Source organism: Spermophilus citellus (assembly GCF_964194105.1).
Source record: "Spermophilus citellus genome assembly, chromosome: 3".
NCBI lineage: Eukaryota > Metazoa > Chordata > Mammalia > Rodentia > Sciuridae > Spermophilus > Spermophilus citellus.
The window spans coordinates 75,302,127-75,590,484 of NC_138184.1; the positions used below are offsets into that span (position 1 = coordinate 75,302,127).

Below are 288,358 nucleotides of genomic sequence, written 5' to 3' on the forward strand. Positions count from 1 at the left end.
TTTCTTTTTTTTTTTTTTTTTTAAAGAGAGAGTGAGAGAGGAGAGAGAGAGAATTTTTAATATTTATTTTTAGTTCTCGGCGGACACAACATCTTTGTTGGTATGTGGTGCTGAGGATCGAACCCAGGCCGCACGCATGCGAGGCGAGCGCGCTACCGCTTGAGCCACATCCCCAGCCCTAGGTTTTTCCTTTATCTACGTTATCAAGTTCCTAGGAAGAACACAACTTGGTCAGATATATTTTTACTACATTGCTGGACTATTTGCTATTTTATTTAGTGTTCTTTGCCTGTATATACATAAAAGATTGACCTATCGTTTGCTTTCTTGAACTGGGTGTGTTTTGATATTAAGCTTATAGAAATTCTCAGTGAGTTCGTTTGAGTCCTTTTTCTGCTTCATTTGGAAGATTATGAATAAGAGCAGGAGAGTTTTGTTTGTTTTTTATGGAGCTATGGATCAAACCCAGAGCCTATTCGTGCTAGGCAAGTCTACCATTGAGCTACATACCTAATCCAAAAGCAGGGTTTTATGTTTTTCCTAATGTTTCCTAATGTTTGCTAATTGTCCAGGCATGGTATTCTTCTTTGGCTTTGCATTTTGTGAGATTTTTGAGGGAATGAAATTCAGTTTCTAATCTAAACATTCAATTTCTTTAACAGCTCTACTCTCTAGACAGACTATTTCTTCCTGTGTCTTCTTTTGCTGTTTGTTTGTTTGTTTGTTTGTTTGTTTTCAGGAATGTATCTGCTTTCTTGTTTTAAAAATCATTGGCATAGGGGCTGGGGTTGTGGTTCAGCGGTAGAGCGCTCACCTCGCACGTGCAAGGCCCTGGGTTTGATCCTCAGCACCACATACAATAATAAATAAATAATAAAGTTAAAAAAATTTTTTTAAAAATTATTGGCATAAATTATTTAAAAATCTAGTGGTTTTTGTTTTGATTTTTTTAAATGTATCTGAAGATACTTGAAATACATTTACATATTTCAAGTTCAGAAAGCACATCTCAACCCTATCATTCTTGTAGTTCCCCAGATGCAGCTAACTATAGTGTCTTAGTATCTTTCTAGTAATGCTTTATGAGTATAAACATATCCAAATAAACGGATATGTTTTTTTGCTTTTTTTAACAGAAATGGTACTATACTCTATTTACTGAATTGTAATTTGTGTGTGTGTGGGGGGGTATTTGGGATTAAACTCAGGGGTGGTCTACCACTGAGCTACATTACAAACCTCTTTTAAATGATTTTTATTTTGAGACAGAGTCTCACTAAGTTGCTGAGGCTGGCCTCAAACTTGCAACCTTCCTGCCTCAACTTCCTGAGTCACTCTGCACCCACCTGTACCTTTTCTTTCTTTCTTTCTTTCTTTTTATTTATAGATGGACACAATACTTTTATTTTATTTATTTATTTTTATGTGATGCTGAGGACTGAACTCAGTGCCTCATGCGTGCAAGGCAAGCACTCCCCCACTGAGCTACAACCCAAACCCTGTACCTTTCTTTTAAAGACAAATATCTGATATTTCTTGTGAGATTTTTCAGGGTACAGAATTCAGATTTTAATCTAAGCATTCAATTCTTTAATAGTTGTAAGTCTAGACAGACTATTTCTGTGTTCACATTAGCAAAGGGCTAAGGTTGTGGTCTGGAGAGACAGCCAGCAGCAGGTTAGATATCAGTTCTGGCCCCATTATTTACTAGGTGTCTGTCTTTGCATCCCAGTTTTCTCATCTACAAAATGGGTGTTTTTATGAGTTGGTGTGAGGATTCAGTAGAATAATACATGGAGAGGTCTTGGCCACCACACTGAAGATGCTGATAAGTATAATCGGTCATTGATGCTGCACCTGTTTAGGCATGTATAGCTCAAAAACCATTCAACATATGTTGCATCATTTTGTTCTTATATCAGCCCTGTAAGAATTTTGCATGAGAGCAGAATTGAGATTTAAAGAGGTTATTTCACTTGTTCAAGACTACTCAGCTAGAAATAAAATATGACTGTCTGGTCCTAAAACTGCAGTGATTGATGCTCACCATACTATAGAATTCAAGTTCCCAGCCTGGTGGGGGAGGCTCTGGTCCCCACACCCACCTCTGCATGTGTAGCTGTTTCTTGCTCTTCTAGAACCTCACCTTCCCTTTATTCTGTAAGGATGCATTTGCCTTCGCTTCCTTGCTCTTTCTCATGGTATCCAATGTCCCTGATTTGCCTTCTCCTCATGGAAACAAACCTTCCTCACATGCCTTCTCCTCCTCCAAGAATCCCACTGACTCCTCCAGGACATGTTAGTAGCAGTTTCACCCAGCATAATACCAAGATATTCTGCTACCACAGCCAAAGAATGCACTAAGAGTCTGGGAACTTGGTTGAAGCCATCTCTGCACCCTCTCAGCCTTAACTACAAAGTCTGGTCACCGAATTCCAGCATGAGATTTCTGCTCACAAATGTCTGCTCAGCAACCTTCCCCCACCCCTCCATTCTAGTAGAAAATCTATTAGAGTGGGTTTTGCTCATTAAAAGCAATATACAAGAATGTTCATAGAATTTTTTTTCCTTACGACAAGATCTCACAATGTTGCCCAGGCTGGTCTTGAAATCCTGGACTCAAGTGAGCCTCCTGCCTCAGCACCCCAAGTGCTAGGTAGGACTACAGAGACTGCTGCTCCTGCCCTGTAAACTACATCCAGATAGATGCTTAATTTTAATGCTAGATGGTAGTTTTTCTTTCTTTTTCTTTGGAATATGCTATGAGATCTTTTCTAGGAAGACTGACCTCATGGCATACACCAGATAGGGAAGGTAACCCTAGCAGTTAGGAACCTGCTCATGATCTGGGTATCAGAGAGTCTGAGAAGCTGAGATGGTGATGGGGTCAGAGGTGAATGATCTGAGGGTGAGGTATATAATCATCCAAACTCCATGCCACTCTGTGATGGGGCCTCAGTACTGGCATCTGGGTTGTCCCATTGTTCTCACTTAAACCTTGTCCCCCTTCTTTGATCATCCTCCTGAGCTTGCTAGGACTAGAGGAACAAAAAGATCAGACATTTGAGGCAGATGCTTGGCAAGAGCCATGAGAGAACCTGATGATGGGCCTGGTCCTAGGGAAGCAAGTGGCCAACTCCATGAGCAAAGGACCATCTATCTATTCATGTGTGAGCCTTTCATAGGGCCTAGCCTCCAAATTTCATGTCACGGATGCTGCCATGACCTTTATTTATGGATTAAGATTGCCCAGCATGGTGCACGCCTGTAATTCCACAGGCTCAGGAGTCTGAGGCAGGAGGATCATGAGTTAAAAGCCAGCCTCAGAAATTTAACAAGGCCCTAAGCAACTCAGTGAGTTCCTGTCTCTAAATAAAATACAAAAAATAAAGGGCTGGAAATGTGGATAAGTGGCTAAACACCCCTGAGTTCGATCCCCAGTATCCCCCCCAAAAAATTTTTTTCCCAGAACTTCTCTCCTATTTGGCCCTGCCACTCCTGCCCTGCCATCTCATCCCTGAGATGGGCCAAGCTTTGCAACCTGGGGCCCCCATGAGCTCAGTGCCTCTGGTTTCTCAACGACCTGTTAAACTGATTCTGAGCACCACAGCCTGAAGTCCATCCTGATCACTGACTGCCCTTCTTGGGCCCAGCTGCCTCCATCTGTATCACAGCTAAAGGAGCCAGAACCAGCGGGGCTGCAGGCCAAGTTTTAATCTGAAAACAACTGCTCTCAACTATTAGAAAGTGATCAGCTCTGACTGCCAGGACATGGGGCTTGGTATTCTTGACTCACTTCTCTTAGAGCCAGATTAGCTCTAAGTCTTAGGAAATGTGCATCTGTCAGCCAAGAGAGGATGTTTCTGCAAACATAGACAAGCTGTTTACCTTCTACAGCGATACCTGGATACCCCACACACCTGATAATTGTGACTTGAAACGTGGGAGGCTCCTTGAGATGTCCAGCAGGCTGCAAACCTACACAGAGGAAGAACAGAAAAGAAAATCAAACTGTGCCTGGTGGCACATGCCTGAATCCTAGAAGCTCAGAAGGCTGAGGCAGGAGGATCTCCAGTTCAAAGCCAGCCTCAGCAAAAGTGAGCCACTAGCAACTCAGTGAGACCCTGTCTCTAAATAAAATACAAAATAGGGTGGGGATGTGGCTCAGTGCCCCTGAGTTCAATCCCTGGTTTTCACCCTGACCCTCCCGCCCCCCCCCCAAAAAAAAAAAAAGAAGAAAAGAAAATTATTCAGGTTAGCGCATCTATCCACCTCATGGCCAAAAGAGATCAGAGATCTTCAGACTCTATCATTTCACAGTTAAGCAAACGAAAGCCAGAGATAAGGAAATAGCCAGTGCTTCCCATGTGCCAGTTTCATGATTCCCCAAAACTTAATTCAAATTCCCACTGGGACAGTGAGTATGTTCCTTGACTTATCTGTGCCTCCAGTTCTTCCTATGAACAATGGTTATGATCCTAGACCTGTCAGGAATGTTGGGGGACTAACTAATAGGTCCTCACTCTATTGATGTGTCCCCTGCACACCATGCTTCTCTTTGTTTAAATATTTTTTTGATGTTTGATGTACCTTTATTTTATTCATTTATTTTATGTGGTGCTGAGAATCAAACTGATGCTTAGCAAGTACTCTACCACTGAGCCACAAACCCAGCCATCCGTGCTTCTCTTTAAAACACTTTGCACACAGCAAATACACAGCTAATGTCCTGTAATGATGGATTTACTGTCTGTCTACCTGAAGACTGGACCAGGCATGAGGTTAGGAAATTCCTTTTCTCCTTTCTTAAGGTTCAGACCCTCATCTATAGAAAGGAATAAACTTTTTCCAGCCTTCTAATTCTATTCCACCCAGTACTAGTATGATTTTATGACATATAATAAGAATTTCATATTTTGGTCTTCATCCCTATTCCTGGTCCACAGTTCTGAATTTACCCTTTAAATCTTCAAAAGTGATATCCTTCAAAAGTGATACCATTATGCTAATGAGATGACCAGGAACTCCTTGATAGCTCAAGATGGGCTGGATGCCACAGGACTCAACTATGCTTAGAGTGTTGGAACTTCCAGCACCACTCTTAGACCTCCAGGAAGAGCAGAGGGCTAAAGGTTGAACTGATTATCAGAGGCTAATAACTAAACCAATCATGCTTCAGAATAAAGCCTCCATAAAAATTCCGAAAAGGTGGGTTGTGAGATGCTCTGGCTTGCTAAATACTTGTGAGTTAGCTCACCCCAAGAGAGCATGGAAGCTCTGAACTACCCTCTGAGGCCCTACCCTGTGTATCTCTTCCATCTGTCTGTTCCTGAGTTCCTTTATAATAAAGGATTCTTCATCATCATCATCATCATCCATGGCAAGTGTTTTCATGAATTCTATGATACAATCTAGCCAGTTACCCAATCTAAGAAGGGGTTGTGGAACCTCAATTTGTAGCTAAGTGTTAAAGAGTTTGAATCTTGAATGTCCCCCAAAGGCCAGTGTTTAAAGGATTGGTTCCCAGGTTGGTACTATTTGACGGAGGCAGAATCTATATTAGGTGGACCTAGCAGGAGGTCAGCAGGTCATTTTGGGTGTGCCCTCCAAGGAGATGGTGGATGTTTATTCTTTCCTCTTCCTTTCTCTTTGCTCCCAGCCTCAGCAAAGGCGAGGTGCTAAACAAATTAGTGAGACCCTGTCTCTAAATAAAATACAAAATAGGGCAGGGGATGTGGCTCAGTGGTTGAGTGTCTCAGAGTTCAATCCTGGTACCAAAAAAAAAAAAAAAAAAAAGAAAAGAAAAGAAAAAGAAAGAAAGCAGAAACAAAGAACAAAAAGATTGGAGGGGCTGGGGATCTAGCTTAGTGATAGAGCATATAATAGTTGGCATGAGCAATGCAGTCTGTCCCCAGCACCACCCACCAAAAGTGGATGGATTCTTTCAAAAATATTTTCTTTGTAAGGAATAAAGTAAAAGGGACTCGCCCCCACTTTTATCAGTGCTTGGGATTAAATCCAGGGCCTTGCACATGCAAAGCACACATTCTACCTACCACTGAACTACATCTCCAGCCTGACTTTTTTTCTTTTTTTAAATACTAGCAAAACTGGCTTGCTTGGAGGTTTACATATAATCTCTCATTCTCAGGACTTATCAGAAGATCACATAAACAACTTAGTTTTGACTGGGTGACATGGAACCTTAGCATGGGTGACTCCATTTTGGTTTGATCTATTGGGCTTAGTGTAGGAACTCAGTCCAAATGCATGCATGGCCTCTTATAATTTTATTTAACATGGGGATAGAGTTCCAGTTTCACAAGGTGAAAGAGTTCCAGGGATGTATGGTGGTAATGGTTGTATAGCATAATGATTATATTTAATACCACTGAACTATGTATTTAGAAATGGTTAAGATAGAGCTGAGGCTGCCAATTGGTGGTAGAACACTTGTCTAGTATGTGCAAAGCCCAGGGTTCAATCCACAGCTCCCTTCTCCCTGCAAAAAGGTTAAAGTGGTAAGTTTTATGTGTATTTTATTACAATAAAAAACATCAGGGGCTGGGGATGTGGCTCAAGCGGTAGCGCGCTCGCCTGGCATGCGTGCGGCCCGGGTTCGATCCTCAGCACCACATACAAACAAAGATGTTGCGTCCGATGAAAACTAAAATAAATAAATAAATAAATATTTTTAAAAATTCTCTCTCTCTCTCTCTTTCTCTCTCTAAAAAAAAAAAAGAAAGAAAGAAATAGTTCTTTTCTGATTTGGATGACTTTATTTATATATTTATTTTATTTTTTGACATAATTGTTTAGGCTAGAATGATCAGTACCATGTTGAATAGAAGTGGCAAAAGAGGGCATGCTCGGGCTGGGGATGTGGCTCAAGCGGTAGCGTGCTCGCCTGGCACGCTTGCGGCCCGGGTTCGATCCTCAGCACCACATACAAACAAAGATGTTGTGTCCGCCGAGAACTAAAAAATAAATATTAAAAATTCTCTCTCTCTCTCTCTCTCTCTCTCTCTCCTCTCTCGCTCTCTCTTTAAAAAATAAATAAATAAATATAAATAAAAATGACTAAGGATGTGGCTTATTAGTGTCAGAGCACCCCTGGATTTAATCCCTGGTACCAAAACAAACAACAAACAACAACAATAAATGTATTGGGGGGAAAAAGAAATCTACATTGTCCCATGAATCCCCTTCTACTTGGGGGGTCAGCTCGGTCAAGCCTTTCAGGCACCGCTGCTTCTCAACTACTTTGCCTGGGAAGTACAGGGCATCCACTGAGGTAAAAACCTCAGAACTCTGAGGGGAGAGTGTCTCCAGATGGAGTAGTGGAGGAGGTTGGGGAAAAGACTGCTCTAGGCCTGTGGGCATCCTAAGAGCATCCTAAGGTAAACTTCCACAGTGAAACAAGCAAATTTGTGGGTCACAGCATGAATGTTCCTTCCTATTTCATGGCTGCACAGTGACTGCAGTTAGGAGCTTCAAGGTGACCTTGAATTGGAAGTGATTTGTGCTGACCTTAGGAGGAGGAGGTCATATGGGATGTATTCCCAGAGTCTTGGCTGATGTAGCTCTGGCTGAGGGAGGTGACAGCCCCTGCCCTCTAAGAGTGTCATGAACATGGAACAGTAGGGAAAGGGAGGGGGAAGGACTCAGGGTCCAGAGCTGCTTGTGTGTGTTGGGTTAAGAACAATGGCAGAGGCTGAGCCTGGTGGCACACATCTGTAATCCCAGCTACTCAGGGGGCTGAAGCAGGAGGATCATAAATTTAAAGCCAGTCTGGGCAATTTAGGGAGGCCTTTGTCTGAAAGAAAAAATAGGGCTGGGGACATAGCTCAGTGGTAGAGCACCTTGGTTTCAATCCCCAGTGCACCTCCCACTCCATACAACCGAAAGCCATTTTATTAGCTTTGGAAGTCATAACAAATACCATATTCTAGCTTACAATGCAGATATTTATTTCCTTTCCGGTTAAGAGACCAGAAGCCCAAGATCTTATAGATGTCTTCTTGCTGTGTCCTCACATGGTTATTTCTCTGTTCACCTGCAGAGAGAGTGAGATCTTGGGGTGTCTACTCCGCTATCTATAGGAACATTAATCCTATTGGATCAGGGCTCCACCTTTATGACCTCACTTAACCTAAATTAACTTCTTAGAGACCTGTCTCCAAATATAGTTAATTTGAGGGTGAGGGCTTTAACATATTAATTGGGGAAGGGAAGGATACACAGTTCAGTCTCCAACAGCTTTGGAGAGATGGAGCCTAAAAACACCAGTGGGCAGGAAGGAGCCTGGGGAGGGTATGAGCAATGCCAGCCAGACCTAAAGGGAACTGGTGTAATCCCATAACTGAGGTGACCCTGCTAGGAGGTGGGTTTTGAGGAGTTGACCTGGGAGAGTGTAAGCTCAAACAGGTCAGCCTCCCCAGGGTGGACGGGGCTCCTGCAGTGTTCACCCATAGCTGGGAGTTTCAGCAGCCTTTCCTTAGCCCTCAGCAGCTGAAAGAGTCTGGTGTGAGAAACCCAGCTCCGGAATGTTTATCTAACAGAACACAAAGATCTTAGATTCTTTAGCTTGTTCCAAATAACCTCTGTTATTCCCCCTTTAACATTTAAAATTTTGTTTTCAAAAAGTAGAGCAGGCAGTAATTCCCCCTCTCCACATTGTTTTCTCCTTCAGTTAGCCCCCTTTTGTTCTGGAGCCCAGAAGCAGCAGTGAGAGGTTAGGCTCAGTGGGGTGCTGGGTGGCCATGGATGGGAGTCAGGAGAGTGAAACCTGGGGAGGGGGCTAGTCGACCCCAGTAAGGCAGCACGGTGTCATCTAATTTTAATTGCAGCTCTTTCAAAATGAGCAGTTGTAGCACATGCCCTCCCCTCCCCCCAATGACTTTGGATCTCTCATGTCTGCCCCCTGGAGCTGTGCTGTGGGGTTTGGAGGTCTACCTGTCCATGGTAATTTGAGCCTCTAGGGGAGCAATGCATCTGGGTGGCTCAGGCTCTCTTGTATCCATCATCCTGGAACCTCTTCTGGTGGCTGCTGAACCAACCAACAGCTACTTGGGGACCTGAACTTGTTTTGGCTCCATTCCCAGGTCCCTTCTTTCGATGAGAATCACACTTGAATACACACGACCTTATTGTGGGACTCCTGTTTTGACAGTGACTGAAAGCTCTGGGAATGTTTCTGGTCAGGCCCTACCCAGTTCCTGCCCACTTCTGTCCATGGGAGAGGAATGGGAAAATTGTTGGTATGTGGACTGTGTCCTCAGGAGAACTGAAGGCCCCTCTGCTGTAGTTGCAGAAGTGGCCAGAGAAAGCCTTTGTTGGAATTCATTGCCATGTGACACTGATCCAGCTGCAGGGTCTAGGGATCTTGGCACCATTTTAACCTCAAACAGCTGGTCCCCTTTTTAATCTGGTCATATTTGAGAGATTGAATAAGGACCTGTCTTCCAGGAATCCGTTTAAGTGCATGCTTATCTCTGTCATATCACTGGCTGGTCTTTTAGTAAGAACTGGGGTGATGCAGGGTTCTGCCTGGTAGCTGACCCATCTCTTGGCAGCTCTCTCATTCCAGTTAGGACAACTGGGCTCCAATACCCTCGATCCCGGATCTGACAGTTCTCCCTCTTCTGGGAGTGAACCTTTTCCAGTCCCAGTTCTGCCCACTGACCTGTGGCCACTGCTCCAGAGAAAGCTATTTGGGCCTCTTCAAGGGCTGTCACCCCCCTCCCATTTCTCAAATGTTTATCTTTCCAGAAGTATTTGGGACTTCCCATTATTAGACTATAAATGCTTCCTTTAAAAGCAAGCAAAGCTTTCTTTTATGGGTGGGTATAAAAATCCTAAGATTTCTATATGAAATCCTGCCTTCCCTTTATTCAGATAGGGCACGCTGCCAGGATTCTTAGCCCATTGGCCTGGGCCCACCCACATCAGCATAGTCACATCCAGGCCAGGGCTGGTGATCGAAGTCTGACCCCATATGATCTGCTCAAGCAGAAAGGTGGCAAGCTTGAGGTCAAGGAGTGTGAAGACAGAGATCCCAGTCTCTTCATGGACTAACTCTGGGATGCCGAATAGGGTTGGGTTCTTTGAGGGCCATGGTTTCCCCATCTATCAAGTAAACAGACTGGATTATGAGGACTTGAGAGCTCTTCGAGGTGTTCATGACCTCAGAGTTGAGGAAGCAGTGAATGGTCCTACTTCCTAGGCCATGCCACTGGCCTGTGCTTGGCTAGACCTGGCTCCCACTCTCAGCTTCTGGTGAGAGGCACAGAAAGGTTTTGTGCATGTGTGTGTTTTCTGAGGAGATAGGGCACATTTAGGGTGTTATAGCCATAGACTGTGTTTTCAAACAGGACCAGGCAGGTAGGGAAGAGGTATGAACTGTAACCCTTTAGGGGCTAGGTACTCAGTGAGGTGCTCAGTGGCAGCCCTTTCTGGTGAACAGACATCAGGTTGGGCAGAACGGCCTAATGTATATGCAGCTTTATCAGTGAGTGTTGGCCCAATATCAACCCTTATGCTTGTGGGGTGGGGACAGCATTGCTGAAATTTTGGAGCACCCAAGTGTGGAGGTACAGCTTTGTCCAGCCTTCAGTATGACCTCTGCCAGATCACCAGTGGGCCAGTGAAGGGTGACCAGTCTCTCCCCAGGACACTTCTACAACCTTCCATCGTCAGTGATGGTAATGCTGCATGCACTGCAGGCAGGAGACCATGTAACATCCCTCTCTAGCCTTCCAAAAGAGCTAACTACACAGCTGAGGAGGAGATGGGGAGGCTGAGAAGACTCGGGGCTCACCCACCCTTCAGCTCTCTCCTTGGCCATCTGTAGTCTTTGCCAGGTGAGTTGCTCTTGCCTGGGGAACCTCAGGGTGATCTAATGTAGGCTCTGTCCTGAGGGGAACCAGACGGCAGAGTGGATGTGACCCAGCCACAATCATGATAGAACCCATGCTGCATGCCTGTTTCCACCCTGGGTCCAACTTCTCTGGGCAGGCTTTGGGAGAGCAAGGCTGGAGGTGACCATGTCCTATTTGTAGGCAATAGAAAGGCCAGGCCTGCCAGCACTACCACTGCAGTCCCAGCAGAAACCACTGCAGCTGAGGAGTTCACGCCAGGGCCCAGGCTGTGTGAGACTAGAGCCCTCCCTCTTCCTGGACCCAGTATGACAAAGGAGCACTAACCAGCTGCCCAGTCAGCCATTTGTTTCACTTGCAGGGTCGTGACTACTTCTCCCAAGTGGCTTCTCTTCCTCCCCTCAGCCAACAGCATGGTCCCTGCCCAAACCACAGTCCCATGTTTGCAGGGTCATGGTTGCTGCTCCTTGTGTCCTAAGACTGTCTGGCTATGCCTGCTGGTGAGTGCTCAAACCCCATCAGGCCTGGCTTTCCCACAGCAGGGAGTGCTGACCTCCTCCCATATTGGTGGCCTCCCCAACAGTGGGGCCTCCATACACTCAACCCTCCTCTGCACCTGCCAGGAAGCTCTGCTGTACTCCCCAACCCCCAGGCCAGAAGCTCAGGGATTTCTCCCAGAGGCACCAATTGTTGTTGTTGTTGTTTTAAATCTGGAAAACACCACTAATTCGAGTAGTCTCAGGTAACTTTAATGAAAGTGTCAGCAATCCTTTCCCCCCACAGTGGCATACAGATGGCTGAGCTCAAAAGCAGGATCACAGCTGCCAGGAGACCAGCCACTCAGCAGGGAGAAGGCCAGGCTACAGACAGGAAGCCAAGCTACCTGCTCCCAGGACCCAGGCCCTGAGGCAAGAAAGCATCACTTTTTGCTTTAGAGACCTGCAGCCATACCTTGTGGACAGTTGCATTGGGCTCTGGGCCTTTGCTTGCTTTGTAGGGGGAAGGCCAAATCCCCTGACTCCTGGGGAACACCATATTTTTTTCCAGCCCCACACTGGCTTAGCCAGCCAGCCCACAGGCCTGTGAGGCATGAGATAGAGTAATGGAGGCAGTTCCGGCTCCCAAACCACCACTGCTCTTGTGGCCTGGCCGTGGGGGAGCACTTTTACAACTACACGAGAAAGAGTGGTCATTCCATTGTTAAACAGCACACATCCTATATAAATAAAAAGTATAAAGAGGAAGGAATCCGGTGAAGGAAAGAGAATTGGCACAGACGATATATTGCTTTCCAGTTTCAAGGCGACAGATGCAAATCATGAGACACCAGAGGGAGTAGGTAGACACAAGGGCTGGGTTTGGCTTTTTTTTAAGCAAAACCTGTCTCCCTTGCAGGGCTGGAGGATAGCTGAGAGGGATGGGGATGGGCAGCCCGGTCAGAGGAGCCCACTGGGTCCAGAAATGTGCTGAGACAGAGGCTGATTTTGTCCACACCACCCGGGAAGGTGGCTCTACTCTCTCTGAGAAAAAAAAAAAAAAAAGCATAACTAAACATTGTATAGACGAGAAACTTTAAGTGACTTTGTTTTCTGCCCTCTGCTTTGGCAGGTTCAGAAGCAGAGGAAACAGTAGGAGACGCATCACCCCTGGTGTCAGGGGTCTCCCTCATGTAGTGGACTTGGCAGGATTTGCTCATCAACACCTTTCCCCTCCCCAGATGTGGGAAGGGTTATGGGACAGTGTCCTACTGGTATTAATGTCCTCTTGTGACAACCAACAGACATTTTCCTGAGTCATGCCATTTCCCTCCTCTGATTAGCAGCATCCCCTCCTCCTGCAAGAGCAGCATGGAAACTGGACCTCTGTTTCCTTTCAGCCCCACTTTTTAAAAAAGTGATACAAACTGTTCATGGGTTTACCTTCTTCAAACAAGTTCATGGCCTCCCCGATTCTCTTTTCTCTAAGCCTGATGCTCATGGAGAGTTAGAGAGCTGTTCAGGCTCCTTCTGCAAAGATGCAGGGAACATGGGGAGGGAGTGCAGCAGGCAGGCCTTTCCTCCCACCTACTTTGGGATGGGAACCCCCATCCCATGCTTGGCCTTTTCCTAACCCATCATATCCTGATATGCTTGAGATGTCAGAATAAGAAAATGGAACTAGAGCTTAGAGGAAGACAAAATGCTGCCGGGACACAGACTGTCCACGGAGTACATTCTAATATCTTATTAGGTATCTGAATCTGGTAGGAAAAAAATTAGAAACTATGTATAAAACTTAAAAATATTCAAGTATCAAAAAGCTATTTTGGATCAAAGTTTTAAAACAAGCTACCAGCCAGCTGCTGCTGCCGAGAAGAAATTTTTACAAAAGTTAACTGAGTCTGTTCAGTTGAGCCAGGAAATGAAGCCATCTGTGTAGAGGTTGAGAGTGCAGACAGTGAAGCCAGAGAAATCAGGGCCCCTTTAAACGGAAAAGGAGAGTGAGAGCCAGGTGGGCAGTCAGGATAGGTAGGCATGGTCACTCTCCCTGGAGAAGGAATCATAAGGTGTGTGGCCTGGACCTCCCTCCCCCAGTGTCTGGTCCCTGCACATTTCATGGCTGCAGGTGGACTGCCTTCAGAGGAATGCACAAATAGCAAAAAATAAAGCAACAGGAAAGAGCAGAAAGCTGACCCATTTCTGGACAGAAATCCTTCTACAAAGAAAAAGCAGCAAGGAGTGAATGGAGGCATGACACTACACAGTGTTGAATTAGCTTCTCAAGTCCTGTTACAAATGGAGTCTAAGTTAGGGAAATCGAAATGCCCCTACCCATACAGGGACAGGGCTGTGGCCCCCACAGTATAAAGCAGCAGCAGTGTTTATTCAAGACACAATAATGAAGGAATCTGGTGGTGTTCCCTTCTCCCTGGAGAGGGTGCATCTTGACAAGTGATCCAGTAGAAATCTTTTAAACTCTGATAAATTAAGTTCATAAAAACCACTCCGCCTTCTCTCCCTGGAGCCAGGCTTGCACGCCAAGACGTGCTGGCTTGGGGCGCCCTCTGGTGGCGGCACGGAAAAACCACAGTCCAAGGCCAGACGTGTTTGCAGACCAACGGGGATCTGTGCCAGCCACCTGGCCTTCTACTTTGGGTACTGTCTCTTGGCAGATGGCCTGGCTCTTGGGAATGGCCCAGTTACACCTCATGAAGGTTCGGTTCCCATTCTTCAGATGGCCCGTTTCACCACAGGTTCCCAGGCTGTTCTGTTGGCTTCTTGAGATGATGTTGGGCCTTTAGACTTCAGTGGAAAATAAGATGCTTTGTCTCTTACTGTCTGGGGCAGGTATGGCCTCCAGCTGCAGGAAGTACAACAGCACCTGGACCTACCCAAGAAGAGGAGGGAGAAGAAAGTGGCTCAGAAGGTCACTCACTGCTACAGATAGGAAGATTTCTTGGCCCAAGTCCACAAGATCAGCTCAGGTGACATGAGCCCCTCACAGCAAGATACCTGGAATGAGGTTCCTAATGCCATATGATGTGGGACTGTTTTAAGACTCAGGTCGAGTCTTAAAATAGGAGGACCAGGGGTGGGCTTGGTTCTATGAAGTCCAGCACAGTACAGAAGTAGACACAGCAGCTGAGACTCTCCCTTCCCCTCTCAGCCATATGGGCTTAGGCAAGACCCCCTCTCTGACTCTTGGTCATCACCTCTATACAATGGAGGTGGGAGTAGCTGCTAGAATTTATGGTGGGACAGTTAGAGGCCACCTTGGTCAGGCCAGGTGGCATGGGCTGGAGCTCATCTCCCCATACCTGGGACATGACCTCCAAGGACCAGCTGTCAGTCATGGTAATGGGCTGGCTGGGGTTGGCAGGGAGCTTGCTCTCTTTCTCTGAGGGCCGGAGCAGTGTAGGACCAAACACTGTAGCGAGGTTGTGCAGGGACATCTTGTTCACGGTCTCCTTTTCAGCCACTCTGTAGAAGGACATAGAAAGGGTGCTGTTTGACACCATCTTTGATAGAGAGGTAAAGGGGTTGGGTCCTAGAACCCTCAGGGAACATGGCAGCAGGCAAGACCCCTTGCTGCCTTGTGCTGGTTCCACAGCACAATCATCTGGGGAGGGAGGGACCTCAACCTGATTGTGCTAAAAGCAGACTCCACCCCAGGACTTCTAGGTCTGAGGGGCCTAAGGAAAAGAGCACCCATGGCCAGAGGGCAGCTGGGCCAGATCTGGGACATGATTTGGGTGATTGCAGGGTCCAAGTACACTGCTGGCTGTGGCTGAGGCACCTTGCTTTTCATTGAAGGCCATGATACAGAAGGAAGAAGTCTCCGGGGAGTGGGGGTGAGTAACAGGGGTGGCAAGAAAAGACCTTTGGTCCCAGGGGATACTCCCACCCTGCTTCCTGGGGTCTTGGAACACTAGACCCCTATAGAAGACCCAGGGATACCTTTTCAGGTGGTCTAGAAGGAAGAGGAATGTCAGCAGGTTGGCTTCTGGGAGGGACAGCAGCAAATTGAGCATGCAGCTCTCCTTTGCAACAGGATCTGAAAGAGCTATACAGTAGGGCAGGGATTACTTCTCAGGGTCATAACCATGGCCCGGACACTTCTCTCAAGGTTGGTCAGATGGGATACTCAGGGCCTGTGTTCAAAGGTGCTCAACAGTCCAAGCCAGCTGTCATCCTCACTCACACAGCACTAGTCCCCCAGTGAGGATGCTGTGATGGGTGTCTATGTGGGGGTGTGAGTTATCCTAAATGCATTCTGTCTCAAAGGGACAAACAGTATCCTATGCACCAGCATCAAGAGGTACCATTAGAGGAACTGCTTACGGGCAGTGCTTCCTTGGGGCCATTTTCTGCTGCTACAGCATTCTAGGAAGAATGGGGGATGAGTGGGTAGAGTGGGGGATGAGGAGGGATGCATAGCCCCAGCCCCACCAAACCCTGGGAGGCTTTCTCATTGCCCTGTACATATGGGACACTTTCAGTTCAGAGAGACCAGGTCCTTTGCTGAACGGGCCCTGGTAGGCATACTCGTTCTAGGGGTCATGTGGAGACTGCCTCTGCCTTAGATGCTAGTCCCTGCCCTTTGGATATCTCCCTCCAGGTTGACTTAGGGTAAAGGCTGAGCTGGAAACCTCTGCCTGACTGGGCTACAACAGGGTTAAAGGGGTAGGGTATTCCCTAGCCTGGGAAGCAACATTCAACCCTGGTCTAAAGAAAGGAAAGTCTGTGGCATGTTCAAGGCAGTGCTAGCTGCTTCATCCTCTCAGTTTACTGTAAGGATTGGGACAGCAGGCGGCCCTCTCAGCATGGGTAAAGGCCCATGCAGTTAGATTTCTCTGGTCAGGGTGAAGCGTGGATCATAGCAGAAAGGCACAGCTCAGGCCCCTGCAAGGGTGGCAGTGGACAGGAAGGGAAGCTGCCTCCTGTGAGGCCTTCCGTGCTTACCAATGCCCTCAGCAAAGTTGGGGTAGAATTCATCAGTGAAGAGGGGCTCAGGCAGCTCACGGAAATAAAGCTTCAGCGTGCCTGCGATGGCATTCACATCCATTTCACTCATCATCACTGATACATCCTTGTTATCTAGAAAGAACAGAGAAATGGAGAACCTCCACATGGATGCCGAGTCAGGTTTTCTGCAATCCCCATCTTGGCTAACTGTCCTTGCGATGCTGAATGCTGCCTAGGTCCCTCCTTTTTGAGTGGTTCATCTTATTATTCCCCAGCATCTGCATGGTTCTGTGCAGGGTTGCAAGGGAAGTGAGTACATCCCCAGAACGCTCCCCTGTTCAGCAAGGTGCAGCCCAGGGGTGGAGCCAGATGCACCTGGCCAGGAGAGGCAGCAAGGCCAGTGGAGAACATGGCACCTGAGCAAGAATCAGGCCGCTCTGCCCTGTATGTACCCAGGCACTGGCATCTCCCACTAATAAGGAGGCACTGGGATTACTTGAATCATTTTAGTATTTAAATAGGTGCCTTGCTTTGGGGTTGGATGGCCACTGGTCTTCACACCACACGTGAGGTCCACTCTGGTTGCCGAGAGGGAACTGGCACCACAGCAGGATCCAGCTGGAACTGCTAGTACCTCAAGGGCTCCAAGTCAGGATAAGCGGTATGTGCCCTGTGGAGAGCCTGTAGCCAGAGTCCTGTTGAGTCCTAGGTCTTCTGTAATTTCTCCTTTGAGAATACTGATCAAGGACCCTCTGGGGTATGAATTTTCTAGCCTGGCAACTGGGGCAATTCTTCCTTCCTTGTAGCATGTGAGGGTGGTTAAACAGGAGGAGACACCATAGTACCAGCAGGAGCTGGGTCATATCCATATCCCATGGCATCCTTAAACAGGCCATGGTCATACCACACTGACTGTGCAACTTCATCACCTCCTGTCCACTCCAATAGCAGCAATCTAACTCCTATGGAAACACCTGGTCCAACCTGTGTGTCTAGGATGGGTATTGAATAGGCTGTTGCTGCTTCTTTCTCTCCCGGCCCCCTTTTCAAGTCAAGGTGTTCCTATGTTGCCCAGGCTGGCCTCAAACTCCTGGGTTCAAGTGATCCTCCTGCCTCAACTATAGGTACCTGCCATTGTGTCTCGCTTGTCTCATATTTGTAAATAATGAAGTAATAAATAAAGAAAAGGTACAGAGAATGATGTGACAGGCAACAGGTTGTCCAGTCACACTTCCATCCCACGCTGCCCAGATGACACTCACTGACGTCAAAGGCTGCCTTCAGCGCCTGGATGTCTGTGGCCACTCCAGACACACGGTAGATGCCCACCTCCTCCATGCCACGGCGTTCAATCTCCTCCACACACTGGCGCACGATGTAGGGCACTTTGGACCTCTCTCTCCTGTGAGGGAAGAGGAAATATCTTTAGTGCCCAGGCAGCCCTGTCACCTATCAGCCTACCCAGAAACAGGGGTGAGGAAGGTGCCCAGGTTTGGGACTGCACATAGAGCCTATGTGTGCTTTCCTTACACTTTATGAGCTTCCAGTTATCACTGGGATTTCCTAAGGGCATGAAGCAGCTGAACACTTGCAAGTTATATGTAATTTTGGGGGAAGGTCAGGAGACTTTCTTACCTTCTTCCTTTTTTGGGGGGTGGTGTGTGTGTGTGTGTGTGTGTGATGTTGGGGATTGAACCCAGAGCCTTTAAACATGATAGGGAAATGCTCTGCCACTGAGCTACACCTCTAGCTCCAGGAGATTTTTCTAAGTGAAGATGGCCATAGGAAGTGCAATTAAAAGATCACAGGCCTGGGGCTGGACTTGTGGCTCAGTGGTAAAGTGTTTGCCTAGCATGTGTGAGGCACTGGGTTCAATCCCCAGTACCACATAAAAATAAATAAATAATAATAAAAAAAATTTTTTTTTAAATGACACCATTAAAAGAAAAGATCACAGGCCTTATAATAACAAGTGACCTTATGGTGTCCTGGAAAGCAGTCTTATCATCTGAGATGGGCAATCACACCTGGTCTCCATCCTGCCAACTGACTGCTATATGAAGTGAATCCTCTGGTCCCTCTATGTCTCCTTGAGAGATGAGCCCTACACGTGGCAAGCCCTCAACAAGCATCTATTGAATGAATGACTCCACAGGGTTGCCTAAGCATCTCGTAATTCTGACTGCTTTTCTCCTCTGACTCTAAGAAACAGATGATTCTAGTATCTCCATCTATGTAGGACTCTGGAGCAAGAATACTTCAAAGACAGAAGTCAGCCTTAACTTCAGTCTTGTTTTGCAACTGGATTTAGGGGCACACCAAATCTCTTTCCCAAACCACCCCAAAAGCTCTAAGCATGAAAAGAGAACCCCATCCTCAGCTCTCAAATAAGCACTTTCAGGCCCCTGTGTTGGGGGAGTGGTTTAAGCTGAGGGCAGAGTTCTTGTCTACTCACATCCAGAGCCTTCCAGAAGTGCCACAGGAATCGAAGTGGTATTTATTTATTTTATATTTTGATACTGGGAATTCACCCCATGGGCACTTTAACCATTGAGCTCCATCCTTAGCCCTTTTTATTATTATTTTTTTAAATTTTAAGACAGAGTCTTAATAAGTTGCTGAGGCTGGCCTCAAACTTGCAACCCTCCTGCCTCGGTCTCCCAAGTCCCTGAGATTACAGGCCTATGACATTATCAGGTATGGTATTTAGACATAAGTGCCTGGGGAATGAATGACACAAGCCCTGGCCAGTAAGGTCAGGGCCCAGCCTGATTCCATCCTGGGGAAGTGAATGAAATCTGGGAGGAAGTGGTCTGTATCCCCGAGAATTGCCCTGAAACTAACAAACAAGCCTGTCCTGGCAACTGACTAGTGACAAAGGGGTAGAGGTTACAATCATTCAACAGGAACCTGGGATCATGACAAATTCCAAGCGAGGGAAGCAAATCCACACTTGGGCAGTTCCTGGAGTCTAGCAGGAGCCAGCAGACTGCTTCCAAAGGAAGGAGACAAGGACATTCCTGGGCTAGTTTTGCAGTAAACACAGGAGGTAGCTAAGTATACAGAATGTTCCCAGGGTCCTGGGAGGCCTCCCTGTGGAGAAATCATGCATAGAGGCGAGAGAACCATGCCTGCTCTTTCCTTCAGAAACTGAATTTCAGAGACACACTCTCGATGCAGGAGCCCACACCCATGCCACTCACTTGGTGACCACGGCAATCTTGACTCCAAACACCCCTGTTTGTTTGCGGGACGGCATTCTCTTCAAGCTGAATTCCCTGCTTGTGAACTTGACAGAAAGTTTCACTTCAATCTGCAATGGGAAGAAAGGGCATAGGTCTCTTACTTCTCTGGTTCCTGGAGCCCGAGGTGCCAGAGGTCCCTGGGAGTCTCAACAAATCTTTGTACTCCCAGGGCAAGCAGCTCAAGGTTCTAGGGTGAGGTGAGGCCATCCTTGAGGCAAGAACCTGGTCCAGTTCAGCAAGAGCCACAAACAGTTTGGATGGTTTTAAGAAATGGCTTGTCCAGAATTTTCCCTAAAATCCCCATTGCTTCTTTTTCTTTTTAATGGAAGACTGAATCCAGGGGCACTTAGCCACAGAGTCACATCCCCAGCCCCATTTGTTTTTCTGAGACAAGGTCTTGCTAAGCCCAGCATGTTCAGAACCTGGGCTCTGACTGCATGTGTTCCAGCCACCAAATGAAAAAGATTCTTTCCTGGGAAAAATGATTCTGCTCTGCAGTGGCCTCTCCCTCGCTAAAATTACCTAGGCTGACCTCAAACTTGTGATTCTCAGGCTTCAGCCTCCCAAGTTCCAGAGAGTATATAGTTGTGCAGCACCATGCCCAACCTTTCTTTCTTTCTTAAGAACAATTTTAAAAAATAAGTGAATGGAGCTTGGCATGGTGGTACTTGCCTGCAATCCCAGAACCTCTGGAGGCTTCAGGCAAGAGGACTGCCAGGTTCACTGCCAGCCTCAGCAATTTAGCAAGACTCTGTCTCAAAATAAAAATGTCTGAGGATGTAGCTCAGTGGTAGAGCACCCTGGGTTCAATCCCTGGTTCATTGAAATAAATAGTGAGTACTGGGGGTGTGGCTCAGTGGTAGAACACATTAACATGTGTGAGATCAGAGTTTCAATACCTAGCACCAACAAAAAGGTAAAAGACTAATATAACACTTTTATCATATATGCCCAGGGCCTTTGTGGTGTGTGGTTTTGTTTTTGCAGTGCTAAAACTGAGCCATATCCAAGCCCTAGGTGTTTTTTGTTTTCTTAATAGATTGAGCATACCTCATCTGAAAATCTGAAATGCTTCAAAATCCAAAAACTTTTTTGGGCACTGACATGATGCCACAGTGGAAAATTCTACACCTGACCTCATGTTTTGTGGGTCAAAATACATAAAATTACCTTTAGGCTATGTGTGTAAGATGTAGAAAATATAAATGCATTTTGTGTTGGTTTTTCTCCTGTCCCCAAGATATTACATGCAAATATTTTAAAATCAGGAAAACAAAACAGATTCAAATTTGAAATGCTTCTTGTCTGGAGCATTTGGGATAGAAATACTCAACCTATGCAAATCTTCCTGGGGTAGCTGAAGACTATCCAGGGACCTCGGTTGCTATGGAAAAATCCCAGGGCCCTGGGTTGAGGCTCCACTTGTCAAGAGTGGCACCATGAGATCTTTCAGGAGTATGCTCAGAACCTGGGCTCTGACTGCATGTATTCTAGCTATCAAATGGAAAAGATTCCTTCCTGGGCAAAATTATTCTGCTCTGCAGTGGCCTTTCCTTCTTCTTTTTTTTTTTTTAATTTATTTTTTAGTTGGACACAATACCTTTACTTTGTTTATTTGTTTTTATGTCGTGCTGAGGATCAAACCCAGGGCCTCTCACGTTCTAGGCGAGCGCTCTACTGCTGAGCCACAACCCCAGCCCGCCTTTCCTTCTTTCAGCCACACTTTCTCTCAGATATGAGCTCAGAGTTAGCTTCCTTCTGATTGTTTTGGAAGGAATCAGGCCTCCTAACCTTCTGCAGGAAGTGTATGATAATAGAGCCCTGCTGATAACATACCCCATTCATGGCGATGACAGTCCGCTGCCAGTCTCTGTCCTGCAGGGCCTGGGGGTCCAGCTGAAATCAAAGAGACATGATTAACAGAGGCCTTTGGGTATGTTCAGAGGCCCTGCCCAGCAGTGGCCCACACCTGCTACTGCTCCATATTTAAGTTAGAAGCACAGCCAAATTGTGACCATCACCTCTATCGAGAGGCCCAGAGGAATCCAAAGAGAGGAGAGGACCTGTTAGAAAGCCTTGGAGCCTCAGGGTCCTACTACTCCCAGACCTTTGCTACCTGGGCCTGATCTTGCCTCTGGGTATGGGGGCAACAGCTCAGGATCCTGTACCCCCTCGCCATAGGACTGCTGTGAGACACTCTGTGAAGGGCAAGTGGTTAGTATAAAGGACATTTTGGAAAGCCCAATTTCAGTAGCAACTTTGAGGGACATGGCATCCAAGAACTGCTGTCCTGGGGATGGTGGATACTGTTTTCTCCCTGTGCCATGGTTTGGCTTGTAGTGGGAAAAGCTTCCAGGCCAGGATTGTCCTACAACTTAATTTAAGAGTCAGGCCCAGAAAAATTTAGAGCCTAGCCCCAAATCACACAGCAGGGACCAGAAAGAAGCCTTTCTAATAATTCTGATCTCCATAAGACACTGTCTAGCGGCTGGTCTGCAGGAACCTGCCACTTAATTTCACCTAAATAACAAAGTCTCTTGCCCAGGCCATCTGCCCCCCCATCCATGAAGGCTCTCTAGCTGCTTTTTGGTGAGCACATGCTCATATCAGCAGCTACTAAATACAGCCAAGGATACTGGCCTGGCAATAAGCAGCTCGGAGATTCTTGTTTAAAAAAAAAAAAAGAAAAGAAAAGAAACAACAACAACAACAACAACAAAAATACTTCCCAGGGTTGGAGATGTGGCTCAGTGGTAGGATGCTTGTCAAGCACAATAGGGGCCTGGGTTTAATTCCCAGAACTGCAAAACAAAAAGCATCACCCTGGGTTCTATCCCCAAAGGATTAGAGTCGTGTTCCCAGGTGGGACCTGGAATTTGCACAAGTAGAAACCTTCCCAGACTGGTGTGAAGCCAACACCACAGAACATGGCACACATCATATATACACTTCCTATATGGTCTTCTGTTCTCAGTACCTGCTTCAGGTGACGGTTCATTTCTCCTTCTAGGCAAGCCACTTAAGAGTAGGGACCACACCACAGCTCATGATTTCTGCACACATGCAAAAACACACTTGCATGTACACACACACAACAGTGTTAAGCACAGTGACCTGGGCCTTCTGCAGATGATACAGGTAGAAAACAAGGAGGGATTCAAGAGTAGGTCAAGGGGCTCAGCTGCCTCTACCACTCAGGTAGGTGCATCTGGGCCTCTCTCCCTGTATCACTGGCATTCCCAGGAAATGAGCCCTCCTCACCTTCCCTTGTGGATCCTTTTGGTTAACGTTTTCAAAAGATATGAAATGTATACCAGAATTACATAGAAAACCAAAAGGTGGCAGAATCCCTCCCTTAAGGGACTGTGTGGTCACAGGTTCCTACTCTGCATCCACCTGGGGAGGTTTTCAAAGGCCACATTCCAGACCACAGGGAACCTACTCTGAGAAGCAAGGTCTGTGAAGAGGGATCAGTTAATTATAAACCACCCAGAAAAAGAAATCCCCCTAGAGGTGCTCTCTCTCAAGACCAAACCTCAGGCCTCCTCCTCTAAGAGATGCAGAAGAGGGATGACATCAGGCCCGTCCCAGTTCTGGGACCAGCAGAGATGTCCCTCCATACCAGAAAAGGTATGACTAGAAGAGACAAGGGATGTGTAGCTGCTGGCTGGTCACCCCTAACTTCTGTCCTGGCCGCTCAAGAAAAGTGATGTGGTGCCCTTCTCTCTTCAGCAACAAGTTAACAGAAACCCAGAAGCACGTTAAACAGGACAAATACCTCCCTTTCCCTTCAGAGAACAGCAACCAAGGGGTCCCTTGCCCTAAAAAAATGGCAGGATTGGCAAAAGCCATGGACAAGTAGCCCCGAGTTTGGAAAAGCAGAGGGGCAGAGGGAGCAGTTGTTTAAGACAAGCAGGTGACAGGGACCCTTTCCCTCCCAGCCGACTTGGAAACCAAAGCCCATTTGCTGGCCCACCTTGCCCCTGCACACCAGGTCTCGGATATGGGTCCACAGGGCAGTGCCTCGTGCATACAGGTGCTTTTCGGCAGAGGCTACCAGGCTCCGTCTTGCTCGGCGGGGGTGTAAGTACTGAAGGAGGCCCTGCATCGCAGCAGGGGCAGACAGTAATTCTCTCATCCTCAGCTCTGCTGCTCTGAGAGGTCCACAGGGGCTGGACAGAAGCACAGTGGCCAGCTCCCAGTCTCTGCTGCCTTTTAACCAGGCTCCAAGGGAAGCCCCACCCCCTGCCTGGCTGGCCAAGGTCGAAGCTTCCCATCACCCCTGCATTCCATTTTTTTGTTTGTGTATGGGAAAAACAACACCCACCCCCAACAGGAGCCTATTGGTTACGGGAATTCCAATGTGTCTTGCTCTCCTCTTCAGCCCAGAAAAGCCAAGCTTCCTTCTCAAGTGGCTGTTTCCTGTAGTCTGGATTTGGAGACACTTAGTAACATGTGTGACTGGTCGTTCCATTTTAGGCTAGGAGTACCCTAGAGATTGCCCCAAGGCCTGCACACCCCTCACCTTATAACCCAATAATCACACATGCTACTTCCATTGAACCCAGGGCAAAAAACAACCTGCATGTGGTCCCTGCTCCCCTGAGGAAGCTAGCAGAGTGATGAGGGGTCCTACACAGGGTTCCAACTATTGTCCATTCCTGAACACTGACATCTAGCACCCATCCCTGTCTGGTCCTGATGCTGCTAGGCCAGTTCTTCACCAGATCTATCTGTAGCTTGGCATGTTGGCCTCTGGGCATCCAGACCCTGTGGCAGCCCTAAATTAGTGGATCCAGCAGGAAAGGCCACCCTGAAGTTGGCTCCACTCCAAAGAAGAGAGTGTGCTTAGCAGAGTAGAAGCTGCACAAAGAATAGCACAATGATGAGGCCTGGGCCTCAGAGAAGTCCAACTCCAAACAGCATTCAAGGCTGGCACACTCTCTCATGCAGTTATTTAAAGCAACAGAGAGAAAAAACAAGAGACTGGGATTTGGAAAAACTGATGATGGAAGAGAGAGGATTGGGAAACAGCAGTCACGGAAAAACTGAGGCACTCGGGATGCTGTTGAGGGTTCCCTTGGGAATGCACTTGATATTGAATGGGGACTAGTCAGATCACACCTGGTGGCCTTGATGGATGGTCTGGGTCACTGCTTGTCTCCTCAGGGGTTAGGCAAGGAGTCTCAGAAGAACACTGAATGGTGGGGCTGATGGACAGTTGCCCAGAGTCCTGCCAATAAAACTGTCCAGCATATCCGTCCCAGGATGGGAAGGGGGAAGGCTCACGCCTAATTGGGGTGGGCACTAAATGAGGCCCTAAAGTACCCCAACTACTCTGCATCGCTGAGGGCCAAGTGCTGCCCTGCTTGCTCTGTAGTCTGTAATAGCCAGATGAGCCACCGAAGATGACCACCGGGCATGATCTCACCCACCCTAGCAGGGGGTTGGGCAGGGCATGACTCAATTGTCCAAAGAAGGAAATGTTTGTTCTAGCCTTACTTGCTTCCTCATAGACAATAGCTTCTTCTATACCCACTGTTATGGACCCAGATGGTCCAGCAGGGCATCCCCAGTTACTCCTGTCTTCATATATTTGCATCATAACCCACTTACTCCCAGGGTGGGTCTTTGCAGAGATCACCAGAGAACCAATGTACTTGCTGGGAGAGAAATCAGGCCTCCTGCTATGGTACTCCCTACCCTGTTCTCCCAGTGACCCCAATCTGTTCTCTTGGGCTTTATCACAGCATTTAGAGTCTTTGATTGCAGAGAGGCTCCAACATCACTTAAAAAAAAATAATAGGGCTAGAGGTGTATGGTAGAGCATGTACATAGCAAGCAGATCTTGGGCTTGATCTTTAGTACAAAAAAAAAAAAAAAAGAGGGGGCAGCCCTACCCCCATGAATGGCTATAATAAAAAAAATGGGACAATAACCAGTGTAAATAGGATACGGTGAAATAAGTACCCTCATACATGGTCACTTGGGATGAAAAGGGTGCAGCCACCGAGGAAAAAGTAGGACAGTTTCCAAAAGTCAACTTGCTGCATGACCCACCAATTCCATAGGTGTCTACCCAAGTACAGAAATACTCATCCACCCTAAGACTTCTACCTACAAGCATGTGTTCACGGCAACAACAACCAAAATAGCCCCAAAGTAGAAGTAACTCAAGTGTCCATCAACAGGTGAGTAGAAAAGCAGAGTCATGGGATATATATGTGGTGGAATGTTATTCAGCCATTACTGATAATGCTATGCATGGATGATCCTCAAAATAACTATGCTACATGGAAGGAACCACTTATGGTGTGATTTTGTTTATGGGAAATGTGCAGAATGAGCAAATCCCTATAGACAAAAAGTAGATCAACCTGATGCTCCTGTTAGAATCCGAGTTGTGAACCCAGCAAGACACACAAAAGATCAGGAGAAATGGAACAGCAGGGGACATGGGAGAAGACAAAATTCCATGGCTTGACATAAACCTACCCCCTAAGGAGAAGGAACAGGGATATGGGAGAAAACCTAGAAAATTCACAAATGGTAATGAAAGAAAGATGACTGAAGGAAGAAATTCCTAAAAGCCGTGAGGCTCCATGTGCCTTGGGTTTTGCTGACTCTGGCAACTCTCTAGATCCTGGTCTCAGCTCAGGATGTGCTGGGATACCTGACAGTAACTTTGGGCTGGTCTCAGAATTAGGATGCTAAGGACTTGTAAAGTCCTTCTCTGAAGACAGACTCAGTTCTCTCCTCTGTGCCCTCACTTTGCCCTGTAAAAAACTGTGCCATCTGAGCCACTGGTGGCCCCTGCAGCAGGGCCTGGCTCTTGGCACAGCCACAATATCTTTCTTTTTGAGCCTCTCTGCTCCTGAACTGTGAAGCCTGGGTTCCCAGGACCCGGCACGTTGGAGGTTCTCTACCATGAGGGTGGCACGGTGAGCTCCTGGTGTTGAAGGGTGGACTGGGATAGCCTTTCTTGCTCAGATGGCTCACTGAGGCTCAGGGTCAGCTTGAAGAGGACCCTGACCTGGGTTCTACATACTACCCATATATGAGGGCTCAGATTCTGAACACTGATGACTTTTCCATAAACATTAATACTTCCCCAGCAGCCCCTAGCTGTATGTTGTGTCCCTCTGGCTTTCAGGCCCATGGTTCTAAACAAGTCACCCATCTTTCCATTCTGGAAGGGGAAGCCTTCCACCCTCCCCTTGTGGAGCTCCATCTTGCAAGAAGTGGAGACCTGACAATTCAATCAGTACAGTCATTTGAAAAGCTACTCATCAAAGTCATTTGGAGGAGTCAAAAAGACTGAACCAGGATCTCAACTCCAGAAAATTTTGATGTCTCTTGCCTACAGATAGGCGTGTGAGTTTTTCTGGCCACTGGATTTCCTCCTGGGCCCCTTCCTCAGGGCCTGCTCTCTCGTTTAAATCTGAGCTTCCTCCTATCCTCCCTTGGACACTCCGGGCACTGGGTCTTCCCCATCTGAACTGCAATAGCCTCATCTCACAGGAAGTCTCTCCACTCAACTTCTGAGTCAAGGGTGCCTAAAAGGGGTACTGGAGCGGGGGAGGACAGGGTTACAACATCCCCACCAACTTTTTTTTTTTTTAAACAGAGTTCCAACAAAACTTTATTTATGGGTATTGAAAATACTTTCAGCAGCAGGATGTGGAAGGTGGAGCGGCTTTCCCACATGGCACAGCATGGAAGTCACCTAATGTTATTTGGAACACCTGGACTCAGGAACACTGGGTCCTGGCAAATCACAGCTTTGACCACAGATGACCACAGGTATACCCCACATAGTAAAAAGCATCCATAGGGGAGAAAAAAGCCAGACTGAGGTCATTAGCATCACTGACCCTCCTCCAACTTCCTTCCTCTTGGGATTCCATAAACAAGCCCTCACTGCCAGGAGCCTAGGTCTCCAGGAGCCAGGACAGTTGCTGCCTAAACAGTGTGAGTCATAAGGTATTTCACACAGGGCTCAGTTCCTTCCCATTTAATGAGGGCCCAGAGGCCGTGCTTCCCATTCATCTCTCTGACCCAGGCAGTAACCAGGGGTCTGGAGTCAGATTGGCCCTTCACCACCACCAATTCACAAACAATGATGATGAGTAATAAGAATAATAATAGCAGCTAACACTGAACAGGACCTAAGAGTGGCACGTCAAGGAGCCCTCACAACATCATGGTCTCCCACCCCAACCCACAGGTAAGGAAACAAGTCTAGATGGGGGCGGGAGGCAGTGACTCACTCAGTTCAAAAGAAGTGTGTTGGGGCTGGGGAATTGACAAAGATTCTCAGCCTGACCAAAGTCTAGTTGAATTCCTCTGACATCTTTTTTCCAACTCATCCTCATCTTTGGACATGTCCTCAGGAGCACAATTTTATGAAAAATTCTGCTAAATCAGTTTAGTTAGTTAAAACTTTATACCCTCAATATCTGATCATGTTCCTATCCCTTGGGTAATGTCCAATCACACTGGCCTGTTTAAGCAAAAGTTCTTTTTTGGGGGGGAAGTGGGGGTTGGGGGGTGGGTGGGTGGTGGGTACCAGGGCTTGAACTCAAGGGTACTTGGCCACTGAGCCACATCCCAGCCCAATTTTGTATTTTATTTAGAGACAGGGTCTCACTGAGTTGCTTAGCGCCTTGCTTTTGCTGAGGCTGGCTTTGAACTTGCAATCCTTGCAATCCCAGGCTCTCAAGCCACTGGGATTACAGACATGTGCCACCACATCTGGTTAAGCAAGAATTCTTTTAAATTTGGTTAGCCAGAATTCCCCTGACCCCGATCGACCTCTTAGTCTTTCCATCTGGTGACCTACTACCCTATTCCTTGGCTATGAATTCTCAATTTCCCTTTATATTCTAAGTTAAGCCCCAAATCCCTCTTACTTCAAAACCCCATTGCCATCAGGCACAGTGGCACATGCCTATAATCCCAGAGACTTAGGAGACTGAGGCAGGAGGACTGTAAATTCAAGGCCAGCCTCAGCAACTTAGATCCTGTCTGAAAATAAAACGGGCTGGGGATAGGGATATAGCTCAGTGGTAGAGCACCCCTAGGTTCCAACAACCAGTATCCAAAAAAACAAAACAACAACAAAAAACCTTCATTGCCATTCTTTCTATACCTATCTCAATGGTCTTGGACAGTCTTACAGTTTTCATAAGTATAATAAATAATTTTATTTTTCCCTGTACTGGCTGTCAAGCCCAGGGCCTTATGTGCCCTATGCAACTGCTTTTCCACTGAGCTACTACATTCCTGGCCCTTTTTAAAGATTTGAGACAGGGTCTCCCTATGTTGCTCAGGAAGGCCTCAAATTTGCAATCTTCCTACTTCAGCTTCCTGAGTAGCTAGGATTGCACACCCAGCTTAAGAAAAAAAATACACACACACACACACACACACACACACACACAATCTCCATATACACACACATCTCTTTCTCCACACACATACACATGAATGATTAAACCTGAGATACATCCCCAGTCCTTTTTATTTTATTTTTATTTTGAGATAAGGCCTAAGGTGCTGAGGATCTTGCTAAGATGCTGAAACTGCCCTTAAACTTATGATCCTCTAGCCTCTGCCTTCCACATGGTTGGAATTAGAGAACAATTACTTTTAATAGAGCCCAAGGGTCAGTGGTGCCAGACAGGTAGGTGCCTGTAGGAAAGACTAGCAAGTGAGAGTTTTCCTTGAGCTGTCCCTGGAACACAAAAGGATGGGAAAGGCAGCCTCCACCCACCTCCTCTGCTCATCCTTGACATGTGATCAGGCTCCTCATTCTCCATTTCCCAGGTGATGTTGGATCAACTGACTTACCTTCAGCAAGAATCCTATTAGGCTGGTTTAGCCAGAATCCTCCTTACTCATGATGTTGCCTTTTAGTCATTTTCAATTCACTGACCCCCACCCTGCTCATCAGATATAAAATCCTACTTGTGTATGCTATATTTGGAGTTGAGCCCATGTTTACACTAAGATTTCTCTTCCCCTATTTCAATAGTTCTGAATAAGACATGTTTTTACCTCTTTTACTACTTTCCAGCTCTGTTTTTTCTCTTTTTTTAGACTGGGGCAGGGTGCTTAGACTGAAAAGAAAGCACGTGCAGTGCACATAAAGAATGACTTTTGCTTATATACGGTAGCATTATGGAAAGGGGTTTCAAGAGAGGGCTTACTCTGATAAAGAAGGAAGGTGAGTATTAGTTCTGTTCTCTTTCCCACTGAGACCCCCAGGTAACCAGTAACAGAGGCCTGGGTCAAATCCCAGTACTTCAGTGGTAGAGGATTCACATGATTCAAGTCAAAGACTAGAGGAATCTGAATCTTCCCTTGCCTTACTGGCTATGTAAGATGCAGGCTGGGAGCATGTCTAAGGGCCTGGGATGTGGGTGAGGAATGTTTTGGGCTGGGGGCAGGTGCAAAACATGGAGAGGAAGAAGGGAAGCTACGCAATGGGGACACAGGTCAAGAGGTGACAGCTTTACACTCTGCTCACTTTACCACCCAGGTTCCCCAGAGTTTTGAGCAGGTTTAGATCTGGAATGTCATCCAAAGTTTCATGTGTTCAGAGGTGGGGCTTTTCAGAAGTGATTGAATCTTGAAGGCTGTGACGTCATCAGTGAATTAATCCACTGATGGTTGAATAGAGGTAGGACCTAACTGGAGGAAGCAGGTCACTGGGGGTGTGCTCTCGAAGGGTTTATCTTCACTCCAGACCCTTCCTCTCTATATTTCTCTCTGCTTCCCTGATGTCAGAAGCGGAGAAGCTTTCATCCACCATACCCTTCCACCATGATGTTCTGCCTTTCCTCAGGCCCAGAACAGTGAGCTGGTTGACCATGGACCAAAACCTCTGAAATCCGTGAGCATAAATAAACTTTTCCTCCATCAGGTTGTTTCTGTTAGGTTATTTTGGTCACAACAACAAAAAGCTGTCTAGCACAGCAGGTTAGGGAAGTGTCCCCTCACATATCAAATGCCCTCTCTCAAAGATCTGCTTCAGGACCAATTGAGAAGCATGTGTGCTATGGATTGGATGTGATTTGACCCCCAAGGATTCATGAGCTAGACATGTGGTCCTTGGTGTACGAATATGGAGGTGGTGGAACCTTTAAGACATGGGGCGCATAGGAGGCCCCAGATCACTTAATCTTTGGGAAGGATTAAGATGGGACTCCTGAACTCTCATGAGAGTAAGTTCTTACAAGATGCGGAGTCTGACCCCTAAATTGCTCTCTGGTTTTCTGCTCTGAACTATGATCTCTTCTTACACATGCTCCCACCATGATATAACACAGCCAAGGACCCTCACTAGAGGCTGAACCAATAGGGCTGCCCCAGCTTGGACTATGAGCCTTCAAGACTGAGTTACACCTCCTCTTTTTCTCAATAAGTAGACTGCCTCAGGTGTTTCGTTATAGTGTTGAAAAACGGATTAAAATGACACACATCAAAGGACCTAAGCCATAATCATTACTCTAACTATAACTGTCGCTTGATGGATGTGAAAACACTTTGGTTCCCAAAGGAGGCCAGCACCACAATGCTCTTGGGATGGCAAAATATAAAAACTGCCTTGGTATCCAGCAAGAGCAATGCTATCCATTTATGTGGCTGACTCATATTACTGGATTCTGTACAAAGGTCAAGAGGGTGAACAAATCTATGTGGTGGGGCAGGGACAAGTTGGTGAGAACATTTTTTGCTTTTAGACATGGTCTTAAGGTATAGGGAGTCCCAGGAGGCCCTGAATCCCCAAGTTCCCTGAAAGCTTCCATGGTGGAAACCAGGCAGGAGTGTGCAGCTCCAGAGAATGTGGCTGGCCAGGGGTCGGGATAGGGTGGGACATTCAACCTTAACAAGGACTTTGTCCATCTGAATGAGGAGAATGTGGGCTTCTATCTGCAAAGCCACAAATTACTCAGGGAAGAGTCACCTTCTCCCTATGTCATTCCAGGCACTCAGTGTTTCGCCACAGGATACTTTTTACTTCTTGCCCTTGGGGTAGGGAGGTAGGGCTTCTTGGTGAACTCAGTGCTCCTACAGGCTTTAGGAATGCCAAACCCTCTCCCCCAAGGGCTTCACATGAAGACAGAGGTCCCTGGAGAGACAGTACCCTAGACCCCATTTGCCTCCAGGGCAGGGCAGGATGGTGCAGGGGGGAACTAGCTGATCTGGATCTGATACATGTGCTATAGGAACATGCATAAGAGCTTTTTCTCAGCTGCCCATGCAGATATGTCAGGCAGAACTTCAAGAAATACAAGGCTGACAGTTTCTGTCTGCCAACAAGTAGGAGAAACTGGTAGTTTTCAGGGATGAACAAACTTCTGAAGGACCAAGGGCCAGGATGGTTCTCCTTGACAACCAGGAGACCCTCTGTATGGACACATATTCTTGGCCTACTTGGGCGCTCCTACTGATAGACCCAACCTGATCTTTTATTAAAATTGGAAGCCATCTTGCCACGAAGCCATGAAAAGCTAATTTCGGCTTTACTATAAATTACTGCAAATTCTGAACCTGCTTGGTATGCCTACCCATGCCTGGCTCTCTGACCAGATAGCAGCCCTCTCTGAAACTTTAGTGACACCTCATAAATATTGGCCAGACAACTACCCTCTCTGAGGCTCTAATGGTCCTCATAAATTCTGATATTGGGGCCAGCAAAAAAAAAAAAAAAAAAAAAAAAATGTAAACTACCATTAGTGTGATGCTTGTCAGAGTTCTATTATCTGTAACCCCCCTTTTGTGTAACTTTTTGGGCTATAAAGCTGGGCTATAGGAAAGGTGGGGTTGCTGTCTTGTTCCAGCTGTCTTGTTCCCGCCGTTTTGGGAGGGAAAGGCAGCCCGGCAGGTCGAAATAATAAGCTTGCTTTAATTTGATTTTAATTGGAGTCAGTGGTCTTTTCTTGCGTCCTGGTCTAACACTACACCAACTTTGGGGGACCCTGCTCAGGGGTGCATCAGAGAACTGGATCTAGACCCCCAAAACAGAAGTCAAATGAGTAGACTCTGGGACTCTTATAATTTCCCAAGAAGAAGTGGCCCCATAGCTACCAATTCAGTCCATGACCTGTTCTGCCTTTGGGCTCTCCTAAGGCCATGGAGGAGCTGAGGCCTCAGCTGGAAAAACAAGTCTAACAGAAATTATGTTGGGAACAAGATGGGACATAACAGATTCTCAGACAAACAGGAGCAGGAAAGGACCTGTGAAGGCATCTAGGCATCCCAAACATGGTAGATGCTTCAGAGCCATCATTGACCACCCGTCGCAAAAGCTAGGCCATCTCAATGTCCCCAAAAGCCTAATGGAAAAGCTCATGGAGCATCTGGACTGGGGAAAGAGGGGCAGGCAGCCTCACCTGGACTTGGCCTTTCCCCATGAGCCGGTCTGTGCTCTCGCCGTCTTCTTTGGCAATCTTTGTTTTGTTGTAACACTTTTCGTAGCACAGTATCCGCAGGGTCTGGGAACCTTCCAGCTCTATCTCAAACTCCTGTGGCCCCGAGAAAGAAGAATAGTTGCAGGTGAGCAAATAGGTCTAAGTGCATGGTGGTCAGTAGTGCTAGGGGCTGAAGGGGACCTGAGCCATAGCTCCTAATAGATGGTGCCGTTGGCTGCTTCGGGAGAACTTGTGCCTTTAGACCTTCCTCATTGAGCCCTGGGAACTTCAGGACCAATCCCTATGGTCATCACTGTCACTATAGTGTGGTGTTCCTAGGGGCTTTGAATCCCCTCTCAAACCTAATTCAAATGCTATAAGCCAGCATCTCCAAGGGTGGTGCTATACCACTGGTTTCAGACTCTCAGGTGTGTTTGTTAAAATGCAGATATTTAGGGCTGGGGATGTGGCTCAAGCGGTAGCGTGCTCGTCTGGCATGCGTGTGGCCCGGGTTGGATCCTCAGCACCACATACAAACAAAGATGTTGTGTCCGCCGAAAACTAAAAAGTAAATATTAAAAAAATTCTCTCTCTCTCTCTCTTTAAAAAAAAATGCAGATATTTAGGCAGAGGTTGTGGCTCAGTGGTAGGACACTTGCCTAGCACATGTGAGGCACTGGGTTCAATCCTCAGCACTACTTAAAAATAAATAAAGTTATGTCCATCTACAACTAAAAAAACCATAAAAATGAAATTATTAAAAAATGCAGATATTCTATGATTTGGGGCAACAATGTCATGTGAACATGGCTTCACTTTTAGGCAGTGAAACTATTCTGTATGATACTACAATAGTAGATACATGTCATCATGTGTGTCACAATCCATGGACCACATGTAATACTAAGGGTGAACCCTAACTTCAACTCTGGACTTTGGGTGATAATGAAGTTATTATTGTCGGTTCACCAATTATGTGCAACACATGTTCCACTTGAGTGTTAGATTTTTAAAATTTTTTAGTTGTAGATGGACACAACTTCTTGCCCTTGGGGTAGGGAGGCAGGGCTTCTTGGTAAACTCTGTGCTCCCACAGGCATTAGCATGGTTTCCTTCTCTGCTGTGAAGGATGTTGGAGGCAGCTTTCTTTCTTTCTTTCTTTTCATGTGGTGCTGAGGATCAAACCCAGTGCCCCTCGCATGTAGGGCAAATGCTCAACCACTGAGCTACAACCCCAGCCCTTGGGTGTTAGATTTTAAAATGCGAGGGGAAAAGAGCAGGGGAGAAGTTAATATGGGAACTGTCTTTTTTGTCAATTTTTCTGTAAACCAAAAACTGCTCTAAGGAATAAAATCTAAGTTAGGGGTGTAGCTCAGGGGCACAGTGTGTGTTTAACATGTGCAAGGCCTGGGTTCATTCCCTTGCTCTGTAAAATAATAATTAAAAATAAATTCTATTAAAAAAAAAAAAAGGAATCCATGGAGGTGACAAAGGAAAGATGATTTGGAATGCTCTCCTGGGTTTTCAAGTTTTCTGCTCTGGGTGTGTGGGGTTAACTTGCTCCCCCTATCATCCCTTCCATGCTTGTACCACCCATGCTTATACCTGCATGGGCTATATAGGAGGAAAAATGGAGGAGGGTGAGGTGTGTGTGTGGGGGGGAGTGGCTATTTCTGAACCTGAATGGGGATAAAGAGGCCATGCCAGGATCCCCCTGGATGATCTGCATGCATGCCAGGTAGCCTGCTGCTATGGAGCCCTCCAGGTGTGAAACCTCCCTGGTGCTCTGGCTGCTGACTCAAACCTGAACCTTTTACACCCTACCTACCACTCCTTCTTCATTGACTCTCCTGGGTCTTCTGGCCCCCTTGCTGTCTACAGAGCCTTCTACAATGGTTAACATGGAGCTGACACCTTGCCCCCATCTCAGAGCTACATGCACAGGTAACTGTATCAGTCTCCTATTTAGGTATTACATCTAATGATCAAAGAGAGTAGTGGACACTGAGCAGCAAGGAGACCTGGGTTCTGGTCGCTCACTTTACTGGCCACACGGTTTCCTTCTCTACTGTGAAGGGTGTTGGAGGCAGCTTTCTTTGGCCCTGCTGTTCTACCTGCACCATCAAGATCAAAGATCTTGAGGTTGTAGCTGCTGTGGAGTCCGGAAATGGCATCTCCTAGGGGCCTGGGGACTTAATAGATACCAGCCTCTCTGCTCCCCACTCCTGGAGGCCCAAGGCCAAAAGTTCACACAATAGTTCTCCAAGGTTGAGGAAAGCAGAGCAACAGACTACACAACCCTGACACCCTGAGACCAGCAAACAGGACCCTTCAGACTGAGGAGACCCAGGGAGTAGGCCTGCAGCCCCCCATCCCAGCTCCCACAAGCAGAGTCCCAGGCTTCTCGAAACTGAGAGGGTCATAGAGAGTTTATTCCAGCTTCTGAGGGAGTTCATTCCAGCTTCTAAGGAAAAACATGGAAATCTACCATAAATACTAAGCGATAACAAAGGCAGGACAAAAAGCCCTTTTAAGTACTCTTTCTAAACATTTCACTGGCAAAATTGCTTGTTTGTGGTGGGGGTGGGTGAGTAAAATTCTCAGGAACATGGAGATAAAATCTCTTGGACTTAAATCTCTTTGATATGTCACCACCCCTCCTCTCTAGGAGATTCCTGGAATGCTGGTGGCACAGCCTTTGGAGGAAGCCTTAGGGAGCCCCTGGAGGCTTAAACTCTTCTGGAAAACATCCTGGCCCTGCCAGGCCCGGGCTCTCATGGATGCAGGACTCCTTACTTACCTCATTCCAGTTTGGCTCAGTTGTGTCCCTGTAGACACGCGTCTTTGCTTTATTCACAAAATACCCAAAGGAATCTACCTCCAAGGTACAGTACAGATCTGTGGGAAGGTGACAGGAACATGACCATACTTTTCTACATCACACACATTTTCCATAAGAGCAGGTATTATTTTCAAAATCAAGAAAAAAAAAAAGGTCTTTACTTTTTCTCTTTTTTAACATTTTCTTTTTAGTTATAGATGAACATAATATCTTTGTTTTACTTTATATTTTTTTTATGTGGTGCAGAGGATCGAACCCAGTGCCTCATGCATTCAAGGCAAGCGCTCAAAAACTGAGCTATAACCTCAGCCCTTTACTTTCTTTTTTTAAAATAAAACGCCAAACCAGTGGCCAGTGTGAGCACCAGCACCTCAAGAAATGTCCTTGCCCTAACCATGAAGCTGGGAAATGGGAACGCTCAGAATACTCACTGACTTGATCACTTAGCAATCCCCAGCAAAAGTCCCAGAGGTGATAAGGGCCCTTTGCTTGGAGGAATAGATAGAGATGAACATGGTACTGAAACCTGGGGGGGGGGATGCGGGGGCGGGAGAGCACTGCAGAGAGACCACAGCCTAGGTAAGCTACCTGATGGGGGATGACAGGTACGGGTCAGAGGGTGGGAGGAGCTTTTATGACCTGAGCAGATCCCATCAAAGCATGAGGGCACAGGGAACTCCAGGTCAGTGTAGAAAACAGGAAGCAGCTCAGTGCTGAGAAAGTTGTGGGGTACAAGAGACGAGGGAGGGGAGGTCTGTGGGTGAGTGAAGCTGGACTGCATACAGAGTACGGTGGCTGTAAGTGTAAGACTGGAAAACGCCACACCACACGACATAGATTACCAAAGAGGTTTCCACTTTATTACAAAAAGCTGTGTGTTTATATAGGTCTAAGGAGAGGTCGCAGGGCTGAGGTAGATAACAGGTCGCCCGTTTATTGGCAAGCTCTTCCATATGTCAGTTCCGGAGTCCAAGAAGTTAATTCTAATTGGGGCTAAGGCTTCCCACCAGCAGGGTTTGAACATTGGCGCCAGCGGGAACGTTTCGCGCCAGTGAAAGAAACAAAGAGGAGAAAGAGGGTCGTTAGATGCCATGCTGGGGTTTTTCTCTGGGGTGCTGCTGCCATTATATGTTTTCCCAATAGTAAGTGGTAAGTGACAGAGTTTGGATTTTAGAAAAAACACTGAATAGGAGTTGTAGAGGCTTTTTTTTTTTTTTTTTAAGAGAGAGAGAGAGAGAGAATTTTAATATTTATTTTTTTAGTTTTCGACAGACACAACATCTTTGTTGGTATGTGGTGCTGAAAATCGAACCCGGGCCGCACGCATGCCAGGCGAGCGCGCTACTGCTTGAGCCATATCCCCAGCCTGTAGAGGCTTACTTATCAGTCTAGAAAGGAGGATGCTGCTGAGGACCTGGATGAAGGTAGCTAGAGATGATGCAGAAGTTCCACTGATGGAGAATATCCAACTGACAGTGTAAGGTAACAGGATACTAGTTTCTAGGTTGACCAGAAGGGTGGACAGTGGTGCCACTCATGAGGCCAGGACATTAAAAAAAGAGAGTAACAAATTTGGGGGCTATGAATGATAGGTTCTGTTTGGAGATGTGGAATGTAAAGTGGGGGACACTAAGGAGATAAATGAAAAAGTAAGAGGGGAGGCCAAGAGGGATAATTTGGGATTGAGAGGCAGTTCTGTTGACATACACATTGTTGAAGGACAGGTGCAGGGAGGGAGGAAGGTCTGGTGGAACCTTAGGAAATAACATATCCGGGGCAGTTAGAGAGAAAAGGGTCCAGGGAAACAGTTATGAGTGAGTCACAGCTTTATGAAGGTATAATTGATATTCCATATAATTCATGTGATACATCCTCATCTACTGGTTTGAGGATTCCCGGTAAATTTAAAGACTTGTACAAATAACACTACAACTGTTTCAGGACATGGCCTTCCCCAGAAGCCCCCATGGATCCATCTGCAGTCAAGTCTCACTCCCATCCCCAGCCCTCCACAAAATCTGATAGTCTGTCTGTATATTCTGGCTTTTCTACAATTGCATATACATAGAATGATACAATATGTACTCTTTTGCTTCTGGCTTTCTTCATTTAGTTTAATTTTTTTTAGGTTCATCCATGTTGTTGCCTCTATCAGTAGCTAGCTCATTCTCCCCCCTTCTTGGTCCCCAGTCCTACGGATTGAACCCATGGCCTTGTATATGTTAAGAAAGCATTCAACCACTGAGCAATATTCTCAAATCTTCTTAAAATTTCAAGAGAAGGTCTCACAAAGTTGTCTAGGCTGGCTGGATGCCTATAATCCCAGCAACTCAGGAGGCTGAGACAGGAGCATCATAAGTTCAAGGCCAATCTGGACAATTAGTGAGATCCTCTTTCAAAATAAAAATTCAAAAGGGCTGGGGTTATGGCTCAGTGGTAGAGTGCTTGCCTACCATGTGTGAGGCTCTGGGTTCGATCCTTAGCACCACATTAAAAAAAATAAAATAAAATAAGATGTTGTGTCCACCGAAAAAAACTAAAACATAAATATTAAAAAAATTCTCTCTCTAAATAAATAAATAAATAAAGGTTTAAAAAAATAAACAAATCTTTAAAAAAAGTAGTGCGGGGGGTGCCTGGGGAGATAGCTCAATGGTAGTATGCCCCTGGGTTCAATCTCTGGTATATTAAAAAAAAAAAAATTCTTTTTTTAAATTAAAGAAACCAGGCTGGGGTTGTAGCTCAGCGGTAGAGCGCTCACCTAGCATGTGGAGGCCCTGGGTTTGATCCTCAGCACCACATAATAATAAATAAATAAAGGTATTATGTCCAACTACAACTAAAAAGAATAAATATTAAAAAAAAAATTAAATAAACAAAACCAAGGTTGTCCAAGCTGGCCTTGAACTTGCAATCACCCTGCCTTAGCCTCCCAAGTACCTGGGATTACAGACCTAGCTTCAATCCTTTTTATTGCATGTATGGATGTAATGGATGTGCCACACTGTACCTGTGTAAGTCTTTCTGTGGATGTATGTTTTTACTTCCCTAAAGTGAATACTTAAAAGTGGGATTGGTGGGATGTATGATAGGGTGGTTTAACTTTTTAAGGAACTATGAAATAGGGACAGTTTGTAGCTCAGCAGTACAGCACATGTTTAACATGCATGAGGCCCTGGGTTTGATCCCCAGCATCAAAAACTACAAAAATCCTGTGATGTTTTCCAGGGTGACTGATCCATGTCATACCTCTATCCACAGTGTATTAGGTTCCTATTCTCACATTTTCACAACATTTGTTATTGCTCACCTTGTGTTTATCATTTTGGGAATGTGAAAGGGTATTTTGATGTGGTTTTGATTTGCATTTCCCTAACATGACAAGCATCTTTTCATGTCCTTATTAGCTATTCATATGTCTTTGGTGAAGTGTCCATCCAAATCTTCTGCCCATTTTTTATGATTGGGTTGTCTCCCTGTATTGAGTTGTAAGAGTTCTTTATGTATTCTGGACATAAGTCCCTTGTCATATATATTGCAACTATTTTCTTCTGTTCTGTGATTTTCGGTGTGTGTGGGGTGTCTCTTGTTTTGCAGCAACTGTGGGAAAAGTCAGAATGGTGTGTACCCTTTTCCCTCCTCATATGGACACCAAGAGCAGGGTGAAGATGCTATGCTGAGGTCCATACAACTGCAATGCAGTCAGCCTTCACCACTTTAACAGCTTGAGCAGCTGGGAGAGAAAGGGGTATTATCCATCCATTTTGACAAAAGAGCCAAATATACTCTGCTTATTGGGTTGAGGATCCACTGCCTATAGTCCCCCAGCTTGGAATTTAGGTTCTCCAGTAACCTTTATCAAACTCTGGCCCTTGCAATTGTAAGACTCGCCCACAGAGCGCTGCTTACCAGCTTGCAGGATCTGAGACGGTAAGGAAAAGGGCAGAGTCCACTCCTAGAAAATAATTCCACACCTGGAAGACCTCAACCAGCACCAGCACCTCCCAGTCATCAGAAACCAAAGGTGATCATTTGAACAACTTCCCTCATTCCCTATGCCCTGCCTGATTCATCCTTCCTGGGAAGATACCTACTCAACCCTCACCATCTTCCTCCCCAAACCAGTCACTTACTTGAACTCTGCTTAAACCCAGTAGCTGAGTGGACAATGACATTCAGGAACCCGTAGAGCCCAGGAGATTCATCATCTGTGCAAGAGACCAAAGAGGTAAACATATGCCTCCTAGGAGAGGGAAGCAAGATGACATAGGCTGGTTGTACTTCAACTCAGCACTAGGCAAGGTGGTGTCACAGACCAAAAATGTACCCATGTCGTTTTCCTCGTTTGGGACTTTAGGATCTAGGTGGGTCCACAATGCAGGTGAACCAGTAGTCAAGACAAAGTGAATTAAATTTCCAAAGACAGGAGAGGGCGTTAGTCAGGTGGTGTGGAATACAGATGGAATGAGTGAGTGCATACACATGTGTACATGTGTGTGTATAAGCACATGCCTACGCGTCTGACAGCCCGCACACACGTACGCGACAGTGAAGGCAAAACCTGGCATGATCAAAAGTATTGGCAAATGAGTGCCTGGATGAGAGGAGATCTGGGAGGACAGCAGAGTGGGGACAGATCCACCACAGTGGGTTGGAGAAACATTAGTCTCAGGCCTGTGACAAAGGACACCACTGTCTTCTCAATTGCCCAGCAGTGGGTCCCTTGGGAGAAACCACTTTTAACCAGTCCCACCCATACCTGGGAGAGAACAACAGGCTTTAATAAGCACATCCTTCTGAAGGAAAAGCCACTGGTCAGGGGGACAGTGCCAACAAGAAGGAACATTGGCTCTTGGCTCTTTTCCCAGGAGGCTGGTCTCACCTTCTTTGTTGATGGTCAGTGGAATGTGGTGGACGGTTTGAAGTTTAACACATGAGTTGGTCAGCATCTGCAGCTCCACAGATGTCAAAGAGAAGCTTTTGAAACCTGAGAGGGTGGAGCACATGCAGGGCTCATTCAGTCCACACGGTTCCTCTGTACCCATCCCACTTGACTCTCACCACACATTGGAGAGGGTACAATAGGGCCAACCCTGGGGCTTGGTGGCTCCCAGATGAATTTCAGATATGGCAGCAGAGCAAGGTAAGGCTAGGCTCACAGAGAGCCCAGGCCTAGGCTCACAGGTAGGGACAATCTTTGATGCTTACAAACACATACATCCACACATATCTGCACACCAATTTAGTACAGCTACAAGGCAGGTCTGAGAATGAGAGAGAAACCTGGGAGGTCTCTCCAGAAATAAGTATTTTGCTGTCCCTTACTCTGCTAACACAGGCCCCTTTATCTTCCCTCAGGTGAGGAAAAAGGCTTATTTCTGGGGATAACACTGAGCAGAGAATAGATGTTGTGGTGCTGGAAATGATTTGAGTCCCCAAGTTAGGATTGGAATCCCTGGGACATGAGCCCTAACAGAAACTCATTATACCTTCAGGACACAGTGGCATCACAGGAAAGAAATGGCTCCATAGAAACAAATGATGAGCATGAGGGGATGGGACAGGTCAGGTTCAGGTAGAGCCCCCAGCTCAGAGTCTATGTGCAGTAGCAGAGCCAAAAATACTGCTTCAACAGGAGATAGTCCACTGCTGTAGAAGGACCAGACCACCTGGGATAGCTTGGCTAAATTCCCCCTACCAGTGGGCCAAGTGGGAAGCTGGAGAGCTGCAGCCCATGGACTTGGGGTGAGATCTGCCCTCCAACTCCTGAACACTGCTAGACAGGATCAGGGGTGCAGTTTTAAGTTCTGGAGAAGGAAAAAACTGCTAGTAGAACAGTGTGACTAGAGAAGGAAGGGGCTGTTTCAAAGAGGAGTATTTTGTTCTGAGTCAACCAGGTGGACAGGGGCCAGTACAGTGGTTGCCCAGGTGGATTAAGTCAAAGGCCCATTTGACATTAGCACCTGCTGGGGGGCAGACAAGGGTAGGGGTACAGGGGAGACCAAGGGGATAGTGTGGGTAAAAGAAAGGCCATGGTTGGGAGAGCAGGCAAGGGCCATTGTGAGTGTGCAGGTCCAGGGAGCGGGTAATTTTGGAAGGACTGGGGAGAGAATTGCCAGAGAGGTGCAGAGTTGGGGGAATGGTACACCTGGGAGTGGGTTATGGGGTACGACAGGTGGGAAGGTACAAGAGGGCTGGGGAGCTCTTCTTCAACTTATTTTCTAATATAGGGTTCCCTGCAACATTTCCCTTGGATAAAGTCCCTCAAAAATTTTTTATTAATTTTTTTAAATAAAGGTTTTAAAACTACAGGAGATGCCTAAGACCCATTAGTGCGTAGGCCACTCACACTTCTTCTGCTGTTCCCGGATGTTCTCCCTCCACTCAGCTCGTTCATAGTCAGAGGAAATCAGGAATGTATAACTCTAGGTTAGGCAAAAAGAAGAAGGTACCTGTTATCTTCATCCTAGCTAAGCCAGCACCTGGCAAGTCAGAGTACAGAGCCTGAGGCTTGCACCTCCCCACCACCAGACAGTTGAGCCCAGATGTGCTCAGGTGTGCTATTATGATCTGGTATGCTCACACACAAGCTTACTATTTTCAGCATGTTCCACCTATCCCACTAGCTGTACTTCAGGCCAAACATCTGTGTAAGTTTGCCTCTGGCACAAGCCCCAACTGAAACACCTGGGTCAGGAGATGACACTGGCAGAGTGGGTATAACTTAGGAACATGAAGAAGTTACCAGAGAGGATCTGCAGAGGTCAGGGCTGATGTCAACTCAATTTTCTGTATCCAACCCACAAGTACAAACAGTGACCCAGAGATTAGGCTCATCAGTTGCCTCTCCGAGTCAGGCACTAGAGAACCATTCTGCACACTGACAGGTACATGTGACACCATAGAGAGGAGCCATATTCGTCACTTAGGATTCACATCCAATCAGGGCAGTTGTAAGAAGAACAGCTGGGCACCTTTCCAGCCCAGTATCAAGGACCACCCTAAGCCCTCCATTGCCAGAGTGCAACTTTCCCTTAGTAATTCAGTACTGCACCTATATAATGAGATAACACAGCACAGGCTGCTGCCTGGGTATTGGAATAGCACACCCCAATGGCTCAGGTGGGTGATGAGAGACAGGAACTTAGAGGTATCTCTCCCACCTAGCGGAATGGGCTCCCTTCTTTTCCTGCCATTTTTTAAAAATTTGTACATTGATCTTATATTCTGTCTTTATATGCATTCCTTGGGATTTTCTATATATAAAATCATATAGTTTTACTTTTTTCTTTTCAAACTGAATGTCTCGTTTCTTTCTTCTTCTACTTTTTTTTTTTTTTTTTTTTTTTAGAGCTTTATGGTCATACATAGTAATTGGGTTCTGCTATTTCCTTTAAATGGACCTTGAGGTCCCCAGACAGCATTTCTGTACTAAGGGTCAAGTCTGCATGAGCCTGCAAGACCTGACCTTATTCCCTCCCCGGAGACCTTGCCACCCACAGCTATGGGAGCTGAGTCAACGACCATTTCCCCTAGGGCTATGGACATGTGTGCTTTCATGTGTCACACTGGACATGTCTCTCAGTGCAGGTATGCTGTCAAGAGAAAAAGGATTGCAGTTGCAAAGGTCACACATGAGCTGGGGACAATATATGCCACGAAGCCAGATGGATGGATCTCAGCTGCAGCTGAGATCAATATCCCATTCAAGACCTAAAGCATATACAGGGCAAGACTGAGGGAGCTGGGAAGCAGCACTCACCTTGCCATTGCGGCTGTGTACTCTGAAGGCCATGCTGGGAGACATGAGCAGCAGCAGCGACTCCTGCTCTGACAGCTTCTTCTTCAGCCTCTCCATAGCTTTGCTGCCTTTGTTTGCCCTCTGCAGGGAGAAGACAGCCTCGCCTTTCCATTCTTTCCACTCAGTCCATCCCACCCACCCCATGCTGGGCTCCCAGCGGGCAGGGATCCCACCAGTTTACTCAGCACAGCCCAGGGCCTCAGTCAGCTATTGCTGGTGGCCTTTTGAGGACAGAAACAGCCCTTTCTTGGAGTCAAAGCCTGGCACAAGCTATGGAATGTGCTCAATAAACCTTTCTTGAAGGAATTAGTCTGTCCTCTTAAAGGCTAAAGGGGAGAGACATTTACAGATGTCCTGGCCTTCCGTTTTCTTAAATCCAGTGTCCAGGATGCTGCTGTGACTTAAAGGGCCTCTCATGCCCTCCCTGACCTGAGCTATTTCAGTATCAGACCCTTGGAAGTACTTGTGGGGGTCCCAGCAAGTCCAGATGAACATCACTAGGATCTGGACAGGAAAATCCTCCCTATCCTGAGCCACATGGATCCTTCCTGAAGCTGCTACATCCTGAGGAAACCAAGATGCCCCTTACTAGTTAAGAGACCCAACCCCAATCTCCAGAGAAATGGCACAATGTAGATAATCTTGAAGTGGCAGTCAAGAGGGCTTGACAGTTTCTGAGAATGTAGCACTGGCTCCACCTCTGCTTGGGCACACTCTACCATGGAGGCCACAGTTCCACCTACACAAACAATGTAATGCTCATTCCACGTACGAGGCTTCCGTTGTCATGCAGCTCCCTGCATGTTCCTAAATGTGCAAGGTTTACAGTGCACTGGCTTGGGCAGGGGTGTGAAAGTTATGGAAGACCTCCTCCTACAGCATCCACCTCAGCCAGGTGTCTCTGGACCGAGGACCAACTTTCTCGAGACCCACTTTGTCTAAGGCTACTGCAAAGCACCTCTCCTATCCTGGACTAAACTCAGACTTGGGGGCCACATCCTAACTATCTCTACCATCTTCTGTCTAGAAAGGAACAGTGGCCTGCAGGGCTGCACTTCTCACCCTGGACTAAGCCCTCATCAGGGCAGTTGTAAGAAGGACATCTGGGCACCCCTCTAGCCCCATAGCTGAGACTGCCCCAAGCCCCATATGGCCAAAGCGCAACTTTCCCTCAGTGATTCAGTACTTTTCCTGTGTATTGGGGTGATACCTCTTTTCCTGCCACTTCCTTTAAATGGAACATTTAGGCTTTGCCTGTGAACCTAAAGCAACACACGCTTTATTCTCTTACATAAACTGCTGGTTACCAAATGAGCACTCTCTCTCTGCCCTGCCTTGTCATTCCTGCCTTGTGCAACCTGGAGGTGGAGGACTGTTCTACCTCATTGCACCCTTCCTGCCCAGGATCCATTAGTTATTATCTCTGAACAACTTCTCTATTGTAATATGTATTGAGTTTGTACCTTCCCTCAGAAGAATTAGGGGCTACCCCAGGCCAGGTTTTCCTTGGGACACTGGGGGAAAACCCAAGGTCAGGCTCTCAGAGTCAGGCAGGTGTAAACTAGGCACAGGTCAGACCAGACCCACAAGGGCATCTAGTATAAGTAAGTTATGCACGTGAGAGTATCCTGGTCATAGGTCAGAAAACTGGGCACAGGGCCATCTGCTAGGTAAAAGAAGTATCTCGTGAAAGACACACTGAATGCCCACAGCTAGCATCCCTTCATTTCTGTTCAGAGTTGGGATGTTAGCTGTTCTGGTATAAGAACCCAAATTTAGCTGGAAGCTCAAAATATAACTGGTGCCTGGCTGTGACCAGATGCCCAGCACTCCAGAAGCTGAGAGCTCACAGGAGTCGCAGCAGGTTCTGGAGGCTAGCGTGGGGTCGGATGCTCAGAGGAGAGAGAACCCACTGGCTGATGTATGAGGGGCTGCTTCCCTCTCAGGTCACACAGAGCCCGGCCCTCATTTCCCCCAGTCAGATATACCTTCTCTCTCTGGATGTCACTCTTGATCTGGGAGATCTTAATCTTCAATGCATCCAGCTCTTCATCTGGCACCAGCGGGATGTTGGGTGCCGCTTCTGATTCGTCCACCATCTGGAAGCTGAGATCCGTGAGCGGAATGTACCATTTGCAGTCATACTGCTGGGTTTTGCTGGGGGAAAAGGAGAATGTTAACATGCTTATTGCCTTCTTTTGCTGATGTCACTATCTGAGAATCTGAGAACTCTGGGTCTATAGCGCTGCATAGTTATCTGATCCAAAACCCAGTGCTTATCTTATAAGACAGGTTGGAAGGAGGCTGTTGGCAGACACTGGCAGTCCCAACCTTAGTCACTCCTGGGAACATATATTTCACACTTGACCCCGGGCCCCAAAGTATCTGAAGAGCCCTGATCCCCCTTATCTAGTGCTCACCCTGACATCTCATGGAAGCACAGCAACATCACCCAATGGAAGCATAGGACTGAAGTCCAGAGCTGCAGAGTTCAAGGAGCTGTGGATCTACCTGGTACAATCCCTTCATTTCACAGATGAGGAAACAGAGACTCTCTTCTGAGTTGACTAATTAAATCCACTCAGCACAATAACAGCAGGATGGCAGACAAAAGTCTGTTCTTTTCTGGCGTTGCCCTCTTTGCTTTCTTCCAACCTGGAATATCCTGGGCAAATCTGACCCCTGGTGGTGGTGAGGAGGGGTAGACTACAGGCCTATGTTGGGAATAACTTGGTAGCCATCACCAGCCAAGCACAATGGCACACGTCTCTAATTCCAGCTACTCAGAAGGATAAGGCAGGAGGATCACAAGTTTAAGGCCAACCCCAGCAACTTAGTGAGATGGTCTCAAAATAAAAAATTAAAAAGGATTGGGGATATAGCTCAGTGGTAGGGCATCCCTGGGTTCAATCCCTAGTACTGTTAAAAAAAAAAATTAGAAAGAAAAAGAAAACTATCACCAGGGAGATAACATTCAATAATTACCCTGCCAAGGTCATGGGAGAGCTGACTGTACCCCCAACATCTGCAGCCTACACCAGCTTCTGCAGCTTCTTGACCTCTCTGTCACGCTCTCTTTTCAGATGATTTATGACAAAACTTCCTCTAGTCATGCATGAAGCCATGATCAGAAAGTTGAGTCACTGACTCTGCCCCCAGGAGGTCTCCAGACTGCTAATGACAACTTTGACCTTGAACTGGTATCATATTCAGGTGGAAACAGAATGCAAAGACAGGGCCTGGCCACATCATTACTCCTGTCCCCCAGAGAGACCCTCTCCTCCTGGAGTGTTGGGGTGGGGTCACTGGCTAGGTGGGATAGGGGCCCCATTGTCACTCACCCTCCACTCTGCTTCTTGAGCTTGGTGCAGAGGAGCAGGTCGGTGAACAGGAAGACGTGGCGCAGCTTGCGGGCGCCCTCTACCAACTCCACCATGAAGCTGTCCTTCAGCAGCTGCCGGTGCTGCGGGCATGGTGGGGAGGGCTCAAGTTAGGGTCAGATGGGTAGGGTTGGTGGGGTGTGCTGAGCCCTCCTGGCCAAGCAGGAGCAGGTCAACTTTCTGGACACATTCTCACCCTGGGGAGATTTCACTCCCTCCAAATCCAATACTCAGACCCACTTTTCAGAATGCTCTGTCCCACATCATCAGCCTGCTAACAGACAGGGGTTATGCATACTCCTTTTTGTTCAAGAAACATTTTTTATTTCATTTTTTTTAGTTGTATACGGACACAATACCTTTATTGTATTTATTTATTTTCATGTGGTGCTGAGGATCTCACCCAGAACCTCACACATGTGGGCAAGTGTTCTACCACTGAGCCACAACCCCAGTCCTCAAGAAGCATTTCTAAGTCCCTCCTAGGAGCTCGGCCTGAAGAAGAGGATGAATGAATGGGTGACACTGATGGCCATGGGCTTGGAGGCCAGGGAGAGGCACAATCAAGTAAATGGCCTGCTGTGAGAACAAGTGATGGGGCAGTCAGTACCTCTCTAGAGTGGCACCTGGAGATCCAGCACTGGCAAGAAGCCAGCCTCGTGAAGCAGGGGATATACCCATCAAGGAACTGTCATAGGCACAGGGCATGCAGTAGGAACAGGTTGAAACTTTGGGTATAGATGGGGCAGCAGCTCACTGGGAAGATGATGGGGCTCAGGAACTCTTTGAGAAGGGGCAGTGCTAGAAGTCATGATAAGGGCCAGGCCTGGTCCTGAGGGCAGCAGGAAGCTGGGGGGACTCCATAGTTTAGTTCTCCTGACTAAACAGGGTATGCAGGGCTCCAAGTAGGGGCTGCACCTCTTTTACTTACTATACTTATTTATTTAGGCACTAGGGTTTGAACCCGTGGCATTCTACATCCCCAGCCCTTTCTGTTTTTTTGAGACAGAGTCTTGCTTAATTTCTGAGGCTGGCCTCTGACTTGTGATATTCCTGCCTCAGCCTCCCCAGTAGCTGGGATTATAGTCATGTGCTACTGAGCCTGGCTCAGAAGCCACACCTCTGACACCAGCCTGGACAGAGAGCTGAGTCAGCATGGACCATAGGCAGGTGGCACAGGGTGGGTAGAACTAAAACAAACCGGAGAATGGGAGATGTGAACTCCCAATAGGCCCGGAGTTTCTCTGTACCTAAGTACTTCATCTGAAAGTCAAGGGATAGTCTTGTTCACATAGCTCAAGGGGTTGCTACATAGGCACATGGAGGTAAGTCACTAATTCATCCAACAAACAGTGCTGGGCATCTCAGATGGGTTGGGTGCTGTGCCAAAGACCTGGAGACAGAAGGAAAGACACTGTGCACTTTCCCCATACACATGTGTGCTGTGCAAGCACGCTGTCTGAGTGATCTGATTACATCCCACAATACACTGTGGGTAGGTCCTTATGCTCATTTCACAGACAAGAAAACTCAGCTTTAGAAAGGTCCACCCTCTTGTCCTAGGCAGCCCAGTGAGCAAGCCACAATACTCAGTCATCCCTGCCCACAAACCCTGAGAAGCACCTTGCTTCAGGGAAGGGTTCTAGAGTGGTGATGACTCCACACTGTGATGGTCCCGAATGGTCTGAAGGTCAAATATGTACAACACAGTGTGTGAGAACTCAGTCTCTCCCCAGCAAGAGACACAGTCATCCCTAACTGGAGAAGCAGGGAGACTCCACACCCTTACCCTGGTGAAGCCAGGCTGGACCAGGGGCTCCAATGCTGCCTATAGCCTCTACCTTCCTGGACTCCCCTCATCCTCTGTAGGAGCCAAAGGCAGCAGAATCCCCAGAAGTAGATGCAACTTGTGCCAGGCCCCCTAATACTCTAGGCATGGAAGTTACACATTGCAGCTCAGCTCAGCTCACGACAGCCAGCTGGCCGTTGACATAGGGTAACCAATGTTTTTATGCAGGAGCTGCTGGTTCCCATAAGTAGAAGGGCAGGAAGGCTGCCAGCCTGCCAAGACCATGATTCATCACCACTCACCCACAATCCACATGCTGAGGGCAGACGGTCTGCTGGGCGATATCACCCATGAAAAGCAAGAAACTGTGTGCACCTGGGAGGAATGTACATGCACCATTGAAGATCAAATGCAGGAGATCAAATTGCTCTCCCCTTCCCTCTCCCTCTCCTGGGAACATTGATTGTTGGGTCTGGGGGGAGGAGGTCAGCAGAGGGTCCTGGGACAGGACCTTAGGGAATGGCTACACAGATGCAGCAAAAACACAGAAGAGGGTCCTTCAGCTCAGGACAGAACCAAGGGACCTTCTATGTGTGGTGGCAACATGGGGTTAACAGTCCTTTCTCTGTACAAAGGGGTTGAGCTTCTTTTGGCTACCAGCAGAGGGCACCCTAAGTTCAGCTCAGTTATAGGTCAGAAGTCCCCAGTACCAACTCATTCCAAACATGTAGAAGCTCTAAGGGGTAGATTCAACTTGGTCCTGAGTTGTAATTTTAATACCATAACAGTCGCCCAATGCCTCCCGACCCCACCTTCAGCAACCTTATCTTTCCAAGAGAAGTCCCAAAGCTGCGGGAATCTCAATATTTCCCAACCAGCCCCACTGATCCTGGTGCCAGCAATTACACTGCACCTTGTCTACAAGGGCTGTTCCAGGAATGTGAGTTGGTACATGTTGTAAACAGGCCTTTGGGTGCTGGACAGCTGGTGACCACAGTTCTTTTATAGGAGCTTCCCCTGAATATCAGAGATGTTCTCCTTAAGCTAGATCTGGCTTCTGAAACCCACTCCACCCAGGGACTAACAACTTCAAAAGAAAGGTCCAGCCTCCTAGCCCTAACAAAATATATGGGCCCCAACCACAACTCTGGCCAATCCAGGAAGAAAGTCTGGACCCTGGCTGAAGGCTGGTATCAAGGGAATGAATGAGAGAAATGGCAGGTGAGGAGGGCAGAAGAGGAGGGAGAAAGAGCCAGTCCTATAGGATGAAAACCTCTCAGACCTCTCTGCCCTGACCCTCAATCTAGGACCCATAACCCCTGGGCCTCCTCCCTGGCTCAAAAAGCTGGCCAGGCCTAGGCCTAGGGTCCACCCCGCACAGCGCCCAGATGGAAGTTCCACACTAGGGTAGGGAGAAGGTGAAGCAGTTCCATGGGAAAACAGCAGCAGACCTGCAGAGGTATATACCTCTGTACCTAAGTACAGGAAAGGGGAAAGACAGGCCCAAGACAGATAATCCAGGGAGGAGAGAAAGAGAAAGGGCAGGGAAGGAAGACCCAACGGTGATTCAGCAAGAGGGTCTGCAAGGTCCTGCCCCTTTGACTAGGTATCAAAAGTTCTCAGAATATCACCTATGCCATCTCCTCCATTCCCTCCCAGGACTGAGGCCCCTGTGGGGGACACTGGTCATCAAGCTATCAGTGGGTCAGCCCACACAGCATCAGCATAGAGTGGGGAGGTCCATGCAGATTTGGTCTCTCCCTGGAGATGTCCCTCTCAGAAGTGCTTATCAGCTTGGCCTTGGGACTGGGAGAGCAGAAACTCAGCCTTAGAATAGCCTTGATTTCCAGCCCTCCCTCCCTGGACAGGTCCTATAGAGGATTCGAGCAAGGGAAGCTGGGTCACCCTCCATGGCATTCTAACGATGGTGTGAGGTCACACAGTTGGAAATGACTGTCCCTTTGACTTAGCATCTCTCTAAGAGCAAACACACCAGATAGAGGTGAAAGACAGAGTGGGTTGGGAGCTTGCTGGACCCAGGACAGGGACAGCACCATACTTTGGAGAATCTGAGGGGCAAATGAGAGGAGCTGGCTTGTTGGGACCATAGGTATGTGTGTGTGTGTTGGGGGGTGTTGTCTATCTGTGTGTGTGTGCCCGTGTGTCCCCATGAGTGTTCGTTACTGTTAGGGTCCTGGTTTCTCCATGTGTACATGTCCCAGTGTGTCTTTCCCATGTGATTCTGTATAGATGGGAGTGTCCCCCTGTGATGTAGGGTGGAGGCATTAGGTGGCAGTACTCCTTCTGGGTGCTCCCTACATAGTGGAAGTCACGAGCCGGAAAGGACACCAGTGCCTTGTCAAATAACCAACAAAAATTACCTAGTCAGGATCACCTGCAAGTTAAGGGACCAGGATCATTTGCACCCTCACTGCCTACAGTGCCCTTTCTCCTTAAAGATGCCAGCTGCATGCTGTATTTCTCTGAGTCTCATTCCTTGAAAGTAAGACGGGCAGGAAAAAGACCTGTCTGGTGGCATTTTTTTAAGGATTAAATGAAACAGTGTGCCTAAAGAATCTCAGAGGAACTACTGGGTAACATTTGCTGAGGCATTTGTGGCTATAAGCACCATGTTCAGAGCTACCCTGCTCCTCATAAAGACCCCATGAGGCAGGCATAGTCACCTCCATTTCAGCAGACAAGGAGCCTGAGGTCCAGTCAGTTTATATTAGGTGGCTGTGACCTTCCGAGGGGTGGACAGCTGAAGGCTGCCATGCACCGTGAAAAGGTGGGTTGTCTCCTGCCTAAGGTTTGTTTCCCCTAGTGCAGCTACCTCCTCCAGCTGTTACTAGGACATTACTGCACCAGGCCCCCAACTCTGAGTCCAGGCTACAGCCCACCCAAGGCCTCCATGTGAAGTCCAATTTGGGAGAAGCATACTATTATGAACTAAATATCTCTGTCCTCCCAAAACTCATATGTTAGAGCCCAAATTCCAAATGTGATGGTATGTAGCAGTGCAATCTTTGGGGGAAGCAACTGGGTTTAGATGAGGTAATACAGGTAGGACCCTTGTGATGGGATTAGTGTCCTTGTAAGAGGGAGAGTGGGAGAGAGAGAGGGAACGAAAGAGCCTGCAATGAGGAAAGGGCCTGTGAGAACAGTAAGACAGTTGTCTATAAACAAAGAAGAAAGCCCTCACCAGATCCTGACCATGCTGCCACCCTGACCTCAGATTTCTAGCTTTCAGCACTGGTGAAGAAAATGTCTTTAATTTAGGTGGTGTGTTGGTGTCCATCTGCAGTCCTAGCTATCAGGAGGCTGAGGTGGGAAGATTGCTTGAGCACAAGTCTGGGGCCAGTCTGGATTGTTTAAACCTCCCAGGCAATGGTACTCTGTCATAGTAACCACAGCCTATGGCTCCACAGGAGCAATGGAAAATTTCTTCAGATCCAGGAATTTGTTTGATCATAAACAAATCAACAAGGCCTTCACAGATGGGTCTGAGAAAAGTTGACAAGGACAGCCCAGGTGAAGGGTGAGAGGAGAAGAAGCAGAGAAGGAAAAGGAATGAGGTGAGGACCAACATGTCATATATTAAGGGTGGGTCCTGGCACTGCTCCAAGTATAGGCCGAATTTGGCACATTCTGCCCCTGGAAGAGGCTGTGGACCCAGCTCCCACTCTCTTGAATCCAGAGCAAGTCCTGTACCTCCGAAGAGCTGGCTGAGTGCCAGGGGACTGGCTGACACTGCCTTTCAGTAGCCTTAGTGAACTCCAGGGACTCAGCAGGTAGGCTGGGAACAAAGTTCCACAGCTAGGCCATAGCATGAGACTTAGGGGTCCTGCCCATCTCTTTCTCTTATATGTCCTCTGGCTTTCTTTATTTCCTGGACCCCAGAAAGCATCATGGCCAATTCTGGTCCAGCTATCCTATGCCCTAAGTGACACATTATAAGATGACTCATCAATGGAGATGCCCCAGAAGGGACAGGACCCTGCTGGGTGTAGGGGGTGTGGGGTCTGAGAAGAATGATGTCAATTTATAGCAATAGCAGGAATGGTGGCAGCTAATATTTGCTGAGCACTTTCTAGGTGCCAGGCCCTGTATGGAGACAACATTATCCAAAACATTTCATCTTATTCTATAAAACCTTTTCATTGGCAGATTCCAGTTCTACCACTGCACAGGAAAAAAAAAAAGGTGGGTAAAAAAAGGTGAGTAATGTACCCAAGATCCTGGTAAGAATTAGAACCTGGGTCCAGATAAGCCAAGAATCTAAGCTCTGTTTGCAAATATTTATAAAGGGCAAAGAAAAGGTCTAAACCTGGACATGGCATGAGCCTTGACTTTGTAGCTTTAAGATTAGACTCTGGGTTCAATCCCCAGAGTCTCAATGCTCTACCACTGAGGGACATCTCTAGCTTTACGACTCCTGCACTGATAGCGAATACTTACAGACTATGCTCACCACTATCCTGAAGGTTTGGCTGAACTAGGGGTGCCACTCTTCCCTTGTCTTTGCCCACTGTCCTCTCAGTAGCACTCCTTGCAAACTTTGCCAACAAGGTTTGGCTTTTCCAACTCCTTTTTTTTTTGGTGGTGGTGCTGGTGATAAAACCCAGAGCCTAATGCATGCTAGGCAAGAATTCTATCACTGAGCTACAACCCCAGCCATCATCCCTTTTTAATCATCAACCTAAAAGCCTCCATTCTCCCCTAGTGCTTCTGCCTCAGCCTGCACCAGCAGTATTCCCCAGGCCCTCCTACAGAACTTGTTCAGACTAGCTGCCTGAATAATTCTTCCATAAGGGGCCTCTGGGATTCCAGGCAGAGAACCAGGATTGGAGGCCCGATCATCCCACACACTTCCAAGCCTGAACAGCACACAGTGCGAAGCTCATATCAGACAGACAAGCAACCGCGTGGGGGAAATTACCCAGCAGTAATACTCTTTTTAGATCTGGTTATCTAACTGTGAAGTTAATTCAGCTAAACAAATGAGTACCTACCCACCAATCCACAGGTCCCAGACCTGGAAGGAAAATGTGCCTGCAGGACTCTTTTATCCAGAGGCTGAGGAGGGCATCCTGCTGGGGAGTTTCTGCTGTTCAAAGCTCTCAGGGGTGCACAGTCAGGGCTAGCTATAGTGCAGAGTCAGAAAGCCACCTGTAATGTTGTCACTTCCAAAAAGGGCACAGCTCTAGAGCCGGGAGACATGGATGGAAAGGATGATGAGATGATAGGAACCATAACTGGTGTCAGGCTGGGCTGTTGGCCCTGTGCAGGCTGACACCTGGGTCCCTCTATCATGCCCTAACCCACCTAGGATGAGCAGGTGGTGATAGGTTACCTTTCAGGAGGCCCAGCAGTGACTGTGAGAATGCTTCCAAATGCCCAGGCTGATGGAGGCATCTTTCTTCTCTCTACCAAACTGCCAGGGAAGCTAGAAATGGAATCACCACCCTACTTTGATATGCTCCCAGCAGAAGCAGGAGATGGGGCATCAGACAGTACCTAAGACTTGGGTAGGACATCAAGCTTCCAAGGGGGCACATTCTTCTCGTGATTCTACCTGCCTCCAGGTAGGGCAGGGAAAAGTGGAGGGGTAAGCAAGCCATCAGTTCATAAAGGAGGAAAAGGGGCCAAAGTGTAACATACTTGGGGTACACACAGGTCTCACTACCTGGCTTGCCTCCTTAAGTGGCTGTGTGACCACAGGCAAGTCATTCAATCTCTCTAAGCCACAGTTCTTCATCTATAAAAGGCAGAAGGCCTCTGACCTGATAGTGTTATCATGAGAACTCACAGGTATAGCTCTTTTCTTCTTTTGGGAACTAGCTATTCAATGTTCTATATCAAACTAAGAAACTGGTACAAAGGAAAAAGTAGGTATTTCCAAAGCTCAGTCCTGCTGCAAATTCTAGATAGCCTGCAGCCCCTCCACCTCAGTGGGCTGAGAGGAGGGGTCCTGTGAATTCTTTCTTGGCTGTAATATAGATGGTGCCCATGTGGCAAAGTCATTACCTCTCATTTCCATGCGGTTCCTCACAGGTCAAGAAACACTTTTAGGAGAGGCCCATCATACTGTGGCCCAGAGATCCAAAGGAGAGGCCTGCCAGCACGCAGCTCAGAGATCTGGAGGAGAGACCTGTCCTGGGCCCAGAGATATGTGGTGAGGGTTCTTTATTCACCAAATCGTGGCTCCACAGCCCAACAACAGAGTATATATAGGCTTGAGGCTGCCACCGCCACAAAAGTGGGATATCACCACTTGTATCAAGGGACAACAATAAGGACCTGGTAAGATATCATCAAGGTCCCTGTGGGCCTGGCTGCACCTAGTATCTCTACTGGGGGTGCTAACATTTATCCCGTTGCTGAGGTAACAGGGAATCTTGCATACGGTTGCCTATCTCTTGTTTCTCCTACTAACAGCCAACTTCTTATGATTACCCTCTCACTAGTCATATAATCTAAAACCTCCATATTCTAACATTCTACCTCATAAACATCTCAGCCAACCCTCCAAGTCCCCCTTCTACCATTAGAAACTGTAAACCATTACACAAACCTACTGACTGTATTGAAGAAGATAACCGAACTCATCATTTCTGGTTATAGTGACAAAACTGTAAATGTAAAAATAGAAGCTAACCAATATATGGCTGCACATTGGGTATACTGAGTGCTGTAATATTGATCTCTCCCTTAAAAGTGAGGTATTGGTAACCTATAGGGACACTATAAGACAATAGGGCAGAAGCTGCCATACATTGGATCTACACTGTAAGAGAGGAAGACTCATAGACATCATGAAGAAACAGGCAGGAAAGTGCTCAAACAAACCCAGATACCACAACAATAGAATCCACAGGTAGCAAAGTAGGTGAAATGTCAGAGAAGGAGTTCAGAATATACATAACTAAAATGATTTGGGATTTAAAGAATGACCTAAGTGACCGATACAGGCAAAAATTGATCACTCCAATAAAGAGATAAGAGAGCAAACACAAGTTGCAAGAGATTACTTCAAAAAAGAGATAGAAATATTGAAAAAAAAAGCCAAAATAGAAATCCTCAAAATGAAAGAAACAATAAGCCAAAATAAAAAACTCAATAGATAACATCACCAACAGACTAGATCACTTGGAAGTTAGGACCTCAGATAATGAAGACAAAATATAAATCTTGAAAATAAAGTTGACCTCACAGTGAAGATAGAAAGAAACCATGAACAGAAATGCACAGTCTCTTCAATGAAATAATAGCAGAAAATTTCCCAAGCATGAAGAATGAAAACTGGAAAATCAAATACAACAGGCTTATAAGACACCAAATGTACAAAATTATGACAGATCTACATCAAGACACATTATAATGAAAATGCCTAGCATACAGAATAAGGATAGAATTTTAGAGGCCACAAGAAAGAAAAATCAGATTACCTATAAGGGAAGACCAATTTGGATCTCAGCAGATTTTTCAACCCAGACTCTCAAAGCTAGGAGATCCTGGAACAACATATACCAAGCTCTAAATGATAATGGATGCCAACCAAGAATCTTATATCCAGCAAAATTAAGGTTCAAATTTGACGATGAAATAAAAACCTTCCATGATAAACAAAAGCTAAAAGAGTTTACAGCAATAAAGCCTGCTCTACAGAACATTCTTGGCAAAATACTCCATGAGGAGGAAATAAAAAACAACAATAAAAATCTGCAAAGGGAAAAACTACAATAAAGGAAAAGCCAACCAAAGGAGAAACCAATTCAAGCTAAACACCAAAAATAAATAAAAATGACCTGCAATACACTTCATGTCTCTTTCAAGTCTTTCTGATAAATTTTTACACATAATTTTTTTTAAAGAGAGAGTGAGAGAGAGTAAGAGAGAGAGAGAGAGAGAGAGAATTTTTAAATGTTTTATTTCTCAGTTTTCGGCGGACACAACATCTTTGTTTGTACGTGGTGCTAAGGATCGAACCCGGGACACACGCATGCCAGGCGAGCATGCTACCGCTTGAGCCACATCCCCAGCCCTTTACACATAAAAATTTTAACTACAATATTATTTAATTTTTCAGGTTTTTGTTTATTTCCTATTTTTTTTTCATTTTTCATTCTCTTCACAAAGTTATACAAATATGTTCTTTGACATTTTAAGCATTTTATATATTGTATTTTAATATATAACTAATCTGGTATGTGTCTATACATTGCCTGTGATATGAGATGAGGCATATTTTACTCTCTTATAATTTAAAATCCATTATTCAAGATTCAAGGATGAAAAAGATCAATCAGAGTAAAAATTGTTTAATAAGGTATTTATAAAGGTAAGGGCAAGGTTGAGGGTAACTTAACAAATTTTGTGAAGTACCTTTCCTTCTGTAAACTTGGAGAGGTAGGAGATGAAATATGAGAGAGCCATTATGAAAAACTTGTAAAAGAAAGTGACCTAACTGAAGTTATTCCCACCAAAAGCATGTAGAAACCAACTCACGGTCTAATAGAGGAGGAATAAAAGGAGGAATAATAAGGAGGAATAAAACACCTTGCTCTACTCTTGTATATTCTAAGTTCATCCCTTTGGTGCCCCTTTCTGATGGAAATCAACAAGAAACCACATAACAAGGTGACTTATCATGCAGCCTACAGTATATGTCTCACCAAAAGGTGAAAGATGGAGAAAGGAGCCAATATGGCAGCCATTAGTTACATGAGGCCACTCAGTATTTGAATGTGTTTAGTCTGAATTGAGGTGTGCTATGTGTTAAATAGACATTAGATTCCAAAGAATTATTAGGACAAAGAAAATGAACATAAATATCTTACTAACAATTATTTTCTTTGCAAATTATGTTGGTAATCCATCAGGTTAAATGAAAATATATTAAAATTAATTTCTCTATTTGCTATTTATTTATTTGTTTGTTTGTTTGTTTATTTATTTTAGGTGTAGATGGACACAATACAATACCTTTATTTTTATGTGATGCTGAGAATCGAACCCGGGTCCCACCTGTGCTAGGTGAGCGCTTTACCACTGAGCCACAATTCCAGCCCCATCTCCATTTGTTTTACAAAAAAAGAAGTAAAGGAGAACAAGGTAACATATTCTGTATCTTAATGGTAGTACTATATACCATATATATGTTGTCATTTTTTATATTTGTCTTAACAAAATTCTTATAACTATAAAACTAAATGGGGTAAACTGTACCATATATAAATTATATCTCAACAAACATGACTTTAAAAAAAGAAATCTAGTTCATGAAGTGTTTTAACAGTATTGGGCATGTACTCACCACCTGATAAATAATGGCTATTATTATGATTCATTAAAACAACCAGCATCAAGCTGTTTCATAGTGGGGTAGGGAGGAGGAGCATGGGAGGAACAGACAAACTCTAGATAGGGCAAAGGGGTAGGAGGGGAAGGGAGAGGGGGCATAGGGTTAGAAATGATGGTAGAATGTGATGGATAGGATTATCCAAAGTACATGTATAAAGACACCAATGGTATACTTTGTATACAACCAGAGATATGAAAAATTGTGCTCTATATATGTAACATGATTTGTAATGCATTCCGTTGTCATATACAACAAATCAGGAAAAAACAAAAAAAAACCCAACAACAACAAAAAAAACAAAAAACAACAACAACAACAACAAAAAAAAACGATTTTAGCCTGACACAACTCAGTGGAGGGACCACAGGCCCTGAGTAACTGTCCTCAGAAAGAATGAATGTTTGGGGAAGAAAAAAGGTGTTCCCAAATCAATTCTATGGGTTGGACGATTGCTCAACTGGCATCATTTCTGCTGCATCAAGGAGTGCATACCCGTTGGGCAGCCTGGTAGTACACTGAGGACGATGCTCAGATTCTGAGAGCAAGACTGATTAACAATGTCTTGTCCTGGCATGGCTGGGGATCAGGGATACATGAGTGGCCATCTGTCTCACATTCCAGCTTAGCACCATCAAGTCCCCTCCCTCAACAGGCACTGATAGACAGTTCTGAATGAAAGGGTGTAAGTTAGAATCACAACCTTTCAGAGCTTGCTAATCCCTTTCTCCCTCTGGCAGGTCATCCAAGTGACCCTTCCTCAATAAGCAAATGTCCTTACAGGGCTAGGTGCTGGAAAAGACACAGATTAAGGTCCCTGCCCTTATGAAGTGTTCAGCACCTAAATATTTCCTGCTTGGTCACTGGGACCCTGGCAGTGGGTTAGCCCAGAAGAAGGATTATGAGGACAGATGCAGGAATGAGGGCCTGGCTGCTAACTCCCAGGCAATACCTTTGTCTATAATTCCCTGAGGCAGTTGATTCCAATGATCTAAATATTTCTCTCCAGGTATGCTAAATGGCAGTCAGAGGCAGCCGAGTTGGAACCATATCAAGGGCCAAGCAAGCTCATGCATTTACTTACCAGGCAGAGTGCTCATAAAGGAATTGGCAGAACAGAAAGAGAAGATGTTCCAGGAAGTAAGGGCAAGCTGGGCAGGAACCCAACCAGCATATGGAATCTTAGCAGACACAAATCCAACATCTAGTTAGATCTGGTGGACTGCCAATAGGAAGCCATAGGCTTTTCTCTCCTTTGATGGCCCTTGGCCAGGGGAGAGAACCAGGGGCAGAGCCCATTGTTGTTTCAAAAGACAAGATCAGATTCCCACATCCCCTAGGTTCTAGTCATTGGACAACCAGGCAGGGAGCCCCTGCTCAACATCTCCCTTTGGGAGATGCTAAAGATTCATTTTGGCCTTCAACAGGTTCAGAGCTGACTGACATGGCCAGGAGTGTCTCCATATGCTGCTCTTTCCATAAATCATGTCCCTTTGAGGGCCCAGGTGCCCAAGAAGATGGGACTATGTTCCCATCCTGCTCTAAAGACAGGAACAGATTCAAAGGGAGAAGTCAGAAGCTCCAGGCCACCTAGTAGGTCAGACTTCATGATGCTGGGACTGGACCTAAGTGTGCCTCATTCTAGGACCTGGACAAGCCTGGAGAGTGGAGCAGAGGGGACAGGTTCATCCTCCTCTCTGGTCTTTCCTGGCCAGGTCCACCAGGGAAAATTGGACCAAACTCCTTGCTAAGAGTCGAGCCTGATTAGACTCTGGATACATGGGAGCTTTTAGATCAGCAATATAGGGTATCACTTCCCAGAGGAGTATGGAAGATAAGGCCAAGAACAGCCTCCAGCCAGATGGGAGAAAGAAAAGAAACCCCCGTGGGTTGTGCAAGTCAGTTCCTGTGGTGCCTGAGCACTGAGCAATTAGCATATGAACCAGAAGTAAAGAGGAGCCTGGGCCTGACACAGGTTCCTGTCCCTGCACAATACCCCAGAGCCCACAAGTCAGCTCTACTTACTTTAATGCCATTTCTGATAAAGAACACTCAGCTCAGGCTAGATGCCAGCTCTCTGGCCTGCATGTCTAAGCTATCCTCACTAGCTGCTGCTCATGCTGGGGTAACCTGCCCAGCAACAAGCTAGGCCCTTTCCAGGAAGGATCAGAGATGCCAAGGGCACAAACCAATGTCTGCTTATTGATGACTCGTGAAGACAGAATGCCCATAAGTGGTTGCCAGAGATGAGCCTCCAGTGAAGACATCAAGTTCTTCATCTATTTTCACTCTCAAACAAAAACCATGGACTCCTCCATTTCTCTCTGTCTCTCTCTCTCTCTCTTTCTCTCTTGGGGGGAGAGGCTAGGGATTGAATCCAGAATTGCTTTAGCACTAAGCTATGTCTTCAGCCTTTTTATTTTTATTTTGAGATGGGGGTCTCACTCACTTGCTTAGGGCCTCGCTAAGTTTTCTGGGGCTGGCCTCAAACTTAGAATCCTCCTGCCATAGCCTCTCAAGCAGCCGGGATTACAGAAGTGTGTCACTACACCTGGCTACCCTCCCTTTTTCCCCTCATTTAAATCCTGATATCTGGTGTTAACAGTGTTTTTTAACCCAGGAAGAAGGAGACACATTCCAGACAAACAAAACATTATCCTCCTTTCTCCTGGTCTGTTAGGAGGAGAACCTAAACTGGCAAGAGTATGAGGGAGGAAAATGGGGTGCTCTGGATGTAACTTGACAGAAAAAGAAAGAGGCAGCTGAGAGATGGTGACTGATGCTGTCTGGTAGAAGTAGAGCATGTGGGGACACCCCTGCAACTTCACCCTAAAGCCTCACATGCAGAACTAGGTTGTGCCTTGCTAGGATCAGGGAGCACCAAGGGCAACATGTCTCCTATATTGGGCTAAGCCCTTTGCTGAAGATGGACTCTGGGTCTGGCCCTGTGTGTCCCCCAGGCCACACTCACCTCTCCCTTCTTCACTGTCATGGACTGTCGTCGGGGTGTGATCTCTTCATTGATGCTGGACAGGAAGTTCTGTGAGATCCGAAGAGCATCCTGCAGCAGGGAATGATCAGGGTGGCTGGAAGGGGTGTGCTTCAGCAAGTCCTGCCCCAAGTGGAAAGACTTGAGTCAGAGAGCAGAATTGGCATGGACCCACATTTGGTGTTAACTCAGAGCTTCTGGCTCCTCAGGTGTCACTGCTATTTCTCTCAAAGGGCCTGGGCTTTGCAGTTAGTGCTTGTAGAACACCATCCCAGAAGCAGGTTCTAAATGGCACTCCAAGAAACCCATGCCATTTGTACAAAGCCAAAAGGAGTTTCCACTATAAGGTTCTAGGGTAGGGTTTCTGAACTTTGGTGCTGTTGACATTTTGGACCAGATAATTCTTTGTTATGGTGTGTGGTAGGGGGCTGTCCTGTATCCCATAGGATATTTACTACCACCCCTGGCCTCTGTATACTAGATGCCAATAGCACTCCGTCTCTGTAATTGTAACAACCAAATATGTCTCTGGACATTGCCACATGTTCCTTCAGGAGCAGACTCAGTTTTGACCCAGAATCCCTGGCCTATACAAGGACAGGAGAAAGCCCATGGACCCTTCTGGCTCCTCCTCCTTTAGATGAGAGTCTAGGCTTTTTCAGATGAGAATACTGACACCTTCTCTGCTAGGAATACAAATCATTTCTGCTCAAGGTCTGGTTCAGATAAACATAATCCCCTTTAGATTCCAAATCCCATTTGCAAAGAGAACCTGGAGAGATGAAATAGGAGGAAGGCACCTGGGTTGGCAACGAGGGCAACCCTCCCCCCCCCACGCCCCCCCCCCCCCAGGGGCAGATTCAGTTTTTCCCTACCATGATGCTTGGCTAGGTGCACACTTGGTCCTGGATCAATCACAGCAAGGGGGCAGACTGAAATGTCTTAGTCTGACAGATTATCTGCCAGAGCCTCTGAACTGCATAACATTTCCCCCCATTCCAAAACTTTTTTTTTTTTTCTTGAGACGGAATCTTGCTGTGTTGTCCAGGCTAGCCTTGAATTCTTAAGACTCAAGTCACCATCCTGCCTCATCCTCCTCCAAATAGCCAGAATTATAGGCGTACACTACTGCGCCTGGCTCTCCATTCAAAACACTTTTTAAAACAATATTTATTTTTTAGTTGGACATAATACCTTTATTTATTTTTATATGGTGCTGAGGATTGAACCCAGGACCCCACACTTGCTAGCCGAGTGCTCTACCCCTGAGCCACAACCCCAGCCCTCAAAAACTCTTAATTAGAGCATGGTAAGAAATTATGAAACATCTGGTCAACAGCATATTACACAGCTTAAAAAAGAATGAGGTGGGCCTGGGGTTGTGGCTCAGTGGTGGAGTGCCTGACATGTGTGAGGCACTGGGTTCGATCCTCAGCACCACATAAAAATAAATAAGTAAAATAAAGGTATTGTGTCCATGTACAACTAAAAATATTAATTAAAAAAAAGAATAAGGCATAGCTGCTTGGGTTAAAGTAGAACAACCTCTATGGTGTGGTATTAAATGGGAAAGAGCAAAGTGTGAAACACATAAAATGTAACACCTTCTACATAATTAAAAGAGATGTTCATGTCTGTTAGCTCATGCATATAATCTTTCTGGTGGTGGGCTCCTTTGCCAGGAAGGAGCAGGCAAGGAAATGAATATGTCACACACTTGTATGAATTGGTTGTAAATGTTGTTTTCAAGTGTATGTGAAACTTATAAATCATACTAACGGTCTCCTAGGCAGTAGGACTTGGATTGTTTTTATTTTCTGGTTTTGTTTCTCAGTATTCATAAAACCCCATTAGTGACTCCCCATTGAGGTGGGATCTCCCTCTGCTCCTTTCCCACAGCCTTCAGAATGCACAGAGCCTCTGGTCCCCAGTCTTGTTTATTTTGGAGTCTCAGTTCATGCACTTTACTGCCTTCTCCATCTTCAAGCCCCAGTCCACATGGGACAGGATGCTCCCACCCTGCTGTGGGAGAACCTGCTTCTATTCCCCCAGCATCCTATCCTGTGAGACCCTGGACAACAGAGGCCCCTCATCTCTGCAACCTCAATAAAGATTTGTGGGAGAGGAAGGGGTTGGGAGTAGAAGGGTGGGCAAAAGGTAAGTGTCAGCCCCAGGACAGGAGAAACAAAGGGCCCAAGGTAAGAAGGCCACACCTAGTTGGGCATGAGGACAGGGAAAATGCCCAGACCAACTTGGGAGGCAGCTGCAGTGCTCCTAAGATGTGACTCACGTGAAGGACCAGCGTGCTTCTTGTCACCCGGTCCACAGGCTTGTAGAGCAGGGCTGTGGAGAGACAGGCAGGGTGAGATGATCACACCTGGTGAAAGCAGGATACTCAACCACTAGTGCTGCAAAGGGGAGGGAGAATGGTGCAGCCCCAACCTCTACAGGCCCCACCTGACCTCCGCACAAGTGATGAGGGCAAATCCAGAGCACCTGTCTGCCATGCTCAAGCTTTAAGTCTAGGACATCAAATACAGACTCTGGAGCTGCTGGTCAGGCCCAAACCCTCAGCTAATTTGGTGACAACATCCAAAAAGGCTCAGTGTTGATACTCCTGCCACCTGGGGTTAATGAGGGCCCCAATCCTGGATGGAAATCTGTTCTCGATCCTAGAGGGTACCCTGGGAGTAGACCAGCATGCTGCTCTCAATGTCATGCCTGGATGCTTTGCAGGCCTGGTTCTGAGGAGGGCAGGAGCCAACATGATGCTGACATAGCTCTCAGTCTGACAGGTGCTCTGAGATGGGAACCTGTTGAGAATATTCAACCTTTAGTGGTAAAGAAGTCCCAACCAGCCTTGGCCACCTGTGTTTTTCTCAGACAACAGGGAGCACAGCCCACCACGAGCATAGATGCTTGGGTGTTTTCTGACACATACATTTCCTCTTTTGACTCCCACGATCAGTGTTGGGCATTTTACAGATAGGGAAGCTGCTATTCACAGCAGGGATAGAGAGTAAGTAAGCTCTGGGGATTGACACCACATGGGCTGTTCTCTGTGAGTGAGCAAACTATTCACACTGTCCTAACAATCAAAAGCAAGAAATGACTTTCCATTCTTGACTCCACTTTTTAATCAGAGTGCAGAGGTTAAACACAGCCCTGGGAACCCAATCACTCTGGATTTAAATCCTGCCCAGCTACCTAGAACCTATGTTTCACTTGGGCTATTTTATGTTTTATACCCATTTTGTCATCTGTCATGTTTTAAATGTGTGCCCCAAATTTCATGGGTTGGTAACTTAATCCCCTAAATTATACATGTTAATTGTATTTGACAGGTGGAACCTTTGGGATATGATTGGGTCAGGAGGGCTCTGTGCTCATAAATAGGTTAGTCCATTCAAAGAATTAATGGATTGCTGAGGGATAGTTTTGTTATCAAAGTGAGTGCTCTCTGGCATGTTTACTCTCTCTCTCCATGGGATGTCCCATGCAGCCTTAGGACTCTAGAGAAGTCCTCAATGGATATGGCTGCCTGATCTTAAACTTCTCAGCTTTCAGAACTATGAGCCAAATATACCTTTATTCTTTATAAATCACTCAGATCTGTGGTAGTCAGAGCAACAGGAAATAAACTAACATCTCTTTTTTTTTTTTTTTTTGGTACATTGGGGATTGAACCCGGGTGCTTTACCACTGAGCCACATCCCCAGCCCTATTTTTGTATTTTATTTAGAGATAGGGTCTCACTGAGTTGCTGAGAGCCTTGCTAAGTTACCAAGGGTGGCTTTGAACTTGTGATCTTCCTGCCTCAGCTTATCAAGTTGCTGGGATTACAAGTATGCACTAATATCTAATTTTATTTCTAATGCCAAGCTAATATCTCACTTGAAAGAGGAAAAAAATAAAGTTCTTCTTACAGGGCCACTGGGCATGACATAATGGTATCTAAAATTTTTTTCAGATGAGATCTCATTACATTGCTCAGGCTGGTCTTGGACTTGCAATCCTTCTTCCTCGGCCATGCCATCACAGCTGGTATGATCACATTTTAAATGCCCAGTAGTGCTTAGTTTGTGGGTGCTTGCTGACGCCTATAATTTTTTCCTGATTGCTACCCGTTGGTGGCAAACTGGTCCTGACCACATCCTTCCCATCCTGCCATACTCAGACCTTCTCTTTCCTCATCTCTCTCAAAATTTGAGGTCCAGAACAGGGAAGACACAAGGGGAAGACCCAAATAGGCACCACTTCTGCTTTTCCAGTAACCATCCCCATGAAGACACAAAGAGGCCCTGCATGGAGAACAACTCACTTTCCAAAGAATTCTTGGTGGCTGGGTCCTTGGCATCCCTGTTGCTTCTGGCTCTCAGGTTCTGTAGAGAAAAGAATGTGTTTACAAGAGATGGCTAAAGCAGACTGGAAGTGGCACAAAATTCTACAGTCAGGAATATTTGACAGAAAGCAAGGCTTTCTCTTCCCACAAAGAACCCCAGATGCAGCAACCTCAGGACATTCTGAGAAGCTGAATGAAAACCCAGATTGTGACCCATGAGCAAGCGGAGCATGGATGCCCCAGACACTTAGGACAGGATTTCTCAACCTCAGCACTGTGGATGTTTGGGGCTGGAATTCCCAGTCCTGTGCAGCAGCCCTGTGCACTGCAGGAGGCTGAGCAGCATCCCTGGTCTCCACCTGTAGGTGTAGTTAACAAACCTAGCCTCCTTTTATGAAAACCGAAAATGTCTTTAGGCATTGCCAAGGGTCTCTTTGGGAACAAAATCACCCCTTGGTGAGAACCTCGGATACAGATAAGCCTGTAAACACAGCAAACTTCTTTCCTGGAGCAATTCAACAGCATGCAGGGAGCTGGCCATTCAGAAGAGCACTCTGGTTTGGCATCAGCCAGGGTGGGCCTGCTACTACCCATATTTATACCGGGTGCTTCACCCACCCTCTTGGGTGGAAATGTATAAATATACTTGCTAAAATATGTAAATGTACTTGTTCTAAAATAAGGTGGTAAGATTCCTGTAGAGAGAGCAGGGCTTTTACTGATAGGCCATGTTTCAACACAGCTGCTTGAAAAGGATCACTGATTTGATCTAATGTGCTAAGAGAAATGAGGATAAATGATCCCCAGGCCCCTGAAATCATCCCCAGGAAGCAGCTGTGAGGAATCCTAGTACTAGGCTTCTAAATAAATGCATAACCCACCAGAGAGATGGGAAAGGATTCTGGGATTGCTCTCCCAACCTCTTGTGCTGCAGGAATCCTTTCAGGCCTGTAAGATAGTGACTCCCAGCTCACCGGAGCCAAAACCCATCATGCACTTTGGTACCTTTCCTGAGTTTAACATCCCTTGCAGTGACTGTTCCTCCCTACGTCTGACTCAGCAGTTTCCAAAGGATGTGAGGGGGTGTGAAAGTTCAACAAGAGACTCTGCAAAAACTAGGTGCTGAGCTCACATGAGCCTGGGAGGCACCCCACACTCCACATGTCCCTGCATGGGGCAAGGCACAAACTCTGGGATATCCTGCTACAAGGAGCCTTAAGAGTTTGGTTTAACCCCACATTTCCCTAACTTACTTGGCTCCAGAAACCCTTTTCATCTAACTCATACTATTTACTGTCTGGAAGCTGGTGTCCCACAGAACCCAGAATATACAACTTCAGTGTAACTGGACGCTAACTCACGCTTAGCACTGGTCCCAGGAGAAGGTGAAGAACCATCACCCCTCCCCCTACCCTGTATTTGACCTCTCCCCACCCTGTATTTGAGTGTGAATCTCCGATCCTTTGCCCAAGCACTGACCTCCCAAGACACAGTTCCCCATACCACCACACAGCCTGCTCCTTCCTCTTTCTTGAGCTTGATTTTGCTCTCTTTGGGCCATTCCAATTTCTCTGGATCATTTTTGAAATATAGAAAACCAGCATGGATGCTACTTCAATGGTTTAGGAATCACAAAGATTCAAAGAGCACCAGATTCCAGCAGGCACCAAGCCACCATCCCACTCCTTGCATCTCAGCCTTGGCTCAGATTCTCACCGAAGACCTCAGGGGGACCACGTGACCTCCCTAGGTCATGTCCCACCATGGCTTCTTCCTTCCTCTGTAGAAACCTGTACAGGTGGACTTGAACTGGGCTTCTTAACTGTAGCATGCTCTTTAAAGGTCAATTCTTTTTGTTGTTGTTGTTCTAAATAGTTATACATGATAGTAAAATGCATTTTGACACATCATACATAAATGGAGTATAACTTCTCATTTTTCTGATTGTACATGGTATAGAATTCAGTGGTTGTATAATCATACAGGCACACAGGGTCATAATGTCCGATTCAAATTTATCAAGGTCACTTAAAATTTGGTGCAAATATTCTAGCTGATAAAGAGTGTGGGGGTTTGCTAATTGAATGAAAAAGGAGAAGAAAAGAATGGATTGAGTGCTTTAGGGGGAATAGGCTGGCAGGAAGCACAGAGGCCTTGAGGCATGCAGATCTTGTTACTTGCAGCACTGGGCAGGGACTGGGGCACCCTATGGGCGTAGGAGGGACAGTGTGGCACAAGTTATTGCTGTTGGAGACAATCAGAGCTAGGGCCTCACACCCAGTCCCATGATAAATGATAAAATGGCACAAAGTCTCTGGAACAAAGCCCAGGTGTGACCTTCAAGGTTGTCCCTTGGCAAGACAGACAAGGCTCATTCCATGTTTCTAGTTTCTGTTTCTCTTTTTAATTCCACATTTCTCACACCAGAATCCTTGTTTGGTGGTGGGGTGGGTGGCGGAAAGGTGGGGGGGCAAGGCAAGTCAGAGCTTTGGGAAGTATCTATAGGCAAGAGTGAGGGCTGGTGATATAGCTCAGTGGTAGAGCACTTACCTGGCATGTGCAAAGCCTTGAGTTCAATCCCTAGTACCACCAAACAAATGAATAAAAAATAATAAGAAAAGGAAAGAGTGACAACAAGCCTCAGCAGAGGACTGTTTCATGATTGCCATCGGCTCTGCAGAGATTCAGACAGGGCATCTTCTTGCCCTTTCCCATCGTATCTGAAGAAATGGAGATGCAGGGATGCTGCTGGGTTCTGGCCTTGGCTACCAGCCTCCTGGGTGTCCTATTCATCTTCTCTGTATCTGAGAGGCTCTTTTGAGAATCTAACAACATTCCATGGTTTAAAGTTTCAGACTCTCTGGGGCTAAATGCAAAGAGGGAGGCCACAATTCCCCCACACATGGGGTGGTATGGTTCTAACCAGAAGCTTTCCTTCCCATGCGCGTCTACAGACACAGCAATGCAAGCCCTCACTCCCTTGTGCTGGTTCCTTAACGTTCCCAGCTTTCATGGTTGCTGGTAGGCTAGAAAAGGAGCAGAGGAGGACAACTCCCAGCTAGTCTCCAGTAACAAGGTACAGAGTCAGGACTCCTGTGATGAGACACAGGGACAAAATTATAGAAACTACTCACTGCAGACAGATGGTGCAAGAGAGCGTCTGGGTAATATGGTTACTATGGTTTGAATATGTCCTTCAAAAGTTCATGTATTAGAAATTTAATTAGTTCATGGTACATGAACCAAATTGTGGGGCTAATAGGAGGTAATTATGATTATAGAAAGTCATAAGGGTAGAGCCCCCATGAAGTCATTAGTGACTTTTTAAGAAGAGAGACTTAAGCTAGCAGGACTGCTCTGTCCCACCATGTGATGACTTCTACCATGTTATAATGCAGCAAGAAGGCCCTCACTAGATGCAGCTCCAAGTTCTTGGATTACCCAGACTCTAGAACTATGAGCCAAATAAATTTCCTGACCCCTGGAATAAGGCCCTGGCCTTTGAGGGAATGGGGTGCTCTCCAGGCTGCTGCTTCTATCTGGTTATAGTAGTATCCTGGGCATGAAGCTGATGGAGCACACCCAGAAACATCTGTGTTCAGGACTGTGGTTCATGACCAGACTTCAATTGGGCGCACTTTGTTCTCCCAGGTCAGGTTCTACCAAAAACCAGTCCACAACTCATCATGGGAGGTGGTGGGCATGAGTGGGAACTGGTGGTGCTCCTATCTACACAGTGTCATGATAATCATTACCTCAGAGATTTCTGCAAACTGAGCGTTGGCCTGACAGCACTTCTCTGCTGTTTCCATGGCAACCCCATAATTGTCCACAAAGGCTCGGTACACACCCAACTGGCTGGCCTGCAGGGAGGAAGCAAGAGAGTATGGGACAAGTGAAGGACAAGTGTGGGACATATGCCATTTCCCCCCATCTTTCTGAAGACTGGGCTCTTCTACACAGTTCTGGAGAAATTCCAGGTACAGCAGACAGTGCACAGGCTGCAGAAACCTCAGCTCTTCCATGCTGTTCCTTCCCACCTGCTTCCCCTCCCCACCCACTGAGCACGCTTCCCTCTCCTAAAATGACATGTTGAGAAGTGACTCACATCCCTGAGCAGGTAATGGCTTCCTTCCAGAGCTTCTAATTCCTCCCACCCCATTCACTTCGACAGTATTATGAGTAGCAGCTTAAGTTTGAAGGAGTAAGTGAACATGGACAAGCATTTCTCTCTCAGCAGATAAGACCGAGTGGATGGCACCTTTTCATTCTGACTGCAGGAGGACATGGATGTTGGTAGACCCTGGTGGCCATGGTGTTCTGTTCATGTCCAATCCCCTCAGACAGATAAGGAACACTTAGCTCCCTGTGGAGAAAAGGAGCTCTAAGAGCTCAGACTCAAACCCATCCCAGACCTGGCTGGTAGACAGGTGTCATACTGCACACGTGGCAGATGGGAGACTTGCTAGCGGTAAGGTGAGAGGTATTTCCTCACTGAGCCTCCTGATCAGATGCATACTCAACTGAGCCTTGACTTCCATAGGTGGGTGAGTGAGAGTGTGTAGCCCTCACTTTTTTCTCTAGGCCCCATGATATCTTTAGAGACAGCAAGAAGGAAACCAGTCCTCACATGGGACCAGCAAACCCAGACCTGGGTAGGGTAAGGAAAGACTCAGGAGACACCCAGGCCACTGCAGCTGACCAGGAGCAGGAAGCCTGAGCATTTGCTGTTCTTGGCACTTGTTCTATATCAAACTTAAATTTCATTTCCACATAGATTTGCATTTATATTAAATTTTATGTTTATACATATGACAATTCCAGATACTGGGTAAACCAGGTGCCCCTGGCTAAAACAGGCCTGATCTTCTGGCTCTGTTCCCTATAGTGTTAGCACAGAGAACTATGGAGTATCTGAGGAAAGAGTAGGGCCAGAGGATGTCCTGCTCAGCTCCTGAACACCCTGGAGAAGTTGCTGCATACTCAAGTTCCTGGTTCTTCCTCCAGTACAATGATAAGACCTAGGGTGTCTTCTTTCCCTCCTCTGGGCTCCTTTGCTGCTGAGAGCCTACGTTGAAACTAAGGCCCTGCTTGAGCCCCTGTACCCATAGTTATGAATAATCAGACATAGGAATATCCTCTGCAGCTGGTGTTCTAACAGGACAGCACATGATAAATAAGTGAGCAGACACATACAACTGCAAATGGTCAAGGCAGGCTAGGGATGGAGAACAATGGCACTGTTTTAGAGAATGTGGGCAGGATCAGGATACCCTTCTGGAAGAAAAGACTGCAGAGTAGAGTCTAAAGTATCTCAGGAGGAGAACCCTTTCAAGTCTTCTCTTCCTTTCTACCCAAGGAACTCACCTCTTCTAGGTGTGAAAAGTCTCAAGTAATTCATTTCCATATGTTTAGCTAATCAAAAAAAAAAAACAAAACAAAACAAAAAAAAAAAAAAACAAGCTGCACTGATAATGGCACGATGCCTCCAGACAGGGTGCACCGAGAAGGCTAGATCCCCATTGCTGTGATATTGCTCTTTACCAAAACTCAGAGCCTGAATCTGTTCCTGAGAAAACATCTGAAAAACTGGTCTGCATCCTTCAATAAATGTCAAAAGTCAAGCTGAGGGCTGGGGTTGTGGCTCAGTGACAGAGCACTGGCATGTGTGAGGCACTGGGTTTGATCCTTAGCACTGCATACAGATAAATAAACAAATATCAAGGTCCATTGATAACTAAAAATAAAAAATAAAAAGCCACTTCAGGGGCATGCTTATAATCTCAGCCACTAGGGATGCTGAGGCAGGAAGACTGCAAGTTTGAGAGCTTGGGTGATTTAGCAAGATCCTGTCTCAAAATTAAAAATAAAGGGCCTGGTAGCAGTGGTACATACCTGTAATCCCAGTGATTTGGAAGACTGACAGAAGGATGGTTAAACTGGAGGACAGCCTCAGCAGCTTATCAAAATTGTGTCTCAAAAATAAAAATAAAATGGTCTGGGGATGGAGCTCAGTGATGATGTACCCCAGGACTCAATTCCCGTACAAAAACAAAAACAAAAACAAAACAAAACAAAAAAACGAAGTCATGGAAGATAAGCCAAGTCCAAAGAACTGTACATGATAATCAAGTACATCATGTGATCCTGGATTGGATCCTGAATCAGACAGCAAAAACAGCTATACAGAACTTGATCACTAACTTGGAGGAAATTTGCATCGGGACAGCATACTGAATAATGTCACAATGATCTGAAATCTCCTGAATGTGACAAACTGTACTGTGGGTTATGGAAGAGAATGTCCTTGTTCTTAGCAAAAATACAATGAAGTATTTAGGGGTAAAAGGGCAGAAGCCTGCAACTTATTCTCAAACTATAAAAGAGGAAAAAGTGTGTGTGCATGCAGCATGCATAACATACACAAGGCTAATGTCGTAAAAATGTTACAATCAGTGCATGTGGGTGAAGGTTACACTAGAGTTCTTTGTAATATTCTTGCAACTCTTCTGTAAGTCTGAAATGATCAGAAAAACAAAACAAAATGAAGCTGATAAAATTTCAGTCCTGCATAGTGGGCATGAGCTGTAGTGCAGACTCACAGGAAGGGCAGTAAAGGCAGGGTTTGAGTCAAGCTTTCTGTGCTCCCAGATGTAGCTCATGAGCCTCAGGGCTCAGGAGGAGACACCAGAGCTGAAGCAGGGCATGGCAAACTCCTTGAGTCCTAGGATTCTTCCAGCTGGGATGCCTAAGAGAATGATGCTGCATCATCCTTGCTGAGGTCTGAAAGGGCTGAGAGCAGGGCAGAATCTGCCTGTCCTTACAAAGTCACCACTCAACCCAGGTTGAAGGCATGTGAATATTCTGAACACGGTGACTAAGAAATGATGTCCCACTGCAGCCTTGGTCCCTCTTGCTGCAACATCTGAAGCAGGAAGGTGGCTCAAGGACACCAGGGATACCAGAGGAAAGTTTCCAAATTAAAGTTCCAGGGCTCATGGATTATTACATTTTTTCAAGAAAAGTTTCCGAGTGATTTTGGAATGTTATTCTGAGGAAAGAGCTGGTTGTGAATTTTTTCCAACAACATGATTCTGTTTCTGTGGAGGACTGCTGCCTGATTCCAATCCCCTAGGTTTAAAACTGCTGACATATTATGCTGAAAGAAATGGCAGGGAGGAACTTCAAAGATGAAGGGTACCTGCATTAAAACACGGCCTTCTGAACTCTGGCTGTGGGGAAAGCAGCCTTGAGAGGCAAGAATTTGAACCAACAAGTGACTGGTCTGTCCCTAAGGCCTTGGCTCCAGCCTTTAGGGCAGAGTGTCTGCAGCCGAAGGTGGTGCAGGAGGGGTTCACCAACAGGAAAGCCACATCTTGGAGAACACTTTAGCCTAGATGTTTGCCAAGTTGAGGCCAGAGTCTGTACTAGCTAGGTATTTAAACAGCTCAGAAAAGCTCTGTGTACAATAGAGGAGTCCAGCCTTTGGCTGCCCCTGCCCCTGAAGGACTGTGTCCCTCCAGAATGTTCCAGGTGTGTGCACAGGAGGCCCAGGTAATCCCAGAATCAGTGTCAGGTATCTTTAGAAACAGATTAGACCCTGACCAGCATCTGCCTTTGAGTGGCTCCTCCAGTATGGGAGCTCCCTGTGCTGGGGGGTAGCCTCTTTGCTCAGCAGTTCTTACATGTAGAACTCCCTCCTGCAACCGCCTCCTGTCCCCTCAATGTGAGACTCAGAAAGAGGTCATTTTACACATCATAGAACCTCACACACTGGAGGACAAACAGCAATCCTGCAGTCCTTCTCAGAGAGTTGGCTCCTTCATCCCAGGGCTACTTCATAGTTTCTTCCTTTTCCTCAAGGTCTACCTTATCTGTGTCTGGGTGAGGTGTGCACTGGAACCCAGTAACTATCCTGGCTGTGGCCTGGCCAATATCAGCAATGGGTGGCCTGACAGCATGAGGCTGTGCCATGGTCCACACTCCTTTGCCAGGGATCTCAGTTATAAACCAATTCTCTCTTGCATTTCTCCAGCCTGTCCACTAGGATGTGTCCTGATTCCTGCAAGGTACAAGGACGTCACTGCAAAAGGAACCTCTCTAGATTAAACATGCCTCAAATCTCTGAGAACAGCTGCCTGCAGGAGCTTAGCACTACACAGATGTCCTGGGTTGATTATTTTTCTCTGCCTCCTTCAGTGCCTGAGGGCAATATTACCACTACCTTGATTTTTAATGCCCAAGTCTCCCCTCCCTAAGCCATCTTCTCTTTTTATTCTCCAAATGATTCAAGGGACTTTGATTAACATAATTGCAAAAATGAAATAAAATACAGTCATCCCTGTAATCACAGGATACTGGTTCCAGGACCTCCCTAAGGATACCAACAATCCCTGGGTATCCTAACTAAATAAAGTAGCATAATACTTGCATACGATATACCCATATCCTTCTGTATGTCTTGTTTAATTTTGATGCTAAAGATTGAACCTAGAGCCTTGCACATGTTAAGCATGCATATTGTCACTGAGCTACACCTCCAGTTCTGCTTTTTTAAAACACACACACACACACACACACACACACACACACATGTGCGCACGCGCTGGACTCAAACTCCTAGGCTCAAGCAATCCTCCTACCTCCCAAATAACTGGGACTACAGGCACATGCAACCACTTTATTTTTTATTTTATTTTGTTATTTTATCCTATCTTTTGCAGTGCTGGAAATCAAACCCAGGGTCTCCTACATACTAGGCAAGCAGTCTACCACTGAACTACACCTTCAGCCCCCCAAATTGTATACTTTAAGTCATCTAGGTTTGTTTTAATACCTAATCTGATGGAAATACTATGTAAATAGTTGTTATACTATATAGTTTACAGAATAATAACAAGGGGCAAAGTCTCCACATGTTCAATACAGATGCAATTTTTTTCCTGAATATTTTTAATCCTTGGTTGGTTCAATCTGTGGATGTAGGACACACAGACACAGAGGGCTGATTGTATAACAAAGCCCCACTCTGTTTCCACCTGCTGTCCCCACTGTTGCCTTTCCAGGCAATGTCCAGCCTCCATTCATCCTCTGCCCAATGTATAAGTCCTGCTTTCCTGGGTAACAAAACCAATTCCATTCCAGGAGCCCTCAAAGAGGCAATTAGATCACTCTGGAGACTGGGAACTTCAAGTAAAACAGAGCAGATTAAAAAAAAAAAAAAAAAAAAAGGATAGAAGGATGCCCCACTCATTGGATCTAGCTGGGGGACATGCTTTTCTTGGCCTCTCCCTCACCACAATCTGAACTTTGGCATCCAAGGCACTGAGATGCACTCCAGACTCACTCCTACTATCTCCTCGGTATCTCCTTACAGCACATGTTCATAGGTCACTGGACAGGCCTGGTCCCCACTTGGCCATCCCCATAGCCATAAGCACCCAGCATGCTCTAAGTCACTCACCAGTTTCTGGAAGAGGTCGCCCACCCGCTGCTGGTGGCTCCACTGCTGCACTCGGGGGAAGAGCCCATCATAGAACTCCTTGTGGATTTCATAGAGCTCAGGCACTTTGAAGAAGATGGTCTCGATCTGCTGGCTGGTCAGCACAGGCTGAGAGGTGGTGGCAGCAGCTTTCAAAGGCTTCATGGGCTGGAAGAGGGCCCAGTGAGAGGGCATGTCACTAGTTAGGTACATGGGTACAACTACAAAATATTGTGGTTATATGATATATACTTTAATTGTCTCTCTCTCTCTCTCTCTCTCTCTCTCTCTGTCTCTCACCAGGGATCAAAGCCAGGACCTTGGGCATGTTAGGCAAGCAGTCTATCACTTAATTACATTTCCAGCCCACACTTTTAAACTCCAGAAAAAATTAAAACTTGGCAACCAAGTCTTCCCTTGGCTTTCCTTCCACTGGCTCCTTGGGGGAGGTCAATATTCTATAAAAATAGAATTCTGACCCTCCCATAGGTGTGCCCCCAGGATCTCACAGTTGATCTGGGATGGTGAGCAGAGAAGTTCCCCTTGGGTCCCCACCATGCTTGGTCAGCCCCTCCTCCGTCCATCCTCACCAGTAGAAGTGCCTCCAGATGGCTCAGGTAAGTCTCCTCACTAGCCAGGATTCCAGACAGGACCCATTTTCTCATCTCCAGGCCCTTTTCCAAGTCCAGTTCACTCTGCAGAACAGATGAACAGATGTTGGCACCAGGGTGGGGTGGGGGTACGGATGCTTGCAGCGGGTGCTTGTCAACCTCTGGATGAGCCCCTGGAGAAGGCTCCATGTAGAAGTAAAAGTGAAACACAGGAGCCTTGACACACATTCAGCCACTTGCTCAAAGTCACTGCAAAATTAGAAGGGTCATCAAGCAAAGTTGAGGGCCACCCTTGGTCTCGACACACTAAGAAATGGGAAGTTTGGAGCTGAACAGACTATAAGGCCTCCTTCCCTCATGCTCTGTGCCTGGGACCAAGGAATAGTTATCTTTACCTAGTCAAGAAAGGAAAAGGAAGCTCTGACCCAAGGTGAATACAGGTCATAGGAAGCCCAAGGGCAGCCCCAGAAGAGACCAAATAGAGGGGGCATCAAAGTCCACTACATGGGCACCTCCACACAAGCCCACCACTCCCCACTCCTCACCTGACACCTGTCGCAACTGGATTCTCTGACTGCCACTCCTACCTGACCCTTGGACCCACTAGAACCAAGACTGGGCAGCAGTACCTCCCTCCTTGTACACTCCCCTCCCGGTCAAAGGGACTGGACCTGGGAGCTGCTGCCACCTGCCCAAGGGGAGCCCCATCTGCTGGCTCCTTGACCCTGTTTTCTAGACTCTGACTTTGCCTATAGGAACTCCTTTGCAGGTAGACTATAGGAAAATCAGTCCCCTTTCTTGTCCTGTCTCTGCTAAAAGTCCAATGAAGCTCTGCCCCCAGAAAGAGCTGAGGCATCACTGGATGTCAATGCGGAGGGTACAGCCCACATCCCTGAGAGACCATGAACCAATCCTAGTTATGATGGTGATAAGGGCTGAATTATTGCCTCCCCCAGGTCAAATTACTAAGCCCTAGTACCTCAGAATATGACTGTATTTAAAGAGGGGATGAAGTTAAGCCAGGAGCGGGGGCACACACCTATAATTCCAGTGGTTCAGGAGGCTGGGGTGGAAAGATCACAAGATCGGCAACTCAGTGAGGCCTTACACAACTGAATGAGACCATATCCCAAAATAAAAAATAAAAAAGGCCAAGGATAGAGCTCAGTGGTGAAACACCCTTGGGTTCAATCCCCAGTACAAAAAAAAAAAAAAAAGCCAGGGGGGCGGGTTTGAAGTTAAAATGAAGTCAATAGGGTGGGCCCTAACACAGTATGGCTAATATTTTCATGAGAACAGACTAGGACACAGACACATGCAGAGAGAAGACATCCGAAGAGCCAGAGAGAAGCCCCATTAATCCATCATAAGTCAAGGAGAGAAGCCTCAGAAGAAACCAACCTGCATATCATGATCTCAGACTTGCAGCCACTAGTACTACGAGAAAGTAAATTTCTGTTGTTTAAGCCGCCCTAGCATACTGACAGAGATGGTCACGTGAAAGGCAATAAAAACTGCTATTTGACTTCCTGGCCACTCCCACCTCTGCTCCCTGGCCATGGGTGGCGTCAGAGGTTGGCTGTGGCCACAGCACCACCCTATATGGCATCAGACTGAGGCTGCGCTCCTTCTGCCCAGCCCTGAGCCAACTGGCCTCACCTGTGGTCAGAGGGAGATGCCAGCATGGGGAAGGACCCTGAATCCACTGAAGGTGATACCTGCCCACTCCTCTGCTGGTTTCCAGCCCAAGGGCAAACCTGAGACAACCCCACCATGACAGCCCTCAGGTATGTAACCAAAACAGTGGTCCTATCCATCGCTTACATTCCTAATCTACTTGGGGGGAAAAAAACACTGATTTGGGGCAGGATCTTCACCCTTGATGCTGATGACTAAGAATGGAGGATTATTTTTGGGGGGTGGTTCTGTGCCACAAATGTCTCTAAATGTTGTCATATGTTGCCTGGAGGCTGACATCCCCCAGTGAGAACACTGGATTTGAGGAAAGACCACCTAAAGCCAGCTCAGGCCTCATGATGTCTTCAGAATCTAGAGTCATGACTCCAGTGTGCCCCAACCCTGCTGTCCCTCTTCACACTTCCCTGGCCCTAGGAGAGGGAGGCACTTCATGGCACAGATGGCAGGCCCAGAAGAAAAGGCCCAGGCCAGGAGCTGGGGGACAAAGACAGAACTTCCCCAGTGAGCTCCACGGTCTCAGGCAAATGACCTCCCAGATTTGAGCCTCAGCTGCCTGGGTAACAGAGCCAGGAGAGTCCAATCCCTGTGCCCCACTTGGGTCACTGGAACCTGTATCATTTCTTCACTGCTCAATGGGACCATCTAAAAAGGATTCCTGGGTCTTTGCTTTGTACTGGGGCTCTTGTGCATGTTCCTGTGTGAATGTACACGTGAGCTGTGAGCATGCATGTGTGTGTGCATATATGTGCATGTATATACATGTGTTGGCACATGCATGTGTACAGAGTAGCTAATGTTCCAGGGAAGGGACATTGAGGTCCCACCCACACAGGTCCCCCAAGGGCATACTGTGCAGTGTGGCTCCAAGGGTGGGAGCCTCCAGGGCGGGAGCCTCCAGGGCATGGCTGTGCCCAATCTTGAAACTTCCTGTGTCTAGTACAGGGACCAGAGCACACAGTTCTCAATTAAGATTCATTTCATAGGGCTGGGGATGTGGCTCAAGCGGTAGCGCGCTCGCCTGGCATGCGTGCGGCCAGGGTTCGATCCTCAGCACCACATACATACAAAGATGTTGTGTCCGCCGAGAACTAAAAAAATAAATATTAAAATTCTCTCTCTCTCTCTCCCTTTAAAAAAAAATCATTTCATAATCAAATCAGTGAGTGGATCTTGAAGACATGACTAGGTCCTAGTTTTAGCCACATTTTCACAAAGTCCTGAAGGTCTCAGTACCCTTGTCTGGAAACAAGTGGGTTCTCAGAATTTAGAACTATCAGCTGACTTAGTGTGTATCGGGGGCAGATTGGAGGAACTGAAGTGCTACCGAAGTTTGGAAAGCCCACTGTCCACAGTATACAGATGACCCTCACATGCATCCTATCATGTCTGAACACTGCTTCCATCTTACACAAGGGAAAAGGTGAAGGGAAAGGCAGGCCTCTCTGGCAGTGGTACCCACTCACCTACTTACCTAGCCCTGCTCATCGGGTTCTGAGAATAATCTTGCTGCTGTGAGCTCCAGGGACAGAAGGGCTCAGGGAAGTTAGTAGGAAAGCAGGGCTGGGTAACGGTCCCACCCAGCCCAAGATGCCACTGCCTTTCTGGGTGGGAGCCCCTGAGTGGGAGCACTATGCCTCATTCCACTCATGTGGTTTGGAAAGCCAGGAGGAAAAAGAGTACAGGCAGGATGGCACTGAGTCCAGTTCTCTCTGTTCTAAAGGGTGGGGCCACTCAAGAGAACATCTGGCCCTAGGAAGGTGCTGGGGTATAGAGAGGACACAGGATGAGGGCACTTCTGCTTAGATTGAGACTCTTCTATGGGGACTCAGAATGGTACTGGTAGTATTATCAGGGAAAAGTCAGAAACCAGCTCCTTGTAGAGAAGAGGGTGGAGAGGGAAAGAGAGCGAAGGGGAGGGCCGGCACCAGGGCTATTTATAATCCCAGGCTGTGCACGTGCCAACTCCACGAGAGGGTGAATGCAGTGAAGGCAGGGAGGCTGTGCTAGGAAAAAATCTGGCGGCAAAGGACAACTGGAATAAAGCAGCAAGATGGAAGGAAGGCCCTTCCCTGCTAACCAGGGGCTGAAAAAAGCCAACAAAGAACCAATGAAAATGACTTGGACTCATAATTATAACAAGGTAGGGAAAACTGACAGAGGGGTGGAAGTGGATAGAACTACATCTATTAGGTACCAGTTAAGTACCAGGTCCAGAGGTAAGCAGAGGGGTGGGCTGGAGTACAAGGAGTCCCCTCATAAGCGTCCCCAGACCCCTCAAATCTGGGAGAACCCACTGATATCAGGGTGCAAAATTTCTAGCTTTCAGAGAGTTGGCTGCTTCTAGCTAGAAGGTTGCTCCCAGCATAGCAGCCAGACAGAAGACCCACTTCTGCTCTGGGCAGGGCAGGGAGGAGGCCAGCCAGTGAGCACTCTGGGGGTTTGACATGGACAGAAAACAAGGGGATGACCTCTGTGTAGGGTCACATGCTGGGGGGACCTGCTGCAGCAAACCCTTGGGAAATTAGTCCTCCATATGGGAAGATCCCAGTATGCAGGGCAGGCTCCATTAGCATATGTCCCCCCAATAAAGGACTTGTTTGAGGTCTTCTTGCAGCTCCCAAGGCAAAGGAGTGCCTGGCCTTTGTCCAACCCCTACCTAACTAATCTAGGGGCAATGCTAAGAGAGGAGACCTGCAACCTAGAAGCCCACTGTGGACTCCCTGTGTTGCCATGACTTCCCAAGAAGGTTCAGTCCCACAGCCCAAAAGCCTCAAGCTTGGCAGCAGAAAGCAAATGAAGAGCCCTATTCTGTAGGTTAAGGAAAAGAGGGATGAACAGATTCCCTGATCCCACCAGCTGATCAAGATCAGAGTGCTTCTAGCCAAGACCATCGTGCTCCCTGGGGAACCTAGGAAGTGACAGTCACATCTTTAAACCAAAAAGCCAAGGTTCTGCCTGTCTCTCTGGGGCTTCAAACACTGGAAAGGGCATCTAACCAGAGAGCTGCTGGAATGAAACCATATAACTTTGCTCTAATCAAGTTCCCTCCTTATGCAGATAACTCCTGTCACCTCCTCTGGGCCAGGAAGAATGTTTGGGATTGGGGACTTGAAACTGCATTGCACAGGTGTGCAACCTCCTGCCAAATGTGTAACATAAGAAATGTCAGGCTGGGGATTTAGCTCAGTTGGTAGAGTGCTTCCTTCACATGTATAAGGCCCTGGGTTCAATCCCCAGTACCACCAAAAAAAAAAAAAAAAAGAAAGAAAAGAAATGTCTACTGACTCATGAAGGATTGAAGGAGGGATCAGGATCTGAATGGGCTCCGCAGGAGATGAGACCCTGAACTAGGTGCTAAAAAGGAATCATGAGCCTGGTGGATGTGGGACGGTGAACAGCACACAGCCTGGAGCACAGAGAGGGCAAATAAACTACTTAGGAACAGAAAGCCAGCCAGGAAATACTCTGGGAGTCTGACATGGACAGAAGGCAAGCGGATGGCCCTGCCATCAAGGAGTGACCAGGTGAATACAGTCCTCAAAGATGATAGATGGTTACAGAAACTAATAAAGTATGCTGTTAAGAATTCTTGTTGGTATCAAACCACACTCATGTAGCAGCAAGACGGAGAGAGAGAGCGAGAGAGAATCTGAAAGATTTCACCCCTCACAGCTGTGCCTAATCTGTAGAGTGGTGACTCTGGATGTGGGATATGAAGCTGTGCAAGATGGCAGCAAATGTATGCTGGCTTCCTCTTTCATCTTTATATTTCAGAACAAGAAGCCCACCCAGCACTGAGACCCCTAGAGATCACAAAAACATAAATAAGAAGCTGGGCTGCAGCTAAGGCAACAGCCCCAGAAAAAAGCAACTGCAGTAAAAAGATGTACTAAGAGCTAAGAGCTGTAGGAAAAGGCACACCCTTTCTTATCCTTGTTTGTTTTCTGTGGTTCTGGGTGTTGAACCCAGAGCCTTGTGCATGTTAAGCATGGGCTCTACCACTGAGCTATACACATAGCCTTGCTTGCTTATTTTTATTTTTAAACCCAGGGTGGAATCATTCAGAAAAGCAGAATGAAGAAGATATCCCAAATGGATATCCAAAATGGAACCAGAAAGACAAAAAATGGCCCAAGAAACAGAAAGGAGCGTCTGTTCTACCACAGTGATGATTGTTGCAGCCCAAGGAAGGAAGCCAAGAGGTCAAAGGAATCCTTTTGTTCCAATGAAAGGAGGAGCAATGCCTGAACCCAAAACACTGCTAAAACTCCCCTGCTCCCTGCCTGGAGCTGTGGGACCACTGCAAGCATCAGGACATCAAGCCAGGCTGGACAGGCCTATCACTTCTGTGGGAATAACACTGTATAGCCTATGATCATCCCAGGGATATACCCTCAGACGAGAGGGGCTAGACCACGGGGCCCTACTTGAAGCACAGGCAAAGCATCTACCAAATGCTTTACTTTTCTCTAGCCATGTGACCTCAGGGAAGCCACCTCTGGACCTCAGTTCCACAATGGTAAAGTGGAGGTAATAGCAACACCAGTTTCATAGGACTATTAATGAGGGTCAAGTGAGAACTCATTGGAAAGACCCTAGTCAAATGGATGAAGCCACTGTCGGGGGCTCCTTTAGTAAAGAGGGAGCCAGTGTACCTCCTAAGCACAGACACAGGAGCCCAGACACCAACTCAATACCATGGCTGGGACCACCATACAGTACCACAGGCTTCGGTGGTGGTCTCTGGCATCAGTTTTCTCAGCCTTAAGAACACAAGCTGACTGCCTCCTCCAAGCTCAGTTTACAAAGTGTGCCATGACCTCTCTGCTCAAGGTATCTGGGAGGCATCCCTCTACCAGAGGCAGGAAGGAGTTTTTAGTAATTTGTCTGACTTCCAAAACAAACCACTGGCAGCTCCACCATCTACTTGCTAGGTGCCCCTGAGTAATTGGCTCTAAAACAAACCACTGGCAGCTCCACCATCTACTTGCTACGTGCCCCTGAGTAACTGGCTATACTCAGAGAGCCTCCAGGGTGACAAAGGCTGGCCCAGAGTCATGGGAGGCAGGTACACCTTGGGGACTCACCGCTTTGGTGGGCTCCAGGGCTCCTGAGGCCAGAGTGTCCCGGCTGCCCCTGCCCTTGCTGCTGAGGTGGGGAGAGGAGGAGGGTGAGTCATCGATGTAGGGCAGCCCATCTTGGTGCCTGCGCTGCTCCTCAGCTCGGTCTGCGGCACAGCTGTACCCAGGTGATGTTCCAAATGAGGCATCTGTGTGTGCAAAGAAGTCTGTATTAGAAACAGACTAGAGGACAGAGGGCTGTCTGCTTGGAAGCATCCACACTCCATCTAGCCAAGCAAGCACCCAGGTCAACACCATTCTGTCACCCACAGGAACTTCAGGTACACTGATTTCACTTTCTCAACAAACCAGCCAAAGACCACAAAGGTAAGGAGCTTTGCAACTCACTCCCAAACAAATACACGACTGGGCTTTCAAACATTGTCTGGGGCACAGCTGACTTTGGGAGGGAGATGCATGTGACATACTAGGACATAATATTTGCTCTCTGTATACATATGTACATCCTTTCTAGCATATATCTGTTAAAACTGTTGAAATCACCAAAATGACCCTAGTGTCTTGGTATATGCTAATGAGATGCCTGGTTGATGAGCTCTCCTGGAAAGCTCAATGAGAGCTGTTTGCCAGGGGGACCAACAATGTGCTTTGAAGGTTGGAACTTTCAGCCCCACACATGTATCTCCAGGAAGAGCAGAGGGGCTGAAAGTTAAACTGATCATCAGTGGCAAATCACTTAATCAATCATGCCTACAGAATAAAGCCTCTGTAAAAACCCAAGAAGGGTGGGTTACGGACACTTGGAGGGTGGCTTGCCCCAAGAGGGCGTGGAAGCTCTGAGTTACCCTCTCACACCTTGCCCTGTGCGTGTCTTCATCTGGCTGTTACTGAGTTATATTCTTTTCCCCAAGCCTCAGGATGCTGTGAATTGAACCTGGTGACTTGTGCATCCTAGGCAAGCCCTCTATCACTGAGTTACATTCCCAATCCTATATATGTATTTATTGGTATTGGGGATTTAATTCAGGGACGCTTTACCACTGAGCTACATCCCAAGCCCTTTTTATTTTGAGACAGGGTCTCGCTGAATCACTGAGGCTAGCTTGAAACTTGTGACCCTCCTTCCTCAGCCTCCCGATGACAGAAGATGGGATCACAGGCATGGGCCACCATGCCCACTTCTGAGTTGTATCCTTTTATAATAAACTGGTAATCCAGTATGTAAACTGTTTTCTTCAGTTATATTAGTCATTCCTACAGATGAATGAATGTGAGGGGTTTGTGGTAATCTCAGCTTACAGCTGATCAATGGGAAGCATAGGTCACAACCTGATACTCATGGCTGGTGTCTGCACTGGGGCTGGTCTTGTGAGACTGAGCCCTCAATCTGTGGGATTTGATACTATCTCTAGGTAGATAATGTCAGAATTGAGTTAAAATTGAATTGGTGTCCACAGAGAACTGAAGAGTTGCTTGATGTGGGAGAAAAACCCATTTGGCCACGGAAGTGTTCTGTGTTGAATATAGAAAAACGGTTTGTTTTCCCCATATAAGAGGCATGGGCTAGTACAAAAAGGAGGACCTCAATGCTACCTTTCTATCAAGGGCACCAGGCTCATCTCTTCCATACAGCTGGTTGGGATACTAAGTAGGCGTTTACTCTACTGCTGTCACCCCTACTCCCCAGGCTACAATCCAAAACAAGACTCTTTCTGGGACCCTCCTGTGGACACACACAGAGGCAGAATGTGGTGTGGCTTTTGTGGTCAGCAGATATGTGCAGACATCTGGAATGTACTATAGGTCAGCTTGGCAGCATAGTGCCAGACACTGGATGGAGTAGCCCAGAGAGTCTCAGCTCACGTCGCCTGCTAGACTCTCTGGAAGCTCTAACAATTACCAGGGCCCATCTGTGTTGACATTGAAACTCCCCAGGAGAGACTAATGTGCAGCCTGGCTGGGTATAGCACCAAGTCCTGCTGGGACAGAGAGGAGATAACCTGGAAGAGACAGAGGCATGTGAGGAAGCTGGGATATAGACCATCCATGGATGTCTGCAGCTGGCAGCAGATCTCAGCCCGAGACCACAGACTAGCATGCCAGCCCAGGTGCAAGTACTGACCACCATAAGCAGTGAGTTTCAAAAGGGCCTACCAGTCTCAGTCCAGGGAATCAGGGTTGTAGTCCACCCTCAGCTGACTCACAGCCCACCTCCCAGCTGGTCTGCCAAACTCTTAGACCACCTTTACCCCAATCCAAGTACTCTTGGAATGATAGAAAGTAGCTTATCCTATAAGAGCCTCTCTGTCCTTTGGAACTATTAAGTTACACAGAGTCTTGAATGCTTCCCTAAGGCACCTGAAAACAAATCACTATCTCCTTCCACGCTGATGACAAAAGTTCAGATCTCAGCCACTTGTAGCTCCTCTATATCCCATTCCTAGCCCGAATTTTCTGAGCGAACCCCTATTTATAGACTTGTTAAATCCACAAGAGCCCAGCCCAGTCCAACTCACTCTTGACGATCCCTTCTACACTCTTTCCAAAGGGTACCTTGTTGGTCCCCAGGATTTTCCAGAGGTCATCCTCATTATGTATGTCATTTTTGCTACTGCTTACCTGTAAGCAGCCCTGCCCAAACACACCTAGGCCAAGTGGGCATGTGGCCACCCTTGGACTTCTGGAGTTGTTGACCCAGCAATCTCAATGAGGAGTGTTTTCAATTCTTTTCACATGAGCATTTTGAAGGAAGGAGCTTTGTGGGTGGAGCAACCAACCACTGGTTAAGACTTCTGCTAGCTGTGTGCAGCCACAGATGGCTGATGTCCTGACTTCCTTGCACGCCTCTGCTTCTCTGCCTGTGTCCCAAGAGGACTTGGCACTCTCTAACGCATGTCCCCAGACCTGGCTGCATGTCAGCATCACTTGGGAAGTTTCACAAACATAACACAGCTGAGCCCAATAAAGACCCACTGAATTTGAAGCTTTGGGGCAGCCTGGGCCTCGGTAGTTATAAAAGCTTTCTGGGGATTCAGCAGGCAGCCAGAGCCAAGACCTGCTGGGCTACTCTATCCGGTGTCTGGCACTGTGCTGGCTGCCATGGAGACCCACAGCATGTCCCAGTGTCTGCACACAGCCACTGACCAAAGGCCAGGCCAGAGTCTCCCTGTGTGTGTGTATGTCCACAGGATGATCCCACCAAGAAGCTTGTTCCAGGTTGCAATAGTAGTAGGATAGGCTCCTACTAAGTCCTCCAATAAACTATATGGAAGACCCTTATCTCTTCAATCCACCAGGCACCAAGATCACAGTGCTGGCTATCAACACTCTGCTCCAGTGGCATTTGGGTTTTGTACTCTACCAGGACAATCCAAGGTCAAAGCCAACTTCTCCTCCCAGGGTTTCACGAAGGCCCTAAACTAGCTCTCTGCTAGCATCCCTGGAAAACTGAGCAGGGTTCAAACATATTAAAATATGCAAACCCTGTTAAAACCAAGCCCAAATCCTACACCCCATCCCAAAGAATAAATCTGACTTTGTTTTCCACTAACTTTCAGGGAATCAGATGTTAAAAAATAAAATAAAATAAATACAAATATTGTAGATGTTGCCTACCCAACATCTACTTGAAAACCTGCCCATCATGGGGAACGGCTTCCAAAGGCAGCCCAGGCCTAAGACAGAAAGTTTCAGCTGTCAAGTGAGGAACCCAGTCTCCCAGGCCCACAGGGTCTTAGCTGTACCCCCTAGGACTCCTCTAGGTGGGGAAAATGGGCAGCTTTCAGAGCTGTGCTATCAGCAGTGAGGCTATGGTCCTCCTTGTTGCCACCTCTCTGTGGTAGTATAGTCACAAAAGCTGTCCACACCTCAGTTTTGCGAATGTTAACATCAGGCATGTGGGGGCTGGGGATACAGTTCAGTGGTAAAGCACTTGCCTAATCTATGCAAGGCCCTGGGTTATGGAACCCCAGCACTAAAAAAAAAAAAAAAAAAAAGAAGAAGAAGAAGAAGAAAAAAAATTAGGCATGTTAACTAGACAATCCATAAAGACCCACCAGATCTAAAATGCCACTGTCAGCTGGGCCTCTACTCCCAACTACTCAGGAGGCTGAGGCAGGAGAATCACGTTAAAGGCCAGCAGCAGCAATTTAGTGAGATCTTGACTTAAAAAATTAAAAGAGGACTGGGGTTGTGGCTCAGTGGTAGAGCACTTGCCTAGCATGAGTGGTGAGGTACTGGGATTGATCCTTAGCACCACAGGAAAAAAAATAACAAATGAAATACAGGTGTTGTGTCCATCTACAACTAAAAATATTTTTAATAAATAAAGAAAAAGAACTTGGGATGAAGCTCAGTGGTAAAGTGCCCTGGGTTCAATACCCAATATCAAAATAAATAAATAAAAAATAAAATGTCATTGTCACTATTCCAGAAAGGACCAGTCATCATCTCCTAGGCCTTCGACAAATTCCTTACCCTCCCACCACCTACTTCCCCTATATACCTGGTTTTTACATTAACTCAGAATCATTAGTATATGCTAAATGCTCTAAGAATCCCTTAACTATTGTTTTCTTTTTCTTTCTTTTTGTATCAGGGATTGAGCTCAGGGGTGCTTAACCACTGAGCCACATTTCTAGTCCTTTTTATTTTTTGAGACAGGGTCTCACTAAGTTGCTTAGGGCCTTGCAAGTTGCGAAGGCTAGTCTTGAACTTGCAATCCTTCTTTTCAGCCTCCCACATGTATCACAGTGCCCGTCTAACTAGTTTTGCTTTCTTTGTAATGACAGTCTCCTAAGAACCCAACATATTCTTCCTCACCTGGTAGAGTGCCTTGAGTTCCATGCCACCAGTGACTAAGCTGACTCACATTCAAAGTCAAATCAACACTAAGGAAGTAATCAACCCAGTAAGAACTTCAGGTCAAAACTTCAGGGTCCCAGAGCTTACTCCAGATGAATGGCAGGGTTCCATGGTTGTGAAACAACATACTGGTTTAGCAACTTCCTCCAGGCTAAAACTGGACGTGGCAATCAAGTTTCTGACAAGGGTTAGTCCGCTAGTGTGTGGAGTAGGACTACAGACTCTGATGTGGACACTTCACTCCCACTAAGAGACTGAGGTACCAGGTTTCACAACCAGATTGCTAGATAATTATGAGGTTCCGAGGCAACTAAAACCCCCTAGCCATTTTCCTACTCTAAATCTCAAATGAATATCTGTATAACTGATGCTTTTTAGTCTGCTTCCAGAGGTCCATTCATGCCTGCTGTTCTCCATCTAAGGACTTCAGCCCACTGTCCCAGCTCACCCATGTGCCTCTAATCCACTCACTGCTCCAGCGAAAACACGATGGGATGGGGGTGGGAGGCCTCCAAGTTTCTTTCTTTATTTATTTTTTTTACAGTACTTGGGATTGAACTCTATCACTGAGCTCCATCCCTAGACCTTTATATTTTGAGTTAAGGTCTTTAAGATGCCCAGGCTGGCCTGGATCTTGTGATGTTCTTGCTTCAACCATCTAATTTCCTTATCCCATGTTATGAGCAATACATAGGGGTCTGCCTCCTCACATTGTTGCTTTCAAATCTGTGGCCCCCAAACCATACAAGGCCCCCTCCTCTTTAGCATAAAGCACACTGTTTAGGGATTTTTCAAAAGCTGCCATCTCCCAAGGATCCAAGCCAATGGGGAGGCCTTGCTCTGTGCCCCTTTCCAACACTCAGTGGGAAACCTCTTTGGCATGGTTGCCTTCCTTTGGCAGGACTAAGGAACAGGTGGTCACATCAGATGATCCCTCCTTCCAGCTCTATGCAAAGTCGAAGCCAAACCCTGGAAAGCAGCAGGTGGGGCCTGCCTGGGATCCGGGCAGCTTTGGCTTGGGAATCTCAGGAACGTGAACCCTAACCCACCCACTAGGGGGCAGGGAGGAGAAGTGAGCTGCTCGCATCCCACAGATTATTACAGAGAGCCAAGGGCTTAGTGCAGACCAGGGATTTGTCCAGTGAAATCTGAAACCTCTCCTCTCCAGGCTGTTTGCTTAGCAGCCCCTCAATCTCAAGGCTTTGCAAATCTATTCTTTGGTTTAAGAAAAGGATGATGTTTAAAAAAAAAAAAAAGCAATCTGGGTAGGTCCCAGTCAACCCCTGTGGCTGCTCTGGTCACATTCCTTTCCTGAGCCTTTAAAAGAAAAGAAAAGAAACCACTGGTTAAAAAAAAAAAAAATTATACAGAATTACTATCTGATCCAGCAAAATAATTGAAAGCAGGAACTTGAAAAGATATGTGGACACCCACATTCATGCAGGATTATTCACAGTAGCTAAAATGTAGAAGCAATCCAGTCAGTGTCCAACAAAGTGTGGCTTATCCATACAATGGAAAATTATTTGGTCTTAAAGAAGGAAAGCAATTCTGACATATACTACAACACAGGTGAACCTTGAGGATATTCTGTTAAGTGAAATAGCCAGACATAAAAGAATAAATACCATATGTAAATGAGGTGCTACAGAAAATGAATTCAGAGAGACAGAAAGTAGAAGGGTGGGCTCTCAGCCAGTGCATCATGCAGAACTGAGGTCATACTGCAACTTCTGGGGTAGCCACACAGGGAGGCAAGCTCTTCTAAGCAGATGTGCCTGGTGGGTCCCCAGAATCTCCTTCAGTGGCCTCGCTGCCACCAGAGGTACAAAGTTCCAGGAACCCAGCTATAATCCCACCCTCTGATCAAGTAACCCAAGTTGATATAAGAACTTGCACTCAGGAGGGCTAACTTCATGCTATCAGCCCTCTCAGAACAAAACAGCTATAAAGGGCTAAGTGTGAGTGATTTTCTGAAAAACACACATAGGAGTTGAGAGAAAGGGAGGAGTGGCACTGGGAGGAAATGGGGTGGGAGTGGCAGGAACCGATGCTGCTGAGAGATCACCCACAGGGTGGTCTTCCATCCTGTTCAGGATGTCAGCAAATGAATGGGCCATGTTTATTTACAAAGGTGAGAGCTGCTCAAACACTGTAAGGCAGACAGTGGTGGCAGGGAGGTTTCCCTGACTCCTACTCCTGTCTTAGCCCCGTGCCCTCCCCTGGGTCCCAAGTACACTGCAGCAGCACACTGCTGGTAATGGATGCTTTTACGGATAGCTTTTCTTTGGCAGCTGCCCAGGTAGGCATCATCTCTCCGGGAGAGGCTTAGAAAACTATGGCTGGGACAGAGAAGTCTGGGTCTCACCAAATGGCAGAGTCCACAATCGGAGCCAGTTTTGGACCCCAGAATCATTCACAACCTGGAGCTTCCAGAACGCTGTGTACCAAGAGTGGTCTCTATCCCAGGAAGGGGGCTGTGGATCCTGGGGGCTGGATATCTTAGACTAGCGTCTTCATTTTTTGGGAACACCTCATGTATAGTCAGGAAATACCTACAGTGCTCCTAGGAACTAAGTTCCCAAAACACTAGCCCGTTGCTCAGTACTTCCTGTGGATCTGCACAGTGCTGAGAACCCAGACACATTATCTCCATGGATTTGCATAACTAATCTTTTAAGATAGAGAGAATCCTTTTAATCATTAGGAGAGAAACAAGATGGAAACAAAAATTTTATTACTCACAGGTCAGGCAAGGGTACATGGTTAGCCTGGAGTTCAGGCACATGGAGGTCAGGGAGTGTGTAGAGGGGCACGGACAGTGAACAAGAAGGAGAGTGCAAGAGAGATGCATACACATGCAAGAGAGCAAGGCCAATACATTACTGGGTCCTGAGTGTTATTCAAACAGATTTCCCACAGGGAGGTTTAGTTGGTGAGTTTAAAGTAAGCAGGCAGGAGTTCCAGGAGGTTACACTGTGACCGAGAAGTGGTCACTGGGGCATATCTGCACAGTCCACGTGGGATGTGTGGTTGGAAAGGTGAGTTCAGAAGCTTGTATCAAGATGTTGTCCCATAACCACCCAGGGAAATGATCACCAGAAGGTAGTTTTATGAGGAACAGATCTGGATCAACCACACTGAGGGAGGAGATGGAGAACTGGAAACTATGTCCAGGATACTGAGCCCTGTTTCTGGTAGGAGAAAGTCCAAGTTACATTAAAAATGGATACCACGGCAACATAAAATTATAAAACTCACCACAGTGTTCTCTGCCTACTTGGTCACTTTCCAAATACATTCTAAAGAGAAAATATTTCTAAAAGTCTATGCTGATAACCATATGGTCCAGCAATTCTCTTTCTAGCCATATACCCAAAGGAACTGAAAACTAAAATTTTATTGGAATATTCACAACAGCCAACAGGCTGGGCATGTAGCTCAGTGACCGTGAGCTTGCTTGGCATGGGCAAGGTCCTGAGTTCAATCCCCACAGTACAAAAACAAATAAATAAATGTGAAGTTACACAATGACTCCACATGTCCAACCACCAACCAATGGATAATATACATATATCCCTACAACTCATCTCTGTTACTCAGTCTGTCTTTTGTGTTGTATGAATTTTAACTCAATTTAAAAAAAAAAAAAAAAAAAAAAACTGGGAACGGTGGTACACACCTGAGGCCCTAGCTACTCAGGAGGCTGAGGCAGGAGGATCATTTGAGCCCAGGAGTTCAAGGCCACCACAGGCAACACAGCAAGACCCCATCTCAGAAGGGAAAAAAAGCCAACCTCTTTTCTTCTCCTAAATAGGGAACCTGAACATAATCCAACTCTTCCAAAAGCCAAGAGTATCACTCCAGATAATACCAGTACCACTTGGCACCATACCCTAGGCCACCCACAGGCAGTGAGTGACCACCGTCCTTTCTGAGATATGTGGTTAGATTTGGAGGTTTTTCTACTTTCTCCTCTGCCAGGCCAGCAGCTGTCCCTTCTTGAATGGACACCAAGTGGGTCAATTTGTTTATAAAAGCGACATTCCCCCATCCAGTAAACCACTGCACCCTGGCAAGAGGCCTCGTCCTCAGTAGGAGAGCCACAGAGGGCACCTGAGGATCCCAGGGTCTGTTAGCCCTCATAACTGCAATCCCGACGATGACATCACCAAGCCAGCACCCGAAAATGGAAAGCCCCAGCTGCCCTGGCAGGGAGAAGTCACTCATGAATCAGCATGTGCCATACAGAAAGCCCTGAGGCTGGCCAAGCCCCCACCATTATCACCTGGTCAGGCTGGAAAATGCCAGGCAAGAAGGGCCTGAGCTTGCCCAGCTCTGAGCTCTATGCATTGGTTCTCCAAACAGTCCTAGTTGCTCCGAAAGGAAAAGACATTTCCAGTGCTGAGCCTCTTGGACTAGACAGGCTGACCCACATCATCCACCCTCATGGATCTACGTACTAGGTAGGACCCTGGGTTCCACTTGACTGGAGACTCTGAATCCTCAGAAGGCCAACGACACCAGTGATTTCTGTCACTAAAGATGGGCTGTGTTCTCCACCAGCTGAATGACAAATGAGCCTCACCACACCACCTTGCCCAATCAGCTTCAACCACACTGTTAAAGGACCACCTTTGCCTAGTGTTCCCAGACATTTAAGAAGAGAAAGATAATTTGATGCTCTGGTCCTCAGGCTGGGACTGGCTGGGTGCCAGGGTGGGGCAGGTGGAATCCAAGTTGGGAAGAGGCAGTAGCCCTAGGCTGTGAGATGATGATGTAATTATTTTTCCTCAGCACCACCTTGACTTCGATGACAATGGAGTTCAAAAAGATTTCTTGGAGGTCTTGACCATTAGCTCAGACAGACATACCTATTAAACACCCACTATTCAGCCAAGATGCATGGTACACCTGTTGGGTGCTGCACTGGTGTGCAATGGTACCACGCCTGGCTCCTGCCCTCAGGAGCTGGCAGAATCTCAGGAGGCAGGAGACATGTGTCTTGAGGCCATTAAGAGAAGTAGGAGAAGCCATTTCCCTGAGGAAATGACAAGAGAACCAAGACCCCCCAAGGAAGACAATAAAAAGGCAGACATGGGCTCCTCTACTGGAACACAAAGCTGAGCATCAGGCTAGAGTGGGTTGAGCTGTGACCTCCCTAAAGAATATGTCCACAGGGCTGAGATACAGCTCAGTGGTAGAGTTGGTCTAGCATATTCGAGGCCCTGATTTCAATCTCTAGCACTCACGCCACCAATACACACACAAGAAAGAAAAGAATTATGTCCACTATAAATGGGACCTTATTTGGAAAAAAGGGGACCGTTGCAGATGTAATTAAGGACCTTGATATGAGATCCCCCTGGATTAAATATTACCACTATGATGTGCTTTCACGCTGATAGAACACTCCTGACACCAAATATGTGAAATATGTAGAGTGTTCCCCTTACACCAAGTAATTCTCCAATTCTCTGGACACCAGTTGGGTGTCCTACAATTCAATAAAAGTTAGACCCTGCAGGTTAAAGGCTCAGTCCCACAAAACTACCCCTACTTCAGATACCAATCAAAAGTCTGGGTCACTGGTATAATACTTAATGAGTACCCAGCTATAAAGCAGAGAGAGAGAGAGAGAGGAGAGAGAGAGAGAGAGAGAGAGAGAGAGAGAGAGAGAGAGAGAGAGAGAGCGCGCGCGCGCGCATGTGCATTTCCACATCAGGTTCAATAATTTGTGAGGACAGCTCGCAGACCTCCGGAAAGCCCTTTCTTTATATTTAACCAAGGAACAACCAAACAGAAGAAATACATATGTGGAGTTATAGGCGGTCTGACTGTGGATCTTCCACATATTCCCTGGACACCAACTTCACAGTACCTCCAGGTATTCACCACCCTGGAAGCTCTCTAACCCCCTTGTTTAGTGTTATAATGAAGATTCCATTATAATACTGACTGATTAACTTAAGGACCACTGGATATCAACTCAATCTCCAAGTCCACCAGCCCTCCAGAAGATGGGTGGGGGTGGGAGTGGGGCTGAAAGTTGGAACCTTTAATCCTGAGGTTTGTTCCTCTGGCAACCAGCCTTATCCTGAAGCTATCTAGGGGCCCCACAAGAGTCATCTCATTAGCATATAACTCAGGGCTGGTTGAAAGGGGCTTGTTATGAATAACAAAAGACGCTCCCATCACCTATATCATTCAGGAAATCACAAGAGTTTTATGAGCTCTGTGGTAGGAACTGAGACAAAACAAATTATGCATCTTACAGTATCACTGTTTTTATACTGATGGACCTTAAATCCAATGACAAGTATTTTTGTAAGACAGAAGAGGCAAAGACACAAACACAGAAGAAAAGGCCGTGTGAAGACCGATGCAGAGACTGGAATGATGTAGCCACAATGCCAAGGAAGTTCTGGGGTCACCAGAGGCTAGAAGAGGAAATGCAGGATCCTCCCCTAGAGCCTCCAGATACCATTGATTTTGGATTTCTGTCTTCTGAACTATGAGAGAATAAATTTCTGTTGTAAGCTACTTATTTTGTAGTCAGTTGTTATGGCAATCATAGGACGCTAAGACAGATGAGATGCAACCTATGGCCTGGATATGGATCCAGCAAGTCAAGAGGAAATGGCCAGAAGGGCTGTTATAGGGGCAAAGTCTTTTAGGAGACAGAAAACCAAGCTTCCAACCAGTAGAAGGATTGTAGGTCAATACAGTTATGGGACCTAGGCTGGTGTGTTAGTCCGCTTTCATTACTATAATAAATACCTGATATAATCAAATTATACAAAGAAAATTTTAGCTCATAGTTTCGGAGATTTCAGTCCATGACCAGCGAGCTCCATTGCTTTGGGCATGTGGTGGCACAGTATAATGTGGAGGAAGCCCATTTACCTTAAGGTGGCATCGAAGTGGAGAGGAAGAGACCGTGGTCCCAGGATCTTCTAAAAGCTCCCACTAGGGCCCACCTCTAAAAGCTTCCCACCACCTTCCAAGAGCTCCAAGCTGAGGACCAAGTCTTTTAACACATGGCCCTTGGGGGAGAGGAAGGGAGGGGAGAAGAGGAGAGGAGCCAAGAGGAGAGGAGACAGCAATATGGCATAGAGACAAGACAAGAAAGACAGCAATATGGCATAGAGAGCAAGGATTGTAGTCTGTAGTCAGAAAATCTGATTAGATTGGTGGGATCCTCAGTGTTGGCAAGTCACTTGGCCAGAATCTAGCTGTGATTGCTACACAGCCACCGGTCCTGCCCTCCCACTCATTTCTACTTCGCTCCAAAGAGGTAACACAAGGGTAAAGAGAAAGAACAGTGGAAAGGAGGGGCTTTTATCCTTACTTCTATTTGATGGTAATCACACCAAACCTAGGTCAGAGCCCAGACATTCACGGGCAAACCTGGGAGGGAAGGAGGAACCACCTGCTTTCCCCACCCCTGCCTGGATCCTAACCCTTCTATAGGAAGCCTGGAGCGGGCTAGGAAAAGGCGTGTGTCTATGATGTTCACAGTAACAACATTCACAAAAAACAAAAGGTAAGAAAATAATAATAATAAAAAACAAAAATTAAAAATTAAAAAAAACAAAAGATAAAAGCAATCCAAGTGTTCATTGATGGATGAATGGATAACAATACCATATATATGCAAAGGAATATTATTTGGGCTGGGGCTATAGCTCAGTGGTAGAGTGCCTGCCTTGAATGTGTGAAACACTGGGTTCAATCCTCAGCATCACATATAAATGGTAATACCTATAAATAAAGGTATTACAACTAAAAACATTAAAAATGTATATTATTCTGCCTTATAAAAGAAGGAAATTCTGATTACAAATGGATGACCAGGTTACAAATGGATGAACCTTAAATACATTATGCTAATACATTATGCTAAGTGAAATCAGCCAGTCATAAAAAGACAAACAGAGGTATTCCTTGGTATCTGAGGGAGACTGGTTTCAGGACACCATCAACCCACCACCCCAACCAGGTTTCCAAAAATCTGATGATATTCAAGTCCTCACATAAGTGGGGTACAATTTGCACATAACCTATGCAAATCCTTTCATAAATTTTAAATAATCTCTAATTACTCATGATAACTAATACAATGTAAATGCTATGTAAATGGTTGTTATATAGTATGGTTTAGAGAATGACAAGAAAAAAGCATGTATATGTTCAGTACAGATGCAAATTTAAAAAATGCCTGGGTATATAGACATTGGTAGAGCACTCACCTAGTATGTGTGAGACCCTGGGTTAGATCCCAGAACAACAGGAAGAGAGGGGGAGGGGGATGGAGAGGGAGGGAGGGGGGAGGGGGATGGAGAGGGAGGGAGGGAGGGAGGGTGTTGGGGGAGAGAGGGAGTTGGGAGGGAGGGATAGAGAGAACAGACATCTGCATGCAGACACCCAGGACACAGAAGGCTGACTATACTATACTATATATGAGGAACCAAGCGTAGTCACATTCACAGAGACAGAAATAGAGGTGTTTATCAGGAGCTGGGAGAGGGACTGAGATTGAGGAGTTAATGTTTTTTCTATTCTCTTTCTCTCTTTCTTTCCTTTTAAAGATAGGGTCTCACTAAGTTATCTAGGCTGGCATCAAATTTACCATTCTGTTTCAGTCTCCCTAGTATCTGGGATTGCAGGCCCTCATCATTATACACACAGTTTCAGTTTAGGAAGATGAAAAAATTCTGGAAATAGTGATAGTTACACAACATGTGGAACATACTTAACGGCCAGAACAGTGCACTTAAAGATGGTTAAAATTACATATAATTTTTAAAAAAATTTTGGCATGGAGATTGAACCCAGGATCTCTTGCATGCCAAACATGCAGACTACCACTGAGCTGTATCCCCAGCATGTTATATATCACAATTTTAAAAATTACTAATGATCAGCCAGATCATGAAATTAAAAGAAAATAAAAGTGTAGTGTTATAGGTCAAATTGTGCTCCCCACAAAAATCAAATGCTGAAATCCTAAGCCTCAGTATTTATTTGAAGATTCTGACTTTACCAAATTAAAATATGGCATTAGCTTGCTCCTAAATTCAACATGAAGTGTCCTTCAGAAAGAGGGAAATCAGCTGGGCAGAGTGATACACACTTGGCATCTCAGCAATTTGGGAGGCTAAACGAGGAGAATTGCAAATTCAAGGCCAACCTCAGCAACTTAGCAAGGTCCTAAAGCTTACTGAGACCTTGTCTAGAAATTAAAAAAAAAAAAAATTTAAATGCTGGGGGGTGTAGCACAGTATTTAAGCACTCTTGGGTTCAATCTCCAGTACCAATTTTTAAAAAAGGGGTGAGGGACCTGCCAGGCATGCATACATTTATAATCCCAATGACTTGGGAGGCTAAGGCAAGAGGATGACAAGTTTGAGGCCATCCTAGGCAACTTAGGAAAATCCTGTCTCAAAAAGGGCTAGGAATGTAGCTCAGTGGTAAAGTACCCCTGGGTTCAATCCCCAGTACAGGAGGGGAAAAAGGTGGGGGGAATCTGGAGATAAAGTGGCATTAGGGAGAATAACATGTGAACATGAAGATAGCCATCTAAGCCATCTATCTATAAGCCTAGGAAGAGATTTTTCCCTCAAGTCCCCTGGAAAGAACCAACACCTCCATCATGGATTTCTAGTTTCCCAAAATGTGAGACAATCAATTTCTATTATTTGAGCCACACAGTGTGTAGTTCTTTCAGCCCTAACAAACACTGTGAAAACCAGACATTGGCACTCAGGAGCTGCTTCCCAATAATCTATCTGTTCATGGAAACAAGCCTCCAGTCAGCTAGCTGCAGTTGCCCAGATGTCCTGAACCCCACAGGTAGGTCTTAAGGTGAGGATCCAGCCAGGTGAATTTCTCAGACAAGGACACCTCCTGAAAGCTCAGAGTGTTTGCTCACTGCCTGAACTGGATCTCCAACTTCAGGCATCCTAGAGCTGAACTGGGAGTGGGAGGTTGGAGGAGGGTGATGTTCTGTAATCTGCACCAGAATTTAAGGTGTACTAGATGCAGGCAGATGTCAAGAAGCCAAGGAACAGATCAGGAGGTGGCAGGATCTCCAGGTCCAGGCCCAAGTGGGTTTTCCTCTGGAAAATCTTCTGTGCACATGGATTGCATGGCCAGAATGTCTCCCACTCTTGATTTACACAGGTAATTGTTAAAGGAAATAAAATTCCCTCTGTTCCCAGTCTTCACCACCCAACCTTTGGGGCCTTTTTCAATCATACTCCTTAAAAGGAGAGACAACAAACAAACCAGCATTACTGGGATGACAGGGGCTCCCAAAGAGGCTTGTTTCATCTCTCCATGTTCCCACCAATGAAATGGGGATAATGACTCTCCACCCACACGCCCTGGGGGGTGACAAGCAGGCCACTGCTCTCCTGCCAGAGGAAGGAAGCGTCTAGAAGCAAAAGTATCATTTATCATAATTACTGGAAGCCTTGGCTACTCATATAGTCCAACCTGCGATATTATCACCTCTATATGGCTCCTTTCCAGAAAACCACATAATCTCTTTTTAAAAATATATATATATTTTTTGTAGTTGTAGATGAACAGAATGCCTTTATTTGTTTTTATGTAGTGCTGGGGATCGAACCCAGTGCTTCACAAGTGCTAGGCAAGTGCTCTACCACTGAGCCAGGACCCCAGCCTGAGACCAGGTATTTATGAAGTTTATATGACTCAGTTTTGGAGCTGAAAGTCCAAACAGCATGATGCCTGCTGCCTCTGGCAAGGGCACCCCTGGATGCATCACATCATGGCAGATGACATGCAGGAATTCACTGCAGGAATGAGAAAGGGAGGGGCCTGGTTCACTCTTTACACTAACCCCTATCTTGGGATATAACTTAGGGTCCCATAAGAACACCATTAATACCTCCCAAAGGTAGCTATGCCAATGATCTGACCAACTCCCACTAGGCCTCATCTCTAAAAGGTCCACCACTACTCAGTATCACCAAAATGGGGACTAAGCTTCCAACATACTAAACTTGGGGAGACAGACTTAATCATATCCAAGCCACAGCAGCATCTATTGGGTCTAAGGGCACTGTGGGTCAGAGGGGTAACCCAGGCACAGTTGAGGATCCAGGCACACAGAGGAATCACAAAAGGTGATCCAGTCTGTTTAGCACCACTATACCTGTACTGGTGGCCCAGAGCTGGCCCACTACAAAGGCTGCTGTTCTCTGTCTTTCCAGATGTCAGTTGTTCGGAGATTTTTCTTCTACATCAAGAATTCAAGCTTGAGTAGAGCTTTTCTCACTCCCTTGGGAGGGGGGTTGTCTCAGACTCTGGAGGCCAAACACCTCCATGTGCGCATAAGGTCTCTGCAAAGAGCTAAGGAATGAATCTGAAATCCAGGCAGCAAGGAACTTTCAGTCCAGATGCAAAAGAAGACAGAGGGATATGCTCTTGATCTGAAATTCAAAACCATCATGTGGGTATCACCACCCATGGCGATAATCCCAGTTGTCATCAGGGGTGTGATGATCTGGTCCAGGCCCCACCTGTTACTCCTTGGACAGCCAGGCTGGAGAGCCAGGCTTAGCTTCCAGCCTGCTCCTCCTAGGGAGGAATATAGATTCACAGGCCTGGGCTGCCCCAAGAGGCATGGCTGCCAGATGCTCACTTGAGGTCCCAATTCAGTTGCCTCCTGGGCAGCCAGGCAAGCAGTAGGTTAGGGTATGCTCTACTCTGGAAGTTCCATCGGGAAAAAGTGAACTGTCTTGAGTCCTACCGAGATTCAATGCCAGGAAGAAGCAGTGTGGACCATGTTGCTACACAGCCAAAGCCCTATGCCATTAGGCAGAGACACACCAGGAAGTGGCCCTTCCCTCAAGAACCATGTGATCTAGGGAGAGCAAAGGCATCTAGAAAGGCTTTTGGAGGCATCCAACATGGGTTCTGAGCTTGGCTCTTACTTCTTCGAGAAAATCCCTCGGTGGTAAAATAACAGCTTGATTTAACTGGGCCATCTCTCCTCCACGGCCGTTGTAAGGCTGGCACCTCATGTGGGTATTTGTCAAAGGCACAGAAATGAAGCTCAGGCTTCCCAGACCAGCCTGGAGAAAAAGCCAATTTCTGGCCCCCACTTACAAGTTGGACTCAGCTTACTAAGGCCCTAGCCCAACCTCTTAACTCAAGAGAGGGCACTGCCAGTCCTATACAAAGGAGAACAGTGGAGACCATCTGATCCCAACTCAGGCCAGCATCTGGGACATGGCAAGCATCTAACAGTGTCAATCCCCTTTTGATCCTTGAGAAGGGAACCCAGACTAACTTATACCTGGGGCTCTTAGCTTAGCCTACTGGGATCCTCCTGTAGTAAATGCTATTTATTTTGGCTGTGCAGGTATGTATTGCCCTGATATTGTCTGAATCTTGTTTGCTTGTAGCTGGAGGGTGGAAAATGTCGCCAGGAGAGACTGGGGCAATCAGAAAGCTGAACTGGTCTATTTAGACAGCTAGAAGCAGACCACCTGCTAAGCCCTTTCCAAAGGGACCACTTGGGCCAGCAACCCAGTGGTAATGAAGACAAACATCCCCAGTTTCCAAAGTTATTCTGCTATAGTGTCTGTTGGTGTTACAGGGTAGATACCAGAGTGCAGTGGGGGAGGAGACAGTCATGAGATGCTGAGTCACAGAATGGGACACAAAGGGCTCAAGGAATCTGTCTTAAGAGAGCAACTCTTCTCCAGGTAACAGAAAGTATGGGGGAAGAGAGGAGGAAGGAGAAAAGTTGGAACTGATTGCAGCAAGGAAGCATTTGGAGGGCCTCAGAGCAATGACGTGCCTAGGCATTTAACTGCCAATTCCAGGAAAGTCAGCTCTCACTGGCAAGACCCCTTAGCTTTGGGGTCGGGGTGCAGTGGAGTAGGGAGCAAACTACAAGATGCTGCTTGTTACAGACTGAATGCTTGTATCTCTCCAAAATTCATATGTTGAAACCCAACACCCAAATGATGGTATTAGGAGGCAGGGCCTTTGAGAGGTGATTAGGTCATGAGGCTAGAGCCCTCATGATTGGAATCAGTGCCCTTTTGAGATCCCAGAGAGTTCCCTCATCTTTTCTGCCATTTGAAGATAGCCATCTATAAACCAAGGAGAAGGCCCTCACAAGAGCCTGAATCTACCAGCACCCTGATTTCAGACTTTCAGCCTCTAGAATTGTACAAAATAATTACTGGTGGTTCAAGTCACATAGTTTATGGTATTTTTGTTATAGCAGCCAGAAAGGACTAAGGCTTCCTCTAAGAAATCTGACCCACACATCTACATTCAGAGTTTCTGAAAAGACCTATGACTCACTGTGATATAAACTTATTCCCTCTTCTCTGCAGTCCCCATGTTATAGCTTACTCTTTAGAACACTCAGGGTTAGACATTTGCAGCCTTCTACCCGGTGGGCAAGTTCTATCAGAGGCTCTGACCCTTGGTTTATACCTGGCACTCTGCTCCCGAGGGCAGGGTGGGAATGAATTGCTTTTAGGAAATTCAGAGCCAGAGAAGACCCAGGACGCAAAATGAGAACCAGATCTCTACTGCTTTTCATTTACTGTAGCTAAGAAGTAAAATGAGAACCAGGTCTCTACTGCTTTTCATTTACTGTAGCTAAGAAGTCAAGAGCATTAAGGTCAACATACTGCTGCAGAGCTAGGGTGTGAAGCACTGACAGTGGTCAACTCTCCCCTGTGAGCAGTGGGCAGGTTCTGTCTACACAAACTTCTCCCAATCAAAGACTTCAGCCTGCCCTTGGGTGCCCATTTAGCACTGGTGCTCAGCCCTGGCCACTACTCTGGCTCATGCACATGCCCCCTGGGTACTCCACTCTGGGCCTTGGCTTACACCCTTCCCATCCAGGTGGTCTCCCTGAGTCTTTCAGTCCATGCTGCTCCAACAACTCTTCCCCTGCTGTGACTTAACTTGATCCTTCCTCCCCTACCCTCAGCCAGGAGTACATTCTCTTAGAGTCTTTCTCTCATTCATCATATATAGGATGTTCTGTGACATTCTACCTACTCTGCTACCCATGTCCAGATACACGTTCCTACTCAATTTCTCATAATTTCCTTAGAAAAGCCTCCTGGGTAGGAGGGAACCTACCCAGGGTCCCTGGACTGACCATCCAGGACCCAGGGTCCACAGGTAGAAAACACCACTCACCATCCTACTTATTCACTGCATGTGCCCAGATTTAAATAGACAGCTACACATACAAAGAACCACCAACTTGGCCTGGGTAGAGGTCAAGGCAGCCAAGCAGGGCTGACCTGGGCCAAACTCACTGGGTACCAGAATACAGGAAACTAAAGGAAACTCCCCCTCCTCTTTGAGCTGATAAGACATGTAAAGAGTAAAATTTCCATTCAGTCTACAAAGAGTAAGAAATACCAGGGTCTCTGTAAAAACATCAGTAGAAAGAAAACACACACATGGCCATAGCTGACACCCTGTGGAGGACTGGGCCTGAGTCTCATCACACCTGCAGGGTGCATGAAATGAGCTCATTTCTAAGTCACAAAAACTGAAAATGATGTTTTTGGTCAGTTACCACCAGAAGAATCTCCCATGCCTGGTGTTTTGACCCGTGTGTCCCCAACTGAACAGCTACTTTTCCCAGCAGCCCTCCAGCTGGCACACCTCCTGAGGCAGGTCACCATGCTCTTCTGAAGGCCAGGAGGATGCTGAGGGCCAGGCACCCACCATGTGCACACATGGAGCCAGGAACTACACACACACCATTGGACATGAGCCTTATGTTTTGGGAAAGGAAAAAAAAAAAGAAATAATGAAAGCAAAAAAATCAGCGATTGTGCCTTTTCTATTTCCAAACAAGAACAGCCTGTCACTGCCAAGCAGAGAAACAAGACAGACTGCTTGCAAAGGGAAAAGGGCCGGTGAGAACAGTGTGGAAATGCTGCCAGAGTCCAGAAGCCTGTATCAGAACTGAGAACTGAGCATCCAAGTAGGAACCAAAGCCAAGGGCCCATGGGCCCAAGGGAGACTCTCATGCAGATGCTTTGATCCACACTCTGGGTTCTGCTTGGAGAAGTTGAGGGGCCGTGTTATGCTTTACATATGAGGGATCCCTCAAAAGCTCATATGTGAGACAATGCAAGAAAGCTTAGAAATGCTGGGTTATGAGAATCTTAACCTAATCAGCACATTAATCAATCTTCTGATAGGGATTGAGTGGTAACTGTAGGTAGGTAGGGTATGGCTGGAGGAGGGACGTCACTGGAAGTGTGGCTTTAGGTTTATATTTTGTCCATATTGAACAGAGTTCTCTCTCTGCTTCCCGACAGTCATGTCTGAGCTGCTTTCCTCCATCATGCCCTTTTATCCTAATGTTCAGCCTTATTTCCTCACAGAAAAATGGAGTCAGCTGTCTATGGACTGAGATCTCTGAAACCATGAACATCAAATAAACTTTTCTTCCTCTAAAATTGTTCTTGTCAGGTCTTTTGGTCACAGCAGCAAAAAAGCTGACTAAAACAGGCCACAAGAGACAATGGCAGGCGCAGAGGAGCCCCTACAGGGGAGATTTCCCACAGGATCTCAACTGTAAGAAAAGATACTGCCTTTTTTTATTAATATATTTTATTAGATTTTTTTTTAAATCTTTGAGTCTCATATAGTTTGCAGATACCTTAGGAAAGAGACTTTTTTTTAAGGTTAAGATATAGTGTCTTGCTATTTTGCCCAGGTTGGCCTTGAACTCGTGGGCTCAAGTGATCCTCCCAAGTAGGAGGAACTCTTCAGTCTCAGTTTCCCAAGTAACTGGGCTGAATAGGTACACACCACTAAACCTGACCCAATGGAGACAGAGAAATGTACATCACCTTTGACATTTCATACAATAAGAACTCAATTTCATTTTCAAGGACTAATTTGTAACAAGGTGCTGAGTACTTTGATTCTATTTCCTTACTTAATCCTTACAACAAATCTGTGTGGTTGGTATTATGATACTATTTACAATTTTTTAAAAATAAGGCTTAAAGAGATTCAATAACTTGTTTAAAACTGTACAAACAATGAAGCCAATATCGCAACTAAGGTCTCCCTAAGTCAGGTCTAACATTCACTACCAAGCTGCTGACACTTGTCTTGTGTTTTCCTTCGGTTTCTCTCTGCACCTCTTATCCCTCCTCAGCCTCCTTGCTAGCTCTTCTTCCATCCATCTCTGTAAATAATAACATGACTTTTTTGGCCTCCTGAAAAGACACTTCTATCTGAGGGTCTGGACTCAAGTCCAGGCTGAATGAGCAGCTTCTCTTCCTTCACCGTTATTCCTGGAAACACTTTGCAGAAACACATCTCCAAGCCGTGTTGGTGAGTATGCACATGTGCACACATGTGTGAAGGTATACTTGTGTGACACATATGTGCCCATGCATGGTAGGTGTGCTCTGTGGCATGTAAATACACATACCACACCTGTGTATACACCAAAGGCACCTGATTCAGCTGCTCAGGCTCACTTTCGCCAAACTGTCACAGGACACAGGCTGTGAAGATACAGGTTATGTTAGACTTTCTGACTGATGCTGTGGATGGTTTGTTAATAAGGCCTCCCTATATCCTTGTGATACAACAGCTTTCACGATCTCTCTCATCCTGCCATCTTACCTCAAAGATGAGGCAGGATGGGCCCACTCATGCTCAAGGTGCAGCAGGTGGGCTTACTGAACAGCCACAGTGATGAATACAGAGCTACTGAGAGCCAAGCTGGACTAGAACCTAGATCTCTAAAACGCCCTATCAGTCCTCAGGCTTCTGCCTTTCCAGGAGGGAAGCCCCACAAAGATGCTGTGCAGGTAAAAGGTAGAACTTTCCCAGGTATGCACACACCCATGGAGGGCCAGGAAACCCTCTGGCAGGACCTCAGTATGTGACCAGCCCTATGCTAGCTGTTCCTGGGCTGTGACTCCCAACCTGCAGAATTCACAAGCTGGGCAGTGCAGAGTCCTTGGCTTGAATTCAACACCAACATTGCCCAGCTGGGTGAACTTGGCCTGTTATTTAATCTCTCTGGGTTTCAGGCTTCTCATCAGTAAAAAGAGGATCCAGAGAGTCAGCCAACACATCCTAGTCCCTATGAGGTACCTGGCACCATACTAGTACAAGATTATCCAGGATGGTGACTGCTCAGAGGTACTCAGGAGCTTTGAAACCTTCATGCCCTGTCCTTGGCTGAGCTTTGGGTCTCTACAGTTCTAAATGCCATGGAAGTAAGAAAACAACATAAAAAATAGAGAATAATATTGAGGTATACATGAGTTAACTATGCCCAAGAAAAAGCCCCTGGGCTAGGATACTAGGGAGGAAGAGACTAAGCAAGGCTTAAAAGATCAGCAGCTTTCCAACAGGCTGAAGTTGCCCCAAGGAGTGAGTAGGCAGGGCAGGGCAGGAACCAGGAAGCGGGAAGGGGAAAGAAATATAACAGGAAGGCCTCAAGAGACTCCCCCAATCACCTGTAGCTCTAAACAGGAGTCAGATTCACTCTTGGAAAATGCGGCATAAAGGTAGTGAGCATGGGTGGGGACATAACTTGAGGGTCCATGTGCTCCATGAGCCCTGCCAGATGGTGTCCAAGTATCTAGGGAAGGATACTGTGCACATTCCTACTGGATTCCATGCCTGCTCTGCACAAGCAGAAGGAAAGAGGCGGAGTCAGCCCTGGTTGTGGGTGGAGCAGAGGCAGCACAGCCATAATCCAAGGCAGCCTGAGTCCACATCTAGTAATGTTGTGGTCCACTTTTAGAAAGATGTCAACGCATCCCTACCTTGCAGTAGAGCAGGAGAATCAATGTCAGAAAAAAAAAATCCTTCCCTTCCCATTAGAAAAATGAGGGCAGAGCACCTATCCCATGCTGGATTGTTACTGATGATCCCAATCCAGCCCATTAAAGTTTCTGCAATTATTCCTACTGGACACAGGGGGAAAAGAGAGAGAAAACCTAATTCACCTGATGCAAATAAAGCCAATGACTGGTGAGGGTGGGACCCACGTCCCATGATGATCTATCAGATGATTCAGATGCTGTGCTCTCCACTCCACCCAGGGCACATTCCCTGCTGGAATACCATGTGTCCAAAACAACTGCATAGGATAGGAACTTTAGGAAATGACAGCTGGATATGGGGCTGAGGGGCAGGCTACTTGGAAGGAAGGCATGGTATGCAAGACATGCAGGAGGGGAGGAAATTTCTGGGACCCTCTGGCCAGGTATCATGATGTTTTCCAAGGTCTTCATGTATCCACGACCTTAAGTCTTTCTCCTCCAGAATTACTGACTGAAAGCCCTACTTGTGTGCATGCAGAAGACTACACCTATTCTACAAAGACAATTAAGTCAGGCAGTAGAAGTCAAAAGAAAAGCAGTGCTGGCATTGGGCAAATTATGGGACACCACTAAATACACCAGTGGGTGGCAAAGAGAGGTGCTTTTGCTCATAAACTGGAAGTCACTCTAGTCAGTCAGTCTGGGATGAGATAAGGAGGGCCCAGAAAGCAGGCCTGAATTCACAATGTGAGTCTCAACACGTACCAGCCTTGGGACCTCAGAAAAGTTACTGTGGAAGGTTGAGGTGATCAGCATAGGCCACCATCCTGAAAATGCTATCTAAAGATAGTTAAAGGTCTGCTATGAAGTTGCCCCAGGGAGTGAGTAGGCAGGGCAGGGCTGCACCACCATATACAGAAGAAGAAAAAACAAACAAAACAAAACAAAAAAACCAAACACTTAAAAACATGAGCTCAGTGCTGGGATATAGCTCAGTGATAAGACTGTTTGCCTAACACGTACAAGGTCTAGAATTCCATTCCTAGCACTGTAAATACATAAATAACAAGAAGGAAAGAAATAGTAGAAACTCCCAACTTCCAGTTCCAAGCATGATGGAGAAAGCATAATTAACCCTTTCCCATGAATCACATTTAAAAGTTCTGGATGAAGAAGCTATCACAGGACTCAGAAATAAGGATAAAAGGAGGACATCATAGCAGTGTCCATACATCTGGATTTTCATTTTGGGGGATTTTTGCCTCCCATATATCCCTAGTCTGGATATCACATCTGTCTAAAACCACCAACAGGTGCAGACAGGAGAACAAAAGAACAAACACTTAGAAAAGCCTTTTCTCTCTAGCTAAAAGACAAAAGGGGACCCTGTAGATTAAACTCTCTTGATTTTACTCACCTTGCTCCAGGTGAACACCAACAAAAATGATGTATCTGTTCCCCTCCCCTTGGACAGCAAGAATGGCCCCTGTGAAGTACAGCCTTGTGGACTCTTTCTACTCAACACTAGGTAATGCTAGACCCTGGTCCCCTTCACCAGCACAGTAGCAGTAGACTCTCAGGGTGGAACTTGGGTGACAGGATAGGGAAGTTGGAGTCCCAGCTTTCTAGTCAGAACACCTGGAAGGAGGAACTTGAGAAAGCAGAGAATGTGGGGTAGTTCACAGAGAAGAAGGAGCCTGAGAAAGGATCTTTCCAATCTTCATACAAAGCCCTGGATGCTCCCCCTCACACACTAACCCCCTGAACTACACATGTATAAAATCACTTAGAAGTAGCACAGCATAGGTTTTAGAAACTGAACTCTAGGACAGGCTATTATCCAGGTTTCAGACAAAGAGCAAGGTGGATTTTGAAACCACAGAGCACAAAAAGTGGGCCTGCTTCTAACTAGGTGGATTGCCTATTTAGAAATATCCATCAACATCTTCAGAACACTGAAACAGAATCCAGAGTCTCATAGCATGTCCAAAATACTACCCAAAATTACTTGACAATTAACCAGACAAGCAAACCAATTGTTAAAGAAAAGACAACCAAATTCAACAGAAAGATGACCCAAATCTTGGGATTATCGGAGTAAGACTTTATAAAGAAGCTATTATAACCATGCTCTAAGAAGTAAGGGCCCAGATTCTTGCAACAAGTGAAAAGATAGAAGTTGTCTGTGAAGAAATAGAAGATCTCAAAAATTAACAAGGAATTTGGGGTACAGCTCAGTGAAGCACTTACACAGTATGCAGGAGGCCCTGGCTTCAAACCTCCCCCAAACTTTGAGAGGGGTTAAAAAAAAAAAAAAAAAAAAAGAACCAAACTAGAACAAGAAAGAAATTCCCTGGAAAGAGTTAGTGAGGTCAGTGAGGATACAGATAAATCAATAAATGTGATGCAATCTAAACAACACAAAGAATAAATAATGGGGGAAAAAAGGAAAAGAACCTCAAGGATTCATGGGAAAACATCAAAAGGTCTAAATTCACACAGCAAGAATCCCATAAAGAGAGGAAAGAAAGACTGGAGTAGAAAAACATTTGAATAAATAATGGCTAACTATTTCTCAAATCTATAAATTTGACAAATTTACAGATCAAAGAAATGCAATAAACTCCAAACAAGATGAATAAGAAAACCACAGCTAGAAATATCATAATCAAAGGGCTGAACATAGCTAAGCTATGTTCACATCAATAATCCCAGCAACTCAGGAGGCTAGGGTAGGGGGAATCACAAATTCAAGGCCAGCCTCGGCAACTTAGTCAACGCCCTAAGCAATTTAATGAAACCTGTCTCAAAATAAAAAAATATATATAAAAATAAAAAGGGCAAGGGATGTAGCTAAATGGTTAAGCAGCCCTGGATCAATTCCTGGTACAAACAAACAAAGCAAAGGGCTGAACAACAGGGATAAAGAAAAATGTCTTCAACAGAGTAGAGGAAGGGGATCATGGGGGAGCAAGGAGAAGAGGACACGGGGAAGTAATGGAGTATGGAGTTGTCCAATACAACTATGCTATGTCCATGTATGAACATGCTATGATGAGTCATGTGTGTGTGTTTATATACATATATACAAATACATATAAATATAAAACTATACTGCACTAAAATAATCTGAATAGAAGGGAGATCAGAGTAGAGTAAGTGGATGGGGAGGGAGGGAGGGAGGAAGAGAGGGAAAGGGAAGGTACTGGGGAATAAGATTGATCAAAGTTATGTACATACACGAATATGGAATAATGAATCTCACTACTATGTATAATTATAATGCATCGATTAAAAATATAATTAAGGGGCTGGGGTTGTGGCTCAGCGGTAGAGCACTCACCTAGCACGTGCGAGGTGCTGGGTTTGATCCTCAGCACCACATAACAATAAATAAAATAAAGATATTGTGTCCAACTACAGATAAAAAAAATATTAAAAAAAATATAATTAAACAAAGAAAAAAGGTCCAACAACTAGAGAACTGGGCACAGAGGTGCTTCCCTATAATTCTAGCTACTCAAAAGGTTGAGGCAGGAGGATGGCAAGTTTGAGGCCAGCCTCAGCAACTCAGTGAGATCTTGTTTGGAAAAGAAAAGAGAGGGGGTGGGAAGGGAGAGAGAGAGGGCTGGGGATGCAGCTCAGTGATAAAACACCCCTGGATTCAATGTTCAATCTCCAGCAGGGAGAGAGAGAGAGAAAGAGAGAAGAAAAAACAACACATTATATACAAGGGAATAAGGATTCAAATGACTATATATTTCTCAGCAGAAACTATGGGAAACAGAAGAGAATGAAATATTCTAAAATGCTGGGGATGGGGGGACTGTCAATTTGGAAAACTATCCTTCAGGAATAAAAGACATAGCCTTATAAGATCCACTTTGAAGTACTTATCCATAAAATTAAAAAATAGTAAGTTTTAATCTGTTGTCTCTTCCTCCTCCCCCTCCCCCTCCTTCTTCTTCTTCTTGGCAATGCTAAGGATCAAACCCAGGGCCTCAAATGCTGAGCAAGCATCCCACTACTGAACCATACTCCCTAGCCCTAGCTCGGCAGTTTTAAGCCACTAAGGCTTTTGTGATGTATTACAACAGCAAAAAATTAAAATAAAATAAAAATAAAAATAATGATTGAATAACAACTGGAAAAATCTCCAAATATTTGAAAATCAAACAACTGCATACTACTACTAAACACTACTTAGTGATCCACAGGTCAAAAAGACACTGAATGAAAATAAAATGTAACATAACAAAATTTCTAGGTTGCAGCTAAAGTGATTATAGGTATATTTGTGGTATCAAATGCTTAAACAAGAAAAAAAGAAAGGTCTCAGATCCATAATTTAAGTTTCCATCTTTAAAAAAGAAAAAAGCTAAATAAGTCCAAACAAAAATAATAATAAAGAGGAAAAAAAACCAAAACTGAAAAAAACAGAAAAATAGGAAAAAAATTTTAAAACCCTGAAAAACAAAAACTGTACTGTGGCGGGGGGTGGGGGGGAAATCAATAAAACTGATAAATTTCTAGCCATACCGATGAAGAAAAGAAAAAGAAAGGAATGTTATAAAAATCAGGAATAAAACAGAGGATCACTTGTACAATCAGAAAAATGAGAAATTATACCCCATTTGATTCAAATGTATGAATTGTCAAGATCATTGTACTGTCCTGTGTAGCTAATAAAAAAATTAGATTAAATTAAATTTTAAAAAAACAGAGGATATCACTGCTGATCCCAGACATTAAAAGGATACTAACAAAGGAGTACAAACAATTCTATGCACATATATTGGAAAACTTAGAAGAAATGGGCCAATTCCTTGCAACGTGTTGGTTACCACTCACTCTGATTCCCATGTCCCTAACAATTTAGTGCTGACCAAGGACTGCAAGAAAAAGAGCCCTGGGACTCACAGTAGACTGAGGCAGATAAGAGACACAGTGGACAAAGATCTCATGAGATGGCCCAGCCTTCCAGATTTCTCAGATGCCAGAAATGCCCTAGAAACCTAATCTCCAATAACTCAGGGCATGAATGTTTTGGGGATTTGTTTGCGGGGAAAGTATCGGGGATTGAACCCAGAGGTCCTTTACCACTGAATTACATTTCCATCCCTTTTTATTTTTAGGCAAGGACTCACTAAGTTGCTCAGGTTCAAACTTGCAATCCTCCTGCCTCAACGTCCCACATAGCTGGTGTTACAGGTATGCACCAACCCATCCAGCTAGGGTTTGGAAGTTCTAAAGGGATCCCAAACTATTATGATTTGAACCAGGAAAGAATTAGCTATGATGAGGTAGAGAACTGCTGATTCAGAAAGGTTGAAAGGTCATCTTCCAGAGGCCAGTGACCTTTCACAAGCAGCAGAAAATAGACTTGAAAATGGTTTTTCCTTTCTGAAGCTTTCTCCAGATGAGAAACACTCACACTCCCCTGACAGCTAATCCCAGTGTTTAACCATGCTTGCAGTCAAGATGTTCTTCCTTACGTCCCCTGGGAAGGTTGCAATTCTGGCTGATTTCCCTGTACTCTGCACAGAGGGCCAGATAATGCATGCAAGAGACACACCCCTGGAGCTTCTGCTGGCAACTGGGGATAATAGGACCTACTGAGCAAGACTGTATTGAGATTGAACATGATGACAATATACCTAGCATATAGTAAATGCAGAAAGTGGCATCTGACCTGCTTCTCTGGGCTATAAAAATCTACCTCCTCAAGTACTTTTTGTTTATAATATTTATTATTTAGTTGTATTTGGACACAATACCTTAATTTTATTTATTTATTTTTATGCAATGCTGAGGATCAAAATCTTTTAAATCAGTGATTGAATCCAGGGTACTTTACCACTGAGCCACATCCCCAGCCATTCATTTATTTATTTATTTATTTATTATTATTAGAGAAAGGATTTCCCTAAGTTGTTTAGGGCCTCACTTAGTTGCTGGAGCTGGCTTTGATCTTACAATACTCCTTTCCTCAGGGACTAAGGTTGTGGCTTAGTGGTGGGCTGCTCACCTAGCACATGGGAAGCACTGGGTTTGATCCTTAGTACTACATAAAAATAAAACAAAAGTATTGTGTCCATCTACAAATATATATATACACACAGATATATTTATATTTATTTATATTTATATATATCCTGCTTCAGCTTCCAGAGTCACTGGGATTACAGGTGTGTGCTACCACACCCAGATGAATACTTTCTTTTTAAAGACCCTATTTGCTACCCTTTCAATCATTCAGCTTGTTTAGACAGTTCAATATTTACATGGTGTTTGTCTTTGAAGGAATTTTTTTTAAAGGCTCAAGGTGAACTGTGTTCATGGCAGGCAGCTTGTCAGTTTAAAAGGATCCCATCCAGAAACCTGACTGACTTTTGATCACTAGATGTCAGTTATCACTGGGACTCAACCCTAGCCCTAGTCTCTGAACCAAGTCTTCCCTAAGTACAAAGCATAGGACCCCAATACTTTTGGCTCCTTTCAGGTGCAATTGAGGAATCTGGCATCATCAATACTGAACCGCATTAAAACTAAAACTGTTAAGGGGGAGGAGACTCTTGATTTCCAACCTAGCTTCAAATCACCATAGGCCTAAAAATTCATAAGGCAACTTAAGGAAACTCTCTCTTCCTCTCTGCCTAGACATTTAAATGTTGTTTAAAAAAAATCCACCAACCTAGGCATAACACTCTAAGACAAAAGAATGTTCTTAGCTCCCTTGATCTGTGGGAGCTGAAAACCACACACACACACACACACACACACACACACACACACACAATTCTTATTATCAATAAATATACAAGAATTACTTTGGGGCCAGAATGTAGCTCAGTGATGAGAGAATGTGCTTATTAGCATGCAAAGGCCCTGGGTTTTATTCCTAACAATAACAAAAATGACTTTGGGTGCTTTGGGAATGATACTTTTAAAAGGAAAGCTTAGATCCGCTATAGCAGAAAACGTTAGCCAGGACCTTGATTCATACATAGTAGAGATTCTGCTGGAAAAACAGCACAGGACACTTGAAGGAAATGAATCATTTATGGAGCCCAAGGAGAAGGTTTGCACCATTTCTCAGGCAATGTCACACCACACCCTGTCCCGCCCTGGGGAGGGACCTAGGCTCCAGCAGGTCCCAAGGAAGGAGAACAGGATGTGGGCATGGGGAAAGTGCCAGGCCCAGTGGAGAGTTTGTTTGTGTAGGTTTTTACATGTCTATTTCTAAAAAGATCTGAAGCAGCCTTAAGAATCAAACAGTGGGGCTGGGGTTTTGGCTGAGTGGTAAAGTGCTCATCTGGCATGTGTGAGGCACTGGGTTCGATCCTCAGTACCACATAAAAAAGTAAAATAAATAAAAATAAAGGTATTATATTCATTGACAACTGAAAAAAGAAAGAAAGAAAGAAAGAAAGAAAGAAAGAAAGAAAGAAAGAAAGAAAGAAAGAGAAAAAAAGAAATCAAACAGTGTAAGCCAGGAGCAGTGGCTCATGCCTGTGATCTTGAGAGGCTGAGGCTTGGGAGGTTGAGGCAGGAACACTGCAAGTTCAAGGCCAGGCTCAGCAACTTAGTGAGGCCTTAAGGAATTTAGTGAGGTCCTGTCTCAAAATAAAAATAAAAAGGGCTGGAGATATAGCTCAGTGATAAAGCATTTCTGGGCTCAATCCCTAGTACCACCCCTGCTAAAAACAAAAACCCAAAGAAATCAAATAGTGTAAATATAAAACCAATGGGAAGAAAAAAGACTCAAAGCATATTTTTTTTTTTGAGAGAGAGAGAGAGAGAGAGAGAGAGAGAGAGAGAGAATTTTTTTTTAAATACTTATTTCTTTTTTAGTTCTCGGCAGACACAACATCTTTGTTTGTATGTGGTGCTGAGGATCGAACCCGAGCCGCACGCATGCCAGGCAAGCCCGCTACCTCTTGAGCCATATCCCCAGCCCCATCAAAGCATATTATAAGACCCAGGGATGCACTGAGGCTAAATGAACACTGAATTTGGCTCTTAGGCTCCCTAATAACAAAGGCAGAAAAGGAGAGAAGTCCTGGATAATTGTCAATATAGGCTAAGCAGGGGGCAGCCTGGAATTCCTTAGCTCTACAATGCTACCCCATCACTCTATCACAGAAGCATACTGCAAAAAATAATGGCTTTGGGGGTGGGGGTTGGGGCTGGGGTTCAGTGGTAGAGCGCCTGCCTTGCACGTGTGAAGCACTGGGTTCGATCCTCAGCACCACATGAAAATAAATAAATAAAGATATTATGTCCAACTACAATAAAAATAAAATAAAATAATGGCTTTGATGGGATATATTAGAAGTAAAAGGTGAGAAAAAAGCCCTGGATCATCTCATTTGCCTCCAGATTCCCTGGAATTTCTTCCAAATCAAAGTCCTGAAGGGCTGCCAATGCAGATTGGGGAATAGAGAGCTCAGGCTATATCCTCTGAGTCCCCAGATGAGAGCCTGGAGGGTGGTCCTACAGTCTAGTCTCCAGCTGATGATCTTGGCTACGGCAGAGCCCATTCTCTCCACCTGGTCTGGTCAGCCTGCTTTGGCTGAGGTCTGAGAAGCAGGGTGGGGTCCACCAGCAAGTAAGCCCAGAGATGGACAGAGAGGAAGTCCCAAAATAATCACAATGCACACTATGGGCTCTGATAATGCCTTCAGCTCAGGCTCCTTGACCTCAGGTTTTCTGCTTTGTATTTAGACAGGAGAACTAAGACAGAGAAGGGCAACAACACATGAGTAAAATGAATTTGGGTTCTCCTGCCTCAAACACTAAACTGTTCCTTTCATTAAGTGGAATGTATAAGTCTCAGCCACCTCCTGTCTGAACATGTCTTTCTTGAAGTAGCCTGGATAACTGCCCCTAATGTCTGCATGCAAGTTCTCTGTGCTAATGGCTGAGAGGGCATGAGATGTCTGTGAAAATCCTCATTTTAAGCCCCCCAAAGCTCTACCCTACTGGTTTTCTTTCTCCTCTTTTGAGTTCAGGGTTAGGATCTCCAGGCGATTGGGCAGGATCACACAAGAGTGAGTAGGTGGGGATTGAGCTCTCCTTCTAGTCATGTGCCCTTCCCCTGGGAGAGGAAAACCCTGGTATCCAGAGAGGTGGCTGAGGATAGCAGCATTGGCCACTACATGGTGGATGCACTGAAACTCAGGGCCTATGCCCAAGCCTGTCTTCCTGTTGTGGAGTCAGTCCCTGCATTTACTGTTTTAGCACTAGTTTCCTGTATGTGGAAAGGAGAGATAAACGAGCAGAGGCTGAGATAATGGTGCTCTGAGCTCTTTCTATGTGAGGCACTCAGGGTCCAAGGCACTGGGCCTCTGTCCATGGGAAAAGCTGGAAGACACAGGCTGAGCCTCAGTCATGGCTCACTGGGGGAGAGGGAAAGAAAGTAAGGGGATCAGAGCCCCTGGTCAACTGTGTGGGGAGGTGGGGGTGGTGGTAAAAACCTCATGCTTGGAAATGAAACTCAACACCTTAGTGCACACTGGGAGGATGAGCAACTTGCTTGGCCCCTCACCAGCTGGAATAGAGAGGATGGCAGATTCTACCACCTCGTCTCTGCACCTTCCTTGAAACCTCCCTGAGTCCTTCAGGTAACCTAAAGCCCAGCCAGCCAGAGGAAGGGCAGGAGGTGGGAGCAGATGCTTGTGTAGGCCTTTCATGTCCTTTATTTTCTTCTTAACGGAACTGGCATTCCCATCTAAGAGATGCTAAGAAATGTGAGGACAGCTGGGTACAGTGGCACATGCCTATAATCCTAGACACTCAGGAGGCTGAGGCAGGAGGATCCCAAATTTAAAGCCAGGCTCAGTGGCTTAGTGAGACCCTGTCTCAAAATAAAAAATAAAAAGGACTAGGGATGTAGCTCAGTGGTAAAGCATCCCTGGGTTCAATCCCCATGACAAAAAAGGAAAGAAAATAAATGTGGGGATAACCCACAGCTTGACCTCCTAATTTCACTTTTCTCCTCCAGGGTAAATGCACTCACATACATGTGTGCACACTTAAAAGAGACATGCGTGCATGTATACACATGTGTACACACAAATGTTCATAACCATATTTTCACCTGATGGAACCCTTGTCACTTGCTAGGTGATTATCCTTCACCTGTTCCACAGTGCCACTCTCTTTGTGCTACAAACTGAATGTTAGTGCCCCACTCCCATGCATACGTTGCAACCTAATTTTCAATGTGACAGCACTAAGAGGTTGGACCATTAGGAGGTAATTAGTTCCCAAAAGGCCCAAAGGGAGCGTCTTTGCTCTTTCTCTCACAGTGAGGCACTTTTGAGTCTCAGAAGCCTTAAGCCTCAATCTGGGTCACAAGCAGGTCATTTTCCATCAGTGCCACTATTTTCTCATTTGTAAAAGAGAAAGCACATTATGGATACAAATTACTTGTGCACTGGGAAGAATGAAGCATTGCACCTGAAGCAATTCTAGCTTGCTATCACAGAGGCTGGAACTAGGAGGTAATAATAAGGTGCTGTGAATCCATTAGGGTGAGAAACTTGACCTGAAGTAGTCACCGTCTCTGCAGATCCTGCCCTACCATCAACGGGGTGGGTCCTAACAGACAGACTTCAAAGATGCTAAGAGGCTACCATGCAAGAAAGAGACCCAATAGACAGTTTGATAAAAGAAAGCAAAACTAGCTCCTTATCTAAAAGATACAGAACCATAGAATGAAATAAATCTCCCTGGAAGTCCACTGTGCAAGCTGGCTGCTACTCTATGATCTTCTATAATTCCAGGAACAGTGAGGGTGGAGGTCATCACTACCCTCACCTTATAGATGGGAACATCAAGCCCAGGATATCAATCCCTGTGGGGTCTCAGACCTGCCACCCCTGACATCAATAGCTGTCTTTTATAACATCCCAAAAGTTGGCTGCAAAGAATAACCAACTTTTTTGGAGAGGAAGTGAGGTGAGTGAGCTTCTAAGTGGTCAGAGAAGGAAGGGTGTTCCCCAGACAGCCTTAGAGCTGCTGCTATTGGCTCCCCAGGGATCCCCATGTTCTCAGTAATTCAAACCTAATAGTGGCCTGGGAACAAATGCTGCCACAAGGAGTCACTGAGCCAAAATGAACCAGGTAGAGGAATAGTCAGAGCTGGCAGATGCAAAGGTCATTCCTTACCACCTGGACCTGGCTTCCCCAAGGGAGGTCATTTCCCCCTCAAACATGTCCCAGAATTCAATATTATGGCTGTGACTACAGCAGAGATAGGATGACAGGGACTACTGATGAAACTTCAGCATAATCTTCCTCCTTGCAGAAGCACATTCAACAGAGAGGAAGATCTCCCTGGTGACCATGAAAGGGTTTAGTGCTTCATGCACTTATGATAGTGGCGGGGGAAAGCGCCTTGGTTGTGTCTGCCATGTGCCTAGCCTTAAAGAGTAGGTGGCAGAAGAGCCACTTCACTCTTTGTGGCCACTCAGATTGCCCACTAGTCCCAGGGGCTATGTCCTCCATGCAAAAGGTGGAGATAACAGGATGACCCCATGTTCCAGGAGCTATAGGCTTGGAGGAGAGGAGATAGTGCACATTGAGTATGGAAGATCCAAATGATGCATGACAGGGACATGAAGGAGGGGCAAGAGAGGTGGGGAAAGGGCAACAAGTTTCCAGAAAGAAAGAAAGAAGAATGATGGAGGTACATTAACAAAGTACCATAGAAGCTGGACACTGGAGGTCACACAAATCTGGGAAGGTGGAGACATTCCCGACAAAGGGGTGGAGTACGAGTAAGTGGTAAGAAAATTTCAGCACTAGCAGAGGAAGAAGTTGTTCTGCCATGCAGAAGGATAGGAAAGCAGAGCATGGACTGTTTAGCCCAGCATACCTACCTGCCTGAGATGTATAACCTTGAACCCTAGCCCAGGACAACTCAGGGGGTTCTAAGAAGGGAACAATGGTCAAGCTCTGTAAAGATGAATCTGGCACATAGAATAGTGACCTGGGCAGGGACTGAGGAAAGCGGCCAAGAGGAAAGGGAGGGGGGGTCTGATTGCCTGGCCAGACTCCAGGGATGCTTATGAAGGTAGAGTAAAGAGAGGCAAAAGCATCATCCATCATTAGGGACAGACCTTGAAAATGCCTATCACCCACTCAAGCATCTTCAGTCAGGATACTCAGCTTTTTGCCAACTCACTGGAATTTTCAGCTTTTGAGAAGCACCAGCCACAATGGAAGACAATCCCACACAAGGGCCATCTGTTGGCTTACGGGCTTTGCTTCTTGACTTTCTCCCCTCCCCCTGGATTATTTTTAAAAGATTAGGCTTCCTGTTTTCACTGCCCAGCCAACCCAGCCCTCGATACATCCATCCATCCATCCATCCATCCATCATTAGGGATATTAGGGCAGTGGCATGGCTGGAATGAGCTGGCACACCACAGGCCCTCCCTACTCCATAATGAGGGATCAGCCACCTCCTCACCCAACACCAGCTGGCTGTTCTGTAAACACCATTTCCTCCCTGCGCAGGGCCTTGCTGCGACCTCTCCCACGGGCAAGGGGCCTCTTAATGAAACAAGTAAATAGGCAATTCATCCTAGCTGCTGACAGCCACTCGCCCTCGGAACTGACTCATTCCAGGACAGACAAAAAAAAAAAAAAAAAAAAAAAAAAAAAGCCCTTTATGGGGCCCCTTTCTCCTGCTTTCCCCTCCCCCAGTTGCAGGGTATAGGCAGGGGGATGGAGGTGGGGAAGGGTCCTCAGGACAAGAACCAAGTCCATCATGCCTGTCTAGTCACTTGTGGCTTCAGTGGTGATCAGAGATCAGCATACCAGCTCATTCCCAGCCACCAATGTGCATGCTAAGAGTAGTCCTCGGACAAGTAACAGAGCTCATAAGCAGTCACCAAGCCCCACCTATGCGCTGTGCTCCTAAGAAGACCAGACTCCTCCCTGCTCTCAGCCCCAGACCAGAAGGGCTGCAGTGGCAGTTTCCCAGCTTTCCAACCCTACAGTAGCTCCATGTCACAAGGAGGGAGAAAGGATAGGGGCTTCAACCAGTTTTATCTGTCTTATATATTGGGAGTCCCCTACAATGTTGTCTAATTAAGAGCTATGCAGCTGTCAAGGTAAAAGGCAAACCTAGTGGGTCAGGAAAGGGAACTAAACTGTGGATCCTGGATACCAGGCATTGTCTGGGGTCACCTGGAAGAATCTTCATACAGCCCCAGGGGTGGGATGGGGGTGGAAGGTCAGTGATTGACCAGTAGCAAGAGCCAGACCTGGATGCTCACTCAGTTCTGTGGGCTCCCACTGTCCACAGCCTGTCAGGGAGACAGGGCATTGGGCAGGGCTAGACCAGCAGGGTCCTAAAGGCTTGGGTGTCCAGGATGAAGGGATGTAAGGGCAGGAACACTGAAATGGGTAAGTCCCTACATGACAAGGGAAGGATTGCTCCCATCAGATAAGGATGATTACACAACTGAGATTTCCCTGGAGTAAGACCTATTTGCTCATGGAGGGTTTACACCGCTTCCCTAAGACCCAACTTTTCTCCATAAGGTAGATGAAGGTGCCTGGGCCACAGCTCTCCCTCCAGCAGGATCCAGGAGTCAAGACCTCTCCTGTGCAAACAGGCATCCTCTATCCTCTACCCAACCGTACTGCCCAGGAACCCCAGCCTATGTGAGGGCACCTTGCCTCCAGCTCTCAACAATCCCATATGTAAGCAAAGTATGGTTTCTCTTCTATTTATTTATTAAACTTTTTATTTTGAAACATTTTTAACTTTTAAGAAAATCTGCAAGAAGAGTACAAAGAATCACTTGTTTAGGGGAACAGCAATGACCTAAAAAGAATCCAAGGGAAGACACAAATATACCTTACCCTTTGTCCCCTGCATCACCCTCCAACACAAATTAACCAGACAATACGGTTCTTAGACACCAGCTTTCCCACAATGATCTTTTATCCTACATAAGAACAGTTATCTTACACTGAATGCCATGTTTGCCGTACAGAAGTGGCTGACCAATGGCCCCATTCATATTGTGCCCAAGGCCTATCCGTTCTCTGTTAAGGGCAGTAAGCTAAGAGACAGCAGTAGAGCTTGAAGGTGCCCCCACAGTGATGGTAACTTCCTCTCAACACCTTCTTCCTAAAGTTCAGGTTGCTGAAGTTCTGCACTAGCTAATCCCTTCAGGTCTGTGGGACCTAACTGGCAACTTTATGCCCTCATTCTCAAATAAGAAGCCCAATGGATAGCATGCTGAGAATTTTAATTTTAAGCATGGCAATAGCAAAAATCTAAAGAAATCACCTATAACCTCACCTCTTTGGCCAATGGTCTATATTCATTTATCTGCAATCCCTTCAAACCTTTGTCTCATGACTTTGAAACTAAAACCCTCTAATGGGGGCATAACAGGGTCCTAGAAGTCATACCTGTTTGTATCCATGCCCCCTCCATGTGATGCTGCTGCTCCTCCCATGGTCTTGGTCTTTACCCTGTTGGAACTTGGCTGGATTTGGGACCCACTGTGATCAACAGAATATACTAGAAGTGACAGTGTAGGAGTTCCCTAGCTTATACCTCAAGAGCCCTTGCAGCTCCTACTTTTGCCCCTGGAGCTCAACTTCCATGTGAAGAGTGATGATCAATCATAAGTGGAGAGATATCCCACTGACAAGCATCTCCATTAAGGCCACAGCCACATGGAGACTTCAGCTTCAATTGACCCCCGAAGCTGAATACAGTCACATGAGTAAGCCCAGGTGACAGCCACAGAATAACCCACCAATCCGAAGAGTCATAAGAGATTAAATCATGTTGTTTTGAGCCACTCAATTTTTGGGAATGTTCGTTATGCAGCAAGAGACAACTGATATAAGTCATAATACAAGTTGGTATCTCACTCTTTCCACTGGGAGCATGTTCCATATTGCTACGTAATTTTTATCATTACATCATGTAACCCTTTTTCTATTGCAGGACGTTTAGTTTGATTTTCCACTGTTCTGAATACAATGAGTAGTTTCATATAATAGTACCAAAAAGGAAGAGGAGGGGGGGAAAAAGTCAGATTTCCTTAGGAAAATACCCTAGGGTGAGATGATTGGATCTGAGTTATAAACATGGTAATGACTCCTGAACAATGTAGACACGAAATTCAAAGAGAATGACATCTTTGTAGCACGATAGAAAAGAAGGTTGTGAGTAAATTCGGTTTTGCAAAATCATAGGCATGGTGTTCTGAAACGGAGCTCCCCCACAAACCCACTCGGAGCTCCCCCACAAACCCACTCAAACCCACTCGGGTGTTGCTGATGTTTATCAAGGCGTTGCTGATGTTTATCAAGGCCGCTGGGGCCCAGCCAAGGAAGAAAGAACTTGGAGTACCTATCCATAGGACACGCCCACAGCTTCCTCCCAAACGCTCAAGGGAAACAGAAAGTTATGTCTGAGACATTTCTCAGTTAGACTTCATAATTACCAGTTCAGTCAGATTTCCTAAACATGGCAAAATTAAAGGGAATGTGGTTATTCTAGTAAATGACCCAGGTTTATAGGAAAGGTGAAATTCCCAGAGTCTCAGTTACCATCTAACTCCTTGACTGTTGGTCCTGTATCCCTTCTTGTCCATCTACTGAAGGCAGTCTCCAACCCTAATTCCTGATTCTGTTGAGTGGAACCACAGTTCCAACCCAGACCCAGAGTCCAACACTGTGTGGTGTTCCATGGAGGAAGACCCCAGACATGCCAAACTTGTTTTACACAGGAGACAAAGTGTCACAACATACGGGGTCCCTGTCCTACCTCCACTCATTTCATTGCTGATTTGCCCAAATGCAGCCTGCCCCAGGTTTGTACCTGCCTCCATCAGGAGGTAGAATCACACAGAACCACCTCCATCATCGCCCCTTAACCTCTTCTGGGGCTCACTACTTGCCAGGAATAACTGACTCAAGTTCCCGTGGCAGAGATGGTGGCAGAAAACAGGGATGGGGCTTGCAGCCAGAAACCCTCCTTTCCAAGAACTCCCACCCTCTTTATCAGTGACCTGCTACATTCCAGAAAGCTATGCTCATGCAGTTAACGAAAGGGAACCATTCTCCTCTCCCATCAACAAGCAGGCCATTGAATGGTGCCTGGGGCACTCAAGCAGAAGACACCTGTTTGCAAGGGGCCACAGGTAAAAGCATGACCACTCATTCAGAAAAGCATCCTTCAAAATAGTAAAAGGTGGCTGCAACCCAGTGTCCACCAACTGATAGATGAATAAACAAAATTTGGTGTATGCAGAAAGCAAAGAAAATCTGACACATCACAACTTGTAGACATTACATCAAGGACAACACATTTAGTGAAATAAGTCAGACACAAAAAGATAAATATTGTATGCTTCCCTTATAGGTGGTACCTAGAGTACTCAAATATACAGAAACGGAAGGTAAGACTGGTAATTGCCAGGGGCTGGGGAAGTAGGAAAGAGGGATAGTTGCTTAATGGGTATAAATGGGTCTAGACTTTCCATCTGTGATGATGAAAAGTCCTAGAGATGGATGGTGGTGATGGCTAAACAACACTGTTGATTTACTTCATGTCACTAAACTGTACACTTAAAATGGTAAATTTTATATGATATGTCATCACAATTTAAAAAGAAGACTAAAATCAAAGTTCTGAGACTGGTCTTACAGCCTGGCCTCATCTAAACCCTTTCCAATGCAGGCTTGGACAACACACAGTTACCAACACAGGCCTCAAGCCATTGAGTCTCCTTCTCTCCCTGACCTCTGCCAAATATAGCTAGTTGTTTCCAGAACCAACCCCATTTCTCTGCTCCAAGAAGGGTGTTATGCCAGGTTTCCTGCCTGGCCAATTCAACCTTAAAAAAAAATACAAGTGGCGATATAGAGAGCTAATTCCCAGAAAGAGCACCCTCATAGCTGCTTGGGTCATGGCCCTAGGAGATTAAACAGAGAATGAGAGTATCCACCTGACCAAAAAGAGACAGCTAGAAGGAAATGTGAGTCTTCCTGGCTACGAGGAGGGCCCCCATCCATACCAGGAACACTGAGGGCAGTTATAGCTGTTGTGTGGGGTCCTTAGAACACAGCTCATGTGGGGAGGCTCAGGTGTGCCAGGCTTTGTCATCCAGCCTTCTCTTTCATTTGTTTCATGTTCTAGTAACAGGTCATCTAAAAATGTCATTTGAGAAGAAGGATTCTAGCCCTAAAATAAAACAAAACAGGGAACAAAGAAGCGATCGTTTCTCAGCAATGGATGCTCTGGGATTTTCCGACTCTAATGGAAAAATGGGGCTGGTTCTCACTTGTCATTTTCTACTCTGGCCTCTTTAAAAAAAAAAAAAATCCAGCCAGCTGATGAAGCAGCCAACATCCTCTCTCTTGCTATCTGTCATAACAGCAGCTATGATAACAACAATAGAAAGAGAATAACAAGTGTTATTAAGCACTCGAGGCGTGACAGCAGCCAGGCTAAGTGCCTTTTTTTTTTTTTTCCATGCTCCATCTCATTTAATCTTCACAGCACATCCCTGAGTGGATGATTCCTCAGATTCCTATTTTGCAGATGAGAAAACATCACATTTCATCCATTCTCAGGCATGCATTTTTCCCAAATTTCAATAAAACCGAAAGTGGGATCTTAACATCTTTGCCTCTTACTCTCACTTAGTGACACATCTGCTAATGATATGCCTTACCTACCGGAGGGGGTCTTGGAGTAAATGAAGAATGCAAAATACAAGTGGGGACCCACTCTGTGTCCCTCGGGGATTTGAGCCCTTAGCCTCTATGCCTGACTGTCCCTTCATGGAGGGGCTCTCCATGCCCTCACCCCAGGCCCTGCCTCCTACACAAGCCCCACTCAGGATCACCAGGGCCAAGAAGCATGAGTAAGGGACAATGTCATCCCATAGCCTACCCGGTGCCCACGCTGGCAAGCTGAGCCCTAGACATTCCTGCCAAGGATGAGCCCTAGGCTGTTGGTGCCCATAGAGGATGCAGTATTCTTGGCAGGCCACAGGGATCAGCCATATCCTCTCTGAAATGGCTACTCAGAGACCCAGGCAAGCAAGGAGATGGGTAGGTGAATGGCTCCACAGGTCAAAGCTAAAAGAGAAAAAGTAGTATTCCTGGGAGAAGCCTGAAAGTTACCCAAATTGGAGTGAATGATCACTGGACTGCCATTCCCCATTCATTTGGAGATCAGCACCCTCCCAGCAATTCAGATAATGTAGCCATCTCTTATATCTCCAAGTTCTCTATAGACAGATGCTGATTTGTGACCAAATAATTCACATTTTGGTGCAGGTAATATTCAGAACAGGAAATTCAGATTGCTTAAGAGAGCAGGTGTATTGATTTTCCTCTTCAATGAGGAAATGATCCAAAGCGCTGTGACACAAACACTGTCCCCCTCAGAATTAGTGCAAAGCCCTTAGCAGCTGTGTTATGAGAGACAAAGAGCAGTGCTCTCAGGTAGGAAGCAAGTCTACAACACCGTGCTCTTATGCAAGCTCCATCTTCCCAGAACAAGAACCCTGCCTCCACTGGAGAAGCTGGTGGCCCTGCAACAGAAGAAGCTGGCCCAGGCCCCAAAGAGCCAGTGGGAGCTTATTCCAGTCCCCAGCAGGCCTGTGAGTTTTCCACATCAATACAGCAACAGCTCCAAACTTCCAGAAGCCAGAACCCTGCTATGTCCCTAGGGTTATAGACAATGGGTATCCCATAGACTATAATACAGGAGCAGTTCCCCAGGACACCAGTATGCAATTTTAGGCCCAAGGATTATGCACAGTGATAGGGTCCAACTTTAATCACAGCCTAACCTGCAAGATCCTCCTCCTATACAGAACTTGTGCATCTGCCACTCCTAATCACAACCAATCCTACTACAGCTTGGATTCCAGACTATAGGTGACCATGACTATTTATCTTACAACTCTGTCTTACCTCACAGAGCAGAAGACCAAAAAGAATGACTTACTTTCTGTGAATGATACCTCAATGCACACATATATACAAACAACTTCAAATGACACCTTTAATACTTTTTTAGTCTTTATTATCTATTTACTTATTGTTATTGGGGTATGAACCAAGAAGTACTTTACCACTGAGCTACATTCCCAGCCTTTGCTATTTTCTGAGACAGGGTCTCTCTAAGTTTCCCACACTGGCCTTGAACTCATAATCCTCTGCCTCCTGGGTAGTTGGGCTTATAGGTCAGCACCACCATGCCTGGCTTCAAGTCTTTAATATATTTTTTAAAGAACTAATAATTTATTTGATTTGTTTTTTGTGTGTCTGTGGTGCTGGGGATTGAATCCAGGGCCCTGTGCATGTAAGGCAAGCACTCTACCAACGGAGCTACATCCCCAGCCCCTAGATGTAAATTTTTGTTTTGTATTGCATTTTGTTTTTTATTCTCAACCTAAATTTCCTTTTCCTCACAGGGACAAAAATTCCTATAATTGGAAATCTGTTTAAAAAAAAAAAAAGAAAGGGTAGACTGGTGTATAATGGTGGTGATGGTTGTACAATAGCATGAATGTTTAGGATCTTTGAGGTCCTGGGTTCAACTCCCAATATAGGAAAAAGAAAGGAAAGGGAGTTGGTTAAAAAATAAACAGCTGAAGGTAGAGACAAATAAATATAAAAATTCCATGTTTAAAAAAAAAATCACTGAGCCGGGCATGGTGGTGCACACCTGTAATTCCAGCAGCTTGGGAGGCTGAGGCAGAAGAATCACAAGTTCAAAGCCTGTCTCAGCAACTTAGAGACACCCTGCTCAAAATTTTAAAATAAATAAATAAAAGGCTGGAGATGTGACTCAGTGGTTTAAGTTTCTGGGTTCAATCCCTGGTATCCCCCCCTGCCATCATTAAATTAAATTTCTAGATCTAAATTCATAATTGTATTATTCACAACAGCTAAAGATGGAGGCAACTCAAGTGTTCACTGGTAGATGGATAGATAAACAAAATGTGAGTGAGGTATGTATATAAAATGGATTGTTATTCAGTCTTAAAAAGAAAGGAAATTCTGATGCATGCTGCAACATGAATGAGCCTTGAGGACATTCTGCTAAGAGAAATAAGCTAGTCACAAAAAGATAAATACTACACTGTGTGATTCCTCTTACGTGAGTTACTTATGGTCATCCAATTCAGAGACAAAACATAGATGCAGAGGGAAGGTAAAAAGGGAAATGAGTGTTTAATGGGCCTAGAACTTTAGTTCTGCAAGATGAAAAAATTCTGGAGGTAGATGGTGGTGATGGTTGTACGACAGCAGTGAATTTAATGCCACTGAAATGCATACAGATGGTCTCCAATTTACAATGCTTAACTTCTAATTTTTTGGTGTGAAAGCATACTGATACAACCATTTTATTTTTTACTTTCAGTATAGTATTCAATAAATTCACCCAATGTTCAATACTTTACTATAATATGGGCTTTATATTAGATGTTTTGTCACAACTGCAGGCGAATATAAGTGCTCTGAGCACATTTAAGGTAAGCAAGGCTAAGCTATGATGTTCAGGAGGTCTGGTATGTTTTTTCTTTTTAATATTTATTTTTTAGTTGTAGTGGACCCAATATCTTCATTTTATTTATTTATTTTTATGTGGTGCTGAGGATCGAACCCAGGGCTGCACACGAGCAAGGCGAGCACTCTACTGCTGAGCCACAACCTCAGCTCCCAGTATGTTAAATGCATTTTCAACTTATGATATTTTCAATTTACCATGGGCTCATCAGGCATAATCCTATCATAAGTCAAGGAGCACCTGTACATTCTTAGCCAGTATAAAGCCTTATGTGCAAATTAAGCACCAAAAAAAAAAATTACAATGGAAAATTCTATTATGTATTTTACTGTGCACACGTGCGTGCACATACACACAAAATGACTCTCCCACAATCCATCATGCATGTTAGCAAGGCCAAGAACAGAGCCTTGGCCACAACCTTCAACCAGCTTCAGACAGAGCCTCAATATAATGCAGATGCAGAGAGCCCCGCTGAGGGAGGACAGGGCAATCAGGGAGCAAAGGCTGCCTCTCTCTGCATTTCTAGCCAGTAGATTCCAGCCCAAGATCATCACAAACACTGAGGGGGTTTGATGGAGGTTTCTGGGCAACTGATCCCAACAAGCTTTCCAAGGTGCCAAGTGAAGCACGAAGTTCCACAAACAGTGAGACTCCGGCATTTCTGTTTTGCACACAAACACAAAATACCATGCTGTCTGGTCAGGTGTTCACCAACAAGAGATGCAGAGCCAAGGAGCCAAAGCAAAGGTAAGTATAGGTAGGTATACCAGCCTCAGCCAGAACAGATGGGGGAGGAGCTCTGGCTAGAAAGCACCTATAAGCCCCAAGGTGTCCCAGGCACATTGGGAGCACTGAACAATCCTATCACAGTGAGGTAAGCGCTCACACCCACAGACTTCTCTGGCCCATGGGGGCACACGAGACCACCCACACTCATTGCCATCCAATCTCTTGCTCCAATGCCATGTTGCAGCCACCCCAAGCCTCACAAGGCTCTGCAGCAGATGATGCTGTTCTACCCACTCCATTCCAGTCCCTGCCTCTGCTTGAATGGCTTCTCTCCTCCCTCTTCAATTTGCCTGACATACTCCCTTTCATGTGGGTCCTTTCAAGACCCAAATGATGGGCCACCCCTCCAAAATGCTAACCCAGCAGTCATTCCCTTCTCAGTGTTTGCTTGGCACTAACCTCCATCATAGCACCCATTCATTAGCTGTTACATGTCTACAGCCAAAGTCTAAGCACTGTATTTGGACCCCAGTGGGTGTTACATAAACTTCAAATGGATGGTAGATGATAGATGAGTGATAGATGAATGAATGGATTATGGATGGTTGGTTGAATGGATGATGGACAGAAAAATGGATAGATGATTGGATGAATGATGGATAATGACTGGATGATGGAAAGAAGGATGGTTAAGATGGATAAAATATAGATGGATTACTGGATGATGATGAATGATGATTGGATGAATGGTTGGACAGATGATGGGTGGATGATAAATGGCTAAAGAATGGATGAATGGATGGTTGGGTGGATGGATGATAGATAAAAGGGCTCAGGCATAGCTACTGCTTTCTCAGGAACATCTGTTGCTAGGAAACAGGGGAGCCAGAGTTTACTCATTTTGAAGCTTGAAAAAGATTCAGGATTCCAATACCTTGTTCTCTCAATATAAAGGTTTGTTCATACCTTTGATCTATAAATGATCATTTTCTTAAATTTTTATTATAAACAACTTAAAACCAACACAAATTTACAGAGCACAGGATCTTAAACACCCATGTACTCATCATTTAGCTTCAATGATTACTAACTCACAGCCAGCCTTGTTTCACAGGATGGATATCCAGCACTGGGAAGCGTGGGAAAGGGAACTGGAGCAGATATAGTGGTGCACACCTATAATTCCAGCTACTTGGAAGGCTGAAGAAGAAGAATCAAAAGTTGTAGGCCAGCCTGGGCAATTTGGCAAGATCCTGTCTCAAAACAAAAACATAAAAAGGGCTGCGCTGTAGATATATAGCTTAGTGGTAGAGCATCTTTGGGTTCAGTCTGCACAATGCCAAAAAACAAAAAGGGAGCTGGAAACCAGGCAACCATCTCCCAACCCAGTTTTACCACCTCTGGCTACTTCCTTGATAGCTTTGCAGGGATAGGAAACCAACCTTACCTGCCTCACGGGTTCCATGAGAAAAGCTCATATAAGCTCCTGAACACAGATGGGAGACACCCACACATAGCTTCATCATCTATTTCATAATCACTAGGAATTAGAAGGTAGTTCACTGTGGAACAGGGGTTGGAAAACTCCAACCCACAAGCCAAATCCAGCCCGCTATTGCCTGTTTTTGTGCCACCCAGGATCTAAGAATGGTTTTTATAGTTTGAAATGATTACATTTTAAATGGTTATATAATATAAGAGTCTACATAGTTGTCTAATTTTGCTTCTCAGCCACAAAGGTTAAATTACTTTCTGGCCCTTTAAGAAAAGGTCAGCCGATACCAACATTGCAGGCTCTGCTATAGTAGCTTCTCACCCTTCTTAAGCTCTGGCTGTCTGGGTTGTGACCAGCATGATCAGTTGTGACCACCTTGCTCCCTGCAGAAGTACAGCAGAGCTCAAATCCCAGAAGGCACATGGGATCTTGTTACAAAGTCAAACCCAAGTGCAAAGTTCCAGTAAAGAGTAAAGGGAGGGGTCTGTTAAGATGGCCAGAGAGGGAACACTGTGGGGGTGGGGTGGGGTGGGGTGAGACAGGGCGGGGGGGGGGGGGTGTCCCTGGCAGTCAAAACACACCTCAAGCCAAGGCCATCAAATGGAACATTCTAAAGGAAAACTCAGACTTCCACGGAGGCATCCACGCCCCATAGGAGTGCAGAAGATCTGCTTTGTATCCTTCCTGTTCTTGTGCCCTCCAGACCAGCCAACCCACCCCCAGGCTGGGCCAGCTCAGGCACAAGACAGCATCCTCTCCAGCTGGCTCTAAGAATGCTGGAAAGTATAAAAGGGACTAGACAGAGCTTCCCCTTCAGGAAGCAAGCATGGATTCCAATCCGAGGTGGGGTCTGCATAAGGCCAGCAGGCTGCTGGGGAATAGGTCATCTGTGACAAAGGTAGATGATAGCCTCAAAGAATTTAACATAGAGATGGGGCACTCAGGCACACAAACCCTGCTCATCTAGCACTGGCCTCAACACAAGCATTCCTAGAGTCTGTGCTCCGGCTGGCAAGACACCAGCTGGCACTACTAGGCTTCCCGCTGCCAACCACCTGCCCGGAAGCCATCACCTCTACCCTGGCAGTCAACCTCCCATGCTGCCCCTCCCCCTCCTGCATTGATGTGCATTGATGATAGCCTCTTGCCACTCAGGCTCTACTGTTCTTCAGTGTGCTGCCCCAGGTGACACCTGTATAGGCCTCTGAACATCTGTTCCAATCTTCAGACTGGCTACTGGGCAGTGAGGGAAGACAACAAATCAGCCAGCAAAGGGTCTGGTTCCCATTAAGTCTGAAAGCAGAGACCATGCCACACCCTCCCCATTGCAGGCTCCGGGACCCAAGTCACTATAGGAAGCCAGACACAACCAGGGTCTTGCAAAAAGATTGGTTCGGGATACCTGCCAATTGGGATTTTTACATAATTTGTTGGGAACTCAGAGCAACATGACTTAATTTTATTTGGAATCACAAAACTAACTGGATCTTAAAGATGCTACTGTTTGGCTTTCTCATGTACATACAGGAATTCAGAGGGCCAAGGGGTGCAGGTGACTGATGAGTGTCATGACAGCAGTTAATGGCACAGCTAAGATGGACAACACGAAGAAAGAAAGAAAAGGATCGAGTGTGAGTCCCATGAACCTGGAGGGCTAAAACTCCTGAACTGCTGGCTCTCAGATGCAGCAAGGACTAAAACAATAAGATGGAAATTCCATCATAGTGTGGGACAACTAGTCAGTGTTGGAGATGTGTCCTTTCCTCCTCCCTTCCTCCCTAAGCCCCTTACACCAAGGTGCTGTCCTTCCAAATATGTTATCTACTGAGATGAACATGAAGACAGTCCGTACTGGCTGCAACTCCTCATGCAAGGGGGAGGCATTTGTCCTGACAAACTCAACAGTGTCCTGCTGCCCAGGCCAGTTCTGGCCAGTTGACTGCAGCCATTCACTGCCATGCAAGTTTCTCTCCTCTGTAAAAAGCCTTTTCTACCACAGTAATTCTGCTCCCTTAGAGCTTTAATTAAAGCCAAGCAGGAACTCCATGAGCCAGAATTAATTGGACAATGCTATCTAGCAGACCTAACCCCTTGCCAGATGCACAGAAGAAAAGCCAAAGTGCTTTTCAGATTCAGTTGCAAGCAGTCCAGAGCAGAAATGACTAGCAAGTTTCCTGATAAACGAGGGGACAGTGAGTTCTTTCCCTACTAAGGATCATTAAACCAACAAAAAAAATTGAGTGTCATGTAACCAGAAGCCTCAGGAAATTTCCAAGTAGAGGCTAAACTAGGGTGGACCCAGCTTAGGGCCCATCCTGAGCCAGGCCTGGCTGATTCCAAGGGTCATCAAAGAACTAGGAGTTAAAGTAGGTTATAGCCTAGGGCAATCCCACCTCATCTCAACCCTTAACTTCCAGTTTTGGATGAAAACCTCACTTCAAAACTTTAGATTTTTGGAAAGCAAAGACCCATCCAGCGAGGTCTTCTTTATCACCTGATTAAATTGCTTCAATAAAATCCTGCAAATAGAGTGAGAATAAGAAAGAAGTCAAAGAAGAAAAGAAGATTAACCTTTTTGGGGTTGTGTGTGGGGTGTTTGTAGGGATACTGGGATTTGAATACAGGGGCATCACTGAGCTATATCCTCAGCCTTCTTTTTTTTTTAATTTTAATTTTTTATTTTTAGACAGAGTCTCTCTAAATTGCTGAGGCTGGCCTCAAGCTTGCAATCCTCCTGCTCAGCCTTCCGAATAGCTGGGTTTACAGGTGTGCACCATCATGCCCAGCTAGAAGATTAATCTTAAACCCAAGGGCAGATCACAATAGCACCTTTGGAAGGTAACTAGGTAGCAGAAAACAAGGATCTTAAAACCATCCACACCTTTGATTTGGTAAATCAACTGACAGATCCCTACACCTTGTGGATAAAAATTTGAACAGAAACCCATATAAAAATTGTTCACAAAATGTAATTAATTAACCTGAAATGTGCACTTATAAATGGTTAAAATGATCCAACTGCCAATCAATTGATGAATGAATAAACAAAATGTGGTAAACAATGGCAAACTATTCAGCCAGAGGAAGGAAATTCTGACACATGCTACCACAGGGATGAACCTTGAGAACATTATGCCAGAAATGAAGTAAACCAGATACAAACTGACAAATACTATCATTCTACTAATATGAGGTACCTACAGTGGTCAAATTCATACAGACAGAAAGTAGAAGGGAGAAAGAAGCTGGGGGTAGAGAGAATGGATTGTTATTAACAGATACAGAGTTTCAGTTTTGTAAGATGAAAATATTTCTGGAGATGAATAGCGGAGATGGTGCAACAACACTTTATACCTCTGAACTACATACTTAGAATGGTAAAATCTTTGTTATGTATGTTTTAATCACAATAATTTAAGGAAAAAATGGTTAAAATGGCAAGTATTACATTTTACCACAATTTTTAAGACTTAATAATGTAATACTCCCAAGCCCACTGAAATTGTACACTTTGTTTATTCATTTTGTTGCTGCTTTGTTTTATTGACATGGGGCCTCACTATGTTACCCAGGCTATCTCTAAACCCCTGGACTCAAGTGATCCTCTTGCCTCATCTACCAGAAGAATTGGGATAATAGGTGCATGCCACTGTGCCTAAACTGTACATTTTAGGCACAGTGTACATTAAATGAATGAATTGTATATGAATTATCTCAGCAAAGCTGTTTATTTTAAAAAAATGTTCAATGAAACATTATAATAGCCAGATACATACAGTAACCATTAAAATTAGGTAAATTAAATTATAACTCTATTACAAAGCAATAACGTGGGTCTTAAAAATAATGTTTACAAATATTTAATAACACAGGAAAATGATTATGCAAATTGACAATGAAGGACACCCAACTGAAGAGCAAGACTTCAGCTCTATAAAATAATTTTAGATATGATTATATATAAAGCGGGGAAGAAGGAAAATGAAATCTTCTTAACATTAAACAGCAACCTCTCTCCCAGAAGCTTCTAGTCATTAAAGACAATCCAGCTTTCCAGATATGATCCAAGAGAGATTTAGTCCCTCTTCTACACATTAGCCTTTCCAAATACATAGCTGGTATCTATGGTTTCCAGGGGATGATAAAAAGTCTGAAATTCTGGCTATGGAGTAAAATCACTTAAAGAGCTTTTCAAAAATCCCAGACTCATTGGGAGGAGGAAAGCAAACAACTCTTATCAACTGCCCACGAGGGGTGGGCTTGGCCAGGCACAGTGGCACATGCCTATAATCCTAGCAACTCAGGAGGTTGAGACAGAAGGATCACAAATTTAAGACCAGTCTTGATAACTTAGTGAGGCTCTGTCTCAAAATAAATAAATAAATGAATAAATAAATAAATAATAAAAGTGCTGAGGATGTAGCTCAATGGTAAAATAGCCCTGGGTCCAAAATGAATGAATGAATGAATGAGAAAGAGGGATGAATTCCCTGAGTGGCCCCCAGCCAGTAAGAAAACGAGGACCTGGCTGGGCATGGTAGAGCATACGTGTAACATCAGCCACATGGGAGGGTGAGACAGGAGGATTGTAATTAAAGACCAAGCTCATAACTTAGCAAGGTCCTAAGGACTTAGCAAGACCCTGTCTCAAAATAAAAAAAATAAAAGAGCTGCGATGTAGCTCAGTGGTTAAGTGCCCCTGGGTTCAAACCAAAATAAAGGAATAATAAAAAACACAAAGTGCTGGTGATGTAGCTCAGTGGCAGAGTGCTTGCCTAGCATGTATGAGGCACTGAATTCGACTCCCAGCACCACACAAAAGAAGAAAATGAGGACCTCAGTCCTATATATGCCAGGAAGTGAATTCTGCTGACGATCTTAGTAAGCCTGGAAGAGGACCCTGAGTGCAAACAGGAATGCAGTCTCAGCCAACACCCTCATTGTAGCCTTGAGAAACCCTGAGTAGAGAATAAAGTTATGGTGTTCCCAGGAACTGCATTAAAACAAACATGCATAAAAATCTCATGTATCAGATTCTTCAAGGGTAACCACATTGTATGTATGTGTGTGTGTCTATTTTTTTATTACACAGGCAGCTGGTGTGGGGACCTACTGCCCTTGGTCTCTGCTAGGCTAAACACCTACATCCCCCATAACTACTCTTTTCTTTGGGCTCAGTGGCACAAAGCATTGGGAGATTATGGCCTCCCAGAGCTTGAACACTTCAGTCAGCACCAAGTAAGACTTGGGCTCCGAAATGCCATGTGCTATCCTATCGACCCATAAGGGGTCCCAGTCAAATGAAAAACAAATGAATTTCCAAATGAACCACACCCCAGCCTGCCCAATAAAAAGCCCCATTAAAGGACTGGGTAAGCTCAATGGTAAGAGTGCTTGTCTAGAATGTGCAAGGTCCTGGTTTCAATACCCAGCAATGAATAAATGAATGAATAAATAAATAAATAAATCAGTCAGTCAGTCTGTCCTTCTGTCCATTGGCACTTTAAATCAAAAACACCAGTCTTATTCCACCCACCAGACAGAAAACCAGCTGTTCTGGTCTGTGAACCTAGAGCCAGAGCACGGGGACAGTGTAGGTGTCTGAGCAGCCACCATGATGCCTGCAGCTCCGAGGAAGTTCCCCACAAGGAAGCCCTGCTTCAGCCTCTGATGTCCAAGGTCCTGTTTACAGTCGTGCCTCGTCTTTTAATGTAGTAAACACAAAGCCACCCCCTCCATTAGGAATGACTCCAATGAATTCACATTCTTGAGGGAGTTCAGGGTTCTGTGGGCAGGGAGAGAGGAGAGAGAAATCAAGAAACATAGGCATGTTTCTTTTCTGTTCTCCTCTCGGGTCTGTCTTCTGCACTCCTGGGGGAAAAATGGGTAAGACACTCTAGTTCTAGTGACTGCCTCCTACCTGTTGCATCCCAACTGCCAGTCATAACATGGGATTAGGGAGCCGGCCCCATGCTGACTTTCTGGAGCCCGGCTGCCTGACCCAGTGCTTCCAGAAACACTGCCCCCCAAACCCCGCCCCTCATGCTTCCTGAGTCATCAGAACCAGGTGTCCCTCCCATACTCTCCACAGGCCAAGTCTCAGCCCATTAACTTTCCTAGACTTCCTTGCCAGAGTCTCTGGACTGAGACTGCAGGCTCAGCAGGATAAAGCAACCACAGGGCTCACAAGAGCCAGGAAAGCGGGAAGACAACATCAGGACCCAGTCTCCCACACTTCCTCAGACACCTTTTTCTAGAGCATCACACACCTCTTTCTGGAGCCTTGCACACCACTTTCTGGAGCCTTCTTCCATAGAGAAGAGTCTGCTGCAGTGACTCACACCATCTGGCCACTGAAGAAATGCCACAGGAGAGGAAATCAGACTTATGCTAATCATCACAACCCATATTTGTTAGGGATAAATTCTAACAGCGCTTTACCAGCTGCTTCAGGGACAAGTATGGGTCCCTCAGATTGTTCCATGACAATTTGCCATTCAATAAGAGATGCCCCATAAGCCCACTTGGTATCTGGGAACCCCAGACTCTTAGCCTATTTCTCACACTCTAAGACCAGGCTACATACCGATACCCTACCAGCTCAGTGCCTGGCACCGTGTTCCTCTCCAGCCACCCTCAGCCAACAGCTACAGGACTGTCAGTCACTCTTTCAACCCCCTTGCCTGCAGTAACCTGCCACCATGCCAGCCACACATAGCAGACCTCCCTGGGGCCATACCCTACACTCCTGAACTGCTCTCTAGCTTTACTGCCACCTTTACCCCCTTTAATCATCTCAATCCTCTCTCACCTAAGCCCTAGAGTGGGCTGCATCAATGGCCCAAAGCATAGCTCCGTGCATACCAAACCCACGACGCGGGTGACTGCTCTCAGATAGTAACTCATTTACTTCTCTGCAGGGGCTATAGACCTCCCCACAGGACACACACACACTTTAATCATCTGTCTTGATGTCCCAACTTGGCCACCCACCCCCAGGGTCTTGGTCTCATCCTCAGCATGTAGAGAGGGTCATGGCCCTACATTATGCCACCCACCCCTAGAACAGAGCAGGCTCACAGGGACACTTAGGGAGACCTTAGGTCTTGATCCTAAATCCCAGATCATGCAAATACTCCATTTTTCTGCCCACTACCAGAATTCTGGACATAGCAGTCTTCCTATAGTCTTCTGGCTTCTTCTTCACCAACTTGCAGCCTGACCTTTGCCCTTTCTACCATGAGCTCCTAGCAGTTACTTTTTAGCCTTTCTGCAACATGAATTCTCCTACTCTCCCACCATGCTTTCCACCTCTTACAATCCCAAATATACAAGGCCTCCAGGTGTGCTCCAGTCCGCATCTCCACAACATTCCTTCTTTCTTCCTTCCTTTTCATTCTTTGCTTGGTTCTCTTCTCCCAGATCCCTTGAGGCCTTACAGCACAAATCTCACCATCTTTAGGCTCAAATCATCTCATCCCCTTTCCCATATGTCACCCCTCCTCACAATTGGCTCCTCTTGTCCTCTCCTTATCTCCACACCCTGGCCTTCCCTAAAGACAACTCCTTGTAACGAACTCCCAGTGGACCGTCTCATACATGACTACAAAACTCACCTTACTTTGGCAAAGCTCCAAAGGCATCCCCTTTCCAGTTCAATAGTCTTCAATGGCTTCTTAATGCCCCCAAAGAAAACACAATGTCCTTAGCCTGGCTTCTGAATCCCACACAGTATGACCCCAACTATCCTATCCACTCTCACCTCCCCCATGAGCTGCATTTTACACCAATTCTCTAACCAGAGTAAGTATGCCATTTTCTGAGCATACTGAATACTTTCCAGCCTCCCAGCTCTTATCACACTCTTTGAGGGAACACTCTTCCCCTAACACACGAGACAGACATGAAGTTTCCCTTCCTGTACACTCCACAGCAGTGACCCCCTCTGCAAGTCTCAAAATATGCCCCCCATTTATGGTCTTCTAAGGCATCTGCTTGTCCCTGCTCCCTGTTGGCCCACAGGCTCCCATGAATCCTAGTTAAGGGCTGAGTCTGAACCATCTTCCTAACTCCCAGGATACCAGGAGGGAATAAACTCCTAAAGAACAGATCAATGTTTTCCCCATCAACTCTGCCTCTTAAAAAACACTGAATACTTAACATTACTGTTATGTGCATTTTACCACAACTTTTTGTAAATAATGAAAATAAGAAAGAAATGCTTCTGGTGACTGCAGGATGTATCTGACAAGCAGGTGGGCTCCCTGTACCATCTTTCCACTCCCTGGAGGTTTAAAGATGGCACTGATTAAGAACACTTGTAAAGTTAGCATCATGCCTCCCAAACAAAACACTGACATTTTTTACCCATATTCCAAGGGAGAAAGTGGAAAGCTTTCAGAAGTTGATATTCATAGATTAGTTTTCCACTGTTAAGGTTTAAGATTTGGTCAAAAACAAACAGTGGTTTTACACGTGCACACAGAATGAACTTGTGACATCGAGCATCTACCTAACTACAGTGATTTAGAATCAGGGTACGGGGACATTCAAACACCCAGCAATGGCTCTGAACCCAGCATGCAACCTCTATACTTCTGAGTGGACAGGGAGATAGATATGGACATTGCCAGCCTACCCTATGCATCCCCCAGGCTGATGCCAGTGCTGTGTATGGCACCACTCAATGATATATGGAAGGACCATGGGACAGAGATGATCCTATCCATTCAACTACAGAATAGGTCCAAATGAGGCCAGGGATAATCTTGAGCCCTGCGATGGTCTGAATATGGGTAGTTCCCCCAACAGTGATGCATATGTTAAAGGTATGGTCCCCAGAGAGGTGGTTTTGGAAGGTACCATGGACCTTAAAGAGGTGGGCTAATGGGAAGTCCTTAGGTTATTGGGAGCATGCCCATGAAAGGGATGGTGGGACCCTGATGTCTCTTTGTCTCTCGGCCTCCTCATTTAAGATGTGAGAGCTCACTCTGACGTGAAGTCCTACCATGATGTGCCACAGTCAACAGAGGTACAAACCAATGGGGATGCCTGATCTTGTACTTAACCTCTAGAATTGTGAGCTGAACAAAACAAATCTCTTTTTACTTCATAAGTAGCATGAGTCAGATATTTTGATATATAGTGATGAGAATTTGACTAAAACAAGTTGTTTACCTAAAACCTTGGAACACTCAGATATGTGCGTCCCTGGTGTTCCTCCATAGGGACCCGTCTGAGGGAAAACATTCTGCAAAATACAGTATGAGACACAAAGTGTTCTCTGCCCTTCTCCCTCAAACAGAGGCCCCAGTGAGCTCAGCTTCTTCAAACCTTGCTGCCCAGCTTCCACCCTGGGCAGAGAAGAACAGAGTGAAAAACTTTTGAGTTCATTAAGCTCAGTGTAATCCATGTGACACAAAAAGACAACTGTATGACTGCACTTTAAGTCACTGAATTCATAAAAACCAGGGGTAGAATGGTGGTTGTTATTCTGTTGGGGAAAGGTGCAATGGTAAGTTGTTGCTTAATGGGGATAAAGATTCAGTTTGGGAAGATAAAAAGGTTCTAGAGATGGATGGTGATGATGGCTGCATAACAATGTGAATGTATTTGTTATGGACTGAATGTTTGTGTCCTCCCAAATGTATACTGAAATCCTAACCCCTGAAGTGATGGTGTTAGGAAATGGAGTCTTTGGGAGGTGGTTAGGGATGGGATCATGCCCTCATAAGAGGCATAAGAGAGATAATTTCAACCTCTGCCACATGAGGACACAATGAGAAGATGTCCATTTACAAACCAGGAAGGGGATCTTTACCAAGAACCCAACCATGCTGGCACCTGATTTGGGGCCTCCAACCTCCAGAACTATAAGAAATGAACATCTGTTGGTAAGCCACCCAGCCTGACATATTCTATTACAGCAGCTTGAACTAATATAATATTTGATGCTACAGAACTATACTCTTAAAAACAGGCAGAATGGGGGCTGGAGCTGTAGTTCAGTGGTAGAGCATTACATCACATGTGTGAGACACTGAGTTCGATCCTCAGCACCACATAAAGATAAATAAGATAAAGGTATTGTGTCCATATGCAACTAAGTAATTTTTTTTAAATGGGCAAAATGACAAATTTTACACTACATATAATTTACAACAACAAAAAATGGGGTAGGGCTGGGGTATAGCTCAATGGAAAAGTGCTTGCCTAGCATGTACAAGGCCCGAGTTCCAGGGCTGCCCCCAAAAAGAGAGGGAAGGGAAGGGAAGGGGAGGGAAGGGAGATCACAGCCCTCCGAACTCCAGATGGAAAGGCAGTGCTTTGAACTAGCAGGTTCCTGAAGGACAGACCACTAAGGTCCCCAGGAAACACCAAGGATTACTTGTAGCATGTAGTCCTGACACATGCTGCAATGTAAACAAACCTAGAATACATTATTTAAGTAAAAGAAGTCAGACACAAAATGCCACCTTAGATCCAGTTCATATAAAACATCCATTTAAAGGCAACTTTATAGAGACAGAAAGGAGATAAAGGAGATCAGTAGTGGCCAGGGTCTGGGAATAAAGAAGAACTTAGGTGCACTGAGAGTACACATATTCTTATCCAGTGATTTTATGCCAGTGTTTTTGTTTTTTACTGTGCTTGTGAGTTTATGAACTCTAAATCTACTTGCTTCTCTAACATATTTCGGCTCAGTGTCTTCAAAGTGAGTATATATAGAAATGGATAAACAGACTAATCAGGTTATGTTATGTATGTGTAACAATGAATCCCACTATTATGTCTAATTATAACGCACCAAATTAAAAATTAGCTGAGAGAGAGAAAGCAGTAAATAGCAAAGAAACCAATGAGGAAAGAGCTCTAAGGGAAGGGGTTTGCTACGGTGAGTATGGCCTCAATTAGAATGCTCCCTACTCCTCAGATCCAAACTCTAGGCACAGTGCTGGGTGCCTGTCTGCTTGTTTCATTTATTCCAACTCTTTTCTTTTCCAAAAAGTGTTTCAGCTATGTGGAACCACAAATTTAACACTAATCCCAGAATTCCTCCTCCTGGGCTTCTCAGAGGATTCAAAAAATGCAGCCCATTTTCTTTGGACTGTTCCTGTCCATGTACCTGGTCACAGTCCTTGGGAACCTAATCAATATGGCTGATAGCCACTTCCTGACTCCCACTTCCACACCCCCACATACGTACTTCTTCCTCTCTAAATCTGTATTTAGCTGACATCTGTCTTACCTCCACCACCATCTCGAAGATAGTTATAGACATTCAAATTCACAGTAGAGTTATCTTCTATGTGGGCTGCCTGACACAGATGTCCATTCTTATTCTTTTTGGATGTTTGGATAGTCTGTTTCTGACTGTGATGACCTATGACCAGTTTGTGGCCATCAGTCACCCGCTGCACCCTTCAGTCATCATGAATCCCTGCCCTTGTTGCTTGCTGGTTTTAGTATCTCTTTTCATCAGCATTTTGAACTCCCAAGTACACTATTAGATGGTGTCACAACTGAATTTCTCCTTCTTCCTTTTTTTCATTTAAAAAAAATTTTGTTCTAATTAGTTATACATGATAGTAGAATGCACTTTGACACATCACATTTAAACAGAATACAATTTCTCACTCTTCTGGTTGCACATGATGTAGAATCACACCAGTCAGTGTTTTGATATCTCTCCCTCTACCACCTTAAGTAATATGGGTAATTTCTATAATTCTGAGAGAATTTGATCAGGGTCATAACTCAAGGGTGCAAGGTTTCCTTTTTTTTTTTTTTTTTTTGGTGGTGGTACCAGGGATTGAACACAGGGGCATTAAACCAATGAGCCACATCCCCAGCCCTTTTTAAAATTTTTTTAGAGACAGAGTCTGACTGAGTTGCTTAGCACCTCACTAAGTTGCTGAGGCTGGCTTTGAACTCACAATCCTCCTCCCTCAGCCTCCTGAGCCACTGGGATCATAGGCATGCGCCACCCCAACCAGCAGAATTTCCTTTTCAGGTAATAAAAATGTCCTAAAATTAGACAGTGGTATTGGTTGCCTGTGACTTTACAAAAAGCATTGAGATGCACACTTTCAATGAGTGAACTACATAGCATAAATTATATCTCAATAAAGGGTGTTTTTAAAAAAACCCACCAGCATTCTCAGGAACATATCTGTGTAGAAGACAAGGGGAATGGGGAGAAGCCAGGGAGACCAAATCATATCCTCATACCCTGTTGCCCATCCTCATTCCAAGCATCTTCTAGGATTCCAAGCAGAAGGCTTCTTAGAGAATAGGGAGGGAAAAAAAGAGACAAGAGACAAAGTCTCAGGGTTTGCTGAAAGTCCATTTGACCCAGTTCCCCAAGAGATGGAGGTCAGGCATGGCTGGAGGATAGTGGATTGTAACGGTCACTAGAGACCAGGAACCAAAAGGTAACTATAATCATCATGGGAACTCTAGTATCCTAAGTGCTCTCAAGGCTCTGCAGAACATCACACAGCTATTCCCTGAGCTCTGCAGTTCACCACCAAGGGGTGAGGTAATGGATGCCACAATCCCATGGGAGCTGCCAGGGCTTTCACTGGACTTGAGCACCATTGGTACACCAGTAACTCTGGGGAACCTCATCTCTGGTTTACAAATCCCTTGGCCATCTGCAGACTGAGCCTGGATATTCCAAAGCATTTAGTAACAACTTTTCCTCTTTCTCCTTTGTTGCTTATTAAAATATGGAAGTCTATGGTTTTTATGATTTTCACTTCTTCCTTTAAGACCTCATAGTCATTAAGAATGAGAACAGCCAGACACAATGATATATGCCTATAATCCCAGCTACTCAGAAGGAATGCAAATTCAACGCCAGCCTAGGTAACTTGGTGAGATCCTTTCTCTAAATAAAAAGGAATGGAGGTGTATCTCAGTGGTAGAGGCCCTGGGTTTTATCCCAGTACCCCACTTGGTGGGGGTAACTATGAGGAAAAACAAACAATCTTCTTCCAGATCCTAGCTTCTAGGACCCTAAAAACCTATAACACCAGTTAGTCCAGGAACACCATAAGAAGGACCCTCTATTCTACCCCATCCTAGAAGGGCAAAAGCTAACCTGTCCTAGGTGGCTAGCCCTGAGCAGAGCTCAGATGGTATCAGTGAGGGGCACCAAGGACCCTAGGTTGATGTGCCTGAGACTTAACATCCAATGATGTAGGTGGGGCTACATGTTGTACTTTGTCTTAGTCCATTCAGGATGTTGTAATAAAATACCATAGACTGTGTAGCTTAAAAATAATCAAAATCAATTTCTCACAGGTCTAGAGGCTGGAAATCCAAGATCAAGGTACCAGAAGATTCCCCCTCTGCTGAGAGCCCACTTGCTGGTTCACAGATGGCACCTTCCCACTGTATTCACATATGGCATAATGGACAAAGGAGCTCTCTGGGATCTTTTTTATGAGGGCACTAATCCCATTCATGAGGGCTTCACCCTCCTGACCTAATCACCTGCATAATGCCCCAGATCCTACCACTGCCCTAGGAGTTAGAATTTTAACATACAAATTTGGGGGATATAAGCATTCAGTCCATTGAACATCTCACCCTCCCCTCAGTATTAGGGATTAAACTAAGAGATTTATGCATGCTAGACAGGTAGGCAAGTGTTCTACTACTGAGCTACACCCCAGGCCCTTTTATTTTAAGACAAGGTCTCACTAAATTGCCCATGCTGGCCTCAAACTTGCAATCCTCCTGCCTCCGTCTCCTGAGTAGCTGGGGTCACAGATGTATGTCACTGTGCCTGGTTATGCACACTTCTAAATGGAAGAACTTCACTGGACCTATGAGGACTGGGAAAGAACAGAGGATAATGAAAGTCATGGAGGACCTCTGCTGGATCACTGGCTGAGCAAAGTGAATGAAATGGGCTGTCCCTACTGAATTATGCATTCCCCCTTTGAGATTTCTTGCTAAGCAGCTGCTATGGTTTGAAACTGGTTTGTCCCCACCAAAACTCATTTTAATGCTTAATTACTCAAGAAAGCAATGTTGAGAAGTAGGTTCTATTGAGAGGTTTCTGGGTCATGTGGGCAGAGGACCACTAAATAGACTAATGAATTAATACCATCCCATGGCAATTCCCACTGTCTTGGAACTGGATTAGCTCTCTAGAGCGTGGACAGTTATAAAGCAAGGTTACCCCTGTGCATCTGTGCATGTACCTGCTCATCATTCTGCTTTTCTGCCATGCACACAGTAGCCTGAGGGGGTAAAGTAAAGGGGGGTGCCTGATCTTAGCCTTTTAGCCTCCAGAACTGTGAACAAATTAACCTCTTTTCTTTAGAAATGGCTCAGTTTCAGGTATTATTACAGCAACAAAAAATGGGACAAAAAAAATCAACTGACATTAGATACATGGGATCAGACAGGATGCCAGAATGCCTGATGCCCAGTGCTCCCACAAAGCCCCTCAAGGAAGGAGGAGCCATCCTCTCCAGTTGACAGAGGCCAATGGAGAATGAAATCCCTGAACAAGGGCACACAGGGACAAATCCCAGGGCTCCTGGGCAAGTCCAGAGCTTCTGTCCTCAAAGTCTACATTTTAGGGTTGGGGTTGTGGCTCAGTGGCAGAGCACTTGCCTAGCATGTGTGAGGCACTGGGTTCGATTCTCAGCACCACTTATCAATAAATAAAATAAAGGTCCACTGACAATTTTAAAAATATTTTAAAAAGTCTACATTTTATGCCCAGATTATGTCACCATAGGTTGCATTTAGGCCAATTCAGGAATGTTCACTAACGCTTTGTTACATGCAGAAAATCTTTTCCTACTAACTGGCCCCAGTGGCACTTTAAAAAGGAAACCCATCAAGCCTTTCAAGTGAAGCAAATCTTCAAAAGCTCTTTTCCAGCCAACAGCAGCACTTGAGACAAGGATCCCCATGGGCTGCTCTGTTCTTGGCTTTGCCTGGCTGGCTTCCTCTGTGGCTGTGCATGGAGTCGCCTCCTCTTTTTCCACTATCCACCTGACTATCTCTCCTGGTCAGTCTGTAGATGACTTCTTCCTCATGCTTCCTGGACACCCACCAGGCTCCCCAGGCCATGCACCTGACTCTCTGCATACACAGCCAGGCTTCTCTGTGCCACTCTGCTCCATCCTCCCAGCCAGGCTTGTCACTACACACATGCCAGAACCTGCTCTCCCTGGACCTTGGTCAGCAACAAAGTAAACATTCAAAGTCCTTGACTATCATATGGGAAAGGAAGATGGACAGGCAGTGACCCTTCAATAGATCTCTCTTGGGTTCCTTGCCATATAACTTATTGGTGGAATAAAGTCCCCCAGGAGGAAGACAGGAAACTTCATCAGGCCTGATAGCATATCCCTGAAGCACTAGCAACTTGGGAGGCTGAGGCAGGAAGATCACAAGTTCAAGGGCAGCCTGGGCAACTTAATAAGACTATGTTTCAAAATTTAAAAAAAAGGGCTGGGGATGTGGCTCAAGTGGTAGCGCGCTCGCCTGTTGTGTGTGTGGCCGGGGTTCGATCCTCAGCACCACATACCAACAAAGATGTTGTGTCTGCCAAGAACTAAAAAACAAATATTAAAAAATCCTCTCTCTCTCTCCCTCTCTCCTCTCTTACTCTCTCTTTAAAAAAAAAAAAAAGTTTTTTGAAAGGGTTGGGAGTATAGCTTACTGGCAAAGCACACCCTATTTCAAACCCCAGTACTGGGGAGGGGGAGTCAGAAAAATTTGGGAGATTGGCAAAATAAGATATAGGAAACAATTTAGCTAATGCCTTCAAGGACTTACCTGAAGGCTAACACCAGATGGTTCACATCATGGCACTAGGTTTATGTGGCTGCCTTCCCACCAGACTGAAAAGGACCTGCAGGAAGGGCCTATAGTGTAGTACTCAGTACTGTCTACTCCTGACAAGAGTTGGTGCCCAATACGCGTTTGCCAAACAACTGATCAAGGTCCCCTACACCTGTGTCACAGGTCACCTGTTCCACTAACTGCTTGACCTTGGGCAAGTTATTTTATGCCTAAGTGTTTGTTTCAGTCATCCTTAGACCCAATCAATGGATAGCATATAATTATGATAAAAATCTTGCTCTAGTCACTTCACAAAGATGTTTTGAGGGTTCATGAAACAGCCTCTACGAAGGCTATATTTACTACACAAATGGGGTGTCCCAATCTTTCCAGCCCCAGCACGGGCAGACACATTTACGAACTTGCCAGTTGTTCTTCCCTTGCACACCAAACACCCTCTGGGTCCACAGTCATTTTACAAGGTTGCAGTAACAAGAGCCAGAATCCAAGACAGGTAATTATCAGGCCCCAGTCTGAGGATTTGGGATGCTCTCTAAGGTTGAGAAGGAGAGGACCAACCATAAGCAAAGACAAGAATATAACCAGCCAGATAATCTCCAAAACCAACAAGTTTCATTGCTGAGCACTAGTATCATTAGGCCCCAGAAAATCCACTGCCACTTACTAGGTAGGAATAAGTGGGGTTTGCCAAGAATAGGGAAGGGTCTGAGCAAATAAAAACCTTAGAGATGGAGTCTCATTTCATCTTAAACCTGCAAACACTTACGATGCCTGAGATACACACAGATTGACATGGGCTCAAAATCATTACCAGACACCAAATATTGTCAAAATGCCCAGAGTGTGGCACATCCTATGGGACACAGCAGAACAGGCTCTGTCCTTGTCTTAAGGATCTCACTGTCCTAAAAAGGAAGCCAGACAGACACAGGATTAACAGGAAATAGCTGCATGCATACAGTTAAAGAAAGATACACAGTTAGGGGAAGACACTTTAACATTAGAAAGGTTTTGTTTTTGTTGGTTGATTTTTAAAGGATAAGGCTGTGGAAATAAATCTTTGCCCAAATCCATAAAAAAAAGCAAGGGAGAATTTCCCTGAAAATACCACCAGGCACAAAGTAGATGCTCAATAAATACTATTAGTAATTGAATAGAAAAAGGTGGGTGGCTTGATAAGAAAGGTACGTATGAATAAGGCTAGGGGGCTGGGATTGTAGCTCAGGGGTAGAGCACTTGCCTAGCATGTGTGACACTGGGTTAGATTCTCAGCCCCACATATAAATAAATAAAAATAAAGTTCTATCAACAACTAAAAAAGTAAAATTAAATTTTAAAAAGGGGTCTTATGGTGGATTAAAAAAATAAGGCTAAAGAAGAAAGATATGGAAAAAATTGTGTTAATAACTTTAAGGCTAGGAATATTAAGTCAGAGGTAGAGCACTTGCCTAGTGTGTGCAAGACTCTGAGTTTGATCCCAAGCACTGTAAAATAATTATATTTTTTTAAAATATTTTTTAGATGTAAATGGACACAATATCTTTATTTTATTTATTTTTATGTGGTACTGAGGATTGAACCCAGTGCCTCACACGTGCGAGGAAAGTGCTCTACCACTGAGCCACTACCCCAGTCCAATAATTTTTAAAGTTAAAGAAAAAAAATTAAATATCAACAAAAAGGACCTAACAATGACCTGATCCAAATCTTAACTGATGAGGAAAGAGATGTGACTGCCCTTGAAGATTTAACTTGTAGCTCTAATGCCTGACTCACTGTTGTCTCTGCCCTCCAGGTAGCCTACCAGTACATTAAGCTTTTACTCAATTTCTTCCTACAACATGGCTTCAGGAGGCTAGCCTTAGCAACCACCTCCCTCCCCCACCATGGCAGCCCTTTCCTCTGCTGTCCAATAAAAGACTCACTCAGTATGACAGCTAGACTGAGTCCCTGCAAAGTTCACGTCAAAATTCTAACTCCCTGTTCCTCACTCCCTGTTCCCTGTTCCTCCAGTTCCTCACACTGGGACTATATTTGGAGGTAAGGCCTTTCACTGGGGTGGGCCCTAATTCAAATCTAGCCAATGTTCTATAAGAAGGGGGAGTTCAGACAAAAATGTCAGGGAAGAAAGGCCATGCAAAAAGGTAGCAAGACGGTGACGTTGGCAAGCCAAGGAGAGAGGCCTTGGAGGGAACCAATGCTTTCAACACCTTGATCTTGGATACTCAGCCTCTAGAAATATGAGAAAATAAATTTCTGTTGTTTAGTTCATTGATTCTGTGGTATTTTGTTGCGGGTCAGCCCTGGTAGACCATTATACTGGGCCACATCAAGATGTATGAAAGCCAAGGAAATATCACCATTACTCACAGGTGTTTTCCTGAAGACAACACACCCGTTAAGGATCAGAGATGGCCAGTAAGGATGACAGGACTGCTCCAGGGAACTCTGAAACTGTACTTGAGTGAAATATGCCAAACACAAAGGACAAATACAGGATTCCATTTCTATAAGATACCTAGGGTAGGCAAATTCATGGGAGTCAAAGCAGAATGGTGGCTGCCAGGGGTTGGGAATTGAAGAAATGGGGAGTTATAATTTAAAGGATACAGAGTTTCAGTCTGGGAAGATAAAAAGGTTCTAGAGATGGATTCAAGGGTAGATTGATGTAGATTCAGTGGTATAGTGAGTGCTTAGTATGTGTTGGGCCCTGGGTTGAATCCCTAGCAACCAAAAAAGAAAAACAAAACACAAAGTTCTAGAGATGGATGGTGATGGTTGAACCATGTGACATACTTAATGCAACTGAACTGCACCCTTAAAAAAGATTAAAATGGGGGGCTGGGGTTGTAGCTCAGCGGAAGAGCGCTCGCCTAGCTCGTGCAAGGCACTGGGTTTGATCCTCAGCACCACATAAAAATAAATAAATAACATAAAGGTACTGTGTCCAACTACAACTAAAAAAATTTTTAAAAATTATTAAAATGGTACGTTTTATGTTATGTGTATTTCACCACACTAAAAATAGCTATAATGTGCTACATAAATAACATAGTTCAGTTAAAACAACTACATTTTTTCAAAGAAAAAAATCCCTCTTTGAAGCCAAGCAATTGTACTCCATACAGGGTAAAGAACTCCCATGAGGCTCATAGTTAATTTAAGACACCCCCCCACCCCCGCTGCAGCCTTGATCTAAAAAGCAGCACCTCAGCCAAAACTGAGACCTACTGTTTAACGACCTGAAAATAATTCCAAGAGGCCCATTCCTTCCTTCTGAAGGTTGATCCCTCTCAAACCACATGGGCTAGCTGCAGCCACAGCCTGTCTCAAGAGGACCTGAGCATACTGCCCACTCAACTGTGTCCTAATGGGGACAGGCCTTCCAAGCCACAGGACTCCTAACCAAGGAAGCCAGAAGCAACAAATTAGGCAAAAAGGAGTCATGGGGCAGGTACATTCCCTAAACCCACTTAAATCTACAGCACTTCCAGCTCCTTTTTTAGTCAAATGTTCCAGAATGCTTCATTCTGTTCCCAAAACATGGCAGCCTTCCGGAGCCAGAGAACTCTAGATCAAATTTTATAAGACTGTTTGCATCCTGTTGGATCAACCCATCCTACCTCTTTTCATAGGGAGGATACTACACTCAATCCAGAGGTAGTCACTGGCTCTGGTCTAAAGAGGCCATGACGGAGCCAACGAGAAGCCTGACCTTTTACAGCCACACAGTTACTCAAAACTAGTTGCCTATCCAGTCAATCATCAAGGGAAAAACAAGGCAGTGACCATTCTGGTGCCAATATATTGCTGGAATCCAAAGGGCAATTGAAGTTGTTCAATAAAAAGGTGAAAACACAGAGCTGGAATTGTGGCTCAGCGGTAGAGCGCTCGTCTAGCACATGCGAGGCCCTGGGTTCGATCCTCAGCACCATATAAAAATAAATAAACAAAATAAAGATATTGTGTCCAACTACTTCTAAAAAATAAATATTTTTTTTAAAAAAAGGTGAAAACATAGGATAGCAACTCATGAGTGGTCATGGAGAAACACAAGATGTAAGGTTGGGCCAGGGATATAGCTCAGTGGAACAGCACATGTTTAGCACATGCAAATCCCTGGGTTCCAGCCCCAGCAACACCCCCCCCCAAAAAAAATCTGAGGGTCACACATAGAAAAGGGCTGAAAGGGACATAGGTTCACAAATTTCTTAGACCTCAAAGAGGAAAGGACCAGGGTAGGCATGTAGCTCAGTGGTGGAGTGCTTGCTTAGCATGTGTGAGGCCCTGGATTCAATCTTCAGCACCAGACACACACACAAAAAATTAAAAGCAGGGTGTGGTGGTGCATGTCTGTAATCCCAGTACCCTGGAGGCTGAGGCAGAAGTATCACAAATTTTAGGCCAGCCTGGGTAATTTAGCAAGACTCTGTCTCAAAAATAAATCAGTAAAAAAAATGGATAGAGATGTAATTCAATGGTACTGGGCTTGCAATTCAATGGTACTGGGCTTGCCTAGTGTATGTGAGGTCCTAGGTTCGATTCCCAGTTGTCAAAAGAAAAGATATTCTCATGGAAACAAAAAGGGAAGCACCTTGGGTTATCTGGTCTCTGCCTCAGGAAATGGCTTGCCACAAGTCCTCTGGAAAGAAAGTTTAAATATACTGATGAAACAGGAAAATACAGGTACAGTCAATAGGATGCTTGCTTTCCAATTCTGACCTCCAAAACAAGTTGTGAAAATGAGGAAAGACTCTCCAGTATGTGTTACGTGGAAAGTTCCGAGACAGGAGAACTTGAAAACACACTAGTGATTCCTGCCTTCAAAAAGCTTATAGTCACCAGGTGTGGGAGGCTGAGCAGGAGGATCTCAAGCTCAAGGCCAGCCAGGGAAACTTAGCAAGACCCTGTTCAAAATTTTAAAAAGGCTGGGGATTTAGCTCAGTAGTAGATCTCCTACCTAGCATGCATGAGGACATGCGTTCAATTCCTAGTACCACAAAACAAAACAAAACACTACAACATGGATAAACCCTGAAGGCATTACATTCAGTGAAATAAGCCAGTCACAAAAGACAAATACAGTATGATTCCACTAATAAGAGGTGTCCAAAGCCATCAAATTCACAGACACAGAAAACAGAATGGTGGATGCCAGATGCTGGGGGCAGGGAAATGGGAAGCTGCAGTTTAATGGGTGTTGAGTTTCAGTTTGGGAAGGATGAAAAAGTTCTGTTGATGGATGGTGGTGATGATTGCACAACAAAGTGAGTGTACTCAATGCTACAGAACTGTATGTTTAAAAATGCTTAAAATGGGCTAAAGAGATAAGTCTTTGTATTTTACAAAACAAACCCGGCTAAAACTGTAAGTTTTGTTATGAATATTTTATCATTAAAACACACACACACACATACTGCCAGGTGTAGTGGCACCTGTAATCGCAGTGGCTGAGGAGGCTAAGGCAGGAAGATCACGAGTTCTAAGCCAGTCTCAGAAACTTAGCAAGACCTTGTCTCTAAATAAAATTTTTTAAAAGGGCTGGGGATGTGGCTTAGAGGTTAAGTGTCCCTGGGTTCAATCCCTAATACCAAATATCTGCGTGCGTGCGTGCGTGTATGTATGTATGGGACATGGGTGCTCCCCAGCCTTTGCTCCTTTGCTATCACTTCCCCTCTGGCAAATAGCTCTCCTCCCCAACCCTTTGGCTGGCTGTTAGACTTCTGCTAATGAGCCAAGGAAACTGGAAGCTTCCCCAATCTCCCTCTCTTCCAAACACATGTATGCATGTCCCTCTAAGCTCCCAGATGCCAAGGACCACTCACTTTCCTCTGTGTCCCTTATAGCACCGTGGAAAGCCTTAGACAAGGCATACTCCTAGCCATCAGTTATAACCCACATAGGCAGGCCCTGGGTGCTCAGAGCTGGAGGGACCCCGGACCAACCCAGTTGTGCTTTTCAGATAGAAATGTGGGACAGCGGCAGACCACCACAGGACAACCATGAAGAAATGGGGCTCTGCACTCACACAGAGCCCCAGGATCCCAGCTTCGCCACTTTCTGATTGCATCCTTACCTTTAAATGGACAGCCCCACCATGTGATGAAGAGTTCATGAGGGACCCTGCATGAAGCATTATGTCACTGTGCCTAGCACAAAGCAGCATGTGATAGTTTCAGCTCCTTCCCTTAATCAGCAGCAGCCCTCAATTCAGAAAAAAGAATGCACACTCATATGAGGGGATTCTGAAGTTATAGAGCTGGGCCACCATGTCTACCACTGCTGAGCATTAGGACGACTTCCACCCCCTTCCCACACTGTATTTTTTTCCTCACTGTTCCTTTTCAGGCCAGCAGGACCCACAGTCATCTAAAGAACATCAGTAAACAGTCCAGATGGAGACAGATGGCTGAGCCAGTGCAGGATCTCTTTCCCCACCAGCCACACATGGCCACATGTCAAAGGAGATTGTAGGGCAGAGTTTATAGTCTCTTGGAGCTAAAACAACCAGGAATTTTAAAGCCTTAAAGGATCCAAACCCTAAGATGTACAACACCAAAAGGGAATCCTAACGTAAACTGTGGACTATAGGTGATAATTACTTGTCAAAACATCCATTTCTGGGCTGGGGATGTGGCTCAAGCGGTAGCACGCTCGCCTCGCATGCGTGCGGCCCGGGTTCGATCCTCAGCACCACATACCAACAAAGATGTTGTGTCCACCGAGAACTAAAAAATAAATATTAAAAATTCTCTCTCTCTCTCTCTCTCTCTCCTCTCTTACTCTCTCTTTTAAAAAAAAAAAACAAAAAAAAAACCATCCATTTGTGGACTGTCAAAAAATGTACCCCTCTAATGGAGAATGCTGATAATGGAGGAAGCAGGTGTGGGGGCAATAAGTACCTATGTCCAAATTTGTTGTGAACCTAAATGTTCTCTTGAAAATATTAAGTCTAGCTGGCATGGTGGCACACACCTGTAATCCCAGTGACTTGGGAAGCCAAAATAGGAGGATCTCAAGTTTGAGGCTAGTCTAGACAACTCAGCAAGGCATTGTATCAAAATAAAAATCAAAAAAGGTCTGGGAATGAAGCTCAATGGTAGAGTGCCCCTGGGTTCAATCTCCAGTAGGGTACACACACAAGACAGAGAGAGAATGTGGAACCTTAAAGACTTTCAGAATTCAGTGAAGGATCCAGAAAGTTCTAAAACTACTTCTTGTACCCCAGTTTCTCTAATGCTGGGGGCCTCATTCCTTCTAGTTCCTACCTTTACCTGCTTTGACTTGCCCTGGGGTCAATTATGTGGTGGGCAACCTGACCATGTCTATGGAAGCTGTAGGAAAGGCCTAATTTTCTAAAAAGTTAGAATTCCCCACCAGCAAGAGGGTATCATTTCAGATTGCAGGTCTCCACAAAAACCTTTTATTTTCTTAATCAATAACATTTTCCTGCATAAAACACTCTGGGGCCAGTGTAAGCTGGTTCTTCTGGCCAATAGCTGGCCAGACAAGGTAACCACAGGGCAATCCTCCAGACCCAGAAGAAGCTGATGGGCCTGCAAGGCAGGCTTCCGAATCCTACAGCTTCTTGCTCTTCCACTAAGGACTTAGGGAATGCAGCTGAACCAGGCCTCGGGCAGGGCAGGTCCCAGACACGTACCACAGCCAATCCCAGCTACAAACAAGATCAGCAAATGGAAGTACCTAAAACAAACAGGACAGAGTGCTGAGCACAAAAAGGCAGCTTGATGAGCCAAAAATAGCCTCACTTGTTTCAAGAGGATGCTGACAAATGAAGCACATGTAACTTTATCAGCAGAAAAAGAAAAATCAATGAAGCAGAAAACCGGATCATTCCAACAGCGACCAAGACTCTAAAAGATTCCAAACAACCTGACATACCCCTATTGCCAACCAAACCCCACACCCCCCAGCCCACACACTCTATATCTTTACCCCAACTTCGAACTGTGCCTAGATCTCAAAACCTAGTCTCCTTACCCCAAATGTCTAATGATATCTACGTAAGGCGCAGATATTATTGTAAAATCCCACAGGTTTAATCTTAGGACTGGGGTCAGACCATGGCCTGGGAGCACCTGTGGGTGCTCATCCTTGGTTAATGAGGTGGCCAGGGATCAGAAACCCAGGTGGGTTAAGATGTAGAGAGATGCCTGTGGGTGAGTAATAATGGGTGAAGCCTCCCATCAAAAGCTAGGCTGATCAGAACGGGTGTGGCTCTGCTTTAGTCCCAGATAAAATCATCATCTCGATGATTTTCAGGGCCCACTGAGTCAGAACTGCCTATCACCTCACTTCCTTCTGAGATGGATCTTCACCTGCTCTAACTCGATAGCAAGTGAACCTGACACTTTGAAGGCCTGAAAACTAGCACATCTTGGGTTCTCCAAATGTGTAATATAATCTTCCAGGACAGGAATGGTGCAAGGGGAATGTCCAAGACACAGATCAGTCCCCAATGAAAGGATCTGATCTAGGTGTCAGTAGTGACTCTGGCTTTATGCCATCCTCACTGTTCATTCAGTGTGAAGAGATCATAGGGTAACACGACAGTGCATCTCCCTCCCAATTTGCATGCTGTACTTTCACAAGAATGGTTCTCTAGAACCAAAGGAATAAATTGCTTGCCATCTCCCATACCACCCCTCCCAACCCAATCCCATTCCAAACACTTGAGAATTTGCATTCAGGAGAAGGGAAGTTAGTATGGATGCAGGATCAGCTGAAATCTGCAGTGCTTAAACAGCACTTAAAAAAACACCCAGTCCTCCTCCACAGCTTTCCCTACCACTTAACAGATTCCTGCTACAAGTGCAGACTGCCCACCGATGGTGGTGACAGGTACCCACCTGTATCTCCATGGAAGGTGTTGTCCCCATCGCTGGGCCAAATCTGCCCAGTCTTGCGGACACCCACAATGGTTGCCTCAGACACCACCACCTGGCACTGCCGGTGCCGTTTCTGGCACTGAGGTGTCGGGGGGCTGCTGCTATCAAAAGACTGCTGCGAGTTCTGCGAAGGTGAGCGGCTCTTGTCTCGGAACATGCGGTAAGTGGTGGGGCTTGGGGACACCCGGCTTGACTGGCCAGAGGAGAAGTCCTCTTCACTGGAGGTCAGGTTCTCATTGGAGCTGCAGTCCGGAGTGTAGCCACCTCCACTGTCCTCGAAACTCCGGGGGGAGTAGGACCTGCGGGGCCAGGTGAGGCGCTTCTCCTGCTCTGAGGTGCTCTGGCTGCGTAGAAGCGGGCCCTTACCCTCCCCTTCCACCATCATGCCCCCGACGTAGATACTCTGGTAGGGTTGATGCTCCAAGGGTGGCCAAGGGGGTCTGCTGCCGCCATTGGCGTTGATTAGGTTGTCCTTCAGGAACCGAGGGTTCAACTCTGCATCTTCGTAGTCGCCGTCGAGGCCACAGCTGCTCTCTGAGGAGCGCCCGCGGTAATGGGGCCTGGGTGCATCCCCCAGACCCGGCCCCGCACCTTGCTGGGACTTCTTGCGCTCCATTTGCATGGCCTGGCTGCCCAGAGAACTGATCCTGTCAGACACCTCTTTGTCGTTGACCTTCACCAAGCCGCGCTCGTGGTGAAATTCGACATTCACGTAGAAGGGCTTCTCAGTGTCCGCAGCCCCAGGACCCTTGCGAATCCTTTCGAAGTTGGACCTAAGCGCCGCCACACTGGTGGGGGGTCCCCGCTCATCCCGGTCGGCGGAAGTGGCGGTTCCAGGCTTGCGGGCGGTCGCAGGCCGAGCCTTACCTGGGGATCCTTCTCCGTCGGGCCGGGCCTCGGACTCCTCGGCTAGAGGCGGATCCGCGCTGTCGGCGGGCGCCGGCGCCGGGCGCAACGCGGGCGCTCGGGCTTCAGCTGCGCCGTCAGGGGGCTGCGCGGCGCGCCGAAAGCCCCAGCGCTGCCGGTCATAGCTCTTCTTCTCCTTGGCCAGCAGTGTCTGCAGGTATATCATGCGGAAGCGCTCCTGGTTCACCTCCTGCTCCAGGCGCCGGATAGAGGCCTTACAGCGCTCCAACTCTTGCTCGATGTCACCTACCGAGCGCAGCTCCATACGCGGCGGCTCAGAGTCCGGGAATTGCGCCTTCCACGCCTCGGCGAAGCCCACTGGATCCACCATGGCGCGGCCGGCCTCACCTGCACCGCCAGGCTGCGTGCGGGACCCTCTCAGCGGCGACGCAGCGGTCTCGCCAGGCCCGGCCCGGGGTGCCGAGCGGCCCCCATGGCCCGGCTCGGCGGTAGCGGTGAACAATGCCCGCCCCCTCCCGGGCGGCAGGTGAGGCGAGAGGCACTACTGCCCGGGGCGGCGGGTAGCACGGGGCGGGACGCGCGCGTGGGGGCGGGGCGCGCGCGGGCGGGGGAAGGGCGCGGGGTTGCGCGCGCCGCTATTGTGTGCGGGACTCCTCGGCGCGGGGCTGCGCCGGCCGACGCGGGATGGGCGCGGCCCTCAGCTCGGCTCGGCTCAGTAGCCCCTAGCCCGTGTACACTGCTCGCGCGCTCCTCTCTTCTGGCTCCTAAGCCGTCCCGCACCACGACCGCCACCTCCTCTGTGGGCGCAGCGCTCCACCCGGCCGGCTCTCCGCACTCCCGCCCGGCCCGCACTCAGCGCCGCAGGAAGGGGAGGGCCGGGGGGCGGTGGCCGGGCGCGGCTGATGGAGCAGGGCTCGCCTCTTAAAGGGACCGCGCCGCGGGCTCCAGGCGGGGGTCCCTCAAGGCCACCTTCCCACTGAGCCTCTCCTCTCCCTCAATCCCTGCGCACTTGGGGAAACTGAGGTCATGGCGTCGTTGAACCCGCCTGTCCCACTCTGAGGCCAGGGGTGCCCCATAAGAAGGACACTGGGCCCATTGGTTCAAAAAGACCCTTCCAATCGGGAGACCCTGGACAGTTCTGCACACCTGGACCAGGAACACGTGGCTCTTCATTTTCCTACAGCCCAGCCACTCACCTGTGTTAGGAACACCCAGCGGGGCCCAATCCAGAGAAGGGCTAGGCAGGAAAGTTCCCTTGGCGAGAACCAGCGTCAGGCTGGGTCACCAATGTCGGCAGTGCCAGTGTCCCCAAGTCTCTAGTGTTCTGGAAAGGATTGATAAAGCAACAATGACCTCAGGGGATTGTCATAGAGACACCCTTATACTGGATGATAAATAGGAATTTCTCCCCCAAGTCACTCAACATCACATTTCCATTCCTGTGTCCTGGACTGCGCATTTGTCCCTGGCTTCTGAGCTCCAGAAGCCAAAGTAGTTTTCCTAGGGTCTGCCTAATTCAGAACTTACCTTATTAGACTCTCTCTAAAGGGGTCACCAGCCTCCACCTTGACCAGCAGGACTGAGTGGAAGATAGGACAGGCCAGAGCAGGTTGTGAAACCAAATCTTTGATGGTTCCCCAGGGAAACCCAGAGATCTGAGACACACAGCAGAGTGCACTCTCTGTAAGCAGTCTGATGAGTACGATGGAAAATAGCCAAACCAGTCCATTTGGTGAGGAGAAAAGGAAAGAGGATTTGGCAATCAAAGAACTAGATTTGAGTCCTGACCACCTCTCTCTGTATGCCTCAGTTTCCTTGGCATTGAAATGAGAACAAGAATATTTGCCTTCAAAAGTTGTCCCTGCATGGATTTGAGGAACTATCATGCCTTTTCCCCCAGTTCCAGTACCACTGAAAGCAGATGCCCTGACATCCAGTGTAGAGAAATAGAACCCAGAGCTAGAAGCCAGGGTGGCCTGGCTCCAGTCACAGGTTTCTGTGACTCTAGGCTGTGTGATCTCAGTAATTCCCTTCACTTCTCTGGGCTCACTTTTGTCTTCATGTGCAAAATATTGTGAGTACCACGTGTAAAGTGCCTGGATGGGACATACAAAACTGGCAGATACATGGCAGGTGCAGTTTCATCTATGATTATCTCTTGATGTTGATGCAGCTAGAGAACCCTTAGGGCCAGGCCAGAGAGCTGGAAGGATGCTTCATGGCTCACTGCTGCCCCCTGCAGGCTTCTTCAGTCTCCTGAACTGTTAGTCCCCTCACACCCAGCAGACTTCTCATCTGCCAGGCATGCTGTAAATAGTGCTTTTTGCTGGTGAGGAAACAGATGCAGGTGGCACCCTGACTTTGAGGCCAGTGGAACAGAGATGTGCAGGAATCCCGGCTGTGCAATAATACTGAGCAGCGTTCTATCCTCAGTAGCCTCTCCTTTAAAATCAGTATAATAAATCCTGATTCAGATGGGGATATAGAGCACTTGCCTATCATATGCAAGGCCTTGGGTTCAATTCCCAGTACCACATATCCTTGTCCTCCTCACCATCATCCTGAACTCACAAGGTCATGATTAACATTGACTGCTTTGTCCAAATGATTTGCTAAAATTATCAAGGGAGTGGGCCAGGGAAGAATGAGAACCCAGGCCTCTAGAACCCCATTCACTGATCATCATCAAAAAGAATCCCTACAGGACTAAGTGATTTTTTTCCCTTGAAGACTGGATCTCAGTTTCCAGAAGGAAATGTATGCTCAACAGGGCCCATATGATCATTAAATGCCTGGGGGGAAAAGGGGGTACTTGGTGAAGGGGGCTTCATCTATCAATAAGATATCTCTATGTCTGGTTCACAACCTCCAACTTAGGTTCACATTAAATATTTTATTCATTCATTCATTCATTCATTCAATGGTTCATTTATTTGAGATGGGGTCTTCCTATGTTGCCCAGGCTGGTCTTGAACTCCTGGTCTCAAGTGAGCCTCCTACCTCAGCTCCCCAAGTATCTAGGACCACAGGCATGTGTCAGTGCACCTGGATTTTAATATTTTATACATGAGCAAACACACTTCAGAAACTCTGAAGGCATGCTCCATTCTGTTGGCATAACAAGTGGCTTGTCAAGTACAAGGACACATCCAGATAGTGGCTTTCTCCCCTTCGAGACAGCCTCTTTGGGCCCTAAAGACACTCCTTCATCCTTGGGACTCCCTGAAAGTGTTCCCACCTGGGTCTCTCTGGTCCTTTTCTGAAGAATTTTCTTTTTTTCCTTGTAGAGCTTTCTTCTCAACCATCCCTTCCTAGGGAGAAAGAGTGAGGAGAAATATGGAGTCTAGACATAAAACTCTGTAACTCCCCATTTGAGTCTGTCCCAGCTAGATCTAAACTCTGGAGGAATACAGACTATTTATCTTATTCCTCTATGTCTCCAAGTGCTCAGCATATAGTAGATCCTCAGTACTGGTCAAATGAATATGTGTGTGGCTCAGAGGAGAGCACAGCCCAGAGAGAAGCACTGTGTGGGTGTGTATAAATGATAAGGTAGTCAGAGCTGGGCCCTGGCAGAGATGTGTGTCCTTGGTAGGGAATCCAGTAGAAGGCAGAGGTTTGGGGAAGGCTTGCCTAAGTTGGAGTTACCAAGAAACAACAGATATGCAAAGACAAAGGAGACTTCAAAGTTGTAGTTATGTTTGAGGAACAGCTGGGTTGGGAGATGAGACAGGTTTGGACAATAAAAACTGAGATCAGAGGATAAGGCAGTGCCTTCTATGCCTGTAAGAAGTTTAGGTTTCATTCAAAGTGCACTAAAAGTTCTGAGTCTGCACTATCCAATAGAACTTTCCACCACAATGGGCATGTTCTGTAAACTGCACTGAATAACACAGCTGCCACTTCCCTGTAGGATTACTGGGTACCTAAAATTCAGCTTCAGCTACTGAAGAAATGAATTTTTAGTTTAACTTTAATGAATTTAGATTTAAGTATTGGATAGCACAGTAAGCAAAGTGTGAATTGCTTGGATTTGATGGGTAGAGAGTTGGAAGAGTTGGAGGTAGGAGCAGGGTAAGCCTCCAGATCTGTGGAAATTGTCCAGGTGGGAGATGTGGATCATCCAGACGAGGGTGGGAACAAGGTGATAGAGGGAATGGTTTGGACTCCAGAACCATTCTGGAAGTAGAACTCACAGGACTTGCAGAGAAATTGGGTATGGGGAATAAGAGAGGATCAGCCATAGGTCTGACAGTGGGATGCTGACTGTGAGGAGTAAGCAGGGTTCCCATGTGAGGCTTTAGGTGCATATTACCCATCCACAGGGGGGAGTTAAGTGGATACAGAGCGAGTCTGCAGCACCAAGAAGCATTCAAGACAAAAACCACAGATAGAGATTGAAGTATATTAGGTCTGGGGTTGTAGCTCAGTGGTAGAGTGCTTGTCTCACACGTATGAGACCCTGGGTTTGATCCCCAGCACCACATAAAAATAAACAAATAAAAACAAAGATTAAAAAAAGAAATTGAAGGGCTGGGGATGTGGCTCAAGCGGTAGCACGCTCGCCTGGCATGCGTGCGGCCCGGGTTCGATCCTCAGCACCACATACCAACAAAGATGTTGTGTCCGCCGAGAACTAAAAAATAAATATTAAAAATTCTCTCTCTCTCTCTCTCTCTCTCTCTCTCTCTCTCTCTCTCTCTCTCTCCTCTCTCACTCTCTCTTTAAAAAAATAAAATAAAATAAAAAAAGAAATTGAAGTATATTAATAATTGGCTGGGGTTTGGAGTCATGGGTGCCAAAGACTTCATTTCCTGCCTACAAGGGACTGGGTGGGGAGGGACAGGGCTGGACTAGAAGAGAAAAAGAGTCAGAGACTGAGAATAGTCTGACCATGAAGGAGGTAGGGACCTAGGAGTCCGTGGTGGGTAGACTCAGTGAGGAGGGCAGAGCTCCTGTGCCAACAGCTCCTATGCCCTCTGGTGAAAGGACACTGGCTGGATCTGTACTATTAGTTTGCCAGCAGAGCAAAGGTGTGGCCCTGGATTTCAACAACAGAAGCTGGAGGCTAAACGGACCCCAAGCACTTCTGTAGGATTCAACAAGCAGAGGGGCTTCACTTAAGGGCTGCACAGCTGTTCCTGAGCAGTGAGTGACATTTATTTTCTTCCTCATTTTGCCTTTCTAAATTCTTCATAATGAAAGTGTTTATCTTTGGTAATTAAAAAAATAGATAATTGGTTTTGTTTTTATTTTTACAGCTTTATTGAGGTATGATTGACATGCAATAAACTGCCTGTTTAAAGGGTACAATTTGATGAGCTTTGACATCTGTATACACTGTGAAACCATCACCACAATTAAATGACAAACATTTCCATAACTCCCAATATATGTCATGTTTTTAAATCCCAAAGTAAAATGGGACAAAGAGATAGAAGTTTTGGTGACGTTTCCCCTAAATCCCTCACTTTTTTTTCTTTAATGTGCTGAGAATCAAACCCAGGACCTTAAACTTGTTAGGCAAGCACTCTACCACTAAGCTATGCCCATGTCCTCCTCTAAAATTCATATCTTGGAATCATTTTTTTTTGTACTGGAGATCAAATCCTGTAGCATTCTACCTCTAAACTATATCCTCAGCAACTCATCTTTTTGTTTAGATTTTATTTTGTAGCGAGACCAATACATTGCCCAGGCTAGCCTTGAACTTGTGAACCTCCTTCCTTGGCCTCCCAAGTAGCTGGGATTATAGGCATGTATCATTCCATCCAGGCCTATGTTGAAATCTTAACCCACAATATGATGGTATTGGGAGGTGAGTGACTAGGAAGTTATTAGGTCATAAGAATGGCAGGTTATTTTCCTTATAAAAGGAAGCTCAGAGAACTCTTGCTGTCTTTCTTTCATGTAAGTATATAATGAGAAGTCCACAATCTATAGCCTGAAAGAGAACCTTCACCAGAACCCAACAATGCTGTACCTTGGTCTTGAATTTCTAGCCTCCAGAACTGTGGGAAGCTTTTGAGTTGGGGTAATAATTCATAGTAGAGCATTTGCCTAGCATGTATGAGGCCCTGGGTTTGATCCCCAGCACAGAAGAAAGGAAAGAAGGAAGGAAGGATGGACTTCTGTTGTTTATAAACCATCTGGATTACAGTACTTTGTTGTAACAGTACAAACAGACTAAAGACAGTATACTTCCTTGAGTTCTAATACTTTTTTTCTAGTACTGGAAATTGGACCTAGTGGCATTCTTCCACTGAGCTACATTCCTAGCACAAATCGCCCCCCACCCTTGTTTTTTTTTTTTTTTTTTTTTTTAAATTTGAGACAGTCTTCCTAAATTGTGGAGGTTGGCCCCGAACTGTGATCCTCCTGCCTCACCCTCTGGAGTAGGTAAGTTTATAGGCCTGCACCACCATATCTAGCTCCTGTTTTTAATCCTTTTGGGAACATTTCTAAGAATGGAATCTCTGGTCATATGGCAATTCCATGTTTTACTTTTGAGGAATTTCATAAGTGCCTTTGAAAAATTCACCCACAAGTACCATATAATTAGGTGCAGTGGCCCTGCCTGTGAAAGTCTCATAGTCTTCAGGGCTACTGTCCAACTAGCCCTTGTCAGGGTGCCCAGCCTGGGGCCAGAGGTTCCACAGATGTGAATTCTTTCCACTCTCCTAGCATCATTCCAGTGAAGGGCAGGGAAAGGGGCTCAGAGAGGGGTAACTACGCCCATCACACAGCAATAAATTGGGGAACCAGACTTGAGCCAAACCTACCCAAGTCCCAAATCAGTTCTTTTGAACATTGTGCCAACAGCCTGGATGATCAGATGGGGTATTATAAAGATGGCAGGATTTTCTGCTGTAAAACCTACTTGAGGTCAACCAAAAAACCTGGGCTTTTCTTGCTGCTTCCCTGAACTGTCTGAAATGCTGTCTCCATCAAAGCTGGAAGCTGGAGGAGGGCACCCTTCAAGTAAGATGTGGTCACATGACCACCCCCATCCATCATCTGTCATCTAGCCCCAGGGAGCCAAGGGCAAGATCAGAAAACTGAGATCATCAATACAGCTGTCCTTTAGCCTTGCTAGCTTGTATTGTGCTAGACAGTGCTTTGCTGGGGCACCTCTTCCAGGCTCACTGACCCCTGACCCAGAGTGGGGAATAGGGATCTCTATAGGACATCTTTGCTAAAAGAGAAATGAGCTCTTGCTGGAGCTGCTGGCTGGGGTTCTGACTGAGTGAGGGTGTGGGCTCTTCCTTCCTGACTTGGGGCCTAGGGCTTTGAAACCTCTTCTCAGCACTTAATCCACTGCTTCTTCAGAATCAATTATTGATGAGGGCTCTGCAGCCGTTACAATCCCAGAAGAATCTCCTGACTGCTATTTCCAGCCTTAGCAGGGAGAGGAGGGGCCTGGGTGAGATGAGCTTGTTTCTGAAGGGGTGGTGAGTGGTCCAGGCTATGACTTCCAGTGGTTAGTGGCCCAGAGCACTGTCAGACCAAGGGTGCTTCTTACCTGTGGGGGAAGAGGGAGCCCCAGGCCTGCTTTGCCTTACCTAGACCATCCAGTCTGTGTCCTGAAGATTGGTGATGGGCAAGCTGAGTGAAAGGCGGGCCCACAACAGCCCAGGGCCAGAAGCTTTGTACTTGCTAGCGCAGAGGTTCAGACTGATGGCTGGTGACCCTGAATGCCAGGGAGGCATTGGGAAGAGGGGGAGGAGGCCAGGTAGAATTTGCACTGCCTGGAAGGAGATGGTGTGACAGCCACACTTCCCATCTGTCCATCAACTTCCCTCAGGGGAAGGCCTGACATATGGGATATGACATGGGGATGCCACAGCAGATGGCAGAGGAGCCCTGGGAACTGCTGGGAGGGATTCCTATCTCAGGACAGTGCCCAAACTGTGGGCTTCTTGGGTGGAGTCCAGGGCCCACCCAGATTCTCTTCTTGCCCCAAAGAGGAGGGGCCTCTTTCTGAGCTGTATGTTTCTTCTTTGGAGAGCCTCTTTCCACAGGCCTTTCTCATCCCTGCTGTGGACCTCTTCTATCACCAAGTGCTCTCTCTCCCAGGCTTAGGAGTATCTCCAGGGGCTCAAGGCTGTGAGAGTTGGACTGAGCTGCCTCTCGGTCCAGCTGGGCCTGCATAGCCCCAGAGGTCATTTCCTCCCTATACTTTAGATCACTTGTGAGGTGGGGCTATGCTGGCATCCCCTGTGTGGGCTCTGGGAAGAATAAATGGAAGAATACAGAGGATCAGGCTGGAAAGGAAGCTCTAAGAACTTATTAATGAGTAAGAATGAATATGTGACCATGTGATTGATTGATTTGGGTACTGAAGATTGAACTCAGTGGGTGCTTTATGCTTTATTACTGACCTACAATCTCCAGCTCTTTTTTTTTTTTAATTTGATACAGGGTCTCACTATGTTGCTTAGGGTCTTGCTAAGTTCTTGAGGCTGGCCTTGAATTTGCAATCATCTGCCTCACCCTTCAGAGTTGCTGGGATTAAAATCATACACCATTGTGCCTGGCTAACCATGACAGTTTTAACCAGTCTTCTGCCACCTCTATGTTCAGTTATCCTAGGTGACCTTAGGTCTCCTGACTTAAAATACCCTGGGACCCTCTGGAGAGAGAGGTTCATCTGGGAATGGTCTCCATTCCATCCTACAGGCTGAAGTGTACATTGGAACAAGCCCTGTGGCCTCTAGCAGAGCTGGGAAGAGGATGTGGCAGCCAGGTCATAAGACTGAAGGAGACTGAGAGGGATCTTCTCAAGTCACTGTGGAGCCTGTGTCACCATGGCTGTGGGTTTGGTGGAGGACTGCCTAACACTGTGGGGGCACAGAGAGTAGGCTGTGAGGTGGGAAGGCTCAGGTAGGGAATCCTGGGTATAGTTGGACCATGCAAATAAATCCCTTTTCCAGTTACAACCCTGGGCACTGGGGCACTAGGAACACCTGACTAGGGTATACATGTGTAAAGGATACAGAGCCTCAAGGTAAGGCCACCTGTAGTATCATTCCTACTGGGATCAGACCCAGTGTGTGTGGGGCAGAGGCAAAAGAGAGACCAGGAATGTAAAAATGCTCAGACTTCTCATCTGTTAGATGGAGACAGGAAGGGGTCTCTAGCAGAAGAGACAAAGAATGGAAAGATGGACAGAGGACAGATAGTGAGAAGGGAAGGTGCCAGCGGAACCAGAGAAGATGAAAAAGACATCTCTGAAGCACTTGGATATGGTCCTCATTGTGCCATCACATCGCTGCAGGGACTGCTTGCGCAGGTTTGTAGGACCAGGTTCACAGAGACTGTCTCTGCCTCAGAAATTTACTATTAAATATTGAGATTCTTTTGGGCTGGGGTTCTGGCTCAGTGGTGAGCACTTGACTAGCACGCATGAGGCAACGGATTTGATCCTCCGCACTGCATAAAAGTAAATAAATAAAAGTATGGTGAAAAAATTTAAAAAATATATTGAGATTTTTATTTACTTTTTTTTTTTTTGGTACTTGGGATTGAACCCAGGGGGCCTTAACCACTGAGCCACATCTCCAGCTGCACCCCTCTTTTAAAAAAAATCTTTATTTATTTATTTTTATGTGGTGCTGAGGATTGAACCCAGGGCCTCGCACATGCTAGGCAAGTGCTTTACTGCTGAGCCACATTCCCAGCCCCTGCCCTCCCCCTTTTAAAAATAATTTTTAGTTGTGATGGACACAATACCTTTATTTATTTATTTTTTTATGTGGTGCTGAAGATGGAACCCAGTACCTCACTCTTGCTAGGCAAGCGCCCTACCACTGAGCTACAGTCCCAGCCCACTCTCCAGCCCCCTTTAGAAATATTTTATTTATAGGTAGGGTCTTGCTGAGTTGCTTAGGGCCTCGCTAAATTGCTGAGACTGGCTTTGAATTTGTAATCCTCCTGCCTCAGCCTCCTAAACTGCTGGGATTACAGGCATATGTCACTATGCTCAGCTAAATATTGAGATGTTTGAAGAGAATGTCTTTGTATCAAAGAGAATCACACTGGACTGATTCTGAGAAGACACATTCTGTTCTGTTTTGTAGTGCTAGGGATGGAATCCAGGGCCTCATGAATGCTAGGCAAGTGCTCTCCCTGAGCTCCACCCCTGCCTGCTTGATATGGTTTGATTATCCTCTCCAGAAGCTTAATCCCTAGTGTAACATTGTTGGGAGGTATTGCCTAATGAGAGGTGTTTAGGCCTCATGAAGTCATCTTGGCTTCTGCTGGCATGTGCTCCCTCGTCTGTCTGCCATGTTATAATGTGGCTCTTAAACTTCCCAGCCACAAGGATTATTAGCCAAATAAACTTCTATAGTTTATAATTTGCCCATCTAACCAGGCATGGTGGTGCAATCCTATAATCCCAGTAGCTCAAGAGACTGAGGAAGGAGGATAGCAAGTTCAAGGCCAGCCTCAGCAACTTAGTGAGGACCTGAGCAACTTAGCGAGACCCTATCTCAAAATAAAAAATAAAAAGGGCTGTGGACGTGGCTCAGTGATTAAGTGCCCCTGGGTTTAATCCCCAGTACTAATAATGATAACAATAATAATAGCAATTTGCCCAGTGTATGGTATTCAGTTGTAGCAGCACAAACACATGAAGACAACACTGTTTTAATTTCATTTCCCTGGGGAACTTAAGTCTCCCATCCTCCCAGGCCAAATATTGAAATTGAAGAGACCATTACTGTCATTCAGGGTCCACAGGAATCAGCTGGCACACCAGAGTAGGAAATACAAGGGCAGTTTAATAAAGGACCATTTATGGAAGTGTGGGTATACAAGAGACATTATGCTTCTAGCTCAGGAGTTGGTAACAGTAGGACACCATATTGCCCCTTCCCCCACTGGGGCCTGAAGGGGCCAGAGGAGGAAGCTGTGGAGAAAGGCAGCCCACCTAGGCCATCCACTCCCATCCTGTGAAGCTTTCTGCTGCACCCAGCAAAACTGGTCCTCCCTAAGGCACCCCCAGTGTGGCATGCTCCCCTATTCCCATCAAACTACATCTAGTGGACCAGGTCAAGGGCCACAGTTCACAGAAGGGCCCAGCAAGACTGCTTTTGGGAATCTGGAGTATGCAAAGCTTTAACTACAAGATGGTCACTGTAGCACCACCGCTTAAAGCTAAAACATGGACACAAATTGTGGGCTGATAAAATGAACTTTGATCTGTCCACACCAAAGAAAATTTAGCTGCTGAAAGGACAGGAGGCTCAGTGTGCACCTACAGTGAGAGGACTCCAGGCAGGCCATTAGGAAGGCAGCCTGCCAGACAGGGAGCACAGCACAAGGTCATGCTGAGAAACAACAAACCAGCCACCAAACATGGTTTGCACACAAGAGAACATAGCTCAGAAGGAATAGTAATAACTGTTATCCAGACTCATTTCAGGAGTGCAACCAACCTGAGGTGGAGCTTTAAGTCTGTATTTCATATGCTTTGTACTGTTTTGCTTTTTTTTTTAATAGTAAGCACACAATTCCTTCAAATGCAATTTATATAAAGAAGTGTTTATATATATATATATATATATATATATATATATATATATATATATATATATATATGTTTTATATATCATACATATGTAGAGAGAGAAACTGGGAAAAAGGTAATGAGGTAATGAACAGAAAAAATATGCCATTGTTCATTATAATTTTGATGTTTGGTAATTGTTATTAATCAATTAACATTTACTGGGCACATGAGGTGTGCCAGGCACTAAAGGGTGCTGACCAGCACAGCTGCCTACAAAATGCTCACCATCTACAGGCAGCAGACAGGGATACTGGATGTACCAGCAGAGGGCAGAGATGAGTGACATGGGGGAGGGTGGGAAAGTTAATAGCAGTGAAGAGGGTCAGGAAGGACCCCATGGAGGAGCAAAAGGAGGGGTACAGAAGAGGGCATGTACTCTGGGTAGAGAGCTGGGGGTGTTCCTGCCTACTCTGGGTTTGCAAGAGGAAATGGTGGAGTCAGAAACATGCCAGACTCTGGAGAGTCTCTGAAGTCCTCTATAGATAAGTAGTGGTCAGATCACAAAAGTCCTGCAGATATACGGCCAATGGGAGAGAGAGAGGCAGGAAGGCAATGGTGGTCACCATGATTGCCAGAGCAGGGCAGAATAAAGTTCAGGGGATAAGAAGTGAGTTATCCAAGGAGTGGTCATGAAGTCCTTCATCTCACAGTATGGCAAAGGAAATTCATCCTCTAGATGGGCCAGACGTGTGAGCATCTTGTTCTGTCCATTGTTGCCCAATGACCTGGAGGGCAGGACCATGGGGATCTCGGAGGTACTAGGGAAGAACCTGAGAGACTTTCTTGTCCATTGCCTTTGAGAGGAGCAGGGCTGCCCAAGGAACCCGGAAGTCTGTGGCAGAGGAACAGTGCACAGTGAGGCCTGGAGTTCCAAGCCTGGAACTTCATGTCCCATTGATAATAGAAAACTCCCTGGTAGGATGGTAAATAGGTTTTCTCCTTGACAAATTCTGGTCACCTGGAACACTGTAATGAGAAGGATTCTGAAGCCACATCTAAGATCTTTGGAAAGAGTGCCAGGGTTGACTGCTGATGTGGGCCATGGGTGAAAGATGTAAGACAATGCAGGAGTGTCTTGAGCTTGTAGCCCTGAGGCTTCTCAAGGCCACAGATGACTTTCTGATGACCCTAAGACTGGCCATTTAAGGAGCTCACTGAAATACCCACAGGCAGGCATGATGCCCCTTGGTAGGCAGTGTGGAGTGCTCTGGCAGTCAGTGGCTCCTGACCTGCCAGAAAAACGGCTGATCCTTGGGAATGCAAGCCCTCTACACCTAGAGGGGAGACATACTGCAGAGTTCAAGCTCCACGTCACCTCTCCATCGTCACAGGAGTTGCTGCCCATGCATCCAAGGAGTGGAGGCCTCTGATGCTTGCCCAAGCTAACAGCAGCTCAGGCTGGAGGGCCTCTTGTTCTCCTGGGTCTCCAGTGAGCTCCCCTCCATTCCTGTAGAGAGGAAAAGTAAGTTGGTATCATTCAAGCATCCTGCAGCCAACACTGGGCAGGGGCCACACCCACTCTGACAGTGGGTGCCCTGACTTTTATCTCCTAGGCCTATTGTTTGAGGCTTGGGGCAAGAAGCCTAGGGGCACTCTGGGTGGTGGAACAGAGTGGGCAAAGGTAGAGACTAGGAGAACCAGAGCAGAGCCCTAGGAGGCTGTCTGGAGGTCAGGAAGGATGACACAGAAGGTGCCTGAGCTGGAAAGCAGGATTAGGGAGGCTGCAGGTCTGAGACTGGAGCAACAGCCCAGAGAAGAGGGTCCAAAGAAGACAATGGAGGGCCATAAGTTAAGGAAACGGGTGATGGGAGGAGAGTGGATATAGATTTTTGGCCTTCAGCCTGCTCCCCAATCATGTTTAGTCATGGCTGTACGTACGGATGAGGTCTCCATCGCCAACCTGGGGCCGAGTGCCATTTCTCTTCTCCAGATCCTGCAGTACTGACTGCTCAAATGCTAAGGCAGCGACGCGGCTGAAGAATGCCTTCACGTTCTCTCCTGAGGGCCCACAAGATAGCTGTGTGACCCCAGCTGACCCCCAAATGTATTTGAGCATAGAAGCCAGGATAGCCCACCCTCATGCCAGCACATGGGCATTTCTGGAGTACCTCTGACAGTAATGGTGACTGCCTGAACACAGTCCCACCACCCATCTGGGAACTCACAGTGCTGAGTTCAGCTGGCTTCAGCCCCATCTTCCTACCTGGCTCCAGCCCCCATCACTGACCCAGCTGCCTGCCTAGGCTACTTCCTCAGACCTCCAAGCCTTCATTCCCTAGCATCTACGCTTCTAATCAATTGCTATTGAGCACCTGCTATGGGCCAGGTGCTGGCACAGGCAGAGTTCAGGACAAACCTGTGACTGCTCTCCTGTAACTTTCCACATGCTGCTGGCCCTCAGTATGGAGCCTTTGTGTGTACTCTTCCAGGTAGAGGCAACTGCCCATCAGGAAGCAGACTAGGCTCCAGCACCCAATAGGAACACTGCCTTTGTGCAGTTCACAACCTACATAACAGCACAGGGCCGACTGGCTTGGTCTATAGTGAGGTCTCAGTGAACCTGAGGTTACCCTGATAAAGGAGGGTGGGTCTTCACAGGGCAGAAGGGACACTATTGGGATGGAACAGAGGGCACCAGGCAAGGCACTTCCAAGCATTTATGGTGGGCCAATGATGGTTCTTCTACCCTTGGCTCTCACTCAGTCTGGGACCAGATGTCTACTGTCTCTGCTTGGCCAGGGCAAGGACTATTGGGCCCAAATCCTAAGTCCTCCTGAAAGCCTCTGCAGTCTATTATATGCCAGGCACTGCATGCTCTTTCATTCAATCTCCCCAGAAACCTGCTTTCAAAGTTTGTCCTTTGCTTAGAGAAGGATTTCCTAATTTTTCTTCAATAAATACATATGGCTTTTATAATATAAATCATGTTATTTCATTAAAAATAAAATGAGATGGATAGCATCACTCTGCTTCTCAGCTAAGGAGATTTAAGGCCAGGAGATGTTGGGCATCTTGCCTGGTTCTGGGGGACCCAGCATGGCCAGGGTCAGACCACCTATGGATAGCCATGGGGGCTGTGTTGAAAAACATGCCGGTAAGGCAATGGCCAGAGGTTGCTATTCCTCTCACCCATGACACGGGCCTCCCAGTGTCCTTCCAGAGAGGAAGAGACTCCTCTCAGGCAATGGAAATTGCTGTCAGTCACCAGTACAGCTGTGCCGTGATACTAGCATGGTCAGAGATGCAAAAGAAAAGGCAAGAATCTCTGTGACACAGCAAGTCCTGCAGAACTGGCCCCAAAACAGCCCACACTCCCCCCATGAGGATGGCCCCTTGTCCTACTCACCAGTCTTGGATGACACTGACCAGTACTCAGCCTGCATCTCATTGGCCAGGTGCACAGCCTCCAGTTCAGTTTGTTCACATGCTGCTACTGACTGGAAGAAGCAGTATTCACTGACCCAGTGTCCTGGCCCTTCTATAGGGAAGCCCCTAAGGGTAGGCAGCGGTTCCCTTTCATTGTGCCACCTCCCTCCCCAGGTCACCTAGGGAAGGTGAGGCAACCCCAGTGCAGAGATGCTGTTTGTCCAGGGATGACACCTCAGTGGTATGAGCACCCTGAACAGGCAAATATGAGTGCCAGTTGTCCCTCTCTTAGGAAACAGCACAGGGAACTTGAGTTCCCCTGACTTTCAGCTCCAAGGCCTGCAGTCTTTGAATTCCAAGGCTTTTTATGTCAGTGCCACCCCCACTCCTCAAACTTGAGCTGAATGTGTAGGAATTTTCCTGAGGGCCACCCAAGCCTCCAGCTCTACCTGCTTACCAGAAGGTCCTTTTTGGTTCCCACGAGGAAGATGAAGCAGGAGCCTGCCTCATTCTCCCTTAATGCATCCTCCAGCCACTGCCTGGAATGCACAGAGGGAAGACAGCCTGAGATGCTACCCACCCATTCATGTCTTGAGGACCAGAGTACAAGGTCAAGACTTGACTCCTCCCCAGGACTGGAAGCACTAAGATGGAAGGTTCAGGGAGGGTGCTTTGGCCCACACTGGCTTAGTGGGGATGCTGGTCCTATAGACAGAAAGACTTTTGTAGGACCAGAGGGGATTGGCAATACAAAAGCACTAGTCACAGGGAGATGAAGAGCCCATCCTCATCCTCTTGGTGAGTCCTGCACTTTATCAACTGGAATGCATTCCTGCCTCCCTCACATGCTTTGGAGGTTTTTGGATGTGAATGCCTCCAGACAAATGAAGGGTGAGGGGGCTTTAGTTTGTGGCAGATGCAGGATGGCCTCCTGGAATTGGTGACATTGCCCATGTTTCTTCTAAGACAACAAGTACCAAATTCATGTTCCTTCAAGACAGGGCTGGCTCTGAAATTATCAGGGCCTAGGGAAAAGGTAACAGAGAGGTCTCCTCATTCAGAAATGATTAGAACACTCAAGATGTGATAGCAGAGAGGCAGAGCATTTTGGGGAGAGTGGGGTGGGGACTGAACCCAGGGTCTCATGCATGTTAGTCAAGTGCTCTCCCACTGAGTCACATCTCCAGCCTGACATTAGGGTATTAAAGCAAATGTGGGTCTTTTGGAGCAAGAGTTGTGGTGCAATTGCATTGGTTATATACCCCTGAGTAGCAGATGAGGACAGATCTTGAGGGATAAAAAGGCAACTGAACAGTGGGTGGCCTATGGGCAATTGGTTCTGACAAATGAGCCTGGTCACTTAAATCCATTTTGGGGGTCCCTAGTGGCCAGGTTTAGGGAGTTCTTCTAGGCAGGTTCCTGAACTTAGGTGACCTGAAGGATTCACAGGGTCCAGGATTACTTGCCTGGTATGCTCCAGAGTCTGTACATCAGTGAGGTCAAAGGCTGTGATGATCACTAGACACATAGGGAAAAGCCAATAGCCAATCAGTAACAAGTGAAGCCAACAAAGTATGAAAAAGGGGCTCCCCTCAGACACATCTACAGAACCCAAGGAACTGCCAACATAGCTTCTGGCCCTGAACCCCAAAGTAGAGGCTGGGGAGGAAATTCCCTATGGCTTCCCTCCAGGATCTGCCCTCCTGCTACCTATACCCAGCAGCACAGTCTCAGGGAGGAATCCAAGGAGGTAGGATGAGGAGACAGGAGCATGTGGCCTTGGCAACAGATACCCTCTGCCACTTATGGAGAAGGGAGCCTGGGCAAGAGTCTTAATGGCTGAGAGCCTCAGTTTCCCCATCTGTAAAATGGTCAGAATGATACCTCTAGCTCTCAGGGATGCTGTGAGGGCAAATAAGGGCAGCTATTTTGAAAATTATTAGTTTAGAGCCTGGTCATAGTTTCAATCTATGGCTATGATGATAATTAGCAACAACCAGCTCAATGGAAACAACTTCTAGGGAGTCAGATGAGCAGAAAACTGGGATGTGCAACCCTGTTGTCAGCTTGTCTTGTCACTGGTACTCCCTTAGGCCCATGGTGTTGAGGTGGTTCCTGAGGGGAAGCCCACGTGGAGGACATTCCAGGCAAATATCTGTTCTCTACTACCCACCCCTTGGGATGTGAGCAAGCTGAACAGAGGATACCTCTGCACCTTGGCTGATGGCCCTCCTAAGGCAGAGAGGAATAGAGAAAAAGAGGACATTGATAATGGGGATAATGGCAGCCCAGCTGCTGATTGCAGAGCTGTGCCAGGTGTCTCACATCTCTAGCCCCAGGGAGGCAGCATCCCTCAAGGAAAAGATATCTGGGAGGTAAAGGTTGCTAGAGGCCACAGTCAACATCGCCAAACTATAGCTTTAACCCTAGGTGAGTTGCTTATGATTTACTTCTGTTTTTGCTTCTTTCAAACCTGAGTGAAACATCTGAATTCTTTCACCACTACTGAGTAGGCCTAATTGTGACTTATACTTTTGAGTCTGGTTTGGTATCCTTTTGACAATTCTTATACCTCCCACTGAAATCAACTTCTATCTTTTTCCTGGGAAGCTAAGGTTGGCATGAAAAGCTTATGCTGCTGCCTCTGCTGAGCCCTACCAATGCTGCTGACCCCCACTTAGGACCTGCCATTCCTGTCAAGGTCTCCCTTTCATTCTTCTTCTTTGGCATAGCCCTCTCCTAACAAGGCAGGACAAGTCTCTCTCTACCTACCACAGAGTCTGATGCTACCTTCTTTTCTGGGACCCCTGGACAAAAACATCCTTTCCTGAGCTGAAAACTAGAACTGAGACAGCCAGCACTCACCATCACAGGCTCCCTAAAAAAAGCATCATTGCCAAAGCTAGCCAAGGCCCTGCCTTGAAGGCAGCTTCCTCACTTCCAAGCACTGGCTGGAGTGTTTTCTCAGTGGCCTGTGCAAAGAACCTAGGTTTCCTGCTATTAAGCACAGCAGGGAGCCCCATGCTGCACATGGCTGAGGGCTCCACCCTTGTAACATTACTTACCCTGGGCACCTCGATAATAGGCAGATGCAATGCACTTGAACTTCTCTTGTCCGGCTGTGTCCCAGCTGTGCAGTGAGAAAAGAGAAAGGAAAATGGTAGCAGGTTAAGCAATTATAGTAATCTGACCCTCCAGGCTAGTAGTATCATGGAGGGAGACCCAAGGACCTGTACCAGTTGTGTCAACAGTGTGGGCTACAGAAAGGGCTTATATGAGCCAACTATCCCTGCCACCAGATCCTGATGATCCCTCCAGCAAAGAATTCTCACCAGATTCACAGTGCTACTGGGGAGAGCATGGCCTTAGCAGTTCCACTGCCCAGATGAATGGAGTTACAGCTCAGACTCTTCTGATTGTGACATTCAAAAGGAACATATGTCATTGGATTAGATAAAGAGGGATGAAGGGAAGGGAGGGGGGCTGGGAATAGGAAAGACAGTAGAATGAATCAGACATAACTTTCCTATGTTTACATATGAATATATGACTAGTGTAACTCCACATTATGTACAACCATAAGAATGGGATCCTAATTAGAATAAGTTGTACTCTATATATGTAATAATATGTCAAAAAGAACAAATAAAATAAATTAATTAATTTAGAAAAAAAGGAACATATGCTCTATAGTGTGGTGTGGCTTACTCCCTGTGAATGGTGTTGGGTTCCAGGCCAGGCCTTCAGCCATGGCCCTCTGCCACTTGCTCATGTGTGACTGGGGCACTGCTTCACCTTCCAGACTGTAGTTACCAGGTATGTCTAACAGGGATGTGATTTGTATCCCCTGGGTAACTCTGATCAATTATCCCTCGGGCTCTTTAAAGTAACACATTGAAATGGACTTAGAAGCTGAGCCACAATAAATTAATGCTATTTACCATAGGCATGATATAGAAGTTCTGTAGGCACATCCTGAGATCTATTTGCCCTGGTTTAGAACAAGGCAGGTGGTCAATATGCAGAGATAAGCCTGAAATTCAACAATGAACCTTTTTTTTTTTTTTTTTTTGGTACTAGTGATTAATCCCAGGGACACTTAACCAATGAGCCTCATCCCCAGTCCCTTTTTATATTTCATTATGAGACAGGGTCTCACTAAATTGCTGAGGCTGGATTTGCACTTGTGATCCTCCTGCTTCAGCTTCCTGAGCCACTGGGATTACAGGCATATGCTACCATACCCAGCTCTGAATACCTTTTTAAAGCCAACATATCAAAATTTAACTTTTCTCAGTAAATTGAAAAGTAAAATAAACCACAGACATGACATCAATGATCTTAAAGTTTTTTTCAAGTGATCCAGCATGATGCAGACTTTTTGGCTATCTTCTTTCATTTCTGGAGAAGATTCTGGTTGGGGAGTTGGGGTTGGACTTAGAGATAGGGCCAGCTGGGTGGCTGGTAACAACCTCAATGTAAGAGAGGCTGCAGCAGGACAGTAACGCTGTTTTGTTCTGGCAACTTTAATTAGATATAGCCTGTTGCTATAATGAGAAACCAGCCACTAGTCACTCTCTGCATGGCTCCATGTGGGACACCTGGCTCTTTGTCCTTCTCACCTTTTTAGATCCCTCAGTCTTACTGCCCTGATTTTCACAGCCTCTTTCGCTCTGGATTGACTCTGTACTGTCCCTTGGACAAGATATGATATCATCTGGCTCTAGGATAGCACTAGGACACTGCCTCGATAAGCTGGGAGCTGACATTCACAGGATCTGCAGGTCTAGCTTAGAGAGGGCACAGAGGATTGGGGGATGAAGCAAGATAGGAAGAAAGGGAAGGAGACCAGGACAAGCCTGGTTAATGCCAACGGGCAAGAAGAAAACAGTGGCCATCATGCAGGAGAGCAAGGTAGAGAGAGGGGCTGCTCAGGATACTGCGGAGGCCTAGAGCCTGAACAAGGTCTGTGGCATCTTTCAGGTGCCAGAGGAGTGAAAGGCAAGGTCCAGAAAATGTACCACTTTGGGCCAAGGTAAGCCTGGGTAGACCCTGGGCTGTTGTGAGAGAAAGTAAAGAGAGGAATTGAAACTAGTAGGCCACAGAGAAGCAGAGGCATGGGGTTAGGCAGGAAAGGAGATAGACAGAAATAGAAGGAAAGAGTAGCAGGGGGAGCAGAAGTTACTTGAGGGAAATGTATGAGGAGGAAGATGAGCACATCAGACCTGAGAGAGAGGTGTGGACAGTGTAGCCTCTGCCAGAACCCTCTTTGTCCAAGCCTGGCACTCAGGGACAGGATTTGGTCCCATTTTATTGCTGCATACAGAGGCTTATCAAAGCTACCTTACTTCCTGTGGAATCACTGGAGGTCCAGATTGGGGAAAGGCTTGCTAGAGCCTGGGAGCAGGACCAGACTTAGCAAGAGCAGAAGGCAATCAGTGGAGGTTGGAGATGGGTGGGAAAGTCAGGCTGTGAAGACCTTCCCCAGATCTGATCATCAACACAGAACAACTCCTGGGACTGAGGGAGGATCTGGGAACTCAGGGAGCTATAAAACCCGATTTCTCTCAACCACTCCAGGCTCTGCTTGTCCAGATGGGTCCTTGCTGAGTACCATGGGGTACAAATGAGAATGAGCTGGCCAACATTTTCCCCAGGCACCTCCTGAAAGTCCACACATAAGTCATGTGAGAATCAGCACCCACAACAGCAACTTACATCTGGAGGCTGTAGGGAATCCCAGCAATCTCAAATCGTTCAATTTCAAAGTCTACCCCGATGGTAGCCTTGTAGTCTCGGTCAAAAACATTCTTGCAAAACCTGTTGGAGGCAATAAAGCTATCAGAGAAGTATCTTCACAGAAATGGGCATGGAAGCTTTGCTCTTGATAGTGACACTATGTCTAGAGACAAATAAAGTACAATGATGGGAACTGATAAAGAAGGGACCATCCACAGAGGTTGCAGACAAACAAGTGTGTTAGCTCTCTGTCACTAAACAATCACCTGAAATAACCAACTTAGGGGAAAGGTTCATTTGGGCTCACAGTTTTAGAGCTTTCAGTTCATGATATTAGCCCCTCTGTTTGGGCCTGTGGCAAGGCAGCATATCATGGCAGCAGCATGTGGTGGAGCAAAAACACTCGCCTCATGGCTGGGAAGGGAAAGAGAGAAGGAAGAAGGGGTGGGGGTCCCATTATCCCCACTAAGGCCATGCTCCCAATAATCTGGAGACCCTTAAATATTCTACCACCTTCCAGTAGTACCATAGGTGGGGGAGCAAGCTTTTAACACATGGGGACAATTATTTAAACTGTGGCAACAGAGCAGCCAATAAGAACAAGGTAGGGGAAGAGGGGCTATGGCAGCCTCAAAGGCAAAATTTAGAACAGTGAGAGAAATAAGGGTTTATTCTCAGGGATGGCAATGAAAGGGTTAGCCCAAGGTCCTAATAGTGTGAATAATCCCAGGCTCTTGGATTGCCCTACTGTCTGTCAACTTCATCATCTCCCCCGTTTCTTGCCCCTTCCCCACCTGGCTCCCACCAGACTGAGGCTAGTTCTCAGCAGCCACACAGTCCCCACTGTGATAATGTGGGCCTCCCAAATAAAGGTGACAACCTGATGTTGGGAAGTGTGGTCAACCTGACTGGGTAGGAAGGAGATGACATGGCCTTACCTGTGGATGAGACTGGTCTTTCCCACATAGAGGTCACCAACCACCACCACCTTGGAGAGTTTGAGCCTGGGAGAAATATGTCTGTGTCACCCTTGAGCATGGTTTCAAGAGTGTCTTCAGCACACACAACTCCTTCCTGAGTTCTTTGCAGTGAGTCATCCCTCAATCCTGAATTTAGCATGGGCCACACTGCTGAGCCTTTTGTTCTCCCTCCCTGATCTTCAAAGGGAAGAGTGGGAAAGCCTACATTTGTTTTGGGAACTCTGCTTACCCTGGGGATGTACCCTTGACCCCTCTTAGCCAAAATCACTGTCTTGAGAATTAGAAATGGGCATAAGGAGAGGCTGAGTCATAGGCTAAGGGGGCAGAGGTGGGAGTACAAGTGGGGCTATGGTAACCAAGAATGATGGGTACATCTAATTTGGGGATGGCAGGGTGCCACACTGAGGATGCAGACCTGGGGCCCAAGAGTGGAGAGATACCAACACAAGGGGTGGGTTGGCAGCTTCTGTTTCCTGCTATGTGCCCTCTGGGAATGTGTACCTACATGGACTAAGCTCACTATAAGCAGATAATCCCTGACCAGGAACCATTGTCACCTACTCACCTGGAGATGTGTGCAAGACTCAAACAGGCCAAGAGGTATGCCATGAAGAGAACTCAGGGTGTGCACATCTGAGCTGTGGCTTGAGGCAAATTTGCTATGAAGTTGTTGGGCTCCTTAGGAACACTGCTTATTGAGAGCAGCCACACCCTTACTGTATATGTGTATATGTCCTGTAATCTGGGAAGCAGCATATTTGGGACTGTTGACAACACTTTCTTTCTGTAGCTCATTCTAAAGGATATCAATGGCTGAAGCAACCAACCCAGGGAAACATCAAATAGGCACTTCCCATGCTTGTAGACTGCAAGAGAGCACCTCTGTGTTACCTGGTGACCTGACCTACAATTCAATTTACCACATCTGGTGAGGGTAGGGACTGTGTCTACCCTACTTCCAGGAAGCCCTCTTCTTCTGGAATAGGCTGACCCTGACTCCATTACTCAAATTGAGAAGTAAAGATATTACCAGTATTATGGCAGGTACCCTCAGTACCTTTTTCTCCCTACCTCTGGTGTGGTCATGAGGGGTCAGGGATTCAGAACATGACTCTCACCCCATGAGCATGGCATGGCCCCTTTGACCATTCTGACTTGAACTTTCACTCCCATTGTGCAATTCTGGGGAACTCTGAGCTGGGCTCTCTTTTGGCCTCACTATATCTGTGAGCACAGCCAACTCCCTGAGCAGACTGTGAGCAGGCCCCTATACCTGTTATTTAAGAAAGAACAACTGCAAAATCCTGTGCCAGTAGTGATAAGTACTGTTGAGATAGGAACATAAGACGCATATCCCTGGCCCTTGTGGGATAGCTCTAGTGAGGAATACAAACAGGCAAAACAGCCCTAAGATAAGTTCTTGGGCTTCAAGAATTCACAGGAAGGGCACCCCATTCAGCGGCTTAGGATGGGGGACAGTGGGAGCAGAGGATCAGATTAGGCTCCCAAAGGAACTGACAGAGAACCAAAGAGGAAGGGGAGGCAACAAGAGTAAGAAAGATGTTTCAGCCAGGCACAGGGTGCATACCTGTAATCCCAGTGGCTCAGGAGGCTGAGGCAAGAGGATCACAAGCTCAAAGCCAGCCTCAGAAACTCAGCGAATCCCTAAGCAACTTAGCAAGACTCTGTCTCAAAAAATAAAAAGGGCTGGAGATGTGGCATAGTGGTTAAGAGCCCCTGGGATTAATCCCCAGTACCAAAAAAGAAAGAAAAAAAGAACGAAAGATGTTATAGAGAGTGGAAATGAACCTGTGTTGAGACCTCAGGATGAAAAAATCACCTGCATGAGCATCCGAGAAAAGGAAATGGCAGTGTGTGTCAAGTAAAGCCAGACAAGAAATCCAGTACTGGACTGTGTCAGTCTAGTCCATGTGTTTTCTTTGTTCATTTTTAAATTCATACTTGCATTTGTTCCTTCTGGTCATCTCTCCCAACATCTCACATCCCACAGGCTCACCCAACAGTCCCGGTGTTCCTGCGCTGGCAGGCTGCGCTCACTTGCCCGTGGAAGTGCTCCTTGAGCTGCAGGCAGGCATCAGGTGTGTACCACTACAAAGAGACAAACAGACAAATACACAGACAGGCACACCATCCTGCAAAGCTACAACAGCCCTGTCACCTGAGCTGGGCATCGTGGGTTTACCTACTTCCCAGTGCTCCCCCTGAGCCTTGAGCCTGGCAGCCTCATTGGCTTTCCCTATTTCTATCATATCATAGGCTGCAAAGTAGCCAATTTTAGTGAGCCGATTTTAGAGACAGGGTAACTGAGGCACAGAGTAAAGGGTAGCACTATGTGGACCCAATACAACCTGACTGGGAATTCCTCAGGTTTGAAGTGCTGTGGCCCTGAGGTACAGGATAGGCTTGGCCAGCAATGGCCTATGATCCTAACTACAGTAGGCAGAAGGAGAACAGATGCCCCAGGTAGCCTCCCTAGGGTAGGGCATTCTGGAACCAGAAGTAGCTGGGTTGAATCCCTGCTCTGCCACTCCGGGCTGTGTGATGTCATGCAAACTTCTCTACCTCTCTGAGCCTCATTGTCTTGATCAATATGTACTTCCTCCCATGAAACTTGGACTGTTTTGTGCCAATCATATTTCCCTTCCTTTCAGTTCATGAAATACCAGTCTCCACCATCCCTAGTTACCACTGTCAAGCTCCATAGAGGAAGCAATGGCCCAAGCTTTGTTGCAATGGAAAACCCAGCAGAACTGTCCAAGGTCTGTGAGTATGTGGAGAACAAACTTATTGGGGAAGGTGAATAAGGCGGGAGAAGGAATAGCTGCAGACCCCAAACACCCAGAGCCTACAGGTTGGTACAGATTCCAAAATATACAAAAGGCCATTTGGTGGCTTGTACCAAGCCACACTCAAACACCAATCAACTGATGACAGAGTTTTAATCTTCCAGAAATATTTTCTGTCATGTATTAACAAACACAGACACTGCTTTTCTCTCTCTCTCTCTCTCTCTCTCTCTCTTTGGTGGTGTGATGGATTGAATCCAGGGCCTCACACATGCTATGCAAGTGCTCTACCACTGAGTGACACCCCCAGTCACTGGAATGCTATTTTGGTAACAGTAACAATAATGAGAACAACAACAACCATTCCAACATGAGATGTTTATCCTTATGTAACAGTGGCTCCAAATTGTGTAACTCGCCTATGGTCACACATTTAATGAAGAAATCAGCATTCACACCTAGAACTGTCTGATTTATAAACTTCAGCCACACTGCAGCTCCCTGTCACCACTAGTCTGCCTTGGGCAAGTCAACATTCAGTTTTCCAGCTGCTCAAGAAGAAAGATCTCCTGGATTCACCTGCTTGATTTCTGGGGGTGACGGTAAGTTGAGGAAATCCGGGCATGGCCTCAGGGTCAGGAGAGCAATGTAGACAAAAAGCACTGGCCTAATGACTCTCTACCTTAGGAAAGTTGGTGATGATGCGGTCCCGGCTCACAGGGGGCCCCAAAGGCATCAGAGAAGACCTCATTCTTCCAGAGTCCTGTGGACTCAAACAGAGGTTAAGAGAGTGTTAAATAAAATTTATAGGAGCCCATCATTTTGGATTAGCCTCCTTGCACTAGGCCTCAGCAGATCAGTCCAAACCAGAATGTAGTCACTTGTGTTAGGTGCCACGTGATCAAACTGAACTCTGAAACAATCAGTTGTCAAAAACAAAACAAAAAAGCAAACAACAACAACAAAAAATCACCATGAGATTCATAGCAATTAATCCAAAGGGGCCCAATTTACCTGAGTCAGGATGATATGGAAGTCCCTCCATTTTAACCTTGGTAACTTGAAACTAATCTGTTTTTTGTCCTGTTTCTGCTTTCTTCAGTACTTTTCTGCCTATTAAACTAACCTCTAATCCACTGGCTATGGTGGTACAGGCCTCTAGTTCCAGCCTGGAGGCTAAAGTGGGACGATTATTTGAGCTCAGAAGTTTGAAACCAGCCTGGGCAACATGGAGAAACTGTCTCAAAACAAAAAGAGGGAAAACAAACAAACAACTTCTCCTGCTTAGCTCATCAGAACACTCATTCTATTTTATAGAAAGATGTGCTGCTGGATTCTAGGATCATTTGCAAATAACACCAATTAAGATCTTTAAATTTGGCTGGGTGCAATGGTGCATGACTATAATCCCAGGAACTGGGGAGGCTGAGACAGGAGGATCCCAAGTTCAAAACCAGCCTCAACAATTTAGCAAAGCCCAGAGAAACTTAGTAGGACCCTGTTTCAAAATTTAAAGAAATAAAAATAAAAAGGGCTTGGGATTGTGACTCAGTGGTTGAGCCCTCCTGGGTTTTCAAAAAGAAAAAGAAAAAGAACCCAAACTTTAAATTTGTAATTTTCATCTTGACAAGAATTAGGGAGCCATGCAAATCCCCAAAGATGTATACCTAGGAGTTTCTGCCTAACTTTTCATCAGTTTTAAAACCAGATCTAAACCTCCTTCTGTAAGGTATATGGGGAAAAGGCCAATGGGGCATAAGAAGTCAGGCCATCTCTTTCCATCTGCAGGCAGCACAGTGTGAGGGACTCAGGCCTGCTGGACTCCGCCTGGGAATCAGAAAACATGGGTCTCTTCTTGACAGGTGTCTAAGCAGGAGAGGCTCTTTCGCTGAGCTTAACTCTCTGGGGTGAGGCATTGCACAAAACCCAGGATGAGGATCACAGCTCAGGTAATGAAAGCAGAGTAGGGAGAGTCCCCTGCTCCCAGTCTTAAAAGGATGAAGGCTGACTGGTCTGGGGACTTTTATGTTTCAGGCCTTTTTCCAGAAAGTCCTCATCCCACCCAGCGTCTGGTCCCTCAAAGCCAACTCAAAGCCCTCCACATCATTTTCCGGTCCGGGGCTCCCTCTTCCCTGTAGGATGGCCCTGACCAAGGTCAGTCCGTTGTTCTTCATTTAACCGCGCTCCCCTTCAGGACCAGAATGGGCCTGGCCCCAGGTGGGCGTTCAGGAAATGAGGAGGCCAAAGGCTGGCAGACCGCGTATAAGTTCTGGGAGTAGGAAGCAGGCGGGGGGAACCCTGAGACCTTGCGACCCTAACCTCTGGAACGTGCCCGCACCGAGACGGAGGAGAGCCGACTTACCTAGAGAGCCTGCGAAGGTTCGGAGGTCCGAGCGGCCTGGTGGGGCAGCGCGCGCCCACCGCCCCGTGATCACCACGGCAACAGGGGCAACGCGGGGTTGGCGAGCGTCCGACGAATCTCGGACGTCGGGGGTGGGGTCTGGGCGGAGCTGATATGGGAAAGAGTCCGGCTCACAGGCGGAACGGGCGATCACCATAGCAACAAGAGTCTCCCGGGGTCTGGGCCAGTCAGCCCAAGAAAAGACTTCCGGACGCAGCCTAAGCGCCAGAGATCACCAAGGCAACCAGGGCGGAAACAGAATAGGCGGGCGATGGGCGGGACCAGGGAGCCCAGTGGGTGGAGCCGGAGCTCTATGGGAAGGAGGCCTGGATGGGGATTGACTTCAGAAAGAGGTTTGCGCGCGCTGCTCCCTCTGGCAATCATCTCAACAGGGAGGAGTAGTAGTAATCATGGGATTCATGGGATTAGAACTCTTGCTGTATTATGGGATTTGTTCGGAGTTCAAGCACCCTGATGGTTGTTGCCTGATGTCTGCCATCTTCTGACCTAACTGTGTAGTTCTGAATCCGACGCTGTCTGAAAATCACATGCATGTCTGGCTTCCAGAGCTCAAGCTACAAAATGAATTTCCATGATAAATGGGTGTTTAAAAGCTGACTGGAGCCGGGCGCAGTGGCGCACGCCTCTCATCCCAGCGACTCAGAGGCTGAGGCAGGAGGATTGCAGTTTTGGGGTCAGCCTCAACAGAGTCTTTAAGCAACTTAATGAGGCCTGTCTCAAAAATAAATATAAAAAGAGCTGCGGGTGTTGTTCAATGGTAAACTACCCCTGGGTTCAATCCCCACTACAAAAAGAAAAAAATAAGGAAAAGTTGACTAAAGTTACTGAACTCTCCTGAGCTGGTTTGTTTGGAAAGTGAGGTTGTGTGTGGAGAACTACATGGTCTCCAGAGGCTCTTTTTTTTTTTTTTTTTTTTTTTTTTAAAGAGAGAGTGAGAGAGGGGGGAGAGAGAGAGAGAGAGAGAGAGAGAGAGAGAGAGAGAGAGAATTTTTAATATTTATTTTTTAGTTCTCGGCGGACACAACATCTTTGTTGGTATGTGGTGCTGAGGATCGAACCCGGGCCGCACGCATGCCAGTCCAGCGCGCTACCGCTTGAGCCACATCCCCAGCCCTCCAGAGGCTCTTTAAAAATTTTATTTTTATTTTTTAGTTGTCAATGGATCTGTGTTTCTATATATGTGGTGCTGAGAATTGATCCCAATGCTTCACACATGCTAGGCAAGTGCTCTACCACTGAGCTACAACACCAGATCCTCCAGAGGCCCTTTCATAAAACCATGTAACTAGATTCAAAGAGGTCCTGATTTTCCAGTTTTGAGAACCTATTTAATTCAGCTCCTTTTTACACAGACAAGGAAACTAAGACTCGTATACATATGAAAGGATTCAAACCTAGTGAGTTAGAATTAGAATTGAAACCCAGATTTCTTGACTCCCGGCCCAGTGCTCTTCACAGCACTTTTCTAAAACAATTAGAACGTTCTCATTTTTAAAATTTATGTTTTAAAATTAATCTTTATTTTAAATGTGTGACTTTTATCATTTTGGGTGCAAAAAAACAGGTTGATTTTCATTATTTTATGTACTTTTAGGATGCTTCATTTCTCTTTTGGGTTGGTTGGAATCAAATTCATCCAAAGGTTAGCAGTGAGTGAGCAGAGCCAAACTGACTTTAGCCTTCTCTGATGACTAGTTTTCCTTTCTTGATGAAATTTCAAGGAGGGAGTTTGAGACAATTTCATTTTTGGGGGGGGGGGTAGGGTGTATCAGGGATTGAACTCAGGCGTACTTGACCATTGAGCCACATTCCCAGCCCTATTTTGTATTTTATTTAGAGACAGGGTCTCACTGAGTTAGTTGTTTAGTGCTTTGGTGTTGCTGAGGCTGGCTTTAAACTCATGATCTGCCTGTCTCAGCCTCCTGAGCTGCTGGGATTACAAGCGTGCCCCACAGCGCCTGGCTCATTTCTTTCTGAAGATTTCCTTCAGTCAGATAAGGAAAGTTCAGAGCAAGAGCTTCCTGTGGTTGACTGTGGGTATATTAAAGGGACCTTGATTTTAAGCAGCTGCCAAGACTTCCAATTCCATTTAATTCAAAATTGTTTTAGTCAGCTTTTTCACTGCTGTGATTAAAAGATCTGACCAGAACAATATGAGAGAAGAAAAGTTGAGGGTTCATGGTTTCCAAGGTCTTAGTCCCTAGAAGACCAGCTCCAATTCCTCGGAGCTGGATTTGAGGCAGAACATCTTGGCAGAAGAGCATGGCTGAGGGAACCAGCTCATAGGATGATCAGGAAGGAGGAAGCAGGACTTTATCCTTTCAAGGACAATAGGGGACAAAGCAGATTTCTCTCCTCTTCCTCCTTCATGCTGGGGATTGAATCCAGGGCCTTGTGTATGCAAGGCAAGCATTCTGTCAACTGAGCTATATCCCCATTCCTAGGGGGCAGATTTCTGCATCATAATATGATGTTCTTGATACACATATCCAAGTTAGTCATCTTTAATTCAGAACTAATATACTGGAGGCAGATGTTCCCATATTTTTGTTAATAGGTTTCATTGAGAAGGTCTCAGACCTAGGGGATAAACTTAGGTGAGTTGCTTTTTAGGCACCATAGTTTGCTCAGCTATGAACCTATATACTTCAAGGGTTTGAAGATCACATGAGATAGTGATCTGTTAGCTGCTGAGGCTGGTCTAGAACTTGTGATCCTCCTGCCTCAGCCTCCTAAACCCAGGTTCTGTGAAAGTGCTTTTAGATTGTAAAGTTCCATTCAAATCCATTAACAACTTAGTTTTTTCTATCCTTACTGAACATCTCATGGGATATGCCTGGCCCTGGGGAGCCAAGGAAACAGAATTGATGTGGTTTCTATCCACAGAGAAGTTGTATATCTCTAGGGGAATCAGAAATAAATAGAGGGCTAGGGGTAAAATTCAGTGGTAGAGCACTTCCTTCGCATACCCAGGGCTCTGTGTTTGATCCCCAGCACCTGGAGGGAGTGTGACAGTGGGGGTGATTAGGTATGAGATACGAAATATCTTAGTAGTTTGGATTTGTTGAGGGAAAAAAAGGTTCCTAGAGAAAGTGTCCACCAATTTGCCTCTTGAAGGACAAAGAGGTCATTAGAGTTACAGGCAATACAGGCTTTGGGAGGGAGCCGGTCATGGTAATGATATCTATAATCCCAGCTACTTGGGGAAAGCTACTGAACCTGAGATTCCTATCCCTAACCTGCATAATGTTAACCACCTCATGGCTTTACTCTAATGATCAAAAGCATGGAAAATGTTGGGCATGATAGTGCAGGCCTATATTCCCAGCGACTTTGGAGGTTGACGCAGGAAGATTCTAAGTTCGAGCAACTTAGTGAGACCCTGTCTCAAAAGAAAAATAAAAAGGATTGGGTCGTGGCTCAGTGGTAAAGCGTTTCTGGATTCAATCCCAGTACGAAAAAAGAAAAAGAAAGTGCCTAGTACTGAGAAAGGCATACATTAGTCACTTTCTTTCAGTTCTGTACCTTGAAGAAAGCTGGGGATGGGGGGTCACTTTTGTTCCCCATAGTAAACCTGTCAAACATTGTTGCTCCCACTTCGAGTAGGACGTTAGTGCAGCCGTTCGCGCCTGCGCCGTGGGCGCCATTTGTAGAAGCCGGACGGAGCAGCCGCTGCTGGAGTCTCCTGGCAACCATGTTGCCTGGCAACGGGAGCACGCCGACGGCTGGGGGGTGCCAGAAGACTGGAAGAGCTGAGGCAGGTGAGGGGCGGCTGTGGGTCAGCGGCGCGGGGACAGGGGGGCTCCCTGACCTAACCAGACCTGCCCACCCAGGACTGATGTCTCCACACCCTATCCTGCGTGTTTCTATAAATGACTCCAGTGTGTGCCCTCTAGAGGAGGGCAGGTCCCTGTCCCAGTGCCTACAGTTTCCTGAGAGGGGAGCCCAGATCAGATATGGTTGTGTCATTACCAGAAAGGCCCCTTTACCCTTGTCATGTGATGCCAGGTATCAGAGTTTGGTTCAATTTTTACTGGGGAGATTCCTGACCATGTGACTAAATGCAATAACAATTATAACAATAGCCACAGGTTTGTAGGTGTCTGTTAATGGTTAATATGATAATGCTGGAAGGACAGGAAGGAGGTACTACTATTACTTCTTTTTTTGTAATTGCAGAAAGGCACAGATGAAGGAGAAAACTTATTAAGGACCACCCTGACCTGGGATTCCAGCCAGCCCTTAACCACTAAGCCACACTGTTAATAGTTGTTGAAAGTGTGTGTGTGTGTGTTTGTGTGTGTGTATGTGTGTGTGTGTGTGTGTGTGTGTGTAATAAAAATAACTCATCCTCTAACCTTAATTCTTTTTTTGCAGATGTATTCTAAACATGTGAATATGGGTCCTTGACAGGTGAATGAGCTAGACCTGGATTTGGACAATGGCTTCTAGCTTTACCAATTCTGCGACCTCCAAGCTCCTTGGCTTTTCTCTTAATTTCCTCATTTGTAAAATGTAGATAATACAAGTCTTCTCCTTAAGGGGTGGTTGAGTTAGGTACTAGTTATTGCTGGCATCAGATAATCACTAAATAGAGAGACCATCTTGGTGTTTGCTTGTTTGGTTTGTTTTGTCCCTTCAGTGCCTGTGAGTGAGAACTGAGCTTATGAACTGTCAGAGTGTTTTCCTCTGTTGTTAAATGAATTGCATGGGAGAACTCTGAGGTTTGCAATTTGGACTGTTATTTTGCCTTCACTGTGACAAATCTCTTCATTGCTCTTAGCCTCAGTTTGCTTATCTATAAAATGCAATATAGCCATCCACCTGCCCTCACAATTTTGATGATCAGATGAAAAGTAGTCTTTAAATCACAATAGTAATAACACAGCTTTTTGGGTTTTTTAAATCAGTGGTCTCTGCAGAACTTCATTTTGAAAGTCCTTTGCATGTGGAAAGATGGCTCATGCCCAGATCTCCAAGTATCTTCCTCCCGACATCAACCCCACCAAGGCTGCCATTGCCTATGGTTGTAGGGCCCTGCCCAAGCTGAATGAGGAGCTAAATTCAGAAGACCTGCTGACAAGGCAGAAAGCCCTCATGGCCCTCTGTGATCTCATGCATGACCCTGAGTATGTCTACGAGGCCATCAACCTAGGTGAGAATTTCACAGCCCAAGTGACCATGACTGGGATCTTGGCATAGCTCAGACACTGTTTGGAGCTTCAGTAATAAGGGTTGCTATTTAATGAGCCTCACTTGGGGCCAGCAGTACCTCAAGTGTTGTGCCTGAGTTATCTTAGTTCTCGTAGTGGCACTTTTAAGAGAGGAAATGTTCTGAATCTACAGACAAGAAAACTGAGGTTCAAAGAAAGGGTGTGAGTCTGGGATTGCCTAATCAATAAGTTAATCAGGGGTTTTTTTTGTACTGGGGATTGAACCCAGAGACCACTGAGTTACATCCCCAGATCTTTGTATTTTTTTTAATTTATTTTTGAGACAGGGACTAAGTTGCTTAGAGCCTTGCTGATTTGCTGAGGCTGGCCTAGAACTTGTTATTCTCCTGCTTCAGCCTCCTGAATCACCGATTACAGTCATGTTCAGAGTTTTTATTTGCTGAATCTGGTATCCTTATATATATCCCATTCAAGGTCATGTGACTAGTTTGGGACAGGGTTGTAATTTTATCTCACATCTCTCCTGGGGTCAAAGAAATGGCAAAGGTCTTTTACTTAACACCATGGATGATTTTGATAGAAGGCACTGGTAGGAAGTATACAAGGAAAATTGAGAAGTGTTAGATGAGATGGTCTCTGGGTGTGAGCCCTTTCAGTGACTCTCAAATGCTGTGTAACTGACATGATTCTTTAACACCCAAAGCAGTGGAAACGCTAGTCATTCTTGTTGTCCAACATTTTCTCACAAGTTGACTTCTGGGTTAATTAATTTCTAGTAATGGCAAATGTTCAAAGATTTTTCTATCTCACAGGCTTCCTGGAGAGCCTGAAATCTTTGCTGAAGGATGATGATGACGTGGTTCGAATAAAGACCACCGAGGTGCTCTACATCATGGCGACTCATAACGTGGGCAGGTGGGCAGCTGTCTCTTAGACCAATGCCTTATTTGGAAGACACACTCATCTCTGGATGGAGGTTCTTGACTGACCTTAGTGTTCTTAAATTTTTTCTGTAGCACTGGTCTTTGGTGGGACTTCTGTTTGACCAGAACAAACCTTTGTATGGGGGTGATTTTTGGTTCCTTTTGTGAGGGCCTAATGGGGCCCTCTGTTCCAGACTAATTTTTATGTTAGCGTCTAGCTATGAACTTCCCACTTTGAAGGTAAAAATTTAGTTCAGATCCCACATCTGCAACAATTTTGTCTTTTCTTTGATTTTTATGGGAAGCAAATTTCCCTGTCCCAGATCCCCACAGGGTCTGTGGCTCTAATTCCTGTTCCTGTGCAGGTGGTAAAATACCAGCTTCAAAGCACACATCTGTTTTGGATTGGTGATCTTACTTCTTGCTCAGAATGCTAAGTTCTTGGTTTCTGGCACCTAGAAATGTCCCTTTCCTGTGTACAGATTTGCATTTTACATTTAAAACATATTTTACTACCACTAACCCTTGGTTAAGGGTTAGTGGTAGTAAGGGGAGGGTTGGAGGTGCTTTATCATATTAGTTGAGTTCAATCTTTTGACCAGAGATCACTAGTTTTACTTTGTATTAAAAACAGGACCCCACCTGGGCACAGTAATCCCAGTGGTTTAGGAGGCTGAGGCAGGAGGATTGCAAGTTTGAGACCAACCCCAGCAACTTAGTGAGGTCCTAAGCAACTTAGTGAGACCCTGTCTCAAAGTAAATAAAATGAAATAAAATAAAATAAAATGGGCTGGGGATGTGGGGATGTGGCTCAATTGTTAAAACACCCGTGAGTTCAATCCCTGGTACCGAAACAAACAAACCAAACTCTAAGTCATATCCCCAAACTCTAGCCCTGGTCTTCTATATAAAGGATAATAATGGCCAGTGTGCACAGGTCCAGAAAAGAAGGGCAGCTTATAGGGCAAGATGCTGACCGCCTTTAGGCTTGTTGAGTATGAACAGCAGTCACCCATTCTGAGAGATGTCAATCCATGTCAAGAGTGTGGTGGTATCTCATAAAACCCAAACTTACTGGGCCCTGTCACTCCCCAAGCTCTCAGACTGCTGGGATCCTCCTTAGTACCTGCTTCAACCTGATCCTGTAGCTCTGGGCTAATTGGGTTCTATGAATGGGGAGTGATGGTGATGATGTGGGGACATGGGGGGAGATAGAGGCAGGGGAAGGTAGTGCAGTTAGCATCCTAAATCACACACTGCAACAGGTAGTAGATCAGTGCTGTGGTCAGAGCAGTGGGGTGAGGCCGTGGGCTCTGGTGTGTCAGGGTGGGGGGCACACTCTTCTCCTCTGTGACCTTTTGATCCAAGTCTCAATTTGCCTATCTGAAATTACCTCAGAATGGTTCTTTAAAACTTTAGACAGGGCCAGGTGTGCTAGTGTGTGCCTGTGCTGAGGTAGGAGGATCACTTGAGCCCACAAGTTCAAACCCAGCCTGGGTAACACAGCAAGATCCTGACTCAAACCAAACAAGAACAACCAACCAACAAACAAAAACAATTTTAGGGGTACAGGATCAGGTTGAAGCAGGTACTTAGGAGGACCCCAGGGATCTGAGAGCTTGGGGAGTGACAGGGCCCAGGAGTCAAGTGTCTCTCATTTTTCTTGTTGTTTTTCCTTTTTTTTTTTTCCTGGACTTGATATGGGCATTAGGTTATAGTTTTTAGGGAGGAACAATGGATGCTGAGGAGAGATGATCAAATAGAAGTAAATGCCTAGGGAAGGTGACAGTAAATTATTTAGTGGCACTAGGATAACCTGCACTGGGGAGTCCTGGCTGTGCCCACATTAACAATATGGGAGGATATGGTGAAAAATCTGGCCTTCGCACAGAACATATTCAGTGTTCTCAGCCATTCCTCACACCACCATTGTGAGGCAAGTTGGGTACTGGGGGAGACCAGAGAGAGGACATACTACTGTGTGCCCAGGGTCTAGGAGTCCAAACTCCAGCCTCTTACCAGCATACTACATTGGACAAGGAAGACAAAGGGCCAAAAACAAATATGGGTGATTTCTAAATTTCCCCCAAGTTCAGCAGTAATCTTACAACTAAAGCCAACAGCTTTTGGAGCCCATTCAAATCCTGTGTAACTGCCCTGAACTGCCTGTGTTGAAACCTTTTTGCCCTCTTGCTACACAGGTAGTGATGGAAGGGGTGATGAGGATAGCAGCTCAGGCTGGGCATCTTGACACTTTGGGAAGTCAATTCACATGATATTTTCATGAACAGGAGAGTTTTCTAGATGGTCTAATCTTTCCTCTAGCTTGTGTGCTAGTGAGAGGGGTCACATAACTCTACAGACAACATAACTGGCTTTATTATTATTTTTATTTTTTGAGTGATCGAGATTAAACCCAGGGCCTCATGCATGCTTAGGACATGCTTTGCCACTGAAATAGACCCCAAAAGAAATAGACCCCAAAATATTTTAATTTTATTTTTAAAAATGAGATAGGGTCTCATTGTTTCCTAGGCTGGTCCTGAACTCCTTGGCTCAAACCATCCTTCTGCCTTAGACTCTTGAGTAGTTGGGACTACCGTTCTGCACCACCCAGCTTTCAAGCATGAATGACATAGAGTGGGTCACAGGGCACTGACTGATGAGAACCCAATGGTCAGTGAAGTCCCCTGCAACTTGTGTGTTCCACTATGACCTTTTCTTCCAGAACAATTCAAAACATTCCATAAATACATGACCAGTGAAACTCCACATCAAGTACAACCACAAGAATAGGATCCTAATTAGAACCTGCACCAGGCATGTATGTATAATGTATCAAAATACACTCTACTGTCATGTATATCTAAAAAGAACAATAACAACAACAAACATTTCATTAAGGTTAATGCCATTGTAGCACAATTAGTCCTATATTCTGGGAACTTAGCTGAGGGCTTCACACATGACTTCTCATTTATCTCTGAATTCTGCTCTGACAGATGTGACCTCAGCAGTCCTCTTTACAAGTTCAGTTGGATTCAATAATCAGTTGGTTGCTTTAAAGAAATGGTGAAAGCTGGGCGGCAGTGGCACATACCTGTAGTCCCAGCAGTTTGGAAGGCTGAGGCAGGAGGATCACGAGTTCAAAGCCAGCTTTAGCAAAAGCAAAGCTTGCTAAGCAACTCAGTGCAATCCTGTCTCTAAATAAAATACAAAATAGGACTTGGGATGTGGCTCAGTGATCAAGTACCCTAAAAAAATTATTTTAGATTACCATTTTGCTGGGCAATCCCTAGTACCAACAAAACAAAACAAAAACAAAAACAAAAAACAAAAAACCTCCCCAAAATCCAACCAAACAAAAAAAGTGATGGAGGGGTAATGAGGATAGAAGGGGATCCAAGAAAGAAATGGTATATTTTCTTTAAGTGATTCATTTTAACCCAAAACACAAATGATAAGGCATTGCTAATCCCCATATGGGACCTAGGCCTTTTCTAGGCTATGGATCCACTGGATGGTATTTCCTTGTCAACTTTTTTTTCTTTAACCACACACCTGATTTGCAACTATGGTTTCATTAAAGCAGAGCAAGAACTGAAAAACATCAGTGAAATAATCTGTGTGCAAAAAACATTCTAGAATCTTTTACAATTATCTCACTTCTTTTTTTTTTAGACTTTTGAGTCTTTGCAAAACATTCAAACTTTTTTTTTTCATAAGGAAATTTTAAAAAGTCTTCTCACCTAGTTGGCTTATTCATAATTATAATTACCCTATTCATAATGATAAAAACAAGCATAACAGGTACCCCTAAGTCTGGAGGTAAGCAGCTGGCCTCTGGCAAGCTCACAACTCAACTAGGGGAAGATAAGTAGGAGAAGTTGGGGCGGGTGGGCTTATGGAGCTCAATTGAGAGCCAGTGAGCTCAGCCCTGCAATTCAGGCAAGGTAGGTGCTTTGCCTGAACCCCTCTGCTGACCCATCCTCATTTTACAGACCTTGGGATTGATTGAGGGCCAGAAGAGTGAAAATAAGAATACAGGGGCACAAAGAGCTGGAGTCTAAATCATGGCTAGGAAGGAGCAGAGCTATGTGATTCTTGTCACCACATCAACTACTGCTCTGCTCTCATGGCTTCTGGGGATTCCAGAATGTGGTGTTTACTTCTGGCCTTGTCTGCCCTATCTAACATGAATTCAGACTCCCACAGGGGCCTGACCTCTTATTTGATCCTATCCAGGCATGATATTAGTTATGTCTAAATCCACTTTTTCTTCCCAGAAATGGCTTTTTAGAGAATGATATCATCCTTGCCCTGTCCTTCCTGATGGATGACCCCTACGCACTGTGCCGGCAGAACCTGCACCAGGCATTCAAGTACCTGGCCCAGCTACCTTCAGGTAGGCTTGCCCCACAAGCAGATCTGGTAGATTTTCCTGTGGCCCCTGGACTTCCTCACCAGGTCACATACATGCCAGAATGCAGATCACAGTCCACAGTATATTAAAAAAATTTTTTTAGATTACCATTTTGCTGGGCATGATGGTACATGCCTATAATCCCAGCTGCTTGGGAGGTCAAGTTAAGAGGTTCACCTGAACCCAGGAGTTTAAGACCAGCCTGGATAACAGACCCACATCTCAACGATTTTAGCAACAACAACAAAAAAGTTACCTTTTTATTAAAATATAACATGTACTTTTAAAAGCACACATACGGGCAGTAGTTCATAGCTCAGAGATAGAGTACATACTTAGCAAATACAAGGCCCTGTGTTCAATCCCCAGCACCCTTCACCTAAAAAAAGCAATAACTACAACAACAACAACAAAAGCAAAATCACATATGTGAATATTTGATTAAATTGCACTAAATGAGTATGCCATGTGACAACTACCCAAGTCAAGAAATACATAGCATATTTCAGTACTCCAAGACTTCCCATAAACACCATACAGGGTTCTACCTCACATCCAAAGAGAAACAGTATATTTAATTTATAAGGCCATAGCTTAGTTCATGTTTTTTTTTTTTCAGTGATGGGTATTGAACACAGGTCCTTACACATGGTAATCATGTACTATACCCCCAACCCTGTTCATGTCTTTTAAAAAACTTAATGGAAATAGAAACATACAGATTATAATATTTTGCTTCTTTCACTCAATGTTTTGTTTCTGAGATTCATGTATGTTATATATTACTGATTTCTGCTGTTTTAGTACTGGGGTTTGGTATATACATTATATATATAATGAGAGTGTACTGCAGTTTATCCATTCTGCTGCTGAGGGACATTTGAGTTGTTTTTACTTATGGCTACCAAGAACAAAGGGGTATAGGCACACTTATATATGTCTTCTGGTGGGCACATATATACATTTCTTTTGAGACATATGTAGGAGTAGAATTGGCTGGCATAAGATAAATTCATGTTCAGCTTTAGATGGTACTACTAATGATTTTCTAAAATAGTTGCACTAATTTTCACTCCCAGTAGCAGTATATGAGAGTTCCAGGTATTCTACATTCTAATCAACATTTGGTCTTTTCTTTTTATTTTAGCTAGTTTGATGTGTGTGTGTGTATGTGTGTGTGCGTACGTGTATAGTATCTTGATTTTATTTTATTTTTTAAACTTTTACTTTTTTAATATATATCCTTATTTTTTTAATGTGGTGCTGAGAACCAGTGCCTCACGCATACTAGGTGAGCGTGCTACCACTTGAGCCACATCCCCAGCCCCAATTGTTTTTATTTTAATATGTATTTCCTTGGTAATTAAAGGGGAGCCCATTTATTTATTTATTTATTTATTTATTTATTTATTTATTCATTCATTCATTCATTCTGAGATGGGGGTCTCACTATGTTCCCCAGCCTGATCCCGAATATAGGCTCAAGTGATCCTCCTGCCTCTAAGCCTCCTGAGTAGCTGGGATCACAGGTGCAGGCTACCATGCATGACTGGAGGCCCTTTAAAGGTTCTTTTATGAAATGTCACAGCAGGTTTTTAGGAATAAAGAAGGCCTGCCCCAAAGGTAATGTTGTACACACTCACTGTGGGCCCCTTCAACCCTGGTTTGTGGTACCCTTCAGCTGACTGTTCCTGCTAATTAGATGGGGAATCTAGGGTAACAATTACCTAGAGGGTTGACACTTGTCAGGTTGACATCCACCTGGTTGCATGAGCATTTTTAAATGAAGTGCTAATTCCAAGAGTTGGGACAGTAGGCCTTGAAGTGTATTTTAGGTAAAGGTAGACAAGTAAATGTTATAGTGCAGAAGTCAGATGAATCTGGTTTCCCTTCCCTTCATTCCTACAAGTTATTTCCTCAAATATAAAGTGAGGACAAAGTGAGATCAAAGTGAGAAAACACTGGCTAGGTGTACAGTCTGGCACCCTGTATAAGAAGTATAAGCATTCAGGGACTGTGAGACCTCCCTGAATTAAGGCCCAGAGACAAATGACTATGGGATCAGGTGCAGAGAGACAAGCCCAGCAGAGCAGTGCCCATGAGGATTGCTGCCTGTTCCTGAGGCACATCTTTCTCCAGCTGAACTGGGTTAGATGTTGGGTAGCATGCAAGGGTAGACAACAAGTGGTATTTTTAAAATGACCACTATAGGGGCTGGTAGTATAGCTCAGTGGAGGAATGATTGCCTACCACGTGGAGACACTGGGTTCAATCCTCAGCACTGGTTCAAATAAATAAATAAAGTAAAGGTATCATGTCCATCTACAATTTTTTTTTAAAAAAAGACAATTATATCCCTGGTCCTCTCCCAAGCCACCAAGATCAGTCTCTGGGGATCACCTCTACACAGTTTTTTTTCCCTATATGGTAGTGGGGATTGAACCCATGGCCTCCCACATGCCAGGCAAGCACTCTACCACTGAGCTACACATCTATTCCACACACATATATTTTTAAATGCACCCTTGGCTGTTTCTCACATGTGTTGAGAGCCTTGAGGTATCTTGTGTCTTCATAGAGGACCAGTACCAGTGCTGAACTAAACTTGTGCCCTGTGCTCACCATGCTAAAACTCAAAGAGTGAGGCAGGACCTGGTCACCTCTCATTCCTAGTGTGTGGGAAGGCTCTTAAAATTAGTGTTACCTATTTAAAAGTGTCACCCAAGGTTCTTAAAATTAGTGTTACCTATTTAAAACATTTGAGAAACAGAGATAATAATAATGAAGGCTGAATACCACCATTCAGCTTTGCCAAATTGTAACATTCTACAATATTTCATATTTGTTTGAAAAAAGTCATATATAAAATCCAAGTACCTTGTGAACCTTTTCCCACTCTTCCTCCCATCCTCCCTTGAACACTAATAAACTTTGTGACTAGATCCTCAATAAATCTTTATATTTTATCACAAATATAAATTATATTATATATAATATGTAATTTTGCTTTGTATGTCTTAACATGTCTTAACAGATCTTGCTGTATATATCCATATGCTACTTAAAATACCTTTTAAAACACTGCTTTTTTAAAAATGTGGGTACTAGGGATTGAATTCAGGGGTAGTTGGCCACTGAGCCACATTCCTAGCTCTATTTTATTTTTAAAAAATATTTATTTTTTTGGTGTAGATGGACACAACACAATGCATTTTATTTTTATGTGGTGCTGAGGATCGAACCCGGGTCCCGCCCGTGCTAGGCAAGCGCTCTACCGCTGAGCCACAATCCCAGCCCCCTAGCCCTATTTTATATTTTATTTAGAGACAGGGTCTCACTGAGTTGCTTAGTGCCTCACCATTGCTGAGCCTGGCTTTGAACTCAAGGATCCCCCTATCTCAGCTGCTGGGATTACAGGCATGTACTACCATGCCCAGCTTAAAACACTGCTTTTTAAAAGGTATTTTTTTTTTTTAAGTAGCATGGATAAATATTGAGATTGTCCATGTCATATCATGGGCTGTATTTCATTTATTTCTACTGCTTCATGTTTTCACAGCATTTGACTGAACCATGATATTTTTCTTTTTTTTGTTCTTTTGAGATACACATGACAGTAGAGTGTATTTTGACATATTATCCACAGCCATAAATTATGCCATGATATGTTTCTATGTTGAAACAACTTATTTGTTGAATTGTTGGCTCCATAGTTTTCACTTGTTTCTCTGTTGGGTGTTTCGGCTCCTGTGCTGCAGAAGGAATGACAGTGAGAGTTCCAGCTCTGGTTTTCCTGGTACACTCAAGGGAGAATCCCTTGGGTCCTCTCCTGAGGAGGGCGATCACACATCCTTGTTAGCATCCCAGTGGGTAGCTCTGGTGTTTCATTGTTGTGTTGCTTTGTTGATCCCTGTGATCAGTAAAAAGGATCAAAAAAAGTTTCCCCTCTGGCAACCGTCTGCCTAGAGCCTCTGGGGATCCAGGGTACCTCAGAGTTCTTTTTTTATTTCTTAATTTTTTTTTGGTAATTGTAGATGGACAGAATGTCTTTATTTTGTTTGTTTATTTTTATGTGGTGCTAAGGATCGAACCCGGTGCCTCATGCCAGCTAGGCAAGCGCTCTGGCACTAAGCTACAGCCCCAGCCCCTTTTTCTATTTCTTATTGATTCCAGGAAGTGTTCTTTGTTTATCTCAGATTTCAAGCCATTGTTGGTTACCTAGATTGCAAATATCATTTCCCAAGATGTTTGTGTGACTTCTTACTATTTATTTGTTGAATCATTGGCTCCATAGTTTTCATTTGAATAATGTAATCAGTTTCATCAATCTTTCCTTTTGCATTTTTTTGGGGGGGTAGGGTTGTGTGTTGAGTAAGAGAATTCTTTACCCTGAACTTTGAAGATATTTTGCTGTATCTTCTGCTGAAACCTTTAAGTTTTGCTTTTCACATTTAGTCTGTGAAGATACTTGGAAAGGAGTTCTATCTGTCTGTTTTTAGTGCTTGACAATCTAACACTGCCTGGATCCCAAAAGCTCTTTGGTTATCTGAGTTCTAAATGATGTTGCATGCCTGAAATTAGGAGGCTGAGGCAGGAGGATCACAAGTTCAAGGCCAGCCTTGGCAACTTAGCAAGACCCTGTCTCAAAATTAAAAAAAAAAAAAAAAGCCTGGGGATGTACAATGCCCTGGGTTCAGTCCCAAGTATCTAAAAAACCGTAATCAAACCAAACCCAACCAAAACAGAAGCCTTGGCCCTTTGTCATAGGATTTTCTGGGTGCTGCTCATCATTTGTGAAGGGCCCAGAAGGGAGGCCTGGGACCCTCTGGTGGAGGGATGGTTGGGGCTGGGAGGATGGCTGTACAGATGGATGGAGATAGGCAGGTAGTATGATAGGCACCCCTGGACATCCATCCTGGAGGAATTTTTGAGTACTGTGGCTTCTGGGTTGGCCAGTGTGGCTTTGCCCGAAGTGATGCCCTTGTTGGGCTTACAGTTGGGGATATTTAGGTAAGGCATGGGCTTTTATTTTCTTGATGGCTTTACTCTTATCAGCATGTGACCTTGGGCAGTAGTGTAGCCCATGGAAACTTGAGTTTTGTCACCTGTATAGTTTAGCTGACATAGTCTGAACATAGGACTCAGCATGTTCTCAGCATATGCTGTGGTCATTACTATGGGTTTCCTATCCATAGCCACACTTGAAGGAAGATGCTTTTTAAAAAAATCATGGTTCCCTTGACACCTGAGAGAGTACTTGGTTTGTGGTTAGCAGTCAATAAATACTGTTCAGCAGGTTTTATATTATATTTTAAAGGATCATTCATTGTTTTCTGGCTATAATTCACTTATACAATTGATTATTCATTCAATAAATATGTATTGAACCATTGTCTTGTTCCCGTGACTGTGCCTTCAGTTTCCTCCCCTGTAATTCGGAATTTCTGTGGGAGAATGTTTGTAAGGTCTTCCCTCTAATTCTGCATGATGGTCTGATTTGCTATGTGATTTCCCAGAGTGACCAGCAGGTGGCACCCTAGGACTGAAAACTGTTCCTACAGGGCCCTTGCCCATTCCTTGGAGACCTACTTTTGATGCCCCAAGATAGTGCTGTGTGAGGAGGGGAGAGACCAGGACAGTCCAGGCAAAGGCCATGCAGAGGCTTCCAGCCCAGGCTTCCCATTAGATCCTGAATGATCACCAAGGATTTTTCTGTTTTCACCCACTACTCTTCCTATCCCACCCCTGCTCCTGCTAACCCCCTGCGAAAACAGGTCTCATTTTGTGGTCAGGCATTCTGGGGAGAGAGTTCTGGTGCTTAAATTGAGGAATCTTTCCTAACTAGATTTTGGGATACAGATGGACACCCCAGGGTCCCTTGGAAGTTTTCCACTACCAGTCCTACGTGCATTGATTGACCAGGCACACCTGTGAATCTGGCCTGGCTCTTCCTTCTGTTACCCCATCCTTGTGCCAGGCTCTGAGATGCTGGTTTAGCTTTTGTGGCAGTGTGGTGGGATCTGATGTGTCCCTGATCCCAGTACGTGCAGCCTGGGCTTGGGTCAGGCCTTGGGAGTGAAGGTAGGTACCCTTCCTAACCCAGAGGAAAGTACTAGTTCTCCACAGGAGGGACCCTGCCTAAGGAAACTGGCTTCCTGGCTCCAGAAGGGAGCAAGTCTCAGGAGCCTTGGAGAGGCAGAGAACAGATGAGGAGATGTCTGGATGTAGTTTTGATCCCAGGCATTTTGAGGGGTAGAGGACATCCTTAGAGTCATAGCAGTTAGAGGGAAATCTGGGGGTGGTTGTGTCCATGAAGAACTTAAGTTCTGGGAGCAGGCTGCTTCTCCAGGCAGGACTGCTGGAGGAGAAAAGTGGGTATGCCCTCCCTTCAGCAGTGTGCCTCAGCCCCAGGCAGGGAATCCTTTTCTCTCCTTAGCAGCTTCCCAGACACCCAGACATCCAGAGCAAACCCTATTCCTCCTGGCCCTGACACCATAGGGCAGAGGGAGAAGGAGCTGCCTCAGAAGGGCAGGCCCTTTCTTTCCTTGCCTGCCCTCAGGACAGGGTGCATCAGGGGCCCAGGCACATGCTTGGCCTTACAGTCATTGGTGAGCTGTTGCTCCTTTCTCCAGTCTTAGTGGGGATAATGCCCACCAACAGGGACACTCTGCTTGCTTGGCTCCCGACTTGCTGTACCTGTTAGATGCCTCTTCCCCTCTTTCCTCCCCTTTACCTGACCATGTCAAGCCTGGCAAGGGTCATAGAATCTATCTTCACCATCTCTGTTGGGTAAGGTGGCATTTTCCTTGAGGCTTTCATAATATTCCCAAGTAGTTTGAGACAAACTGTTACAAATGGAATTACTACAGGGATCAGATCCTCCCCAGAGCATGTCTGGGCTGCATTAGCTGGCACTTGCTGATTTGGGACCTGCCTCAGCATTGAGGACCCTTGCCAGGCTCCTTTCAGTGAGATGATATCCCCAGGGTGTCATCTAGCCTCAGTATGGCCCCCTCCTCCTCATGGTGGTATGTAACCTTCCCTGGTACTTGCCCCTCTGCCAGCTGGACCCATACTCCTATGCCCCTTTGTCCTGGATGGTTGGCATTGTACAGGGCTTGGCAGAACTCTGGGGAGTGTGGACAGATGGAGTGCAGCCACTTGGGCCCTGGGCCTGACTGCGTCACTTGTTACACACCGATGGTGGGATGTTGTCCCCTCTCAGTGTCTGCTTCCTCTTCTGTAAATCAGAACAAATAATCTTGGCTTCCTAGGAGTTTGGGGAAGAGTGAGAAGTCACTGAAGGGAGATAGGATTACTGTGACCACGGTCATCACCCCACTGTCCCACCTTGGTGACCATACAAGTTATAGGGAAGGATGACAATCTCTCATGGGTAGGGAGCTACACATTAGTGTGTCCTGGGAGAGAAGGCTGGGGCTATAATGTAGTAAGATAGGCTAGACATAATCACCAGCAGAGGGCAGGCCAGCTTGGTTGACCCCAGCTCCTCCCCTTCAGCCATCCTCATCCTGCCCTCCCCTGCAAGGCTTTCTGTGGATATTTGCCTTATTGGTCTCTCTTGGATTCTCCAACTCAGCATGTGCCTTTGGAGAAAGATGGTGGGTCAGATGGTGCCCTTCCCTTGAACTGTCCAGTGGAATTTGCAGATACCTCTTCTTACTTTGCCTTGGAGTACTCTAGGAAGTAGAATGTGGGCAGCGATGCTGGGGTGGCTGTGAACTGAAGGTTGGGTGGATCCTGGACTGTGAGGCTGGGAAAGGGCATGTAAAGCAGAGAGATCAGCAAGAGCAAAGGGGCGGGGGGTCTTGTGAGAGAAGAACCAGTGCACACAAGCGGCAGTGGAGGACAGAGCTAAGGAGCCCAGCTGTGAGACCCCAGTATGGGGGTCTGGGAATCTGGGGTTCTTCTGCAGCCTATGGGGAATTGTGGGAGATCTTGTGCTGACTGGGCTTTGAGAACCAGGAGGGAGCTCTTTACTGGGGGAAGTCCTCCTCTGGTCTTTATGCACATCAGCTATGTATTTTTAGGTTAAAGATGCTCACAGTGAAATAACTGCTCTTTTTCACAGTTGGCATTAAAAAGCACAAAATAAGTGTTAACAATTTTAAGTTACATGTTATTTCTTCTTAAACAAAAGCTCCTTTGGGTTCTTGCTGTTTGGAGACGTGGGGAGGTAGAAAGGGAATCCCCATACTGGATACAGTGGGAATGGGGTGGCCAGAGCCAGGTCCAAGTGGTGGATCTGCACATGTGTGCATGTATTTGTATGCATGAGTGTGTGTATGCATTTGCATGTGTATACATTCCTAAGAACACAAGCTTGTCAGTAAGCAGTGGGTCCCAGTGTACACTTCTTCCCTAGCACCCACAGGGTTTGCACTATACTTTTATGGGGAGTGATCTTCTTCCCAGTTGCCCTGGGAAGATGATTCAGACCTCAGCAGAAGTCATTTGTAGGGTGAGGGGTCTGGTTAATGGTGCAGCCTAGACTATTGCTGGGCAGGGTCCTGAGGGCAATAGGAGGTTCCCTTGGTCTTCAATCTCCTCAAGCCACAGGGCCCTGATAGGTCTCCCCACTCTCACAGATTCTTTCCTCTCAAGGTTATTCCTGACAATAATTTTAAAATGATTTTACCTAGGGCTGGGGGTGTGGCTCAGTGTTGCAGCACTTGCCCAGCTGGGTTCAATCCTCAGCTCGGGTGGGGGGTATTTATCTAATTGTATGGAAATGTGGGAGCAGAAGAGGAAGGAAATTCAGTGTGGAAGGTAGCCCCAGCTGCCCGAGACAGCACCAAATTTAGCCATGTACACAGAACACTGGGACAAGATTCGGCTCCATTCAGGGTATTTTATTTTCTTCAAGTAGACAATCTTTGACTTTCATATGATCACCAGTTCCTCTCTTTCCCTCTGTACATCTCTTCAAGTCCTTGGCTGTGATTCTGCACGCTGACCTTGGACACATGGGTACTGAACAAAGGGCGAGAGAGAAGGAGATATGCTAAGGGCTCTGGAGGTGCCTCCCCTCCCAGCAGCAGGGGTTCTTATTTACACATGGTTCTCGGCCAAGGTCCTTTCAAGGCCAGTGCCCATGGGACAGGAAGGTGCAGAATGCATGGTCCCAGCAGGGCCTCCCTCAGGCCACAACGCTGGCTGTGCCTTCACAGGAGTCGTAGCAGCTCCCAGCCTATCTCAGGCTTGGGGCCTGTGGGGACTGGGGGTTGCAGGGGAACAATCTCTTGCCTCTCCTTCCTTCACTCAGCAAAGCCACAGATAATTTATGCTTTAAATACCAAGACATTTAGCTATTGTTCATTCGCTCCTAGGTGAAGAACCTTCTTTAAATACATCACATTTATTTTTCTTAAATAAAAACAAAGCAGAAAACTGCACCAATAACAAGAGGACACTACAGAGGCTTATGTACAACATATGTCCTGCACTAGCCTTGCAGGACTATTCGCCCCAGAATCCTTTGGAGCAGAGGGACAGTGTCATCCGGGTACGACTTTTACACTCAGCAAGCCAGACACAAAAAGGACCACCTGAAAAAAAATATGTTTTGAAAATCTGCATTTAAAAAAGAATACTCAACTGCATCTGAAATTTCTGTATATTTTTTGTTTTCCTGCGAAACACGATGAGATTTGGCCAAAATTAAAAAAAAAAAAGTATGTCAGAGAAGAAAAAACCAGGTTTCAATTTATAAAACATCAGACCAGTAGAAGAAAAACTGGAAACCCAGCTGGTCTAAATTGAAGTAAATCGTGCCACTTGTTTTATTGTGTTGATTTTTTGCTGCATATTTTGAAGCTGTTTAAAAAGAGCCATGAGTGGCTGAAGGTCTGGTTAGTGCTGTCACATGGCTCCTCAGGTCCCAGGTCCAGGACAAATGGGGTACAGAGCAGCTGTGTGTAGGGTATGGCCAGCAGGAATGGCCTATAGTCCCTGCTCTAGCCTTCACTCCTTGTCATTGGCAAGGTCCTCAGTCCAGAATTCAGGTGGTGAGCTGGCCTTCCTCCAGGCAACAGGGACACAGTTGGCCTGACCTGGTCCCAGCCCTGCTGCCTTTCCTCAGCAGTTGGATGCAGACCTCTGTGCAGAGTGGGGCCAGCTCAGGAAGGCAGAGTGAAGGGGCAGGATGATCTTATAATAAACTTGTGACAACAGCTCTTCAAATCTTGATGAGACCTCAGTGCTTTGGAGAACTCTGCCATCTCCAGGTGTGTGTGGTGTATGTGTGTGTGTGTGTGTGTGTGTGTGTGTGTGTGTATGTGTGTGTGCATGCGCGCATGTGCACACGTGTCTAACTACCTAGCAATCTATCCATATATATTTATGTTTGCAGAAATGTGGGGCCAAGGAGGTGGCAGCTGAGGGTTGTGGGGGACATTCTTCAGGCTCCCCATTTCCTGCCCCTGGGTTGGGCTTCTCTAGCACGAGTTGGGGTGTGATTCCCCATGGGTTTTACCATAGGCAAGCAGGCTGGGCCTGGCTCCTCAGCAAAGGCCAATGTACTTAAGATTGTTCTGTATAATGACATCTGTCACTGCGTCAAAGACAAACTGGATGTTACTGGTGTCAGTGGCACAGGTGAAGTGGGAGTAGATTTCCTTGGTCTCCTTGTTGCGGTTCAGGTCCTCGAACTGCCGCTGGATATAGACGGCGGCCTCCTCATACGTGTTCTGGCCCTTGTATTCAGGGAAGCAGATGGTGAGCGGGATGCGCCGGATCTTCTCTGACAGCAGGTCCTTCTTGTTCAGGAAGAGGATAAGTGAGGTGTTGATGAACCAGTTGTTGTTGCAGATGGAGTCAAAAAGGCGCAGGCTCTCCGCCATTCGACTCTGGGTGGGGGAAGGAAAGTGCTGGCATTAGCATGTATAGACCCTAGACCCTCAGTCCTGCTGGGAGGAAGCCTTCCTTAGCACAGGGTCTGCCAGCTCAATTCTGGTCCCCAAGAGAGCACCATGATTTTATAAAGTCCTTCCTCTCTCAGGTCAGCTTCCTCCCACACTCTGAATCCCATAGCGTTTCCCATGCCTGTCTCTTGCTTGCCCTACATCCATGCACGGAAGCTCAAATCTTCCACATGAGCTGCTATGAGATCATGTCTCCTTTAAGTCTGGGTTTTGTGCAGTCCTTTGAAATTTTGATCCTGCTACATGGTACTTCTGAAGGGGCAGCCTGCACATCTGTAACCAAAGAATTCTGAGCTAGGAATGAAACGCCTGCCCTGCACCAGGCTCCTCTCCCCACCTTACCTGGCTTTTTTACATTGCTAAAGGCTTCCAGCCCTGCTGTATATTGAGGGCAGGATCCTGGCCCTATTGCCTGGTGGCCTGGACTGAGCAGGTAGGCTTGGCCCATGGAGAGAGCAGAAAGATGGCATTCAGGATACAGCGGTGACCAAATTATAGAACACGGCCCTATTCACCACCCATCTTCGCCTCTCTTCTTTCTGAGGACCTTGAGTAACTCTGGACTTCAAGCAGTATAATGCTTTTGTCTCCCCAATCTACCACAAAACTGACAGTTCTCACTTCTAAAAGAAATAACTACTGAGAACTACAAGAACTCCTACCTGGAATTACTGCTGGTGAAAGTTGTCCTCATTTTAAGATAAATTGAACCAGCTAAAAGTCCAGACAAGTCTGGTTCCAGTTTAATTAAGATGTAAGGCTTTGGGGCTGGGGATGTGGCTTAAGCGGTTGCGCGCTCGCCTGGCATGCGTGCGGCCCGGGTTCAATCCTTAGCACCACATACCAACAAAGATGTTGTGTCCGCCGAGAACTAAAAAATAAATATTAAAAATTCTCTCTCTCTCTCTTTCTCTCTCTTTAAAAAAAAAGAAGTTCTCTGCCCTTGTCCAAGTTAAAGATTAAAAAGCCAATTGATATTAGACTTAATAAATCAAGTAATCATATTCTAATCTCTGATAGAAATATTGAAATCTCTGAAAGAATATATAACTTCCATACAAATTAGGTGGAAATGCAGTAAAAATAATAAAGTCAATAAATATAAATTTACATTAAAAAAAAGATGTAAGGCTTTGGATTGAAGGTCTTTTCTGACCAGATTTTATCACCATTGACCATAGTATTGCAATGTACTTGGCATTAACAGTGCAGACATGAGACACCAATATCACCAATGACTGCAGTAATAATAAATGGCAACTACAGATGGACATGCGGTGATACCTATTCAATCCTCACACCATCTTATTCCCATTGTACAGATGAAGAAACTGAGAGCTAGAGAGGCAGGAAATGTGTTCCATGTCCCTTGGTTAGGATCTCTAGGCTTGCTGCTCTTGTAGGTTGGATCCAAGGGAGGTCACCCCAGGGGTAGCCGGGAGGATGCCTCACAGACACCCTGATTTCTATGTCCATCTGGGAGACCATGTTTTCCAAATCTAATCTTGTTCCTTCTTTAGATGATCTCAGAATACAAACTGAAAAGTGGGTAGCCTCAGGTCTAGGTGTGGGTAGCCTCAGGTCAGGTGTAGGTGGAAGTGACCTTACTGCAGAGAGAATTATGAGGCAGGGCTCCAATCACAGCAGTGCCCTGGGGAACAAGCACCTCCACAGTTGAACCGGATATGATGTTCCCAAAGGTGAGATCAGTGTTGGTCTAGGAATGTCACATTCTACTGGGAGAGTAATTAGCTCTAATTACTGGAAGCTACATTGTAAAGATAATGTGGAAACAGACCTGTCACTTCTCATAGGAATGTTATAAGTGGAGGCTATGTTTCTGATCCCCAATACTGCATCAGCTATGGTCATTAACACATGTTCATTGAGCAGATGCTCGCTGAACATATTCTGAACTCATGGGCCACTGACAGGTCCACATGTCTGGCGATGGGCCCTAGAATTGTGAGCCCTGGGGCTGAGGGAACAGAGGGGCTAGGCAGGAGTATCCAGCTCCATTTAGGGGTGGGCTGGCGGTATGAAGAGGATAGTCTGGTCATTAGCAGGTTGTGATCATGGGGTTGAAGGGTGGACAGACAAGCACAGAGTAGGAGTAAGGGCCTGGCTCAGGCTCCCTGAATCCTGCTGGATCACCTGGGGTGAGAGTCGGCATGGATTCTGCATCCAGCTTAGCCCAGCTTCTTGGGCAGGAAGAAGAATGTAGCCAAGAAGAGAAGTAGGAATTCACCTCAGCATGCTACAACGGTACAAGAATGCTGGCCATCGCTCAGGGAGGGCTCTGTGGGTTGATTCTCTGTAGGGCACATGTGAAGGGGAAGAGCTCAGGTGCTGAAATCCACGTGGAGCAAGCTGGAGTGGCAATGGGAGGAGCCAACAGACCAGATGGGCAAATCTATCCCCTAGGCCATCTTAGCGACCATTTTTGTTGGCACCATAAGCCCCTTCCACCCAAGTGGTCTGGACCCTTTCCCTGATGATGCCTCTCAATAGGCTTTGGAAACCCTGAATGATTCTGGGCATCCTGCTCCTGACAAAGATCACGGAAACTCAGACACTTATCTCAGAAGGCAGCAGAAAGCAGAGGAGGTAGGGTCCTTCCTCCATTGTGTGGCATCTTTCACACGTGCTCACCAGAGTTTTTGATTTCAGGTCTAGGTGTGGGTAGCCTCAGGTCAGGTGTGGGTAATGGGCTTCCCAGAAGCTCAGGACCCCCCCCCCTCAGGCGCCCATTCTCACACCTCAGGTTCCTTTTGCTTTGCTGGTATTGGGGGGGCTCAGATTTTCCTGTTCTTCTCTTTTCCTTAGGACAAACCAGGGGAAACCACACTGGCCCTCATGGCAGGCTCCTGGGAGGTGGTGATGGGCCTCAAAGAATAACAAAACCTCTATATGTATGGATGCCTGTCCCTCTTGTCCCATCTCTTGAGTCCTGCCCAGCAGGATTCAGGAGAGCTTATGGAGACATTGACCCTTGTGTGTGACTTGTGGGCTCACAAAGACATGAAACTTCAGAGTGGGAGTAGACCCTAAACTAGCTGTCTCCATTTAACCCTCACTGATGCTGGCTGAGCCCTCATTGAGTACGAGCAGTGTACCATGGGGAGGTGGATGTGGACACCTACTCTAGCATCTTTACAAATTGGGAAGGCTGCTCAGAAGGCCTAGAATGGGCAGCATGAACTGGCATGCACCCTTTCAAGGTGTCTGAAGGCCTGGCAAGTGAGGCAGAAACTATGTCCTACTAGGATGTGTCCCTAGACTAGAGGCTGAGGGCCTACAGGTAGGTCTCTGCTCAGTGGAAACTGAAAAAGGAGCTTATACTCAGAAAGTGGTGCCATACTTGGCTCAAAAAGACCAACAGTAGAAGCAGTGATGGGATCTCTGTCTACTCCCCTGACATGTGCCCAGTCTAGGGTCCCTGTGCCTGCCCATGGGTGCCTCTTAGCCTCAGAACCATGTCACAGTTGTTCCTATGCTCCTGCAGTCCCACATGCAGGCAGGTGGGCAGAATGGTCTCCTAATAATTCAAACCACAGCCATTGAAAGAGCCATGCTATTTTGGGCTGTGACTCTGGAAACCATATAAAGTTTGCGTGAGTATGAGGAAGGGAGGGATGAGGCCACATGCCTTGTATCTCAGGCCTCTTTCCCGCAGTACCACCTACTTGTCCAAGTTCTGCTCACCCTGCAGGGCATTTTTTCCATCTCCTTAGCACATAGCTGACTATTCCCTCTGTACCACCATAAGGTCCCAGTCCTTCAGTCTGGTCTTTAGGAGTTCTCCTGCCTTGGTGGGTGTAAACAGCCAGAGGCAGCTTTGTAGTCATCCAATTCTAGTCACTTCTGCCACATCCATCCTTTCCCTGTCCTGTAGTGACTTCCCCAATCAGCCAGATACAAACATGCTCTCATCAAACCCAAGAATCAGAGGAGTTGTCCCTGTGATAACCCCCGTCAGGGAGAAGTTTTCCCATTCCACACACTGACAAGCCTAGAGGGGGGCTCTCTTGCTAGGGCTCATGGAGAACACCGTTTTTTCACCAACCACAATGTTCTCTCCCAGGGAGAAGCCCTCCATGCCCTTACCTCTCCAGTTGCCAATGGAGAAGCCGTGGTGGGAGGAAGTACAGCAGCCATTAGTTATTGTGATGCTAGCCCAGGGCACTGATGCTCAACTCTCCAAGATTTACTCACCAGCGAAGTGGCACCTTCTAGGAGGCTGGGGTTTGTCTGCACATTTGTTTATAATAATAACATGGAGCAGACGGTTCCCATTAGAAGCCTGTGCAGTGGCGGGAATCTCAGGGCTGGTTGATGGGAAATCAGTGATTTGTAACAAGGTGTGTCAGTGGTTGGCTATAGTCCCCAGGGTGGTGCAGTCATTTCTTTAGCCATTTGCAAGAAGAAAGCCCCTGCTCCGACAGAACCAAATATACCCAATGTCACTGAACCTGTTTTACCTCAGGGTGGTACTTGTTTGGGCCTTGTCTCCCATACCACATTATGAAAGGGACTGATGGCCCATCCCTTAGGGGTTTTCAGCTTGCTGACCTTCAAGTATGCGTCTTCATCTAAAGCACCACTGCCAGGTGCCAGCACCTATAATAGCCAAACCAGCTCCTGGAATAGTATTCTGAGTGGCCAGTGAGTTAAGGAGCACAATGGAGCTTGTATCTGGTTAGTCAGGAGCTGAAACCCCTCAGTCTTAATTCCCCAGAGGCTCTACTCATGACACAAAGAGCAGATGTCCCTGGTTATGTGCACAAGGTCTGGGATTCACTTTTTTTTCGGGAGTACCAGGGATTGCACTCAACCATTGAGCCACATCCCCAGCCCTATTTTGAATTTTATTTAGAGACAGGATCTCATTGAGTTGTTTAGCACCTCACTTTTGCTGAGGCTGATTTTGAACTTGCGATCCTCCTGCCTCAGCCTCCCAAGACACTGGGATTACAGGAGTGTGCCACTGCGCCCAGCTGGGGTTCACTCTTAGCACAGTGCTTGTTTTGCCTCAGACAACTCCTTTCTCCTCTTGGGCCTGGTTCCTTATCTGTAAGATGCCAGGACTAACCTGGTGTAGTGGTGCACACTTGTAATCCCAGAGACTTAGGAGGCTGAGGCAGGAAGTTTGTGAGTTGGAACAACTTTGTAAGTTTCAGCAACTTAGCAAGACCCTGTCTTAAAAATTAAAAAGGGCTGGGGATGTAGTTTATGGGTAAAGTGCCCCTTTGTTCAATCCCCAGTAACTCTACCCCTTCCCCAAACAACAACAACAACAACACAATAACAACAACAACAAAATGCCAAGCTATTATGAGGAGGCACAAAACTAAACAACCTGTAGCGGATGGGCATTCTCCCTAGCCACACCACTTGCCCCTCACTTTGGCACTGGAATGTCCTCTCACCAGTGACTTCTTACGGGAGGACCCATGGGTAGAGGAGGATGAAGTGGAATAGAGGGGAAAAAGCCTCAGCTCTTCAGTCAGGGATTCAGCCAGTGATACACCTCTGTGCTGGTCATAAGCCCAAGTCAGCTTGGCTTCCCAGGAAGCTCCTGTGACTCCTTAGCTCAGAGGTCTGATGGCCACCCAAGGCAGATTGCACCACATAACATACTGGGTCAGCCCCTTCTACTGCATGTTGGGACAGTCTCCTTGCAGTAAGTTCCCCTTGTTTGTGGGGCTGAACATCGCCAAGTACTAGTTGAGTTCTTCCAGTTACCACTATTAACCCCCATTAATAGGTCAGGCTAAATGCTAGCTCATAGGAGGGCTATTTGGGGAGGCAGGAGTCTCACCCAGGGCCTCATGGAACCCATGATCTGACCCTCAGTTCGGTGCACCCCTCCTGGGACACCACAGTGCTGTATCCTGAAGCCCACTTGTGCTGTTGCTATAGAGAAGCCCAGAGGGCAACATCCTTCCTTTTCTTTCTTCACAGTCACCCAAGTGCTGTATATGGTAACTCAGTGGCCACTCTGAGGAGCAGAAGAGTCACCAGGCTGGTTCTGAAGCTCTCTTCCTCCCCTCATTTCTAATGTCCTCAGGCATGAACCATCTTCCTATAGGCTGTCTCCTGACTAAACTCCTGAGGATAAAATCTGGAGTCCCACACAAGCTCTTCATGACCCATATATTCTTTATCTCCTGTTCCCCCATTTCCTCATTACTTCCTATTCTCTCAACTCACCAGCCCCTCAGTGCCTCACATAGGCCAGCCATGCCACACAGAATATGCTCAGTCTCTTGTCTCACTCTGCCAGCTTATCAGTGCCTCATACCCCTCACCTATGATGACAGTAGCTCACAAACGGGCTTGGCTTTTAATCAAACACACACACATTTGTACACATGCTCAGAACTAAGTATACTGGTGAGCACATGATAGAGGCTGACTGCCCTAGTGTTTTCATTGTTTGCTGTGGGACATTAGGCCCTTCACCCACTGGGGGTGGGAGCTTGGGTCCCCATCTGCTACATGCATGTGGCACCTGTCCTGGTGTGCCTGGCTGGATGCAGAACTAGAGGCAGTCACATTACCTCAGGTCATCACACAGGTTGTCAGGTTAGTGACGACTACCACCTTCCTTCCCCATGAATAAGGGATGGATAACTGATATAAAAACCATAAAATTTCCAAAATGAGCAATTATATTTTATGCTTCAAGTAAACTGTGGTTTAGAAAATGCTGTTTTAGTTTCCTCTAAGAAATGAAAAAGACCCATGTCAAAATAGCTGAAAAATCAGCCCTAGACTCCTTGACCTTGACCTCCTTTTGGGAGGTCCTGTGGTTAGGTGGGTAGCCAGTGTTGTTTTGGGATACCCCTGTAGAAAGCTCCTCCAAGGCCCACACTAACTTCATGCACCTCCTGCCTTGGATGCCACCCTGGGGCTCTAGGTGCCACCAACCCCTCCTATCCTGAGAAGGCACACTGTGTGTGGGCCTTGTCTTCATGGGGACATCGCTCATCTCTGGACCACCCAACAGCTCCTCCTAGAGGCCAAGCACACGCCAGTTTCTCTTGGTTTCCATGCTGGCTACCAACATGTGACACTTCTCTGGAACACTAGTCCAGTCTAACCCCTTCCCAACACTCCAGCATTGGGACCCTCACCTCCCTATCCCTACTCATGCTAAACATGACCCATTGGATGATTCTCATCACATATTGTAGCCAGGTGAAGGCCCTGTCCTGTGTTGTGCTGGGGATTGCACTGGTAGCTAGGGAAGGCTCTGTACTGACCTGTTCTGTCCCCCTACTCTTCACCCATTCCCAGAGTCCAGAGCAGGACAGCTGTGGCCTCAATACAAAACAAGAACATCTGCCTCAATCAGTTCTCAAGCATCAGACCTTATGTAAAATGTAGGTGATGTAAAGTCTGCAGCTCTTTCTGGCACTGGCATGAATCCTGGGAATGAGTAAGCTGGAAACCCCAGCCCCACTGGCAGCTCTTAAACCCCCTTTCACCATGGAAACCCCCATCTCACACTTTGTTTTCCTAGGAAGGTGGCATTGCCATCGACAATGCAGATACCATTGTGAGTCTGAGATAAGTGACCCAATGCTCACAGCAGCAGGGGGAAGGGAAATCGTTAGGGTGAAAGTAAAGGAGGACAAAGGCCAGAGAAGCAGTCTGGGTGTGCTGGGGATTTGATGCAGTATTATGGGGGCACTGTTGTGGGGGACTCAGTTCCCTTATCTGTCAGTTCTAGTGTAATCTGGGAAGCCCAAGTTGGCCCACTGTAGAAAAGCCTGGAGCATTTGTTCATGGAACAGTGAATTCAGCTTTTCACCCTGGAAATGGGGCTGTGGGGCTGGGTGGGGAACATGAATGGGTTTCATTCACCAGCCAGCCAGTCCCATGGCTGCTCTTGCTGCAACTAAACCACGTGGCCTTGCCTTGTCTGAGCCACAGAGTGCCAGGCTCCAAGGGCAGTGCACCGGCTGGAAGGGTCAAGGGGGAGTTTCATATGGGGTTGGACTTCATGTTGGCACTCTTCAGAAATAACAGCCAAGCCTCTGGCCCTTCCTTAGTGGTGAAGGATTGGGGCTGCCTGGTAGCTTGGCAAGATGAAGCTTGAAGGGCACAGGGGTACTCCTGCGACAGCAACCAACACATCCCTGGTTAGCAGCCTCAGTGTGGAATTGACTGCTCTCCCCTTTTCTGTCCTCTGACAGAGGCAGGTGAACACAGGATTTTGGGCCTGGTGGCAGGAAGAGCCTCTGCCACTTCCCTGGACCATCCTAAAACCTGCTGGTGTGAAGTCTGGGGCAACTCTCTAGAGAGGAAAGGATGAGTGGACCATACCCTCAACATATGCCCTGTGGTTCTGACAGGCACAAAGGGGTGAAGGAATCTGTGATGTCTATGCCCCTATGCCTAGCACCCATGTTAGATGTGTCTGCAGCTGTGGAATGGGTGGACACCACTCCAAGGATGGTGTCAGTGATTCAGAAAACAGCTTATTCTTTGTCTCCAAGAATCGGGGCAAGTCTAGTGTGGGAGAGGTATGTACGTGTGTTTTTCTCATTGCAAAGTAGCAGAGAAGTAAATGGTGATTGGTGGATGTTTAGCTGGTTCTATTGGCTGGCTGTAGGAGGCAAGTGGGGTGCCTCTGGCCCTGTGCTCTGTAGGGAAGAGTCCCACCCAGGTCCAGAATGCAGGAGGCTGGGTAGCTCACATGGTGGGTGGGATTGGGACACAGGGAGGTGATGTTGACAAGTGTTGAGGGTACAGGGCAGGATCCTGGGATCTGCAGGGCCTCACCTGGGCACAAGGGTAGTTGTCTCTGGAATCCTGTGCTGTCACAAAGAGGCCATTTAGTTAAGCTTGGAACACCCAGTTCTCCTAGAGAGCACTGAGGCTGAGCAGCTGTCCACCATGTGCCTTTTTGGTTAGGGTTGGCCTCAGGGCTAGAGTGCTTGCCCAGGAGTGACACCCTGTCGGATGCCAAGTGTACTGTGCTCAGAGTGACCCTTTGTGTGTCAAATCAGCTCAGATAACTGGCCATTAGAATTTAGTTCTATGAGATGTTATTTTTCTCCCCTTTCCTGGCTTCAGCTGATGTTCCTTGGAACTGTCCAGCTGGAACTCTGGAGACCTTACCCAGCACCCCTCCATGCTTCCCTGTCCCTGAAGTTGAGTCCCCATTCCCCATAGACCCTCCTTGTGCTTTGGGGTTTGGCCTTGATGGACTTTTCTAGATCTCCCTGCCAAGCTCCCTACTCTAATCACTCTGTCATTGCAGGTGTGCAGTATCCCTGTCCTCACAGAGAAGAGGCCTTTCTGTACCACATTGCCCCAGCCAATTCCAATAGAATGCTTGGCCAAGTGTCCCTCTGAGCATCCATTTCTCCCTCCCTTTCCCCTGATGTCCCTAGGACCATCATATTGTTGGTTGTAGAATGTGGTCACATACCCCATGGAAGGTGTTTCAAGTCACTGAGTCTGTGGATCTCCCAGGGCTTTGAGTTGTCACTACAAGATGGTTTAAAGGGCACATGGTCTGCTAGATACTGAACCCTAAAGCCTGGTGTTGGTAGGGTGTTGGAAATTGATCCTCTTTTGAAGAGTCTAGTTGCTCTCTCACAGCCCTACTGGCTTCTTGGGGAAGGGTCCTGGGATGTATTAGCTGAGTCCCAGACCTTTCTATCAACAAACTGCATGGGAATTCTGGGCATATAAGCTGTTTTTTCATGATGGCCACATGGATCTACTGTAGTGACCTGGGGAAACCTGGATCAGTTTGGTGTTCCTATGAAGTCAGCCCTAGTCTGGGCACAGGATGAGACACTCCCTCTCTCCTCAAAGACACCTCTCCCCAAGACCTCCCTATCTCCAGGTTCCATCATACCCCAGGCAAATGTAAGGCTTTACAGCTGGGCCCTGCATCAAGCCCCTGAGGTTTTTTGGGGTCTCCCTTTGTTGCTAGATTGGACTAAGTCCATTATGCATGCATCTCTCTGGTCTGGGCCTGGAGATTTGTGGCTGCAGCCTTTGTCTGGTGGCCAACTGGCTGTGCTGCTGAGAATATCTCTGGATCCACTGATCTCTTTTGCTTTAGAGCCTGTGGGGAGGCCACTGTCTACCTCCTGTCTTCAAGGATTTTAAGACACATAATGGTGATGGGGAAGGAAGACAGAGAAGGGAAGCCAGACAGAACCCAAGCAGGCAGTGCAGGGGCTCCTTCTTGGCAGAAGCCCAGAGCAGGAGCAGGTGGAGGAGGTGTGAGTCATCTTTGCTCACACTCACAGGGCTGGGCTCATGGGCCTCCTCAGGCAGTCCCAGATAGTGGCTGTTGCCTGCTAGAATCCTTTCTCCTCAGTGGAAGTGACTCCTGGGAGCAGGGTCTGTGTTTGGCTCATCCAACACCAATCATAGTCAACTTACATGGATAAAACAGATGTGCCCATGGTTCTGCTGCCCACCAGGAAATGGCAAGTGAAGAGGATCCAGCTACTTTCAGTGCTCTGATTGCCCTCAGATCTTTCCCAGCATTCAGATGCTGGGATGCAGTAACAGTAGCTGCCACCCAGGCCCAGCTGCCCCTCCCTCTGCTCAGCTTAGCACCTGACTCTTTGCAGGCGCAATGCTGTTTCCATGACAACTGGGGAAGACGCCTCCATCCTCACACAGTAACACAGACCAAAGGAAAGAGGAAGCTGCTGGTCCTTGAGCTGGGGCAGGTTCCTAGTCCAAACTGTACCATTCATCCACTTGGGATAGTAAGAGAGGGCTCTGGAAGTTGGAGGGATCTGGCCCTCCCTCAGTTCCTTTAAGGCCCTGGCTCACTCTGCCCTAAGGGAGAGGGTCATGGGCAGAGAAGAGAGGAGGCCCTTCTGCTCCTCCTAGCTGGAGCACCCATGGGTGGGGTGGGCCTCTTGTTGAGAGGGAGGCACAGGATGCTGTGGCATCTGTGAAGGAACTGAAGGAGCACTGGATGGAGAACTCCAGAGTGTGTTTCACTCTTGTCACCCTGAGGTCATTTTTGCCCTGGCTTCTACGTGTGTGAGTGTGTGTGTGTGTGTGTGTGTGTGTGTGTGAGTGTGTGTGTGTGTGTGTGTGTGTGTGTGTGTTGGGGACGGGGTGGCTACCATAATGCCCTCCAGCTCTGTTCCTTTTAAGAAGCGGCTGTAAGGGACTCCCAGACTTACCAGGGAGAGGAAGCCACAAGAGACTCCTGCAACTTTCCATTTTATAGATGCAGAACTAGGCCTTTCTACCTGGCCGACCACCCCTGCCCCAAAGAGAGCCCCAGATAGTCCAAATCACTCCTCAGGTCTGGTCATCTCCCCAGTAATACTGGCCTTAGGAAGCTGAGAGTTGTCTGGAGACAGAGCCAGATGTGGGGTCACTTCCAGTCCAATCTGGTTAGCATTCCCCTCTTCTTCCTCCAGCAAACCTAAAATTGCTGCCCTGAAGAATTGGATTAATAAAGCTAATGACTTGGTGGCCCCCAGATCTACTCTGCAGGGACAGCACACAAAGGGCTAGGTTAATAGCCAGGCTGGGAGAAACAGGGGTGAGCATGGGGGTGGGGGAGGGCTGCTCCTGCTACCTCTGGGTCCTTCCTATGCTCAGGGCATTCTTCCTCAAGGTGGTAACTTCCCTTCAGCTGCCCAGGGTGGAGCAGCCTCACCCTCTCACCAAGCCTGACCCTGTGGTTCTATTGGTATTTAGGATGCTGATGTAGAAAGGCATGGCCCTGCCTGCATGGAGGGCTGTTCTGGCTCTAACCAACTTGGCTGTTGGCCCCTATTCCTGCCTCTCTACCACCAATCCCAGCTACTCCATGACTCCCGGTTCCACATCTTGCTTCCCACCTGCAGCCACGGTCTTCCCAAGAATAGGCCCTGGGTATCCCTACTCTCAGGTCCCCTTGGTCAGACTTGCCCTTGGCTTAGTGCTCATCACTTCCATCTGATCCCTTCTTTATGGCTTACTTCAGTTTTAGGCTCTCCGAGTAGAGTATCTGAGTCAGCCTGGAAGGATGGCACCTGGGCCCTTAGCAAGGCAGGATACAGCAAGAGAGGTTAGGGGCCCAGAATGAGGGGTTGTGGAGGCAGCCCACTCTGAGCCTCTGACCACCAGAAGGGCGGCTCCTAGAGGAGCTATTTTGTTGCCAGGCCCAGTGTGGGCCATGGTTCTCCCTGAACTCCACTTTACCCCAGTCTCAGGTCCTAGTAGCTGTGAAACAGCAGTTATTCTGGGTAACTGAAAGGAGTCACAATAAAGACATGGTCAACAAATATTAACAAGGAGGGTGGAGCCCAGCATCTCCTTCCCACCCACCCACCCACCCACCAGAATTGACCAATCCACACAAAGACCCTGCTCCTTCTAAGAGGACACATGGACCTGAGGCTGAGATGCAAGCCCAGATTTCCTAGAAGCTTCAGCTGACCTTTTCTCTGAACCCAGGTGGTCACTCCTAGATAGTTTTTAACCTCTTGCTGTGTGCAGATTTTTTTCTTGCCTTGAGGGACAGAGAGGAGCGAGGAAAAGTCCTGGCTTCAGAGAACTGAGTCCCCTAGAGGAGGGATACACATGCAAACCCTCTGTCCAGCAAGGCAGACGAAACAAACAAAAGGGCTGGCTAGTACAGTGGCTACCAAACTGTGTAAACAGAGTAGGTGCCACAGAGGGCCACACCAGGGATGGGCTGCTTTGCCAGAGGCCATCCAGGCCTTGGCACAATCCATGGGGTGTGGTGCAGAGGGCCTAGTGACAGGCTGTGGCCTCTGCCTGTGTTCTCTCCCATGGTGGCACCTGTAACACTTGGGGAGTCTATGTTGCCACTTTTGTTCCTCACTGGGACCCACCTCCATGCATGTGCTCTGTGTCCACTTACTCCCCTATATTAGGCCGCTAGACTTCTAGTCTCCTTAACACATATGCCTCAACCACAGGGTTTCCTCTTTACCTGGAGGCCTTTGCCATGCTGACCTCCCCTGGGTCATGGTGGATGCTGGGCTCCACCCCCCACCCTAGATTGCTCTTCCTCTGGTTTCCATAGCTGGTTGGTTCACCGACTCCCATTATGTGGTACCCTTTCATCATGACCTCAACTCTTTTTAAAAATACTGTGCTGCTTTTAATACCATTGGACTCGTTTCCCCCCCCCCACCCAGTTCTCAGTTTATTTGCGGTTCTCATCTAAAATACCTTTTAAAGTTCTGAATATGAGTTTATATATCTTGGAACTTTACCTATGGGAACTGCTTTGAGACCTAAAAGGTTCCATCAGAGAATATTTATATTTGCTTCTTTCTAAAACAAAAAATAAAGTGGACCCTGTTCTTGTTATTGCTCATCATCTGCCGGCGAGCACAGGTCTGTCCATCTGGGGGCTGCTTTCACCAACTTGAGGTAAATGGCAGGCAGGGCCAGATGGTGTGTGTTAGGCATTCAGAGTGGCAGCCATTGTGGGGCCAGGGGTGAGAGGAGGCGTGGGTGCCCCAGGCCTCTTGCACAGGTGCAGCTACCGATGGATTTGGCCCTCAGGTAGTCAACTTGACGGAAGAGACAGAAAAGGCTTGATAAGCAGGTGTTCTTCCAGTTCTGAAGGATCGGGAATTGTCTGATCTTGTATCTTGGTGGGTGAAACTTTGGGTTTAATTTTTGTAATTTAGCATCCTCTGGCCAATCCCCTTGTGTTCTGTGTGCAGAGACCCCAGGACCCAACTCCACTGCTGTGCTCCCCTAGATGGGTTTTCCTTGCTGGGAATACTGTACCGCCCAGCTGCCAGGCTACTGTTCCACCCACCCCAGCTGCCAATGCCACCTGCAGATAGCCTTAGATCCACAAGACCCATTGGGTTCAAGTAGTGAGTGGCACAGAAGGATTAGCAACTGGGGGCAACACTTCATGAAATGAGACACTCCTGGGTCTCTGGTTTTCTTGGGGACCTCAATTTTTCTTCAGGGCCACTGCTCTCTTCCCTCATCTGATGCCTCTTACTGTCACTTTCTCTTCTCCCCATCCCTACCCACCTCCACCTATTGCGGGAACTAGCCCAGGAAGGGAGGGAGGACAGATGCACCCATTTTGTAGAGCACTTAGCTCTGTAGGCCTCGGGCAGTGACAGATGGGGCTTCTTTGCCATGGCAGTTGGGTAGAGATGAGTCCAGAAGTCAGAACCTCTGCTTGCTTGTGTATATTGCTACCCCCAACCCCCGCCCCAAACAACTATGCCCAGTGATAAGTGCAATGCTCATAGTAACAGCACAGGCCAGGCCTGCCACTTCAAACAGCAAGGACTGTTTAAACAAGATAACAGTCTGCCAGTAAAGCCATAACTCAGGCCCTAATAGCCTGGAAAGCCCTTGTTCCGAACCTGCCAGAAATGGTGGAGAGCTACTTCCTGTCTCATGCAGCAGTTCAGCTTGTCTGCCTCTTATTTGCCTGTTCAACATGGAGTGGGCCAGGGTGACTCTAAATGACAGCAAGGGATATAGCCTCCCAACCCTGCCCAGTGGATAGCCAAGGATAATCAGGATGTAGTGGAGGGGCTTCCAAGTCAAGAGGCCCCTGGTTTTGGGCAACCTGTTCTTGAATCCAAGTTCCCTCATCTGTGTGGTAGAGAGGGGTTAAAAACTGTGTGCAATGTACTGGTATGCATTTCCTTTGATTCTGTTGTCAACTACCACACATCCCTCTCCACAGCTCTGAACCCACAATGTACCTTGTGAATAAAGTCCTCAAGAGCTGGGTGAGGGACTTGGAGTTGGGGTACTCGGCCAGCCTGAACTGGGCAGTCTCAGTGGACACAGATGGCCTATTGACAACCCTGGACTATTGTCGAGCCAGGGCCTTACCTACTCTAGGTTGCCTTACCTACTCTAGGGCGAGTTATAAATGGCACTGAACCCAGAACTTTCTCAAGTCCCAGTGGGGCTTCACCACCTGACAGGGATTTCTTTTTTTTTTTTTTTTAATATTTATTTTTTAGTTCTCGGCGGACACAACATCTTTGTATGTGGTGCTGAGGATCGAACCCGGGCCGCACGCATGCCAGGCGAGCGCGCTACTGCTTGAGCCACATCCCTAGCCCCTGATAGGGATTTCTAAGAGTTTGAAGGCAGCTGCTGGACACTGTGCTCTGTCAAGTCTGTATGTTGGCAGCAGTGGCCTCTTAGTATAGGCCCAGCATCTCATCCATCCCTCCATTTTGCTTTTTGTCCTCAATGGATCTCAAAATCAATGACTGGCTAGATCTTGGTCTGATGAGACCCTTTCTTTGTTGGTCAAAGTCCCTGGGAAGCAAAGCCCAGGGTGTGACACAGGCAGTGAGAGTCACATGCAGGGAGGGAATGATTTAGGAATACTCTAAGGCTTCCAGTGCTGGGAGAGCAAATTCCCACAAGATTCTGGGAGCATCTGCTTTGAAAGGGCTTGGAGCCCCAGTGTCCTGTTCCATTTCATACCCAGCAGGCCAGCAGCACTATGGGATGAAGCTCCAGCTGCAGGTCATACTGGAACTCACATGTTTTCCCATCCTACAGGGAGGGGCACTTCTTTCAAAGTCCCAATTTGCCTTTGCTTCAGCTGAAATGAGAATTGACTCCTATTTATTTCTGTGCTAAATCTTGCTGGCTTGATTTAAGTCCCCTTGCTGTCAGTCACTCACAGGAAATTAGTAGACAACAGGAAACAGGTGCCGGGTAGACTGGAGGCTGTTAACACAGACACAGACCTGTGCAAGGAAACTGTAGTTCATGAAGTCCCTCCTATCTCAGCTTCACAGGACCTTCTGGGATCTACAGCCTAGTAATGTTCAGTGAGGTGAAAATTCTGCACTGCTGGCTACTGGGGCTGTAGCCCCAGCTCACACCTGTAGGTGCCCAGGCTTGTGAAACCATCTGTAGTAGGCCTAGGCCATTCCTGTGACGGACCTGAGAAATTGGGGTAAGGAGGAGAGATCCCAGTGGGGGACCTGTGTTTGTAGCCTATAAAATAGATTTCTACAATGCTCATCCTTTATGGAAGAAAAAAAGTACTTGGATCATTACTGGCCTAACCCAGCATCTCCAACTGTAGGAACAGTAAGGCTGGAGCAAACTAAGACTCTATCTAAAATCTAGTTCAAGTGTTGAAGCCTCTCTTGAGAACAATGATGTGTGTGTGTGCACGCCACACAATCCAGATGTGACTTACTTCCTGGCTCATAGGCACTGCCACATCAGGGGCCTGGAACCTGGGGATGTTTGCTCCTATCTCCAATACCCATAACTGCATGTGTGGTAAGCTGCTCAGAATGCAGCAGTTACCCAGCTGTGAGAGCTGGTGTGTTGGCAGATGGCCTAGGCAGGCCTAAAGCTTCAAAATGGTCCCTCTGGAGTTGTCTGAAGGGTGTGGCAGGATAAGAGCATCTAGGATGAGGCTTTTGTCTTACCTCAGAAGCTGCTCTAGGAGAAAAAACTTTTGCATCCCTGGCTAAAGACTTGGTCAGCAGATGTGCAAAGTTGCCAAGAGGTCATGTAGGGAGGCTGGTGCATTGTATAGTCACTTCCAAACCTTACAGTAGAGGAACATCATGCCTGTGATGTCCACAGGCTGAGGACTCCTGGTCTGTCTTGTCATCTTTGGGCCTCAGTGGGAACTAATGCCTGGGCCAACTCTAATGACTTTTTGAGATGAACCTTCTGGTCAGTGATAAAGTTTTTGACCCAAGAATATCCTCAAAGATGTTATGTTTATATTGTAGGCTGTATCTCTTGGCATGTTGTACAAGCCATAAAGTAGGCTGTGAGCAGTGATTTAAAAAACAGACGAGAAAGCAGAGTACCCCATGCTTGGTGCTATTATTGTCATGGACACACCCCATATTTACATGGTTCTTGGCAGCTGAAAGCACTAACCCAGGCCAGCACCTTCTGAGTTCTCAGCTTCACCAAGGATGACTATCCTCTGCCCTCTTTATAAGCAGGTGCCTGAGCCTGCACTCTTCACTGGGAGGATGCTTTCACCCTTTAGTCACTCAGCTTAGGCATCGCTACCTCTTGGGTGGGTCTCTAAACACCTCACCACTCTTCCATTCTTCTTCTCACCTACATCTCCATGGCCGTGTAAGCCCCGTGTAAGGGATGCAGTGACGGGGAGAGAAAGAGACAGCCCAGGGTGCCACTCATGGCTCAGAGGCCACAGTCTAGGAAGTACTGCTCCAAACCTTATTGTATGGGTATGCAGTGGGGTGTCTCTAGCCCTCTATGATGCTAGGCCCCAGTAACCTAGTAAGAGGTAGCTGTCCCTCTGGGGACCCAGGCTCAGCTTCAGCCACCTGTGCCTTGGCCTGCTTTATAGTGGACAGGCCTTGTTGGGCCTCATGCTGTGTGTGGGCTCAGCTCACTCACTTTCCTGCAGATAGGGCTCATGGCTGTCTCTGAGAGAAATATTAAATGGCTGGCAGGCTCAATAGCAGGCAGGTACCATGTTCCCATCAATTCCTTGACAATTACCACAGTCTTCTCAACTACTCCAAACCAGGCAAGGGTACCTATTGTATGGGTGAGGCCACTGGGGTTGGGAGAAGCTCATCGCCCTGCTGAGCCCCCTCAGGGTCTACACTCCAAAGCAGACACTTCCCTCTGTCATAACACCACACCAAGCACAGGCACAAGTAATAGTAGATAACAACCCTGTCTTTTTGTGCTCAGGCTTAAACTGGGCCATGATCATAGAAGGGAAGAAGAAAATGCATCATTACAGGCTTTCTGTCCATTTCTTCTATAAGCACCTTTTTAACCTTGATCTGTAGCCAGTCCCACTTTACAGTTGAGGGGGGCAAACCTAGACAAGCTTGTCTGTGCTAAGGCAGAGCCAGGTTGGGTCTGACCTGGGGCTGTGCCCTCTTCTGAGGTCTCATCCTCAGGCTCTAAGAGAAGCAGGAGATGTGCCTGGCTTCATGTAGTGCAGTTGTTTTTCTATAGTTTCTGTCCTGCTGGCCATAGGTGGGAAGCCACCAAAGACCCACAGGTTGCCTTGGTTAGTATTTCCAGTGTCTTGGAGCCCTGGGACAAAAAAGCCAGGGCCTGCGGCTCTTCAGGAATGTTGAGCAGGTCACAGGTTTTCCAGCTTTCACTTGTCGCTGCTTTTGGAAGGCCTGAGAGGAAGGGACTTGCCCATGACCACTCTCTGGCTGGGCTAAATTGCCCTGAAGGCTCCAAGTCTCCTGTTGTTCAGCTTCTCCCTGGGTTACCACAGGTCAGGTAAAGGTGTGTGGGGCTAGCCTCATTGGTAAACTTCAGGCCATGGGGTCTGGGGCCCTGGGAAGACTGTCCCAGGTTTTATTATTAATGAAATTAGACAAAGTGTTGGAGCCAAGGAGGCATTTACCATGGGTACAATGAAGACCAGATTAGCGTGACATGTGGCCCAAGCTCCTGTGACCAGCACTTACCTCCTGCACAATTTGGAGACACATGTAGGGAGAAGGGACACTTTTCACTGTGACTTGGTCAATGCTGGGTGTCTCTCTCAGGGCCCAGTGCCCTCCCCTGGCTAACTGCCATTCTAATCCCTCCAGAAACTAGACAGTAGGAGCCTGTGGGCCGTGGGGAGCTCCACAGAGGCTCTGTGTAGAAAGCCCTGTGCCCTGTCGCACAGACATCTTTCTGCCCCATAGGTGAACCCCAGGTATCCTGCTCTCATTCCTACCCCTCTCCTGTTGTTCAGGGCCAGCAACAGAACTCCCCTGAGTAGAATCCCCAATACACAGGAGGTGACACCAGGTCAGCGAGGCCCACAGTGCCCTCAGCCTCCACCCTCAAGTCTGTTCTTGATAAGTGGAAAAATTGTTTTTCCGTTCTTAGATTATACAAATCCCTTAAAACAATAATAATCAGCATCTTAAAACTCAGAGCTGTTCTGATGTGTGCATAATGAGCAGGGCTAATGCGATCAGGAAATTAATTACCTACTAGCCAGGGCAGGCTGAACAGATGCAGGGTGGGGAGCCATTCAGCCCTAAGGTTTGTGGTACAACCTGAGAGGGGCATCTTTGTGAGTATCCAGTGCAATAGTCTGGTAAGCAAAAAATGCAGACTGGGAATGAGGCACAGGTCAATTCCAACTCTATCACAGTGTGTTCTGGCAGCACTGCTGGCATGGGCAGTGTTAGGGATTGGATGTGGCACCTGGGACCTGACCCTACCTGTTCCTTCCCTGCCCCTGATGCAGAGTGCCTGACGGGGCCAGCTTTCCCTGAAAGATGCTGTGCACAGTACTGCATTCTCCATGGCCCCAAGAGTAGCCCACAGCCTTAGGGCTGGATTCTGTAAGGTCCAGATCAGATCACCACCCTGTCTTCATCCCAGCAAAATCAAGTCCTGCTCCAGATGTCTAAGCCCTCTTTTCTCTTTCAAGTTGGTCGCTGGGTCAGAAGAGGTCCTTCCAGCCTCAGGCCTTTTCTGGCCACTCGGGAGGAAAGAAATGACCCTCTGTTCTTAGACTGGGAGCTCACTGGGCCTGGAACCTGCACATACAACGTGTGACTGCTTCCTGAATATCAGAGGGCTTGTTTTCTCTCAGATGGAGGACACAGGATGGCCCCTAGCTTGAGCAGATGGCCTCATAGTAGCTGATGACAAAGAGAAACCAGAACTCTGTTTGCAGGTTGCTTCTCTGTGCAGTAGGATGCTCTTAAACCTACCCAGGGAGAGCAGGAATAAGGGTCAGAATAACCATGAAGCCACTTTGGGCTCTAAGACACTGGAAATACTAACCAAGGCAACCTGTGGTTCTTTGGTGGCTTCCCACCTATGGCCAGCAGGAGAGTGGGACAAATGTGAATAGAAATAATATATGTGGTTAGTGGGCAAGAGGAGGGCAGATAGGAAGGGCAGCAGAATAGAATAAACATTATGATTGATGTATGTATATAGGTGACTCTATGACCAGTGTGATTCTGCAATCTGTACAATTAGAAAAATGAGAAATTATATCCCAATGATACAAATGTATGAATTGCCAAGACCACTGTAATGTCATGTGTAGATAATTAAAAAAATGGCAAAAAAAAAGAGGAGAGCAGAAAGACAAAGACACTGTTCTGTTCTTCAAAAAGATGCAAACAGTGAATCTAATAATTCACTATTAAGCTTGACTTAGGACAGGCTCTTCTGTCCAGGGTTGGGGACTTACTGCCTATGGTGTGCTGGTAAACATTTAACAACTGGCTTTGGTAAGGGCAATGTGGTATGGGGGAGCTGATTTGTAGGGCTTGCCAATTTCTGTGGTATAATTACTACCACCTGGCTGATTTAACACTGTCAATATGAAGTCAGCTAATAAACTTCCTAGAGATTGAAAAATTACCTCTGGTAAGGTATATGAGTCAGCTCCAGCCCTGCACTGGACTGGTATGGAGAGAGGGAGGCTCTGCCACTGCTAATCCCTAATCCCCTGGTCTTGGTGCCCTTTTTTGCAGAGGAGGTGCTTTATTTCTTTCCTTAATGTTTATCAGTGCTAGGCAAAAGACTGACCATAACTAGACTATAAGGAAGCCCCATCCATGTACCAAGCTGGCTGATCTCATGTCTTAGTAGGGTCATTAGTCTGAGAGATCCAAGGACCACCATGGACATCCCAGATACCCACTACTTACTTATCTATCATCACAGTGAAAAATGGATTGATGGGGCTAGTGGCCCAGCGGCTACCCAGCTGTGTTCAGTGATAGCCTGTATCCAGGGAGTAGTATCTAGTGACACAGCAGGAGGTGACTGACCACCACAGAGGGACAGCTGATACACTCAATGACAGAGCTAGGTTTATAAGGGTAAGGAAAGAAGGATAAATGGAAAAGCCGTATCAGAAACCCAAATCACCACACAGGTGTAGCTGAGGTAGGAGACAGAGAGATCTATTAAAAATCAAGTACCCAAGCTCAGGTCCAGGCTTCACCCCACCTTTTGGCCAGTGTCTCACTGAAGATCAAACAAGGGTAAAGAACTACTGCATAAAGGAGGTAAGGAATGGTTTTGCAAGTGAAGCTCCCACTATGACAGGGAAGGAAGGACAGAAATTGTTATTGATAGAGGCCTCTGAGGCTGTGTGTCCCCCTGACAGCAGAGAGGAGGTCCTAGCTCGGTGATCTGAAATGCTAGTTGGCAAGTACCAAGGACCTGGTACCAGGATCTGTTTCCTTCTCCAACATCTCCCACCAATCATGGACCCGAAGCCTAGATTCCTGGGCAAGCAGATATCCACTACTTACTGATCACAAACCACAGGCCCAGAGCAGCTGAAGACCCACCCAAGAGACAACCAGCTAGCTGCAATCTTCAGTTAGGACAAAAATGAAGGCTGGGAAGTGGAGCCAGGGACCTTGGGTTGTAGAGCCAGTCACAAGCACCTCTAGGCGACCAGTGGTCCATCTGTGCATGCATCCATCTTGGCATGGGCATGGTGGGGGAAATGGCTGGGAAGATTGTGTGCTAGCTGCTCCCTACTGTGCACCTGCCTCCGTCTGGCCCTCTCTGCCTCTCACCTCTGTTGTGTCACCTCTCGGGCCATTTAGTCCTTGGGAACTGAAGCCCTTCTGCCAGCCTGCCTCTGCTTTGGCTCTAGCCCAGGAGGTCCCCACTGTCCCAGGGTTGCAATGATTTATGGTTCTCATGGACAAATTATATGTGCCAGTTCCTGGCACAACATAAGATCAGAGGGGGCTGCTGGGAGATCAGTGCCCAGAGGGAGAAGGGCAGTAGGCTCCTGGCGGGTAAACTGTGCCTCTCTCTGGCACCCCATGCAGAGAGAGGCACAATTTTAGCACTAGATACTATCACTAGAGCTATGCCCTGAACTGGGTCAGAAGCAGGAGGCAAAGTGAAGACAGGCTGTGTCAGGGCTCCCTGTGGTCCTACCACAGACTGGTGGTAGTGGTGGTGGGGAGGGCTGGTTCAGACACCCACTCATGTGTCTTGAGCCCTGTGGCGACTGCCCTCTATTCTCCCTGAAGGGAGGCCAGTTATACAGTAGCCCCCATGGTGGAATCCAATCTATACCCCCAAAGCCCTCTGAGGAGCACTCCTGCACCCACAGGATATGGGGTTGGTAGGTAAATAGGAGATTTCTGGAATCCCCAGGGGGCAGTGCAGGGTCCTCCCTGAGAGTCAGAGATAGCCCTGGGTCAGGTAATGTAACCTCTGAGCCTCAGTTCCTCATCTGCAAAGCTGACTGGTTAAAGACACTAAGGGACCTATAAGGTCCCTTACCATTCCAGGTCTCTGTATACCGGGGAGTGGGGAATCAGCCACACCTGGCTGTTTCACATTTATAATCCTCTCATTTGGCTGGATGAACCAGTTCCATTATCATCAGGTGCGAGCTGTCTTACTGCAGATAACTTGCATATCCCCCGGCACCTTATTTCTTGACACAGCTGTTTAAACTCCACTTTTAAAGCACTAAAATCACCTTCCTTCACAATCTGCTTGACAACCACAGTGCTAGGGTGGCAAGTACACACTATATTTGCAGGACAGTCTCCTCAGGGGCACATACTCCCATTAGGGATCAGCACCCCTGGCTGCTGGTCAGTACTCTGGCACTACAGTTTTCTACAAGCCTGCCCACCTTCTGCCCACTCCATAGTGCCTGCTGAGTGCCTACTAGTGCCAGGGCCTCTACCCACAGCACAGGTGTGTGGGTGGGTACCAGTCTATCCTCAGCAGGTGTTGGGCTGTTGATCTGTAGGGTGAGGGAAAGGGCTGCCCAGGGCCCCAGGACCACTGCTCAGAGCTGGGCAGAGGCCACCTGCTTGGAGTCTAGATGCTGTAGTTTCCACCACCTGCAGCATTTGACTCCCACAAATGAATGTCCTTGTATCCTGCTCTCCCCTCCTTGACACATGTTGGCTAGTTGTCTCTTGGATAGATGGTGGGGCAAAGGTTCTCCCATGGTGTTTTGTGGTGGCCCAGTCTGCCTATAGGGCCCTAGTGGGTACCACTGGTTCTAGATGAAAGCAAAACAAGGGTTACCCCTCAGAATTGTGCCTTATGGCTCTGGAAGGAAAGGGCAGGTGTCCCCAGAAGCATGAGGGTTTGTGGATAAAGTAGTGGCTGTGTTGGTATGACTGTCCCCTGCCCCTCAAGCTCCTTGTGTTGCTGTTAGAATCAGGCTCATGCTTATGCCCAGGACCATGCACAGCAGGCACACAGCAGGCACACAATGGGCTTGCCACAGGGCTGGGAATGCTGACAGCTCCACTGGGAAATGGGCAGCAAGCTCTCTGTAGGTTTCCACATTAAAACATTTGACACTTTACAACCAGGCCTTTTAATCTGTCTCTTTTAAAGAATTCATCCACCATTAAGCAGCCAGCAGAGTCCATCAGCTGATCTGCAGGGGCAGAGGTTGGAAACTAGGCACCTGCCTTCCCACTTCCCCAAGGATCTCACCAAGTATGCTCTAGGTCCTGCTTCTGATGGGGGAGTGAGGACACATTCCTGCTGGTCACAGCAATGGTCATCTCTCCACATGGGCTGCTAGATGCCAGTGTCTCCACTTCTCCTTGTCTATAGTGGTCCTGAGGCCAAAGAGTGACCTATCTCTGTCAATTGACACTTATGTAAATACAGTAAGGAGGAAGGGCAGAGTCCTGGGCCTGGCTGAGTGAAAAGCCCAGAGTAGGTTCTTGGGCCTCTCAGGGACTGTCCTCATGTGAGAGGAAGCATGAGGGGTGGGAAGCTAGCTAGCACCATCCTGCACTTAAGCTTCGGTGCCTCCCCCTATGACAGAAGTAACAGGTGCTGCTGCTTCACAGGATCAATTAGGGAATGGTGCCTGAGAAAAATACCCATGCTATCCTGTGTTTTGGCCTCTGGTGCCATCTGGGGGGATACCAGGTGGGGTACTGGAGGCCCATCCAGCTTTAAAGCCCAGGTACCTACCAGGACTGCAAGGGGACAGGGTCTCAATCAGCCCTCCCATTAGGGATAAGCACCCCTGGCTGCTGGTCAGTACTCCATCACTACATTTTTCTCCAAGCCTGCCCACCTTCTGCCTAATTCTTCCTGGAGACAAGAGCGGAATGCTGGCCAAGGGCAGGTATGGTTTCTTGTTTGTGCTTTGTTGCCACAATTCATGGGTGGCTGGGAATCCGTCTGCCCTTGCCTCCAGGGTGCTACCCTGTGCTTGCTGCAGCCCTCACAACCAGAAGCCCAGAGATGCTGACACTCTCCTTGGCAACGTGCTGACGTAGGAACCAGCAGGCAAGCTGGGCGGTGGGAGGGGGGGGGTGCTGTGGTTTCTTCACCAGGCATGGGGGCAGGGGGTACCACAGTCTCCATCAGAGGGAAAATAAGGCCTCAGAGATGAGCAGGGAAGGAGTGCTGTGGAGGGGCCATGTCCAGAGCCTTGGCACTGAACCCGGAGATTCGTTTGGCTTTTGCAAAAATTAGCATGACTCATTTTTGGCTGACTTGCCTTTGTCGGGGCTGAGAGGACAGTTCAGGGCATTCCAGGAGGCAGAAGGTGGCAGGCTTGTTTTAGCCTCTGTGCAGGTGGAGTAAGCCCTGGCTCAGCTGGAGAGAGGTAAGCAGTTCTCACTGCCTGCACCACCCCATGGCAGCCAGCTGGAGGAATCATGGGAGAGTATTGTCTTTCCTCAGCAGCCTGTTTGTTTTCCATCCCCAGATATTACTGGTGGAGCATGAAAGGTCAGATCCATTTGGAATCCAGTGAATTTCCAGTTTTGCTTGGGTTTCTCATCAAGAATTTCCTTTTCTGGTGAACAATCACTTCCCCAGGCCTGTGGAAACCAGGGTGGTGGTGGTGGCAGCTGCAGGCCCAGCTGCCAGCCCCTTTATTTAGAAAATCCCCTGAACATCCCAGAGCCTGGTTCTTCCACCAAGGCAAGCTCAGGCCTCAGAGAGATCCCCATGGGAGGTAGGGCTGGAAGAAGGCTAGAGATCAGGGGCCCACCCAGGCCTCCCAGGGCCTGCCCCCAGGAGCTTGCTGGCTTGTGAGCAATGACCCACCCTGCAATGAATGATTCAATGAAGGAGTGTGTAGGCACTGGATAAGGTCATGGAAGGCCACTTAAAGGAGTGTCACTTGGGATGAGTCCTGGCGGATGGGGGAAGAAGACAGGGATGGTCATGAACTTAAGTCTGGGCAAAGCAGTGCTATGAGAGCAAAACAAGCTGTAAGTGGCGGAGTAGAAAGAGCAGAGAAAGGCATCAAGGCAGTAGCATGGGCTAGGTGAAGTCAGAAGGGTTTGGAGCAGGCAATAATTTGGCTTTGGGCCTGTCTTTTGAGGTCATTGGGGCCTCTTCCTTGTTGACAGGTTTGGAGAGTAGAGGTGACAACTAGTCTTCCATAAAACTTAGGGTCCAGGCATCCTGCCTCCTGGGTGCAGGCACACTTTGGGCACAGCCAAAGAATGGGTCTGGGAGCCAGGCCAGCACTGAGGGAATTTGCCATGTCCACCCTGGAGATGATGGATGAGGCAACCCCCAGATACAGATCTGGAAGGCTTTTGAGCAGAGTTTTTTGTCAGCTCCAGGAAACAGTAGAAGATACCTGGGGCAGAGAGCCAACAGCCTAAACCTGTGTGACTAGCAGCTGCAGTGTGGCCAGCAGACCTGCCATGACCTTGTCCTTCGGAACAGCTCAGCCCAGGCACTTCACTTTGCCTCACAGCCTGGTCAACCCCAAGCCCTGTCTCTGTCCACAGTAATGTTTTATAAACAAAGCTTGACCTCACTCATTTGCTGGGATGTCACCTTTATCTAGAACCACTTATGATGCTCAAGTGGGGGCAGCCAGAGAAGTAAAAGGGACTAGAAGATCCAAAGACCACTCACTCACTGACAGACATGGCCTGTGAATAGGGCCATAAGCCACCAGCCTCTTGTGGACTTGGCATCTATAGCTCCTTACACCAGCCACTGAAGCCATCAACTGCGGGACACAGTAAAGGGAATACCCTTAGATGTATAAAGAGGAGAGAAAAGAGGTGCATCCTGCCTTTTACTTTTATACTGACCTGACAAAAAGGCCTCAGACCCTCTCTGCCCAGAAAAATGTTCAGGAACCCAGCCCTCCTCCCTTGGAGGCTACAGGACCTAAGTTAGAACCCTTGGATGAACCCAAAGAATAAAGCTATCACCTGCCTTAATAAGAACAGATGAAGGAAGGAGTCCATCCTTGCAGCTGACCCTGGAGGCCCAGTGTTTCAAAGGGGCTAGGACAGACCTTCATCTCCTAGCATGATGGAGGTTCCATGTTGACAAGGTCCCCTCACCAACATCATTACTGCCCCCTAGGCACCCACAGCTCCATTCATGGCTCCTTGAGGGACTGTCCCCCCACCACAACTCAAAGGCTATTCCCCCCCCCCCCTTTTTTTCTCAGTACTGGGCCTCACACATGCTAGGCAAGCCCTCTATTGAAAAGAAAGGCCTTTTTCTCATAAGAAACCTGCCTTAAGAAAAAAGCTTTTGCTTAGTGCTCCTGCCAAGCACAAAAACCTCTTTAAAGCAAGAGATGGCCCTCAGGGTGGGGCAGCCCTGGCCACATCCATCACTTCCACTGTTGCTACTCCAAGGTGCCTGGGAAGATTGGGCCTTCTATCTCAGTTGGACTGGAGCATGCTACCCACCATTTCCTTGCCAGGGGCTTGCCTCCCCGTCCCTCTCGTCCTGTGGCCTTTAAGGCCTCAGTGCTTAAGGCATGGGTATGATTTGTCCACTGCACCGAGGTGAGGGTAACCTTGCAACCTGGTCTCCTGCAGTCAGCAAGAACCACAAGGACAGTATGATTTGCAACAGGGAGAGGATGGCTATAACTGATTGTGGGGGTGGTATCCCTGCTTGGTGTGTTCCCAAGGAGTATGGCAACATCTAGAAGGTGTCAGAATATCATGGGTCTGTCAGAGCATGGTCACCTAGGTCAAAATGTATCCCCCAAGGCCAGGGCAGCTGTGGAGAGCTGTTCTTACAGAGAACCTTTGAGGGCCTAGCATGGTCCTACCTGCCAGGAACCACTCTAGGACTGACATCCTGACAGAAGTGAAGAAGTGACCGTAAGGTCCTGTGATGCCCACAACACCCACCACACTCCACAGTGTATTTCCTGAGGACAGAAAGAGGGACACACATGGCCCCATCACATTAGAGCAGACATGTATGCTAGATCAGGCATAGTTTCAGTTCTACTGCCCATAGCCTCTCCCTGTCCAAGGAGTCTACCTGCTTCCCTGGACGGCAGGAACAAGCCATGAAAACCTGGGCCCCACTCACCGTCTGGTTATCCTCATAGAGCTTCAGGTCATAGCCACTAAGCTCCACACAGAAGATGATGGCAGTGACACCCTCGAAACAGTGGATCCACTTTTTGCGCTCTGACCTCTGTCCGCCTACATCTACCATCTTGAATGTGAGCTCCTTGAAGGTGAATTTGTTCTCCACAATGCCCGTGGTCATGTCCCGGGAACGTAGGATGTCCTCAACAGTGGGAATATAGTCAGGTGCAGCAATGCGCTCCAGGTCATTCAGGTAATAGGCTGCATTGTCCTCCAAGTGGTACTCACTGGAGCGGCCAAAGCATGCCTGTGCCCCAGGATCAGCCCACAGCCGCCGCATGACACCCAGCAGCTCAGGTGTGATCTCACCTTTGCTCTCTGCGGGGCCTGTCAGTGCAAACAGCTGCACAGCATCGTAGGCGCGGTCAGGATTGTGGAAGTCTATCTTGAGGGCAGCCAGGGCCCGGATGATGCGGGTCAGTGAATCAATGGCATTGTAGATGATGAGGGGCTTATACTCCTTGCAGGCCTCCAGGTTGAAGCCACCACTGTGAATGATCTTCATCTGCTTGACGATGGTGCTCTTGCCTGAGTTGCTGGTACCCAGCAGGAGCAGCTTGATTTCACGGCGTTGCCGCTGACTCTCTGAGCGCAGGTGGCGGTCGATTCTCCGGGACCGCCGCGCTGCCTCTTTTTCCTCTGAGCTTTGCCGACATCCCATGGTCCGGCAGCAATAGGCCCAGATGTGGGGCACAGATAGGTGCCTCTCCCTCTTGCCAACAGGTAAGGATGGCTGCAGTGAGGAATGTGAGATGTGGGCTGATGAGCCCAGCAGACAAGAGTCAGCTCCCTGGGGGAGTTCAGCACTGGGTGTGAGGCCAGATCATATCACACTGCAGCCCCTGCCCCAGTGACTCTTCTCCAGCTGGCATGGCGCTCCTTGCAACGGGCGGTGGCTGCACCCTTTCCTCTAGTGACACTCCACCTCCCTTGTCAGCAGTGTGGTCTGATTTGCCGGAGTCATTCCCTGTCCTCGGCCACGGTGGGAAGCCGTCTGCTTGCGTCTGCCTAGGCTGCTGCCTTCTCGTTGCTGGTTGCTGTGGCGATGCTGCTAAGCTCGGCTGGAGGGCCCTGCACTCTCTGTGGCCCCCCTGCCTCAGGCTGCTCCGACTCCCAGCAGTGCATTCGGCCCTTCACCTGCCAAACAGACAACAGCATGAGCCACCCGCTGCTCCTCCCAGCCCCACCTCAGGTTGGATAGAAAACTGGGCTCTGAAAGCGCGGGAATAATCCATTGACTCCCTGCTCCTCTGGCATGCTGCAGGATTAGTGCCCAAATCACAGCAAAACAAACATGTCTGGCTGATGTCTACCCTTCTACTTCTCTCTTGGTTGGTCCAATTTGTCTGAAGCCAGGTGCACAAGGAAGAGGAGTGAGGTATACAAGGCCTCTGCCCATTTGCACCCCACGCTGGGTCCTACCCACTGGACCCTGTGGACCTCACCTTCTCTGAATCTCTGCATCTGAATAGGATTCAATAATGATCCTGCTGTGATGTCCCTCTGGTGCTTTATTACCCAAAGGTACCCATGGAGCTTAGCCTCACCCTGTTTTACAGTGGGGTTCTGGCTGTGACCTTGCCTGGAAGAGGCCCAGGCTCCCTTAACCTCAGGTCTGGGATAAATGGATGCCTCCCTGCCTCTCACCTCCTCTTGCAGGGGCTGGGTCACCTCTCCTCTCACAGAATAGGATATGTGCCAGGAGGGAGGTCTGGCCATTGACTTCCCTCATGGTACTCTGTGGCACCAAACCTAGGAGTAAGCAGATACACAGGGACCAAACCAGGCAGAGGCTGCAGACTGTAGGGATAAATAACGCAGGGTACCTAAGTAGACAGTGGCTTGGGGATGGCCTTGAAGAATAGGCAGAGGTGGCCTTACTTCTGGTTGGGCGAGGGAGGCTTGGATGGAGGCATGGGTCAGGGGCTAGCAGGTGGGCAGGGTCTGCAAGACAGGGCACTATGCTGAAGTCTTGTTGGGGAAGGCCAGGGTACCTCCCAAGGACAGTGGGAATCGCTAAGTCCAGGCTATGCATGGTAGCCCAAAGTCCCCCCTCCCCAAGTCTGAGGTGGAATCTTTCACCGACCCTGGCTATAGCATCCTGTCGAAAGCAAGGGAAGGGGCAAACCCCAGAACACTCCTGTGACCTGCTGGGTGGCTGGGCCAGTCTTCCTCTACCAGAGAACTCAGGCTTCTGACACTGACTGGGAGCCCATGGAGGCACCTGCAATCTCATAATTCTTCCCTTGCCTTCCCTTCTCAGCCATTCTGCCATGACCAGCATTCACTCCTCTAATATCTCTTATGGTAGGCCCTAAGGTGGGAAAGCCTGGGGCAGACAAGACCTGCCAGCTACGGAACTTACTCTGTCTATACTCCTAGGTGTGTTAGCTTCCAAAACTCAACCTGCCCCAGCTGCCTCTGCTTTTCTTACCTTCCCTGCTCCAGGACCTAAAGAAAATCACGCTGCTCTCCCCACACCAGCTGACCTCTCCCTGGCCAGGTTCCACTGCCTGCCCTGCCCTCTCTTCACTGCTACCTCCACAGAAGTCCCCAGCTAACAAGTGACCTACATGACTTTGTGTGCTGATGCAGCCTCCTCCCTAATTGGGGGTTCCAGGTGAGCAGGGCCCATCTTGGCCTTGACCCCAACATGAGCAAAGCAGTGCTCTACATGTGATGGGCCCTTGATAGGTGCTGGGGATGAAAAGAAGAAAGGAAGAAAGTGAGGCTGAGCAATATTCCCACATTTCTGCAGTTCCATCTGCCAGGCCTCCATGGAAGAAGAGTGCACCAGGGAACACCCCAGGAACATCTCTGCTGAGAGCAGTGATTAAAAGGGTCATTCAATGAGGCTGAAATTATGCCTGAGAATGGAAGCCTCAAGAAGCACCTTGAGATGGTACAGTAGATGTCTAGGAGCACCTGCTTGAGTGTAATACATGTAGTGTACTCACGTGCTGGAATGCACATGAGGTCTGGGCGCTAGTTCCCTAGCAGCATGAGTTCAGGGTTATGGAACCTCAGCAGAGTTTTTTTCTTTTGTATTTTATTGTATCTCTTATATTTCCTTCAATGAACTAATATTAGAAAAAAATCTGAAAAAACAAATGTAATAGCATTGACAAGCCCCTGTCTTTAATTCACATCTGGGGCTTGCTTCTCTCTGCTATGGAGTGAATGTTAGCAAGGTCAAGGAATCCTGTGGTTGCTCTTTTGTCCCTGCTAATGACTTAACCCCATCTGACAACCCCTTGGGATGGAAAGGGTGTGGGCAGACCTCAGCCTGCTATGCTTCTGGGAGCACCAAGGCCCTTCCTGCCAGTGCTGTCATTCTGGCATGATTGCCAACAACCTCCACTTGGGAGAAGCCTGCCTGGGGATGTCCCTGTCATCACCATTCTTTTCAATTCAATGTTTTAAAATCTGAGATACAACCAGGCCTGAAATGATACAAATGCCAGTCGGTAGCAGTCCCTATCCTTCCTTCAGCTGGTTAGTGTTGGGCAAAGATTGTCCAGAAAATAAGTTTCTCCCAAATGAACCTCCCAAGCTATTTGCTGCTACCCAGGAAAAGCAGGCTTGTGGCTACCTTTGGAACACCCTGTCATGATCCCATTCTTAGAACATGGTCTAGTACAGGGAGGTAAGATGTAAACTTCAGAACTGGGATTCCTGGGGGTCAGGTGAGGGAATACTTTGCCTTGGTGTAGAGCTGCACCTGAACAGACTAGGACACGGGCCATTTCCTGGCAGTTTACACTTTCTCATCTCAGGTCCCCATAAAACCCCCACCCAAATGTGGGCCCAGCACAGGCTGTTCTCTGCAGAGCTGGATCCATCACCTCAACTCTCCTCAGATTGCTCCATCTGTAGCACCTCTTGACTGGCCTCATAGGTCGGCACATTTGTAGTAACTCCCCACCATCAATTGGGTGCTTCTATCTTCCCCCTTCTCTCTCCCATGCTGCTGAACCTCTTTGTTCTCTGCATCTTGTCCTACCTTTCTGGTCCTTACCTTTAGCTGGGATTTCCTTAAAAATGAAGAGGCCAGGGGGCTGGGGTTGTGGCTCAGGGGTAGAGGGCTTGCCTTGTACGTGTGAAGCACTGGGTTTGATCTTCAGTACCACATAAAAATAAATAAACAAAATAAAGGTATTGTGTCCATCTACAATTAAAATATATGTGTGCTGGGGATGTGGCTCAAGTGGTAGCGGGCTCGCCCGGGATGCGCAAGGTGCTGGGTTCGATCCTCAGCACCACATAAAAATAAGATAGAAATGTTGTGTCCACCAAAACCTAAAAAATAAATATTAAAAAATTCTCTCTCTCTCTAAAAAAAATATGTGTGTGTGTGTATGTATGTATGTGTATATATATATATATAAAAAATAAATGCAGAGGCCATGTAGTGCAGGAGAGAGGTAGGCATGTGGGCAGAGGGCTACTCTTGATGGTCTCTAGCTCTGTGAGCTGGGCAGGTTGGTGTGGGCAGAGTCCCTGTACAGGTCACACACCAGAGGAGGAGCATACTCAAAGGGCCTGTGTATTAGGGATGGCAGGGATGAACCATAGTGACTACAGAACTGAAGGGTAGTCAGAGTGACTGGGCATAGAGAGAAGTACAGATGAAAGGAAGGGGCACGGCAGAACAGAAGGGTGGTCAGAGTGGCTGGGCACAAGGAAGACAGAGGTACAAGGTGAGAGGACAGAATAGAAACCTAGCTGGGGCCTTGGTTTTCCTTCATCAAAGAGAAAAAGCCACTGAAGGGGTTTAAGCCACATATGCAGGTGTATGTGACAGTGATAGGTATATACCTTTGGGTGTGCACATGCAGGTCCATGTCTGTGTCTGCTGTGGATGCATGTGTGTGGACCCACCTGAATGTGTCTGTACAGCTGCATGTGTACCAGGGAAGATGTGTTCTGAGAGCAGAGGTAGCTATGAAGGGGAGGGGCTGGCAGTGGTATAGCAAATGGGGTTGAGATGATGATTCAGGGATTCTCTGTTATACTTACTTACTGACCTGTGGCTTTGAGCTTGACACTGGGTGGAGGTGGCAAGTCAGGATTTGAGCAAGGAGTTCCATGACCAGCAACCCCAGTGGCTGCTGGGCTAAGGCCAGACTGGCTCCTGCACAAAGACATCCAGGTGAGAGGGTAGCACTGTGGGTGAGGGCTATGGAGGAGGATGCAGCAAACAGGCACAGACACAGGCTATAGGCTACAGGAAAGGCAGTGCCTGGTGATAAAGTGGTGACTGTGTGAGAACAGGGAGGTGTTCAGGGTATCCCAGGAATAGTCAGCAGGCTGGGAGTGAGGCCTTTCATGGAGAGGAGATTCTCCAGGAAGTGGCAGGTATTGGCAAAGTTGTCACCTCCCTGTAATGTGGGACTCTATTCTGCTGTGGCAGGGGATCAGTACAGATGTGTGGAATGATTAATCACTGAGTACTAGCCAGCCCTACCCGTGTTCCACAGCAGCAGAGCTTGAGACACATAAAGCATGATGAATTCACCAGGCCTGAGTCTGCAGCCTCCCTGCTTCCTCCCCTGTTGTCTTGGGAAACTAGCTCTCCTTGATCTATGGCTCTAGACAAATTCTATCCTGACCTCTGAGAGGTCTCCTTAACTCATCTACCTAAAGGTTTCAAGGTATAACCCCCAAACCCTAAGCCCATTCAGGGACCCCTCTCCTGAAAGCTCCTCACTGCCTGTGTTCTCAAGGCCAGACCCTTTAGCACACAGAGGGAATCCCTTCAGTATTCTCTCTGCCTGCCTCTCAGGCCTCTGACCTGGTCCTAGTTGACTCCTGGCAGGCTGGCCTGCCCTCATGTTGCCCCTTCCGCAGACATGGCCCTCTCCAGGCTGCTCCTGGAATAGATGTGGGTGACAGCCCTGAACCAGGGCAGTACGTGGTTGTGGAGGGATGGTGCTGCCACTTCTCTCAATGTCTTGGCATCATGGATGCCCTCCATATGGGCTGCTACTGCTCTCCCCTGGCCTGTCCCCACAGCCTGTGATTGCTGGGCATACAACCTGGCAACACAACCCTCATACCCATGGCTGTCTGTCTATACCCACAAGGCAGGGCTAGGCTGTGGGAACACAAGTCACTAACCTGTCCCATATCCCTATCCAACCTCTCCCTCTAAAGCCTCTCCCAGGGCCACTTTTCAACAGCCAGGAAAGTCAGCCCTCGAAGTGGGGGAAGGCAATCCAAAGTCAAGGTCACTGAGGTATCACTGCCCAAGCCAAGCTAAGCCAGGGAACTCTTGGGTAGAAAGGTTTATCAGCTTATAGGCTAGGCTCCTTCGCTACTATGCCCCACTTCCATGGGGACAAGCAGCCCAGACCCTCACTACCTATTGGCCTCCCCTCTGGTCTCCCAGGAAAGCTTATTCCACACTGAGCCTGGGCCACTAGAAGGGAGGTAGTTCAGATTCACTAAGGAGATGTGCCAGCACTTGGGACTGTGAATGAACAAAAAAGCATGGTCATATCTCTGAGGCCCACAGAGATCATTCAGATGGCTAACTCTGCTGGGGACAATGGTTAGGACCCCAAGAAGTGATGAGTGGCCAGGCAACAAGGCCAGCAAGGCAGTGAGAGGCCATACACCCAGCACAATGATGGGTTCCCAATTTTCCCCACTGCTTTTAAACCTTTGGGAATTCCCACTCTGCCCTCAGCCAAGGCCCTGGCTTGGAGTGTGTCAAGCCTTAGTGCGAGGGATCAGCAGTGCCTCTGGTTCCAGGCCTGGGGGTGACACGCAGGATGCATAGCCCTCATCATGAACTGATGAGCCCTTTCCAACCCAAGACAGCTGCCCTGGACTACCTGTACCTACCTACCCCTGGCCCTGCCCTCGAGTCCCCCCATGCCCCCATGGAGGCTGAACTGCTCAGGGAGCCCTAAATGGGGTTATGACTCAGCACTGCTCACCCCTACCCCAGTTTGCTCAGATGTCTCTGCCCTGGCAGTGGTGGCCTTTCTACTACTGCCAGCTCTACCCTGGCACCCAACAGCTGTTCTGTGATGACCTGGAGAGAGCAGAGGGAGGTTGGCCTGGTGGCAGCAGATGGAGCTCACTGCGTCTGTGATTACAGGCCCTTCCTTAAACAAAGACATCAGGCAGAATGGGGAGGGCCTCACCCTGGAGAGGGCGCCACCCCACAGCCAACCTCTGTCTGTCTCATGGTTTGCAGGATCTGGCAGGAGAAACGCATGTGGAGTTCCCTGAACCTACACCTGAGGCACTGCTGGTCTTAGGTTGCCCGAATCACTAGTCCTAAGGTGCTTCCCATGCCTCCCAGGCTAGCATGAGAACCCAAACTTATTCATGGTATTTCCATCTCCTTTTAAAGAGTAGGTCTTCTCCTTTGCTCTCTGGACCCACTATCCCCTACTCAGCTCTTACTAAGTGGCTCTATTTTAGAAATTGAAGGTCCGGAAAAGCCTGTGCCTGCGGCTGCCACTGATAATCAGTTTCCTTCCCGCTTAATAAGGAAACATTTTCCACTGCCCTTTTATGCCTGGCTTACTGGCATTGTGCTTTCTGCTTTCAACTGACATACTGAATGTTTCTCTCCTGCCCAAGTGTTATAGCTGTCATTAGGTTTTCCCAGAGCCAGGCTTGGACCCACAGGGACCTTCTCCACTACAGTGGCTCCTTGGTGGTCTCCAAGGAGCCAGGTGTCCTTTGTGCTGCCCACCTCTTCTGTCATTTCCAACTTCCCTTCCCTATCAACCCAGACTCTTCTCAGGGTGAAAGGAACTCCACAAATGCCAAGATAACACAACTGGAAGTTTTGTCTCTCTGGTCAGATTCCCACGCCAGTCTTGTCCCACACATCACTATAATGGTCCAATCACAGTGCAGGGAGGGTTCTGGCATACTTTTCATGGAGGTGTTTCCATGTGTGTTCTTCGATAATTAGGGATAGCTGTGGGTTAGACTCTGGGGAGCATCCATTCCAGGAAGACTGGGCATGGCAGGATCAGGAAGAAGGCTACAGATCCCAGCCATAGCTTGGCTGTGCTTTCCATGTCTAAAGCATGCCTCCTTGGGCCACTGGAGTCATCATGAGGAGGAAGGTACACAGGAAACCTGGGCCCAATAGCCCAAGGCTAGAGATGCTGGGGACAAATGTACTTTCATCCACATCTGTCTGCTACCACTGCTGTGGCACTAGCCTGTGCTGGCACACATGTTATCTTGCATGATATGCTTGGGAGGTGGCCATAATTTTGCAGATATAGAAACCAAGATTTAAATAGAGAAGGGTATTTCCTTGGGGTCACCCAGCTGAGAGTCTATAAGGCTCAACTTCCATCAAGCTCTCCACCTCTTGGCACCCTGACATCACAATCTAACATCGCTACATCTGGGTATCACCTGCTGCTATTTACTCAATGTTTTTCTTTAAATGGAAAGCCAGAGTCACTCACAACAGACAAAAGTAATCTAAAATATAGAATAGCATAAAGGAACCACTTTTTCTGCTAGCTAGGGCCTGGTATCTGCACAAGAGCCAGGTGAAGCCACTCTCTGTTTGTTAAATGGTGGGGATTAGAGCCTGCTGGAGGTTGTGAGATTTTCTCACAAACTGGGATTTTCTCCTTGAAGGAAAAGGGTTGAGAGAAAAATAAAAGGATTACTATTTTCGTAGGAAGGGTTAGCTCTGTTCATGACTGCCCTCAGGACACCTTGTATGGTCTGGTAGCTGCACAGCCCCCTGTTGAGAAGCTGGGCTTTGTCCCTACTAGCTCCTGGGAACACAGAGAGGGTGCACAGGAAGCCTAGGCTCAGAGGCTCTCTTGGCTATGATGCCCAGGGATGGGACTCTTGGTCTATGGTGTCAACACAGTACTTCTTGTCCTTAGGCCAGAGGCTGCCTCTTGTCTCAGTAAAGTGGGTCAATCCCATCCTAGCTCAATTCCACTTGCTTGTTCAGCAGGGTACCTACCCTCCACCACTTCACGTATTACTCCTGAATAACTCAGTATGTGTGTCTGGGCCCGAGGTTAACTACCCTCAGATCTCTGTGGGCAAAGTGATCTATCAGCCCACTGTAATCAATATTCACTCAGAATCCAACCCCAATGTGTGCCACCCTGCATAGGGCAGCGGCACACAGTGGGGGGGGGGCGGTGAGCTGAGTCTGTGCATTAAAGAGCTTATACTCTGGTTAAGAAGACCATACGTAAAAAGACCATAAGTAAGAGAGCCAGGCTATTACTGATAAAGACAAGCTCTGTGGAGACAAACATTCAGCAAAGATATAGAATGGCACCAGTCCTCCCTGGTTGAGGATGCAAATAGCCTGGGCAACTCCTAGAGCTGACCCCAGAAAGGGCAGATGGGAATTCTGTAAGTTTCCTGTGGCTCATGGCAGCCTGGTGGGGGGTATCCTGAAAAACATGTCCACCCCTCTGAATAGGGGGTTCCAAGCCTGAGTGCTATCCCTGAGAAAGTTCAGGGACTCTGGAAGAGGATTCCCATTTGGGGAAGTAGGCTCTTACTTGGTGTAGGTAGCTGATGTGGATGGGCTGAGCACCCTTGGGCAGGACTGTACAGGGGAACCAAGACAGGACAGGGGCACCAGGACTCCTGGAGCAGCAGTTTTCCTGGATTAGGGAGAAGCACTTCCATGCTACAGCACATGATGCCATTCAGACATGCTTTGTGAGGGTAGAACACAAAACCAATGTGCACTGGAGTGGGTTGGGCTGGGATCTGTACCCATGTTCGTCTTGGAGGTGGGGACATACGTTCATAGCTTTTCCAGTTTGGCCATGTGAAATGTCCTCATTGAATGGCTGGCTGTCCAGCTCCTCAGGGGCCTCTGTGTAAAAGACAAGACTCCCATTTCTCAAGACCACATCCCAGCACTGAGTAGTGCCAGCAAGGAGCAGGTGTTCAGTGAGTGTCAATAACATAGCTACATACATGCACACTGCCTTTTGGCTTACTTGTGTCTCTTCACCTGTCCAGTGTCACTGTCTGCAAGAAGGGCCTGAGGGTTTTACGTTTTTGATACAGCACGTATTTGGGGACTAAAAAGTTACATCTTTCTGAGGAGATAAAAACTCTTGTTTGCCTGATGCCAATGACAATGGACAAGGAATGGGGACAGGCTACATTCCTAGGAATTGCTCTTTGGGGAAAGACAATCTGCACACCTTGCCCCTTCCTTCCTGGTTCCTGCTTCCATGGCTACATCTCTTTTCCCCATGCCCACAGTGCCCTGCTCCACCCTATTTGGCTGAGAAGCCCCCTTTCAAATGACTCAGGGAGAGCCTCCTTCCCTTTGAGCCTAGTGGACTCAGTCTGCACTCACAACTCAGCCCAATGTAACCTTGAACCATGTGTGGTGTACGGCTGGGTCAGTAGTGGGACTTAATCTCACCCTGGGAAGAGAAGGCAGAGATATCCACACACAGGCCCTTACTAGTCTTAGAGCCACTGGCTCCTCTAGAGGGGCCCTCCCTGACTGCAGTGTGTGTGTGTGTGTGTTTGTGTGTGTGTGTGTGTGTGTGTGTGTGTGTGGGTGTGGTTTCCTCAGGTTCCCCACAGCAGGTTGGTCTGGGTTGCTACCCTGACTTCTCTCCCCCAGTTGCCAGCTTGACTTCCCTCGAAGCAGGTGCTGTGGGAAAGATTTGCAGAGCAGATGGATGGGTAGATAGATGAACATCAAAATATGTTTATAAAAGAAAGAGCTCAGAAACTTCCCCAGCACTCCCTTTGAGCATGTCACCTAACATGACCTCTTCTAAATGTCTGTGGCAGAGGAGTCACAACACAGTCCATATTGAAACTTAGGCTCTAAGGTCTCTGTTGACCCATGAATAGCTCCTGGAGCCCTCATGCTCCTAGGATTCTGGGACCCAGCTCTGTTGGGATTCTACGGGCCCCACTGTCTGCCTGCCTCCATGCCCAGGCTTCCTTTGGTCCTCTTGCTCCTCTCCACAAATACTCCTCATATGGACATTATACCCACCCCTCTAAGAGCTGCAGGCCAGTCCCTTATAGATCCCAAACTCAGCAGTTTCCAGCTCCTTCTCCTGTGTGGGACAAGAGTCCTCCTGAAGCTTCTGCTAACCGTTCCACTCATTCTCCCACCATCCTGGAGCTTTCACTGCAGGAGATTCTTGCTGCCTACTCCCATCCTAGTCAGAGCCAGCCCCTTTGGAAACACGTTTTTGGCCACTTCAGACATTGCTAAATAAGATGGGAGCCTTTGGGAGCAAGGGCAGGGGCAAGTGTGGGCTCTGCATGCAGCACACCCTGGGCTAGGGCCTTGGCAGCCTTGGCTCTGGGTAAATTATTCTGCTGGTCCTTGTGTGGCCCTTGCCCCACATCCTTCCATGCTATAAAGCCCCACACTTCCCTTCCCTGCATGTTGCCCCTGGAATCTTTCACTGGGGTGGTTTGGAAGCTCTAAGGATCCTTTGCCTCCTAGGGAGAGGAAAAGAATTTTCAGGTTGGCCTGTCCTGGGAGTTCTGCTATGTTGCCATGCATCCTCCTCCTATTTTTCAGCCTCTGTGGCCTTGTCTCTGCTGCAGACCATGGTTTACTACCTTTTCAAATAGACTGGTCTCCCCTCATGCAAGAAAACAAAAAACAATAACACACACACACACACACACACACACACACACAAAACCCAACAACAACCAAATAAACCAACTTGCAGATTCCAACATTATTAAAGGAATGTTTCTAATATCCATTAATGACTGAAAGTTGTCATCAAAGTTTGGGCTGCTGGCTGGCTAGCCTACTGAAATGTAAGTTATAGCAAGGAGTCCTAAGAAATGATATATAAGTACTTTTACATTTGCATACCAAGGTCTGGAAAGGGCTGAGATCTTTTTCTGGAGTACAGGTTCACATTCTGATATTGCTGGCACTGTCCTTATATAAACCACAGCACACCTTGTGCCATATGCAGTTGCTTTTTCCACCAATGAGGTGGCCAAGTTATCAGAATAGATTTTTAAGACTTCTTATTCCCAAACTTCTGTCTCATCCACATCAAACTGACCATAGCTTCTAAGGCTTTCTGAAGCATCCATTTTGATTTCCATAAAAGCCCCCTTTATGCTCATTTTCTATCAGTTTATGTAACATTCAAGGATGTAACTATAGTAAGGAAAAACTGTATAAACAGGTTTGAGACACCCAGCCAACTCAGGGGTATGAGCAGAAATACTCAGGGGTGCTTGGCCTACCACTAACACAGGCCAGCATGCTTCACAGTGAGAATGGAGAGTGCTCACTTATCCAGCAAGTGCTGATGACACAGAGAAAAAGGGCTTTTGCTTGCCAAGCTTTCTATAGTGATTGTAAATGACTTTGCATTTCATTTATCACAAAATCTCCCCCAAATATTTGAAAAATGATAGCATGTGCATGTGTAAGATATTACTGATTGAGGCTTGGGAACATGTGACTTTGTGTTTGTGGGTTCTTTGTAGTCACTCCATGGTCACTTGGGCCCAGACCACTGGGTTAGTTTCTCCATGCTGCCCTTACAACCTGTGGTCTTGGCACCACAGGCTGGCAGCAGGTCTCCCCTTAAAAACAGGCCTCCTTTCTTTGTCTCCTCTAAGTTCCCTGCTTATTTTGAAACTAGAGTTCAAGCAGATGGTAGGAAGGACTAGGGTTAGTGTTCCCCCATTTGCAGACAGGCTCCAACCCAACTAATGGCTCTGCCCTAGTTGGGCAGGTCATAGCCTATCAGAGTCCCTCTGCTAAAAGTTGACATTAGATGACCAGGGAGGCCCTTCCCTGTGGCCCTGTGCTATCTTAGCTCTGGACGCCCTCTGCCATGTGTCCAGTCTTCTGACCCACAGCCAACAAGGCTCAGTATATGAGAGGTGACAGCACTACCTGAGGAGCACTGACTTACGAGGCAATGGAGCCAGATGCCTCTCTGGGCCAGAAGTAAACAGATAAATTAAAATGGAAGGTTCCACCTATCATAGGAGCTGTGACAGGGAGGAGGGATATGACAGTTAAGAGAAGAGGTAAGGAGTTTCAATGGGAGCCAAAGGAATTGCTGCCTGGGGCAGCTATGGTCCCAGGATCCCCCAGCCCTGGCTTCCCTAGGGAAGGTTAATTGCTGACTTTCTTTTTTTTCTTTTTCTTTTTTTTAAAGAGAGAGTGAGAGAGGAGAGAGAGAGAGAGAGAGAGAGAGAGAGAGAGAGAGAGAGAGAGAGAGAGAGAGAGAGAGAATTTTTTAATATTTATTTTTTAGTTCTCGGCAGACACAACATCTTTGTTGGTATGTGGTGCTGAGGATCGAACCCGGGCCGCACGCATGCCAGGCGAGCGCGCTACCGCTTGAGCCACATCCCCTAATTGCTGACTTTCAATGAGGCTCCTCAGCTGGGTGGGAGTCTGATTTCACCATTCTGGACCCCTGCAATTTCCTGTCCTTACCTCTGAGTGTGATACTCCCACCCTCAAACCATGGTTGGACTCTCTCTGGTAAGAATTCCACGGGGCCAGATGAGTGACAACTCCTTCCCAGGACCTTTCTATTTCTCTGCAGCCCCTTTCTTCTTTCTCGCATCTGGAAGGTAAGCAGCACGCCCCGTCTATCAACTTCCCCTTTTCTTCCTTGCTTTGGCCCACAGCCTTCTTCCCAAGTCTCCTAAACTCACTCATGTACTAAGACCAGCTCATGCAAGCCATCAGCCAGGAAATCAGAGGCTCTCAAAGAAGTACAGATTCCCTCCACCCTCTGTCTCAGGAAGAGCCCAGGAATATGCATTTTTCCAAGCACTGTAGGTCCTTCTGAGGCCAACAGCCTGGGAATCTGTTTCAGGTAACTCTCAGTAGTTGGCACCAATCCTTCTGCCTGTGATAGGCTACCCCCAGGAGTGTCCAAACCTGCAGCTGCTGCTGAACCTATCCTGATCAGGTCCTTAAGAGGTAGAAGTTGAGCAGAACATTCCTGTACCTATGATCAATGGAGGCATAGCATCAGGAGAAACCAACAGAGGAGACAGAGATTCAGGAAAGGGCCAGGGAAGAAGCTAGGCACAGTGAGATTCCAGCCGTCTTGACCGGACCCCACAAAGAGCTCAGGAGGCAGAAGGACTACATAGTTGTCCCACCTTGAGGGAAGTGGGTGGAACCTTCTAGGCATCTCTAGGACAGGAGACATGAAGGACTTAAGGGCAGAAGTCTGATGAGGGGTGCAACCATGAACTATTGGGACTGTATTTGGTGATCAGTGCACCCACAGGAAGGAATCCTGGGGCACTACAGCATCCATAACATGCCTGGCATACCTTCCTTCTGCCTTCTTCCTTTCTAATAGGGTCTGGAGCCTCAGGTCAGGGCTGGGCCTGGTTGGTCTCAAGGGAGTCTTCAGCTGACCTTCTGACCCTGTCCATTAGGAGACCATTGAGCTCATCATGCCCAGCCAGCCCCTCCTCTGGCAGTCACTTATCTATCTCCTTGTTGTTCCCACCTCCCTGTAAGTGGTGCTCCACCAGCAGACAGGGGGCTTCTCATAAAAACAAGAAAGGACATATCTCTTTTGTGCTTGAAGTTTTCTGTCCCTTGCCATCTCACTTCAGAGCTAGGGTCATAGTTCTTCCAGGGTCCCGGGCTGTGGACCAGTCCAGCTTCTCCAATTGCCTCCCACTATGCTCTCTACCTCCCAGAATCTGCCACACTGGTCCCTTACTGACCTCCCTACTGATTCCCCAGCACATACGGCTCACTCTCAACTCAGGGCCTTTGCACCAACTGTTCCTTCCATCTAAAAAACTTTGTCCAGAGCCAGGTGGCCCATTTCCCCCAATTCAATGGCTTGGAGTCTCCTTCTCAGGAGGCTACCCTACTTATCCTATTTACAACAACCCCAGCCTACGCCACATATCTTGGCCCACAATGTTTTAGCCCACAGCACTGTCCTTCTCTAATACACTGCTGCATCATTCACTTAGGATGGGCACTATACCCTTCCCAAATTATGCTCATAACAATGCAAACACCACTGTTTGCTCCCTGACACATCCCACATGCCTACAAGCACCTGGCATAAAGCAGATACTGTTAAATCAAGCCCAACACTTTGTAGTGATTGAATGAGGGATGGGTTAACTTGGTGAAGGGAGAGGACAGCTGGGGATATCTGAACAATCTTCTGAAAAGGCTCTTGGCCTTCCCATGGATAGACATAGTGGATGGATGGCTAGTTGACCCTGATGCTGCCCCAATGCTGAGCTCCCAGGTTCAGGATGTCCCTCATCTTATAAATTCTTTGGGGCTGGATTTCTATTGCCATATGGAAAATGTACCTCCACCCAACCCTCCTTACAAGCCCCCAGCCCTGGCTGTCTTCTTGTGCCAGTGACAGGGACATTTCCCCAAACATGGCCTACCAGAGTCTGAGACTGAAGTCCATCCTTCTGCCCTAGAACATAACCAGAGTCCAAAGTCAAGTAGTGTGTATAGGGGGCAAGTTCAGTCAAAGAACTGAGCTGAGCAGGGATGAGGTGCCGGCATGGCCATGATGCTCCCTGGAAAAGGTAGGTAGAACTGGGAGGACAAGAACAATCTCATCAGTGCCTCTGTACAGTCTCTACCACAGGGCAGGGCAGAGCTGGGAATGTGCGTGTGTGCATGGTGTTATCGTAGAGGAAATCGATGCCTGGCACCAGCCCAGTGTTTAAGGGAAATGAATAGATTTTGGCCGAGGACAAAGAGAGTTTGATTAATCAGAAATTGGATAATGGAGGCAACACTCTAATTATTTTTCTTCCTAGCATTTTATCGAGAAATATGTTTGCACAGCATTATCAGAGGTAACAGAGTGGGTGAGGGGGGCAATTACACTAAAGAAGACGCTGGCTTAGGGCAGGCCACCCACACCCACACTCACTAATGGGCTAGATGTCAGGCCAGATAGCCAGGGTCCTAGTAGTCAGTCCACAGAGTCATAGGAAGCAAGAAGGGTGGGTAGTGCAGGCCTGCTGTGGCAACTAAGGCCAGAAAGGACATGCCATATAGGGGAAGGAGAGAGGCAGAAGGGTAGGCCCTCAGTCAGCCCAAAGCCCCCACCCTTATGACCCCTTTCCACCCTGTCCTGCCAATTCAAGCCCCACTCATCAGGCAGGAGCACCAGCCCTCCATGGGACAACCACCAGCTGTGGTCAAGTTGCCTTTCCCATGGGTCCAGAACATGCTGGAGCCAGAACATGGGAGGTAGGATCTAGTTCTTTAATACTTTGTCAAGGAGGGTATTCAGAGCCCCCCCCCGCCCCCCGCCACCAGGAATTTGAAAGGTTTTCTCACCCAGTGAAACCTGACAGACCCCCCCCTAAAGCCAAGGTCAGACAGGAGCACTGGGCTCTCCACAGGATACAGAGACTAGGTCTCTCATACCTTTAGCTCCCCCTGGTCACTCTGCTGCTCCTTATTCCAATGTTGTCCCCACTTCTATAACATCTACAGCTAAAACCACACAGTTTTATACTCTTCTTCTGTGATGATCCTGTCTATGCAGATAGGCAGGCTTCTTGGAGTTCCTTGCTGGAATAAAACTCAGTGCAAGATTTATAACCAGGAGGAGGCTCCTGAATCTTCAGAGCTTAGTGGTTGAGTCAGTCTCACTCATTCACTTGCTCATTCATTAATTCAGAAGGTCACTAGGCCTCTAGGTCAGCAGGTCACTAGGCCTCAACGTGTAGAGAGAAGCTACACTGGGCCAGACATGGGGCTGGACCCAGGGGCACCGAAGGGAACAAAGTGTCAGCTGAGATGGGAACAGACATTCAACAATGATCCAAGCTGCTTGACACTCCAGATGTCAGCTGGGGAAGTGTTGAGGAAAAAGGAGAGTACTTATATAATTAGGGGGGTCAGGTCAGTGTTCCCAAGGAGGAGGGAATGAATTAAAGTTGCTAGGCAAGAAGAGGAGTGCAGTAGTGAGGCTGGTTAGTTGTTGGCAAATGTGTCTAAATCCTGTCTCTCCTGGACCAATTGTAGATATTATTACCCAGCCATGACTGCTTCCTCTCTGAGCCACAACACAGCCTTAGAATTCTCTTTAGCACAGTGTGCTTTGGGTGGTCATTCCAAATCTGGAATAAGAATTGAAAACTACATCAAAGGCCCAGAGCTTTTGATTTAAAGGTGAGGAAGGCTGGGGGTAATAGGTCAGCAGTATAGTACTTGCCTAGTATGCACAATTCCCTGGATTTAAGCCCTGGCAATGAATGAATGAATGAATGTGAAGAATGAGGCTCTGAGAGTAAAAAAGACTCACCAGGGTCATCTTTATAGGCAGAACCAGGTCTTGGGCCTTGCTTTGCACCGAGCTACCCTGCCTCCCTGACTGACAGGCCGTTCCTTGACCCTGGGGCACAGGGGTTACCTGGAAAGGCTACTTGGCTCTCACCATGTTCTTTTACTTCCATCAGAATCTTGTCTCATCCTCTTGGGACATTTTCCCATAAACCTTCCTATGTGAATCCCCAACATCTGAAAAAGGCCCCATTGAGTCACACCGTGAACTGAGGAGTCAAGTGTCAGTCTGAAGTGTCTGATTCAATGTGAGAAACAAGGAATCCACCTGTCTCTGGCTCCAGAGTGAATCATGATCAGGCTTGACATGACCCAGTCAGTGTCTATCTGTGGGGTTGTGTGCACTGGGTGGTCAAATCTAAGGCAAAAGGCACACTTTTCTGAAACAGAAGGTTGAGCTAGAGCAGCAATTCTCTAACATGAGAGCACAAGCCCGCTTTCAGTCCCTCTCCACGACTTCCTGGGTGCCAGCTTGGGCACACTGGCTTTGGGAGCCTGGTTCTCAGAGGTGAACACAGCTAAGTCCTTGCCTCACAGAGCTTATATTTAGGCCCAGGAAAGAGACAATAAATAAATAAAATAGTTGGTTAGACTGTGGCTAGTGCCAAGGGGAAAAAGAGCAGCAGGAAAGGGGCACAGGAACCATGTGAGTGTGGACATAAACACTGTTCTAGAGAGATGGCCTCAAGTGAACATGTAATTGAAAGACCTGGAGACCCTCCCTTGTGTATGGCCTTGTCTGAGAACCATAAGTGAGAACAAAAAGCAGCTGTGAGGACCACCTGGCATTGCAGAGAAACTTGGCCTTTAACACTGACACACAGAAAAACAACTGAGCAACCAGAAGGGAGCAATTTTGGGCAGAAACCAAAAAAGTGCAAAGATAGATGGTGAGGAGCCAAGCTCCCGTGTCATGATACCATGGGCCCAAATGGCACAGTAAGCTTTCCTAACAGCAAAGGAACACTGGTGTTGGCAAAGAAGGGGCCTCACAGCCCAAAGAGGTGCAGTGTCAGCCTATGGCACACAGGTATAGGAAGTCAGCCCAGCCCCTGAACTGCCCCCACCCCAGGGGTGTGGAGTGAGAATGGAAACGGATGGATGGAAAATGTTCAGGGTTTGCTGTAGCCCACCAGCCTACCCAGAGCAGAGTCAGAACCTAAGAGCTAGCAGCAGCGGCCATGCCAACTCTAAATCAGCAGGTCACTAGGCCTCACCTATCATCCTTCTTGGGACCAACGAGGGGATAGAACCAGGCCATACAGAAGGAAGCTGGGTCACCCTAGGCTAAGAAGAATCCTCTGGTTTCTAGATAACTTCCAATAAGTCTGATGACTAGACTCACTGAGCCACTGAGAAAAACCAATTCACCTCTCCAGATCTGTCTCCTTGACTATAAAAGTGAGATAAAAACAGGCCCTTTTCTGCACTTTGGTTTGTGAACTTTGGTTCCCTGGAAGGCACTTGGCTATGAAATCCAGTGCAGATTCTATATACTCTCCTTGCTAACAATTGTATCTGGGCTCTGGGGAAAATATGCACATTAGTCCCTACTCCCCAACCCCAACACTCTGACAAAGTCTGGCCTTCACAACTGACAGGGGCAGCCTTGCTGAGGGGGATCAAAGCTCAGACCAGACCTCACCTAGGAATCCTGTCCTGGTGGTTCCCCATCCCAGGGGCAGGGAAGGGCCACTTGATAGTGCAGGGGTATTCTTCTGAAAGATATGCTCTGACCACAGTCCACCACAGCCCTTGGACAGGGTCTGTTTCTGGTTTGAGGCTGCTAGAAGGAATACCAGTCTTGACACTATTTGTAAGGCCCCTCCCAGCACTGTGGCTTGTAACAGTCTCGCTTCTTAGCACTTTTTGATGGATTCTCCAGGGACGTCTCTAAAAGAGAGTTATACCTTAATTTAGAAGCAAATAACTCAAAATTTCATGATGTAGCAGGCTCCTGTGGAAGAGAGGAATTTAAGGAAGCCATTGTGTGAAGCTGTTGGCCATGCTTGCCCAGGGCCTGCTGAAGCTGGACTTGCCTCCTGCTACCTTCTACCCAAGAAGCTGCTGGCTACTGGTGGTCCACGGAGAGAGGGGAAAGACATGACAACTCAGAGCAAGCAATTTTTCACTTAATGTGTAATTTTGGGCTCCTCAGGCCAGGGGCCAGGTCTGGGTCTGACCAACTCCAGAAGCCTACCTGTCCATTCAAGAGAAAGGAGGAAGGGCAGTGGGCATACCACAGGCCCATATAACAGGCTTTCCTTCTCTGCCCATCAAAGCCCCAGAATTGTTTTCATAGTCTCCACAATCAGGTCAATCTCATGGGCATGCACCTAGGGAATAACACAGGGCCCAGTGCCAGGAGTAATTCTCTGTTGTCATCACCTTGAGATGCTTAATAATTTCTTAACAAGGACCCTATAAATTGTGCAGCCAGAGCTGCCCATGTCACTCATTTCCAGGCACCCCCTCCCAATGGCAGTTTTTGACCAGGGAGACCTGCCAAGCTGGTTGCCTCCTTCTCCAACCTCCTGAGGGGCTGTCATGACTGTGCTCCTATCTCATTGGCTAAACAATCTTCAATCTCCATGCTGGCCCTTTCTGGACCCCTTATGCCCCCAAGGGACCTCAGCTGGTTCTAGGCTTCCCACACACCTTGATGCCAAAGACCTCAAGTTGCTACCTCCAACTTTGCTTTTCCCTCTGACCACCACTTGTGCTGATGTTTATTAAGGTCTCAAGTCTATCTCCGGATTCCCTGCCTCTCATGAAGAAGACTTTTGCCAAGTCTTCTTCAGTTAGTGCCAGCTCTGTCCTTTCAGTGGCTCAGATGAAAAACCTGCTGGGCTTGCATTTTCTCCAGCAGTCTGACCTGCCACTCTTGAAAATAAATCTCCCATGCAGCTACCTTTCATCACCTCTATTGCACCTAGCTCACTGGAATGTTACACAGTTCTGAAAGGGTTCCAGGTCTTAGCCCCAGCCCAGTGTATACTCCTACATTAGCAGAGATCTTTTTTTTTTCTTCTTTCACTGGAGATCAAACCCAGTACTTCATACATGGTAGGCAAGTGCTCTAACCCAGCTCCAGCATAGATCTTATAATAGCCTAAATTAGTTTGTGTCTTCCCTCTGCTCTAAACTTGTCTAGTTCTTTCCACCTTACTGGTACATGTGGAGCTCTGCTTGACTAGCCTCAAGACTCCACCCAAGCCTCTGTTGCCCCTCTCCTAGGTGTTCTCCTTTGGCCACCTCATAACTTGCCCATGACGTTTCTGTTGCACTGCACCAAGCCCTACTCCAGAGAGATGCCCTCCTTCCTTCTGCTTCAGTGTTTGGCATGGCATGGCACTTATTTACCTGCACTCAGTTACATGTGTTACTGTCAGCTTCTGCCCATTGGAAGTGAGCACTGGGAGTGGATGCTACATTTCTACTGTACCCCTGTGCCTGGCACAGTACCTGGATCATGGCAGATGCTGGTACATATTACCTCAATAAATGGATGAAGGCCACATGTAAGGTTCCATTCCTTGGGCCCTGTAAGGAGGGCTGTGGTCTCCTCCAGGAGCATCAGAGGTTCCTGACAGCTCACTCCCATGAAACTTCCTCCCCTGTCAGTGTGGACATGTGCAAGGGGCCAAATGTGTGGGAGGGGATCTAGCAGAGCACTCTTGGCTCTGTTTATAGATGAGGACAAAAAAGCTGAGAGAGGACAGGCCTGGACTAGGGCCTGATCTCATATCTTCTGATGCTTACACTGGAGTTCTTGCCTCCAAACTCAGAGGCATAAGTCTGGGTACTCCTGGGCCCCTTCTAGTATGCACAAGCTGTAGCATGGCCTCTGCTCAGGGGTTCTGCATAGGGCCAACCCTTGGTGTCTGTTCTGATGCCTCTGTCCAAAGGTTTCCCTAGCGGCCTAGTTATCCCAAGTTTTATTCCTGGGGTCTTCAGGGGAGCAGTGAGCTAATCTGCCTCCTGCAGAGTTCCTGTAAGCCAGCTGTGGTTAGCAGCAGTAACAAGCATGCCTCTATAGCCATACAGTATCTTAGGCTCCTGAGGTTAGTGTGGGCTAGTACAGGGATGGCCAAATTGTTGCCTTTAGGGAAGGAAGGAGCACACACTGTCATCCAAATTCACACACCAATTAAGTGGCTAGCCTGAGGCCACACTTTCACCCAGCCTACCCCAGCATTCAGCATTCCTTCTTTGAAAAGGCCCTCTATACAGGCAACCAAGGCAACCAAGTTAATCCAGACAACCAGATGTCTCTGGAATCACAGTAGATGTTCTTGAGGTCCAGGCAAAGGCACTTTTCCTCCTTGAAAACCAAGTTCAAGAGGCTTGGGACAGAGAGGAGGAATCCATTCCCTGTGTTCCAAACCCAGAGGCCCATGGCAAGCCCCTGGAATGGGCCAGGTGATAGGCACAGAACAAAGCGGCTTCGTCCCGTTCAGCCCAGACCACATACCCCATGAGGGCAAGCAGGCCCTGTTCTCTCTGCAGCAACCCAGGCCTCAGCCAAAGTTAAAAGAGAGTGTGTATGTATGTATACATTCACATTTGGGGATGGGCACATTACCAAGATAAGATCTAGGGCAGAAAGTAACATTGGTCTTCTGAGGGGGAGGAACTAGTCTTATTCACCTCCTGTCTCAAAAAATCAACAACTGTTACAGGAACACACAGGAAGAGTTTCAAATCAAACACAAGCACCTCTTCATCTCTACAGGAAGAGGCATATTGAAGGCACACCACTTCATCCAACCATGACCTGTCCCTCTCCATTCTCAATGGACACTCCTGAACTACCATAGTCACTGCTCTCAATCATCCATGGCCTGAAGGCAGTAACCAGCTAAGCTTTATCCCCAAAGCAGGTGGCTCCATCCTGGCTAAGAAGGGGGCTGAGTGAACTGGTTACCCAGTGCCTTGGCCCTACCCAGAGGCAAGGTGCCCAGACTGCAAGGAGCCCTCTCTAGTCTTTAAATTTCCTTCCCAACCCCACTCCAGCTCAAAAGGTCACAGAATTGTTCTCCTTTTATAAACAAGGAAGCCACCACAGCTAACAAGCAATGGGTCAGTCCACTTCAGCAGCTTCCTCAGTCCCTTGAAGCCCCCATCTACCTTTCTTGCCAAACCTGACTCCTTCCTAAGCACCCTCATGCTCTCACCAGAATCAACTGCCTAAATAACTCTCTGGGCCTCCATCCATTCTCCCCTATCCCTGCACTGTACCCATGTCCACTCCAACTGTACCCATGTCCTTCAAGCTCCTGTTCAAATGTCACATTGCCCACAGGCAGGTCTGACCTGAGCCTGGGCTCTCTGAGTCTCCTTCTGAGATCCCTGGACCCACACTGGGAGCTGGGTTATCTTTGTATAGTTCACTGTGGGGATGTGAGTCAGTCCTGGAAGGGTAGGCCTAGTCCACTCCCACCCTGTCCACACCAGCGCCAGGCCCTGAGGGAGCAAGAGCTCAGTAAATATTTGCTTAATTGAATTTGGCCAAGGAGCTTCCTCCAGACAGGAATGAGGGCAGCAGGACCAAATCCCCAGGGCAGGGAAATCATTTGGGCAGAAAGGAGCAGGTCAGGGACTCAGCCGCTTCCCCAAACTAGGCAGATCTTGGCTACCAGGAAGGTCCCTCCACATTCAGATTCAGACTCCAGGGAACCGTGGCACCGCCTTCCTATCCTCTTCTCTTGATTAACAGGAGCCTCAATTCTCGGCCTAGGCGGATTCCTGCCATCGTCACCCAGACCGGCTCAGCACCGCCCTAAAGACAGAGCCCCTTTCATATGGACTGCAAGATACTGAGCCCCAGTCCCCAGGCCCTCACACCCCTCCCGCAAGCACCCCCGCCGCCTTTTAAGGGAAAAAATATTGAGCCGGGAACATATTACAATTGCAGCAGGTCGATACTCATCTCTTGCCTCCAAGGAACCTGCTCACTGCAAGAGTAATGACCAAAAACTGCGAGCCTTCTGTCCCCGGGCCCAGGCCTCTGGGGCCCTATCTTCCTTTCCGGTGAAGGCCACGCGCCGGCGCTCAGGCCAACTGGGGTCGTCTCCTTTCAGTATCCCTAGAGGGAGATCCCACCTCAGCGTAGCTCCCGCAGGTCTCCCGGCCGGGTTCCGCACTGGTAGCCGCCCAGAGCGCTCGGCTGGTTCGGCGCGGCATCCCCGGCGCCCCCTGCCCAACCCTGCAGGCCCGCAGCTACCATCTCCCGCGGGTTCCTCGGCCCGGCGCGCCTCCCTTCCTTGGCACCTGCTCGGCCGGCGGCCGCCTCCCACCTAGGCCAGTCATCCCTGCCAAGGCGACCCCCAACCCGGAATGTTCCTAAGCACAAAGGTCCAGGAGGGGCCCCAGGTGGGGGTGGGATGAACACCCCAGCTGCGCCCCTGACCCCTGGGTCTCAACCTCGCTCATCGGGGTCGCGGGTGCGCTCACTCACCTCCTGGCCGCCGCACGGTGCATCTGATGAGCTGCTTCGGGTGGGGCGGGGCGGGGCAGCAAGCGAGAGCCACGGCGCCCTCGTTCCGCAAGACGCGGGTGGCGGCGCTCGCGCGGGGACGTGACCGGACCGCGGGCGGCGCACACGCTCCGGCCGGCCTGGCTCCCTCCGCCAGCCTCCCGCGCCGCCCGCCGCCCGTCCGCCCGCGGGTCCTCCCGCCCCGCGCCGCCGTCGGCAGGGGGCGGAGCCGCGAGCGCAGCGCGTTGCCGGGCCAACCGCGGGCGGGGGCTGTCGCGCGCCAGCCGGGCACCGAGAGCCCGGCGCCACCGCCCCGCCACACGCGCCGGCTCGTCGCCCATTGGGCACAGATTAATGACGGACGTTCCAATAGTCCAATGGTTCCAGATAGGGGCGGAGCCGTCGTTCCGCGCTCGCCGCAGTCCTGCACGCTCCGCTGGCGCGGGCGTCCTAGAGCTGCGGTGTGCTCAAGTCTCTGCACCTACTTAGCGAGACTGATTTTTGCAGCCAGGTAGGCCGACCCCGAGAGCGGCGATGGCCTCTGCCCTTTCTACGGCGGCTGGCCTCCGCTCGTCTCCTCCCATCCTGGGTTCGAACCCAGCTCTGGCCCACATTAGCTGCGACCTTGGGCAACCAACTTTACCCCTCCAGACTTTCATTTTGCAAAGTAGGGCTAGTGGCACCTGCCCACCTGGATTGTGGCAATCGTCCTGTAAGACGTTTGAAAGACTTATGCGAATCCTAAAGTTTCACACCCATGAAGTTTGTACAGCATAGGAGGGAGCATTAGTTGTCTCTGCTGCTCTCGTTCTCGGCATGTTAGGGGCTCTTCTGGGTTCCTGGCAATACTGGTTCATGGAAAGCTTGTATTGGAAGGGAGGAGAAGGGAGAAGAGGAAAGGCCTAGGAGATAGCCCTTAGTCTAGAGAAGCAGGAGAGAGCCAGGTCCTAACTGGCACCTTTGGGAAACCCACTGAAGGTAATGGATCCTCAGCAAAATGTGCCTGAGGACAGATAGCAAAATTCTGTTTTGAATTTCAGGGGGAACCCATCTGTGGGCCCCAGGGCCACGAACCCCTCATTTCAGTGCTTAAAAGACTCAGGTCAGAGGGCTAAGATATACATGCTGCTCTATGTTTTCTATTCTTCTAGCATGAAGCACATGAATTTTAGAGCATCCCTAGTAAAATGTAGAAACATTTCAGATAACATCTTCCTTGTCACTTTTTTCACTTTCTTGGTAAAATTACTTGGATCACCCCATTTGTTGAGCAGAGAAGCAGTGGAACTACCAGCAAAGGTTGATGGTAAGGCAACCCTAACCCAAGTCTGTGGTCAGATGGCTCTGGCAGCTGCATGTGCTGGCCTTAAGATCATCCCATAACCTCCCTGGAATGTTTCTTTTGCTGTGAAATGGAGAACACTGCACTACATATCCTGGGATCACAGCCCTCCTGTGAAGGTGCTGCCTAAACTTTTAAAGACTGGTTATGGTCACAGTTGAGATCAACTAGATGTGGCACAGTGATCCCTGGAGGTGACCAGTGAGGACTAAAGGAATTTGACTAACAGCTGAAGGGCTGCTCTGCATGTATGCCAACCATGCTTCCTAGAGGGTAATTTTGAGAGTTAACATAGGAAATGTACATTAATGGGCCCAGGCAATTTCTGTGGCAGAATCAGGGGTCAGAGTTAAGCTTTTTGCAAGGGCCAAACCCAGATACAAGAGTGGGATAACCGCTTACAACATTCCAGCTATGAGAGCAGAGACCAGCTCCTAGAGGGAACCACTAGGGCTGGCTGTTGCCTACCTGACCTTACCCTGGTGACCACCTGAAAGAAAGTAATGGCTCCCCTGGTGTCCAGTCAATTTGTATTTTCATTCATTTAACAATCATTTAGTGAAGGTTTCCTCAATGTGAGGCATATTTCTAGTTACAGTTCTAGGATGTAGCCCTGATCCTTTCCTGGTGGACTCTTGTGGCTACAGGGCAGTGGTAGAAAGCAGAACAATAATTTGCCATGATAGTTACAGTCTGTAACCTGACTCAGCATGGACAGTTGGGTGGAGACACTGGGGTTTGGAGGGCATGTAGAGGGGGAACCCGGAAGCAGTGGGGTCAGCTTCCTGAAAGAAAAGATGCTTAAGCTGGGGCTGCAGCAGGAGTGGAGAGGTAGCCAGTGATAGGGGATTGAAGTGAGTTCCAAGATGGGGAGAACACTGGGCAGGAAGGAGCATGAGACTTGGAGAGAATTCATGGAAGACCAACCTGGCCAAGCCAGTGAGCATGAAAGGATGCCCCAGATAGTCACATCTGGTCAGCTGCCTTCAAGTAAAATTGGGGATGTTGGTCTAAGAACCATTGGAGAATTGTTAAATTAGACTTTTTAATGTCAAGTTTTTGTTTCATATTTATTTGCCTTGGACATGGTCCCACAGACCATGTGAGTTGTGCTTCTGGGCATAATCATATAGCAAAAACATTAATTAGTCGAGAAAATAAGAAAAAGCAAAGAAGTCAGTTTGTGAGGCCTAGTTCAGCAAAGTGCCTGCTGCAGCCATGGGATCCATGCCATGAGCATCCATGACCCCTCAATCCCAGTAGAACTTTCTAGCTCATTAACTATTAAGCCCATACTGGCCCACACAGTATGGCAGTTTGCAGGCTTTCTGTTTCTGCCCATCTGGACTCTGCTGCACCTCTGTAAGGTCTAGCTTCCCTGGGTCTACCTTTATGTACTTCCAGAACCCACAGGATCCTGGAATTCCTCATCTACAGATGTGACAACCTGTTGCCTAATGACCTGTCCCCAACTGACTCTCCCACTAGCCTTCCTACTTCCCTGGCTGGCTGTTCTCTGTTCCCCACCTGTGCTAGCTTCCCAATCCTCACTGTGACTCTCAGGTGGGTTTTTCTAGTTGGTTTCCTTGGGGTCCATGTGCCTCACCCCCACTTGAACAAGCTGTTTTGGATCTGGGTTAGTTATAAATAGCCAGGCCCACCACTCTCCTTTTAGCTAAAAAGCAAAGTGAACGAGCAGAAAGGCACACCCGGCATGCGTTTTATTTTTAATCTCCCTCTGTCTCAAAATGAACCTAGGTCCCAGTGCTGAGTATTTCTAGGAGCAGTGGCCCCAAACAGATGCTTGAGAAACAAAACCCAAAGAGCCAAGGGCCCTGGCTTTGTCCCCATCTACTGTTTCCCCTCTGGGCCCCAGTTTCCTTGCCAAGGAAGAGAGGTGCCATGGAAGTGATCACCTCCAATGATCTGATTTTCTGAGCTCATTTCTCTCCTTCTGTCCTTTCCCAAGTGTGTGTCCATCCCAAGTTGGATTGGACAGCACTTTCTTGCAGTTCAGCAACACCTGTCACTGGGTTTTCTCAGGAAGCTTAGAACCAAATGTAAGTGAGGCCATGACCAAGCCCCAGTTAGACAGTTCCCAACTTCCATTGGTATTATATAACATCCTGCCAAGTGGGCTCACTTCAATGCTGAGTAAACCAGGCTCAGAGAGGTTGGATTATGTGTCCAAGACTACACATCTGGGAAAGGATACATTTAGGAGCTAAACCTAGGCTTCTTTGGAAATCTGTGGATATTAAATTTTAAAAAGGAAAGTCTAACATACTTGAAGTAACAGATAACTGATTTCCCTGGGCCCTAAGTGCCCTAAGAAGAAGTGGGGCAGAGCTAGCTGCTCCACCTAGACACCCAAGTGAGAAGCTGGTCAAGGGTACTGGGAGCTGCTGGACAGCAGGGAACGTGCAGAGGGGACAGTAAGAGCTGCTAAATATGCCTGTCTTTCTACTTGCCCTCACCTGGGGCATCTGCCATTTGATGTCCTTAGGGAGTGAGACAAGAAGACTGGGATGATATCTTCAAAGAGGAAATCCCTGGTGCTAATTGGTACTCAGAGACCTTTTGGCTAATTGACCTGTTTATTTGTCTCTCTAGAGTAAATTAGAAGGTTTAACTAGGGAGGGCAGAAGAAAGAGGTGTTTGCTGGTGGCCACCTCCCTAGGGTCTATAGACAGTTTCTCAGTGGGTAGCATGGCTGCTGGGGAGGATGGGGAGAGGGCCAGATACAAGGCAGTAGTGATGGGTGGTTTGAGTGCATGGGGAAGCGCTCGCCTTTGCTCTTTCTACATCTCAAGGACTTGAGAGGGCTGCTCTGAGAGCCTGGGCTCCTTGGGATACCGTTGGTGCTGGGGTTCTATGTTCTATTCCAGATAGCTACAGGTGGAAATATCCTTGCCCAGGAGGGAAGGAGAGCTGGAAGGAGTGAGGTGGGGCCCATTTGAGGGGGAGTCTTTGCTCTCCCAGGGATAACTGCTACCTCTCAGGCTTCTGTGTACTTGTTTATGTCTGATGTTCCTGAGGCCCAAGTGACCAAAAGGTTAGCACCTTTTGTGACCTCTGGGACCTTATCTCAGCCTCACCCCAGCTTCTGCCATGGCTGCACCCTCAGCCTCCTGATGGCTACTCAAGCTCCATGCCAGGTCCTTCTATCAAAGCTTCCACTCTACCTGTGCAAGCCAGTCTGAACGGGAGGCTGTCCCCCAGTATCCTTTTCTGTTTTGCAGGGGCCCGTAGCATTGTCGATAATGGCTTGATCTCCCCACTGGTACTGAAGCTGCAGAGGGAGGAGGAGAAAATCCAGGAGCTTATCTTGGACACGCTGGCCTCCTGCCTGCAGGAGGATGCCACTGAGGCTCTGCGCAGCTGTGCTGTGCCTTCCTTCAAGCAGAAACTTCTCAGTTCCAACAAAAACATCCGCAGCAAGGCTGCTCAAGCACTCATGGCCATCAGGTGAGGCCCAGCCAGGTCACACAGAGTGGCTATGCCCTTGGGCTTCTGCTGAGGCCCAGAGACAACTGAGCTGCTGTTGGCCCAGAAGCAGGCCAGAAGTGGGGCTTCACCCAACAAGGTCTCCCCCAGAACCCAAGGGCATCCACCCTGGGCCTACCTCTTCTGGCCTGCTTGTGCCCTGGGGGGAGGAGGGAGCTGGGTTGGAAGAGGACCTTATCTACTATGGTGATCACTGTCCTATTGGCCTCAGAATGTCCAGTATCCCAGGAAACTCTTTCTTATCCTCATCTCAGACAAAAACAGCCAATTGGTCACCCATACTCATGAGGAAGGCAAGCAGGAGTCTCCCCTGCCATAACAATGATAGCCAGTGGTCACTAAGTGCTTATGACACCAGGAATTATCTATAAATTACACATCTAGATAATTCTCCAAGGAAGGGAATGTCTTCCATTATAGGTAAGGAAACTGGAGCACAAGATCTAATCACTTGCTCAAAGTCACATAGGATTATGGTCTAAATCCTGCCTGGAAACTGAGGTAGCAGGCTTCTTGTCCCCAGGATCACCCTGGGACTCTTGGGCAGATTTCCAGGCCCAGGCTCAGGCTCATTATCCTTCTGGTTTTTGTCCAGAAGTTACCTTTTAGCAAGGCTTTCTACTTTATTAAAGTGTGGCCTTCCTCCAGCCCTCCTGGCTTCTCCCACCCAGCCTATGTTCACTATCACCCCTTCCATTTTGTTGTCATCCATTTGGAGAGTTCTATGAGGACAGGGCAGTGCTCTGTTTGCTGCTCTAGAACAAGGGTTAGATTACCTAGTCCCCAAATGTCAACAATGCTCAGGCAGAGAAACCCAGATCTTATTGTGGTGTTTGAACCAGTGCCCACTGTGTGCTGGGTGCCCATATAGTACTTGCTGCATGAATGAATTCAGGGAATCCCTGAAGGTGAGCCTAAGCCTCTGTATCCTTGATTAAGTATCTAAGAGTTAAGACCCATTACCCAGAAAGCCCAACAGTCTCACAAACTCACAGCCAAATGGCTGCCAAACCCATTTTCCAAACTGTGTTTCCATGGAAAACCTATGTCTTTGGGGTGTTATTAAGAGTTCTACAAAGCCAGATCAGTGGCACATGCCTGTAATTCTGGCTACTGGGGTGGGGGAGGCAGGAGGATTACAAGTTCTAGGCCAACCTCAGCAACTTAGCAAGGTCATGTCTCAAAATTAAAAATAATAAACAAAAAGGGCTAGGGATGTAACTCAGTGGTAGAGTGCCCCTGGGCTCATTCCCCTGTTGTGGGAGTGGGGAAGAATTCTACAAAAATGAGGGTTCTTGGGTGGTAAAGTTTGAGAAATTTTAAATGAATTATAACAGGGTCTTTGCTGCAAGATGCATGTGCACTGAGATGTTCCTGTGGGGACTAATAGGCAGTATTTCCTGGTTCAGGGAGCCCTTCTTTTTTTGGGGTGAAGTGTTGCCCTCTTACAGTTTGGAAACTCTTGGGGAGTACACCATCCTATTTTCACAGCTTCACACAATGCCAGCATGAGAAGTGGCCTAAAAGTCACCTTATCTGAGTCTCCACCTGCTGTTGCCCATGGCTGGGCAGCTTATTGCTGTTTGGGGTAGCTTGGCCCTTCATTGATAGCCAACTCTTTAAGTAGAGTCAATGGGTCTCACTGTGGTTCACACCCCTGGGTCCTGCTCCTCTGCATTTTGGGGCCAAGGAGAAAATGTCTTGTTTCTTCTTTTGAATGATGGCTTAGGGTAAGGTGACATTGCCCCCTGGCCCTTGGTCTCACCTTCACTGGCAGCAGGCAGTGCTTATACCAGTATTGCTACATACCCTGGCCATGGGCAGTCCTGGGCCTTCAGGGATAGTCCCAATACAAGTTATTTCCTCTTGTGTCCCCCTGGGGCAGTCTTGGGTCTTACTCCAGTCCTCCCCATCAAGTAGAATCCCTAGCTATCTCCTTTATGCTCCAGCATCCCTCTGGAGGGCAAGAACCAGGTGTGCAGACATGATGTCATCCCTATCCTGGTGCAGCTACTGAAAGATGAGGAGGAAGAGGTTCAGGCCAATGCTGCTGGGGCTCTGATGTATGCCACCATGACCACTGAAGGTAAGGCAAGGATGTCCACCCCAGGATCCTTCAGGTTGGGTGGGTCTAGGCAAGAGGGAAGAGGGAGCCCTCCCACCCAGCCTGCCAGCAGCCACTTTGAGCTTTCAAACTCATCTTTCTCATACTCAAGAGCTGAGTATTACTCCCCCAACCATCCACACTGGTCACTCACATTAGGACCTTTGTCCCTTCATACCACTCTTCCCTGGGCCTGGAATTACTGCATCCACTCAGGTCCCTTTGTGAGCTATGATTCTTGTATTGATTAGATTGCTATCCATGAATTCTGTTTTCCTGTGGTCTAAGCAAACCCTGGAACCCTTGAGTCTAAGGTGTTTCTTGATCATAATTGATTTTCTCAAATTTGTGGAATGGCAAATAAGACTACAGTATTATCTTCTCCCATACCCTCAGCCCAGGACTCCCACATAGTCAGACTTTCATGCTGTCACCCAACTCTGAGCTAAGAGAAGAGACCTGAGCTGATCTCTATACCTGATGGGTTGGGATCTGATTTCTCCTTCCCACACTTGAGAACCTCTGAAAGCTGTCTCATCTTCCCTCTTGGCCAACACTCATCTGTGCCAGCCCTGTGCCCCATACTTCCTTTGCATCCAACAGAGTATTCACTGAGCCTTGGATTCATGATCAATATACTGCAAAGTCTCCCTTAAACACATTCTCCCAGAAACTCCCACAGGACCTAATAGTAGAATTTGAGACACAAAGAGGAGGTGAGATTGGGGCCTTCTCAGAGTCACAGCCCTGCTTTCCATTGTGTAGTTAGGATGCTGACTACATAGGAGGGTAGGGGTGCCCTCTGTGCATTCATCTTGGGGAATCTCAGCTCAGGCTTCCTGTGGGGGCACTTGGAGGGCCAGGGGCCTCATAGGAGCTCAGGCAATGGCCAGAGACACAGAGTCCAGAAGCCAGGCATGTAAGGATAACTGATCCCCGAAGGCATTTTGGTGGGTAGTCTCTGAGTCCCAGTCATGTGATGGGCACTGAACTGGACAATGGGAACCCATAGTTCTCTGCCTCTGGGGTCTATAGTTGGCAGGAGAGGCAGAATGATAAGTGATGTGGAGAAGTGGTAGCATTCCAGAGGGCCAGACATCCCTTGAGAGGGGCTTGGGAATCAACCCAAAGGACAGAGTTAGCAGGATAGAGACGGAGACTCCCCTCATCCCTCTACATACCCACCTTGCAGCAAAGGAGTTTGCTGACTGTGTGTTAAGGAGAGTATCTTCTGTACATATAATGTCTGAGGGCAAGAAAATATGGATTGTTTTGTTGTTTTTCTTCTCTTCTCTCTTCTCGTCTGTTCCCTTCCCCCTTTCCTCTCCTCTTCTCTCCAAACCTCTCCTCTCCTCCCCACCTTTCTCTCTCTCTCTCTCTCTCTCTCTCTCTCTCTCTCTCTCTCTCTCTCTGAGCTGAAGATAGAATCCAGGGCCTTGCATCTCTTAGGCAAGTGCTCTACCACTGAACTAGGACCCCCAGCCCTCCTATGAGTGTTTTTGTGCCAGGTGTTAAATAGTTGCTCAAGAAATTTTTGCCACATGAATGATTAGCTTTATATTTTAAAAGACAATTTGTTTTGTCTTAATAGACTGATTGTAGTGTAAGAAAGAGAATGATGGAGAGAAGCCAGTTAGGAGTCTGGAAGAGCAGGGTTGAGGGGGTCTAGGCTGAACTCCACAAGAGTGTAAAAGAGATGAGGAGAAAGGAGGGTGATATAGGGTGATGCCTCCCCTTGAAACAGCACAGGCAGGAGGGCAGGGGGAGGAAGGCCTCCTCAGAATGACTGGTTAAGAAAGCTGGTGTTGGTGGTCTACAGGGAAGTATGCAGCCCTGGATTCAGAAGCCATCCAGCCACTCCTGAAGCTTCTGTTGTCACCTCTGATCAAAGTGCGCCTGAATGCCACCAAGGCCCTCACCATACTGGCTGAGGCCCCTGAGGGTCACAAGCTCCTGCAGGGCCACGTGTTCAACTTCCGTTATCTTGAGATGGATCAAAATGAGGCTGTAAGGAGGGCAGCCCACATTGCTATCAAAGTGATCGAATGGAAACCCTGAGCCCCTCATTGGCAGATCCAATAAGCTACCTGTGTGCCTGAATAAATGGGCAGAATTTTTATCTCAGGTCTCAGTGGTACTTTATATTCCTGGAGCATTGTCACATCTTTCTTTCTGCCAAAGGATAAATACCAAGCCCAGAGATACTGGGTACTGACCCAACCTAGAGCAAGGAATGAGTAGGAAGTGACCTTGGGAGCTTTGCTTTCTCTAGAGCCCAGACTGCCCTTAGCAGGTAAAAAGTATGGCTGAGTCCTCCAGGACAGGATGGTGGGTAGGGAGTTGGGATGGGGGTTGGAAGGAACACTACTGGACCAGGCACTAACCAAGCTTTGTACACCATAGTGCGTGTGGGTGTGGTTCTGCTGAGCAGTCTCCTCAGTGCCCTGTCCAGCCACTTCTGTCCCTTTCCCACAAAGCATGGCAGGAAGCAAGGTGATGACCTGATGCAGAGTCTCCCCAGGGGAGGATGACTAGGTTATAAGAGGATCCACCAGGGTTGAGCACTCAGGACAGGGATTGATTCTAGTTTTTTCCTTAAGATTTTCCCCTTAAAACAGCTTCATTGTTCTCCAAAGCAAGGAATTCACCAGGACACACTCCCTTCTGGACTGGCCAGAAGCCCCCTGCACCTCCCTCTCCCTTCTTAAGCTTTCCTGGCTGCAGAGCAGCTCTGCATTGAGATTGCCTCCCGCCTGTGCCTTCATTCATCTTCTCCCCCTGTAATGAGATCAGCTAGAGAGGCTGGGAGCTCAAGGAAGGGGAGAAGCTGGGCTGAAGAGTGGGGTAGTTCTGAGGCATGTGGATAAGGTCAGAGGAATGGTCAAGAGAGCTCTTTTGTTTCTCCCTACCCAGCCCTGCCTGGTTTGGCCATGCCACAGCTCCTCTGGTTTTGGGGGACAAGCAGTGATTCCAACCTCAGTTGAAGGACCACAAGAATTAAGCCTTAGGGCTGTGCCTTTACAGTAAAGCCTTAATCTTTACCCAGAAATTTTTGAGGTTCCCTCCTCACCAACCAGGAATCTATTCAGGGAGATGTTCTCAGGATAAAAATTATCAGCAAAACCAGAATCCCAAGTGAACCTGTTCTTGCACTCTTTTCAGTGAGCCCCAGGGACCCTCACTTTTCTGGAAGAAACACAGAGAAGTTTGTGTCTTTGGACTTAAAGGATTATCCCAAGTAGACCTTATTATGGAAGGGACTGGCTATTGGCTCAAGCTGAGGTTTCAGATTCAATCCCATTCTCAAAAAAGGACCTATTAGAGGAACTCTTTTTTCCCCCCAATCAAGGAAGCAGATACTTGCTCCAGGGACTCCAATGCCTCATGTCCCAGTCCTGTGTCTACTCATAGCAAATTGGCTTCACCTTTCCACAGGCTCTGGCTAAGGTCACCAATTCCCTGTCACCAAGACTCTGATTTTGTCCTCTGATATGGAAGCCTCTTTGTGTGTGGGTAGTATACTGGGGATTGAGTCCAGAGGTGCTCTTACCATTGAGATACATTCCCAGAACTTTTAATTTTGAAACTGCGTCTCATGAAGTTGCCCAGGCTGGCCTCAAACTTGTGAAACTTCTTCCTCAGACTCCTGAGTTGCTGGGAGGAACCATCTTTTGTTACCTCACCAGTGGTATTGGTATTTCTCACAGTTCTGTTCTAGGCCCTCTCATCTCCCAGTTTTTCCTGCACAATCTTATCTGCCTGGCAGTGAGCCTCCTTACCTCCTGTCTTAGCTGGCTTGCCCTCTACCCTTTTTCTCCCAATTCTGGGTTTCTAGCACCAGTCTTCTCTTCTGAGTTTTGATTCCTTATACATAACTGAACATCTATCCCTAAATGTCTCCAGGCAAGAATTAATACCTGCCTTAACAAATTATTTCAAAACATGGGGAAGGGGACATTTTCCAAATCATTCTAAGAACAGTATCCTGATACCTAAATGAGACAAAGAAATCACAAGCAAATAATAGAGCAATATTTTTTTTATGAATATAGACAAAAAAACTCAACAAATATTCATATGACAAATCCAGAAATGTATAAAAAGCATTATATACCAGGACAAACTGAGATTTAGATGTCCCAGAATGCATGATTGATTTATGTGAAAATCACTTAATGTAATTCTGTAGCTGAAAGAAACAATTATATATAGCTATTTCTTTAGACAGAAGAAAGGGCAAAAGTCAGAAAAATCACTCTACAAAATCCAACACCCATTTATGAGTAAAAACAAAAATAAGCTGGGTACAGTGACACATGCCTGTAATCCTGGTGACTTGGGAGAATGAGGTATGAGCATTGCAAGTTTGAGGCCAACCTTAACAATTTTGCAAGGCCCTAAGCCATTCAGCAAGACCCTATCTCAAACAATAAAAAGGGCTGGGAATGTGACTTAGTACCCCTGGGTTCAATCCCCAGTACCAATAAATTTAAATAAGCAAACCCAAACAAGACTCTCAGAAAACTAGGGATAAAGGGGAACTTCCTCAATGTGACAAAGAACATCTGCAAAAACTCATAACTGATATTGTATTCAGTAGTAGAAAAATTGACTGCTTACTCTGAGATCAGAAACAAGACAAGGATGTTTTATCTTACCACTTCTATTCAACATTGTCCTGCATCTTCTAGTTAGGTCAATTGCACAAGGAAAGAGATAAGGGGCATCCAGATTGGGGGGAAAAAAGCAAACTGTTTTCATTCACAGATTACATGATTTTATGTAAGAAAACTCATATGCTTAAACAGTGTTAGAACTAATAAACAAGTACAGCAGTGTTGCAGGATACAAAAATCAATATACAAAACTAATTATATTTCTAAACACTAACAATGAACCATCCAAAAGTGAAGTTAAGACAATTTCACTTGCAAGAGCACCAAAAAAGAAAAAGCTAATTAGGAAAAAAATTGAGAAAAAAGTAAAGTAAGTGCAAGACTTGTGCACTGAAAACAAAACACTGGTTAAACATTAAAGAACTAAATAAATGGAAAGACATCCCATATTCATGGATGAGATGACTGAGTGCTTTCAAAATGTCAATAAACATTTTTCACACAGCTCCAACTCACCATGTTAAAAATGAAGCTCATATTTCTCCCATGCCTGTTCTTACTCCAGTGTGTTCAAACCAGAGTCACCTCTGGCCCCTTCCTTCAGAACCCCCTTATTACCTTTTAGCCACTCACTTGTCTGTATTGTTTCAGTGATTGGTTTCCTGGTGGGGGTTCCTGCCTCCTTTCATCTTCCTAGCAGCAGCCAGCAAATCTGATCCTATCACTTTCCTGCCTAAGTTCCCAGGGCCTTAGGATCCCAAAGCATACAAGGCCTTCTTTCTAGTCAGGCACAAGACTTTTTACTGTCCACCATCCTTCCACACACATGCCATATTTTCAACGGCTTCAAAGATGCCTTGTACTCTAGCCTCAAATCTTCCCACACATAGAGTCTTCCATTATTAGGCTGACTTCTTTCTTCCCTAACTCTAAGGCTATGTGAATGCCTACCAGGCATTTCTGCAGCATACACATGATGTACTAGGTAATGTGTAATTACCTTGAGTGCTTTGTTCCCTTGCTGAGCCTCAGTTTTCTCCTCTGTGAAATGTGGTTAATTCCAGTCCTTCCACAGGTGGTTCTGTGGCTTGAATGTGATAAGGCATGTATGGGCATGAAAATGGCAGTCCACACAAAATATAAGCTATCATCACTGTTGTTTGCTTTCTCGCATAAGCTCTGAGATCAGTTTCCATGTGCTTTGTTTAGAGCTACTTCCTAGAGGCACACAGTAGGCATTCAAAACTGTCAGCTAAGGATTAGAGAAAAGATGAAGAGCTGGTTCTTGTGAATGGGCATTCAGAGTATGATTTTCATGATGCTGGGTGTGCCTCCCCCAGATCACTTCAAGGCATCTGAAACATTTCCTATACACAAATAATTTATTTTGGTATGAGAAGGAAGAGGAAGGAGAGGTTCAGGGAGCCCTTATAGAAACACAGCCCAGGAGTGGCCTATATCTGCTAGCTAAGGGAATCTAACACCTGGGCCCAACTCCCATTAATGTCAGACCGGGAGTGTGATGGGGAGAGCTAGCATAGAGGGACTTTCCCCTTTCCCTGCCCTTCAGGGATACAGTGAGGCAAAAGTCAAAACAGTGGTGAGTTGCATGGAGGCCAATTCTGTTAGAACAGAGGCTGCCTAGGCCCCACCCATGGTCCAGGCAGGAGCTGGAGTTTCCAACTGTATGGCAACTGTTGTTCCATGGCTTGTGGTCATCAGCACTGGGTACCCTTGAGTGAGATACCCCAGTAGGGGTGGGAAAGGGGTAGGGCTTACACTGTATACAACATCTTTGCCAGCAGGGTCATACATCAAAAATGAAGAGACAACAAAACAGTGGAGAGTCGGCATAGGAAGGAAATGGTTACAGTCAAGTAAACACAAGAAAAAAAATACCCCCAATATATCTAGAGATAAAAAACAAAATCAAATTTATTTATTTATTCATTTGTTTGTTTATTTATTTATTTATGGTGCTGGGGATTGAACCCAGGGCCTTGTGCATGAAGGCAAGCACTCTACCAACTAAACTATATCCTCAGCCCCCAAATTAAATTTAAAGTGAAAGTTAGTGCTTATGCAGTAGAACCATTTGGAGAAAATGACTCATTTTGGAGAGGAGCAGATGTTCTCATTTACATAGTCTCTATAATCTTGAATGGACTTTGTTCTGTCCCCCTATGGCAAGCATGACCAGCAGTTGGTCACATTTGATTCATGACACCAAGGGAGAGTTTCCATTAGTATAATCCTTGACCCCATATCCTTGGGTCTCCCATATCTATTTTATGATGAGGGAGTCTGGGAAAGGCAGCAGCCCTGCCTGCCCTCTGGACAACTCCAGCATGAGCTGTTTCAGAAGAAGTAGATGTGGCTGAGGACTACAAGCATGATCAAGATGATCCCACTGGCATTGACCATCCAGAATGGCTCTTCTGATATTTCACCCCACTCTGTACCTCCTGCCTTTTTCTTGGTATCCTCCATCTTCCTGGTTGCTGTTTTGGGGGCTAGAATCTCTGTACCTCCTGACATATCACCATGCTCCATCCTCTCCTTGGTCTCCTCCATCTTCCTGGTGGCTGATTTTGGAGCCAGCATCTCTGTACTTTTTGATATATCACCATGCTCTATCTTTTCCTTGGTCACCTTCAACTTCCTGGTTGCCTCTCCTGGGGCCAGCACCTCTGTACTTTCTGTACCTTCTGCTATGTCACTATGCTCTACCTTCCCCTTAGTTGCTTCCATATTTTCCTTTGTGGGCTTTTCAGGGGCCAACTTGGGGCCCAGCTGTGGCTCCAGGCCACAGAACAGGTTCCAGGTCTTCCAGAGGCAAGTGTTGGCTTCTAGAACATAAGGAACGGGAAAAGGTCAGGAGGCATGCAGGGTATGACACAGGAGGTAAGATCTCATAGGGAGTCATGTCTCAACAGCAAGTCCAGTATGCAATCCAACAACTCACTCCTAATAAAGAAGTGTTCAGCCTAAACATGGAATGTCTATAACCATCCTTAGAGATGTGACTGAGGTAGAGGGTGGGACAAAGGACTTAGGAAACACTCTGGGGGCAGAGTAGGGCTCCAGAGCTATCAGCTGTACCCAGAACCCTAATTGGGAAGCTAATTATCATGGGGGCACAGTCCTTCCATGTGCACCCTGCTGTGCCATGGCAATGCCATTCCCTGTTTCTATAGGTCTAGAACAAATGGTAGCTGGTCCTCTGAGCATGTACTCCACCTAGGTCACTAGTCTTTGGAGGGTGGAGGAAGCCTTGCAAGTCCTGGAAATAAGACACCACTCTCTTTGGCAGCTTCTTGGAAAATGTCTTCTCCCAGCAGCTGCCAGTCTCTCTGGCAGTAGGGCTCAGTAGGGCATTTGCAGATGCCTAGGTCCTTGTAGGAACTTTCTCTTGTACAGGAGGGGAGTCTAAGAATCACAGAAAGTTTTCCATTCATTTTCTTAAGGCAAACTAGTGGAAATACATAACTGTGGAGTTTGAATTTTACTCTAGTGTCTGTGCTATGGATGCTGGCTTGCCCCTTGGGACTGGGCAAGTCAGCACCACGGTCAGCTCCCAGCACACTAGTATGGGCCCAGTGGCTGCCTGGGATTTGTCCGTAGAGCCACTCCTGGGAATGGTTCCCTCCTGGATGACAACACAACCCTATTTTAGTCAGAGTGGGCTCTCAGCATTGGGCACTGTGACATCTTCTGTCTCATCCCATTGGACAGCCTCCAAGTCAGTGTCTCCTGCAGTGGAGGTTGAGAAGGCATCAGGGATGACGGAACCCAACTGACAGGGATGGAAGAGTCTGTTAGAAGGGAAAGGGTGTCTGTAGCTGGAGAACCTTAAAGCCAGTGACACAGGTTTATTTTTGGGATGAGAAGTCTGATCACCAGCCACACTCTTGCTTCTGTTCTCAGACACCCAAGTTATAACACTATCATGAAGCTTCCAGGACCTAAGAGGCAGCTGGAAGAGGCAACTAGAATTGAAAAGGCAACCAATTGTTCAGCCACAGCCCAAAGGCACAACTGTCACCTTAAACAGACAAGGCAGTTTGATGGGCAGCTGTCTGGTCCAGAGGCTGAAAGGCCATACTTTCTAGTGAGACTGCTGGTTTTAAATCCCAGCTCTACCACTGTCTGGCCATCTGTGGGACCAGGGACAAGTTATCTGACTGCCAATTGCCTTAAAGTCCTCAGTTTTAAAATAGTAGTGGCATTTATCAAATGTGAGTATAATTTTGGCAGCATCTGGAAGATTGTGGGTACCCAGAGGGTCAGCTTAAAGAAGAACTGTCAGCAGACATCAGAAGGAGCCTCTAGGAGTATAGGGCCTATGCCCAGGGGAGACCACTGGGGCTTTCCCCAACCAAATGCACATCTTCTTTTGCAGGTATCAGGAGGTATCCCTGATCCTTTATGGACTCTGGACTTCCCCAAGAGGAGTGCATACAACCTTGCCCCAGCCAGAACCCTGCTTTCTTCCTAGCTAGGCCTTTTTCTTCTCTCCCTTCCTCCCACAAACTCATAGCCTCTTCACCACTCTCTACCCCAGGCTCAGGACTAATCTCATTATGTCCTTTATCCCTGTTTGCGTCAGGGGCTGCAAAAAGCTCAGGTCACCTCAGCACCCCCCCATGTCCCTGAATACTCTTTTTCTGACCTATCTGCTGAAAACCTTTCTTTTACTCTCCGAAGGCCCAGGGGTTCAGCCTCTCCCAGAGACACTCTCCCCCTTCTTTCTTGGACTGAAACCTAGTTATTCCCTAGACCTGCTTCTGCGGTGCCCTCTTAGGTAGGGCTGCCCCCTCCCTCCCTGCTCCTCCATCCATACTATAGAGGGCAGTCTCCTGTCCCCTTCACTGACCACTCCCTTCCTGGCACCACACCATCAGATAGCTCTGTTGGAGGTGCAATAGTGTGTAGCTAAACCCAAAGACCAGTTCTTGGGCATGGTCTTTCTTCACCTATCAGTGTTTGCCTCAGTGATTTACCTCACATTTGAAACACTTGAGGACACCTCTTTCTGGGCTCCCCCTTATTGCCTGAGTGCCCTTTCTTCAATCCCACCACCTCTAGGAGCCGCTCAGCACAATTCCTTTCTTCCCCCTCAGCCCTGCCTGCTTACTATGGATGTTGGAAGGCCTCACAACTTCTGCATGCCCTAACTGCCCCAGGAGGCATCTGAGGGAAAATAAAAGCCAGTGCCTCTGCTTGGAAGATTATTTCTGAGGATGAAGATAGTGAGGCAGAAGGTGCTAGGTCAGCAACACAGGCCAAGCATTATTCTAGACCACGTCACAAAGGACCCCTCCAAGGGCTTTTCTTTCTCACCTTCCTGGGGTGGGGGATTGGGGAATCTCTTCCATTGTATATCTGTGTCTAGATCCACCCTCTCCTCTCGGCTGTTGCGCAAACTCCAGCAGAGCCCACGAAGCTGGAGGGTGGAGAAAACAGGGGCATGTCACCACTGGGCCCTGTCATGCAGCCAGAGAGTACCACAGCCCACAGCTGGGACTAGGATTCTGATGGACTGAAAAGAGATCTGGTTGTTAGACTATAACAAAAGATGGAAGGAAGGTGGGATGGGAAATCATAACTACTATGATTTGGGTTTTAGTTCTGGCTAAGGTATCATGTGATTGTGTGATTTTGGCAAAGAGTGGTACAAAGAGTGTGTCCTTCAATGTAAAGCAAGGGGTTGGACACAGTGAGCTCAGGGCTCTTTTCCATTTTGAGGGTCCAAGAATATGCATCCCTCAGGCTGGGAAAAGTTGCCCATTACCCTTGTGGTACCCTCGTTCTGGTGGTTTTGGGGAAGCTGCTGTTATTCCAGAAGCTCTATACAGAGCATCAGACACAGCAGGAATGCTGCCCAGGAGGGGTTGTACCTGGCCCTGGAGTAGAACTTGATTACTCAAATTCAATAGCATATTTGCAGATGCTAAAGAGGAGCAATCCATTTCCTTTCTGGTCTCTAATTCTTCTCTCTTCCTAAAAACATATGAAAAGTAACAAAACTTTGGGAAGTAACAAAACTCAAGTCAATTGCTGCTTCTTGTGGGGGAAGGTTAGGGTAGCAAAAGCACAGGTGAACATTTTTTCCAAATCCAAGTCTGTTCAAGAATATAATGCATCCAAACCTATTACATCAGCCTTGGTGCAGTCTAGGTGAATTCCTGCCTTGCATGGTTTTCTGTTAATACACAATGGGCTGCTCATTAGCCTTGGTGGCTGGGAAGCCTCCCCAGCCTGCCCCATTCCAAGACTCATTCCTGTCTTTCAAATTAAAATGTTGGGACTACAATTTTGTTGTGTTATTGATAGACTCAGCTTAACTTTTAAATATTTCTTGATAGTGCCATATACAGTTTGCCTTCCCAGCATCACTATCAATCTCCTGTGGATGAGGTCACTGGATGTGCTGGCAGGGCCTGGATCCTAGTGATGGAGAACATCTATGTGCTTCTGAGCATGGATGATTTGGGGGCAGAAGGTCCTACCTCCCCTGGTTGTGGTGAGCAGAGGTGCCATTTGGAAGGCTCAGGCCAATGCCTGGCATGTTGTCACTGATCCAAAAGTGCTACTTTTTCTCTCAGGTTCCTCCCCTCTAGGCAGCTACTTTGTCTTTTCCAGAGAACTGGTGTTTTGCTAGGGAGCTGGGAGCACTCACTTGGCTGAGTAAGTGAGAAGTGGACACAAGGAAGCTGGCAGTAAGAGAAAAGTGGAAAAGAATGCCAACAATCTGAACAATGAAGGCCCTGAGCAGCAGGAAACTTAAAGTCAGCCACCCCCAGGGTTTCAAGACATTAGGAGTAGGGGAGTCTCTCATGCTGTCACTGATTCAAGAGAATCTGCAGTGGAGTGTGAGCATCTGGCTCTTCTCTCCATTCATTATCTTCCTTTTCCAACTGGGCTGTATATGCAAGAGAGGAATGAATCAAGTGGAAAATAATAAGAAGAAAGAGGGACTGGGGATACAGCTCAGTTGGTAGAGTACTTGCCTCGCATGCACAAGGCCCTGGGTTCAATCCCCAGCACCACCACCAAAAAAAAAAAAAAAAAAAAGAAAACCCTAAGTACATGTATGAAGACACAAATGGTGTGACTCTACTTTGTGTACAACCAGAGATATGAAAAATTATGTTCTATATGTGTAATATGAATTGTAATACATTCTTCTGTCATATATAACAAATTAAAATGAACAAAAAGAAAAAAAAAGAGTGGCCAAAACAGAGCTGGGAATCTCTGAGGTTTGCAGTCTTCCAAGTTTACCTGTCCTTGTAACTCAACTTTTGATAATAGAATACCAGCTTTTGTCCAGATTCTGAGCAAAATTGTAATAAAGGCACTAGCCTTACATACTCATGCCCTTCTGAGTTTCCTCACTAAACTCCAGATCTCTTGATTGCTGGATGGATGACCAGGACCCTTACTCCTTCCACTTTCCGGTGAGGTCAAGTCCCTGTCCTGCTAAGGTGCCCAAGTAGGTGATATGGTGGAACCAGTGTGAGCTTTAGAGTCAGGTTGGAGCCCAGGTCTGCTGCTGACTAGTTTTGTTACTTTCAACAAATTACTTAACTTCTCTGAGCCCAGGTAAATAAACATCTAAAACTGTTAACTAACGCCTGCCTCCTGGGAAGTAGAAAATGGTTTATGAGAAGGCTGAAGCATCTGTGCCTCCCTTTTCCCAGAAGCTTAAATTCCTCTGGGTAGGCAACAGCTGGAATTTCCCTGATTACATTAATTCATATTGAGGTTAGTGAATTTAATACTTCCAAGGAAAATTTGTATTTTATTAGCAAAATTATCAATCTAAATGAATACTTAATTCGCAGATCATTGAAGATTTTTTAGTTTTTTGGGGGGTAATGCAGGGGACTGAACCCATGGGCTGGCACATGTTGGAAGTGCTAAGAACTCTACCACTGTGCTACATTCCTAGCTACTAGTGTTTTTTTTTTTTTTAAACAAAGGCAAGCCATTTTTTAAATAGGCAAATTATTTCTGTGTCACATTCCTATTTTTGACCCACCATCTCCAGGCCTCCCACTTCCAAAGAGGAATCCAGGCACTCTTTACCAATTTGCTGTACCCTGGGACTATGAAGTCGACCCCCCTGAAGCATCTTAATAGCAGCACTTACATGTTTATCCGGAATTGGGTCTGTGATTAAGGAGATCCCCAGAATGCTCAGAAGACTAACTAGGAGGAGGAACATGCTAAAATACAGGTAGTGCATGCCACAGATAAGCATGGGACACTTGATGCTGTTCTCGCAGGTCTGGAGTCCGTAGGCTAACTCGGCTAGCAGTCGAAAGACACCAATCACAATTCCAAAAATCAGCCCCCAGAAGGCACCCTGTCAAAGGAGGAACCCAACAGAATTACTTGGGAAGAAGACATATGATGAGACAAACCACTTTCCTCATTCCCTTTGCTAGTTGGGTTCTAAAACTGGTTATAGTTAGGGGATTGATACCTTGCAGAAGATAGTATGAGCAAGTGAGAAGATGCCAGATTGGAGACACTGGTACTATCTCTTAGGTTAATTAGAGAATTAAGAAAAATTGGAAACACTATTAAGTGAGACCATCAATAGGCATCTCAAAGTAAATGTGTCCAAAAAGAACCCCATCTTTCCCATTTCCTCAAGTGGCACCTCCATTTCCCTCTTTGCTCTGGTGCCTTTTCCCAAGATCTCTGGCTCCTTTCTTTTCATCCTGCTATCCCACCAATCCTTCAGCAAACCCTGTTGGCTCTATCCATAAAATGTATCCAGAATCTAATTCTTTGCCATCAACTCCATAGCCACCATGTTAATCCCACTCTGCCATCTTTTCTCACACAGCTGGGTTCCCCACTTTAGACTTCTAATTGCCCACTGGCCTTGCAGAAACCAGAATGGTCTCTTGAAGCTTACATTAGAGAATGCCATGTCTTTATTAGACCTTCAGTGGCTTATTATCACCTGCCATCAGACTCAGATCTCAACCCCACACCACAGTTGACCTTGCCTGGTTCTGCTACTCTCCCTTGGTAATTCCACTCCCGTTGTAATGTCCTTCTTGCATCTTGAACCTACTCACTTTGTTCTTGGTGTGGGCTTTGTACTTGCCCTTCTCTTGACCTGGCTTTCTCTGTAGATCTTGGTATTTCTGCCTCATTCTTCAGGTTTTAGATTCTAGGTCACTTCCTTAGAAGTCTCTTGCCACCTTACCTCATATCCTTGTCTGCCCCATCCCCTAGCTTTCCCTGCTACCTCTGTGATCCTTTTAAATATTTTAAACAGCACTATGTCACCATCATTAATCTTTATCTGCTCAATGTGTTTCTTTTGTCTCCAATTAGATACTCCATGAGAATAAGAACTTGATCTTGGCTTTGGAAGTGTATTTGGAGTCTGATTAAGGAGGGGCTGAATGTCAGAGGAAAGAGAGAGATAGGCAAATACTGTGGGAGAAAGAGCTAAACCAAAAAGCCAAGGAGAAGATCCACAGGAACTAATTTCTGAAGGAGATGGGCAGAAGCTAGATGTTCTATCCAAAACAGGGTAGAAGAGAGGGCCAGAAAAAGTGCTCTAGGTTAAAGAGGTTACATACAATTTGGTTGCAACCGTGGACTGGGGGTAGCAAGAAAGTCCCTCACCAGATCCCTCCATTTTCCTTGGTGATTCCCCCATACCCTGAGGTTGGTGTTATAGAAGAGAGATAGAGTCCCCTGACTGCCTTCCTCTCTTGAAATGCCCTTCCCAGGAAATCAAAAGCAACTCTGGCACCCAGACTACTTCCCCTGCATTCTTGCTGCTAAATTGGGTCCTGGTGAGCTGGGTGGAAAAGGAGCACTGGCAGGTCATCTACAGGGTTGAACATCTCATTTTTTTAAAGAAGGAAAAAGGGAAAACAAAACAAAATAAAAAGAAAATGGGACAAAACAAACGAACAAGAAGATTGAACACCTGAGATAAGCCTGGGAGAAAGTTTCAGTCAGGTGGAATATCCTGGCAAAGCAAATAGCTTATAACAAATGAAGAGAGACCAAAGACAGCAGGGGACAGTATAGCAATCAGCACTGACTGGTACCTAGGGGCTGGGCATATGGAGGACAAGTCCTGGGAGATGGGCAGGGCCAGATCACAGAGGGCCTTAGGTGCCATGCTCAGTAACATGTGAGGATCAATCACTCAGTGCTGTCTAGGGAAACAAAAAAGTTTAACAAATTACTCAAAAATTAAAAAAGAAAAAAGAAAAGAGTCAAGGAAGCTATACTTTAAAAGTCTTATTGATGAAATGATAAAACCATTAATTGAGATATTTATTTGGTCTTAACTGTGGCTGAAAGAGATGGTCCAAATAGTTATCTCCTCAATGCAGAGAAGGTGGAAGGAGCCTGCTGCTGTATATCCCCCATGTGAGTGTGGGACCACAAGGATGACACATCTGTGTACACTGGTAATAGAAGATTATTTTCTTTTTTCTTAAAGAGAGAGAGAGAGAGAGAGAGAGAGAGAGAGAGAGAGAGAGAGAGAGAGAGAGAGAATTTTTTTAATATTTATTTTTTAGATTTCAGCGGACACAACATCTTTGCATGTGGTGCTAAGGATAGAACCCGGGCCGCACGCATACCAGGCGAGCGCGCTACCACTTGAGCCACATCCCCAGCCTGAAGATTATTTTCTTGCAGCCAAATATGCAGAAGGAAAAAGCATTCAGTTTTGTATCATCACCTCCACAAATGTAAGGTGATTAGTTTTGCATGGCATGGCTGAAAATGTATTACATTAGAAAGGATGGAAAACAAATCATTCTTTCCCTCCATGTATATAAGCAAGCTTGGGACAAATCTGCCCAAGAGGATATCATCTCTCAGAAAGCAATGAAGGTCTCTTGAAGCACAAGAGACTCTCCTAGGGCAACCTGTTAAAGACCCCTACACTGTGAATGCAGCAGCCCCTCACACCATTCCATGCCAACACCCACCTGTTCATTTACTCTTTTGCAAAATATAGCAAGCAGGGATACAGCAGTGACTGGTGGAGTCAGGTAACTCTTAGCAACCTGTATGTATTCAAACAGGTTTTTACTGTGAGCTGTTTCTATAATACGGACCCAGGCAATGGTGACAGCAAGTAAAGCTATAATAAAAAACCTGCAAGTTAAACCAACAATTAGTGATGAGTTTGATGATTTTCCTCTGCTAATAAAATATCTACAACCATGTACTATTCAGTTATTTCCTACTCTTTAATTTTATTATTATTATTTTTTGCAGTGCTAGGGATCAAGCCCAAGGCCTTCCACATGCTAATGAAGTGCTCTATCATTGAGCTACACCCCTTCCTTATTCCGTAGTTTAAATTCAGGTGCCCACTCATAAGTATTGGGGAAGAGGAGCTAGCAATACCCTTAAACACAAATGGGTGTCCCAAGGCTATAGATGAAAGCCCTTAAACTTCTGAACAAATAAATCTGAGTATCTATACTAGACTGTCACCAAATTTGGAGGCTATATTTAACGAAATATGGAGGGTCAGTCAGCCTTAAAATACATACTACATGAAAAATACTAATTTCTTGAGAAGTAATTGATTTTTAAAAAGTTCATACAGATTACTCTGGCTCACAATTTTAAAGATTTCAGCAAGTTGAGAAACTTATTTTATGCAATATAAGTGAGAGTCATCACAAGGTGAAAAGGTGGTTCAATATTAGAAAATCAATCAGTGGAACCACTAAGATATTGAAGGGGAGTAAAAACCCATGTATATCCCAACTGGCACAATGAAATATTTAACAAAATGTAACACAGTGGAAATATATTTGGGATACTGAGTAAAAGGAACTACCTCAACATGATAAAGAACATTTCCAAAAAACCCATAAATAGTATCATACTCAATAATGAAAGACTGAAAGTTTTCCCTTTGAGATCTCTAAAAAAGAACCGAGGCTACAAATCTTCATTACCTTTTCTAAGGAAATGATTTTTAATGTATATATATAAAATTACACTAAATCAAGTGTCATCCCAAAGATGAATAAATATTAATTACATATCAATAAGGGCTTAACATTATGAGAGAGTGAATATAAGCAAGAAAGGACCAATCCAACAAAAAAGAGGCAGAGAAACAAATTTGGTAATTATGAAATAGTTCACACTGGACTAACCTCATAGGTGACAATGATAAACTCTGGACCACTTATAAAAATGTTTTAAAGACACTGAGAACAACTCAAACTGGACAGAAGTGGGAAGGAGTCCAATCCTTGAAATAAAGGAACTGCATGAAGTGAGATAGTTACACAGCTTTTCTACCAAGGGCTCTCCCTAGTCTTCCAGTGTGGAGTGACCAGCAGTTAAGCACAGAGTCCCATTCTTACTGAGTTGAGTTGATAGAGGTTGAGGATTCAGAGCAGTTGAAAAATGTGGGGAGAAATTCCAGAAATCATGGAGCCACAGATCAAGGGGATCCAAATCTGTACATAAACTTCTCTTGAATCCCTGGCTCATCCTGGAAAATATGCATGCGTAGAAGAATTTCTAAAGGGTCCACAACAGGAAACTGTTGGAAAGGCATAAAAAACTAAAGATTTCAGTTGCTGCTTACATTAAGAGAGACACAAATTAGAGTTGGAATTCCATTAAGTTAGAGGGGCTTTGTAATGACCTTAGGCTTTTCACTGAAATCCCAGAAGGGCCATATTTTAGGAATACAGACTCTATTCCAGGGCTAAGAATTTGCCATAAGACTAAGAGAAAAACTGAAACAACCTACTCTATCAAAGTATAAAATTAGATCTTTATGAGTTTAAGGTGATCCGCTAACAACTTACCTGAATGTTAGGACAAAAATCAATACTTTATGGAGAAATGTGATCCAGAGTTCCTGCAATGTATCATACAAAATGTCTAGTATACATTAAATCTACTAAGCACATTAGGAAAAAAAAACATAAGCAATCAGTAGAAATGGATCCCAAGTTGACTCAGATATTAAAATTGGCAAACAAAGATTTCAAAGCAGCTACATTAAAGGATATGAAGAAAATGATGGTTATGAGTGAACAGACAGGAAACCATGGCAGAAAACTGGAAACCATTTAAAAGCTTTGGAAAGGAACCATATAGAAATTCCAGAACTAAAATTCTGATTCAATATCTGAAATGAAAAATTTGCTGATTAGTCTTAACAATAGATTGGAAATGGCAGAGGAAAGAACCAATACATCCAAAGATAGATTGATAGAACTAAACTGAAGAACATAGAGAAAAAAATTAAAATAAAAACAAGTCTTAATGATTTATGGGATAATATCAAAAGGGCTAATATATATGTAAGTAGAGTGACAAAAAAGAGGAGAAAACAACGCAGAAAAACATGCTAAGAAAAGGTGGTCAAAATTCCCCAAATTCGGTGAAAACCATTAATTTATAGATTTCAGCTCAGCAAAACCTATACAGTATAAACACACATGCATGTATGTGTGTGTGCATGCGCGCACAGACACACACACACACACACACACACACACACAAACAAACACACACATTTATACCTCATAATAATACTGTCGAAAAGCCAAAAATGAGGGGAAAACTTTGAAAGTCACAGAGAAAAAAAAATATATATTCATACAGAGAGCAAAAATATGAATTACAGCTGACTTCTCATCAGAAACAAGAGGGCAGAAGAGAATAGAACAGCATCTTTAAAGTGGTGAAAGAAAAATATTGTCAACCTAGACTTATATATTCAGTAAAAATGTCCTTCAAAAACAGGGATGAAATAAAAAATTCTGATAAACAAAAACTGAGAATCTGTCATTCTATTTTGTGCTGGTTTAACACAAAACCACAGATGGGATAATTTATAAAGAACAGATTTTTTTTTTCTCAGAGTTCTGGAGGTTGGAAGTCCAAGATCAAGATGCTAGCATTTGGTGTCTGGTGAGTGCTGTGTCTTCTGGAGGAAAGGAACAGTATGTCCTCATGTGGCAGAAGGGCAAGAGAGCCTAATGCTGCTTTTATAAGGACCTTAATCCCATTCATGGCAGGGGGAGGGTGTCATGAACTAATCAGCTCTTAAAGTACTGAACTCTTGAGAGCTTGTTTGGAGGTTCTGACAGCGGAGTGCAGCAACTTGTATTTCTTGACCAAAACATAGTCACATCCTCTATCGGGGAAGGTCGCTCCCTTCACTGAGCTTACAGCTTTGAGAGGGAGGTATGTGAAGTAGTTAGGCAGGAAGAAGATACCCACCTAGCCAGTCAAATCAGCCAAATCAACCTGATGATCAATAGGGTGACAGATGTAGCAGCCAGATAGCCCTCACATCCAGGCCTGAACTGTTAACACCATCACATTAACCATTAAATTTCAACAACTGAGTTTTGAAGGGGATACATTCAAATCATAGCACTAGCTACTTTAAGATTTATTGTAAATGTACAGTAACCAAGACACTTTAATACTGGTATCAAGATAGATAAGTAGATTATGGAATAAATGAATAAAAAAAGATCCATGTGTATATGGCCTATTGATGTTAGCCAAAGGTGCTAAAATGTTGGGGAAGATATGAAGCAACTAGAATTGCTACACATTGCTTATGTACTCCTTTGGAAAATAGTTTGGCAGTTATTTATAAAGTGAAACATACGCAACCCTTAGCCTATTAAGTCTACTCATAGGTATTATCCCAGAGAAATTATACTTAGGTCCACAAAAAATCTTCTGTAAGAATGTTTAGAGCCTCAAACTGAAAACAATCCAGATGCCCATTAACAGTATGGCTAACCAAGTGTAGTACATTTATACAATGGGATACTAAAATTCAGCAAGAAAATGAACAAACCAAGGAAATATAAAAATACCTGGATAAATCTCAAAACACTATGTTAAACAAAGCCAGACACAAAATAGCATGAAACATATGATTATGCTCATATTAACTGATATTCTTAATCCTAATGTTAGTGCAATACATTTTCCCTTTAATGATCTGTTTCTTTATATCAGGTGTAAGTAATCTTTACTTACATACTCCAAGGTCCTGATTTCTTATTGTTTTACTTTTCATGTTCAGATATATACAGTTCATCTGCAATGAATTTTTGTGTATAGTATAAGATAAGAACCACTATTCCTTTTTAAATTTTAGCCCAAATCATCAGTATCATTTGTTGAAAAATTCCTGTCCCCTACCACTTTCCTCATCTCTTTGCCATAGATCAAGCAACTATGCCTGTGGATCCTTTCTGAACTTTGCATTTTGTCATGTTGGTTTGTCTATACTTGTCCCAAAACCACATTGTTTTGGTTAGTATTGATTCACAATACATACTGGTATCCATTAATGTATATACTCAGTTTTGTTTATCTGAAAGAAATTTCCTTGGCTATTACTTGCTCTTTGTATTTTTATGTTAGAGTTGGTATGTCAATTTAAAAAAATTACTGCAATTTTGCCTGTTATTATCCTGAATAGGTAGAATAGTATGTATAGCATATTGTCAATACTGAATCTTCCAATTCATGTATATAGAATATTCCTGTACATATTTAGGTCTCATTAATATTTTCTCAACAATGCCTTGTAATTCTTGAGCAATTTTCTCACATCTTTTGGGATATTTATTTCTAGGTATCTGATATGGTTTTATGGTATTACAGGTGATAATGAGTAAAATGTTAATTCTTGTATTTTGATCTTGTTACCAATCTTCTTAAAATCACTTTTAAATTTTAACAATTCATCTATAAAATCTTTTATGATTATTTTATTTATTCCATCTCTATTCTTATGTAATTTATTTGCCTTTTTGGACTGGCGACACCTCCAGTACAATGTGAATTAAAGTAGCTATAATGGACATATGCACCTTGTTCCCACTCTCAGGGGGAAGGATTTCCACATGTAAATATTAAGTATGGTAAATGCTATATTTAAAATGTGTTTAAAAGTCAGAATAATTCTTAATTTGCTGAGATTCAAAGAAATAAGTGTCAAAGTTTAAAAGGATTTTTATCTAATGAGGTGAGATTTTCTTTCTTCTTTTTTTTCAGTTGGTGTGGTCAAGTACCTGGGCTATTTTTTAAAATTTTATTTTTGGTTCATACATAATAATTGTACATACCTATGGGGTACAATATGATATTTCAACATATGTATACATTGCATAATAATTAATTTAGGCCAATTATCATAAATTGATGGATTTTAAAATAATAAACTATTCTTGCATTCCTGAGTAAATTGCAGATGGTCATGGTATATTATTTTTCCTATATGTTGCTGGATCTCACTTGCTAATATTTTGTTTAAAAATTTTGCATCGATGTTCATATGTGCATGATATATATTACTCATGTTTTCTTTAGACCTTTCTTAGTCATTTTGAAAGAGAAAGATCTTCTAAGTAGCATGCAGTTAGTTTTAAAAAATATAGTCTAATAATCTTAGCTCTTGAACTCAGGTATTTAGTATACTTATATTTCATGAAATTGCTGATAAATTTATTTATATATATCATGCTCTTATTCATTTTCTACTTAAGCCACCTGTTTAATGTTCTTTTCATTCTTTTTTTGGACTTCTTTCAGGCTACTAAAATATTTCTTAGTAGTTCTCCATTTCCTTCTATTAACTCTCTAGTTAAACATTCTTGAACTATATTATTCTCTTATTGCTTGGTTTCAAGATTACATATATCCTTGATATAGTATTGTCTTGTACAAGTTTTTTTAAAAAATTACATCCACATTAATTTTAAAACATTAGAATATTTAAGTTTCATTTAACCTTTTCTCAGCCTTTTCATATATTACTTTCATATGTCATAAATCCCATGGACATTTTTTCTTATTGATGTTTTCAACAGTTGCTATTTGTTTATATTTACAATGTACTTATCCTGTCTGGTGCTCTTAATTCTCTGATGTTCAATTCTATTTAGGTTATTTTGCATTAAGACTGAAGAATTTCCTTTAGTATTTCTTATAGAATAATAATTTCCTTTAGTATTTCTATAGTACAAGTATTTCTTATAGTACATGTACTATAATGTTTCCTTTTCTCTTTCTTGCTTTATTTTGCAATGCTGGGGATTGAACCCAGAGCCTTGCACTTGCTAGGTAAGTGCTCTACCTCTGAGCTGCATTCCCATCCCTTTTTATTTTATTTTGAGACAAGGTCTTGCTAAGTTGTCCAGGCTGGTCTTGAACTTGCAATTCTCCTACCTCAGCCTCCCAAGTGGCTGGGGATACAGGTGTACACCACCTGACCCAGCTTAACAAATTCCTTTAACTTGTATTTATCTAAGAACATATTTATTTTACCTTCATTTTGGAGAATATTTTTGATGGGTATTGAATTCTAATTTGGTAGTTATTTCTTTAGCACAAGATGCTATTCCATTGTCTTTTGGCTTCCACAGTTTCTTCCAAAGACCATCTCTTTGTTGCTTATTTAAAGGTAATATGATTTATTTTCTTATGGCTGCTTTAAATATGTTCTAATTATATTCAATTTCCACCATAATGTAATCTAGGTATGGTTTTCTTTGTATTAATCATGCTTCAGTTTGTGGAATTTCTTAGGTTTCTGGAGAGCTGTCCATCAGTTTTGGACATTATCTTTTAAAAATTATTTCAGACCAATTTGTTTCTTTTTCTCTGTGATTTCAATATGCATATTATTATTCAGATTGTGTTTCATGTGCATCTTACTTGTATTTGTGTATTTCAGTTTGATACTATCAACTGATCCATCTTCAATAATTGTATCTTTGGCTATATTCAATTATTGAGTTTTTTTTTTTTTTTGAGGTACTGAAGATCAAACCCAGTAGCACACTGAGTTACATCCCAAGTTGTTCTTATTTTTTACTTTGAGACAGGGTTTCATTAAGTCACCCTTGGTGACCTTGAACTTGCATTCCTTTTGCCTCAGCCTCCCAGCTGGAATTCTAGGTATGTGCCATGTTTGGCTTTCTCTGAGTTCCTAATTTCAGATATTTATTTTAAAATTATATAAAAACATCTTTAATCTATTCTATAAATTCTGATTTTCTGGAAGAATTCTCAACATTTTTGTACAGTTTATAATCTCTTCCTTATATTTAAGTGTACATAATAATCATAGTTATTTTATTCTATTTTTGATTTTAAAAAAATTGTTCTTTTTAGATGTACATGGCAATAGAGTATATTTTGACATATTATTCATACATGGAATATAACTTATTCTAAGTAGGATCCCATTGTTGAGGTTGTACATGGTGTTGAATTTCACTGGTGGTGTATTCATATATGAACACGGGAAAGTTATGTCTGATTCATCTACTGTCTTTCCTATTTCCATCCCTCTCCCTTCCCTTCATTCTCCTTTATCTAATCCAATGAACTTCTATTCTATTTTCCCTACTTATTGTGTGTCAGCATTGCATATCAGAAGATTTTTGGCCCTTGGTTTTTGGGGACTGGCTTATTTCACTTAGCATTATAGCCTCCAGTTCTATCCATTTACCAGCAAATGTCATAATTTCATTCATCCGTATGGCTGAGTAACACTCCATTGCGCATAAGTTTTTTTTTTGTATATATATATATATATATATATATATATATATATATATATAACACATTTTCTTTATCCATTCATCTATTGAAGGGCACTTAGGTTGGTTCCATAGTTTAGTAATTGTGAATTGAGCTGATATAAACATTGATGTGGCTGTGTCACTGATATTAAGTCCTTTGGGTGTATGCCAAGGAGTGGGATAACTGGGTCAAATGGTGGTTCCATTCAAGTTTTTTGAAGAATCTGCTTTCCAGAGTAGTTGCACCAATTTGCAGTCCCACCACCAATGTATGAGTGTACCCTATCTCCCCACATCTTTCCTAACATTTACTGTTGCTTGCATTCTTGATAATTGCCATCCTGACTGCAGTGAGATGGAATCTCAATGTAATTTTAATTTGCAATTCTGTAATTGCTAGAGATGTTGAACATTTTTTCATATGTTTGTTGACTGATCTTATTTCTTCTTCTGTAAAGTATCTGTTCAGTTCCTTTGCCCATTTATTGTCTGAGTTATTTTTTATGTGTGTGTGTGTGTGTTTGAGTTCTTTATATATCCTGGAGATTAATGCTTTATCTTAAGTGCAGGTGGCATGGATTTTCTCCCATTCTTGATTGTTTCTTTTGCCGTGAAGAAGCTTTTTAGTTTCATACTATTCCATTTATTGAGTCTTTTTAAAAATATTTTTTTAGTTGTTGATGGACCTTTATTTTTATTTACTTATATGCACTGCTAAGAATCGAACCCTATGCCTCACACATGCTAGGCAAGCACCCCACCACTGAGCTACAACCCCAGTACCCCATTTATTGATTCTTGATTTTATTTCTTTTGCTTTAGGAGTCTTGTTGAGGAAGTTGGTTCCTAAGCTGACATGATGGGAAAGTTGGTACTATATTTTCTTCTAGTAGGTACAAGGTCTCTGGTCTAATGCCTAGTTTTTTGGTCCACTTTGAGTTGAGTTTTGTGGAGAGTGAGAGGTAGGGGTTCAATGTCATTTTGTTACTGTGGATTTTTTCCCAGCACCATTTGTTGAAGAGTCTAGTTTTCCTCCCATGTATGTTTATGGTGCCTTTGTCTAGTATGAGACAAATGTACTCTTGTGGGTTTGTTTCTATGTCTTCTTTTTTATTTTTTAGATCCTGACTATCACTTTTATGCTAAAAGCATGTTGTAGGCTTTTAGTATTATACAGATGTTTTATTATGTTGAAAACACCTGCCAAATGTTTATTTTTATTTGTTGTTTTACATATACTTGACAGTAAGATATATTTTGACATATTATACATACATGTGGTGCAACCCATCACAATTTTGATCCCATTCTTGTGGTTGTACATGATGTAGAGTTACACTGGTTGTGTATTCATATATTAGCATAGGAAAGTTATGACCAATTCATTCTACTGTTATTTCCTATTCTCATCTCCATCCCTTCCCTTCAATCCTCTTTGTTTAATCCAATGAACTTCTGTACTTCTGCTTCCTACCTGCCTTTGTTATGGGTTAGCATCTGTGTATCATGTCTCTGTGTCTTCTATTCTGTTCCATTGGTTTTCATGTCTATTTTGGCACCAATACCATACTGTTTTTGTTACTATAGCTCTGTAGTATAATTTAAAGTCTGGTATTGTGAGCTTCCTGCTTCACTTTTCTCACTGAGGACTTCTTTGGCTATTCTGGGCCTCTTTATTTTCCAAATGAATTTCACGATGTTTTTTTTTAAATTTCTATGAAGAATGTCACTGGAATGTTACTAGGAATTGCATTGAATCTGTGTAGTACTTTTGGTAATATGGCCATTTTGACAATTAATTCTGCCTATCCAAGAACAATCATGGTTATTTTAAAGTCCTTGTCTGCTAACATCACCTGTGGGTCTGCATTTTATCCATCTATCTATCTATCTATCTATCTATCTATCTATCTATCTATCTATCTATCATAGTGAGAGAGACATTCTTGTCTTGCTACATCATTAAGCATGATGTAGGCTTTTAGCATAATACAGATGTTTTATTATGTTGAAAAGCACCTGCCAAATGTTCTTTTCATCATCTGTGAACAGGTATACACTTTTTTTTATATTTGATCTGTTATTATGGTGAGTTATATTATTACATATCCTAATACTGAATCATCCTTATATTTCTGGGAAAAAATCATGGTTGGTAATAATATATTATTTTTTATGACATTATTGGATTTGTGTTGGACATTTTATTTACATTTTTGCATTGATATTTAAAAATGAGATTAGTCTTTAGTTTCAATATTTTTCTACGCTAAATGTGTTAAGTTTTGGCACCTATAGCTTGAGCTTCATAAAATGAATTCATCTACCTTTTTTTTCTACATTCTCTAAAACTGAAATCCATTTCTTAAAATTTCTCAGAAAATTGTTTTTTCAAACATGAAACACTAATAAAAATGTAAAGGAAAACTCAAATACTGTAGAGATAAGATAGGTAAAATAGATAATGGACATAAACCTTGATGCAAAATTAAGGCATATTTCAGACACAATATGTTATGTTAATGATGTGTGGGTTGCATGAAGCACACACATGGGTTGCCAGTGTGAAAGCCTATGGAACAAGCCCTTGTAGATGTCATGTGGTTTCATGGTTAAAGGCATTGCCCCACAATTGACAAGTTCCCCTACTTATTATGTGATTTCATATAGCTCAGTAGTCTGAGCTATTGTTTTTCCATTTGTAAAACAAGAATAATTAAAGGGAAACTTACCTTTAATGGTTGTCATGAGAATTAAATGAAATAATAAGATAGTTTATGCTATTTTCCCCAAAAGGACTATTTTGGGGGGCATATTAAATTATGCCCATTTTTATCATTGTGATGATGATTTTTTTCCCAAGTAAAAAGAGTTTTCTTTGTAATCATCAAGGAAATACATTTTCATTGCAATATTATAACAAAAACCAAAATTAAAACTGGAAACAAAAAACAAGCCTCCAAACTAACTGCACTATATATAAACAGGAGAATTCTACATACAGTAATACAGCCTATTTTTTCATGTAATTACACATTGTGAGTGACATTTCTTTGACAGCCTTAACTCATGTGATTAGAGGAATACTTCACCTTCCTGTTACCAGAAGTTCCTTTTCAGTGGCCATAGGCCTCATCAAAGTATATATGTTCATTGTGAACATGGCACTGGAACTGTTGAAAATGGAAGTCAGGGAGGACATGAGGGCAGCACACATTGTGGTCAGCATCAACCCTTGAAATCCTGGAAGAAAAATGACACTTTCTGGACTTTCAGTTCTCTGACCATGTCTTGAGAGTTAGGTCTCCTAAAGAACTTTCTGAAATACTAAATTTTCCCCTATGAAGAATTCAAAATTTACATGGATTGTAATTCCATCAAATATAGATTATTGTGTTATATTTTTTCCTGCTTTGTGACAAGACTTAATAGTCCTCTACTGTGTCTTCATATAAAAATGGGAGCTGGTATCTTGTATGGTTACTCTGTGCAAGAACATCTCTTCAGGCATCATCCTGTACTATTCTCTCTACAGTGCTGAGAGATGGACACCATTGCTTGCCCTCCTTAAAGGTGAGGAGCCAGAGGCTTAGAGACCATTCAAACTATAGAAGTCATTCAGTTCTTTAGGGAATGTTCAAACTATAGAAGTCATTAAGTTCCTTGTGCCCTGGTGTCCTCATCTATAAATTGAGGATATGATGTCTCACCACACAAAGTTATAGTTAAGATTAAGATAAACTAAGTAAAGATGGGTTGACGTAATGTACAATATATAGCAAGCGCTAACAAATGTCAGTTATAAATCTCACAATCTTTTATTTGCTACCTGGAAAGCCACCATGTGGCAGGGACAGTAAATGCTCCATCTGAAGATTTCTTTTCTATGTCCTGTTGGGGAACCTAAGGACAACCAGGACCTAAGCTGGAGGCCCACTGTGGCAATACCCAAATTGTCCTCAGTGGGCCATTTGGGGCAGGTCAGACATAGATTGGGTTCTTGTATTTTCTTTCAACTGCCCACCGTCACTCACAGCCCTGTTTGCTCGAGGCTCAGGCATTTTCAGAGAGTCAGCAGAGAGTTCAGACAACTCATGTCCTGCACTTTAGGAAGGTCAGTATTTCCCTCCACCTGATTCCATCTATCCTGTGTTTTATGGAAACATCTCAACCTTTTCTACCTGTTGTTCTCCAGAGTTGACACAGAATTTAAAAAAATATCCATTTGGCCATTTTAATGAAATTTGGGGAAGAAAATGAGATAAATGCTTGAGCTCACTACCACCTCACAATGAAAGTCATTTGACTGTTAGGTAACTGCCTGTATCCTAGACAGTGAGCTTTTTGAGGACAGGACTAGTCTGGCTTGTCTTTACACTGCCATGGCTTAGAATAACACCTTTTACAGCATGGAGCTCATTTTTCTTTTCCCATATTTACTGGTGCATCATAATTATGCATAATGGTAGGATTCACTATTATATATTCACACATGCACATGTTATAACAATATGACTTGGACTATGTTGTTTCCCAGTTTTCACCCATTTCTCTCCACAACTCCCTCTTCTGGTCCCTTTACTCTACTATACTGGTCTTCCTTAGATTTTCATGAGATCTCCCTGACATCTGTTTTCATTTATTCTCTCTAGCTTCTACATATGAGAGAAAACGTGGCCCTTGCTTTTCTGATTTGGCTTATTTCACTTAACATGTTCTCAAATTCCATCCATTTTCTTGCAAATGACATAGTTTCGTTCTTCTTTATGGTGGAATAAAACTCCATTGTGTATATATACCACATTTTAAAAATCCATTCATTCATTGATAAACACCTAGGCTTGTTCCATAATTTAGTTATTGTGGCTTGTGCTGCTATAAATATGGGATGAATGTTATCACTGTAGTATGAAGACTTTAATTCTTTATGATAAATACCAAGGAGTTCCACTTTTGAGGAACTGTAGAGCCCATTTTTTGAAAGAATGAGCAAACAAATGCATTTAGTAGGTAAAGTGAGTAATGCCAATGGTAGGGGCAGGTTGTGCCTCCCAGAAGATGTGTACTACTAGCGTGTGAAGAGAAGAGGAGGAAGCCTTGATTCCTTCTGTTATGGAAAGCAAGGTTGCTTCCATTGTCCTAATGTCCCTCTCAGCCTGAAGCCTGCATTTCTACCCAGAGTGATGGGTTGGCTTATAAAGAAG

At 46.3% G+C, this 288,358-nt stretch overlaps 4 protein-coding genes across 5 annotated transcripts; 1 reads left to right on the plus strand and 3 right to left on the minus strand.

Annotated features, from left to right (window-relative positions):
- Positions 1-11,610: 11,610 nt before the first annotated feature.
- Positions 11,611-154,352, minus strand: BCR (BCR activator of RhoGEF and GTPase). Its single transcript, XM_081283966.1, has 23 exons — positions 152,572-154,352; positions 82,366-82,547; positions 75,560-75,664; positions 74,952-75,137; positions 69,244-69,351; positions 65,468-65,528; positions 63,437-63,489; positions 61,129-61,269; positions 46,969-47,090; positions 45,616-45,784; positions 43,589-43,708; positions 42,176-42,251; positions 40,709-40,813; positions 39,960-40,034; positions 35,785-35,882; positions 32,967-33,098; positions 21,403-21,462; positions 19,525-19,634; positions 17,584-17,723; positions 16,319-16,453; positions 15,314-15,419; positions 14,674-14,836; positions 11,611-14,243 (listed from the first exon to the last, which is right to left on the minus strand). Exons 1-23 carry the CDS (start codon positions 153,845-153,847, stop codon positions 14,154-14,156), a joined length of 3,813 nt encoding a protein of 1,270 aa, XP_081140092.1. The 5' UTR covers positions 153,848-154,352; the 3' UTR covers positions 11,611-14,153.
- A 4,433-nt stretch (positions 154,353-158,785) lies between these two features.
- RAB36 (RAB36, member RAS oncogene family) lies at positions 158,786-180,542 on the minus strand. The gene is made up of 11 exons (XM_081285047.1): positions 180,307-180,542; positions 178,627-178,714; positions 177,155-177,246; positions 175,096-175,161; positions 174,137-174,238; positions 171,484-171,548; positions 169,881-169,936; positions 168,876-168,953; positions 168,399-168,489; positions 166,931-167,050; positions 158,786-166,499 (listed from the first exon to the last, which is right to left on the minus strand). Exons 2-11 carry the CDS (start codon positions 178,693-178,695, stop codon positions 166,435-166,437), a joined length of 804 nt encoding a protein of 267 aa, XP_081141173.1. The 5' UTR covers positions 178,696-178,714; positions 180,307-180,542; the 3' UTR covers positions 158,786-166,434.
- Positions 180,543-185,322: 4,780 nt separating this feature from the next.
- On the plus strand, positions 185,323-262,037 carry RSPH14 (radial spoke head 14 homolog; the record flags this gene model as incomplete). The annotated part of the gene is made up of 6 exons (XM_081285341.1): positions 185,323-185,521; positions 186,353-186,455; positions 190,750-190,868; positions 257,556-257,781; positions 259,770-259,906; positions 261,744-262,037. The coding sequence occupies 6 exons, from the start codon at positions 185,323-185,325 to the stop codon at positions 261,980-261,982; spliced, it is 1,023 nt and encodes a 340-aa protein (XP_081141467.1). The 3' UTR covers positions 261,983-262,037.
- GNAZ (G protein subunit alpha z) lies at positions 199,745-253,109 on the minus strand. 2 transcript variants are annotated; one of them, XM_081285340.1, is made up of 4 exons: positions 252,954-253,108; positions 234,189-234,295; positions 229,100-230,298; positions 199,745-201,754 (listed from the first exon to the last, which is right to left on the minus strand). In XM_081285340.1, exons 3-4 carry the CDS (start codon positions 229,820-229,822, stop codon positions 201,410-201,412), a joined length of 1,068 nt encoding a protein of 355 aa, XP_081141466.1. In that variant the 5' UTR covers positions 229,823-230,298; positions 234,189-234,295; positions 252,954-253,108; the 3' UTR covers positions 199,745-201,409. The 2 variants fall into 2 exon arrangements, with proteins under 2 accessions (XP_081141466.1, XP_081141465.1); XM_081285339.1 differs by lacking the exon at positions 234,189-234,295 and having other exon boundaries at positions 252,954-253,109.
- Positions 262,038-288,358: the final 26,321 nt, after the last annotated feature.

Excerpts from the sequence above, each read along its gene's own strand:
- BCR (XM_081283966.1), bottom strand. The coding sequence starts at position 153,847 with ATGGTGGATCCAGTGGGCTTCGCCGAGGCGTGGAAGGCGCAATTCCCG. Across the intron at positions 82,548-152,571 it reads CACCTTCCATGGAGATACAG|ATGCCTCATTTGGAACATCA; the intron begins GTGGGTACCTGT and ends TTGCACACACAG. Across the intron at positions 16,454-17,583 it reads GAAGGCAGCCTTTGACGTCA|ATAACAAGGATGTATCAGTG; the intron begins GTGAGTGTCATC and ends TGTTCTTTCTAG.
- RAB36 (XM_081285047.1), bottom strand. The coding sequence starts at position 178,695 with ATGAGGTCTTCTCTGATGCCTTTGGGGCCCCCTGTGAGCCGGGACCGC. Across the intron at positions 169,937-171,483 it reads CTATTATCGAGGTGCCCAGG|TGATCATCACAGCCTTTGAC; the intron begins GTAAGTAATGTT and ends CTATGTGTCTAG. Across the intron at positions 166,500-166,930 it reads TGGCGATGGAGACCTCATCC|GAATGGAGGGGAGCTCACTG; the intron begins GTACGTACAGCC and ends TCCTCTCTACAG.
- GNAZ (XM_081285339.1), bottom strand. The coding sequence starts at position 229,822 with ATGGGATGTCGGCAAAGCTCAGAGGAAAAAGAGGCAGCGCGGCGGTCC. Across the intron at positions 201,755-229,099 it reads TCTATGAGGATAACCAGACG|AGTCGAATGGCGGAGAGCCT; the intron begins GTGAGTGGGGCC and ends TCCCCCACCCAG.